The sequence below is a fragment of the Vipera ursinii genome (genome assembly GCF_947247035.1).
Source record: "Vipera ursinii genome assembly, chromosome: Z".
In the NCBI taxonomy this organism is placed as follows: Eukaryota; Metazoa; Chordata; class Lepidosauria; order Squamata; family Viperidae; genus Vipera; species Vipera ursinii.
In genome coordinates this window covers 41,812,999-42,061,782 of record NC_139517.1, presented here as the reverse complement: position 1 = coordinate 42,061,782, position 248,784 = coordinate 41,812,999, and the positions used below count along the sequence as shown (strand labels likewise).

Sequence of the window (248,784 nt, the reverse complement as noted above, 5' to 3'; positions counted from 1 at the left end):
GCAGTGAACTGTGTTGATTTTGAAATACAAAAGACCTCAGCACATCTCTGCAAGGACCTCTCCACCTACACATGTATACAATATAATATACACTTATATTGCCAAGGAGAGGGTATGTTATAATTGGGCCTACACACATTCTGTTACAGAAGAAGATAGATACAGTGCTGAATAATAAGCATCAAGCTATATTATAAAACAGCTTTCTAAAACTTAAGGATTGTTTTAATTTTAACTCTTAGAATTCCCAGCCAGCTTTGGAATCTATAAGATACCTGGAGTTCACCATGTTGGGGAACGCTAAGAGTTGCTGCAGTCCTGAGGTATAACTAAGTAATCTAAAAGGAGATATACTTGATTGAATCTGTTTCTAAGCTGAAATAGATGCACAAAGCCTGGTGTAACTGCTGAAACCTCCTGGAGTATATACATAGACTCACAAATGTTTGCTTACATTCCCCGTGTTCTTTAAAATTCCAAAATACATGTTTATAAGGTGGCATTTAGAAATTAGAGACTCGCCACCACCAATGAAGCCCATGCTGTTCATTTGCAATTTTGAATGGGAAAGTGGCCAGCAGAAAAAGAATTTAAACAGCATAATTAATTCTATGATTATGAAAATAACAATAATAATCCTTTTGCATAGTTTTAGTCTTAGGTTCTGTAGAATAGAAAAGGCCCATTTAACATTTGTATGACACTAATAGAGTAGGGCTTTGGTTTACGTACATTCACTGGCTGCAGTTCACCTAGTTTATGAGTGGGGACCAAAATATCCATATTCTTCATGTCGAAACAGTGCATATAAAAGCCTGCTTAAGAAGAGAAAAATATCACTTGAATCATCAGAAGATTGATTAGAACCGTTCTGATGTGTCTACATGTAGGGTGATTATATCCTTATCATGCTAATGAATAAATGAAGATCTTGCATCATGCCTTATGAAGATTCTCCTTTCTGAAGTTCTGGGCCTCATTCGAACTTGGGGAAGATGGTCTGCCCCAGTATATCCTACACGACACACACCCATGCTTTTCTGCTGCTCTCTGTGTATTGTGCATTGTTTTCTTGAATGTGACTTGGTTGCTTGCTTGCTTGACATTGTTCCCATTTCATGGTGTCATTCTTCCTTGAAAGCTTAAAAGAGCCAGAGTATTGGGGTTGGCAAAAAAGATTGTCAGCTACATTTAACTGATTTAAACATTAGCGACATATAATGAAAAGGTTTGTATTACTGGCATACTACCAAGTTAGTTTTCTGGAGGAGAAAACATCTAAAAAGCACTTCTTTCTCTATATTGGAATAATATGTCTTCTGTTTCCATTGTTAGTCATGGATTGTATTGTACAGTAGATGTGCCTTTCAGTATGAACTAAATCTTCCCAACATAATAAAAGTATTCATGTATTAAAGGTAGATATTTCTAGGGTTCTTTTTAGGAAACAAATAGATTTATTTTTAAAGAAGAAATAGTCATATGGCACATATTTGATTTCCCCCCAATATGTATTAAAAGGACACAGTCCTAATGAAATACAGGACTGAAGACATTCAAATATTTAAATAAACCTTTTTAACTTTTTGCTGGAAAAGATTAAACATTAATTATTCCTTTATTTTTTTATCAGTTAACACATTTTCTCTGTTAAAGATCCTTCAGCTTCTCCCAAAGTATATTTCAAATGTTAATTCTATAACTGATATTACCAGTAACTCAAAATTCATTCTTCTGCCAGAAAGTAGTAAGATTCAATTCTAAAGAGATATATGCTAGTTATATTGGGAGATATGGAATCAACAAATAAAAATCTGGAACAAAGACTTGGATAATTTTATATCAAGTATATTTAAATGTTAGTTTCAGAAAGTATTTTTTTGGGAAAAGCCAATTCATTCCTCAATTTATCACCAGTGGTACCCGGGTGGTGGAACATCAGCTTAGTGATGTCTGTGGAATAAAATAATAATGTTGAAAAGTGTGGTAACCATAAGCTGAGTTCTTTATATCCTAAAAACTATTTGAATTTTTGAAGCAAATTTGAGTTAAAAAAATAATTGAATATTTCTATATTATTTACAACACACAGTAGCTTTTATTAATAATTCTGCATAAACAGAGCAAGTAACTTGATGCAAATTTGACATGTTTGCACTTAATCAGTGAAGGTTTTGACGTAACAAGTCAGAAAGGCTCAGAAAAAAAAATCAGGGATAAAACCAGTCAGGCATACCATCTGGCAAGAAATTATTCTAATTAAAATCCCCCCCCCCTTTCAAATTGTGTGAGGCCAAATTCCAGCGAGCAAATGTTAAAATTTGATGGTGCAGTGGAGACAGAGCCTCTAAAATCTTGGCAAAAGCAAAATGCAGCCTGTGTGCACTCTTGCTCTCATTTAGAAATGGACATTCAACTCGAAAGATGTGAGAACACTTTACTACCTGGCCCTCATATATTTTTTTAAAGAAATCTTACGGTTCATGGGGTTTTCATTACATTTATTTATTTTTGAAATTTTACAGTTTCTAGAAACTTAAAAGTTACGAAATGGCTGCTACATGACTGACCTAATATCAGTAGTAGGAAGAGGAACCATATTCTTTCAAAATATAAAATATGCAGTGTCTATTTTGCTCCTACAGTGGGAAAACAGTATGTTGACTATCACTCACCACCTTGGTATTCATAATAAAAGACCACTTTTATTGGGTTAGGTTGTTATAAAGCAGTGGCATAGTTTTGAGGAAGATAACAACCAAGCATCTAATGATGCCACACAACTGCCAAGGGTCCAATGTTCCAAAACACAATTTTTCATTATCTATGGCTGTGCTTTTCTACCCTACCATTAAGATGCATGGACTTCAATTTCCAGATTTTTTCAAGCAAACTAGGCTGATGGAACTCTGGGAGTTGAAGTCCATACATGTTTAAAAAAAAAACCACCAATTTACATTACCAATTCCAGGTTTTGCTTCTGGATTTAGTGAGCTCACAAGATAACGAGGAAAGAAGTATTCATCTGGCTCTTTTAACCACACTAGAGAATCATCACAACAGCCTCATCCTCCCCCATCTCCCCCCCCCACGCACCATCTTGTATTCCTCTTAGTATTCTGACCTTAAACAACCCCCTTGCTTCTGTGTTACAGGTCTGGAGGGGCATAGCCCCAAATCATAACTTGATCTTTGTGCTTCTGGGTCAGTATTCTCACCATAGGGTGGAGAATACATTTCCTTTTCCTGGCCAGCAAATAACCAACACCCTAATCTACCAAGTCTTCCATTGCTTCCTGGATAGACAAGGGCAGGAATGAAGCCCTCCTTTGAAGGGGTACCACATTGCTCTGCTTCACTGTATGGGAAAAGATCTTCATGAAGGACCTCCGGCTCTTTTATATCTTCCCGGATGCATCTTTTCCTCTCCTTCCAACATTGTCTGGGAAAAAAAGAGACCCCCCCAAAACAGCATTTCTTCTACCTGTGCAGGTCTACATATGTGCCTCACTTTACTAATCCCACCAAGGACTGTACCATGTTGGAACCACCAAAATACTACATGCAGCTCAGGGGTATAACAACACTCTTCAGCGTCTGGAAGATGCCATTTGGAAGACACACAAGCCTGTTCCTTTCCATGAAAGTTGTTTGAGCAAAAGTGGATATTTGGGATATTTAGATTCTGCTAAAAAAATTCTTATGGTTCCAAATCAGGGAATTCTGCGTTCATAGTTAAGGCTTATAAAATCATTGGGAGTGAAGAAATGACATGTATTCATCAATTATATCCATGCCCATTATTTCTATATTTTTGTTTGTAAAAGTTTGTGAGCTAAGCCTATCATGCTGACTGCTCCAGCCTAAATACAAGAGCATGTGCCATTCTAGATTTAAGGGAAAGTAACAAAGACATGATGATAGTATGCTAAGGTAGCACTCTAAATAGACCAGACCTATTACCTTTCCCATCTCCTCCCACTTCCAAAGGTTATATTTTCTGTTTTGAATGTGATGGCTAATAGTGCCACAGTGGCAAACTAGTGTTGGAAATAGTGACAGCTCATAACAAAATGCAGCAAATGGCTTCTTAATCAGGGAGCGAGGGCAGATCTAATATCACAAGTTTCGTAAGTGTATCGGAGTCCTCCTGCCAAAAGTGAGAATGGACACTTTTTATTTATTTATGGTTGATCTCACCCCTATTTTATTTATTTCATTTTAAACATTTTTTTCATCAGCACAAATGGAGAGGAATTAGGCCAGCTTCTGAGTTCCAAAACTGGAATAATAATACACCATCCTTAGAAGTGGAGTCACCAGTCAACCAGAAGCAAATCATTCATAAAACTGTGATTTTAAAGATGATCCTCCTCCTCCCCTCCTCTTCCTCCTCCCATCCCTATTCTCTACCCCTGTAGCATACTAGGAAATTTCTGTAGTTGAGCAAGCACTTTTAAATTTATTTTCAGTCTTTCAGAACAATTAGATTTATATGGGAACTAATTCTATGCTGAACCAAACATGAAATAATTCAGAGAGTGTCATAAGAAGAAAAGTTAATAGCAGTGGCTAAATTTTAAAAAAGGAGTGGGAATTCCATCTCTTGGTCATTCTTTTTAAGTGTTGTGTGTGATGAGATAAAATTTCTTCAATAATGTTTCAGTACAATAAGGAAATTGGCTAGAAGGCCATACTACAACAGCACAGCAGTTTTTTGCTGGCAGGTATTTTGTTTTAAAGAATTTGAGAGCCAAGGAAATGGATTATAAGAGGAAATCCAGATGGATTATAGGAGGAAATCCAGATGGATTATAAGAATTTTGTTGTCCCTTTTCCCCACCATATTAAATGGATGGTCTGTTTCATGGACCAGCTATTCAACGTAAAACCAGCCCATCTCAGAAGGTGTTGCGTCTTTTTGAAGTAGAGATTTTAAACCAAAAATTTGAAGTCCACTTTGGATCATAGTAGATCTCCTATACTAGCAGAGGATTGAATAATATTTCATCTCTTAGGTCAAAAGCTTTTCTCCCTAAATGAAAGGTATCCCACCATCATCATGGTAAATTGCTAATGACCTGATCAAAGAGATTCTTTTCCCAGGATAGGTTGCAGGAAAATTCCCAGTAGCAGATTCTACAGAGAGAAGAGTTACATATCCACTTAGCTACACACAATAAACTTGGATTAAACTCAGATTATTTAACTTCAGCTTTAAACAATGATAAGAATTACAAATCAAGAGAGCTGTGCTCAAACTGTCACATCTATTTTGACCTTCAGCATTTCTAAAAACAACTTGCTTGGATTCTTCCAGATACAAACATACCCTCCCCCAGCACACTACTATATGGAATAGCTTCTAGAACTACACATTGGTCCTTTTTTGTGCCTTTTCAAAATGTTACATTTGAAGTGACTGTGTTCTCTGTTCCCAATGCCACTGCAGCAGAATTTCTAATTTCAATGAGTATTGTCAATTGTCTCCTTGGGTTTGCCTTCTTCCAGTGAAGCCGCATGTCCACATTGATAATTCAAACAAGAGGGAGGATTCTTTGAAAATTTCATCCTTTACGTTTCTCTAGAGTAGGGGAAAAGTTGCAATAAAGTGAGTCTCAGTTCTCAGAAAATTGGGAAATGTCTTTAAATTTTCTCAACATATAACATGAATAGATGTAGGTACAGAACTACTCACAGAGTAATTGATAATCTCTTGAAAATTTGATTGATTATGATCATCATGCTTGGTCCAAAATGTTTCCTGAGGAAAATTGCAAAGTTTTATGCAAATTACCATTTGCAAGCATTGAGCTTCCCTGAAAATGTGGATTGGAACCTTATTTAAGTCTCTGATAGTGCTCCAATCCAATTCTGCAGGGAAATTTTCTGCAAGCTTCTCATTTGGCAGGATTTCTAACATGGTAGTTATTTACTTATTTATTTAAAACATGCTGCCCATCTTGAGTATATGAGGACAGGCAAGTATTCTGTTCCCTACCATGGCAATATAAGAAGACTAACTTATGTCGCAGGCTATGCCAGATGAGAAGTTTGTAGTTTCTTTTCTTTTGGTGGGAACAGGGCAAGGGATTGTGTTTTGATGAATAAATGATAATTGACTAAAGCAGGGGTCTTCAAACTTGGCCCTTTTATGACTTGTGGACTTCAACTCCCAGAATTCCTCAGCCAGTGTGCCTGGATAAGGAATTCTGGGAGTTGTAGTCCACAAGTCATAAAAGGGCCAAGTTTGAAGACCACTGGACTAAAATATATTACTTTATCAGTTGGCCAAGAAGGAATAGTAATTGACTGACAATGGTCTTCTTTAAATACTGCAAAGAACTGAAAATGTCCAATATCATCATATCTTAGTATTCTAAAATGTCAGAATTTACTTAAGACCAGCTTTGTATTAATTTGTGAGATCATATTGTTTTGAATAGCTATATTGTTGATATTAAGTGTCTTTAATGTCTCCCAGATGTGTGAGATTATAATTCCTTATACCACAGGAATTTTGGGCAAGCAGGAAAATACAAGCACAGCTGTGCTATGTAACACTTTTTCCATGATTCCCCATTTATAAAACTAAAGAGGAAGTGGTAGGTTTAAATCTTCAGAGTGAAAATTACAGCCTTATTAAGTATAAATTAGCATCTTAGCATGGCTAATAATCAGTTGCAGAGGCTTCTCTGCAAACATCCTTCTCCAATATTTGCAGACAAAGTGCCAAACAGTTCTTCTACCACTCCCCCCCCCTACTTTAAATCTTCTGGCAGCATATGAAAGTGAGGGGTCTCAAATACATGAAACCATAAACCTTTTCTCTCCCAAGCTAAAGCCAGAAAACCCAGTTCTCCTGTTTTTAATAAGCAAAGAAAAAATGGAGAAATAATGGCATATTAACATGCAATGTATAATATTTTTACTTTCCACTTGATAATAAAAAATGAAATTCTAGGGTGGTCAAGGAGTAGGATTAGGGAATGGAATTCATTCACTTCAGATTTGCATCTCCCAACTCTGAATACAAAATGTTATGCAGTGATGCACGAAATCTGCATTTTTCAAAAAATCTGTTAATAGTTTATAAATTGAACAATTGTGTTCATGTGAAATGTACATGTAATAGGAGAAAGAGCATATTGGGTGAAACAGGAAAAACAATCTCTAGCTATTAGAAATAAGACAGAACAAACAATAGTGGAAAAAATAGGAAGCGAATCGAATCAAAATTTCTCATCCTGACTATAATGTTCATTATATTAACTGTACCATTTCGCATTACTGATGGTTATTCATATGAGTGAAAACTTTTCTAGAAATAATCTTTGGATATGAGGAACTCACAGATGCAAGATACAACTGTTCTACTCTTTGGTGTTGACACTGTTCTGCTGTAATTCTTTAGAGTCTCAATTCATATGAATCCCTCTTAATATGTAAATAGACATGTTTTAGGGGAATTTCAAAGCAGAGGAAAGGAACGGTGCAAATTCAAGAATTTGAGCAAGACAGTCTTTTTTGTTTTAAGTTGCTCTTTTTAAAAAAAATTCTGTATAAAGAAATTTACACGTCCCCACAAGTATTTCTATGGTTTTTGAGATGGGTCAACTATACATTTGGGAGTCTCTGTACATTAGAATGAAGAAATACGTGAAAAATAAATGATCTCTTTATTCAATGACACTTTACAATTAGAATAAGGATCCCATGAAAATGTAGAAGTTTCAATGATTTCTTATGTTCTCAACTTGCTTGATTCCAAGAGGAGTTCCCTTTTGTATAGAAAGCTATCTAATGTATTGCCTATCAAGCTCTACAATCCGAGGCAGATAAAGCCTTTATTGTTCAATCATGTGGTTTCATTACAGAACATCTTGCTTTCGTCATGATGAATTATAACCATCCCTTATTTTTTCGTTTCCTTTTTCCCTTCCCTTTCTTGTCCTTTCCTTGCATAGTGTACTGACAGTGCTAGTATTTTCCACATGAGTATCATTTTATTATGGGAAGAGAGTGGACATTAATTAATTAACTTCATTAATTAACGTCAGTGTTAAATATATGATACAAGGTTCAATTAATAAGAAATAAGGAATTATATTTAGTAATACAAAGTGCGTATAGTCAAGGCTATGGTCTTCCCAGTTGCAATGTATGGCAGTGAAAGTTGGACCATAAGAAAGGCTGAGCGCAAAAGAATTGAAGCCTTTGAACTATGGTGCTGGAGAAGACTCCTGCGAGTCCCTTGGACTGCAAGGCGATCAAACTGGTCAGTCCTAGAGGAGATCAACCCTGACTGCTCTTTAGAAGGCCAGATCCTGAAGCTAAAACTCAAATACTTTGGCCACCTAATGAGAAGGAAGGACTCACTGGAGAAGAGCCTAATGCTGGGAAAGATTGAGGGCAATAGAAGAAGGGGACGACAGAGAATGAGGTGGCTGGATGGAGTCATTGAAGCAGTAGGCATGAGCTTAAATGGACTCCAGAAGATGGTGGAGGACAGGAAAGCCTGGAGGAACATTGTCCATAGGGTCGCGATGGGTCGGACACGAATTCGCAACTAACAACAACAACAATTTAGTAATACATTTCTGTCGGCAAAATAGACACAATCATTTTCCTGTCTGAGAATAGCTGCCAGGGCTTCTCTGCAAATGGAAAGGGGATTGGAAACTCTCGCTCAATAGGCAGAAGTCCAGTTGCACAATGTTGGATTCACTCACTCATTCATAGCCAATAGCTGGTCATACTGAGCAGATTCTTTTAAAAGTTCTTTTCAGACAAAAAAAAAAGCCATGTATTTCATTTCATGCTTTCTCAACCATGTCTGAACTGTTCTTTCCATTCCCCCTTCTTTTTACACGAGCACCATAGTATACTATTAAGTCTCCTGGTCAGGTAAGAACCAAATGGATTACACTGCAAACTTTCTTGCCTCCTATTTTTGTTGCAAGTCTTTTCTTCCTCCCATATCCTTAAGGTTACAGCTAGAGAAATGATTTGGGGATTTGTAGTTTCCTTTGGCTGCAGTGAGGGCAGGCAGTTGGCAAACTGACATTTGAAACAGGTAAGGTGATTTTCTTATAGCACCAGAGATTGTTTATTTCAGAAAAAGTCAAGTTTTAACATTATCCAGAAAGTTTGGTTACTTTAGCCCCATTTGAATGATGTAGCTTAAGGGTGACAGTAGCTGCCTTTACAGTATGTGCACATACTGCTGTGAATGCAGCTGTATGCCTGTGTTTGCTGTCAGTGTGAGTGAATGTGTACAAACCTCTGCGCTCTTAGTGCAATGGGCAATCAGAATCTTTTCTTTTTCTTTTTAACATTCACACAGTAGCAAGGATCAAGGCTCCTAAGACTTCAAGGCAAATCAGAGGAAAAGAGCGAGACAACATTGCAACAAAGAGCACAACTACAGAAGAAGCTTACCTTATAACATGCTCACTTTGGACTCAGCCATCTCCTAGTACTCTGGCTTGTGGGCACCTAGAATGCAGAATGTTATTGCTCATGGATTGTGTATATATATAGGCTTTCTTCCCAGAGACTTGTCTATGTATTGTAATGTGTCCAAAGACTAATTCAAATGCCACTTCTGGGCATTCTTGTAGAAATATATTGTACTTTCACTCCACATGCTTCATGCTGAAGGCTGAGCAAGGGATGTGCCAATCAAGAAACAGTTCTTGGTCTTTTGTTTGGGCAAATGGCAACAGCTGAATGCTAGGCCTTCTTGTTTTGTGTTTCTTGCTAAGCCGAGCACCTACCTACCTATCAATATTTGCTAAAATGAAAAGACTAATTTACATTTTCTCCTGACCCTGGAATCCTGGTCATCAGTACAATAAGGACCAATATTTTCAAATCTGAATTCCTACAAAATTCTATAAATCCTAGTATATACTATTAAGAAAAAAAACCCAGTAAAACACATCCAACTGCCATGTCTTAAGAATAAACAATAAAGATTCTTCTCCTTTATTTGGGACTTATTGTCACTGTCTCAACTGTTGTCTTGCAAGGCACAAAATACTTTATCCTACTCCATTGCTGAGTTGAAAGACTTTCACTTGTCTACCAGTACATAGTGTTGCTGTAAATGTTATTGTGCTTATTTGCCAATTCCTATTTGGTTTCCATTGTTTCTGTTTTGGCTTACTGCCTAAGGATGATGTCCTGATTCTGCAATTGTAAGACATGTTAGAGAACCAGAGTGCACTGGAACAGAAGCTGGGAGACCATAGGCCCATCTTAGGAACAAGGCCAGCTTGGTGACCTAGGGCCAGTCAAATTTTACTACCCAAGCTACAAATATTTTCTATCATTCCAGTCAATCTCTCTCAGCCCTGGGAAAGAGACAAGGGCAAACCATTTCTGAAATCTTGTCAAGAAAAATGTAGAGACTTGTCCAGGCAATTGCCTGGAGTCAATACTGTTTCAAAGACATGTGCACGCGCGCGCGCACACACACACACACACACACACAAGCCCAAAAAACATTTTATCTTGTAGAATCTCAATTTAATCTATTTTTTAGAGCCAGTTTGGTGTAGAGGTTAAAGCAGAGAATTTTAGTTCCGCCTTAGATATGAAATCAGTTGAGCCAGGCTTTGGTCCAGTCATGCTTTCACAGTCCTATGGAGGAAGAAAGTCTTCAAAGACTTGCTTGCCAAGAAATCTGCAGGGCCTTGTCCAGGCATCTCCAGAAATCAACAATGACTCAAAGGTGCACATACAGACAAACACAGATAAAAACAGACACAGACTCACAAACAGGCCAAAGAAAGTGATTAGTGCAGTTTTACTCTAGCTTTGGTACATGCTCCTTTTCTAATCAAGTGGTCAATAATTAATAAAATATCCACCAGTCAGGACAATAATTGTTGTGATTCAGGGTCAGCCTGTGGGTTCGGCAGTTGGGTCGGACGACTCAGAGGAGGAGGAGGGGAGTGTTGAAGAGCTTGATGATGATGGCCTTGAGGCTCCGCAGAGCCCTCAGCCGGGCCCCTCCCACTTGGTCACGACGGAGACCCAGCTGTGTAAGCCTGACAGCATGGATGAAGTTGACCCACAGCTGGTCCTGTTCAAGGACGCCCGACGCAGGAGGCAGTCAATCAGGAGTAAACAGAGGAAGGCAATGGGGCACCTCGGAAGGAGGCAGAGAGAGGCCGCGCCCTGAACTGTATTTAAGGGGAATGTGTGGGAGGGCTGGTTTGCTGAAGGCATCCGCTTGGATATTTCCTGTTTCATAGCTCCTGTTTCATGGTTGGTGTCTTGTCTTGCTCTGTTTTGTGTTAATAAATTTGGCAGGCTTTATTCCAGCCTCTTGCTGTTTGTAAAGGGGTTGTCCCTGCTTTTGCTGCAGGGCCGGTAGCAGGCTGGTACAGAACAATAATACAGGAATGGGTTTGGAAGATGGTGTTTTGACAGACAGCCCAGTCACATCTCTGGCTTTAGCATGCATGTCAAAGCAACATAATACACCTGTCAAAGCTCACCAGTTCCATGTGTTCACTGAACAGTTGTTTAGCAGAAGTCAAAAGGGTAAGTTTGGACAGGTGCCCATTCCTGTTTTATTACACATAGGTCCACTTAGCAACTTTACAAATCTGCTGGACAGCTGGTCAGTGGCTAGTTTAGAATCTGCTTAGATTCTGAAATGAAATAACCTCATTCTCAAAACTCAGCAAAGAATGCCAGGTTTCTATCTTTCTGCATGTTGAACGAATTACAAGCAGCTATGCCCAGCTTGTTCTATCAGGAGAATAAAAATGGTGTTAGAGGTAACATCATGAGAACTTAGCAGAAAAAGGTTGCCATGCATGTTTGTTCTATGTTTAGATACAAGGTGGTTTCACTCATGGGCTGGGGATCAAGGCAATAGCATGCAAATATAACAGCAAGAAGAAGACATTGTCAGGGCATATTTGTACCCTGATTAGATACATCTGGAAAAAGGCCTTTAGTCTCAGTATTTTCTTGGTTTCTGTTCCCTAATCCATCCAAACCATAAGGTTGGCTGTGCAATCACTTTCATTTTGCCGGTGTCAGAATATAGAGAACAGGCATGGAATACCTAAAGTCATTCAGTGATTACACCCCAATTGAGAGGGGAATGCAAAAAACATGATTTAGACAGTAGTCTGATCCAAACCTAGTGGATTCACTATCTCCATGCACAATGGATTTTTTAAAAATACTGCTCTTCCTCCAATCCATGTTTCATTGGCTGTTTGCAAAAAGTCCAAATGATTGTTGTAAAGTGTAACTGTGACACTAACAACTCATGGTTCCTATGTGGCATTTAAAAGTCTATTGCTAATTATGAAATGAAAAAGCAACTTGCCAACATTTTTTGCAAGGTTTTCTCAGTAACTGAAGGCCTAGGTTGCATATTGCTGGAGAAGAAGAGGAAAGAAAATCAGTATAAGAATGCTTATATGCCACCATCATGAGGTCTAAATAGTGCAAAAGAGAGAGAGGTGCCCCTAGAGCTGAAACATACATGTCCACCTGTACACCTGTGCAAAAAGGAAATAAAAAATGGCTATACTTCTCTTTCTATCCACAAGGCAAATCTTGAAGTCATACTTTAAGCAATAACTTAATGTTTTGCAAAGAAGGAAGAAACAGAAGTTTTATCAACTTCATTTCTACTCTGTTTGCCCAAGCTACTTTACTAGAGAATAGTTTCAATACTGTACAAAAAGTCTGAACAGCCTACATAGATAGCTAGCAGATATCTGGAGGGGGAAAGAAGAAGAAGAAATGGAGGGAGAGTGGGGAGAGGAGAGGATACATTAACTGTTTAACATTCTTGGCATCGGCAACAAAAATTACAGGGAGAAATTGGAAAAAATGTGGAATGTGCAAGAAAATAAAGAACCAGTGCTGTGAATGCTGAAAAATCTGTGAAACAATCAAGCTACTAGACCTCCTTAAGGATTTTTTTGCAAACATATTTCTAAGAAGATTATATTGAGGTGAGTTATATATTGTGATGGGAAGATTGTATTGAGTTAACCTGAGATGAGACAAGACAATCAATGCTGGGTTTCAGTGTTAGAAATAAATAATCCCCCCTGCCTTTGTTTTCCAATTTTATATATATATAGCAAATGATTTGGCTCCTGAGTACAGATAATGTTGTAAAGGTTCATAGCTTTGGAATTAATTCTGGAATAGTAAAAGATGAGCGTGTGATTGGAGTTTTTTTGCTTAGAGAAAAGGGGAAACATGATAAAGATATGTCTGATAAAAATTATGCCTGGTATAGAAACTATGGATAGAGAAAAATGTTTTCTCTTTTCACAAAGTGTTATAATTTTGGGTCATCCACTGTTTGGGGATATTCAGAATCTATAGAATGTATTCTTTGCATAATGCATTGTGTTATGTATTGGGCTTGTGGTACCACACCACGTGCATTGTTGGAGAGCTAACGGTTCTCCAGCAACCCAGACAGGCTGTCTCTGGTCCTGCAATTGGTCAGCCCCAGGCGGCAAGCACAGGTTCAATCCTATTGGCTGCTACCATAGGGCTAGGCTATATATTGTGGCTGGGTGCGGCCCAAGCTCAAGTACAGTTCCAGCAAGAATAAAAGAATGAGTTTCTCTGTACTCAGCCTTGTGTCTTCATTCCTGCTCACCAGAGCCCATGACTTAACAGTGGCAATGAAGGTGGGATCCTGCTTCACCATTTAAAACGGCTGAAGTTAACGAGGGGTCGGCAATACACGCTGGAGGGAAGAGGCATTCCCCCCCCAGGCCAGCTAGTAAAGCCACACTAGTGGACGTGTGTGCTCAGTGGATGCATTCCCTGAGCCTAAGAAGCAGGATCCAAGAATGCAGGAATCGAGGACAATGCCGAAGGTCGGCAAACTCAGAGAGTTCGATGTAAAACATCCAGAAGAATGGCCGTCTTAACTCTCACAAGTGGAGAACTATCTATGAGCAAACCAAATTGCAGAGGAAGGCCTGAAAGCTGCCACGTTGCTGTGCATGTGTGGACCTTAATTTGTTTTAATAAAATAATTTAAATCAATTTTTCACTTGATTTCAAATTAAATGAATTATATTGGTGGACAATGTTTTTTTTTCTTTTTTAGTACAATTGCCAAATGCAATAAACTGGTTTTAGGTATATGTTACTGGAAAGAAAAAGCAATCCCTAATGCGTTACTGATCCCAGAGAAGCATTTGCATGTATGCAGGTATCCTTAGGGTGCCATAGTTATGGATGAGAAATATTGGTTGCAAAGTTGGCATTTCTGGATATTTTGGACTTATTTTTGTTTCTTTGCATGTTTGATATTTTTAAAAAGGCATATGGTACTGACTACACTTATGCATATATGTAACATCTTTTGCTAGGATACATGATCACTGCTTGTCCAAAATTTTACTATACAGATAATATCCCCAGAAATTATTTTAGCCTTTTTAATAAATGTTGTTATTGATGTTAAGCTCACCAGGGAAAACATCATATATTGTTATGTATATGCTAGGTTAATTATTTAAAGACTGAAGTGCAACATAACTAGATTCTAAATAATCTATTTTTCAAAACACACAATAGTCCAAACAGTAAAAGTAAAGTCCAAATTAAGAATATTTCATTCTTAAGAATTGTTTAGATTCAAAATAGTTTTCAAGAGTGTACAAAAGATACTATTTTTTTTCTAGAATCAGCTAAATTAGACATATTACATTGAGAAAAATGTTTCTCATTTCTTTCCTGTTACCTTTGATTTCATTGCAGAGATGTTAACATAAGAAATAGATTATTTTGTTATCTAATTTTACTTTCCAAAAGACAGAAGCAGATGAAAAATGTGAGGTTCTTTCCTGTTGGCTTTTTTGAATTAGCTGTTTTAGTTCCTAAAGAAGTAATCCTGTAAATACTTTTAATGTCCTCCTCTAGTGCAGGCTCTTTTATGACTCAAGGACTTCAACTCCCAGAATTCCTGAGCCAGCATGGCTCAGCTTGGAAATCTCTCCCTTTCCCCTCAACATGGCTGGCTCAGGATTTCTGGGAGTTGAAGTCCATGAGTCATAAAAAAGAGCCAAGTTTGCTAGCCCTGCAATAGGCTTAGGGAAGCCAATAAGGGAGCTGGTTTTTTTTTGCAAAAAAAAAAGGTGCTGGAATGCCGTTCTGAGTGTTCTATGAGAAAAAAAAGCCCTGAATAAAAGAATGAGTTTCTCTGTACTCAGCCTTGTGTCTTCATTCCTGCTCACCAGAGCCTATGACTTAACACATTGTTAATTAACATTCATTGTTATTAGATGTGGTGATGGCTATACATTTACAACAAGAAAAGTGAACAAATCCACAGAGAACAGAGATATAAATGGTTACTATACTTCATAATCACACATTTGTCTCTTGAATTAAAGGCAATAATATCTTAAATATCAATTGCTGAGCTCAAGAATGAAAGAGGACTATCAAAAGCATGCAAATATGAGTAGCTATAGCTACCACTTCAGTGGAAAGGTAACAGTGTTGATGTATAGTCATGCTGGCCACATAACTACAGAAGTGTCTTCAGACAATGCTGGCTCCCTCGACTAAGGAAAAGAGATGAGTACCACCCCCTAGAGTCAGACACAACAGGACAGGGGACAACTTTGCCTGTATCTTTATTATCTTCTTATGTACTTGCAAGTTTCCGGATGTTTCTAATTAGATATTACAGGCAACAATGCAGGGGCAGATTTCCCCCTCCCCCTTTCATTTGGTCTTAAGTCTTGTAGCAACTGTGATGGATATCATTGGGCTTGTGGTAATCTCAGTCTTTATTCCCCAGCTCCATCCTGGTCTTTTAATAAGATAGCAGATTTGCCTGTTGAAGGGGAAATCCCAAAAAATACTCATAGCATATTTCATACAGTATATTTTCCCTAGAAAAATGAATTTCTATCTCCTGCTACCAGATATTATGAAGTTATAAATGAGAATGGAATATAAAAATATGAAGACCCATTACTATCCCTGGTATTAAATCCCTGTGCATATCTATTGTCCATAGTTAATAATTATATTTCTCAGGAATATCACCTTAACATTTGTTCCTTTAACTTAAATTAGTAACAGTTCTATAATCTGCTCTCATACAAGAGAACTATTCTTTTTTTACTTTTCACTAGTGAATGATTAACTTTCTGTATTCCAGCACTATTTTTAAGATTATATGCCATCAGATTGATGTCAACTCCTAACAACCACATAGACAGAAATTGTCCAAGGTGATGGGCCCTCAACCTGGCCCATCAGGTCTTCCAACTATATGTTAATCATTGCCACAATGAAGTCCATTTATCATGTCACTAGATTTTTTTTCCTTCCATCTTTCCTTGGGAACTTTCAAGGGAACTAACTATTTGCACAGTATGTCCAAAACATAATAATTTGATGCTGGTGATTTTTGCCCCAAGTAAGAACTCTGGACTGATTTATTCCATGAATAATTTGTTCTATGATTCATTTCATTTTCATTTTTAAGATAACTCTTGAATTGTTTAACCATGATAAAAATAATAATTTGTACTATTGTAAAATAATATTTTGCAAAAATAAAAATGATATTTAATTGATTTTAAAACTGACAGCTTATTGAAATTAGTAAACCTATATTACCCTAATTTTCAAAAATACACAAACTAGTGTCCTATTGTTTTAATAATGGAACGAACAGAATTAAAAGGCATGCCTATACGATAAACCAGTTAAACTACTTTGGCTCCTGGTCTTTGTCCTCAACATTTCAGATATCCAACTTGATTAGGATACTATCATTTGATTCCCTTAGTTTTTTAAGTATGATTGTTACTAGATTAGACTACACAGTAACAAGTTTGGAAAGAAGAAAAATGCAATATTTGGTATAGTTGGGAGATGCCTGAGGATTGCAATGTGATCCCATATCTCTTTGTTGGCACTGTCATTGGATACAATAGCAGAAAGCTAAACAAGAGAACTGAAAAAGCTTCTTGGATGAGAGGCGAAACATTTTCAAAGGAAAAAAAAGCCCCCAAGAAAGTCAAATTGTGTTTTGGAAAAGCACTTTTGGGACAGCCATAACCTGGATGATAGAGAATCTTCATAGACAGAAAGCTGAACAAGACATTGTCCCTGAGAAACAACCAGCAGAAAATGAAAATGTCTTTGCCTTTGCCTTATTTCAAGAAATCTGAAGGAACCATAAGAGTTTTCTCTAATATGTTTATGTTTGAGAATGGCATGTTGACCAGAGGTTTAAGATCAAGGCTTTAGAAAGTTTGAAGCAATAAACAAACAGCACATGACTATCCATTATTCTTAGCTAAGGATGTTTTATACAATTAATCCAGTTTTCTGGCTTAATAAAGAACCATAAAGAAATTACATGTACTGGGTTCCAGCAATATAACAGGCTAAAGTGTGGTTGGCTTTTTTTTTTTGATTCAGTGTGTGGGTGAAGGTAGACAGTCTCTCCAAATACACCAGCTAGGAAAACAGCCATGCTACTCTTTGGTTAAGAGTACAGACGCTGTATTGAGGTATGGTTGCAATTATAATGTTGAGGTATGCAAATATTTATGATGTCACAATTTCATTTATTACATGGAATAAATAGGCATACCCTATTTTTCACTGAGTGGAATCAAATATTTTGGCAACTGGACTTTGAAGAATAAGAATAAGAAGTGTAGTGATGCTTGTGAGCTTTGGTATTGGAGAAGACTCCTGAGAATACTGTGGACAGCCAGAAAATACATTTCTGGATTATTGAACAAATCAAGCCAAAGTTCTTACTTGAGACACAAACTCAAATTATTCCATTTCAGAAACATTGCATAATGGTGAGATTCAAGATGCTGGTAATGACCTTTAAAGCCCTACATGGCATAGGTCCGGAGTACCTTAGGGAGCACCTGCGGCCAGCATCAACTTCCCTCCGCCCAGTGCGCTCCCACAGAGAGGGCCTCCTCAGGGTGCCACCGGTCAGAGAATGCCGAATGGTGACCCCCAGGGGGAGGGCGTTCTCTGTGGGTGCGCCGGATTTGTGGAACCGTTTACAGGTTGAGCTCCGGATGGCTCCCGACCTCCGCTCCTTCCGACGTGATCTAAAAACCTATTTGTTTGAACAAGCCAGCCTGGTCTGATGGGTTTGGGTTTTATTATTGTTTTTAATGTATTGTAATTTATTGTTGTATTGCATAGGGCATTATGTTTAATCTTTTCTTAATTTTTGTATCTTTGTATTTTAGTATTTATTGCCCTGTTCATTGCCCTGAGTCCTTCGGGAGAAGGGCGGTATACAAATTTAATAATAATAATAATAATAATAATAATAATAATAATAATAATAATAATAATAATAATAATAATAGTTATTGTTATTGTTATTGTTATTGTTATTGTTATTGTTATTGTTATTGTTATTATTATCTGAAGAAGATGCTAATGCTGGGGAAGAGTGGAAAGAAAGAGAAGAAGAGGATGATGACCTTCAGCAAGGTGAATAGACTCAGTTACAGTGGCAAAGAGTGCACAATTGGAAAAGTAGAAAGACCAGCTTAGGGTTAGATCATCATGGAGAAAATCTGTCTGTGTGGTTGCTAAGAGGCCACAGTGATTTGATAGCACACAATCAAACCCCTAATTATTCCATGCCCAAATCATTTCTAAATCTTCTTTAAAGCTAACCAAAATCTCCCTTGAAATTTGTTAGGGTTTTCTCATTTGTTGTGGATGTCATATTTCAAGCATTGTTTTACCTAGGCATTATAAAGTGGTACTAATCATATGATTATGATTCTATCCTTCTGTTAATGCAGGCTAGGATTCCATTGGCTTTTTTGGCAGCTGCTGCTGCTGCACACTGTTGGTTCATATTGTCTATCAGGACTCCTGTATCCCATTTGTAGTTGTTAGTACTGACACAGGTTCCACCAAATATATCTGTACATTTGGTTTTTCTTGCCTAAGAATAAAATCTTACTTTTCTCACAGTTGAATTTCATTTTGTTGGATAGTACCCAGTGTTCAAGTCTGTTGAGCTCCTTCTGGATCTTGAGCCTATGTTCTGGGTGTTGACTATTCCTGTCAGCTTGGTGTCATCTGCAAATTTGATGAGTTCTTCTTCTATTCCCTCATCTAAATTATTTACGAAGATATTGAAGACTACTGGGCCTAAGACAGAATCATGGGGTATCCCACTACTTACTTCCCTCCATGTTGATATAGTTCCATTAAGGACTACAAGCTGAGTGAGGTTTGTCAGCCAGTTATGAATTCATTTAGTGATGATGCTGATTATTCCATAGTTTTCCAACGTGCTACGAAGTAGGTTGTGGGCTACTTTGTCAAATGCTTTATTGAAATCCAAGTATACCATGTCCACTATACTATATTATCTATAGTATTATGTCCACTTTATTGTCTATACTATAGATAAGGTTCTATACACTTGTGCAGGAGTAAGAGATACAATGGGGAAGCACCTACAGAGATCAGAGCTGTAATGTATTGGCCTTATCTGTTTAATTCACTTGCTTTATGTCTGACTTTTTGCTTAATGGCTGACCTACTTTCTCTTCCAAACACAGACACTGTTTCCGCTGATCTGGACATACAAACTGAGCTGAGAGTCAGTCCTGCAGACTTCTCTGCATAATTGGACTTTGGTTTGGCCTGACTAGGACTGGCCTGCCAAAGGGACTCGAGTCACTGTGACTCCACTGAACCTCAGAGCCCTGATCTACTCAGCCTGGCAGGCAAGCAGGTAGACTGGGCGATCCCTGTAACCCATGAACAGTCACGAAGGCTGCCTAAGTATCTGCAATATTATGTTAAACAAGTGAGAGTTTGTGCTATCTAGGGGGAAGGGGTGTAATGTATGGGTCTTATCTGTTTAATTCACTTGCTTTATGTCTGACTGTTTGCTTAATGGCTGACCTACTTTCTATGTGTTATGTAACGGTTGCTGTACTAAGCTAGACTTGCTGTCTCCAGGCTGTTAAGTAGGTTTGGGGCAGGAAAACTGTTACTTTAAACCTATTAGTCGCCGCCTAGAGGCCAACTGTATAAATAGCTGCAAAGCAGCTATTTGCTTGCTTCTGCTCTGTTCTGAGTTGAAATAAACTTGTTGCTGTTTGAACACCTTGTCTCGCTTAATGCCTTCAAAAACCAAATATTTAACAAGAGCTACTAGAAATAAGAAGACTGTCTTCCTCAATTGCCTCATTAGTTTTAAAAGAGCAAGTGGGAGTGGAGAGGGTAGAAAGCACTTGGTTTTAAAGGGAAACAAAATCCACCATCCCCAAATATACTGCTCAAAAAAATAAAGGGAATACTTAAACAACACAGTGTGCTATATTTAATAGTAGGATGTCTTATTTTCTGTTCCCTTTATTTTTTTGAGCAGTATATATTTTCCTTTTTGATAGGGTAGAGAAACATATTCCTTTTGGGAGCCTTCGTGGAAGGCTGTACCATCTAGGCACATTACAAAGTAGAGCAGCCGAGTTACAGGACTATCTGATACTTGACTGGCTGCCCAGAGGAGTGAGTGCCAAAGCTGAGAGAGAGGAGGATGCTACCTGAAGAAGCTTGAGGGCCTCAGGTTTCACCATGACCATTTGAAGGCAACAGCAGCTGTTCTGCCAACAGGCACAGCTCGTCTCCAAGCTCCCTCTCCCGAAGTCAGTTAGAAGGGAAAGAAAATTGGACCCTAAAAGGGTCTTTGGTGGGATATTGCTCACACCGTCAAACAGTAAGTAGGCAACAAAATCCCAGTTGCTGGCTGGCAGCTTTCATGCCTCACGGATCATCTTCTGCTCTTTTCTGTCCCTGGTACAGGATGAGTTCCTTAACTTCCATGTCTTCTTGCATGGCTGATTATTCATGCCTGGCTTTGACTGCCCTGGGGCAAATTATGTGTTGCTACTGCTGTTGCTGCTGCTATCACATCTTTGGCAGGAGGAATGCTTGGCTATGTGTGCCCCCCCCCAAAAAAAACAAAGCAAAAAGCTATCTTCCTCCTTTAAATCCCTGGTGGTTAAACAGGTCAAAATGCTACAATGTGGAAAAGAAGGGCATGAGGATGTGTGTGTGGGGGGGGAAGCGGGGAGAGGGCAAAATAGAAGAGAGTTTGGGAGGGGGAAAGGGGTGTCTGTGGACCAACTGCGCGTGCAAGAAGAGGTAAAGGACATGGCTGAGATGTCAAAGAAGCTGCTTAGGGCTTATAAAGTGGTAAGACTCCATCCTCTTCATGCTTCACAGGATGACTTGAATCTTGGCTTTAAAAGCAGAAATACCCCAGCTCTGGGCGTCTTCATCTATCACTCTAAATATAAACACAGGCCACACAGTGGGCTACACGAAAGGACATATGTTATTTGCTAGGGCAGTAGTTAGAAAGTAGGATATGTTCTGAATCTGTATTTCATCTGTGGAAGCATCAAGTAAGAATTCAAGCCTTCTGGTATCCTCTTGACCTGGAAGTCTCAGAAGTCAACTAGGTCGTCCAGTAGCTGCTACTTCAAATAATGGCCAAAAGAGACATCTGTCCACGTTCAGAGACACTCTTCTCTGTATTGTTTACTATATGTTTGAAGGATGAATTTAGGATTGAGGCCAAGATCAATTTGAAATCCTGGGGAAAGAGGGAAAGTAAATGAACTGTTTTTATATTGGGTGAATGTTATTTCTTGTCTGAATATTACTGATATTCCGTTTATATGATTTGATATTATTGGATCAAAAGTGCAAGAACATTACCCAAATGTTGTGGTGCATTGAGGCTTCACTAAAAAGGAAGATCTTTGTTCCCAGTTATGGCACGATTTGATTAACTTAAGTGCTTAATGGAGAACAAGTTAACTTATTTTCTCTTTTTGAACTGTGGAGGGCATGACGTGTTTCAACCCACCCCTTTGGCTTGTTGATGGGAGAAGGATACAGTTTCTGTATGTTTCCCAAGGAGTTCACATCCATTCTGCATTGGAAGCTGAAATAGTCAGGCAAACTGCTCTTCAAGTACCTCCCTCCTCCAAACCCTGCCAAAGGGGGAGGGAAAGCAAGTCCCTTGATGGAGAATTTTGTGCTAGATGACTTACCATTTCCCCACGTAGAATAGCCAGAAAAGAAAATAATTATTTATATGAGAGCCTTCTTAAATAAAAATTGTAATTCTTATTTTCCTGAAATAACAAATGCTGGGGCTCAAGCCAGTGTGGAATTAGATGAGAAATATATTCAGCATAAAATCAATGGTACCTTTAAAATGTGCACATTGTTCAGCTGAACTTGGCTCTTGTTGGAGTCTGCTAGCAAATCATTGTTTTAGTTAGGACTCATTCAAGTACCCTGAACGGTAAAAGCAGAGGAGGGCGGGGAGATGATTTAGGAAGACTTTGGCTTATGACCACAATTGAGCCCAAAATTTATATTGCTAACAAGACAGTTAAGTGAATGTTGCCCCATTTTACAACCTTTCTTGCCACAGTTGTTAAATGAATCACTATCGTTGTTAAGTAACATGGTTGTTAAGTGATTCTAGCTTTCCCATTGACTTTGTTTGTCAGAAGATGGCAAAAAGTGACCACATGACCCCAGCACACTTCAACCGTCATAAATTTGAGTCAATTTCCAAGCATCTGAATTTTGATCATGTGACCATGGGGATGCCACAATGGTCATGTGAACAATGGTCATAAATCACTTTTTTCAGGGCTGTTGTAACTTCAAACAGTCACTAAATAAGCTGTTGTAACTCAAGAGCTACCTGTATATTAATCTGTTTGTTTAACTACTTCATGCTGGTATTTCATGTATCCTTTCAAAGAACTCTGACAATTATTATATAGGGAAACGTTAAGAATCTATATATTACTAAAACTCTACTGTTTGTAACCTTCAGTTATTACATCACAGGGCAACACTTTTTGAATCAATTTACCTCAAATGAGTTATCCTAAAGAATCCATCCAAAATCTGGGAATCATTACTTCCGTGGGATTGAAAATTGGCAAAGTTGTCAATGTGATCATTGTTTCCAATGCTCCCTGCCAGCTTCCCACAAGGAAAGTAAATTGGAAAGCTGGCAGGATGTTGCAAGTCACTCTTACACTGCTTTTTTGCTTGCCCATATTACTTCTTAGTTTAGTTAAGGAAATATCTTTCAAACAATGACCCAACAGATCACAGTTGTCTAGTTCTCTGTTAAAAATCACCAGAACTTCAGATCCTGCATTCAGATAATATGTTAAGTAGGCTAAAATGTGGTTTATATGCTAACTGTGAGAACCTAGCCATTTCTAAAAATGGGAACTAGTCAATCACATATTAAATGTATTCCCTAACTGTTTATTGCTAACCAATGTTTAAAGTTCAGCACATTGTATAAACTCAGCAGGAATGCTATAGTTCAGAAGGAGCTCTTATAGTTCTGGGGTGCTTCTCAAGGTTTCCTTAAACTTTGCACACTACAAGTGCTGAGAAACAGTTCACACAATTATTGGAACAGGGCTTTTCTAACTATTAAGTTATTATTATTATTTCCCTAAATTTAAATGTGATGAAGAGGTGTGAATGCATTGTTTTGATATCTCTATATTTTAAGCTTTAAGGAAGTGTTTATGATGCTTCATTTTTGAGGCTACCATAGAGAAGAGAAAGATTTATGAATTACTGTTGTAATGTCAAGATGTACATTAAATGAAAGCGTATTCTTGCAGTTCCTTGAGACTCCAGTCTAAGAAGCAGTCCCAAATCACACACAGTTAACGTTCTTATGAAAATTTCCAAAACTGAGAAAACAGTTTATATGAAGAAAAGCTTCCCTTTTCAGATGAACACTTATACATTACCAAAAATGAGGAAAGATTTAATGTGAATCTTCTTTTTGATGAAATTTGGAAATCAGTTTCAAAGTTTGATTAATTTGGAAGTAATTACTGTAATTTAGCTATAAATATAGCACATTTTTCACAGCATAAATCAGGGCTTTTCAACCAGTGGTACAAGTACCACCTGTGGTACATTGGCACCTGGCAGGTGGCGATCATCCTAGAAAAGTGGTAGTAGGGGAGGGGAATGAACTAAACCAGTGGCAGCACCACACAAACCTGAGTGAAAGATGGCTGGAGCTGCAGGGCTGTCAGGGCTCAGCGGAAGCGCCAGGATCAGCGCCAGGCTCCAGCTGGAGCTCAGCGCTGATCCTGGTGCTTCTGAGCCCAGAAGAAATGCCAATCAGCTGGAATGTTGCAGCATCTCCAGGCTCTTGTGATTTACATTCCGATGCTTGGCAACTGATTCATATTTATGATGGTCAGTGTCCCAGGGCCATGTGAAGTGACCAAAACCTGCTGCAACCACCCAGCAGAGGGGGGGGAACCAAACACCCCCTACCGCACCCCTGCTGCCAATCCTCAACAGAAATGCTCACAACAATGAAAACCTCGGACAGGAGGAAAAGCACTGCTGGGCGGGCAGGCAAGTGTCTTGCTTGGCAGTGGCTTGGGGGGGCACTTTTTTCAGTGCCATTGTAACTTAGAACAGTCACTAAGCAAACTGTTTTAAGTCGAGGACTACTGTACTTCATCACTTTTTTACTTTTTTTTTTTTGGTCATCAAGTTTTTGACACCTTGCTAGGCGACTGGTGGTACTCGGATGTTGCAGTATCCTAAAACTGGTACAATGGGTGAAAAGGTTGAAAAGCCCTGGCATAAATAAGTTCTTTGACAGCAGTCCTGGTCCTAACTGTTTATGGGCAACTTCAGAGTTCTTGCTCTTCCTGTTCAGACTTCAGCTGGATATCTGTATGACCTCTGTGGTGGACAGATGGCCTTTCAACTTTTATCCAGCCTATTTAGCACTTTATAAAAACAATTTCCAGATCAAATCTGGAAACCTTAAACAGAATATGAGCCATCAATTCTAAATTAGATCATATGGCACAAAGCTTTTTGTGTGCACAGGGCAAACAAACTGAGAAGCTACTAAGATTCAAAATGGGTTTATAAATACAGGGCCTTTTTGGAAACAACTAATTAGTTTTTGATTTGAGTGTAATATATTACTTCTGAGCATGGCTTCTTGCTTTGCTTACCTGCTTTCCAAAAGGAGGAGAAAGTGAAAGACTTATGCCGTATACAAAACCACATGCACCATCCCTAGTATTCCAGAATTTATAAGAATGAGGTAGATGCAAACTTAAAAATTGATTTTGTAATAATAAAATATATTCAGTGAATTATAATAACTTGCAAAAACAGCAAATAACAGGTGAACTTAAAAAAGTTTTTTTTAATGGCAGAACAATTGGTAGATATAAGGATGGGATATGTGGACCAATGATTTAACTTTTGTGAGAATCAGCTTCATTGTATTTTTCATTCAACCCTCATACCTACTAGGGGTTTAGTTTCTGTCCTAACAGGAAAGTGAGGCTTATACTCCTGATATGGTTGTTTAAAAACATTCTGTTCTTCCACTTGGTGAATGCAGTGTTCCATTTTGGAGAACTATGATTTGCAATGTGTTTATTTCAATTTTCCCTAAAAGTTCAAGGACAGCAAACTATAATTAAATATTACACCAAATAAAATCAGTTAGAAAGGTTATTAGGTAAGAAATCAGCAGATGAAATCCTAGCTTCTAAGAGAGGAAATATTAAGATTACCATAGGAGTCAAAATATTTGAGTACATTTTCAGAAACATGGATTCACCATCAAACCCATTCATTTTCACAGTCTACAAATATAGAGGTAGAGCTGGCAATTTTTTCTATTGCATGGTAAAATGGCAATCCTTTTAAGACAAGCTTCATGAACTTGGCATGCTGGTGATGTGTTGGGCTTTGTTTTCACCAATCTCAATAAACACTCTAAGTAAACACTTCTGAAACAAGCATATGTTAGAATGTTCCTTCTGAAAGACTCATAGCTCTTGATTGGCCTCATAGTTTTCAATTGTTATGATAACTACTATGTAGCACATGTTTTCAGAATCAGAAGCAAACATGATAGTTTATAGCATTCTAAACAAACCTTATTGTATTCTTGGACAAAGTGATAAAATTAGCAAATTAGAGGAATGCTGTGGATATAATGTACTTGGCCTTAACTAAGGCATTTGATAAAGTAGACCACAACCTACTACTTGATAAGATAGAAAAGTGTGTGATGTACAGCATCACAACCCAAAAGATTTGTAACTGGCTGATCAACCACACTCAATGTGTAGTCCTTAATGGAACTGGATTTACATGGAGGGAAGCATGCAGTGGGGTACCCCAAGACTCTGTTTTAGGCCCAGTATTCTTTAATATCTTCATAAGATTATTTAGACAATAGAAAGGGAATTCATCAAATTTACAGAAGACACCAAGCTGGCAGGAATAGCCAACACTTCAGAAGAAAGGTTCAAGATACAGAATATTGACACACTTGAACATTGGCGCTATCTAACAAAATGAAATTCAGTGGTGAAAAAAGTAAGGTTCTACATTTAAGCAAGAAAAGCCAAATGGACAAGTATAGAATAGGTGGTACCTGGTTCAATAGTAGTAACTGTGAGAAAAATCTAGGACTTCCAGAGGCCAATCATTTAAATATGAGCCAGCAGTGTGCTACAGCTGCCAAAAAAGCCAATGAAATCCTAGACTGCATTAATAGATACAGTATATAGAATCAAGATCAATTGAACTGTTAATACCACTTTATAATGCCTTGGTAAGACCATGTTTGGAATAGTGCATCCAGTTTTGGTCACCATGATATAAAAAAGATACTGAGACTCTAGAAAACAGCGCAGAGAAGAGCAACAAAGATGATTAGGGAATTGGAGGTTAAAACATATGAAGAGCGGTTACAAGAATTGGGTATGTCTCGTTGAATGAAGAGAAGGACTTGGGGTGACATGATAGCAGTGTTCCAATATCTAAGGGGCTGCCACAAAAAAGAGGGAATCAACCTATTCTCCAAAGCATCCAAAGGCAAGACAAGAAGCAATGTATGGAAACTAATCAAGGAGAGTGCCAACCTAGAACTAAGGAGAAATTTCCTGACAATTAGAACAATAAGTGGAATGAGTTACCTCCAGAAGTTATGGGTGCACCAAAACTGGAGATATTTAAAAACAGATTGGACAACCATTTGACTGAAATGGTAAATTTCCTGCTTGTGCAGGTGGTTGGACTAGAAAACCTCCAAGGTCCCTTTCAACTCTATTATTCTTTTAGATTCTGTTCTGTCATTTGCAGTCAAAAGACATTGCATAGATATGCTGTTTTTCTCTTGATAGATTTTTTTTCTGGTAAGGAAGAAAATCTGTTAAAGTGGGAAAACATGGGAGAGGGATACATACAGATCTATGGAATCCAACAATTGTACTTAGTCACAAGGCCAGTTGCATAGCAACAGCTTTGTCTGGTGTAATTTTCCAGCCGTAGAATGGAGATCATTCATAAGCGAGCTTATTTGATAGACACTAAGCCTTCTTCACTTCAGAATACAGCCTCTGCTGAGACTAGGACTCAACCAGGAATTTCACCTGTTACATTTGGTCTGTCAGCATCCTTGCACTACCATCTATGTGCCCCAAGAGAAATTAATTAATTAGTTATATCAGCAACTGGAAATTGTTTAGTGACCACAGTTGTAACTGGCAAGTTGGTTGTTTAGTGAAGCAGTTATTAAGTGAAACCACAATTATGCTTAAGATCTTATTTCCTTTGCTTTACAGATTTTCAAAAGTCATAAATGCAAGGACTGGTTGCAAAGTTATTTTTTCATCACTGTCATAACTGCAAACAATTGCCAATCTGGACATTCACTAAATAAGACTGACCCATAATATTATGAAGTGGATCCTACCAACCTGATTAACTGATAAGAGAGCTACTTATCTAGAAAAAAATGCCATTTTAACAATATGAAAATATTACAATCACCAAGGTTGTTTCAATTTATCAGCTGCTAATATTGTAGGAGATTAGAAAACCAGTTTGGTGTAGGCTAGAAACCAGGAGTCTGTGAGTTCTAGTCCCACCTTAGGCATGAACCCAGCTTGGTGATCTTGGATCAGTATCTCTTTCTCAGCTCTAGGAAGGAGGCAAAGGCAAACAACTTTTAAAGTATCTTGCCAAGAAAACTCCAGGGACTTGTCCAGGTAGTCTCTGAGAACTGGACACAGTTGAACAGAAGTTGAATAATGCATTGGAGAAAAATTATGTAAAGCTAAGGTAGTCAATAATCAGGACCAGTCCACTAGCCCTTTTTCAAACCAAAAAATTAGACTAAAGATTATATCACTTTAAACGGCCCATGCATTTGATTCAGTAATCACAACTCATGGCTAAGTTCTTTCTCCTTTCCTATTTAATGTCTACATGAGATCACTGGAAGAAATGATCTGTTGGGTGAGGTAGTGATATACTGATGATAACTAACTTTAAATCTCTACCCTGAGCTACCTAAGTGATGTTGTGGATGGCCTGTTCAATGCCTAGAAGCTGTAAGGATATGGATGGAGTACAATGGCTTTGACTCAGCTCAACCAAGGTAGGGTAGCTTTGGGTATTTGGGCCTTCCAGTGACAAGGTTTTTCCACTTTTAGCTCTGGATGGGGAGGCATTGTCCAAGATGGACTTGGTGTACAATCTGGGGATCCTCTTGGGCTCACAGCTCCTGCTAGAAGAGCAGGGGCAGCCATGATGAGGAGGCCTTTTGCACACCTTAGGTTTGTGCACCAATTGGACCCGTACCTGGGTCAGGAAACTTTGTTCATAGTTACTCATGCTATTTTGATCTCTTGTTTGGATTACTGCAACACATTCTATATGGGGCTGCTCTTGAAGAGCATTCAGAGACTTCAGTTCGCACAGAATGCAGCTGCACAAGTAATAAAGGGTGTGGGATATTTGATACATTTAACATCACTACTGTGTGAGCTGCATTGGCTGCCAATGTGACTGGGTGCAATTCAAGGTGGTGATTGTCACCTTTAAAACCCCTCATGGCATGGGATGGGTTACCTAAGGCAGTGGCCTCCAACCTTTTGGGCATCAAGGACTGGTTCCATGGAAAAAGGGTTTTCCGTGGACCAGAGGAGGCATGGTTTCGTGTGCTACCTGCATCCCATGGATGGGGCTTTGCTTGTTTGCACAGACAGTTTCCTGGTGTGCTGTGGATCGGTGCCAGTCCACAGACTGGGGGTTGGGGACACCTGACCTAAGGGACCATCTTCTCCAAATTGTTTCTTTCCATCCAATTCAGTCCTACAGGCTGAGCACCATGTTGGCTGGTGGGAATCAGGAGACATCCCTTCTCTGCCATAGCCTCTGCCCTCTAGAAGATCCTCCTTTCAGGGAACAGGATGGCCCTGACTCTATTGGCCTTTTGTAAGGCCATGAAGACCTGGTTGTATGACTGGACTCTGAAAAGTATGCGAAAAGTTTCTTTGTTGTAAGTCCTCCAATCTTAGAGAGTGATTACTGCTCAGAACTGACAATAGAAGACCTACTTCTTCTCTTCTTATAACCAGAATAACAGATTTAGAAGGGATCTTGCAGGTTTTCTAGTCCACCCCCTGCTCAGGAAGGAAACCCTATACCATTGCAGACAAATGGTTGTCCAATCTCTTCTTTAAAATTTACAGTATTGGAACAGCCCAACTTCTGGAGGCAAGTTCCACAGATTAATTGTTCTGTCAGGAAATTTCTCCTTAGTTCTAGGTTGCTTTTCTCCTTGATTAGTTTCTATCCATTGCTTCCTGTCTTGCCTTCTGGTGCTTTGGTAAATAATTTGATCCTTTTTTCTTTGTGGCAGCCCCTAAGATGTTGGAAAACTGCTATCATGTCACCCCTAGTCCTTCTACCATTCCTTATATGTTTTAGCCTCCAGTCCCCTAATCATCTTTGTTGCTCTTCTCTGCACTCTTTCTAGAGCCTCAACATCTTTTTTACATCATGGCAACCAAAACTGTGGTCTTACCAAGGCATTATAAAATGGTATTAACACTTTATGTGATCTTGATTCTATCCCTCCGTTAATGCAGCCTAGAACTGCCTCGGCTTTTTTGGCAGCTGCAGCACACTGTTGGCTCATATTTAAGTGATTGTTCACTAGGATTCCAAGATCCCTCTTGCAGTTACTATTCTTGAGCCAGGTATCACCTATTCTATATCTGTGCATTTGGTTTTTCTTGCCTAAATGTAGAATCTTACGTTTTTCAACAATTGAATTTCATTTTGTTAGATAGGGGCCAATGTTCAAGTCGGTCAAGATCCTTCTGTATCTTTAACCTATCTTCTGAAAAACAGTGGAGAAATAAGGGAGACTGAAAGTTTTCCCCTTTCACATTTGATCATCTACAAGAGTAAAAAATATTTATATATGGAAATTTGATTTTTACTGATGAAATTGAATTCTCAGAACTTACCAGAAAACACTGCACTGGCCTATGCTGGAGAAAAAAATGAAATAGGGCAAGATTTGCACACAACTTTTATAAAGTTGATATTCACTCACATGATCTGAGCACACTGTGTCTCTCTACGTCTTTAAATACTAAGGTTCTTCACTGTTACAAAGGTCCTTATCTTCTCATCACATTGCCCACCATAATGCTCAGTGTTACATTAATAGTTGTGAACAGACTGTCTTCTCTAGCAAGAGTGTTGACTGCTGTAATCAATTATCAGACTTTTTGTTTTCAAATTACTGTTAATTTCCAGGAAATTTTATTTCTCATCATTTGCACTAATCTTTTATATAACTGCAGTGGTTGTTTTGTAAAGATGCTAAGATATTAGGGAAAAGTTGAATAGATATAGAAATAAGATATAGAAATTCTGACTTTGTTAAATGCCTGCTCCTATCCAAACATTCATTAACAGTATTTGCTTCTTAATTAAGCATCCTTGGTACTCTGTATTTAACATTCTTTTCTCATGTATTTATCTCAGTATAATTTCTTCTGCAATGAGAAGCTTGTAAGATCAGTCAGGTTATGTCCTGGTGTTACTTTTTAAACTATTCTCCGGAAGGGTATTTTAATACTGGCTCTTGTTTCACCTCTAAGTATAAGATTCTCATCCGTTAGGAGTTAAGTTAGCTTCCTTCAAGGCATCATATAATCTCAGAACGTAAAGGAACATTCTTTGTGCAAGTTTCAGAGCAGGAAATTTAATGTCTGCCATCAGAACCATAGCAGGAAATAGACACAGCCAACTCACATTGCATTACAGGGACCATTTTAGGTTTGATGGAAGTCTGCTTTTTAAGAGTTGCCGTTCAACCCAATGCTTGAAGTTATTTGGAAGATTTGGAAACTTGCCTTCTTCCATACTAAATGATTTCCTTACTGACCATTCTGTGATTGTTCCCAGATGTGTTATCTGGTTATACTGTACTTTTACTATATTATACAAATTATACAAGAAACTCATATGCTGTTCACAGTGAAAGATTGCTTGATTAAAGCCAACAATGGTTGTTCCCCAATCTGCTCAGCACTACTTTTTCCCAATCAGCTAGAAACAGAATTCAATACAGGTAGCCCTCAACTTATGACCATAATTATTTATTTATTTATTTATTTATTTATTTAATTTATATACCGCCCTTCTCTCAAGAGACTCAGGGCGGTTAACAGGGCAATACGTAAAAGACAGATACAAAAGTTAAAATTATTAAAACATGATTAAACAATGCCCATAGTACAAATTTAGAATTAAAGTCATAATAACAAACCCACCCCATCCCATCAGGCCAGGCCCGCTTCCTTAAAGAGATGGGTTTTAAGGTCGCGCCGGAAGGAGCGGAGGTCGGGCGCCATCCGGAGCTCTACCGGAAGATGGTTCCATAAGTCCGGTGCAATTAAACTCAGAATTCCCACTGCCAATTCCCACTTGGTTTTATGACATTTTTTGCCATAGTTGTCAAACAAATTATTGCAGTTGTTAAGGGAGTCACACAGTTGTTAAGCAAATCTGATTTTGCTTGTCAGGTGGCTGGGAAAGTCACCCATTGTGATCACATGATCCCAGGCCACTGCAAACATTGTAAATACATGTTGGTTACCATGTTGGTTTTGATCAAGTATCTGTGTGGATGCTGTGGTGGTCATAAGTGTAAGTCACTTTTCAGTGCCATTATAACTTCATACAGTCACTAATCAAATGGCGGTAAGTTCAGGACTGCCTGTAAAGATTTCATGTAACAGTATAATGCCATGCTATTTTGCAATGTCCAACCCATGATCAAGATCTATCTAAAAGATTTTCAGAATTTCAGCTCAGAGAGCTGCAATACTAATTAGTAGCTATCTACTTATAGCTTTTTATTTCTTTCTATTAGGTGAATAATTCCTGATTAATTACCAAATAACAGTTTTAGAATGACAATTTAAACTTGGTTATCTCTTTACCCCTATTTTCAAAGCTGCCCAAAACATAGTATATATTATGCAAAATATAAACAGATATAGCTGAAGAACCTGACCTCCCTTATACTACCTGGAGGACCTTGAATAGGTTGCGAGTTGGAGTGCCTAAGTGTAAAACCAAGAAAAAAAACCTCTTTGTACTTGAAAAAGGTCTGATGAAAAGGTGTTTGAGCTAGTGATATATATTGTATTTATCACCTCATTTTGAGTATGCATTTGTATGTGTGTTGATATGAATTTGAGGGTGTAATCAGTGGCCTTGGAAAGAGAAAATAGGGAGGAATAAGATAATACAAATGTGAAAAGTCAAATGGTTAGCATGTATGAAAGGTTAAAAAGGTTAGAGTATTTACATCACTGGGATCTGGATATCATGTTTATTATTCTATATCAAATGACTATAAAATGAGATGGCAAATGTATGATTTAAAAGCAATTTTAAAAGCAATCATTAAAGGAAAATTCTTGCTTGTATAGGCAAATAGTTGCCTATTTTTGTTCCTGAGATGGCTTTAGGGCTGTTCTTTTCCAGATCTTAGTTACCTGTGACCAAAGTTAAACGTACAATTGTGTGGCAATAAGGGCTTAAATTCTGTTCCTGCTGAAGTCACTGCATTGACGTTCTTTTTCCTAGGGATCGTCTTGCTTTCAGTCTGAATCTCTGCAGCAAGGAAACTTTCACAGTGATACTTATTTTGGCTTCCAACTGCATATGGATCCCTGCTACTAAGACACTGCCCATAACTCGGTGGGTCCCCTTGAGCCTCCATTTGTATAATATTGCCCAATATTCATGGCATCTATTTGCTTAGCAATTATTTATCTTCCACTATTTTAAAAATGAAGCTGTTCTTTTTAGCTAAGGAAGATTTGAAAGGACACACTTAGCTAATAGATTATGGCATTCAATAGCTGTGGTTTGTGAACGGAGCCACGTTGCATATGATATGGAAAGACCACAAGCAGTTGGGTAAAGCAAGATATGAGTAAAAGGGAGAGCCTAGGAAATGAACCACAGGTGGGGCTGTCAAGTGGCAGGGTAGCGAGCCTAGCCTTGTTTTCCTTGTATATGGCTCCTCCTGCTTCTGTCCTTTCCTTCTCTTCCTTGGGAGGAATGGCCTGAGTCATCTTGTTGCTGAAACCCAACACTACCTATGATGGCTCACAACAGCTGGAGAAACAGCAAAGTGCAAAACTCTCTCCAAGGCTGACTGCCTAGAGTAGGCAAGATACATACCACCACCTCCCCTCCCCCATAGAGTTCACTTTGTCATGTCTAAAGGAGGGAGAATTCCCTCTGCTGCTACAGGCCCCATCTATCTTCCAAACTGCCCTACATAGACCAGGTTCATAAATTTAGCATCAATACAACATAATATTCACAAATATACAGTTGTTTACATCTTCAATGAGCTTTATGGCCTTTACTGACTCCACACACAATTTTCTTGTGTGATAGGTCACTGTTACTCTGATTTCTTAGGTGATGAAATGCTGTTATCTTTCTACATAATTAATGCCTTGTTACTTGTTTCCTGTCCGTTGTACCAAAATTCAACCTTTTCCTCTTGTTTCTCATTAGTCTTCTCTCCATTGTTTTCTGACTCTGCATAGAATTGATCCAAGAGCAGAATGCAAAGATGGCATCCAAGCCCCACATCCCAGGTCCAGACTGTCTCCGCCCTTTTACCCGGGAGTCCCTTAAGGCTATAGAGAAACGGATTGCAGAGCGGGAAGCTGAGAAATTGAAGAACAAACATGAGGAGGTTCTTGATGAAGAAAAGCAGCCAAAGCCCCGCAGTGACTTGGAACAAGGAAAAAACCTCCCACTCATTTACGGGGACGCTCCTCTAGAACTCATTGGAGTTCCTCTGGAAGACTTGGATACATTTTACAATGATCAGAAAGTAAGTAAGAAATGTTAAAGGGAAAGATAGAATTCAGTAATAAAAATGTGAAGTGGTATTAATTCTACTTTATTGTAAAGCTGCATTAACAGAATTTTGCAAGTGTGAAATACAAATTTACCACTTTTTACTGCTTGATAAATTAGGATGGATCTTTCTTTTCTCTGCCCATTAGTTGTGGGCTCTCCCTGCTTTTTATCTGATCATTCCTGAGGCGGCATTTCTTTTCTTCATTTTTTAGAGTCATTCATTATATCCCCAGACCCACACTCTTCATATATATATTGGTCTACAGCTGTCATCATCTCAAGACATGAAATCACACACATTTGGAAAGCAGCAGCTTGTGGAGGGCTGTAGTATGGTAGTACGGCCCTATCACAATAATGAAGAAAAATATAACAAAGTATATGCCTTAGTCTCTGCTTTGTGACTATATGTCCCTGAGGTCAGTTCTTCAGGATGGAACAGACTAAGAAACCATAGAGTCCAATGAAACTTTTATTATAAAGATATAGTAACAGAATTTTGCAAGGGTGAATGCCCTCCCTCCCTCCCTTTTATCTTCATTAGAATCTTGTCTCAGGTTATAGTTCTTCCCTGGTCTCAGGTTTTTTTCAACTGCCTGTTTTCTTGGTAGCTGTGGTAAAACATGGGCCACCCTAGGGCAGGGCTTTTCAACCTTTTCACCCATTGTACCACTTTTAGGATGTGGCAACATCTGAGGACCACCAGTCACCTAGCAAGGTGTCAAAAACTTGATGACCCCCCTCCCCCCAAAAAGGAAAAAAGTAATGAAGCACAGGCAGTCCTCGACTTACAACAGTTTGCTTAGTGACTGTTCGAAGTTACAATAGCACTGAAAAAAGTGCCCCCCCAAGCCACAACCGAGCAAGACACCTGCCTGCCAGCCCTGCGGTGCTCTTCCTCCTGTCTGAGGTTTTCATTGTCGTGAGCATTTCTGTTGAGGATTGGCAGTGGGGGATGGTGTGGTGTGGTGTTTGGTTTGTATTCCCCCCCATCTGCTGGGTGGTTGCAGCAGGTTTTGTTCACTTCACATGACCCTGGGACACTGTGAACGTCATAAATATGAATCAGTTGCCAAGCATCTGAATGTAAATCACAAGACCCTAGAAATGCTGCAATATTCCAGCTGATCGGTGCTTCTTCTGGGCTCAGCAGAAGCACTAGGATCAGCGCCGAGCTCCAGCTGGAGCCTGGTGCTAATCCTGGCGCTTCCGCTGAGCCCTGACAGCCCTGCAGCTCCAGCCATCTCTCACTCAGGCTTGTGCATTGCTGCCATTGGTTCAGCTCATTCCCCTCCCCCACTACCACTTTTCTAAGATGGTTGCGTACCACCTGCCAGGTGCCAATGTACTACAGGTGGTACCTGTACCACTGGTTGAAAAGCCCTGCCCTAGGGGACCCAAGAACTGCCCACACTGCCACACTCTGCACCAGCTAAAGCTTTTGAATGCTCATCAAGGATAGCCCCCGTGTAAAGTATATTGCGGTTGTCCAGACATGAATGACTAGGGCTTGAATGACTGAGTGTAGGAATTCCCATCCAGGAAAGACTGCAACTGGCACACAACACAAAGTAGTAGCCTGGGTGGGAAGGACAGACTGGGAAAATGGCAAAGGTTAATATATGTAGTTCAATAGCATTGCCATGTTTCAATTAAGGGATTCTGATGATTTTTACATAGATTTAAATTTGTATAAACATTTTAAATTTAAAATGTTTGAAGATCCAAAATTTCATGTTAACCATATCACATTTGTCAAGCTCAGTATTACCCCCACCAGTGCTTTTTTTTGTAAAAGAAAAAGGTGCCAGAACTCACACATGTCATACAACCCGCCTTGTCTACCCTACAAGGTTCCATCCAAAAAAGGTGCTGGAACTCCATTCTGAGTGTTCTATGACAAAAAAAGCCCTGACCCCCACAATGTTGAACAATTGCCTGGACCATAAAATTAAATAAAAAGGATCCAGTAGCCAGAACAAAAGTATTTGGCCAAGCAGCCACAGGCCCTAATAAGTTTATGTCCTCTTCACAGATGGTATTGATTTGCCATTTCTCAATCTAGTTTTTAGCACATCATTAAACCTCGACCACATAGCATAATTCTAACCAATCTTTCCATTACAGGTAATCCTGTAAACCATTGGTTTAGTCACAGTCTGAAGTTACAATGGCACTGAAAAAAGTGACCTATGACCATTTTTCACACTTGTAATATTGCAGCATCTCTATGATCACACGATCAAAATTTGGATGCTTGGCAACTGACTCACATTTATGAGAGTTGCAGAGACATGGGGTCACATGATCAGCTCTTGCAGCCTTCTGACAAACAAGGTCAATGGAGAAACCAGATTCACTTGACAAGCATGTTACAACTTAAAAACTGCAGTCATTCACTTAGCAACTGTGGCAAGAAAGATCGTAAAATGAGTCAAAACTCACTTAGCAATGGTCTTGCTTAGCAACAGAAATTTTGGATTCAGTTGTTGTAAGTCGAGGACTACCTGTATATTATTGGCAATCACTTTATAAAGCCAAAATGAACAGAAATCAGCAATCCAAGATTGTACATCTGGGGTTGCACTAACTTGCACATAATCAAAAGTACCCTCTTTTTGCTGTTCTCAAATTATAAACTGCATTGATATTTTAAAGCATTTAAAACTGATTGCTATTAAACCAAAATAAGCAAAAGTGGAACTAGTTCATATCATATGAGTAAATGTCTCCTCGCTATTTTGCACTCAAACAAAATTAAGTTGACAATTAAATTTTTTAAACATTCTTTGGTATATTTTTGTCAAATTAGTCTTTTAAGATCATAAGAAAATTGACAGGAGTTTAAAACTCTGGGAAAATGCCTAGATCAGATTACAAAATCGAGAAATATTTTAATTGAATGTACTGTTATATTATATATAACATATATATAAGATAATATATATATAATATATATATATAAGATAATATATATTATATTTGTTCTATTGTTCAGGATTCAAAATTAAAAACAAAGGATTTATCTTTATTTCAGATTGATATTATCCAGAATGAAAATTTATTATATGATTTTATAATTAAGTGATACTGCCATCCCAATGTCTCCCAGTTGTGCCTTGTAGTTTTTAATACAGCAACAGAGATATGGCTAAAAATGGAGCCAAGCTGATCCTATCACATAATATATTTCTACCTGGGCTCATATGGTAGAGCTTCTTTTTACATGTTCCACAAAGGTATTGAATTCAAAATATATGTCCTCTAATAAAGCGGAAAGCCAGGAAGGGCCCAAGTTCAGAAGAGGGTAATAGAGTTGCTATAGGGACTTGAGGATAGTAAGAAGGAAGTAAAGATATTTATTTTGGGGTAAAGGAAATTGAAGGAAGGCATGATATCATTGTTCAAGCACATCAAAGATTGCTACAGGGAAAAAAAGTCAGGAGCAACTTTCTATTGCTCCAGTAACTAGGACCAGAAATAACAGGTGCAGGTTGCAGATACTTAGTTTACACTTAAATATAAGAACACACTGCAAATAAAATAGGGGAACAGTCTAACTAAGATACTTGTGGATTTTCCCTCTTTGGAGAAACAGGACAGCCACTTCTTGAGAATAAGTTTGGTTTTCCTCCATAGTACAGAAAGTTAGACAAAACAGTTCCATAGTTCTGTAATTCTATTCCCCCCACCCCCAAATTCAATAAGATTTTAGCTATTTATAGCTACTTGAGCTTGTTGATCAGAAGGTCGGCAGTTTGGCGGGTCGAATCCCGAGTTCCACGTAACAAAGTGAGCGCCTGTTACTCGTCCCAGCTTCTGCCAACCTAGCAGTTTGAAAGCACGTAAAAATGTAAGTGGAAAATTAGGGACCACTATGGTGGGAAGGTAACAGCGTTCTGTGTGCCTTTGGCGTCTAGTTATGCTGGCCACACAACCATGGAGATGTCCTTTCAAAGCCGAAGAGTCCGCTGGCTCTTCGGCTTTGAAACGGAGATGAGCATCGGCCCCTAGAGTCGGAAACGACTAGCACGCATGTGCAGGGAACCTTTACCTTTTTTTACTTATCTGAGATTTTTTAAATAACATGTTTATACCTGCAAATAAAGTATTTCAAATTAATTATTTTCAGGTATTTAAAAGAATTCAAGCAAGAGTTGAAAAACAACTGACTGCAAATTTCCAAAGAAACATTACACATATGAACTTTTAGGATGTTTATAAGTTTATAAGTTAATTAAATAACCTGATAACTTTCCATGTTACTACTATTTTATATTGTCACCAATAATAGGTTTATTTGTTACCAATATTTTTACACCTCTACTTCAAATGGTTCTGTTTCAAAAGGTTTTGAACAGTCTGCACTTTTATCTCATTTGAGGGTATGAATATATTTCTTACTTACTACTCTAATATGCCACTGCCAATACATGTTTCAGACTACATACTTCCATTTACAATGGCTAAATACTGGTGGCATACTTTGATCATATCAGTAATATTTTTCTGTGTTTTACTATCCTATATCCTACTAATGTTACTGCTAATTATTCATGGCTGCTTATTAGATAAGATTATATATCTAATTATTATTTCTTAGATGTTCCACCATCTATAATCTAGTCTAGTGGTTGCATTTAGTAGTGTTAAACCTCGGACCAGGACATTACCAAAATGTTGCACAATATTAATAGATGTTCATACACAATATACATTATTATCAATAAGAGATGTCATTAGCAAATAAAGGCAATTTCAATAATGAGAATATTCCATTTGTAATATACATAATTTCAGAAATTTCCACTGCAGCATATTAAAGACATTTCATCACAAAACAATCATCATGATTTATTTATTTATTTATTCATTCATTCATTTATTTATTTATTTATTTATTTATTTGATTTATATACCGCCCTTCTCCCAAAGGACTCAGGGCGGTGTACAGGGCAATAAAAATAAGAATACAGGATACAAGATTTAAAGTTAAATGATTGTGCCCAATGTAGTAGGTTAGTTAAAATAATGTTAAAACCCAAACCCATCAGGCCAGGCCGGCTTGTTCGAATAGATAAGTTTTTAGATCACGCCGGAAGGAGCGAAGGTCGGGGGCCATCCGGAGTTCAGCCGGTAAGCGGTTCCAAAGGATTGGTGCACCCACCGAGAATGCTCTCCCCCTGGGGGTCACCAGCCGACATTCTCTGACCGGTATAATATCCAGTGTTGTCATCTGCTTGGTGATCTCTTATAAAATTTAATTGTGTAGGAAAGGTGATTGAAAATAATATTGTGCTGGAGTCAATGTCAATATTTTGTGTCAGCATTTAACAAGAAAATCAGCTGCATAACCAGCAAGAACCTTTTCAGCCCTCTAAATCAAACTTATTATTTTTTTTTGTTCAGTTACAGATGATTTGGTATTATATAATTAAGAGCAACAATTGTTTATTATTATTGTTCTTCTGAGCTGAATCACTTTAATAGTAGAGATAGTGTCACTTTGCCACTTGATTAATATTTTTCTTTTTTTCTTCAGACATACATCATCCTCAACAAAGGAAAAACTATATTCCGGTTCAGTGCCACTCCGGCTCTCTACATGTTGGATCCATTCCACATTATCCGGAATTGTGCTATCAAAGTGCTTATACATTCATATCCCTCAAAATTCTTGAGCTGGATATGGAGTGGTTCCACACCGGGTGGTGGTTTTGGGGACTTCTGGTCAGTAAAATATGGGATATCTGTGGCCAACCTTTACTACTGACGAAGCTGGCTAGATTTGTTGGAAGTTGTAGTTCATCAACATCTGTTTGGATCTGTTCTCTGCTGTGGCAGGTTCAAGTACCTAATTGAAGGAAAGCAGTTCCCAAGGTTATGGGTTTTTTTAGGGAAAGCAGATAACTCAACAGATAATCATAAGAATGTACACAAAAAGGGGGAAAATAAGGTACCCATAAAGTGGCATATATATGACCTGTATATAAGATATAAAAAGGGAAAGCAGAGGAAGGTATATGTGTGTGGGACGGTGGTGTTATAACAGATTTTGCAGAACATGCTGTTTAATAAGATGTCACATGGTAAACAAGTGAATATAGCTTGCAAGCCCAATGATTCAGTCCTGGATGAGGAGGAAAACCAGGAAGTACATATTGGAGCAGTTTGTGAACACATGAAGAGACCAAGAGACCAGAGTGTGTCCTATTTAAGGAATTTTAAATATCAGACAGTAAATCTTATGAGTTAAAGGCTTAAAGATTTTGTTTTGTAGTATAACATCCACGAGAACCCACAGATATTCCGTTATGAGCTATTGAGATAAAAAAGTAAAAAAAGAAGCCAAAATACAGCATAAGACAAAGTAAGAAGAATTGAGAAATTGAGAATTAAGAACACACATGCACATGCACACACCCCCTCCCCACACATTTAATATACCTACTACATTTCATAAATATATTTTCTCTTGTATATTTAGCTCAAGCTATTACATTTTTGTAGGTATCCTAGTGGTTAGAATAAATTTCCTCTATTTGTTTAAGACAGAGTTGGGGAACAATGGCTCTTTTATGACTTGTGGACTTCAATTCCAGCCAGCATGGCTGGTTCAGGAATTCTAGAAGTTGAAGTCCACAAGTTATAAAAGGGCCATAGTTCCCCACCCTGGTTTAAGTGTTGTCTGTGTGTATATCTATATGAGCTCCTATCCTGACCATCTGACCCTCTGACATCTCTCTGTATATAGGACAATCTGTCAATACATTTTATGTCTCTAAATGACAAGGATTTATTTTAATATTCACTTTATCATACCATTTCCTTATCCAACATTGAATACCAGCTTAATTCACCACCATTTTCATCTCATATTCCTACGCCATTTTCCCCAGTTTGTTGGCTTACATTTTACAAGGTAGTTATATTTTTAGGGTTACTAATAACTTAATAGTTGTCCCCACCATCCTCTATAATATTACAAAAGACAGTTGTATTTTGGGATTCTGCTATGTGCAGCTATCAGGGAAAGCAAGAGAGGAATTCAAATAGCATGCTAAAGTTTTTTTTTCCCATTGAACATAGCCTTAAACTACATTTCTAAACAACTTTTCTTTTACTTGAAAAGTTGATTGCTACCAGAAATGTACGATTTTTTAACAAGCACATGCCCAAAGCTTTGTTTATAGCTTTAGTTTAATTGGTTGAACTGTGACTTTTTGGACTCTGGCTGAAAGTGCTACTACTGTCCACAAAGAGTGTACTTCTTAAGAAATAAGTATTTTGTGGGGAAGGGGTATTTTCAGTAGAGCTTTGGCGCCTTTCCTTGACTTTGTATTCAAATTATTCAGTATGTTTATCATGATAACCATCTTAGCCAACTGTGTCTTCATGACTCTGAGTGACCCTCCAGTATGGGCCAAGGATGTGGAGTAAGTGTTCTCTTTTTTCCCTTCCATCTTTAATGATTTAATGCCTAGTACTTACTGCTTAGAATGGGTGAAGAAGAATACTAATGCAGAAGGGCAAGAATTCACAAGAGAAAGTGAAACCCGTGTGATCTGAATTCCAATCACCTTAACTTTTACCAATATTTACGCACATTTAGTATCTGAACTGTTTGCATATGAGGGAAAAGACAATAAGGCAGATTTTTTTTCACACCTAGAAAATCTTTGTATCTTTTTGAAAGATTAATCTTGACAGAGTGTTGGAAAAGGGCCACATTCCTGGAAAGGATGCACATACAATCTTTTGTAAAGGCTCACAATGTATTTTTAATGATAAACTAAATTTTCTTGATGAAATGTGTGTGATATAAAATTGAATGCAGATTTTGGCATCAGATTCACTACTTTTTCAATCCTTCAAGTGGCTCTCAAGTTTTCTATATTTTATCTATTAATTCAACATCTTATTAATATTTTAAAATATATTATCAATATAATTAAAATACTCAGTGTTGCAAAGGAGAATATATACATGTAGCATCAGTTTCTCAGTGTTTGTGCAACATGTTTCTGATGCACTTTGGGAAAGATATGATGATAGCAGGGGAGGTAGGATAAATATTTTTGGCCCTTTGTAGGCCTTTTTTGGGGTGGATATTTAAGTAAAGTAAGTGTATGAAAAGAGTATAGCAAAAAGTCATGAAGTCCTACTTTGTCCATTTTTTAATGGAAATTCTTTAGGTTTGATAGTTGAATAGCTACAAGTTAGAAGGCTTTCAAAACTGAAATTTTAACTGTGAAGTGGAATTATGTCTAGGAAATAAATATCGACCAACTTTCTTTTGCTCTAAATTATTTGTAATTTTATCCTATTTTTGCTGCTTTTATTAAAGCTGGATTTTGTTTTGTCACCTTAAAAAAATCAATGCTTGCTTGTTCACAGATATACCTTTACTGGCATTTATACTTTTGAGGCTACGATCAAGGTACTTGCTCGGGGATTCTGTATTGACAGCTTTACATTCCTGCGAGATCCTTGGAATTGGCTGGATTTCTGTGTCATCGTCATGGCGTATGTTGCATTCTGCAAGTGTATTATGAAAATCAGCTGTGGGAAATTGAATGGAAGAAATAATTCCTTGTTATAGCAATCCATGAAACCACAATTCTTAACTCCATCCCCAAAGTGTATTTTTTCAAGGAAGTATATCCTACTTCTCTGAGTTCAAGCAGAATTGACTAAGATAGCTTTATTTAGCTTACTTCATGCCATTTTTTATAGTTCCTGATTTTATAGTATTTTGCTTTTATAACTTTGAAACATGTTTGTTCCCTTAGAGTTTTTAATTACAAATGAAATTTTGGAGAGCTTATTAAGCTTTAGGAGAACTCAGTGAATAATAATAGTATACTAAAGTAAGAAAAAGGGACGCGGTGGCTCAGTGGGTTAGGACGCTGAGCTTGTCGATCAGAAGGTCGGCAGTTTGGCGGGTCGAATCCCAAGTGCCGCGTAACAGAGTAAGCACCTGTTACTTGTCCCAGCTTCTGCCAACCTAGCAGTTCGAAAGCATGTAAAAATGCAAGTAGAAAAATAGGGACCACTACGGTGGGAAGGTAACAGCGTTCCGTGCGCCTTTGGCGTCTAGTCATGCCGGCCACATGACCACGGAGACGTCCTCGGACAAGCGCTGGCTCTTCGACTTTGAAACGGAGATGAGCACCGGCCCCTAGAGTCGGAAACGACTAGCACGCATGTGCGGGGGAACCTTTACCTTTACCTTAAAGTAAGAAAATCAATTAAGAAAACTTAGTAACTTGTCACCTCCCCTTATGCTTATAGATTGCAATCCAATCTGATAATTAATGGTAAAGATTGGTCCCTGAGTGATCTGGCTGGTCTCTAGCTAAATTAGCTCAGAATATAATTTAATATAATTTAAACCATAGCCACTATTTAGGGTGTTGTCAGGTTGGCCTGGCAGAGCATGCATAAAAGAAGCTTTACAGCAGTTTATTTGATTTGGGATGGACTGAAGGAACTAAATAGATATAACAGAGGATGGCAACAGGTGACGTTATCTCCTTTTTGTTATCATGGCATTCAGCACTTTTTCAGCTTCCCTTTAATTTACTGTGTATGATTGTCAAGATGAGGGTGCTATTAGTGTAAAAAACAATTTTATTTTTAAACTGAATTATCCTTTCTTTCTAACATATAAAAAGCAACAATTATACATACAACCTGATATTAAGAAAAGAGAATATTTGTAGTCAGGGTTGAAATGAGAGTTCCTTAGTGCTATCAGATTTGTTTTTTTTTGCATATATATGTTTCATTATCATAAAACTGATATTTTCTCTATATATTTCCATATCTAGGTAGCTAGCTAACTAGCATTAAGTGAATGGGACCAGCGTGTCATAGTTTTCTGCACATACAAGGATGGATAGATGGCACGTTAACCCCAACAGTTAGATAACTATCCGATTTTCAAGGGCTGGCCCTAATCATACAAGGATCCCAACAGGATTTCAGCAGAGCCAAATAGTAGTATGAGATTGAATAAATTGTAATTTTCAACTTGAACCTAAAGAATAGGTGAATTCTGAAATTCTTTGTTCCAACCAGTGACCAAACCTAAAATAAATGACTCAAGAGTGTATGAAATTAAACCCACATTTTCCAACAGGCAATTATAAAATGAACACCGTAGATATAAAGTCCAAATGTAATTTAAATTTGAATATGTCAATCCAATATATATATATATATGTGTGTGTGTGCATATATATATATATATATATATATATATATATATATATATGTATATGTATATGCATATACTGTATGTATATGCAAAAATATATAAAATATTTCAAAAACTTTAATATAATAAAATTCCAGATGGGTTGGATTTTGATTAATTAAGAAAATTATGTAATGTAATATTACCAAAATATGCATTTATAAGTAAACAGTAAATAAATGTTTAAAGAGATATTCACATGTTTAGTTACACTTAGCCTGTAATTGTAGTAAGCAAGAATGAATCTTTGAATTGTTTTACATTTGTTGAATACTTAAACTTAATACAGGTCTATATGATTTCTTCAAAATAAAGATTAATGAAGAATATTGTCCTTTTAAAATTTTATACATTCTGACATACACCCAACTGAATCTAATAGAAGTAGGCTTATCTGCCTCATTAAAGTCTGCCTGTCTTATTTTAGTAACAGGAATTACAAATAATATTTTCTAAGTAAAAGTTGTCGTTTTGCCTTTTTATCTCCAGTTCTATCTCTCTAGCTTGTTGATATTCCCTCTGTAAATTGTCTTTATATTAACAGCTTTCTGCCCTTTTTTTCCTAGTTATGTCACAGAGTTCGTAGACTTGGGCAATGTCTCTGCTCTAAGGACATTCCGTGTTCTTCGAGCGCTTAAAACTATCACAGTCATTCCAGGTACATAACAGAGGTGACAAGGCTAAAGATGATTTAGGAATTTTGCTTTTTTCATACAAATCAATTAGACTAGTAGAAGAGTGAGGTAGAGATACCTCTTTACTGGACCAGGAAGTCTGTAGTTAATATTATAGTAAAAAGAAGAATTTTGGTTGCCTTTTTAAAATATATATATATATAATTATGGTAGTGAAGACAAAGTAAATTCATTCTGTATACTCATCATCTGGAATTATGTAAATTAAATTAATTTAAAGCACAGCAAAAATGACTTGACGTAGCTTATGTAACTATCCTTTCAATTCTTTTCAAAATGTGTCTTCTTGAAATATTTCTGCCAACAAATATAATTCATCAATTCTTTTCAAAATGTCGCTTCTTGAAATATTTCTGCCAACAAATATAATTCATAAAATAATACTTTTTTTAAAAAAAATGAAATTGGAAGAAAATCCATTTTATTGCTTAAACAAATGGAAATTTCTGTTCTCTCTCTTCTCTGACTCTTCCCTCCAAAAGGTCTAAAAACAATTGTGGGAGCTTTGATCCAGTCTGTGAAGAAGCTCTCTGATGTGATGATCCTCACTGTGTTCTGTTTGGCGGTCTTTGCCCTCATTGGCCTGCAACTGTTCATGGGGAACTTGCGACACAAATGTGTTCGATGGCCACCTTTTTCCAATGACACTCTGCAGGATGCTTTAGGGCCATCCTTCACTAATGACTCCCTGCAAGATGTCTTATGGAGGGATCCATTTGATAACAGCACTCTGAATGACAATTTTACTCTCACGGGGAATGATACCTTTGACTGGGATGAGTACATTAACAATGAAGGTAAGAATTGAAATAAATTCAGTTATCAAAGATAAAAATGGAAAACCAAAATAGTGAGGAAAAGAGAGCGGAGGAAAAAACAAAAGCAAACTATCTGTCTGTCTGTCTGTCTTGTCTCTGTGTGTGTGTGTGTGTGTTTGTATGTGTGTGTGTGTGAGAGAGAGAGAGAGAGAAAGCACATACAGAGATATATATTAATACATATTTTAAGAAGGTTTATTTAACTACTCTGAAAAGTAATCAGGAGAAACATAACTAAGTAATAAAGACCAAATCTGAATAATTTGCTAATAATTTAGCTAATGCTAAAAATACATTAATATAATTTGTTCACCAGTTTTTGGCAGCTGAAAACAAAAATTAAATTATTTCCCATGCTGAGCAAATTTGCAACTTTTGTGAAACACGTAAAATATTTCAAAATAAGTTATTAAGAATTATTAAGTTGTTAAAAGTTATTCATTTATTTATAAATCAAATTTATAGGTGAGCCTAACATAACAAGCCTTTCTGATGTTCTTCAATACAACATTTGGTCAAAATGACCATATGAACATTGTCATAAGGATGGTAATACCATCTGGAACAATCTTAAACAGTTATAGCTAATACAAGGTAATTATAGAGGTCTGTAGTACAATTTATGGGTTTTATAAGTCACTCCTTGATGACTGTAAGAAAGGTTTGTGAGTTTGTTCAGCTCTGTCATCTCAAAAAATTCCAATATGCATTTAATCTCTATGTGAATTAGATTCATTTTCTAAAGAACATGGACTTAACAAAATCCTGGAATATCCCTATTTATTAAACACAAATTTGTTTTGCTAGCAAATATAGACAGTAAAACATTCCTATGTTGTCAATGATCTGCTCTACCTCTAATGCCAATTTCAGAATGGGAGAAGAGATGTACAGTTCTTTTCTTTAATATTTCACTTTCACTCCCACCCCCATCCTTTCAGTGTTAGCATTTAAGGTGGCAAATCAAACTTTGCCCACTGTGTGAAAGATCAGGATCAGAATTTTCATGGAAATTCTTCTCACCAGTCCCTAAATCAAACAGAAATCAAGTGAAAGTTTTCTCTTAAGACTAATTGTTGTTTTCACTTCTCCTTTGCTATTTTATGTACCCACAAATTCTCATATACACTTCCAATTTTCTAATATATGAGCTTTTATTTGTGTTTGAAGAAAGAAGTCACTAAATTACTTTAGATTTTCATATTCAGTTTTAATTTTATTCAATTCTTTTGCACTCAGTTTCTGATCTGTCTCCAAGGAAGTTAGATTGCCATGACCAAATCACTTTCCATTTTAAAAGAATCCTATGAAACAGATAAAACAAAAACAAAAAAAGATAATTTACCCATAGTAGTGACTTTCATGATTATGGAAGGAAGGAAATATGAGCCATTCTTTATCACACAGATTCCCATTAAGTATCTTACTGTAGATGCAGCTATATGAGATCCAAGATAATTTTCATTCTAGTGAAATTTTATTTTACTTTTAGTCAAAGCATTTATAGGGAGGGGATTCATTTGTGATAATATAGTAGGTATATGTTTAATCTCAAGGCTAAAATAAATATGTACTCTCATTTTTCAATGTCATGGCCATGGTTCAACTTGATTAATTCCTATTCATAGCATCTGCATAGATGTTTTACTTTCTGCTTACAAGTCTGGCTCACCTAATTTATGATTTCTTTGGGTATTCTTCTGACAATTTTTAAATGAAGGCGAAATTGTTCCAAAGTCAATTTTCATTCCTGCTTTTTTAAATGTTATTTTATTTTTATTTTATTTTGTGTTTGCTCATGAAGACAATTTCTATTTCCTCGATGGAGCACTTGATGCCTTGCTCTGTGGGAACAGCTCTGACGCTGGGTGAGTAAGGTTTCTCACAATGATTGAATCTTTTATGGAGTGAGGAGGGGGCTTCATGTCTAAGAAAATAACATGAGATCCGGTTTGTTGCAGCGAAAAAGTGCTGGCCTAGCAACCAGAAGACTCTGGGTTCTAGCTCTCATTTAGGCATGAAAGCCAGATGAGTGGCTTTGCACCAGTCATCCTCTCTCAGCCCAAATTCCTCATAGGATTGTTGCTGTGAGAAAAAGAGAAGGCAGGAGCATTAGGAATGTTCAACAGGGCTTTTTTTCTCATAGAACGCTCAGAACGGCGTTCTGGCACCTTTTTTGCAAAAAACCAAAAACAAACCAGCTCCATTATTGGCTTTCCTAAGCCTATTGCAGGGCTAGCAATATTGGCTCTTTTTTATGACTCATGGACTTCAACTCCCAGAAATCCTGAGCCAGCCATGCTGGGGGGAAAGGGAGAGGTTTGCAAGCTGAGCCATGCTGGCTCAGGAATTCTGGGAGTTGAAGTCCTTGTGTCATAAAAGAGGAGGACATTAAAATTATTTACAGGATTACTTCTTTCGGAACTAAACTTAGAATCTAAAACAGCTAATTCAAAAAAGCCAACAGGAAAGAACCTCACATTTTTCATCTGCTTCTGTCTTTTGGAAAGTAAAATTAGATAACAAAATAATCTATTTATGTTAACATCTCTGCAATGAAATCAAAGGTAACAGCAAAGAAATGACAAACATTTTTCTCAATGTAATGTGTCTAATTTAGCTGATTCTAGAAAAAAATAGTATCTTTTGTACACTCTTGAAAACTATCTTGAATCTAAACAATTCTTAAGAATGAAATATTCTTAATTTGGACTTTACTTTTACTGTTTGGACTGTTGTGTGTTTTGAAAAATAGATTATTTAGAATCTAGTTATGTTGCACTTCAGTTTTAAATAATTAACTTAGTATATACATAACAATATATGATGTTTTCCCTGGTGAGCTTAACATCAATAACAACATTTATTAAAAAGGCTAATATAATTTCTGGTGGTATTATCTGTATAGTAAAACTTTGGACAAGCAGTGATCATGTTACATATGTGCATAAGTGTAGTCAGTACCATGTGCCTTTTTAAAAGTATCAAACATGCAAAGAAGCAAAAATAAGTCCAAAATATCTGTATTACATCCAGAAATGCCAACTTTGCAACCGATAGTTTTCATCCATAACTATGGCACCCTAAGGATACCTGCATACATGCAAATGTTTCTCTGGGATCAGTAACGCAACAGGGATTGCTTTTTCCTTCCAGTAACATATACCTAAAACCAGTTTATTGCATTTGGCAATTGTACTAAAAAAATATCTCATTGTCAACCAATATAATTCATTTAATTTGAAACCAAGTGAAAAATTGATTTAAATTATTTTATTAAAACAAATTAATGGCAATTCTTTTATAAGAAGTTGCCTCAAACAAAATGAGTTTGACATGCCTGCTCTAGATAGTTGAATGCTCCAAAATAAATTCTAGACCAGGCCTGTACATGTAGCCTACCAAGCACCCTTGGACAGAGCACAGACTTTTTTTAAAGTAATAAAATCACCACCACTGCCCTAAAAGTCATGTTGCCTAGTGCCTCCATGGCTTACCATGACCACGAACTCCAACACTGTAGATGCTGCTCTAGTCACCAAATCATTGATTAGCCCAGCAGCATTCCTTTGCAGACCAGAAAGATTTTTAATTTATCAGTGTGGGCTTTTCCCTTTTACAAGTTGCACAGATCTCTTCTAGATTTTCCTCTTGCCTTTCTGAGTTAACTCCTTGGTCTGTCATTGAGCAAGAATTGACTTTGTAGGGAAGCATATTATCATTTGATGTATATTTGACATAGGTTCTACCTTTATTTACCAATTATATAATATTTGTATGCAATCCACATGGCGAGGTTTGGGGAAACTTACAATAGAAAAAGATATATATTTAAAATCTTAAGATTAAAACATCGCCTGGCCCGCACCGCCTCCGCTGCCTGCACCGCGCAGCCCCGCCATATAGAGTGGGCTCTGCTGCTCCCACAGCACCAGCCGCGCCGGCTCCAGCCCCGGGGGGGAGCCCACTGCCAACACCCTTCGCACCTGTGACTGCATCAGCGCCCCACCCCTACCCCACCCCGCCTCCTGCGCCCGCCAAGATGAGAGTTCCGGCACCTTTTTTTTTTTTTTAGAAAAAAAGCACTGATGTTCACCACCCTAAGTTATATATTAAAAGGTAGAATAAAACTAGTACTGGCTCCTAGCAATTCACTAATTTCTGTTCCTTTTGAATATATATATTTCTGGTTTCCCAAATAATCCATAAAACTGACAAGAACATATTGTAAAAATAATTTCAAACAATTGGGTTTTGGAATTAATTGCTAGGAAAAGCTATATACAATATGATAATTGTCAGCTCATTGTACAATACTAGAAGGCAGAAATGTATAATAATGAGTCTAATCTATAACTAGGGACAAGAATGGTTATGGTAACTATCTAGATTATGCATTAGATTCAGGAAGAAAATGCTTCTCTTTTAATATGATAATATTATATTGGATTTTTTTGTATAATCCACCGTAGACAATGTCCGGAAGGGTTTTTGTGCATGAAAGCTGGCCGAAACCCAAATTATGGCTATACAAGTTATGACACATTCAGCTGGGCATTCCTTTCACTCTTTCGCCTCATGACTCAGGACTATTGGGAGAATCTCTTCCAGCTGGTAAGTTTATATAATATTACTGTTTCAGGAACTTCCTTTAATTTTTTTCCTTTTATTTGTTCCCCAGCATTTTTGCCAATGTTTATGAAAGCTTTTGATCATATGATGGGATTGCTTTTATTTCACCAGATGAAATAAACCCCAACTAGAGAAGACACTGAAGACATTGGTCCAGATATTCTGTCTTTTAAACTTTTCTAAACCTGTATGGAATACATGCAGGTGTAAGGGTGGAGAGACTTCTTCCCATGCTATTTTTCCAGTTAAAATTTCTCCCACATGGACTTGTATGTGGACCCCTCTTAATTTTCCTTAATAGGAGAAATAATGGGAACCAGTATAAAGGAAAACAGAGTGCAGGGACTCAGCACCAGTTCAGATTCCTCTCCTTTGATTGTTTTACAAAAAGATGGAGAAGTGGGAGCTCCACTGAGAAGATATGAACGTAAGGATCTAATTGGGTCAATTCAAAGTCTGTTTCTGTATCTGCTTCTTTTCCATAATGACCACCAACCATCAGTTTATTTAGTTTGGTCCTAAACCTCAGAAATCTATTTCAAAATGCCAAGCAATATGTGAAATATAGAACAGAGGCTTTGAATATGTTCAAAATACATTGCTTAGACCAGGGGTAGGCAACCTTGGCTCTTTTATGACTCGTGGACCTTACACCGGCCGGCTGGCTCAGGAATTCTGGGAGTTGAAATTCATGAGTCATAAAAGAGCCAAGGTTGCCTACCCCTGGCTTAGACTAATAAGGAACTTTTTTTTTTACTGTGGGCACACTGGTTTAACAACGTTGATACTGTATGGAACAAAACTGTGACTGAATCTGGATGTTCTCTTTTGGATATCATGAAGCCTCCTCCCAGAAGGTAACAAGGAAAATAGGCTGTGAAGAGGATGTATAATGTCCCAGACAATCCTGCGGACCCTGCTAAAGCATTGCTTATATGCCACATCCTGGATAGAAGGGAGTGAACAGCCAATAATCTTTCCTGCTGTCATCACCAGTCTCTGCACCGCCTTCCTGTCTGAAGCAGTAATGCTTCCAAACCAGGCAGTAATATGATATGATAGGATTTTCTCAATTGTCCCTTTGTAGAAAGTGGTAAGGACAGGGGAAGGAAGACGTACTTTTCTCATGTGACGCAGAAAATGCAGGTGCTGCTGTGCCCGCTTCATCAATGTCTTGCTGTTGAGCAACCAAACCTGCCTACTCATTAGCTGCACATCCAGAAATTAGATGCCTGCTAACCAGCTCCACAGGTGAATCATTAATACATAGAGGAGTGTGGCTGTGCCTGCCTTGTCTGAAATTGACAATGATCTCTAGTTTTTCCAACATTTAAAACTAGGCTGCTTTTCTTACACCAGTTCACAAACCCTCTATCTTCTTGTGGTAAGCACCCTCATTGTCATCTTGAATAAGGCCCACTACTGTTGTATCATCCACACACTTCACAATATGGTTGGTGGCAACCTTGCACAACAGTCATGGGTCAACAGGGTGAACACCAGCGGACTTAGGATGCAACAATGAGGAGAACCTGTGCTCAAGAAAATGGTGTTAGAAATATTAGTCCCAACTCGCACATACTGGGGCCTATCATGAAGAAAATCAAGAATCCAGTTTCACAAAGGAGCATTAAGGCCTAAAAGGCCCAGTTTGTCTATTAGATGCTGAGAAATGATTGTATTAAATGCCAAACTGAAGTCAACAAACAGCATTTGCACATGAGTATTTCTTTCCTCTAAGTGCTCCAAACTCAGGTGGAGAACAGAAGAAATAGCATCCTCTGTAGAGCGATTTGGATGGTAAGCAACTGAAGTGAGTCAAATGCTGGTGGGAGGCTAGATACAATAATGTCCTTTATCAGCCTCTCAAAGCATTTCATAATGATGGATGTAAGTACAACTGGATGGTAATCATTGAGACTAATCATTGAGACCCATCTCAATGACTGTCTAGAAAGGTTATATATGAGAATGCAATTCTGGATTACCAGATATCAAGAAGGATGAATTTTTTCTTCTTTTTCTCTAGACCCTGCGAGCAGCTGGGAAAACATACATGATTTTTTTTGTGGTGATCATATTCTTGGGCTCTTTCTATCTCATCAATTTAATCCTGGCTGTGGTGGCAATGGCCTATGCAGAGCAGAATGATGCCACCTTCCAGGAAGAAAAAGAAAAAGAAGAAGAGTTCCAGATGATGGTGGAACAGCTGAAAAAGCATCAGGAGGAGCAACAAAGACTGGTCAGAACCTTTTTTATTTATGTCTGTTTGATTTATCCAGTTTCAGAAGGTTTAAGTATACAATTCTCATTCCTCAAGGGATTCAAGGCAACTTTGATAGTTCAACTTCATTTTGGATGTCAGGGAGAGGACACCTCCACATAAAAGGTTTGCAGCAGCTCTGGAATCAGCTTAGGACTCACATAATATTACCTACTTTGGGGATTTGGCAATAGTTCAGTGATGCAGTGCCAATTTATAAGAAACCATAGTAAAGCTTTTTTTTTGAATCATTGAGCCTCTGCAGTTGTAGTGGTAGAAGAGGAGGTGATAAACTTCTTTTCTTTTCTCACAGTTTTCAGCAACTACTACATTTTGAAAATCTCCTTCAACACAAGCCACTTTAGATATGGCCATTGCAGAAATGCAGTTAACTTGCTTGGTTATGTACTGTAGCTAGCAGTTCCAGAGGAGGTGGACTTAACTCAGCCTACTCAGCTCCAAAATCTAACATGGTTACTTACTTTTTAAAGAAAACCTCAGAAGCAAATTGGAGCCCCTTTTAGCCCCTAGCTCTACCTGCAAATAATCCCATCCCTGAAAATAGCAACTTTAGGAATTTATTTATTATCAGAATCCTATCAGAGACTAGTTTGAAAAACTTCTTTTTAGCCTCATGTTGATCCCTGAGAAGGCTCATCCCACTAACACTGGCAGGCCAAACTACTGTATATAAATAGGCAGTGAATCCCACACTCACTATTGCTGATGATAGTTGGGTAATAAAATATCTGCAGGCAAAGAACCAAGCTCAGATAGTACCAAGAATTCCATAGGGTTTACTAGTATTTCTAACCAAATTCTAATCTGACCAATTATTAGTTGAATACTCCTTTTTCAAAAGTGATTTAATCACTTCTATTGACTTGAAAAAAACTGTGTGTGTGTGTGTTTGTGTGTGTGTGTGTGTGTGTGTGTGTGGTTTTATTTAACTATTATTTGGTATAAAATGGATAGAAGGGTCAGTGCTGCTGGAATTCTTAATTTTCTTTTTACGTTATTATTTGGCTTGCTGATTATTTCAAGTCATTATGGTTGGTTGCACAGTCAATCAGATATTTACACTGGATCTGGCATTTTTATCCACCTATCAAGTCCTTCCAAGGACCTGGAATAGGCAGATGTTGCTGTTTGATGGTGTTATAGGTATTGTCACAGGATGCAATTGTTCCAAGTAAAGCTGCCTTCAGCAATTGACTGATAGTGATTTTGTCATTGCCAGTAGTGTTCAAGGGCTGCTCCAGATGTTTTGGGATTGCATGCAAGGTGCCTATCACTATTGGTACTATTCTTGCTTTACTTTTTGCCATAGTCGTTCTACTTCTATTTGCAAGTCTTTGTATTTTGTTATTTTCTCCAGTTCTTTGAAGAGCCCTAATGGCAGAATGGTTAGAATGCTGTATTGCAGGCTAACTCCGCCATAGTCTGGTGTTTGATCATGACAGGCTTGAGGTTGACTCAGGCTTCCATTCTTCGTAAGTTGGTAAAATAAGGACCCAGATTGTTGGGGGCAACATGCTGATGTTGTAAACCCCTCCGATACTGCTGTAAAGCACTGTGGAGTGGTATATGTCTAAGTGCTATTTCAATTGCTTTCTATACTATTCTGCTGTCTCCAGGTATTGTCATGTCCATTTTCAGACTTTTTTGTCTTTCTTATTGAAATTTGTTAAGTCTTGGATGTTACGTGGTAGGTGCTTGTCTGTCTGAATTCTACAGTCTCAGAGCACTTTAGCTTCTTCATTTTCTATGACTTCAACTATTTTGTGGTCCCACCAGTTCTTGCTTGCAAGAAAATGGCATTTCTTGCAGATATCCCAATGCACCATTGTTGCTACTTTGTTGTACCATTTTGGGGGGTGGGTATTATTATTATTTTAGTACAAAATCTGTGAGAAATTGATATTTGTATCACACACACACTCTTAAGATTGCACACTCCCTCCTCCAGCCATTGCTGCCTTAGAGTTTTAAACATCAACTGTTAGCCAGCAATTTGCTTGCTATTTCATTCCTGAGCAGTGACATAGCCTCTCAGACTCCTTGCCAGATTTACTTACAGGATTGCCAACAGGACTGGCTTCTTGGAGCTACTTAAATAGAACACATGTAGGTAATATTTTTATCCCTTCAACAAACTTCTTGGATAAATATTCAACATAACATTCTAAAGAACATAGAATGGAGTGCTGGTAATCCTCATTTAGCAACTGCCTTGCACATCAACTGTTCACAATTACAATTACTGATGACCAGTCCTTGTGTTTACAACTTTCACAAAAACCATAAAGCAAAGGAAAACTGAAGATAAGCTCAGTCATGATTTTATTTGCAGCTGCTTTGCTTAACAAACCAAGTTGCTGGTCCTAATAATCATAGACTATCAGCCATTCTCTGACATCCATGACAACAAAGCACTGCAATCTCAGCTCAGTCTATCAACAATATAACTCATGCCAAACTATCAACAACATCAGACATTGCTGCTTATCTTCAGGCAATGTTCACTTTCTGTTGACAGGCCCCTCCAGCCTGCCCAAGGCATCTCCATGTTGCACAAGGCCTTTGTTCTTGAAACAGGTTTGGAGAATATTCTTCTATAGCTTTCAGTCTCTATAAACCTCATGAAAGTACACCCCATTTTTGCATGATTTTCAGAGACTTTGGAGTCTGTGCAAGAGCACAGCTTTCTCATTAATTTCCAGAGAGTCCACAGGACACAGAAAAGCACACCCCATTTTTGCATGGCCTCTGAAAAGAACAGAGTGTCCTTTCGAGAATAGTTGTCGGGTTTTGGTGACTGCTGGCATGTCAGCTTTGATAATTTGTGTCATAGGTTTACCATCATTACCTTAGAGTATAGAAAGCCTTTAAGCAACTCCATTTGGTTTGCCAGTTATACCCTTTCCTAGAGTGGGAGGCCCTTCAGACAATCACTCACACTGTAGTCACCTCACTCTACGTGGGCTGTCTTTGAAGACCACCCAGAAAGTTCAACTGGTCCAAATGAGGTGGTGTGAACATATTGGGTATGCTTTGGCATGTCTGTCTGATTTATTTATGTAATATGTTTTTGTCTCACTATTTTGAATATGCTTACATAACACTTCTGCTTCATAAGCTACACTAGCTGTCAATTTGGCAACTGGGTGCTTGTTGTTATCGATAAAGCCCCACATGGCACAGGGTCTCATTATTTGAGGGTCTGCTTATCTCCCATATCCTCTCCATGTCTGATTTGATCTGTTGGGTTGGCATGTGCAGGTTCTTTTGGACAATTTCATGTATAGGGACCCTGAAAGTGGGCATTCTCTATAATAGCTCTGACCCACTAGAACAAGATTCCCACATAAGATCTGGATCACCCCACTCTGCTGCTGTTGTTGACAAGTGATGAAGATATGAGTCTCTATCCTGGCTTTTGGTGAGGGAGAGTAAGACCACATACATCATTCTATCTTTTTTGTCATGCTTGCAATCTTTTATCTTTATCTTTTATGTTTAATTGATTTTATTGTAATTTCTTTGATTACTGTCAGCCGCTGAGATTTGGGCAACATTACAAGTTTAACAAATTATTATTACTTATTATTTTATGCTGTTTAATGCATCAACAGATTACACTTGAACAGTGGAAAAATTGCTTCTATTCTGCAGAAAAAAATAATATATAGAATAAATAACTATTAAAGGGCAAACAATCTAGACGTTGGAAATATGCATTGACAAGCAAATATACAAAATCATATTGAAAAATATCTTGTTTTATCATTAGAAATCAAATAATTTAAGCTAATAATAGTAATATATGTTACAATTTTTTATAAATATTACTGAGTTGATATTTACAAAATTCTTTGGATACTTTAGAATGCTTTACTGTATGAATTTCTAGCATCATATTTGTTACTCCAAGTCATCTTCTCCAACAATAATTTTCATAGAAATAGACATTTCTACCTCTCTGTCTGGGATCACTACTTCTATCAGTCTTACCCGTGTTTTCCCAAAAATAAGACCAGGTTTTATTTTTTGGGGGGGGGTTCTTTTATACTCACCTCTGGCACTGATAGTCCCACCCATCTGGTCTACTTCTTCTGAGGCCAAAGAAGCAGCTTCATTCTGCAGCTGAGAATGGAGCTCCGCCCTGCATTTTGCAGTCAGGCCTTTCAGGAAGGCCTCTGCAGCTGAGAACTGACCTATGGATTTAATCCATAGCTCAGTTCTCGGCTGCAGAGGCCTTCCGGAAAGGCCTCTGACTGCAAAATGCAGGCCTGGGGATGCTGCAGAAGAAGTAGGTAGACAAGGAGAGGCCTGACTGCAGTTCCACCCCCCCACCCCCACCCTAGCATGTAGGTGCGTGCCTCACCCCAAAACTAGGGCTTATTTTGGGGGTGGGGCTAATATTAGGCCAACCCCCAAAATCAAGCAAGGGCTTATTTTCAGGGCAGGCCTTATTTTGGGGAAACACGGTAGTAACTTGGCTGTCCTGTTGGCTGGGGACAAATGGAAATTGCTGACCAACATAACTGAAGGGCACCAAATACAAGAAGATTCTAAAAAAGTATTATAAGTAAAATAAAACTGTTGTCCCCAAAACTGGGCCTTAGCTTGGTGTCGAAGCCAATTGACCACCAAACACAAGGTGTGAAACAAAAATACTTTTATTTTGGTACCAAGATATAGGGCCCTGGCTTTGAAAGCTACCAAAGCCTTGACCACAGTTTTACAGTAGTTTTTATAGTCAAAGTGAATCACATACACCCCTTTGCCTTCCCCAATAATACATGCATAACATATAATATTGATTGGTTACCTGCATTGCAGTCCCCTAAAGCTTTCTTGCTTGCTATGAAAAATAGCTAAATGTCACGCCACCTGTTACCCACCTCAGATCATGAGTATCTTGCAAAGTTTCAAGTTTCCTCTTCCAGCTATGTGGTTTTGGGTTTTCTTGTAAGTGAGCTATTCATGTACCCAACATCCTGGCTAAGTGGTTTCTGATAGGTGATTCTGTCTTGCTTCATTGCCCCTGTAGCCCCCCCTGCCATCGCAGCCCCCCTTGCAATGCTATCAAGTATGTCAACCGTTAGCAAGCTTGTATTGCAAATTCCCAAGTACGTGGAAAGAAAGAGTTATTTAATTGTTTAAGAATAAATGTTTCTCTCAGAATTCATCTTCTTCACTCTCATGTTCATCACACCTGCACCTGGGTCCTATCTCCACATGTGATCCTTCTGATCCCCAGGGCCTCATCTTTATGTATATTCTTTCATCTGATCCTTAATTCCCCATCTGTACATACATTCTTTCATCTGATCCTTCAAATACATACCATATAAGTTCAAAATTCAAGAGAAAACAAATCACCATTTCAGTAATATCAACAGCCTTTTCCTGATTTTCTTATGCTAAATCTCTTATATTTTTGTAGCTTCAAGCACAAACAGCAAATAGCAGCTCTGGAGAAAGCATTATAGTGGAAAAAAAGAAAAAAGGAGAATCAGATGAAAAGGCTCAGAGTGATCAAGAGGGACCAAACGATTGCAATGGTCGGGTCATCCCACATTTGGTGTTGGAGAGATCAGCTACAGTAGATGAGGTATGTTCTCCATCAACTAGGAACCAAAGATAAAAACATAAACTACACTGCTTACTGCCCATTCAATAGTTATAGAAATTCTCATTAGAACTGTATTGATACAAGCTGATGTGTGGATGCTTCTAGAAAAGATTAGCTATGGATTGTAAGTGGCCAACTTCATGGTTTTCACAAGAGGCCGAGGCAGCAAATGTTTATGGCATGCTGGACTAAAAATGAAGGCTGCGTTCTGAATTACAGTTAGCCGCATTGCTGATCCCCCAAAATAGACAATCTCTTACAGTTACAGACTTCCACATGTGTTTGAAAGGACTAAAATCTTGGCCCATTGGACCTTCCCTCTCTCTTCCCTTCATATTTCTGCATGTCTAATGCTAGAGAACATTATATGAACAGATTAGTCCAACATATGAAGAGTGTTAGCCAATTGTCCAAATATGAGAGGAGTCCATCAAACAGGACTGTAAGATTAAAATTCCTGTTTCATTTTCTGTATTTCTATCCCAGTGTAATAAAATCAGCAAGAAACACTGATTAACGGACATAGTTGTGAAATCAGAACGGTGTTGGTAGGAGAGAAAAGTTTGTAGTAAAGATAGCTTTTCTGCTGAGTCTGAGTAAATATTACCCCATCCAAGTCTGGTTTCATATTTTCAGAAGTCAGCTGAATTGTTTTGGTGCTTGAGGCAGAAAGTGTCTTTGCATCTGGCACTGAAAATATAGCAATAATAAATTTAATAATCGATAATTAACTAACTGAATGTGTAGCCACCTGATATGGCTTAGTCCTAGCAAACCTTGACAGTGAAATTCTTACAGAATTCAAGGAGTATCAAGAATAATTTTTTACTGGTACAAAGTGACTTCCTTGGTTATAGTTATTTTTCAACTTTAAGCTCACCCTCACTCTTCCTTTAACTAGAGTCATATCATAGCAAACAGCTTGAATTCCTTCCTCGTTACATCTCTAGTTCAAGTGCCACTTCAGATTCTAATAGAGACTTTTTTTATTGGCACTGTTTTTTTAATCTTGGATCTCATTTTTTATTACAGTCAAATCCAAGGGAAGAACATGAGAAATCTGATCAAAACCATTTGTGTGTAGATGGTGTTGAGGGAAAGGGCTTGGAGAAGCGAGTAGGGAGTGCAGTCAGTGTGGTCTCCAGTACTCTTGAAGGTAAATGCCTTGACTTTAGAAGAAACTAGATTACTTTTGAATTTAAAAAACAGCTATTTTTATAATATTTCCATATTCAGTGTGTTGAAGATTGCTCTGAAAGAGTTGAAGAACATTATTTGATAAAAACTATAATGTTTAGCCAGAAATCATAGAAATCGAGGACCTGCTATTTTACTCTAGTAAGCAGTGAAAAGGTAGCTTCAGAAACATTTGACGTGCTGATGAAAGAGTGTTTTGAAAGAGAATAACTCTCTGCCATAAGTTTTATGCCTTTTAAAATAATCTTATATAATAGAAGAATTTTTCTCTCTTATTTATTATTCAATTTCCACACATGATAATACAGTATTAAAATATAAAATGGTTGTAGTTCTATTGGTTGTTTTGTGCAACAATCCAACAACCCCAGCCCAGCATAATGAGAAGATTAAAAAATTACATTCCAGCAGAGTTGATAAGCAAATTCCAATAATTGCCACACCAAGATGGGTGGAGATTACAGTAGAGAAGTTGTAATCTGATACTATTTTAAGAGCCAGTTTGAGGAACAATGCATCAATCAATCTTGCTGATTAGTTGGCTAAAGTTAGCACTCTTAGTAATTCATGATTTACCTCTAGCAGAAGTGATTTTGTTGTGGATATCCCTTTTGATTTTTGTTTTTAGAACTGGAAGAGGCACACCAGAAATGCCCACCATGGTGGTATAAGTTTGCTAAGGTTGTATTAATATGGAACTGTTGCCCACCTTGGGTGAAGCTGAAGCACATTGTTAAGCTCATTGTCATGGACCCTTTTGTTGATTTGGGGATCACCATCTGCATTGTCCTCAATACTGTCTTCATGGCCATGGAACACTACCCAATGACCGAAGAGTTCAACAGTGTATTGAATGTGGGCAATCTGGTAGGAGAACTGCTCTACATTCTTTGATTTGATAATGTGACAACTTTGAGGTGCATGCAAGAGAGAAATAACCACTAATCCCTCAATAATTTAACAATTGACAAGATGGAAAAAACAGATGATGCCTCTGTTATATCAGATATCTCTGATATATATCTTTGATGCCTAAAACAATTGGTACACCTGTATCCTCCATGATGCTTGTTTGTCAGCATTATTATTGATCATTTTCATACTGTTTGAGAATGAATAGCAAATTGCATAGATATCTTCTTAAAAAAATTTTCTTTTGTCTTTAATTTTGATCATAATTAATTGGTTGACTATTAGTTCTTTGAGAGGGAGTACAAAATTTCATTATATTAATTACATTTTATTAATTTACATGCAGCATTGTTTTCTCAGATCCCAACTCTATTTAAAGTTGCCATGTTTGAGAAACACTTGTGTACAACCTTCTTTAATGTTCAGAAAAAAACAAATGTACAGTATTTGGGGGAGATTTATCTAACAAAAATGATTCAGAATAACTTTTGGGAAATCTGCATTTTAAAACAATGTTCATATATATGTCACCTCTGTGTGTGTGTGTGTGTGTGTGTGTGTGTGTGTGTGTGTGTGTGTATGTATGTACGTACACACAGGTGACACAGAAGATGGATCTATATGCTGGGAGTTAAGGAAAGACAATGAAATCTCATGGGTAAAGGGCAGGAGAAGGTATAGCAGGAACAGTGGGCAGGCTACTCTTGAGGAATGAAGTCTTAGTGTTTAGTATCGATTTGGTGCTTCACCTACCTGGACAATTTGCCAGGGCATTGGGCCTTAGGTGTGTAGCTGCTGCTACTTAATTCCTGGTTGCCTACCTACCTCATTTGTGCATAAGAGATCTTAGTACAGTGATGGTGAACATTTTAGAGACTGAGTGCCCAAACTGCAACCCAAAACCCATTTATGTATTGCCGGGTGCTAGGTGGGCATGGCCCATTGGGTGGGTGTGGCTGTGGTGGTCACAACAGACTGTGTGAGCGTGGCCAGGGTGGGCATGGCCACTTCAATGTTCCTTGTGGGGAGGGATGCCTGTGGGGGCCAGGCAGGGTTGGGGGAGCAGGGTTGGGGGAGATCCAGGGGGTCTCTGGTGGCTTGGACAGAGCCTCGTCATGTGGGGTGAGGTGAGGCAAGGCAGGGGGCAGGGTGTCTGCTGCCCCCGCACACAGCGAGCACATGGGAGACAACTGTGTCTGTTAGCAGCCATAGCCTGCCATCCCCTCAGTTTCGGTGCAACATGGCTGTTTGCTGCTGGCCGCAGCCATTTGCCGCCTCGCGCATTGCACCCAATGCCACTACCATGAGGCTGCGGAACAAGCTGGGCGGAGGTAAGGAACTGGTATATCGGTTTCTTACCATTACCCGGCTTATTCTGGGGCCTCATTGGCAGTGGCATTGGGCAGGAGGTGGCAAATGGCTGGTTTCAGCACAACATAGCTGTTTGCTTCTGGCTGTGGCCATTTGCTGCCTCGCATGTCGCACCCAATGCCACTGCCATGAGGCTGCAGAACAAGCTGAGTGGAGGTAAGGAACTGTTATACTGCTTTCTTACCACCGCCTGGCTTGTTCCGCGGCCTCATGGCAGTGGCATTGGGCAAGAAGCGGCAAACAGCCAGTTTCAGTGCGATGTGGCTGTTTGCCACTGGCTGTGGCCATTTGTCGCCTTGTGCATCGCACCCAGTGTCGCTGCCATGAGGCCCCAGAACAAGCTGGGCAGAGGTAAGGAACCAGTACACTGGTTTCTTACCACCACCCGGCTTGTTCCACGGCCTCATGGCAGTGACATTGGGCAGGGGGCGGCAAACGGCTGGTTTCAGCATGACACAGCTGTTTGCCGCCTTGCATATTGCACCCAATGCCGCTGCAATGCAGCTTGGCCGAAAGTGGCCATGGAACAAGTGGGGCAGGTTCCCCCCTCACCTGCGCATTCAGCTACAGTTTGGTGGCTCTGTAGGCAGAGCTGCAAAGTTTTCTTCTCTGACAGAGAAGAGAACTTTGCACCTCTGCCTACACAGCCACCAAAGCAGCAGGTGGAGCACTGAAGGCTCAGGGAGGGAGGGTGCTGAAGTGGACTGTTGGGCCATTGGCAAGAGCAACGTGTCTGAGTGGAAAAACACCTTGGAACAAGTGTGGCAGGTAAGGAAAGAAATCCTCGCTCCACCCAGAAATTGCCTTTCTTTCCTTACCTGACTCCCAGCCCCGTGCCATTTCTCCTTTGCGATCTGCCACCACCGCTGTTTGCAAGGAAACAAAGGAAGGGGTTTTTTCGGGGAAAAAAGGTCAATCAATCAATTCCAACTTCGTCATCTTTCAAGAGAAGTTGGAATTGATTGATTGACCTTTTTGCCCAAAAAATCTTCCTTGTTTCCTTGCAAACAGTGGCGGCGGTGGATCGCGAAGGAGAAACGGCATGGGGCTGGGAGTCAGGAAAGGAAACAAAGACAATTTCTGGGGGGAGCGAGGATTTCTTTTCTTACCTGCCCCACATGTTCCAAGGCTGCTTTCCACTCAGTTGCATTGCTCTTGCCAATAGCCCGACTGCCCACTTCAGCGCCTTCCCTCCCCAAGCCTCCAGTGCTCCACCTGCTGCTTTGGTCAGCCTGCTGGTCCCCCACCTCAATGCCCTGCCCACCACCACCCAGCACAGGTGCCCTGTGGCTGCAGGGGCTGGCCTGGCATGGGAAGGGAATGCGCCCCACCCTCCCACCACCATGCAGGGTAAGGTTGCCTTGCCAGCTCCTGCCCAGATGCCCTCACCTCCCCCAAGCGCTTTTTTTACTAACCTGCCTTTCAGCTGCATTTTGTTTCTCTGTTTGCTTATCAGCCTTCACCGTGTGTTTGTGGGACTATCATTTTAAAAAAAAGTTTCATCAGACTTTCTAACTTCTTGAGATCTCACGAGAAGTTAAAAAGTCTGAGGGAACTTTTTTTAAACCAATCATCCCACAGACATGTGGCAAATGGAGAAATGGAATGCAGCTGAAAGACAGGTTAGTAAAAAAATGCTTGGTGGAGGCAGGGGCGGGCAAAATAACCTTACCTTGCACGGGTATTGATGCAGGTTGCTCATGGACAGGACTGAAGGCCTAGGACTGGGCTCTGTGGACTGCCTGTGGCACGCATGCCATAGGCTCGCTACCACGGTCTTAGTATATATGGTTGAGACCTGGCGGGACATAGAAGAAGTGCCTCTCTAGGAAATATGGCTACTCATATTCACAATCTGAGCCATGATCTAAGGATAGGGGTGTGGGAGTGGCTTTAATTATCCAAGTGACTCTCTGCAGATAACCAGATGCAAGTCCCTATATTCTGAATTTGGACTCTAAGGATCAGATGGAATTGTTGTAACTTTGTCAACCTCCCTGCAGTATAACTATCTTCTTACACTGAGGTGGACACCTTAGTTAGATTGTTGGTGGAGTTTGCCAGGCTTACAGACTTGAAAGACTTTAAGCTGTCTTCTTTGGGCATGGAAACAAAAATGTCTCAGGAGTTCATGACCACCATGGTGGCCATAGCCCAGATCAAGGTCACTGAGGTCCTGGCATACATAGAAAGAGGAGGAGTCCAAACCAGGTTTGGAATTGGTGGACATGAATATTTTCTGTTATCATAGACAGATCACTTTGTATTAGTCTTGGAATTTTACTTGCCTATCCTCTGCTGTAATGGTATGTGGGAATGATCCTGGGAAACAATGGAAAGAGATGCTGCCTAGAGAAAAATCAAATAAAAGTTGAGGAACACTCACAGCTGAATAACAGGCAGAGAAAGAAAGGAATCATCTAATTTATCAGATGGTAAAAAGAGATGGTGGGAGATCTGTATTTTCAGTTTACTAGATTTTATTAATGTAGCCCTACAGTAAAGCAGAATTAAACCTTGTTGAATTTCCTGTTTGATCTATCTGGGAGGCTGACATTTGCTTCAAGATGATAGGATATGTTTAATGGATCCAACCCAGGCACCTGATGGACCCAGAGGGAATTCAGAGGGAGCTTGTGGTTATTTATTTATTTACTTAATTAGTTTTCTATACCGCCCTATTCCCGAAGGACTCAGGGCGGTTTACAGGGCAATATTTAAAAGACAATATAAAATTAAGATAAAAATAGAATTAAAAAGAATTAAATTAATAATAGCCCAACAATAAAACAATGTAAAAAACTTAAAACTAAAAAACCCCCTCAGTCCAGGCCAGATAGATCGAAAAGCCAGGTTTTCAGGTCCCGGCGAAACAAGCGCAGGTAGGGGGCAGTCCGGAGTTCCACAGGTAAATCATTCCAAAGGGCAGGCGCGCCCACAGAGAATGCCCTCCCTCTGAGGATCACCCGCCGGCATTCCCTGACCGGCGGCACTGTAAGGAGGCCCTCCCTATGGGAGTGCACAGGACGATGGGAAGTTGATGCAGGCAGCAGGTGTTCCCTTAGATAGTCCAGACCCAGGCCATTTAGGGCTTTATAGGTCATCACCAGCACCTTGAATCTCACCCGGAGGGCAACTGGAAGCCAATGCAGCTCGCAGAGGTGTTACACGGGAGTATCGGGAGACTCCCATCACAACTCGCGCAGCCGCATTCTGCACCAGTTGAAGCCTCCGAGTGGTCCTCAAGGGCAGCCCCATGTAGAGAGCGTAGCAGTAGTCTAACTGGGAGGTCACGAGCGCATGAGTGACTGTGCGTAGGGCATCTCGGTCCAGATAGGGCCGCAACTGGTGCACCAGGCAAACCTGGGCAAAAGTCCCCCTGGTCACGGCTCCTATATAATCTTCCAAACTGAGCCGTGAATCCAGGAGAACGCCCAAGTTGCGAGCCCTATCAACGGGGGGTAATACCTCACCCCCCATAGTTAACGATGGACAAAACTGGTTCTCCCGAGATGCCGGTATGCACTCAGTCTTGGCGGGACTGAGTCGAAGCCTATACCTATAATTGATATCCTGGTCCATAATTTGGGCAGAGGGAAAACCTCTGCAGTGACCTCTGGTAGTTCCCTCCCTGGAAAACTGTCTTCCACCTAAAATAAGAACTGCCTGCTCTTATTAGTTGTAGTGTACAGAAAGTGATCTAGTACTACATTTTGAATTTAATATTTTTTACTGGAATGCTTTTCTCTCTTCCCATTTTTAGCAATCAAGTTTATATATTCCTTTTTCTCTGCAGGTATTCACAGGGATATTCACCGCTGAGATGGTGCTTAAACTGATTGCTCTAGATCCTTATGAATACTTCCAGCAAGGATGGAACATTTTTGACAGCATTATTGTTACTCTCAGCTTAGTTGAGCTTGGTCTTGCCAACGTTCAAGGTCTGTCTGTACTACGATCCTTTCGTCTGGTAAGTGACCTTATGGAAAGTTTTCTGCACTTTCAATATTTGATACCACACCACTGAGAGCAAAAGCCCTTCTTGGCATGGGACCAGATCATCTAAAAGACCAACTCTCCTGGTTACATCAGCCATCTTCACTATATCTGGCAAAGTACGCATGTTGTGGGTACCATAAGTCAAGGACCTTTATTTGATGGGTCCCAGGAGATGTGCCTTCTCTTCTCTGATACCCACTTTATGCGACATTCTTCACTTCACGCCTTTTGGTATTCAAAAAAGCTTTCAGGCTTTGGCCATGTTGTGGAGCCTGAGGCTCTCAGGTGACTAGATACCTGCTCACAGGGGCTCCATTATTAAGGCGTCCATTTTTATCCTCCCTCTCCTGTGGTTTGTATTTTCACTTTTTTGATTTTGATTAATAAGGTTTTATATATTGTACATTTTTGTTGTTTTTATTTATTGTTCCTATCAATTAGTGAGACGGGCAGCTATATAAATTTGATTGATGATAAAATAAAATAAATCTTTTTTTCCTCCTTATAGTAGATTAGACAAGGTTATGATGTTTGCTGCAAATCGGGAAGCAATATACGGTATTCAGACCTGCTTAGCAGTGCGGAAAACTAAATTGTTAGTGTGAAAATTGGGAAATGCTTGCCTGAGGACAATCCCTTGGCTTGCATTATACTAATTGCATGACTGTTGTTAGTGGCGCACTGCTGGAAATTGCAGACCATCTGCCATTACAGTAATAATGGCTTAACAACAGTTTACCAAGCGTGTTTTGGGAACCGTTGCCAAAGGATTATGATAAAGAGCCTTGGTGGAGCAGTGGGCTAATGCCTCCTTAAGTAACACCAGCTGCCTGCAATTAGTGCAGGTTCGAGTCCCACCAGGCTCAGGGTTGACTCAGCCTTCCATCCTTCCGAGGTAGGTAAAATGAGGACCCAGATTGTTGGGGGCAATTAAGCTGACTTTGTAATAATGCCGCTTGGGGTGTGTGTGAAAGCCCTAATAAGCAGGCATATACATAGAATGAAGGCTACTGCTAAGCTTGTAAGCCTTCCTGAGTCTTCGGAGAAGGGCGGGATATAAATGGAATTAAAATAAAAAATAAATAAATAAATATATTAAAATTTCTCAGTTCTAAATTCTAATACAGTAAATATTAGATCAATAGATCCAATCCACACAAATCAAAACTCTTTGGATTCTTGGTTCTTTTTAAATATGTAAAGTGTGTGTGGGGGGAGGGGAGGGCTAAGACCAAAGTATTTGAGAACTGCAGGCTTAACTACCATGCAGATTTAGCCTTCTAAATTTCTTGAATACATTTTGTTCATAAGAAAACAATTTCTAACACTTGTGGAGCTAGCAGAGCGTACACATGCATACATAAGGTAAAGGTTCTCCGCACATGCGTGCTAGTCGTTTCCGACTCTAGGGGCCGGTGCTCATCTCCGTTTCAAAGCCGAAGAGCCAGCGCTTGTCCGAGGACGTCTCCGTGGTCATGTGGCCGGCATGACTAGACGCCAAAGGCGCACGGAACGCTGTTACCTTCCCACCATACATACATACACATGCATATAAAAAAATGAGCAACACAAATAAATATGCATCCTGTTCTTTTAACTCTCCCTTCCTCATAGCAATGCAGTTTACATCACTGCAATTTTTGCTGCCATTTTATCAAAAACAGCTTACAGCTTTTTCTCAGCTTTTTCAAGACGTTGTGATTTCGGAAGGAATGCTTCCCTATGGAAAGCCACCTAGGAAGCCTATGAGGATTACATGCAACACATGTAGAAATGGCCTTTCTATGTTGTATATGGAAACAAGAAAAAAAAGTAGCAAAAAGTTGTTATGAGTGGAAACAACTCATAACAACTAAAATGGAAGCAGAAGCTTGTGATTTCAAAATATGTAACTTTAATGAACTAGAGATGTCTGTATTACTTTGGCTAAAAGCACTATTCCATAAATTAATCATGATCCATCTTTCTTTTTCAGATGAGAGTTTTCAAGCTTGCCAAATCTTGGCCAACCCTCAATATGCTAATCAAAATCATTGGCAACTCAGTAGGTGCCTTGGGAAACCTCACTCTAGTCCTTGCCATCATAGTTTTCATCTTTGCTGTGGTGGGCATGCAGCTATTTGGGAAGAGCTACAAAGAATGTGTCTGTAAAATTTCCAGCGACTGTGAGCTGCCACGCTGGCACATGCATGACTTCTTTCACTCCTTTCTTATTGTTTTCCGAATCCTCTGTGGAGAATGGATTGAGACTATGTGGGATTGCATGGAAGTGGCTGGACAGCCCATGTGCCTCATTGTTTTTCTGATGGTCATGGTCATCGGAAACTTAGTGGTGAGTAACAGGAATATAAGACTGAGGAAATACAATAGAGAATGGGTGATGAACTTTTTTTTACTTTTACTTTTGTGAAAGTCACAGAGATATGTGAAAAAGACTCACTAATGTTACTTAGAAGGGATTCAGTTGTGTGTGTGTTTGTTAAAAGACTTGGAATGTTACTTAAAGGCAGAAAGGTGTGCCTTATTTTGTCCTTATACTTCCTATTTTAGAAAGGACAAAATAATGCTGACGGAAATTAGTTATTTGATATTGGATTTCAGTGTTATGCTCTCCTTGATGACCTCAAGATTCTGTGAAAATAGGCCACAAGTTGCCAATTGCTGCACCTTTTTAAAACAAATTCAGATCTTTTTTCAGTTTTCTTTGTAAAATACAGTATTTCTTTAAACTCCCTTTTTAGATTTTATAATACAGTATATGTTGGACGCGGTGGCTCAGTGGGTTAGGATGCTGAGCTTGTCGATCAGAAGGTTGGCAGTTTGGCGGGTCGAATCCCGAGTGCCGTGTAACAGAGTGAGCGCCTGTTACTCATCCCAGCTTCTGCCAACCTAGCAGTTCAAAAGCACGTAAAAATGCAAGTAGAAAAATAGGGACTGCTATGGTGATAAGGTAATAGCATTCTGTGCGCCTTTGGTGTCTAGTCATGCCGGCCACATGACCACGGAGATGTCCTTGGACAAATGCTGGCTCTTCGGCTTTGAAACGGAGATGAGCACTGGCCCCTAGAGTTGGAAACGACTAGCACGCATGTGCGGGGGAACCTTTACCTTTACTATATATGTATGTATACAAACACACACACAAACACACACATACATACAGTATACACACACACAGTGTGTGTGTGTGTGTGTGTGTGTGTGTGTGTATCTTCTTTATTATTATGTTTTTGAAAATTTACTAAGTGAAAGTGGCTGGATAGCATAATGGCCTTTGAATTAGGAGACCAGGCTCAAATCCCAATTAATATCTATTTAGCAATAGGGGTCCTTGGGTGAAGACCCCCTAACACTTCACCCGGCTACCTTAAAATATGAGAGTGACATGAACTAGGAAAGTCATGCTAGCTTAGGATCTCAACCGCATTAACAAGGTCCATGATAGATGTTGAAGAAGAACATCTAATGGTAAGAAGGACAATCTAACGATAAGTTGGCTACTGGAACAAGCCATACATGGATGACACCAGAGAACCTGGAACTGATGGAATGCTACGACAACAGACGTACCTAGAAGAGCTATATGAAGCATACGAGGGAACTATGGATAGAAAGAAGACCTGTATCCACACTGAGAAATAGCTAGTTAACCAATCCTTCAACATAGTGAAGAAAAGTTGCTATCACAACTGGAGACAGACTAAGTACACATTACATCCCATACTCAAGAAGATCTGGAAAAACAGATGGATGTGCAGCCAACACCTGAAGCTGGAACATCATTATCATCCTCTCCATTACAGAGCAATAAACTGGTAACAGCAGAAGCACCAACAGCAAAAATTGAACAATAATAAAAGGAAATATGGATAGCACTGGCTACCAGACTAAAGAGATACACTCGAGAAGCAGAGGCCAAGATGATAAATGGGATGTTCTCCAAATAACCATCCAAGGTGTACTCCCAACTGCAGTACAGTGCAGCAGCAGAGTTACCAACAGCACAAGGTAAAAACATATGAGAGAAAGAGAAGACACATAAAACCAGTGGAAAATGGCTACAAGATCTGAGACCAGACCTCAGCAATATTCCAGAATGGGGCCAGTAATCAGCACAGTAGCAGACATCCAACAGCAGGTTAAGAGCTAGACAGCACCTGACCCAGATATGATCCATATGTACTAGCTAAAGAAACTAACAACAATACATGAACCTTTAGCAGCACACATGAATCAGCTATTAGTATCAGGCTCCCACCAGATTTGCTACCACAAGGAAGGACAGTATTGATCATGAAAGATCCCCACTAGGGAACAGCACCATTCAACTACCAGCTGATATTTGCCTTATTGCGACAGCATCAGAGCTGTCATGATACAGAACCGTGGTTGGCCAGTATATGACCACAGCATCAGGAACTACACAGAAGTTCAAAACATAAATTGCTCATAGATAAAGCAGTCACCCAAGACTTAAGGTCTAGACAGATTTGAGCATAGCCTGGATTGACTACAGTCTATGACTGAATGCCACACACATGGTCTGTGAATACCTGACACTATACAAAATTAACAGGACTGTAAGGACCTACCTCAGCTAAGCCACCCAAGAAAGCAGAACTCTTGAAACAGGCATTGTCTCAAAAGGAACTTTTATTAGGAGCTAGTGACAGCAGGGAATCAAGGCGAGATCTGAGAGAAAAACCCGTGAAGTAATACATTAAAAGCAACATTCAATACTCCTCCTCACAAGGTCCCAGTGTTCATTTGAATCCCAGCCAATCCACAGGTGGCTTCATGTTTGGGTAACCAGTCTTTTCGGCGAGCTCCTCAAGGTCTTTCTAACTTTCAATTTCTTCTGGCTCCAAGCGCAAACTGTCTCTTAGATAAGGGAGAGACATTCCATCCCCTGGGGGAAGGGCATCTCAGCAGACAGTACAAAGCATCCCCAAGGGGTCCCCCTTCCCAAAGGGGGGAATGGCAAGACACAAAGAAAATAGCAAATGGGTATACTTATAAAATATATTTCCTTGGGACCTGACATACAGACCCCCTAGAAAAATGGGTAATCCACCTGTAAAACAGAAAAAGGGAAAGGAAGGAAAACAAATAGAACAACCACATTAATCAGGCTTATCAAGATACTTTTTGTGAATATGTTTAAGTAGTTTAGGAGCTCTAACATGTTTTTATATACCCATTCATTTTGAGCAGAGGGAAGGTTTTTCCAAGCTACTAAATGTTGAGTGGAACCATAGTGTTTGCGAGAATCGAGGATGTAGCATATTTCAGTGTTGCTCCCCTTCCACCCATAGCTTGGTACAGGCACGGGAGGGGTCAGAGGCCTAAGATTAGACATAATCTCAGGTTTAAGTAAACTACAATAAAAGACAGGATGGATCTGTCTTAGGCTCTTAGGGAGTCTAGTTCTATGGTCACTGGGTTAATAATGCATTTAATGGGAAAAAGTCCTACAAATTTAGGCCCTAGCTTTTTTGAAGGCTGCAAGGTTTGCAAATATTTTGTAGAGAGATAAACTTTATCTCCAATCTTAAAAGGTTTCTGCTCTACCCTCTTTTTATCAGCTTGGGTCTTATAGGATTTTCTGGCTTCATTAAATGCTTTGTGCACTACTGGCCAGGTGTTTTGTAACTGTTTGATCCATTCCTGTAAAGAGGAGATGTCAGGTTGTTTTGAGGGCAATTCTGGAATGAGGACAAATGTCTCCCCATGGGCAACCTGGAAAGGGGTATAACCAGTGCTCGAATGCACCGTATTATTATATGTCACTTCAGCAAAAGGCAACTGATCAGTTCAATTATCTTGCTGATAGTTGATAAAGCATCTAAGGTATTGTTCTAGAACTGAATTCAGTCTCTCTGTCCCTTCTTTTCATTTGAGGATGATGACTAGATGATAGCCATTGACTAGAACCCAAGGGGCTCAGAAAAGCTTTACAGAACTTAGAAGTGAACTGACCCCTCTGTCTGAAATGATGTATTGTGGAGCCTCATGGAATCATTAGATATGTTGCACAAACAGTTTAGCCAGCATTTTGGCTGTAGGGATCTTTGGGCATGGGATGAAGTGGGCTTGTCTAGAGAACAAATCTGTAACCACCCAAATAATTGTACTCCCAGAACTTTCAGGGAGCTCCACAATAAAATCCATAGAGATCTCTCTCCAGGATGCTGAAGGGCTTGTCACTGGTTGTGATAGTCCCAGTGTCTTCCCTTGTCTCCGCTTAGCTGCAGCACATGTGGGGCTGCTCGCCACAAAACTTTCTATGTCCTTTTTCAAGGATGGCCACCAAAATTGCCTTTTTAGGAGGTGTAAGGTTGTTATGAATCCAAAATGTCCCACATTTGAATCATGCCCAGCTTGCATTATTCTCAATCTTAAGGTTTCTGGGATGTATAGTTTTTCCCAAACCCAGGCTAGGTCATGTTTGATTAAGCATAGGTTCTTGTGACTCTGAAACCACTCGTCAGTCTCTAGTGCTTTTTTGAAATCTTGGCATGTGGTTCTGTTTATTGGCATTGTCGCCTTGCTTTGTGTTGGGTTGTGACCAGCACTGCAAATTGTTTAGGAGGCATAAATGGTTCAACTACTTCCGATTTAACACTGTTTTATTGTAGCAATCTAGATAAGGCATCTGCTAGGAAGTTCCTCCCCCCAGGGAGGTAGTGGATTGTAAAGTTAAATCAGTGGAAATATCGGGACCACCATGCCTGTTTAGGGGACAACTTCCTAGGGGTTTTCATCGCCTCCAAGTTCTTTTGATCAGTCCACACTTGGAACGGTATTTTGCTCCCTTCTAGGAAATGTCCCAAGGTCAGAAGTGCCCTTTGCACACCATAGGCTTCTTTCTCCCAGGCTGCCCATTGCTGCTCAGTCTCAGAGAGTTTTTTAGATGCATAAGCACAGGGTTGCAGTTGGCTTTCCTCATTCTTCTGGAGCAGGAGTGCTGCTACGGCAACATCACTAGCATTGGCTTGAATGACAAAAGCTTTTGATTTCTTCTGGTTCCAAGTGCAAACCATTTCTTAGATAAGGGAGAGACATTCTATCCCCTGGGGGAAGGACATCTCAGCATACAGTGCAAACCATTCCCGAGGGCTCCCCCCTCCCAACAGAATGGCAGGACACAAAGAAAATAGAAAATGGGTATACTTATAAAATATATTTCTTTGGGACCTGACAAGGACACTAAGAACCTTCTTCAAGTACTTAATGGGACTGTGGAAAAACAACACTCACACAAGTGCCCATCAGTTGCAGCATATACCAAGGTGATTTGCTGTTCTGCATAGGCTTGAACCCCCTTAGTGAGATAATCACAAAAAATGGATATGAATACCAATTCAAGAGTGGAACTACCATCAGCCCTCTCTTAAGCATGGATGACAGTGAGTTGTATGCAAATAATGAACAAGACATCACTGATCCATCTCACACTGATCAATAGTAAAGACATTGGGATGGGATTTAGATGGGAGAAGTATAGTCAGATGGTAGTCAAGAGAGGGAAAATAGTTAAGAATGATAGGGTGGAACTACCAGACGATCACATAGTAGGCATATAGACCAGTTACCTTGGAATCCCAGAGTCATTGTGGGAACCACAATGAGGAAGCAAGGAAAACAGCTACATCCAAATACCACTGAAGGTACAGACAGGTCCTGAAGAGTCAGCTGAATGGAAATAACAAGATCCATGCCATTAATAGGTAGGCTTGTGAGTCATAAGATACCCTGCCAGTATAGTGAACTGGCCAAAGAAGAATAAGGGAGCTGCCAATGTGAGGACCCAGAAGCTCCTCACAAAGTATGAAGGTTTCCACTGCAAGTCCAACACCTAGAGCAGGGTTAGGGAAACCTGGCTCTTTTATGACTTGTGGACTTCAACTCCCAGAATTCCTGAGTCATCATGGCTGATTCAGGAATTCTGGGTATTGAAGTCCACAAGTCATAAAAGAGCCAAGCTTCCCTACCCCTGACCTAGAGACTATACGCCGCACAAAAAGAGGGTAGTCAGGATTTAGTATCAAAGCTGCTGTCATGGATGAAACCCAGAAGTACATCAGTAAGAGGGCATCCAAAGTTGAGCAGCTGAGAGAATGTCTGAGGCAGCAGCAGATGTGAGAGAAAGATCAAGTAGAGCAACACCAGATACACAGAAGCAGGGATCTACCATACTAGACAAGACCCAAAATGCAGACGATGTAGTGATGTGCAGGTGTTTGTGTGCATGCACATGTGTGCTGGTGCACATGTATGCACACTGCACATGTTTGAATCAATTTTTGACCCCTGGAAACTGACTAGATAGGTTTCTGCAGTTTTCTTGGCAATATTTCAAAAGTGATTGTCATTGCCTCCTTCCTAGGGCTGAGAGAGAGGGAGTCGCCTAAGATCTAACAGTTTTCAGGTGTATGACAGGACTACAACTCAAAGTCTCCCAGTTTCTGGCTTGATGTCTTAACCACTTTGCTAAATTGGCTCTAATAATGCTGCATGTTAAAGTATACTGTGTTGTATTGATTGAAAATTTTAAAATCAAGCAAATGTGCAGTAGTAGCTACAATAAACAGTATAGTATGAATTATAGTAAAGCCTTGTGTTAAGAGAAACCCAACAATTAGGTAATATCAGTGTTAATCAGAATGGGGTCTACTCTGTTTATATATGGTAGCTTGTATTGCCAGTGTTAGTGGTCTTGTGGTTTTCTCCTCGGTAGTTCTTGACTGGGGTTTTGTCTTTTGCTTGATTATTTGTCTGGAGCTCCCTGCTTATCTGGGTGTTGGCAACAATACCCCACTCCCAGATTCTTTAACATGAGCATGGCTTTTGATACACGAGTGGGTACCATTCTGAGCAAACTATTTTATTACAGGAGCCTCTGCTTTTAATTTCTAGCAATGCTTACAACAGGGCTCTTCAATCCCGGCCCTTTTATGACTTGTGGACTTCAACTCCCAGAATTCCTCAGCCAGGCATGCTGGCTGAGGAATTCTGGGAGTTGAAGTCCACAAGTCATAAAAGGGCCAAATTTGAAGACCCCTGTCTTATAGGAGTTAGGTGCAGCCTAGAGGCAGTACTGTGAGGGAAGCTAATCCAGGACCTAGAGGATGGTGCTTTGCTTTGTAGCATAATAACTTTCTATTTAGCTTCAATAAAAAGGATCTCAAAAATGAAAGAGACAGGTATATACCAATGGAGGCATCTACACACATAAGCAAATATAGAAACAAACATTTCAGAAGTAAATATAAAAAATCTTTCCCTAAAAGTAATTGCAGCAAAATCTTGAACTTGCTGTTCCAGGTATTGGCCAATAGTTGTTGTTGATAAACATTATTCTTATTAATGTGCATCAGTCCTATCCTTTGTGATGCATGAAACAGCCCCTGGGAAGACTGTGAAAAGGAGTGAAGATTACTCAAAACAAATCCCCAAAGATAGATTCAGCTGCAGTATATACCATGAACTCAGTGTGTGAATGATTTACCTAAACAAAATACAAAAAAATAAAGATCTGTAATCTGCATGTACTCACTGAAGAAGCAGAAAGGGCTATGGCTTCATTATAAATCCCCTTCCATTCTCTTTTCTTTCCTGGAAAAAAAGAAAATATACCCTACAATCCCCGTAATTTTAATTTTAGAAGTGTAAGCAATCAGGTATCAGTGTTGATACAGTGTAGGTAACAACCTACAATTGCTAGCTTATGATTCTTTTTCTGCCAAGAGTTTTTTCCCCCCACAAGTTATTACTAGATTCAAATATGGTTGATTTATTTTAAATTGAAACACATTTTCTCTATAGGAAAATAAACAAATGGAAATATAATTTAGGCAAAGAAGTTAACAAAGAGAAAGCCTCTCCACAATACTAAATAATTCCATTTGCATGCATGTGGCTTCCAGTCTCCGATTCTGTTATCTCTCATCTCAAGCCAAGAATTTTTCATGTTAAGAATGTTGTAGATTGACCTAAGAAACTTAGTATATTTTGGGGTCTCTTAAACTAGCTATCTTTTTCTATCAAGTTTCACTACCTACATAAAGTAGCTTTATAAGAGTGAAAGCTCCAATGTTACAGTTATTAATGATAACCAGCTATAAGTAGTATTTAAAAGAAGCCTCCTAGCTTAAAGGAAACCAAAAGAGTTTATATAAAGGTCCTAGTTAAGTCATGAGGCATAAGACATGTGTAAATAGCCATGACCTTGAATATCAGCAAAATCCCTTCTCAAATGTATTTTTGGCAAGATAGAAGCACAAACATCAACAGCTGTGAGTAGGCAGGAAGCAGGCTTTTCACAGCAAGCACATTTCACTTTTTTGCTGATGTTACTGTACCAGCATACCAGTCCTAAGGGTTTTTATGATAAGAAAATTGTGGGAATGTACAGAAGAGGGTTTTACTTTTGGCAAAATATGGCAGACCAAAAGCAAGATCTCAAATTCAAAAGAACTTTTTTTTTACTGGAGCAAACTGATTCAGCATCCTGTTTCCAACAGAAGTCAGATTGATGACTACAAGAAATCCCAAAGTAGATCATACAGACTCCCCTTAAGGGCTGCTTGCCCTTAAGAATTCATGTAACAGTGAATATTGGAGGAGCTGCTTAGTTGTCATGGCTAAAATTAGCTGAATCACCAGAAATTTGTCTAATCCAGACATGTCAAACTTGCGATGTCACATGATGTCGTGAGATCTATCGGGACTGTTTTGCCATTGCCTGCAATGTGATGGGTGTGGCTTCCAGATTATGCATCCGGCCCACGGGCCAGCAGTTTGACACCCCTGGTCTAATCCCACTCATATATGTTCATGACTATCACTCACCTTTTGGCAATAACTCTTGTAAATTAATGATGTATTGTATGATGAAAAGCTTCCATTTTTTCTGGTATGAACTGTTGCTATACCAGTCACTAAATCCTGAAGTCCAAAACTGCCTATTGCTCATCAGATTTATTTCATGAGAGAAGAACTTTCTATCCTTTCCCTACTTTTTTCTTTGACCTCTCCCAGATCATCAAGGTTGCCACCATTCTAAAAATTTTAGGAACTCATAAGCCATCTCAGGTTTCTCTCCAGATGACCAATTTCAACATGAAACATAGTGCAAATAATAACTCTTTCACATGTATAGGTCTTGTGTGTCATTGTGATTTAGCAATCACTACATTGCGTTATCTCATAATATTGTTTGCCAAACTGAGCAAGTATTTTTCCTTTTTTTTTTCAAAGATGAACAAATATTTTAATATGTTTTTTGCTTATCGAATGTAATAATCTTGAATCAAGCAAGAGTAAATCAAGTTAGATTTCATATTCTTACCATTACACAAAAGTAAACAAAATATTGATTTCTTTAGGGCAGGGGTGTCAAACTCAATTTCATTGAGGGCCATATCAGCATTATGGTTGCCCTGAAAGGGCCAGTTGCTGTCCCCTTTTTTCCCTCAGGCTTGTCCCACAGAAGCCTCTCTTATTTTATCCTCTTCTCGCCCTCAGGCTTGTCCCACTATTACTTTCTCTTCCCCCCATCCCCCATTCCTCCTCTTTCCTGCCAAAACCCTCCTTTTATATCCTCTCCTTTCTCCCCCAGGCATTCACTCACTGCCTGGCTAGCCTTTTCATGCAGTGCTCATCAGCTGCATGTGCTGATTCACGCGTCCCCAGCAACACCACAGCTCCAACTGACTCTCTGCCCAAAGACTGCTTATGGCTGTCGACCATCCCCAGGTCACCAGAAGCCCCAATCAGCTGGAGCCGCACGGGACCTCAGCAGAGCCCCAGCAACACTGCAGCTCCAGCTGACTTTCCCCTGAGCTTCTCTGGCACTGCTGCCACTTCAACTCCCCCCTTCCCCCCACCTCCACATACTCAATCACTTCCTCCTACTAGTCCACTTGGGGCCAGATCTAAAGATATCATGGGACGGATCTGGCCTGCGGGCCTTGATATGTCTGCTTTAAGGTTTTTAACTTGGGGAGACATTTGCTATAGTTTTCTTTCCATCTTCCTCTGGACACTGTCTAAGAAGCAGATCATTAGGAAGGAGTTATTTTATTTATTTTAACATCTGTTTCATTGGCTTTTACTATACTGCATGTTCTTCACAATTATCAGAAAGTAGGCCATATAGAACTGTTACACGGTTGATGTAACAGTGTAATACAAATAGGTTATGCCTCAAGACCTAGATGTGTTTTAATATAACCAACCTGCCACAAAGTTCCTGGCTGACAAATTGATAAATAAAATAAGGATCAGACTTTGGCCTTATATGCAAAGCATAATATCCTGTTAAAATTGCAGGAAATGCTTGGATACAACAGCATCTTTGGAAACAAAACAAACTGTGTTGTAATACAGCATATACTTTGCATGATTTATTTAATATTTGGATTTTCTTCAATGAGAACATAGATTACTTAGCAACATAAGGGGTTTTTTTTTACATTTCTTCCCATTATCTTTATTTTTCTTAAACATTGTGAATTGGCTGGCAGAACTTATCCTTGATTATTTCCTTGTCTTGTGGTCAAAACATCAGCACTGGGGACAAAGTCCCCATTCTGAATAAATTTTTAACTGATATTTGCTTTTGTCTCTTTAGGTACTCAACCTGTTTTTAGCTTTACTGCTTAGCTCCTTCAGTGCTGATAGCCTGGCAGGATCTGATGATGATAATGAGATGAACAATTTGCAAATTGCAATTGGCAGAATCACCCGAGGGATTGATTTTGTAAAGAAACATGTCCTCCTCCTCCTGCTTCACAGAGAACTGAAAGAGAAAACAGAGCTATCATCTGAGGAACCAGATGACAGTAAAAAGGAGAACTTTGTTCTCAACCACATGGACACTCTCAACCATGTGGACACAGGCCAGGATTTCAAGTCTGAATACATGGATGGAATAGTAAAAAAAGAGCAACTCATTGATGAGCTGGACCAAATGAACTTCATTAACAATCCCAACCTGACTATAAATGTGCCTATAGCATCTGAGGAGTCTGATCTTTATGATGAAACTGATACAGGTGAAGAAACTGCTGATGACATCAAGGTGAGTTCTTTTCCAAAAAGGTTAGTGCAGAGATGCAGCTGGTTGGAACTGTTTAAAACATATCCACATTCAGGATCTTTTGATGAGACTATTCTCAGAACTGTTTGTCCAAAAGGTAGGTTGTCTGTCATTACCAATTGCATTATGCACTGAAGACAATTCTAAAACAATTTCTGTTCACAAGGTATGTAGTTTTATGGAGGGAGTGAAATTGGGTAGAACAAAAATTGAATGAGTAGTACTTGAGAGAGAGAAAATAAAGGAGATTATGTCAAGCTACTTCTCTACAGTGGCAACATTTCCAAACATACAGTACATTTCAGTAATGCCATTTTTTTACATAACTCCTCTTACAGCCTTTTAAAAATATCTGCTGTTTTTTAAATGCATCATGTGATGATTATTAACTTCGTATATTAGTAGGCTGCTTACATGGAGAGAATCTATGAAGTCACTAAGACTCAAAAATGACTGGATGGCACATAATCACATTATTGGTACCTCCTAGTTGGTGGGTTATATGCAACAGTATATATGCAACTTACAAGAGAACCTCTAGTTGAGAAATTATTATTTGGTTGTAATTTATATATATAAATAATATTTTATTAGTTTTCTACATTTATAATTGATAAGCACTTAGTAAAGAACATGTTGTCTGGGTCCATTTGTTTTACTTAATAATACACATCAAATTCCTAATCTCTACCCTGTTTTTCCAGCCATTGATAAAATATATACCATATTTGAAAATATTCTTCTTTTTCTTTCATCTTCAGTGTTGCTCTATCCATTTCTGCACAATCCAATGTTTTCTTGATTAACTCTTTTTCAGATGGTGTTTCTTCATTTTTCCAATACTGAGCAAATACAATCCTTGCTGCTGTTAGTACATGCAACATTAAATATACAGTTTCTTTAGCATATTTTCCTGATAATATGCCTAATAAAAATAGTTCTGGTTTAAAATCTACATGTTTTCTTAACATCTTTTCCAGCCAGATATGTATTTTTGTCCAATTTTTTTTGCTTTCGGGCATGTCCACCAAAGATGATAGAAAGTGCCTGGTTTTTATTACACTTCCAACATTTACTAGACATGTTTTTTAACATGTTTGCTAATCTCGCATCTATAAAACATTTTATATAAATTTTCTTTATAAGCAGTTGCCATTGTCAATTTATAATTTCTTTCCCAAAGATTTTGTCATTTTGCTAATTCTATATTATGTCTAAAAGCTTTTGCCCATGTTATCATTGTTTCTTTCACTTGTTCATCTTCCATTTTTACATTTAATAGAAAATTATACAGTTTCTTAATCAGCTTTTCTTCTGAAGTCAACAGCATCTGATTAAACATTGTCTGGTCTTTATAAAAACCATGTATTTTAGCATCATTCTCATATCTCAATTGTATTTGCAATTGAGGCCACCATGATAAATCAATACCCTGATCTTCCAACGCTTGTTTAGATTTTAATTTCCCTTTAGTATTTAAAATATCTTTATAGGTTACAATTTTCTCAAAATTAGTTAAATTTGGGTGAACAAAAGCTTCCATTGTTGAAAGCCATCCTGGTATTTTCATATAAATTTTAGCTTTTATCTTTTCTCATACTAAAAGTAATGCATTCCTTACATAGTGATTTTGGAAGTATCTATGAATTTTATTCTTCCCATGCCATACAAAGGCATGCCATCCTAATTATAAATCATGTCCTTCTAAGTATAATAATCTTTTATGTCTAAGGTTTATCCATTCTTTTAGCATGTTAAAGCACATGTTTGATAGTATAAGACCCAATCCGTTAAACCAAATCCTTCATTTTCTTTAGATTCTTGTAGCATTTTAAATCTAATTCTGGCTTTCTTCCCTTACCAAATAAATTTCAAAATCAGTGTGTTTAGATTGTCAAAAAAAAAATTCTCTTTTTTATGAGTACTGTTTGAAATAGGAAAAGCAATTTTGGTAAGATATTCATTTTTAGAGTAGCAATTGAGATATATTGTTCAAAGTGGGCCAAAATCTCATTTGTATTGCACCCTTGAATGTAGCAGGAAATGCTGAATATAATGTGGGTGTTGTTAAAAGTAACCTAATATGCTTTTTTTTCTCCTAGCAAAATGTGTTATATGAATGTCATGATTAAATAATATCATAACGGGCAGCAAAAGTCAATATACAGGAGCCTATTTAATTATGATATAAAATAGATTGAGAACATAAGAGAGGAGTATAGGAAAAATCATGAATTAAGTCAGACATGTCAAACTTGCGATATCACGTGACGTCATGCAACGTATCAGGATGGTTTTTCCATTGCCGGCAATGGGGTTGGTGCGGCTTCCAGATGACGCATCCGGCCCATGGGCTGGCAGTTTGATACCCCTGAATTAAAAGAAATGGAAGAAAAATTGGTATACTTTGTGTTTGTGAAGTTAAGAGAAAGGTGAATAGTGTAATTAATCTTGAACAATGAGGTTAATGGATGCATGATGGAAATGAAGGTGAAGCTTTAATTATGAATGAAGGGATTAAAGGGTACTTTAAAAAAACCTACATATTGGTTATTATCTAGTTGTAGTGAGTACAAACAAATTCTTAGATTTACGATAGCTGCAGAGATGGACTGCAGAATTTTGAAGGAACACGACTAGGGAAAAAAGGTTATTCTATTAGAAAGATTGAAGAATGCATCTTTTTTTTCACCTAGTGTCAGAAGAGGATCTTACAGGGAAAGTGGACATGGGGAAAAAATGGAAAGAAGTGACAAAAATCTAAAATGAAAGTTGAGTGTCCTGACTAAAAGGTAGAATAAGTCACCTGTAGAATATATGGAAATATGATAAAAGAAAAAAAAAGATGTGGAACTGTCTAAAATTACCACTTATGATTGTGAAGTCACCAAATAGAATGTATGATAAGGGATCTTTGGTGCAATTAGGAAGACGTTTGGATGAGGAAAAACACTTTTAAAAAATACTGCTGAAATGTGGATAGAAGGAAGATACTGTACAGTATAATAAGTCTAGCAACAAAAGAACAGTTGTAATGTATAGTGTTAAAGAAAGCAAGACTAAAAGAGGCAGAAATAATGTAATGCTGATCTTGCTGATTCTCATTCTTAAAAGGTAAAAAGTCAGCTTAAATGAAATGACCAGTGCACCATTTATAAATAAAAATCATCTTTTATCATCCTGCTGCAACTTGGTCCTGAGCTCATGCCCATCTTCAATCAAGCACACTCCAGTCTTTCTCACCAGAATCTCACTAGGCATCTTTTCTGTCCCTCTGTATGGCAGAACTGCCACCAGGCTGCTGAGGAAAAAACCTGAAGTGACCATTTTATTAAGGCATTAATGTATTTTAGTAAAAGTCATAACCTGCCTTTTCATGACCTGCATCTCACTTCACCAATTGCATAGACTGGCTAGAATGAAGTAGGATTTAAATTGGGGTGAGGCCGCAGGGGAGAAGGGAGAGGAAGATAGGGCAGTTATTCATAGGCAGGTTAAACGGAAAATAGACTTTTTAAATTGTAAGCTTTTTAAAATCAAGCATGTGGGATGAGCAGCTATATAAACTGAATGAATGGATGAACAAATGAATAAATAATTGCAAGTACATTATCAATTAACAATTGTACTGTATTAAAAACCCATTGTGTTTGTTGAGACTTTGTGAAATTGCTGAAATCTCTTGATGTTTGTGAGTTTAAGAATTTCTCACCCAACGGTGTTGTAAATGATGTGTACTTTTCCAAAACTCTTTTTGCTGTTCCAAAATAGGTATATAAAGTCTTTTAAGAATCTGAAATCTGTTGCTACTATTTTGTTCTTGTTTTGAGCTGCAATTTCAAATTTGTATTCATCAATTATTTTATGTAAGATTTGTCTCATTTGTCCCATGTAGAATCCAGAGAGGTATTGCTGGCAGATTACAGCATATATCACATTAGAGGAAAAGTATGTGAAGATACCTCAAACCTCATTTGTGTCCTCCTAGTGCTTTTCTTATAGATGTTGGAGCAAGATAGATACCTGGATCTGTTACTAGACTGGTTTCTATAATTCCATCAGATTTTCTAAATTGGCCGTTCCTATTTATAGCCAGCAGAGCTGTCTCTATATTCAATTCTGATATCCTAGACCTCCTTCCTCCCCACATCTTTTTTAACCTGCACCTAACTTCCACCTTTAACCTGCACCTATCCAAACAAACCAGTTTTCTAACTAGAATAATAATAATAATAATAATAATAATAATAATAATAATAATAATAATAATAATAATAATAATAATAATAATAAGAAGAAGAAGAAGAAGAAGAAGAAGAAGAAGAAGTAGTAGTTGGAAGGGACCTTGGAGGTCATCTAGTCCAACCCCCTGCTCAGGCAGGAAACCCTATACCATTTCAGACAAATGGCTGTGCAGTCTCTTCTTAAAAACTTCCAGTGTTGGAGCATTCACCACTTCTGGAGGCAGGTTGTTCCACTGGTTAATTGTTCTAACTGTCAGGAAGTTTCTCCTTAGTTCTAGGTTGCTTGTCTCCTTGACTAGTTTCCATCCATTGCTTCTTGTCCTGCTTTCAGGTGCTTTGGAGAATAGCTTGACTCCCTCTTCTTTGTGGGAGTCCCCAAAATATTAGAACAGTGCTATCATGTCACCCCTCACCCTTCTCTTCGTTAAACTACACATACCCAATTCCAGCAACCATTCCCTATATGTTTTAGCCTCCAGTCCCCCAATCATCTTTGTTGCTCTTCTCTGTACTCTTTCTAGAGTCTCAACATCTTTTTTACATCGTGGTGACCAAAGCTGGATGCAGTATTCCAGGTGTGGCCTTACCAAGACATTGTAAAGTGGTATTAGTACTTCACGTGATCTTGATTCTATCCCTCTGTTAATGCAGCCTAGCACTGTGTTGGCTTTTTTGGCAGCTGCAGCACACTGCTGGCTCATATTGAAGTGATTGTCCACTAGGACTCCAAGTTCCCTCTCACAGTTACTACTATCGAGCAAGGTACCCCCTATACTATACCTGTGCATACATTCCCATTACATTTTTTCACTTTCATACCAATATCCCATTCCTTAACTTTTCCCCTGTTTTCTCAGTTCACTCTTACTTGGCTGATGAAAGCAGGAATCTTCTTCTCCTGCCCTCCAGGAGGTCCTCCTTCTTAAGTCTGAGTTTCAACCAGACTACCCTGATCCTGGGTATTGTTGCTTTCTCAGTGATGGTGCTCTCAGTGACAATCCGACCAATTACTTTTTAGCTACCACTGAGTCAATATATTTCTGTGCCACCCAGCTTAGATGTTAATGAATCACATTTTTCTTCCTTCCTGACAGTTTGTTACTTCCTTTTTCTTTCTCACAATTGAAATGTTTACTTTTTGTCTGCTTTTCTCTCTGGTCCAAACCTCTTTAATCCAGCTTTGCCTTCTCCTTATTTTTCTTGCCATGCCACAACTCCATAAACTCATCAGTAATTGCAAAATTCCTATCAAGAGCACCCCTCCAAACCACCTTCTTTCATCATCTCTTTCTTCTAACCATTATATTTTTCCTAGTTGTTTTTTAACAGTCAACTGACTGCTTCCAGCCTGCTTCACTGTCGCTTTTTGCCCACTGTATGGTATACTAATATAGACACTTGCCAGCTTTAGTGGAAAGTCATAATGTTTAGAACTCCCTTCTTTTCTAGTACCTGATTTTTCTCTTATCTCTCAAGAACTAGGGCATAATGCATTACTCAGTTACCATTAGTTCACACAAAGAGACTCACAAAATTGGTAGGGGTGGAGGGTTAGCTACTCTTCTTGATACTCCATTCACTCAAAGCAAGGCAGGAGCCAAAGGAAAATTGTAGTGGGCTCCTGAGCAGTGACATATTTTAGGCTTCCATAACAGTAGATGGGATATTAAGGATGCTTTCCAGGTTCCAGTGTAAGATTCTAATTGGACAGCAATGAAATGGGCACCAAAAGAGATGGAAGAGTCTCAGACTCTGCAAATAAGGAGACAATCATATAATTAAGGAGATAAGAAGAATGACTAAGAAAGCATTACATATCAAGGCAATAACACGAATCCTTGAGCCAAATGGGAGCAGTAAAGAAAAAGAATTATATTCTGATAGAAATGAAAAAAAATCATATTTCTTGGATGTCAGGCTATAACAGCAAGCTTTTATGTCTGCTGTTATCTACAGAATAGGTTATCATGAAGACCATAGAAATAACACTATTCAGAGAATTTGGATCCAAAGCATAAACAAACATTCAAAAATAAAAGAATTGAACTGTAGAATTGAAGAAGGGATACTTGTTGGATTATAGCTTAAAAATGAAGTAAAATCCTGGAAGGAATATAAAAAGCAATGAAGAAGTATAGCACGGAATACTTTGATAATGATGAGAATCTAGATGGTATAATCAATGTCCATCCAAGTAGAGGGGAAATCTGGGTAGCACCAGCAAAGAGAAAAATAAACTTTATAGATTCCAGCCAAAGTCACTTCACAATTTTTCCTAGGGTATCAATTCAGTCTTAAAATACCAGAAATATTTGCATGGAGAGCCCACCACCCAAGGCTTATAATCACATGGTCAGAATGATCTTCTGTGTAATCTTAATACTAGATCAGGGCTTTTCAAACAGTGGTACGAGTACCACCTGGGTACATTGGCACCTGGCAGGTGGTACGCAACCATCCTAGAAAAGTGGTAGCGGGGGAGGGGAATGAGCTGAACTGGTGGCAGCACCGCACAAGCCTGAGCGAGAGATGGCTGGAGCTGCAGGGCTGTCAGGACTCAGCAGAAGCGCCAGGATCAGCTCCAGGCTCCAGCTGGAGCTCGGTGCCGATCCTGGCGCTTCTGAGCCCAGAAGAAGCACCGATCAGCTGGAATGTAGCTGCATCTCCAGGGTCTTGTGATTAACATTCAGATGCTTGGCAATTGATTCTGTTTATGATGGTCACAGTGTCCCAGGGTCATGTGAAGTGACCAAAACCTGCTGCAACCACCCAGCAGACGAAATGAAAACCAAACACCCAACCAACCCCCCCACTGCCAATACTCAATAGAAATGCTCACAACAATGAAAATTTTGGACAGGAGGAAGAGTGCCGCCGGGCAGGCAAGCAGTTGTCTTGCTCGGCTGTGGCTTGGGGGCACTTTTTTCAGTGCCATTGTAACTTCGAACAGTTACTAAGCGGACTGTTGTAAGTCAAGGACTACTTGTACTTTTTTGGTCATCAAGTTTTTGACACCTTGCTAGGCAACTGGTGGTACTAGGATGTTGCCATATCCAAAAAGTGGTACAATGGGTGAAAAGATTGAAAAGCCCTGTACTAGATCACATTAAAGTAGATTCAGCAAGTTTCTTTAATTAATAGGTTTCTCTGTTTTTCCCTTTCACAGTCATTTATAATTTAAACTTGAAAAATTATGCATACTGATGAATTTACAGTATCATCATCCAGACAAGCTTTTATTTTATTATCCTGTTCTCCGGGATGTCTTTGAAGTATGGAAGTATGTAGACTTAGGCACTTCCATACACAGTGTCAGTGCAGATTTTAAAATGATGATTGTAAAAACACAATCATCAAACTATTTTGCAAATAGGGGTATAATATGGGACAAATCTCTTTCTCAGAATTGTTTTTCTCTAGTGCCTTTGAGGGAATGGGAAATCTGCATTTAACTCCTGAAAAAGAGAGACACTGAGAATTGGGATAGCTATAGTCAATTTGTGATAAGGAAAACAATCTTCTGCACATGCATGCATTTCTATTAATATTCCATAACCTGGCACCTTCTTCTATCATATGTGCCTCTTTCTTCCTCCTCTTTCTTTCTCTGACTTGTTTGATGACTGTTCTTGTAGTAGAAGAGCAAGTGAGATGAGCAGAATTTAGAATATTCAGATGCTTTGCATTGTTAATAGATCTCTTTCCCCAAATGGTATCAAGGTAGGAGAACTTATGCAGACTAATTTTGTTGGCCAAACATTAATATATAGACAATGGATGTTTGTAAGACCAGTAGGGCATAAATCATTTTAACCAGGATGATTCCAGAAGCTTTAAATACAGCAAATTCTGAACTAAATATAAAAACTATTTCACACCATAGACAGTCATGTGAGTCTCTTCCATAGCTTACAGTTTTTATTTTTATTTATTATTATTAATTTAATTTATATACCGCCCTTCTCCCAGGGGACTCAGGGCGGTGAACAGGGCAATACATAAAAACTAGATACAAAAATTAAAATTATTAAAACATGATTAAACAATGCCCATAGAATTAATACAAATTTAAAATTAAAGTTAATTTATAAAAATCCCACCCTGTCCCATCAGGCCAGGCCAGCTTGTTTAAAAAGATGGGTTTTAAGATCGCGCCGGAAGGAGCGGAGATCGGGCGCCATCCGGAGCTCAACCGGAAGATGGTTCCATAAATCCGGTGCACCCACAGAGAACGCCCTCCCCCTGGGGGCCACCAGTCGGCATTCTTTGACCGGTGGCACCCTGAGGAGGCCCTCTCTGTGGGAGTGTACTGGGCGGAGGGAAGTTGACGCCGGCTGCAGGTGTTCCCCAAGGTATTCCGGACCCATGCCATGAAGGGCTTTGTAGGTCATTACCAACACCTTGAACCTCACCCGGAAGACAACTGGTAGCCAATGCAGCTCGCGGAGCAAAGGTGTGACATGGGAGTATCGGGAAACTCCCAGTACAACTCTCGCTGCTGCATTCTGTACCAGCTGGAGCCTCCGAGTGGTCTTCAAGGGTAGCCCCATGTAGAGAGCGTTGCAGTAATCAAGACGAGAGGTCACGAGCGCATGAGTGACTGTACGTAAGGCATCCCGGTCTAGATAGGGCCGCAACTGGCGCACCAGGCGAACCTGGGCGAAGGCCCCCCTAGTCACAGCTACAATATGGTCTTCTAAGGAGAGTTGTGAATCTAGGAGGACTCCCAAGTTGCGAGCCCTATCTACAGGAGGTAATGACTCACCCCCCATAGTGAGGGGTGGGATATCCTGAATGTCCCGAGATGCCGGTACGCACAGCCACTCAGTCTTGTCAGGGTTGAGTCGAAGCCTGTTCCTCCCCATCCAGTTTTATTTGGCTGCTAATTGTCAGGCACAAAGAATCAGGACCATTCATAAGGTTGCAACATAGAAGACTTATCCAAGCCTATATACAAGAATTAGGTCAACTAAACTTTGACATTAAATTGGTGCTAATGAAATTCAGGAAGGGTTGGAGTCCATGTGGGAATGCAGTGGTTCTAAGCTGATGACCCATTTAACTCCGCCTGGCTCCAACTCTGCCTGCTCTTCTCTTACATCAGTATAAAACTGTATGGAAAAATGTGAGATCTTTATACAGAAAACAATCTCTTGCAACCAGAGGTGAAATCCAGTTCTGGTGCCAATGTGATTGAGAATGCTTTAGCTATAGATTCCTATAAAATATTATTAATTCCCTATTACATCTATGCTTGTGAAATTTCCAAGGATATATGGCTGATTTCTATGAGAAAGAGAGTACCAAAGTAGATAGGCAGTTAACCTAGTGAGATCAGTGTCTCTGTATATGACTAATGCATTCATCTTTTCGGTAAAGATTTTCCTCCTACTTTGGCATATATTCCCATATGTAGAAACCAATGGATACACAGATAAATTCACACATCACACATAGATGTTATTTCTTTTTGCTAATATTTTTATGGTAAATTATTTTTTATTAATATCCATATGCTCAATTTGATTTCACAAATAGACAAATATATTTGGAACTGAGATCCTTAAGTTATTTTTAAATTACAAAGGGAACTCTTAGCATTCTCATTGAGAAGCTGACTGACTTCAAATTCTCCCCCGCCATCTGCGATTGGATTCAAGACTTTCTTAGGGATCGGTTACAAACAGTGAGGGTCGGCTCTGCTTTGTCCACCCCCCTGAAGCTTTGCACCGGCATGCCACAGGGCTGTGTGCTTAGCCCCTACCTGTACTCTTTATACACTTATGATTGTGTATCATCTGACCCATCCACTGTGATAATCAAGTTCGCAGATGATACAACTGTGGTGGGTCTTATTACAGGTGGGGATGAGACAGCATATAAAGCGGAGGTACAAAAACTATCCATATGGTGTAGTAACAACAACTTGCACCTAAACATCGGCAAGACGAAAGAGATGGTGTTAGACTTCTAGAGAAAAAAGGAGGAACCTGCCCCACTTTACATCGGAGAGAACTGTGTAGACAGAGTTTCCTCCTTTAAATTTCTGGGAGTCTACCTCTGTGAAGATCTGACCTGGAAAGTTAACACAACTCAGGTGGCTAGAAAGGCCCAACAGAGGCTTCACTTTCTTAGGGTCTTGCGGAAGAACAGGGTAGAACAACAGCTAATGACCCTCTTTTACCAGTCTACTATAGAGAGCGTCCTCTCGTATGGTATTGTGCTTTTGTATGCTGGTCTGACAGCTGCGGATAGGAAAGTATTACAGAGGGTAGTGAGCACAGCACAAGACATTGTGGGCTGTTCCCTGACACCACTGGATGACATCGCCAGGGCTCGTTGCCTTGGAAGAGTGAGGAAGATTCTCAGGGATGACTCACACCCTGGACGGTATCTCTTTCCTACCATCCGGTAGGAGATATAGGAATATAGCCAGCCGTACCAACAGGCTGAAAAATAGCTTTTATCCGTGGGCTGTTAGGCTTTTAAATGGGGCATAATCTTATGCAGAATTGACTTGGGAGGCCGGTGTGTGGTGTAGTTGGTTCACATAGTGTGGTGGGATGGAGGGTTTGTTATCACTGTGTGTTGGGGGGAGAGAGCAAGGGGGGAGGCTCAGCTAATCTCAATGTACACATGTTGTACTTTGACAATAAAGGTATTTATTTATTTATTTATTTATTTATTTATTTATTTATGTTGGGAGTACTAAAAGTTGAAGTTGAACAAAATATGGAAAATTTTAAGTTCTCTGTCCATATTATTTTCTAAGCATAGTACAATTTATTCAAAGTTGGTTTTGGTTTTACAAATATATATGCTGGTTCACTTTCTTTGCATAAAAGCTGGAGGATTTGGGAGCACTGATTCTGATGTATAGAGATACTGTATTATTTTTAAAGTTCTTGACTGAATAATTCTTGGTTCTGAATGTTTACAAATGTGGTTGAGATGTATTGAAATACTCTTTATTATATCAGCTACATATTTCATAATGGTCCATCTAATTGTTTTGACCATTGACATACATTGGGTCAATATGTTGCTATTCTCAACTGGGCTGATGGGTGATGCTGAGTTAGGAAATGTAGTTAATGTTTTCAGAACTTTGGTAGTAGAAGGACCATGTGGTGCTTACAGAGCCTTGGTGGAGCAGTGGGCTAATGCCTCCTTAAGTAACACCAGCTGCCTGCAATTAGTGCAGGTTCGCGTCCCACCAGGCTCAAGGTTGACTCAGCCTTCCATCCTTCCGAGGTAGGTAAAATGAGGACCTAGATTGTTGGGGGCAGTTAAGCTGACTTTGTAATAATGCCGCTTGGGGTGTGTGTGTGAAAGCCCTAATAAGCAGGCATATACATAGAATGAAGGCTACTGCTAAGCTTGTAAGCCTTCCTGAGTCTTTGGAGAAGGGCGGGATATAAATGGAATTTAAATATATATATATATATATATATATATATATATATGTTTTCTGAGGTTTTCGCGGGTGCCTGTGTACCAAGGAGTATACGAAATCCCATGCACCACCTGCCCCACCACATACATCGGACAAACCAACAGAAGAATAAGTGCACGCATTGAAGAGCACAAAAACTCACTCAGAAAAGGAGAACAAACTTCATCCCTGGTCCAACACTTTGAAGCCACGGGACATGAAATTGATTTTAAAAAAACCAAAACTATCGCCAAAATTGAACATTTTAACAACAGAATAATCAGAGAAGCCATTGAGATAGAAAAACGCCCCCACAGCATGAATAAACGAGATGATACCTCTCGTCTACCAGCCATTTGGAAACCCGCCTTGATTGACAGACGAAGCCCAACCACCAAGAATGATACCAGACCCAAACTCATGATAACATCACATGACATCACCACCACACAACCATTCAAAAAGCAAATCCGAACCCACAACGATAAAGACACACAACCACAAAACAGAAACCTAACTACAGCTGCAACAGCTGCAACATCAGCCACTTTAAACCCCTCCAAACCACACAATAAACAAACTGACACCCACTATAAAAACATGGCACCACCACAAACACGAAGCCGAACAAAAGCAGCACAACTCACCAGCTCAGGTCTGGAGCTGGCAGCTGAGACCAGCCCATCCACTCAGAACACACCCCCACCCAATCAGAACACACCCACCATTCAAAACACACTCCCACCCAATCAGAACACACTTGGTCCCCTACCCAATCAGAGCACACCTCCACAGAACACACCCCCTCTGGCAGTTTAAAAAAGAGGAACAAACAGCCACATGCTTCTCCCAGAAGAAGGAAGCAGAAGCCTGATGATGACGGATGGGATTCCGTCGAAACGTTGCGCCTACACCTTTAATTCTACGCGGGGAAAAACCCGAAAAACCAAGGATCCATATATATATATATATATATATATATATATATATATATATATATATATATATATATATATATATATATATGATAGGATCTAAAATTAATTAAATAGGTGCTTAAAGATTTTATCTCTTAAAATGCTGTAAACCCCCAAATTCTGGAGCAGGTTTTAGGCCTGGACACTCAGGAGTACTCAGGGCAACCATAATATTAGTACTGCTGGATGTTGTGAGTTTTGGATGTCAGCAATTAAAAGTAGAATATATAGAGAGGAATCCTTTTAAGCACATGTAAATTATAAGCCAGCTTTCATATATAAATGCCCTCCCAAGAACTGGAGCATTTAAATAGAAATGATGGGAATTTTAGGAGATACCAAGTTGAAGACGCTGCTGTGTGGTTAATATCTGTTCCTGTTTTCAATGTTTTGTTTACAATAAATGGTGATAAATAAAACAAAGTCATGAACATTTATAGACTGTTTTTTCCTGAGCTACTAAGAGCCTACAATCAGTGTCCTGCACATGTAGATATCAGTGCTTGAAATTTAGGAGATAGGAATTCCAACTCAGACACTCCAGCATATCCTGAAGCCTCAGTATTCTCTGAATTTAGAAATAAAGCTGTTTGGGAGCTTCTTTCCTAATGTCAAGGCTTAGGAGCAGGAGAGCAAGCTTCCTAAATATAAAGAGAAGCTAAAAGCTTTTTAAGAAGCACATTATCAATGATGCAGCTGATAGCAGATTTCCCATAATGTTTATGAGAATAGGACTGTATTAAAGCGACACCTAGTGGCATATTCTAAATAAACAACAACAAATAAATGTATGCACAATTATTTATAGTTTATCCCACATATATCCTCCTCCCCTTAAAACATGTTTTCTTAAACATTAGCATCAATTATACAGTTGAAGCTCTGTAATTAAAATGACACCTTTCTTAACATTCTACCATGTTATTTGCTCCAAGAATTTCATTTACTGTAATCTAAAAATGCCAGGTTCAGCAAGTATATAATTTGATAGAGACTATGAATCAGTTAAAAAAGAGATATAAGTTTAGCAGAATTTCAGAGAAATCTGCAAAACATTAGTAAGCAGCTGAATTGTAATGAACTTGAGCTATCATATTGTTTTATTTGTGCCTGCCAAAATTTCCTTCCTTCCTTCCTTCCTTCCTTCCTTCCTTCCTTCCTTCCTTCCTTCCTTCCTTCCTTCCTTCCTTCCTTCCTTCCTTCCTTCCCTTCCCTTCCCTTCCCTTCCCTTCCCTTCCCTTCCCTTCTCTCCCCTCCCTGGATATTTATTTGTTTCATAGGTACAGATTTTTATCTTGCCACATTTTTTTCCACTTTATTGCATGCTGTTTACAGTTTCACAATAAACATGATAGAATTAAAACAATATGCAAGCAAAAAAACAAAGAAAGAAAAGAAAAGTAATAAGAACAACAAGACATTCAGATTGCAGGTATATGAAGGTTCTTTGAAAAAGTTTATTTTTTAATAGCTCACCAAAAATTCCAGGGAGGGGGCCATGCTGATTTCAGTGAGGAGACCATGCTACTACAGAGAAGCAACACCTATATTATCTAATACACTTGGTTGCAAGAGCCTTGGTGGAGCAGTGGGCTAATGCCTCCTTAAGTAACACCTGCTGCCTGCAATTAGTGCAGGTTCGAGTCCCACCAGGCTCAAGGTTGACTCAGCCTTCCATCCTTCCGAGGTAGGTAAAATGAGGACCCAGATTGTTGGGGGCAATTAAGCTGACTTTGTAATAATGCTGCTTGGGGTGTGTGTGAAAGCCCTAATAAGCAGGCATATACATAGAATGAAGGCTACTGCTAAGCTTGTAAGCCTTCCTGAGTCTTTGGAGAAGGGCGGGATATAAATGGAATTAAAATAAATAAATAAAATAAATATGATTGGAGGACATAGTCCTATGGCTATCCAGGTCCCAAGTCATTTAAGACTTTTACAGTATAGGTTAACATTTAAAATTGAACTTGGAACAGTACTGGTAATCTGTGGCGGCCTTACAATATAAGTGTAATATTCTCCCAATTCCAGGGACCAGTTAAGACAGGGGCCACCATACTCTGAACTAATAATAATTTCCAAGTAATTTTAGAAGCAGTCCAGGCAAAGCACACTGTAGTAATTTAAGTGGTGAAGCATGTTGCTAGGTCCTCTTATATCAGGTAAGGATGCAATTGGTACACCAAAGAGAACCCCACGTACAAAAAACAAGTCCATCTTGTTTGCATTCAGTTTGAGTCTATTCAAATGGGTTCCAGTCATTATCCATTCATCAGAGTATAATATCAACAGCATTTCCCCACAGCCCAGGCTAGCACTGTAGATTATACCCAATGTATCACAGTCACAAAAGCCACTGAGAGTCAAAAAGACAAAGTCAGATGTACTACCACTATCCTGGTTCAAACACAGATCACCCAGAAGAACAACCAATGCTGTCAGAATCCATTTATATCACATTCATAAATGTATGTTTAAAATATTATTTTCCCCCCCATGGATTCTGCCATCTCCCGAGGAAGGAGGAGCGCATGTGGATTCAGCCTGCCTTAGGTTATTTCAAAGACCAAGGGAAACCTTTTGAACTGGGGGAACAAAAGGGAGGGTTAGGGAAGAAGGCATCTGGCCTGTGTCTCCATTTGAATCTGTAAAGGAAGAAGGCAACAACCATAAAGATTTGAAGTTCCCTTTTTCCCACGAAAGGGATGACACGAAGTAAAATGATGGGGGGCTGACCAAATGGGGTTGAGGGAAGGGGGGTTGAACTGGGAACTCTTTATAAAGTTTCAATCTGTAAAACAATACCAAGTCCTGTCTTGTATTTCCATAACCAAGCATGTCCTAGTAAAATTCCTTTTGGACTAGAACTGACTCCAAGAGTTTGGTTTTCCTAAGATGTGGATTGGGGTGGGTCCTGACAAATACCATCTCAGATTCACATCGCAAAATTGAATTCAGACTGAAAAGTTTCAAGATATTTGGGAAATGTCACTGAAGGAAGGAGAAATCATCAACAGATAGCCATTTCTCATGGGTACAATTCAGAAAATATTGTTTTGCAATCTGCTTCAGAGTTAAATGGCTGGGAGTTAAGGGATACCATCAAGTTCACATTCATAATGCAGCGTTTTAAGAGCATAAAGTTCAACCAAGCCTTGTTTCTTAGGTTTATACATTAAATAACCAGTTTTGGGGATTTTTTTTAACTATATTGGAAATATTAAGACTTGTTAGAACCCTCATTTTATAATTCTTTCTGCTTTAGTTGTTGGTTCCGCCATTCTCCTGGAGGGGAGGGGGAAAAAGGGCTTGTAGTGTTTGTAGTGCATGCTTCCTCTATCTTCTTTGATGTACCCTCTTTGGAGTGTGAATGGAATGCCTTGGGGCCATCTGCCTTATTTCGGTATGGAGGGAGGAAACTGCGAAGACCTGAGAACCTTGAGAGAGGTACCTTATTGGCTTATTTCCCACAGCTCATTGTCACCCATGGTTTGTCCTGTTTGAACAGACCAGATGGACAGTTGGGGTGGGGTTTCTATTTCACGCTTTTACCTATTGATTTGGGCGGGAAGCCCTCAGATCCTGCTTAGATTTCCTGCTGTCTGTACCTGCCAATAAAAGTTCCTTTTGAAATGATGCAATTTTCAAGAGTTCTGCTTTCTTGGTAGGGAAACAGAGGCGGGTCCTTCCATTAGATAGGATCTGCAAAGTGGTCAACCTGGAGGACAATTCCTACCAGGGAGACTGTGCAAGATAATGTCAAACCACGGCAGTGAGAAGAGAGAAAATGAGCACTTGGAGGAGGCCCCCCTGGAAGCTTGCCTGACTAGCAGCAGCTCGGATTCCGCCAACTGAGGCAGACACCTGTGAGAAACCGAGATGGTCGATCAGAGTGGTAAAAAAGGATGACTGGGAGATGAAAGCCAGAAAAGTAACCCTCAAATGTGGCAGCCATCAACCCGGATGGAAGTGCAAGATGGAGAGATCACTCATTATCAGTGAAGAGGAGGGTGAAAGGCCAGCATGCTCCAACTGCTTTCTTAAGCAAGCTATCAGCATGCTGATGGAGGCATTCAAAAACCTCCAGGAGGAAGAAGCTGACCCCTCCTGCGGCTCAGTAACCATGAGACGGGACGAGGAAGAAAAGATCCAGGAGACTGGTTTTGTGAACCCCAGCCCCTCTACTAGTGCTTCAGAAACATTTGGAGTGGCAGCCGAGGCTGCCACCCTAGCCTGTGTCACCCCAGCTGGAGGAGACAGATGCTGGGCCAGAAGGAGGAGAGCTCATTAACCTGACTGAAAAGTCCCAGCCCTGGGGGTAAAGTACAATGAATCTCCCCAGCAGTTGGGCTTCTTCCTAGCCCATGTCCTGAGCTACATGCACAAACCCCTGGGGACTGCAGATGCATCAAGATTGTAACCATGGCCCTGGAAGGCACAGCAGCCAGGTGGATGGTGACCCTGCATAACGCTAACACACCCGAACTTCAGAACTTTAACCTGTTCATGGTGACCCTGAGATGGAGGTTCAAGGACCCCCTAGCAGATTGGAAAGGTAGGGAATGCATCAAGACAGGCAACTGGTGGGTGAGTACACTGAGGAATTTTGGGACCTGGACAGCCGTCTCAACTGGCCAGAAGAAATTCTGATTGGCCTCTTCAAAGATGGGCTGAACAACAACCTCTACAAGTCTTGCATCACCCAGGGGGCCCAGCACGCCTTCACGGTTGGTACATTGTGGCTAAAGAGGGAGAAATTGACCTGGCACCTAGCCAACAGTAACTTGGTCGAACCTGCAGGCATTCCCCCCCAGAAGGGAAGAGGGAGATGGCTAAGCCCCCAATTGCAAACTTATGCTCAACTGCCTATTTCAGAGGTGGTAAAGAAGGCTACTGAGCAGCTGAGTGCCATTCAAAGGCATCAGTCCTGAGGGCAGACTGAATCAGAGGGGGAAAACCCAGGAAAACCCCACTGCGTCCCCGGAACACTGCTATGAAAGGCGCTGAGATTGTAGAGGTCCAACCCTCCAAAACTCAGGGAGGGGGAACTCTGACCTCACTGGAGAAACCATCGGAAAGCACTGAGAGCAACTCACATGATGGTCTCCTGGTAAATGGACCCCTCGTGCTCCTCACCAGACCCATAGAACTGTTCAGTCCAGAGATGGAAGAGAAAGTAGTCCTTAGAGCTCTAATAGACTTGGGTTGCACCTATTGCCTAATCAGTCCAACCCCAGTGGGGAATTTGGGGATTCCGGTCAGGAGACTGAAGAAACCCATTTCCTTTGGCCAGTTAGATGGGTCCATTTCAGGGGGAGTTCCAGGCACCCTGGGCACTCAGCCAATTGAACTCACAATGGGGGATCATACAGAGACTCTGGTGTTTATTGTAGCCCCTGGCATGGAATGGCCTCTGATTTTGGGGATGATGTGCTTGAGAACTTGGAATCTGAGAGTAATTGGAGAATGGGAGAATTGAGGTTCCCGAAAAGGAAGGCTGTGGCACAGGGCAGGGAGCCAAAGCAAAAAGGGGGGAGAAGGTCCAAGGTGGTGGCAGCAGTGAGTATGGGGTGTTAGAAGGCATACCTAAGGAGTACTGAGATCTGGCCAAAGTTTTCAGTGAGGAGAGGTCCAATGAACTACCTCTTCATCAACCCACTGACTGTGCCATCAAAATTCTGCCAGGAGCTAAGCTGCCCAAGCCCAAGCTCTATTTGATGACTCCTAGAGAGCTCGAGCAGCTGCAGAAGTTCATTGAAAAGAATTTGGTGTGGGGATTTATTCAGCCAGCACAGTTGAAGACAGCTGCCCCTGTGTTATTCTGGGAGAAAAAAGATAGATCTCTTCACCTATGTGTGGACTCTGAACACTGTTTTTGAGCACAATGTCTACCCCTTGCCATTAATGAAGGACATGCTAGCTCATCTTTCCAAAGGGACAACATTCTCCAAATTGGATCTAAGAGACGCATATTATTGAGTTAGGATAAAAGAAGGAGACGAGTGGAAAACAGTGTTCAATTGCCCCTTGGGGTGCTTCCAGTTCCGAGTGTTGCCTTTCGGGCTGCAAGGGGCACCCACAGTATTCTTGCAGCTGACCAATGAGGTCCTCCAGGAGCACCTGTATAAGGGGTTTTTGGTGTACTTGGATGACTTCTTAATATTTACAGAAACAAAGGAGGAGTATGTTAAACTGGTCAGAGCAGTCCTAAACAAGCTCCCTGCAGCCCGCCTCTATGTCAAACTTTCAAAGAGCAAATTCCACAATGAAAAAATTAATTACTTGGGCTATAGGATTTCCCACTAAAGAATAGAGATGGACCTGGAGAAGGTACGGGCAGTGTTAGAGTGGGTGCCACCCCACACGAGGAAGCAGCTGCAGAGCTTCCTTGAGTTCGTGAACTTCTACAGGCAATTTATTCCCTCTTTCACTCAGATCACCCTCCCCATCACCAATCTACTAAAAACAAAGAGGGTGGACAAGCCAAAGCCCAGTCAACCATTGAAGTGGACTATGGAGTGCCAAGCAGCTTTTGAGAAACTAAAGAGGCTTTTTTCTGCCAAGCCGGTATTAAAACACCCAGACACAGAGAAGCCATTTGTCATCCAGGCTGACGCTAGTGATGTGGAGGTAGGGGCAGTACTGCTCCAAGAGAATCAGAAAGGGTAATTGCAACCTTGCACATACACCTCCAAACAGCTCACTGAAACTAAACAGAGGTGGGCAGTGTGGGAGAAGGAAGCGTATGCAGTATGCTGGATCGTTCTCACTTGGAGGCATTTCCTGGAAGGGAGAAAAATCCCCTTCCAGGTGTGGACTGATCACAAAAACCTCAAGGTGCTAAAAATCCCAAGGAAGTTATCCCCAAAGCAAGCTCAGTGGACCCAACATTTCCATTGATTTGATTTTTCTATTAAGTACATCTCACGGGGGGGGAGCTTTTTAGCTGATGCTATGTCAAGGATGCAGCAGTGCAATAAAGTAAAATCTGACATGATCAAACCCTTGATGACCCCAAAACAATTAGTGGCCCCATCACTACGAGAGCTCAGGCAAAGAACCTCAGGCAAAGAACCTGGACAGTAATATAGAGGCCCTGACCACCACAGAAGAAAAGCCCTCTTGACAGCAAAGCAGGAACTGAGTTTAGACAAGCATTAGAAAGGGACAAATGGTTCCTTTGCCATAAAAACCTTTGGTTAATAAGGGACGAGTTGCTCTGGGTAGGAGAAAAATTATACATGCCAAAAACCCAGAGAGTAAAATTCATGCAGCTTTGCCATGACTTGAAAGTGGCTGTGCACTTTGGGTTTGTGAAAACCCTCCATCTGACCAAGAGACAATTCTGGTGGCCTTCTATAAAAGAGGACATTGAAAGCTATGTGGCTAGCTACCCCGTCTGTGCAACAGCAAAGCAAAGACAGGGGAGAGCACCAGGATTATTACAAGCAGCTGCTAGTCCTTCAGCACCCTAGAGAAAGATTTCTATGGATTTTATAGAAGAGCTGCCAGAAAGTGCAGGAAACACTGTCATTTGGGTAGTAACGGACTTATTCTCCAAACAAGTCCATTTCATACTCTGCTACCAAAGCCTTGGCCAAATTGTTCATACAGCATATCTACCAACTGTGTGGGCCCCCACAATGCATTATTTCAGATAGGGGGGTTCAATTCACTTCAGAGTTCTGGAAAGACTTTTTGGATCTACTTGGTATCAATCAGGGCTTGTCATCTGGTCAAGGGCTTGTCATCTGCAAGTGAATGGTGGGACAGAACATTCAAACTCAGTACTAGAAAAGTACCTGAGGTGCTTCATAAATTACCAGCAAGACAATTGGACTGAGCTATTACCTTTCACGGAAGTGGCTTACAACAACGCAGTGCATTTGAGCACTGGTTACACCCCATTCTAGGTGGCAACAGGACAAAGCTTCAATCCTATGCTTGAGTTACCTGTCAATGAATCCACCATCCCTTCCCTAAAGGAGTGAATTAAACAACTACAAAACACTTGGCCTGTGGTTAGAAAAGCTTTGGATGAGGTGTGGGAGTCTTATAAGGCACAGGCAGATAAAAAACAAATGGAACCGAAAGTATTCAAAGTGGGGGGGAAAGTAGATCTCTCAACCAAGTTCCTAAATCTTTGCAGCCCTCAAAAAAGCTGGCCCCAAAATTCATAGGGCCATTCCCCACAAAACACATAACCCAATAACAGTGGAATTGAAACTCCCCAAAAGACAAGTTCACCCTGTATTTTATTGCAGCCTGCTTAAACGAGAGCTGACTTCTCCCTTAAGGCCAGCAAAAGCCCCTCCCCCCATTATGGTGGAAGGGGAACAACATTTTGAAATTAAAGAGATATTAGACTCCAGGAAAGATCATGGGTCAATCCAATACTTGGTAGCGTAGGAAGATCTCCCACCATCCCATAATGAGTGGGTACATAAAAAACATGTCAGAGCCCCTAGATTGCTAAATAGACTCCACACCTGTTATCCAGATAAGCCTGATTAACATTGTTGTTTCAATTCTCTCCCCTTTATTGTTATTACGTGACTTGCCTTCTTTGCTTTGGAAAATAGTTTTTGGATTAAACAGCAAAAGGATGCTTAGAATATGAATTTGGGAAAGCTAATAATGGATTAAGGGTCCAGATGGACCTGGGTTTTGAATTAATTAGAAGAATGTTTCCCAGGGAAAATGGCAATTGTGTTTTTTAAAGAAGAAATATAATAATGGGATCTTGAAGGTTTGACACTAGAGGGAACTAGAGGATGGAACCAATAAAGTTGCTGACATCTGGGTCTGACAAAAACTGGGAAGTATGGAAACTGTTGAAGAGACTACGCACAGATATAAGAAGATCCAAAGACACTCTGAACAAATGGGGCTATCCAGTGGCTCCTGTTATTTGTGATTGTGGTGACATGCAGAAAACAACCTATATGTATACCTGCCCTTTGTGTCCTGATCAGTGTGCACTCGAGGACTTCATGGCAGCCGGACAGAATGCAATTAATGTTGCTAATTTCTGGGCAAGATCTGTTTAACATGTACATAATTTAATCCTGTATTTTATATTTTAACTTTTATGTTGCGCAGTATGCCTTATTTTTATTGTGATGCTTCTGATACAAATAAACAAACCACTAAATCAAACTGGCTCTATTTTATAACATAAATAGTTTATGATATAAATTTGGATAACCTTTTTTCTGGATTTACTAAAGAGATCTGTTAAAGTCTTGGAGGACTTTATGAGAAGTGAAAAATGGGTTTAAATTAGTTTTTAATTTTTCTATTTATAATTCTTAATAACATAATTTGAGAAAAAATAGAAAGGTTTCAGATAATCTAGTTCCTCTGGGATGCTGTGTAGCTGATCCATCACCATCTCAATCATCTTCCCCCAAAAGAGATTGGGGGTTAGATGATAAATCCAGGACCACAGCAAGGAATACACTGTGGTTTGATGTAATGATTTAGATTTAAACACAGGGATGTGATCTGAATTTGTGAGCAAATTCCTATTACATGATTTTTCACCTAGGTTGTTCTGAATCATGGGGATATTTTCATGGGAAAATATTGCCAGGGTTTTCTACTTCAGAAATTATTAAATTAAAGAAAATGTAGAAATAAGAGTTCATTAAAATATCCTCAAGCCATCTTTGATTACCCAACTACATCATGGTAGAAAAATAGCCAGTTTTGTAATATTTATGTCAATTGTTGTCAAAATACAGAAATTATTGCTATTGCTAGACATATATGATAAAAGTGTGCTACATAATGTTTTGTTTTTTAGGAGCGGGAAACTATGCCCTGCCATCTTAGGCCTCTCTGACTTTGTCTTTTGTCTTACTCTTTGTGAACAATTTTTATTGTTGTGTATAATTACCATCCATTAAATAATCTCTTTTGTATTAAGTATCTGAAAAATTCCCTTGACACCTGAAGCAGTAAAAGAGGAAGCAAAGAAGATCTGAAAAATACATAAACATCTTTTGAAAATTTAATCTGTTAATTATACATCTTAATTTTAATTATGTATTCAATATATTTGGTTCACTTCTATTTTAATGCATATTCTTGCATTATGCTGTATAGACTCATATCTCCATCCTATGCTGGCAACAAAGGGTTAATTCTAGCATTATTATAAGCCATTCTTTGACAAACTACCACATAAAGAAGCCATTGCGGCTCTGCTGTTTTAAACACACCAGTACTTTCACAAGGTTTTGCTAGCGAGCCAGTGGTAGATAACATGTAAGCCACCCAGAACTGTGAGATAGGTAGCAATAAATTTAATAAGAAAACAAACTATAAACCTCATTAATATTGGTAATGCTTGTAAAATCAGATTTAAGACCCCTTCCCATGTTTCATGTGTAGATTGACTGTGGTTTTCTTTATGATTTTGTATACTGGTTTTCTATAAAATGAAATACAGTAGTCTTCCAGTAAGTGGATCTCCATCATCCAAAAATTTAAGAATTGCAGATTCAAGGTGCTGGTGATTACCTATAAAGCCCTAAATGGCATGGGTCCAGACTACTTACGGGATCACCTGCTGCCGGCGTCATCTTCCCTTCGTCCTGTGCGCTCCAACAGAGAGGGCCTCCTCAGGGTGCCGTCAGCCAGAGAGTGTCGGCTTGCGGCCCCCAGGGGGAGAGCATTCTCTGTGGGCGCGCCAGCACTTTGGAATCAATTACCGGTTGACCTCCGGATGGCTCCCGACCTTCGCTCTTTCCGCCGGGATCTGAAAACCTATTTATTTGAACAGGCCGGCCTGGTTTAAGGGTTTGGCGTATTTTAATTATTTATTGTTAGGGCTTAGTTAATTTAATTTCATTTTAACTTTTGTATGTAAAGCTTTTATTGCCCTGTACACCGCCCTGAGTCCTTTGGGAGATGGGCGGTATAGAAATTCAATTATAAATAAATATAAATAAATAAACCACTATCAATCCATATGACTGTCAAGAATCAACACAGGATTACTACTGTCTGTGTAATATATAAATGTCTTTTGCGCAGAGCATTGGTGTTTTCTAGGAAAAATCGAATTTGTGCTGTCTACTTATGAGAAACTATTTAAAAGTATGACATACTTAACCTGCAGATCTTTCCATGCAATTCTAAATCTAGGTCCTACTCAAAAATCAATAACTATTGCTGCCAATGCTTATCTTGTTAACTATTATTCTAGACCAATAGTGACGAACCTATGGCACGTGTGCCAGAGGTGATGCTCAGAGCCCTCTCTGTGGGCATGTGCACCATCGCCCCAGCCCTGCCTCTCCCCATGGCCCCCTCCTCCTCAGCAGCAGGCCCTCCCAGAGGAGAGTTGCCCCTGAGCACAGTCCGCACAGAGCAGCACAGCCAAGGGCATGGCAGCCAGGCAGCGGGGACAAAACTCTGCCCTCACACCCTGTTTCACGCAGATGATGCTATAGGGCATGGGTGGAGGGCGTGGCTGCCATGGCGCTGCTGGGCTGCCTGGGTGATCTGCTGTGGTGGGCCATGGAGGTGGGTGGCCATAGGGGGTGCAGAGCAGGGGTGGGCAGGGAGGCGGGGCAGTTTCAGTGCCATTGTAACTTTCAACAGTCACTAAGCGAATTGTTGTAAAACAGTGACTAAGCAAACTTTATCACTTTTTTCCTTTTTTTTTTTTGGTCATCAAGTTTTTGACACCTTGCTAGGTGACTGGTGGTACTCGGATGTTGCCATATCCTAAAAGTGATACAATGGGTGAAAAGGTTGAAAAGCCCTGTTGCAGTAGACTGATAATGGAACTAGGCTGCACTCATTTTGAATTATAATTACTGCAAGACCTGATTCTTGTGCCCCTGTTTTTTTTGCAGCTTTTGTGCAGGCTAATCTACCCATACTTCCTTTTTTTAATTTCCTTTCACAAACTTCAGGAAATAAAAAGCAACGATCTATTATTATGTGCTTGCTCAAGCACTTCTTAGCATCTTATCCCTTTTCCCATGATGTAAAGCTGTTTCTAAAATCCAAAGATATAAACTCTTGGATGTGTATAATTAGTTTGCAAATCCTTTATTTTATTAGAATTAAACAGGAACATTAATTATGTTGACAATCTCACAAGCTGTTATTGCTTCTTAGCTTTAGACCATCTGGGCCAAGTAGACACATTCCAAGCCACAATATTCCCTATCTTCATTCTTCAGTGGTTTCCCAAATTCAGGAATACTTCTGTGGTCTTATCCTGAATCACTTTAAAAGGAGCAACTCTTTAAGAGCTAAAGGTGTCTAAAATCCATTCTGGTTCACCAGTTATTCAAATTTAACACCAAGCAAACTTCCTGCCAGCCCATTAGCCCCATTTATGCATCCTTTCTCCCCACTAAATTTTCTGTGCAAGTACAATTTATCTCTTTAACTGAACATTTTTCCCAAGTCAAAATAACATGGGCCAATTTTGTGCCCTCAGAGTGATAAAAATGTAACGTAATTTCCAGTCTAATCTGAAAGATAATCTCTTGCCCTCAGAAGTACCTATGTAAGCCACTGGATCCTGGTCCTCCTCTCAGATAGGTCATTGTTAATTGATGTTCATTATGACAATCCATTTTACACACACACACACACACACACACAGTCCTAATTTTGTAAAAGAAAAAGGTGCCGGAACTCACACATGTCATACAACCCACCTTGCCTACCCTACAAGGTTCCATCCAAAAATGGTGCCGGAACTCTGTTCTGAGCGTTCTATGAGAAAAAAGCCCTGCACACACCCCATCTCAGATATTCAGGATATGCTGAATTATCTTTTCATTAGTCTCCCAACAGCGATTCAGCACAACCAGTCTTAAATTTGGGGTAAATGCTTTGGACAGATTTATTCTTGCTTCCTGAGATGAACCAAAGGTTTCATCTGCTATTCTCTTACTGTCCTCAGAAGCCACTGTCGGATGGAACAGATTCATCCATATGCAGCACTGTGGATTACAAGCCTCCAGATCCGTTGGAGGAGAAAGCAGAAGTTGAAGAAAATGTGGAGAATGATGGTCCAGAGGAATGCTTCACTGAAGGTATCATGGTCAGAAAACAAGCTCTACTCATCAAATTTGCAGATGACACCAAGTTTGTGGGGGGGAGGGAAGATAGCTAATACTTTTAAGAAATATATATTTTATTATTTTTTTATAATAATCTTTAGTGCTTAGTGAACAATATGTTGTCTGGATTCATATATTTAAAAACAATCAATAATTATTATTTTCTATAGCTGATCAATATGTTAGTTGATAATATATTCCTCTCTTCTTTCAGCAATATTCTCCCTTTGTCTACATTAAAGAAATATAATTCTTAATACTTTCAATACATATAAAGTTAGGTATAAACATTTTTCTAGTATTTATATATATAACAATAACATCAACATATAACATCTTTTCTAATCAGCTTATGTTTCAATTGTCTTTACAGAAGCCATCTTAAGTTATTATATGTCCTGTTTTCAAGATTCTTATTTAAGCTTTATTTCCCCTCAGTAATGAACCATTCTTATCAGTGAAAATTTTCTCAAAATTCATTACCTTTCAATATCCAAACTTTTCATTCAAATACAACATCTCAATATTTTTACATTTCATATATTATAACAATATTATACTGCTTATATATCTTATTCCTCTTACTATAGGGCCCCTTTTTGCCCAAGCTTTATCTATTCTTTTGACCATTTTCAAACAAGTATTTAATCATATAATACAGCATCTAGCAATCTTACTATAGGGTCTCTTTATATCAAACTTTATATTTTTAACCATATTTAAACAGGTGTTTAGTCATACAGTATTCCATCTGGTACATTGAATCACATCTCTTAAATATAATTCTAATCTTCTTCTTTTGCCAGGTTGCTTTCTAAATCAGTAGGTTTAGCTTGCCAGGTTGTATTTTTGTAGATATTGTTGGGGATAAAAAAGACAAATTGAGTATTCATTTTTTGTCTCCCAAGCTTTAATGATTCTCCTGAAAACTCTTTAGTCCATTTTATTAAATCTTCTTTTTTGTCCTCAAGTTTGTTTTGAAGTCCTGATAGATAAAACATCTTTTTTATTTTATTTATTGTAGCAAAATTTTGTGGATTTTCCTTTGTTTGTATTAAGTTATAGTTCTCTTCATTTATAGCTTTCATATGTTAGTCATTTTCCTCTGATTTGTGATCTATTGTCTGATTTATTTGTTCATTCTTTTTGTTCCCCATAAGAGTTTAGTTCACCGCTTCCGTCTATGGGAGGGTGGGGGTGTCGTTCCCTCACTTCTCACTTTGGGAGGACTTTTGCTTCTTGGGGATCTTTTCCAGGAAATCAGATACAAAATAGAAGAGAGAAGATTGAATTCCTCACCCAGTTTCAAGCATGCTGTTCACCATTGTTCTGATTGGTGTGACCAGCCTTTCTCCTGTCAAGTTAGAGGGCTTCTCCCAGATTGAACGGGATGACTGCTGTTGTTCCGTGATCATTGGGGTGCCCCTCTTTCTTTGTTGCCTCTCTGGGGTGACTTTAGACCCATTTAGGATCCCCTGGCAGGTGAAACTAGCCATGGGATGCGGAGCTCTGAAATCTCTCAGCTGTGCACTACGGCACAAAACTGGAAGTTCATTGGGAAATAGCTAATACTTTAGATAATAGATTCAAGACTTAAAAAGGACTAGGTTAGACTTGAACACTGGACCTTATTTAACAAAATACAATTGAGTAATGAAAAAAGTAAGGAGCTACACTTAGGCAAGAAAAAACAAATTCATAGATATAGATAGGTGGTACCTAGTAGCAGTTGTGAGAGATGACTAGGTGTCCTGGTAGACCACTGTTTTTATGAGCCAACAGTGTGCTGCAGCTGCCACAAAAACAAATGCAATTCTAGGGTGCAGCAGCAGAGGGATAGTTTCAAGATCACATGAAGTGGTAGTCTGCTTTATGCTACACTGGTGCGACCACATTGTCAATACTTTGTCATTCACCATGATACAAAAAAGATGTTGAGATCCTAGAAAGAGTGCAGAGAAGAGCAACAAAGATAATATGTGATCTGGAGGTTAAATCATATGATGAATGATTGAAGGAACTTTGTTGTTGTTGTTGTTAGTTGAAAAGTCATGTCCGACCCATCGCGACCCTATGGACAATGTTCCTCCAGGCCTTCCTGTCCTCTACCATCTTCTGAAGTCCATCTAGGCTCACACCTACTGCTTCAGTGACTCCATCCAGCCACCTCATTCTCAGTTGTCCCATTCTTCTATTGCCCTCAATCTTTCCCAGCATTAGGCTCTTCTCCAGTGAGTCCTTCCTTCTCATTAGGTGGCCAAAGTATTTGAGTTTTAGCTTCAGGATCTGGCCTTCTAAAGAGCAGTCAGGGTTGATCTCCTCTAGGTTTAATGAAGAGAGGTACTAGGGATGATATGATAGCAATCTTCCAGTAATTGAAAGGCTGTCACAGAGAAGAAAAAGAGTCAACTTATTCTCCAAAGCATAAGGGAAAGACAAGAAGCAATGGATGGGAGATTATCAGAGATCCAACCTAGAACTAAGGAGAAATTTCCTTCAAGGTCACATCCAACCCTATTATTCCAATTTATTTATTTGTTTGTTTAATTTACGTATATTAAATTTGTTGTCACCCATCTTGCAACAAGGGAACTCTATCTTCTATGCTTTTCAAATATTCTCTTCCAGTGCATGTGTGAATTATTATTGCATAATTTTATTACTTAATGTATAAATACATAATTAATGCATAACTAATTAATCATTTGTGTATTAAGGATAATTACTATGATCCTTCTCATCTTTTCTTTACTATCTTCTCCAATTGGTAAGTTAGGATAATATTACTCTGTTGTTTGTCTGTGCACTAAGTGTTTTTGCACTGGAGAGCAATTCCATGTGTGTCCAATTACACTTGGCCAATAAAGTATTCCATTCCATTCCTGTCAAGATTAGAGAGTCCCAAATTGTTTGGTCAGCATTAAGAGCATATGAGAAAATTACAAAATTCTGTGTCTGTGTAATTTGCAGTGAATGAACATTCCAAATACACGTCATAGATTTAAAACAAGGTAGTGCACCTTCACTGTTAATTGGCTCACTCTTTCTTCCCTTGCAGCCTGTGTTCAAAGGTGTCCTTGCCTGTATGTTGATATCAAAACAGAAAAGGGAGCAAAGTGGTGGAATCTTCGGAAAACATGTTTCAAAATTGTGGAACACAATTGGTTTGAGACCTTCATTATCTTTATGATTCTCCTCAGTAGTGGTGCCCTGGTGAGTATTTCTCTTTTGCAGTGAGTTTCCCCCCTACAATAATACAAGTTAGAATGAGAGTGATTTTAAATTGCTCTAATAATAAGGTGCTTTTTTTTAAAGAATATAGGCTCCTTGATAAGTGTAGCACCAGGTAACTGCAAATAATATCCAACAAAGTTTACCTTCTTGTTTATTTAGATTTCTTATAGGAATAAACTATTATGGTTCGCTAAGTGGCTAATAAAGCAGTTGGCTAGAATTTTATCAGCCCAACCAGTAGCATTCTAAGAAATCAAGAAGGGATAACATCAGGACTTCAAATGGTAATTTTTAAGTCCCTTGTGGCTATTTGCAACAAGCATCTGTTCACCTCTGGATCAGCTGTAGCACAATGTGGAGTCAAAATCTAATGGGCATGATAGATCTCTGGATGCAGAAAAAACTATTTACCTGAGGAGCAATGGTTCCTCAGTCCATAAACAAATTATTTTAAATTCACAGAAATGATCATTTAGTCTTATAATTTGCTAAATTATCTTTAAATAGTAGAATATGTCTTATGGGAAATATGGATATGGGAAATAGGAAGTAAACAAGATATTAAATGGCAATTAGAAAAAGTTACATATAGGTTCCTAAAATATTTTTATATAGTTCTTGTGCTCATTTAATATAGTGCTCATTTAAATTTTACAAGCCTATAAACGTTGTGTTAATTAAAAGAGTAATAAGAAGATATATCAAAGCAAGAATAAGCTCACATATCTAATATCATTATACAAGAGAAAAACAATGTTTTTTTAAATAGAATAATAGCACTCAGCACTTGTGCTAATCTTCTATTCTTTCAAAATAAAGATGTACATTAAAAAAAACTGAGGGTAATGATATGGTTAAGATATCATCTAGATCCAAAATTTGATGTTAGGCTTATAATACTGTTGTTTTCTGTTGAAACCCTGAAATCCCACTACTAGTAACCTAAATAATAGTGTAGGAAAGTGAACATAACATTGTGGAACAACACGTCTCTGAGCACAGGCTTAGCAGAGATGAACTGAATGTATCCCCATATTCTTCCTTCTGTCATCTAGAAACATTGCTTAGATCCATCTTGGTTTCTACTCATTCATTTTAGAAGCATTCATTGCAAAGTATTAGACACTGAAGATGGGATTCCCAGGAATTTTCTATGTATTTCCATACCTATCTTTACAATGTACAAATCGTTGTGTATAGTATAACTTCTGTTCGGTAATACAAAGATATTCCCAGGAGGGTAAAGGCCACTCATGCTGTGGCTGCTTTTGCTACTTGTATGTATTGTCGAAAGGTCTCATATACTGCTCTGCTTTAATTCCCCTTTCAGGCTTTTGAAGACATCTACATAGAACGCAGACATATAATTCGCACCATCTTGGAGTATGCTGATAAGATCTTCACATATGTTTTCATTCTTGAGATGCTGCTCAAGTGGGTAGCCTATGGGTTCAAGGTCTACTTCACCAATGCTTGGTGCTGGCTGGACTTCCTTATTGTTGATGTAAGTTGCAGTTTTCTTAAGTGAGCATTCTGGGAAAGATTGCCAAAGATTCCTTTGGTTTGCATTAAAACTGATTAATCACGTGATTCTGTTAGCTTCCATTTCAAATTCTAGCCCCCTTGATTCCTCTGATCAATACTTAAGGCCACTTAACATGTATTCAGGAATCAGATTCTTTCCCCATAGCTGAATCAAAATGCTATTGACCCTCCACTAAGTTGGCAGAAAACTATGCTACCATGTAATTTGATGTTCCTGTTGCTGATCCCTATATTCCCTCTGTTGAATCTGCTCTGAATGGTTGCTGACTTAAGTTGTCCTGTTTATGATTTCAGTGTATAATCAGCCAGTCACTTATTTAATTCTTTTGGCTTTGCCACCTTCTTTAGGATCTTACCAGCTGGCAGAAATCTTCCATTATTCTTTGGACTGCAGCAGAGATGGACTGGGTCTGATTGCAGGACACCATCTGTAGAACAGAATAACTAGTAGAATGCTAAAAAAAATATATAGCTTCTTTGCTCTTGCATAGAACTGAAAAATTTTGGTTCAGTACCGCTTTTCTCCCCAGCTGTTAAGGGAGGCAACAGAAAAACTGCAGACATAGCTAACCTGGAAGCGATGTGTAGGGATGAATCTAAGTTAGCCAGTAAACCTCCTTCTGAAAGAACCTACTCCTGATCATTGACTTTCCATCAATTAGTATAATGGATGGCACACTGTATATGTACGCGGTCTTGTGTCACTGGATGTGGTCTGCTTAAAGGGGTACAATATTTTAACACTGGATAACTGTCTCACTCGTGGGCTGGGCACAAGATGAAAGCAACATTATAGGGAAATGGTAGAAAATATATTGCCAATATATGTTTGAATCATACTTATATTCAAGCATAAAAATGCTCAGGCGATACAGGAAATCTGACCTAGTGCAAGATATGGAACTATTCCTTTTTCTGTAATTTCGGTCATTTGTTACTACTAACCATTTCATTTTTCTTTTTAATCAGGTCTCCCTAATTAGCCTAACAGCAAACTGGCTAGGCTATTCAGAGCTGGGACCTATCAAATCCCTGAGGACACTCCGAGCATTGAGACCGCTTCGGGCATTATCCAGATTTGAAGGCATGAGAGTAAGTGTGGTATGACAGTCCATGATTTTATATCTCCAATTTCCTTCCATGCAGTGGAAATTTCCAAGGGTCAGAATATCATTCCTATAGAAAATAGCAGTAAAGCTCAAGCCTGTTTTTAAAGAATTTACAGTATAGGTTACCATTTTTCTCTCCACTGTATTTACATTTTGCTTTCTTTGAATGAAGTTACTATAATAAACTTGGGATAGTTCCATTTTGTCCTGAGAGTTGATCACAAACACAAAACTATTCTAAAGGTTATAAATAGATGAGGAGAAAATTGGAGCCATTCCCTCCGGGAATGATGATGATGATGATGATGATGATGCCCAATTCTCAATGATTCTAAATGGCTCACAACATTAAACAAAGAAGTTATAAACCCCCCCCCAAAGAAAAAACTACGGCAAGTGACCTAGGTAAAGAGTCACGTTTGTCCCCTCCCTTGCCTTTACTTTCCAGAGAACAAGGAAGGATCCCTCCTGAAACACTTCCTCCACCCTTATTCCTTCTATGGCTAACATAATTCTTCTCTGCCTGTTGCCCTGGCTGCATCTCTTCCTCCTGTCTCCCATTCTCATAACCCATTATACCCCCAGGCAGTGGGACAGATCCTTGAGAGTTTCACTTCTTTTTTAAAAAAATGATTATAACATTATTTTTAAATTGTGTTATAAAAGATTATGTAATTATTTATTTATTATGATATGATGTTTTAGGAATCATTTCCCTTGATTATTGCTTTACATAAATGTATAGACTACTGGTATCTCTAAATTATCTATAGCAAGTGAATTCGCAGATTGTCAATAACTGTGAAATATCTATAGACAGGTTGTTGCCTTTTCTGTACTAATATAAATTTAACTTAAATTCTCTTCTCTAACATGTCTATAGATATAAGCCAAAAACAACATTTTAAAAGGGCCTTATTGTGAATTTGTAAAATATTGAAATTGATTTACTTTTATTAAATCCTGAGTAGATTCTTTCTCCTGATACTAGGTGGTTGTAAATGCTCTTTTGGGGGCCATCCCCTCCATCATGAATGTCCTCTTGGTATGCCTGATCTTCTGGCTCATCTTCAGCATTATGGGGGTGAACCTCTTTGCAGGGAAGTACTATCGCTGTGTCAATACCACCACAGGTGAACTCTTTGAACTCCAACATGTAAACAACAAAAGTGACTGCATCAATCTTATCAATGTTGAAAATGCCACTGATGTCCGTTGGGTCAATGTCAAGGTCAATTTTGACAATGTGGGCTTAGGCTATCTCTCCCTTTTGCAAGTGGTAAGTAAGCATGCTTTCCCTTAGGAAATGTTCTATTTTAGCTGGAACCTGTCTTTCTTATATAGAGGCGCATATGAGACCCTGCCAACTAAAGCACTAGCTAAAACTATCCTCCTCAGCTGGTCCTTTGACCTATTTAATCCTAGCCAATAAGTTGATTTCTTCCTGGAAGAAATAGCTTTGAACCAAATTATTGTCACTAGTTTTTAGTCTAGTCCAGTGTTTAAAATGTCTGGGCCTGAGAGAGATACTCTAGAAAATAAAAAGGAAGTTGACTTAGATGTGTAGAGAGAGGGAACCAAAACCTCTTATTATTGCAATGGCGGCATCCATTTTAGTAGATCCTTCTTAATACATGACATTTCTAATGTTTTCCCCCATACAAACATTAAAAGATTTCTTTAATTAGCCCTACTCAATTCTTGTTTTGCGGGGGTGGGGTGTTGAAAGAAAAATCACCTTTGGCTGAGATAGTTTTTGTAAGTTTTGATATGTTTTGTATGTTTTGATATGCTGCATTCTTAGTCAGCCCTGGCATTCAAAATTAATAGTGCCCCTACTAACATTCAGCTTGACTGATCTGATTGGAATGCCTTATTTTTGTCAGCAGACTGGTCTGCAGAACTATCTAGGACACTCACCAACTGTTTGCTATGATCAGTGTGAGGATGCTTTCAGATTAATTTTGGTGATGTCTGTGGCTGTCTCTCCCTAGGTTGTAATTTTTTCTATTTATTTCCTATGTTTTATCCTGATTTAAACTAATTTCCCCTGAACCAAACCAAACTTTCTTTGCTTGTGTGATCAGGAGAAAACACAGCTTTCAAAATATGCTTTTATTTCTATAATGTCTCGTGTTCCTTCAAAATGAATTCTATTTCCCCCTCTAAATTAGGAGTGATGGTGCTTACCCTTTACCCTCATCGAAACTACTATTATTCAAAACACTTTGGATCATATATCCCCCTCCAAGGGTTCACATTCAGAAATATGTTCCAGCCAGTTACACCATACAGGAAAATAATTTCAATCTATGGGAGATGGTTTTCTATTTTTATGTGTTTTTATGAAGACATTACCTGCTGATGTAAGCATATACTATTCTATTTCCTCTTCTCCGTTTGTTCTTTAAAAACTAAGCCAAATTATTCAGAACAAACATATTTGTTCCTCCTGTATCTGCTTATTCAATATACGTTAGCAGATGGTTCTAATTTTCATTAAAAAGAACATGCTAATAAGATAATATTTCCTTTCTCTCCCTGTTTTAACAAACCCAGTTGTGTGATTAAATAAACATGGCTATCCTCATCCTTTCTTATTCTCCCTTCATGAAAGAATTCTGTTTTTTATTCTTTTTTTCCTAAAAAGTTTAGAAAATGAGAAACGAAACATGTAACTTCCAACTTGAGTTGCCCCCTCTGGGCTATGAGTTTTACAAATGCAGTGTCCTCTATTTCCGGAGTCCCCAACCCCCAGTCTGTGAACCAGTACCAGGCCACGGCATGCCAGTAACCGGTCTGCACAAACAAGCAAAGCCCCATTCGCGGGATGCAGGCAGCACACAAAACCACGCACCCTCCGGTCTGTGGAAAAAACCTGTCTCCATGGAACTGGTCCCTGGTGCCCAAAAGGTTGGGGACCTCTGCTCTATTCTCAATCAAAATAAATATGTCCTGCATTATTCTACTTTGTAGGCCACTTTCAAGGGCTGGATGGACATCATGTATGCAGCTGTTGATTCCCGTGAGGTAACTTGAAAAGACAAATTTGCTTTCCCTCTTCTGAAGCTTTAATGGAAGAATTAACAAGGGATTCATTGCTTCCTTTACTTTTCCAGCAGGAGGAACAGCCTCAATATGAAGTGAATCTCTACATGTATATATATTTTGTCATCTTTATTATCTTTGGGGCTTTCTTTACTCTCAATCTCTTTATTGGCGTAATCATTGACAATTTCAACCAGCAAAAGAAAAAGATAAGTGTCTTTAATTTTTTTTAAAGCATATGCTCTTTCAAACAAGTAGTTCTAGAGATGTTTTTAACAGCAGTACAGAAAATAAAATTACCCAAATTGCAAGCTCCCTGCAACTATTGAATAGGGCCAGACTATTTTCCTTTTGGCTATTCTTATGTGAAAAATAGTACAGTGCAGGGGTTCAGGGTCTTTAACAAAGGCAGAATGTTTGGAACTTTATGACAAATGTTGGTCTGTTTTTCCATAAAGTTTGCTATCTACTTTCCAAGAATTTGAATTACATATACTGGAGCTGATCAAGGCAGAAGCATGGGATAATCTTATAAACATTACTTAGAACTGATTCACAGATTGCTATGAATAATCTGTGAACCTGTAACTTCAGATTGAATAACTGAATTATAGTTAAGTTTCACTGCATGTCCTATACTACAGCCTTGGAATCAGAGTTCCTAGAGCCCAAGAATCTATCCTAAACCAACGCTGTTGTATAGGACATGCAGCGAAATAATGAGCACGTAAAGAATGGAAAGTTAATCTGAGTGAGAGCTCATTCCTTCCTGAGAAGCACATTTAACTTACAACGAAGAGAAACTTTTCGTGCTAATACAGATTAAGAAAAATCCTTTTATTAAAGCAGGGGTGTCAAATTCAATTTCATTGAGGGCCGCATCAGCATTGCGGTTGCCTCAGGGGGCCGGGTGGGTATTGCCAGGGTGGGTGTGGCCTACTGGGTGGGCGTGGCTAGAGTGCATATGGCCTACTGGGTGGGCATGGCCAGCTCTACATCGTTCGCATCAAGGGTGCCTATGGGGGCCTGGGTAGGAGTGGGACAGATCTGAGGGTCTCTGGCAGAAGGAGGGTCTTTGAGCCAGGGCCAAGGCAGAGGGGGCCGTTCCCTCACTGTTTCCAGGATGGCTTCGCGGGCCGCATGAAACCACTTCGTGGGCCGCATCCAGCCCCCGGGCCTTGTGTTTGACATCTCTGTATTAAAGCATTCCAACAAATTTGGGGGGGGAGACGAATACATATTACCAATAATGGCATGCTTTGGGACTTTGATGCATGGTCTCTGCTAATAATAACCTTATTTATATTGTTGTTGTTGTTCATTGCACAATCAGCCAGATGTTCAGACTGGATTTGGCATTTTTGTCTATCTATTGAGTCCTTACCAAGGACCTGGGATAGGCAGATCTGGATTTTTGATGGTGTTACAGATATCATCACAGAATGGAAGCTGTTCCCAGTAAAGCTGCCTTTTGCAATTGACTAATAGTGAATTTGTCAGTGCCATTGTCGCTACTTTCTCATGCCACTGCTTGTAGTCAGTCTGTGCAATCTTCTTGCAGCAGCTTACTGGATGCTCCACTGTTTCTTCAGCTTCTTTGCATAGGCAGCACTTACTGTCTGTTGCTGTCTTCTCATTTCTGACTTTGTAGGCATTTGTCCTTAAGGCTTGCACTTGTGCAGCCAGAATTAGTCCCTCAGTTTCTTTCTTCAACTTTCCTGCTCTTAGCCATTACCAGGTCTTGTTATTATTTGCTTTTCCAGCTAAGTTTTTAATATACTGGCCATGTAATGCTTTGTCTTCCCATGCCCCCATTCTGTTCTTCATTTGGTCTTTCTTGTAGGCCAGTTTGTTATCTCCAGTAGTCAATAAGCCTTCCTGGTATACTAACTTCAGTGCATCATCATCATCATCATCATCATCATCATCATCAATTCAATTCACAATCTGGGACTGGTAAAAACTTAACAGTTCATGTCCTAACCAAGGACCTAACAGCTGTTAAGGCAATGTCTGAGTATATAAGCACTTCCGAGTAAGGTGGCTTTTTTGCAAAGTCAGAATATTCAGGTCTAGTAAGTTCAAAAATTCCATGTATCTAGGCAAGCCTTTGGGTATTGCTCCTAGGGTTCCTATTACTATTGGTACAACCATTGATTTCTTCCTCCACAATAGCTCAACTTCTATTTGCAGATCATGGCATTTATTACTTTTTCTAGCTATGTCTCTTCAATTCATGCATTGCCTGGTATTTCAATATCAATGAACCAGACTTTTTTCTTGTCCATAATAGTGATATCAGGTGTGTTGTGGCCAGACGTCTGTCTGTTTGGATTCAAAAGTCCCATAAGAATTTCATTTTCAGTAACTTTGTCAATTTAGTATTCCCAGTAATTTTTGCTGCATTCGAACCCAAACTTCTGACAAAGCTTCAATGCATGATTTTGGCAATTTATCATAATCTTGTAAATAATCACTCTGTGAGATTTTGTTGCAGCCACTGAGAAAGGGATCCACTGTTTCATCTTTCTTGTTGCAAAGCAACATTTGCTGTTGTTGCTGACATGCTGAATTTTTGCTTTCATGGAATTAGTCTGCAAGGCTTGTTCTTGAGCCTTCAGTTTCTTTCTTTAGCACTTCTGATCTCAACCAGCTCCATGTTAGCTTTGTATCTACCTTTCTTTCAATGTCCTTCAGGTATTGACTGTGCAAAGGCTTTTTTTCAGTTAGAAACTCAATACTCAATTGTTTCCTTTCGATATTCTACTTTCAATCTTGTTGTTTTCAAGAGGTTTCCCTTGTTCACCTCCTTTAGCAGAGGCTCTTTTACTTTTTTTAATGTAGTCATTTAAGCTATGTTTTTTCCTCTTCCACAGTTTGTTTTATCTGTAACAGTCCTCTGCCACCTTGAGATCTAGCCAAGTACAATTGATCATTATCACTTTTTGGGTGCAAAGCATGGTTCATTGTCATTAGTTTTCTTGTCTTTTAATCAGAATAGAGCTGGAAAGGACCTTGAAGATCTTTTAGTCCAACCCCCTGGTCAAGCAGGACAACCTATACCCTTTCAGACAAGTGACTGTCCAGTCTCTTCTTAAAAACCTCCATTGATAGAGCACCCATAAGTTCTGGTGACAAGCTGTTCCACTGGTTAATTGTCCTCACTGTTAAGAAGTTTCTCCTTAATTCCAGGTTGCTTCTCTCCTGGATTAGTTTCCATCCATAGTTTTTTGTCCTGCCCTATGGTGCTTTGGAAAATAGATTGACCCCCTCTTCTATGTGGCAGCCCCTCAAATACTGGAATATTGCTATTGTGTCTCCCCCGTCCTTCTTTTTTCCAGACTAGCCATACCCAATTCCTGCAACCACATTAGTCTCCAGGCCTTTAATTATCTTACTTGTTCTTCTCTGCATTTTTTCCAAAGCCTCAATGTAGTTGGAAGTCTGGATATGAGTCCAAATGTAGCTAACTGGGTTCATAGCTGTCACTAAGCCATGATGTGGTGGCATTAGGCTGGATTTAGTGTGACCCCAACCAATGGAGGCCAACAGCAAAGCCATGACTTAAGAGCAGGGGTCTTCAAACTTGGCCACTATAAGACCCGTCATCTCCCAGAACTCCCCAGCTAGCTGGATGGGGAATTCTGAGAGATGAAGTCCACAAGTCTCAAAAGTGGCCAAGTTTGGAGACTCTTGACTTTGAACACAATGCATGCCCAACATCCAGATTTTGATTCAAGTTATCAAATTCTAGTTGAGTCCAATCACTTATGCCAGTAGAGTATTGTATTACAAGCACTTCCCAGGTGTTAATTGCCTTTATGATATTTCCTCCACTCAGCTCTGATCTCAAGATTTTCCACATTCACTTTATGTATTTTGTTGAAGTAGCTCTCTTGGCTTGGTTGTGCAACAGGTCCAAAACTCCTAAGTATTTACTTCTTCTGGTGTTACTGCTTTTATCAGCTCTTTATTATCAAGTTTGAATCCATCATCTTCAACAATTTTTCAGCAATTGTTGCACATTTGTCAATGCCAAATTGCATTTCAATGTCTCTGCTAAACTCCTCAGTGCTTTTCAGCAATGATCCCAATTCAGCTTTTGTTTTTTCCAATAATTTTAAATCATCCATGTAGAACAAATGGAACATTTTCAAGCCTTTTTTAGCCAGTTTGTTTTGTTCAAAATGTTTGCTAGTGGCACCATCAAAAGTACAAATAACAGAGGTGACAATGATTCCTCATCTGATTTCAACTTCACCAAGTTCATCACCACAGGCCATCAACTTAGTTTGCCATGACTTCATGGAAGTCTTCAGGAATTTGTGAATGTTGTTCCTAATTCCAAAAATGTCTAAACGTTTCTCAGTCCAGCTGTGTATGCTTTCTTATAATCATTCCAGTGCCTAGAAATAACAGAAGTCAGTATAAATATAAGAGAGTTTGTGAAAAGATCAATGGCACAATGGAAGACATAGATACAGGTTAATGGTGAGAGATTGGGAGAGGTTAATATTTATTTATTTATTTTATTTTATTTGTATACCACCCTTCTCCCGAAGGACTCAGGGCGGTGAACAGGGCAATAAATACCAAAAATACAAAATACAAAAATTAAAAACAGATTAAACCATAGTGCCCAAATACAATAAATAAATTACTTTAAAACAATAATTAAAACCCCAAACCCATCAGACCAGGCCAGCTTGTTCAAACAAATAGGTTTTTAGATCACGTCGGAAGAAGCGAAGGTTGGGAGCCATCCGGAGCTCAACTGGTAAATGGTTCCAAAGGTCAGGCGCACCCACAGAGAACGCCCTCCCCCTGGGGGCCATCAGTCGGCATTCTCTGACCGGTGGCACCCTGAGGAGGCCCTCTCTGTGGGAGCGCACTGGGCGGAGGGAAGTTGACGCCGGCCGCAGGTGCTCCCTAAGGTACTCCGGACCCATGCCATGTAGGGCTTTATAGGTCATTACCAGCACCTTGAATCTCACCCGGAAGGCAACTGGAAGCCAATGCAGCTCGCGGAGCAGAGGTGTAACATGGGAGTATCGCGAGACCCCCAACACAACTCGCGCGGCTGCATTCTGCACCAGTTGGAGCCTCCGAGTGGTCCTCAAGGGCAGCCCCATGTAGAGAGCGTTGCAGTAGTCTAACCGAGAGGTCACGAGCGCATGAGTGACTGTACGCAAGGCATCCCAGTCTAGATAGGGCTAAATATCAAGAGAGGAATATTTCAAGGAGATTCACTATCATTGTAATTGCACTGTTTCATCTATCAGCAATATTGAATAACTCAGGTCATGGTTATCAAATATCAAAAACATCTGCCAGACTATCCCATCTTCTTTACATGGGCAATCTGAAGCTGTATAGGAAAATCACTATCTTAAATAGAATTGCTGCTCAACACTGTCCATATATATGGCCAAGATATTGAAATGGAGTTTGGATTGGACAAATGTGCCACACTTACTATCAATCCAGGAAAAAAGGGAAAACTGAAGGAATCAAGATGCCCCACGAAAATAACATTAAGAGTTTGAATGAAGATGATTACTACAAATACCTGGGTATCCTTCAAGCTAATAACATCAAGCACACTGAAGTCAAGAAAAAGATTAGAGGTGAATACATCAAGAGAGTGAAGATCTTAAATTTAATGGAGGAATTACCATCAAGGCAATCAACCCCTGGGCAATTCCAGTCATACACAGCAGGAATAGTGGATTGCACTCAAGCAGAACTAAAAGCAATGGATAGGAAGACCAGAAAAATAATGACAATGAATCATGCCCTTCATCCTCGCAGTGGCCTTAAGAGACTCTACCTACCAAGGCTAATAGATGGGGGTGGAATGTTGAAAGTACAGCAGATGGTTGAAGAAGAAAAAAGTGCTTTGGAAAAATATCTGAAGGACAATGCAGAAGATGCACAGTAGTTAGTTTACCAGGAAGGCTTATTGACTATTGGAGAGACCAAACTGGTCTACAAGACAAAATGAAGAATAGAATGGAGGTGTGGGAAGACAAAGCACTACATGGCCAATACATTAAAAAAATCAGGGAAAGCAGATAATAAGAAGACCTGGCAATGGCTAAGAGCAGGAAAGGTGAAGAAAAGATCAAGGGATTAATTCTGGTTGCACAAATAGAAGCCTTAAGGACAAATGCATACAAAGCCAGAATTGAGAAGACAGCAACAGACAGTAAGTGCTGCCTATGCAAAGAAGCTGAAGAAACACTGAACCTTCTGCTAAGCTGCTGCAAAAAGATCACACAGACTTACTACAAGTAGCAGCAGGACAAAATAGCCATAATAGTGCATTGGAAGATCTGCAACAAATATCATTTGCCTGCAGGCAAGAACTGGTGGGACCATAAAATAGAGAAAGACAAGAGAAAATGAAAAAGTTAAATTGCTGTGGGACTTTAGAATTCAAACAGACAAGTACCTGCCATATAACACTCTGGACTTAACAATTTCAATAAGAAAGACAAAAAAGTCTGGATAGTGGATATGGCAGTGCCTGGAGCCAGCAGAATAGAAGAGAAAAAACTGGAGAAGATAACAAAATACAAAGACCTACAAATAGAAATAGAATGACTGTGGCAAAGGCAAGCAAGGGTAGTACCAATAGTAATAGATGCCTTGGGTACAATTCAAAACAACTAGAGCACCACTTGAACATCATTGGCATTGACAAATTCACCATCAGTCAATTGCAAAATGCGGCCTTACTGGGAACGTTTTCCATCATGCGACAATATCTTTAACACCTTCAAACATCCAGATCTGCCTATCCCAGGTCCTTGATAAGGACTCGATAGGTAGACAAAAACGCCAAATCCAATCTGAACAACTTACTGACTGTGCAATGAATAACAACAACAACAACAATAACAACAATAACAACAATACATGATTTCACACCATGTCTAATAAGATCGTTTCTTTTTTTACTTTGGAGGGAAAGATATCTTTATGACAGAGGAACAAAAAAAATACTACAATGCTATGAAGAAACTAGGTTCAAAAAAACCAGTGAAGCCCATTCCAAGGCCCCAGGTATGCCATTCTCAAGATCCAAATCTATGATCAGTATTCATGTGGAAAAATTTCTCAGACCTCCACTCCACTTGAATTTAGATATAAAAGCTAACCTAACTATTCAGAATGTTAGTTTTGTCTCACTAAATTATAGTACTATATTACTTCCACAAATTAGTGATTTTTCTTGGCTATAAAGAAACAGAATAAAAGTTGCATGCAGAACTAAGTTAGTTTGCAAAGGTCAGTCATTTTTTTCATATACATACATGTAAACAAAATACTCTTCCCTTGAGCCAAAATTTCTACAAGAAATAAAAGAGCACAGTGAATCTTTGATTCAATGGACCTTGGCAGGGGAGATTTCAGACACAACTGGCAAAAACTCTTGTATAATGAGTTTCTGCACACGCATAAAATCCAATTTGGATTTAATGGAGATTTTGCTTTAGCAGGTACGTTCTCCTTCTCCCTTTAGTCTGGTAAATTGAGAATTTACTGTACAAGACTCGGGATCATAAAATAAAGAATTGCTATGTTATGACAATTGCTGTGAAGTCTATTTTACAGAAGGTAAACATGAACAAAAAAATTGAGGTTCCTAACAACTCTTCATATACCCTTAATTGATAACTATATTTTTCTACCAACTTTTTCTATGTCATTCTTTCCTTTGCATCCAAGTTTCTTTTTTCTGGATTCCAAGTCCTACATTTCCTACTGTTTTCTAATACCAACATCTTTACAGCAGTTGTGAAATTGAGTACTGTATACTAATGGTTCCTACAGAGGCAAACTGATATTATAAGCGATTCCTGGTAATTCCTTAGATCATTATCTCTCTTCAAGGCCTCATGGATCAGGTGTTAGAGGATAATGATGTCACCACAAATGGTGAGATTAAAATATTTCAGTTTACTTTGTAGAAGTTAGGAAATATTAAGAGTGACATTGGATGAATTAGACTTTACGGGAAGTACCACATCCCAACATTAGGCATTTCCTCACTAAAGTTCAACAGCACTATCTCAGTAAGTAAATGGACTGTGAATCACCAATCCTTCTCTTAGGAAATCTCACAAGTCACAGAGTCAGATGTCTTAGCAGAATACAGTGATCTTGTTTTTTCTTAAAATATAAGGAATTTTAAACTTTTTTTAAAAAAAATTCAAAGTCAAGAGACTCTTAAAAAGTGAGGTTTGCTACTTTTTGTGTCTTCAACCACTTCAAGGCAGTAAAAATTGGAAAAATTTATTTTTGGGTGACACAGTGGATGATTTAGGTTTAGTCTTTCACCACTTCAACTTTTTTCTTTGAGTTTTTTTCCATTTTTCTTCCCTTTCTTTCGTTTTCATGTTTGTCATTGTCCATGTGTCTTGCACCCTTCCTGTCTTTCTGTCGTACACGCATGGAAACCTTCCAAATTATCGAAGAACAAGTATCAAGGGATGATCTTTGACTTTGTGACTCAGCAAGCTTTTGATATAGTCATCATGATCCTCATTTGTCTTAACATGGTAACAATGATGGTGGAAACAGATGACCAAAGCCAAACCAAGATAAATATCCTTAGTCAGATCAACTTGGTCTTCATTATCATCTTCACATCTGAATGCTTTCTCAAGATGATTGCACTGAGGCATTACTTTTTCACTAATGGCTGGAACATCTTTGACTTTGTTGTGGTCATTCTCTCCATTGTAGGTAAGAAAAAATATAAGCACAATTGATTTGTTTCTAAAATATTTCTATCAATGGTATGTGCGATGGAAATAGTAGGGCAGGAACAAAGGTGGTATAGGATAATTACAATTAGCTAAAAGCTATTATGTAACCAATATACTTAAACCCAACTCCTGGAGCAGATTTTGCATAGATATAATCAGGGCTTTTTTTCTCATAGAACGCTCAGAACGGAGTTCCGGCACCTTTTTTGGATGGAACCTTGTAGGGTAGGCAAGGCAGGTTGTATGACATGTGTGAGTTCCAGCACCTTTTTCTTTTACAAAAAAAGTACTGGATATAATCATATAATCTTTGAGTTTAGCCTTGGTGGAGCAGTGGGCTAATGCCTCCTTAAGTAACACCAGATGCCTACAATTAGTGCAGGTTCGCGTCCCACCAGGCTCAAGGTTGACTCAGCCTTCCATCCTTCCGGGGTAGGTAAAATGAGGACCCAGATTGTTGGGGGCAATTAAGCTGACTTTGTAATAATGCCGCTTGGGTGTGTGTGTGAAAGCCCTAATAAGCAGGCATATACATAGAATGAAGGCTACTGCTAAGCTTGTAAGCCGCCCTGAGTCTTCGGAGAAGGGCGGGATATAAATGGAATTAAAATAAATAAATAAATAAATAATCAAAGCCTTTTTCAAAGCAATATTAAAAATGAAGTCATGCATGAATAAACAGTTTAAAATATTTTTAAAAGTGCCTGAAATGAAGAGAAAATCAAGATGGAAAATAATGGATAAACTGGACTAATAGTTAATGGCAATGGTGGGATTCAAATAATTTAACAGCCTTTTCTATTTCCTGTTTTAAGTATAAAAAAAAGCAATATACCAAAAGGTAGTTTATTATTTCATGCATTTAATACTTAAATAACAATAAAAGAGGTACACAAAAGTAGATTATGTTACAAGAAAGTTTTAAAATATTAATGAAAAAATATTCAATAATACCTGACAAAAACCAATAAAACTGTTATTTAAAATAATTTCATATTGCTTCTTGGTTGAAGTTCTCACTTACAATTTTCTTCGCTTGATGCTCGGAGCATCATCGAGCTGTGTAAGTAATCCTTAGCCATCTTTTTTTTTCACTGTAGGAGTAGGATCCCATTCCTTTAGAGGTAGGCCAATTAGACTAATAGTCATTGTGTTTGATATATTAGAAACAGGTGATTTCTCTTCTCTGAACATATTATGCTCATCTTTGAAAAAACCCTTTCCACTTCTGCTGAACTTACAGCAATTGTTCTGACAATATATTTAGCTCTTTGAACACTTTCAGGAACTGCATAGTTCTGGGCAGTGCTTTTTTTGTTAAAAAAAAGTGTCAGAACTCTCACCTGTCACACAACCCACTTTGCCTACCCTACAAGGTTTACCTTTGTAGTTGAAAAAAAAACCCTTTAATTTTTAATGTATCTAAAAGAGTAGGATTTTGTTTAAGGTAAGTTAATACTATTAATGTTACCATGCAATGTGTGGCTTTAAATTACAAGAAGGCATTTTATTAATCTTTTGGAACATTTATCACTGGCATACCCATTTAGTTTAATATGGAAATATCAGCTTTCTTTGTGGAATGAAATTGGCCCAATGAAACAAAATTTGGTTGCTTGCAAAAGACTGAATTATTTTTAAGAAGTTGTCAAACAAGGTGGAAAAATTTACATTTGGAGTTTAATATGGATATTGACTTGAAACAAATTAAAGTTGAAATTTTGTCAGTGAACAGATTTCTTTTAATTTACCTTTAAGTTAAAGCCAATTTAATAAATAGATCTGATTAAACCTTATACTGTAGGTCTTACCTTTACCTCTGACCAATACATAATTAATATAATTAATAATAATAATACCTCCAAATCACAAGACATTGGCTTTATTCTTATTCTTCCCCTCTGCAGTTTGAATATAAGGTATAAAAGACTAAAAAGAGATTTTTGTAGACATCCCAGCCTTTGAACTACCCAAGGAACCGAAACAGCAAAGTTTCGCTGTCGGGCAAGCTTCTACGCCAGTCGCCTTTGTTTCCTACCGCATTGCCTCTTTTTAACCTCACACCCCACCTTCTGTAAGGGAACGCAAAAGGCTCACTCACCCTCTCATGACAGATGGCCTCCATGTTTATGTGTCTCCCACAACCACCATCCACACCACATGGTCTGACCCAGTCAATCAAGCCATGCTCTGGCTGTGGTGCTCCGGCGCCTCATGGCTCCTCCAAGAGGAGGCAGACAGCGTCGGAGGGGACCCTGCTCACACTGTACAGCCAGGGGGGCATTTTCAAAAGCAAATGAGGATAGGAAGGGAAACAATAGAAAAGAACGCAACTCTGGAAAATCCATGGAAAAAAGGTCCCGGAACTCTGTTCCGGTGTGTTCTGTGACAAAAAAAGCCCTGGTTTTGGGAATTTTAAAAAACATTTTTCACAAAATCTCAATAATCATTAATATCAATTTGATAATTAAAAGTAACATTAAATACGAGCAATTGTTCTTCAGCTGCTTTCCATGGAACTAGTACTTTTTAAATATTCCAGTAGTTTGGCTCCAAAAAATGAGAAATTGTAATTTATTCTTATCTTGAAATTGGCTACAACTTGCTTTTAAATGTTCACTATCCATTAGTCTTTTTTAAAAAAATTGTTATGATGTTTTCTAAAAGTCTTTCCTGAGGAAGCCTGACAAATCGATGATTTTCTACAAATTTTATATTTTTGAAGGTTTCTGAAGTAATTAATTCACCAACTTTTTTTTTTGCATGGGCCCTTTTCCTTTCCAAGCATTTAAAATGCTTTAATATATCTTATCACAAGTTTTTCAGCCTTTATTATGTGTATATTTTTTGCTTGCAGTGCATTTGAAAGAAGAGAAATTTCATTTAAAATATCAATCATCAATGCCAAATCAGTTATAAAATATATATTTTCAAGTCGGGCAGCCATACCTAAAGTACTTTTCATTTGAATAAAAATAGTGATGTAGAACTGGATAAGTGCACCGCACAGCTAAGATTGACCTTAAACTATAGGCAGCCCATCTTGCTCCCAAAACTCTACCAATCTTTATAATTCCAAGTTGTTCGGATATTTTGTTAAGTTCAGTTTGGTTCTTATTGGGTTGATGAAAAATAGTATATATCTTATCAATAAATATTTGAAAATGATTTACTTGCTTTATTTCCTTTATCAAATCATCTAAAACAAGTTGGAGGAGATGGTTTAAACAGTGCCATATTATTATGTTTGGAAACACTTTTGCTATGCTAGTGCTTATTCTTGATTTTCTCCCAAGCATAATGCTAATACCATTGGAGCAAAATCCTATTATTATTTTTTCTAGGTAGTTCTTTGTAAGCCCAACACTATTTAAACTTTCCATAACTGAAGAACATAATGTCTCTGCATCTGTTTTTCCAATTTAACTAACTCAACAAAAATTGTTGGTGATGTAACTGAATCTTCAACTTTTAAGAAAAATATAACTGGTTTGTAAGATATCATTGAGGCTTTGTCAATAATCAAACATATTTTCAGATTATTTTCAATAATTATAGTAAATATTTCTTTTTTAATTTCCTTTGCAATGAAATCAGTTACTTTCACAGCAGTTTTACATGAATGTAATCTTATTTCAATATCTAATCCGTTTTTAATTTGTACTTCTATCTCATCTTCTGTGTCTGAAAATGGTTTACATCTTTTTGCCAGGCTGTAAACAGTATTAAATACTCTGCAAGTAGTACATAGATATTTTTCATTCATCGTATCTATTAGTTTTTTTATTGAATCCTGCTCACATTGTTTTAAATTCTCTTTACAAATGTTATGAGTTTTTGATGAAAAATGTTTTCATTTTTTTTCCCTTAGAGAAGCTTATTGTACGTCTTTATTTTTCCCTGATGCCTCAATCTGAAAATATTTCCATTCTTTTAACACATGAAGACTTCTCTTTTATGAAGTCATATTTTGCACAATACTGGTAACCTAATTTTTTTGTTAAAAATTACTAGCCCAATCATATTTTTCCTTAAAATTGTTATATTGTTGCACTGTCCAATATTCCAGAAGACTATTTTCAATTTTGGAATTGTTATCATTTTTTATTTCAGTAATTGACATGCTGCTTTCTTCAAATTGGAGTGGTTGTGCTTGTGACTATTTTGTACTATCTAAGGCCAATTCTGATACAACTGATTCTGATTTTGGTTTCCTATTGAAGAAATCTGTCAAATTCTGTTGCCTTTTCATCCTTTTAAGGGGTACTGCAAATAATTAAAAAATGCTTTATTTTAGTATATTATAATAATATTTAAAGGGATGCAGTGGCTCAGTGGGTTAGGACGCTGAGCTTGTCGATCAGAAGGTCGGCAGTTTGACGGGTCAAATCCTGAGTGCTGCATAACAGAGTGAGCGCCTGTTACTCGTCCCAGCTTCTGCCAACCTAGCAGTTCGAAAGGACGTAAAAATGCAAGTAGAAAAATGGGGACCACTGCGGTGGGAAGGTAACAGCGCACCGTGCGCCTTTGGCGTCTAGTCATGCCGGCCACATGACCACGGAGACGTCCTCGTACAAGCTCTTCGGCTTTGAAACAGAGATGAGCACCGACCCCTAGAATCAGAAATGACTAGCACGCATGTGCGAGGGAACCTTTACCTTTAATAATATTTATTTACAGACATTAATACCGTTTATTGAAGATTACAAGTTATTGTACAAAAACATTGAAAAGTGTATATGCATCAATAACCAAGTAAGGATATGTAATAAAGAATGCAAAGTTTTGTAACATATTACTACATTTGCCAGAGAAAGTTGTAGAATAAAGAGTAGGCAATAATTAGAATTGAAAGAAAAAGGAAAAATTGTAAAAGATAAGCCAATAGGTGGGACAAAACAAAAATATCATAAAAATAAGCTGATATTGCTCAAGTAGAAAAAATATTATTAGTCAAACAATATGTATAAACTACATTAGTATCAGTATTTAGAAATAAGGTATTTCAAGAATAAAGGATAAATATATAAGGGAACAAAAGAATTTATAATCACAGAGAATAGGGAAAAAGAAAAAAAATATAAAGTACCAACAATGGAAGTTACATGGCAACATGATCATAAGTTACTTTTTTCAATGCCGGTCACAAAATGAACTGTTGTAAGTTGAGGACTGCCTGTTTAGAAGCTATCTCTGACTAAATCAATGTTTAGTGTATGCAATTACATATCTCTGGGCTAAAACCAATGTTTCTGGAATAACAGTTCATGAAATCTCTGCTACTTATAACAGTTTACTCCATAAAATGACAACATTGCTTAACTAAATAAGCATTTGCTATATGAAATCACAGGTTGCTGCCACTGAACCACTGTTTGCTGTCTGAAATAGCACCTGTCACTTAAACAGTGCTTATTATATTAAAACAATAAACTAAGGTTTGATATATATGAAATTGAAATTCTGCTATTTAAATTTAAATCGTTGCTGTTGTTAGTTGCAAAGTCGTGACTGACCCATCGCAACCCCATGGACAACATTCTTCCAGGAATGTCCTCTACCAACTTCTGGAGTCCATTTAAGCTCATGCCTACTGCTTCAGTGACTCCATCCAGCCACCTCATTCTCTGTCGTCCCCTTCTTCTCTTGCCCTCAATCTTTCCCAGCATTAGGCTCTTCTCCAGTGAGTCCTTCCTTCTCATAAGGTGGCCAAAGTATTTGAGTTTCAACTTCAGGATCTGGCCTCTAACACTGACCGGTTTGATCGCCTTGCAGTCCAAGGGACTCGCAGGAGTCTTCTCCAGCATGATAGTTCAAAGGCCTCAATTCTTTGGTGCTCAGCCTTTCTTATGGTCCAACTTTCACAGCCATACAATGCAACTGGGAAGACCATAGCCTTGACTATATGCACTTTTGTTGGCAGGGTGACGTCTCTGCTTTTTAGTATGCTGTCTAGATTTGCCATAGCTTTCCTCCCCAGGAACAAGCATCTTTTAATTTCTTGGCTGCAGTCCCCATCTGCGGTGATCTTGGAGCCCAGGAAAATAAAATCTGTCACTACCTCCATTTCTTCCCCATCTATTTGCCAGGAATTGAGAGGGCCAGATGCCATGATCTTGGTTTTCTTAATGTTGAGTTTCAAGTGAACTTTTGCACTCGTCTTCTTCACCCGCATGAAGAGGTTTTTTAGTTCACTTTCTGCCATTAGAGTGGTATCATCTTCATATTTTAGGTTGTTGATATTTCTCCCGGCAATCTATCTAGCCATGCCTTTCTCATGATGTGCTCTGCATATAAGTTAAATAGGAAGGGCGAAACATACAGCCTTGCCAGACTCCTTTCCCAATTTTGAACCAATCAGTGGTTCCGTGTCCAGTTTTCATTGTTGCTTCTTGACCTGCATATAGGTTTCTCAAGAGACAAATAAGATGATCTGGTACTCCCATCTCTTTAAGAACTTGTCACTATTTGTTGTGATCCACACAATCAAAGGCTTTAGCATAGTCAATGAAGCAGAAGTAGATGTTTTTCTGGAGCTCCCTAGCTTTCTCCATGATCCAGTGTATGTTGGCAATTTGATCTCTAGTTCCTCTGCCTCTTCGAAATCCTGCCTGTACTTTTGGAAGTTCTCGATCCACATACTGCTGGAGTCTAGCTTGCAGGATTTTAAGCATAACTTTACTAGCTTGAGAAATGAGTGCAATGGTGCGATAGTTTGAACATTCTTTGGCACTGCCTTTCTTTGGAATTGGAATGTAAATAGATTTTTTCCAATCCTGTGGCCACTATTGAGTTTTCCAAATTTGCTGGCAAATTGAGTGTAGCACTTTTGCTGCATTGTCTTTTAAGATTTTGAATAGCTCAGCAGGAATACTGTTACCTCCACTAGCTTTGTTGTTGCTGAGATTTCCTAAGGCCAATTTCACTTCACATTCTAGGATGTCTGGCTCAAGGTCAGTGACCACCCCATCGTGGTTATCAGGGACGCTAAGCTCGTTCTTGTATAGTTCTTCTGTGTAATTTTGCCACCTCTTCTTAATCTCTTCTGCCTTTGTTAGGTCTCTGCCATTTTGGTCTTTTATCATCTTTGCATGAAATGTTCCCTTCATATCTCCAATTTTCTTGAAGAGATTTCTGGTCCTCTCTATTCTATTGTTTTCTTCTATTTCTTTGCACTATTCATTTAAGAGGGCATTCTTATCTCTTCTAGCTATTCTCTGGAATTCTGTATTCAATTGGGTTTATCTTTCTCTTTCTCCCTTGCCTTTCGCTACCCTTCTTTCTTCAGCTGTTTGCAAAGCTTCCTCAGACAGCCATTTTGCTTTCTTGCATTACTTTTTCTTTGGGATGGTTTTAGTTGCTGCCTCTTGTACAATGTTGTGAACCTCTGTCCATAGTTCTTCAAGCACTCTGTCTATAAGGTCTAATTCCTTAAATCTATATGTCACCTCTACTGTATATTCATCAGGGATATGATTTAGTTCATACCTGAGTGGCCTAGTGTTTTTCCCTACTTTCTTCAATTTAAGCCTAAATTTGGCAACGAGAAGCTCATGATCTGACCACAGTCAGCTCCTGGTCTTGTTTTTACTGACTGTATAGAGCTTCTCCATCTTTGGCTGCAGAGCACATAAAGGTAAAGATAAAGGTTCCCCCGCACATGCGTGCTAGTGGTTTCCGATTCGAGGGGCTGGTGCTCATCTCCGTTTCAAAGCCAAAGAGCCAGCGCTTGTCCGAGGACGTCTCTGTGGTCATGACTAGATGCCAAAGGCGCACGGAACACTGTTACCTTCCCACCGTAGTGGTCCCCATTTTTCTACTTGCATTTTTACATGCTTTCGAACTGCTAGGTTGGCAGAAGCTGGGACAAGTAATAGGTGCTCACTCTGTTACGTGGCACTCGGGATTCAACCCGCCAAACTGCCGACCTTCTGATCAAGAAACTCAGTGTCCTAACCCACTGAGCCACCGCATCCCTTGCAGAGCACATAGTCAATCTGATTTCTGTGTTGACCATTTGGTGAAGTCCATGTGTAAAGCCGTTGTTCTGTACCAGCCTGCTACCGCCCCTGCAGAAAAGGCAGGGACAACCTCTTTTACAAGAAGGCAAGAGGCTGGAATTACGCCTGCCAAATTTATTGCTACAAAAACAAATAGAACAAGACACAAACCAAGAAACAGGAGCTTTTCAAGCGGTTGCCTTCAGCAAACCAGCCCTCCCACGTATTCCCCCTTAAATACAGTTCAGGGCGTGGCTTCTCTCTGCCTCCTTCCGAGGAGCCCCACTGCCTTCCTCTGTTTACTCCTGATTGACTGCCTCCTACGTCGGGCATCCTTGAACAGGGCCAGCTGTGGGTCATCTTCATCCACGCTGTCAGGCTCACACAGCTGGGTCTGCGTCGTGACCAGGTGAGAGGGGCCTGGCTGAGGGCTCTCATCAAGCTGTCCAACCCCCTCAGCAAGCTCTTCAACACCCCCCTCCTCCTCCTCCTCTGAGTCGTCCGACCCAACTGCCAAACCCACAGGCTGACCCTGAATCACAACAGGGTCTTGGGTTGTTGGAAAAGAGTGTTTGCCAAACTTGCCTGTTATTCTGGTTATCTTTTGGCTTCCTACATTAGCATTCCAATCCCCCATGATAAGGACATCATTTTTGGTGTTGATTCTATAAGGTGCTGTAGGGCTTCATAGAATTGGTCAGTTTCACCCTCTTCAGCACTGGTGGTTGGGGCATAGACTTGGACTACTGTGATATTGTATGTTTTCCCTTGGATTCACACTGAGATCATTCTGTCATTTTGGGGGTTCTATCCCAGTATTGCTTTTCCTACTCTTTTATTGACTATGAAGGCTACTCCATTTCTACTGAAGGATTCTTGCCCGCAGATGGTCATCTGAATTAAATTCACCCATTCCTGTCCATTTTAGTTCACTGTTTCCTAAGATGTCGATGTTCAGTCTTGTCATCTCTTGTTTGACCATGTCCAGCTTTCCTTGATTCATGGATCTTACATTCCAGGTTCCTATGGAGAAAAAATATTTACAGCTTTGGACTTTTCTTTCACCACCAGACAGATCCACAGCTGAGTATCCTTTCAGGTTTGGCCCAGTCGCTTCATTCTTTCTGGCGCTACTAGTACTAGCCCTCTGCTCTTCCCCAGTAGCATATTGGACGCCTTCCGACCTGAGGGGCTCATCTTCCAGCATCATATCGTTTTGCCTTTTGGTACTGTCCATGGGGTTTTCATAGCAAAGATACTGGAGTGGGTTGCCATTTCCTTCTCCAGTGGATCACATTTTGTCAAACTCTCTGCTATGACCTGTCCGTCTTGGGTGGCCCTGCACAGCATAGCTCATAGCTTCATTGAATTATGCAAGCCCCTTTGCCATGACAAGGCAGTAATCACAAAGGGGAAATTAAATCATAGGTCATGGTATAAAGTAGGAAAGCCCATTCTGCTACAAAGAAGTACATTAGAGTTTAATGCATGAAATCACAGAACCCTTTAAGAGCTTTCCTGCTCATCATTAGTTATGCTCTGTATAGTTCTAGAGCCACAATCCTAGTTAATACTTGCTGGCCTCGCCCCCTTTCCCATATCCACCAATTGGGAAAGATGAAGCATCTATTCCTGAAATTATTCTGAGAAGCACCACATAGTTTTTACCTGAGTGACATGATCGAAGGTGCCACGTCTCCGTTTGGTTTCTGCTCTTGGACTTTGGGGGAGGTTTTTTTTTTTTTTTGCTGCCTGGAAGGAAGTTGAACAAAAAACAGACATGTTCCAGAAAACACAGATTTGCCATAACTGGTTTGCCGAATTTAACAAAAAATTAGGTATTGGTTCTGCCGAACCAGTGCAAACCAGCTGAATCACACCACTGCTTAATGGCATGTTGTGTCCATCTACAAAGCAAACTGCAATTGAAGCTGAGCTGACAATTTGTTCCAAATAACAATTGTGATCATTATTGCTAAAGTGGTATACCAACTTTCTCCTTAACAAATCCTGAACCCTGAAGTATCTATGGTAGAAGGTTGTGATAAAATATTCCTGTTCTACAAAACAAGCAAAATCATCTCTAAAAATTATTCCAGAGTTTATCTGTTGCCTTCATTACTTGACAGGGGAATTTCCCATGCCTTTGCAACATCATCCATCCTCTGAAAGAAAATCCATTTGATTTCTTACCTAGATCTAATGGCACTTCCAGGAATATTGCCAAATCTCCTCAATTATTAAAAGAATTGAATTTTCTTTGCTGTTTATGGGCAATCCATATTTCTGATTATGAAACTAGAAAATTTCATGACTATAAGTGAGATCTGCAATTCAAGCTACATTCTGCCTCCATCCTTTAAAAGGGGATGATTTGACCATTCTTTCTACCTCTTGCTATTTATCATGTCTGGATGACACTATCCCTTACCTGTTCCTAAACAAATGACAAAATTTACCAGGTAATGATTTCTTCTTGTCATATCTTCATAATGTTGCCTTCATCGCATCCCCAATACAGAACTGACCACTTAAAATTGTCTTTATCAGGTCTAGTTTTAAACCAGAATTACTGAGTGGGAAAGGATCTTGGAGGTCTTCTTGTCCAACCACCTGCTTAAGCAGGATACCCTATATTATACTGGACAAATGGCGATCCAAATTCTTAAAAACCTCCAGTGATACAGCACTCACTCTTCTGGAGGCAAGCCATTCCACTGATTCATTGTTCTCACTGACAGGAAATTTATCATCTTTATTGATTTCTGCACTCTTTCTAGAGTCTCAATTTCTTTTTGTTATCGTGGAGACCAAAACTGGATACAGTATTCCAACTGTGATCTCACCATTGCAGTACAAGAAATACTAACACTTCATGTGATCTTGATACTGTCCCTCTGTTAATGCAACCTAAGATTGCATTGGCCTTTTTTGACTGCTATCTGACAAGCAGTCAAGCTCATATTTAATTGGTTGTCTACCACTTCTCCTAGTATCAGGTTCCATCTATTCTATATCTGTGCATTTGTTTTTTCTTGCCTAAATATAAAAACTTATTTTTCTCATCACTGAATTGTATTTTGTTGGATAGGGCCCAGTGTTCAAATCTCTCAAGATTCTTCTAGGTCTTGAGCCTTCTAAAGTGTTGGCTATTCCCCCAAGCTTCATGTCATCTGCAAATTTGATGGGTTCCTTTTCTATCTCTTCATTTAATTATTTACAAAATGTGGAAGAGTATTGGACCTAAGACAGAACCTTGAGGTACCCCACTGCATACTTCTTTTTATATAGAAATAGTTCCATTAAAAACTACACAATGAGTGTGGTTAGTCAGCCAATTAGATATCCATCTGGTGGTAATGTTGTCTATTCCAGGGGTCCCCAACCCCCAGTCCATGGACCAGTACTGGGCTGCAGCATGCCAGCAACTGGGCCACACAAACAAGGAAAGCCCCATCCACTGGATGCAGGCAGCACACAAAACCATGCCTCCTCTGGTCCACAGAAAAAACCTCTCTCCACGTAACCAGTCCCTGGTGCCCAAAAGGTTGTTCTGTCTATTCCATATTTTTCTATCTTACCAAGAGGTAGGCTATGGTTTGTTCTATCAAATACCTTACTGAAGTCCAAATATACTATGCCCACCTCATTTCACAGGTCCACTAATTTAGTCACTTTGTCAAAGAATGCAATAAGGTTTATCTGACATGACCTGTTTTGGACAAACCCATGATGGCTTCTAGTAATATCTTTGCTTGTTTCTAGATGTTCATGAATCCACTGCTTATTTTTTCCAGGATCTTCCCTGGTATTAATGTCGGACTGATAGATCTGTAGTTTTCTGGGTTCATTTTATTTCTTTTTAGAACATTGGAACTACATTAGCTCTTTTTCAGTACTTCCCCAGTGCTCCAAAATTTTTGAAAGATACAGTTCAGTGGTTCAGAGATCACATCTGCCAGCTCCTTCAGAACCCTGGGATATAATCCAACTGGTCCTAGTGACTTGAACTCACACTCAAGTGGGTAGATGTTGTATTATTATTTTCTTTCCTATTGTGACTTGTATTCCTAATCTGTCTTTTATAGTACTGCTTTTGTTTGGTTGGTCTGTTTCTTCCTTTTGTAAAGACAGAAGCAAAGAATGAATTAAACAGTTCCACTTTCTCCCTGATGCCTGTAACTTCCTTGCCATCTTCTCTCAATAGTGGAACAATCATTTCATTGACTTTTTCTTGTTTTGTTTTTTACATGTTGAAATAATTTTATCACTACTACTACTACTACTACTACTACTACTACTACTACTACTACTAGCATTTGTTGCAAGTCTTAGTTCATTCTGGGCCTTAATATATAGATAGATGATAGAAGATAGATGATGGATGGATGGACAGAAGGATAGATGGACGGACACAGACAGATAGATAAATAAGTTCTGCCACCTTTATAGGATTTCGATTGCATCTGCTGACAAGGACTGTTATACTTTTTACTGCTTATTTCATGGAGGAAGAGCTGCACTTTTTTGCCTATTCCATCTGGATTTGGGAGCAATGGTACCAAAAAAATGGAACTGGACTCCTTGGACTTTTGCTATCAGCATTGCCATTTTCTTGCAGCTGACCTCATTAGCATTGCCTCCTGCTTTATTTCATGACCATCCTCAACAGGCTTAATCTTTAGCCAGGCTATTTTTAAACACAGATTTATGGGTATTCCAGAAGAAGACCACATCTGATGACCTCAACTGACAGGTCATAGGCATGGAGAAGGCAGAATGGGATGATCACAGCTGATAGGTCAACGTAGATGGGTGGGTGCAGCTTGATGGGTGCAGGAGAGTGCTGCTGACTTGGTGCAGATAGAGGGGCAGGGACAAGTGGGCATGGCCAAGTGGATGTGGCTGGCTGGGCGCAGATGAGTGGACATGGCTGGGTCGGCATAGAACCAGCTAACTGGACAACTTGGTGCCCCACCAGCTCTTTGCCTCCCCCAACTGCTGGCAGCCAAGCATGCTGGGAAAATCTGTGCTGGGAAGCTGCCAATTGTGTCCCGGCTTGGGGAGAAGGACCTCTCTTTTGATGTGCTGGGTGCTCCCCACACATGCACATGCACACCATTCTGAGTTTGAGGACTTTTATCTGGATCTGTGCTGGGAAGCTGCCAATCGTGCCCAGGCTTTGGGAGAAAGATCTCTTCTTTGGTGTTCTGTATGCTCAAGCGCGCACGCGCATACACACACACACAAACACACTTAGGGACTTGCCTCATTCTGGCATCATGTTGGCAGTAAGATGCAGATCATGGATCAGCAGGGATAGCGGAGAGCCATCACAAGACACTTAAAGTTTGATCTGGAGGAAGCTTGCAAAAGGAGGTACTGCAAACACAATACTAAAGGGAAAATGAAATTCCTAAATTCTGCATTTGCAAAATTGAAAATGTGTGCTTCAAAGGGAGCCTCGAGCTTGCTAATCAAAAAGGAAAACAGTTTATAAAAATCCCAAAATTTCAAATGGTGTGTGTTTGTGTGTTTGTGTGTGTGCAGGCACACACAAGCACCCAGCATGCTAAAGAAGAAGCCCTTCTCTCCAACCCCAGCACCATTGGCAGTTTCTTGGCACGGATGTGATAAAAAGTCTCCAAATGCAGGTGTGTGTGTGTGTGTGTGTGTGTGTGTGTGTGTGTGTGTGTGTGTTTGTGTATGCACGCTTGGCTGCCAACAGTTAGGGGAAGGAAGCAATTGGTGGGGTGCTGAGTCGTCCCCAAATCCAGTTACCTGTTGTGACTTGTCCTAAAAGAACTATGAACGAAACATCAACTGCACATATTTCTAATCTACCTATGTTTTTGCTTTGATAATTTGATTCCTGAGAATATTTTTGTTATCATGCTATTTGTCAGTTTTTATGATAACATGGGTAGTCCTCACTTAGCAACAATGATTGGAACCAGAATTTCTCTTACCAAGCAATGTGGACATAAAATACAGTGACACATGATTGCATCCCTTAGCAATGACAATTCCAGTAACCATTGTTAAGCAAATCCAGTGGCGGAATTCAAATATGTGAACAACTGGTTCTCTGTGTGGATGCCACTTCCGGAAGTCCATTCTGGACCTGGGCAACAAAAAAATTACCTACCGGTTCTACCAAAGTGATGCAAACTGGCTGAATCCCACCCCTGAGCAAATCCCATAAGGTCATTAAGTGCGACATTGTGTGGTCACCATTTGGGACTCCCTGCTGGTTTCCCCAGCACTTTGCTTGTAGGAAGCCAGCAATGAAGAATTACATGATCGTGTGACTGTAGGTGCTTCAATATCATGATTGCAAGCCAGATCATGAGCATGTGACTGCAGGACGCACCCATTGCCACAATGGGATACAACCAATGAAAATACAAGGACCAGTTGTAAATGCCACTTGTTTAATACAGTTAAACAGTCACTGAATGAATGGTTGTTAGGAAGCAAGAAGCACCTGTAATATATTTATTATCTTGATTGTTTCTTCTTTATAAATATGTAAGATTCATGTAAGAAAGTTCTTGCCACAATTCATCTTTTTTCATAGTCATGAACATAGATGGCCATTCCAAATTATCAAATGCTTTCTTTATATCTAAAAATATCGTGGTCATTTCCTTATTTTTCTGATTTAATTATCAATAGCATTCAAAATATATCTAATATTATCTCTCAAATACTGTATCTCTTCAAAACAAATTCAGCCTGATGTGGTTATATCACTTCAGTTAAAGGCCATTTTCTCTCTTTGCAATTATTGTTATAAAAAATCTATAATTGTGTAATTAAATATAACTCAAGACATAAACCTGTATATAAGTCAAGACAACTGAAGTCATTTCCCTCTTTAATAAATCAAAGAAATTAAAGCTTTCTTTCAAGAACAAGGAATTACTTGACATTATCATATTTCATTCATTTCCTGAGTTAATGATTTAAAATTTTCTGGAAGATCTTGTAGTACACTTAAGAATATCTGTTTGGTTCTGGAGATTTTTCAGTTTCCATTTTTGAATTATGTTTTTGTTTCCTCCTTAGTAATTGATTTATTAAAAGTTTCCTTTTCTTGTTGAATCAGTTTTGTAAGTTATATTGTGTCCAAATACTCTTCAATCTGTTTTAATATGTGTTTGCTATACAGAAATTTAATTTGATTTCATGTCATTTTCTTTTACATATTACGCACCTTTTTGTATCCTTTCTGCATCTAAAGTTTTTCACAAATATTTAGAAGCCATTCTTACTTTTAGGTGGTCTGTTTTATTTTCAGACTGACAGGCATTCAATAGTTGAATTTAATATTGGGCGAAATTTTGTATGTACAATGTTTATGTCATTAAAATGAATTATTAATAATGATTTTTGAAAATTGATGTGGTGTTTTGTGGCTTGCTGAGAAAAATCTTTTCCTGTTTTTCAGGACTTGTCCTCGCAGACATTATAGAAAAATACTTTGTATCACCCACTCTCTTCAGGGTCATCCGGTTGGCCAGAATTGGTCGTGTTCTTCGCCTGATCAGGGGAGCAAAAGGCATCCGAACACTGCTTTTTGCCTTGATGATGTCTTTGCCAGCACTATTCAACATTGGTCTCCTCCTATTTCTGGTTATGTTCATTTATTCCATTTTTGGAATGTCAAACTTTGCTTATGTAAAGAAGGAATCTGGCATTGATGACATTTTCAACTTTGAGACATTTGGCAACAGCATCATCTGTCTTTTTCAGATCACCACGTCAGCTGGTTGGGATGGCTTATTGAATCCTATCCTGAACAGTGGTCCCCCAGATTGTGATCCTCATCTAGATAACCCTGGTAGTCATGTGAAAGGTGATTGTGGCAACCCCTCCATGGGCATCTGCTTTTTTTGCAGTTATATCATTGTCTCTTTCTTGATTGTGGTTAACATGTACATTGCCATCATTTTGGAGAATTTTAATGTAGCCACAGAGGAAAGCAGTGAGCCTCTCTGTGAAGATGACTTTGAAATGTTCTATGAAACATGGGAGAAGTTTGACCCTGATGCCACACAATTTATAACTTACAGTGCACTTTCTGATTTTGTGGATACCCTGCAAGAGCCACTACGAATTGCTAAACCCAATAAAATCAAACTGATCACTATGGACTTGCCTATGGTTCCTGGAGATAAAATACATTGCTTGGACATTCTCTTTGCCCTGACAAAAGAAGTTTTGGGAGACTCTGGAGAAATGGATGCCCTGAAGGAATCAATGGAGGAGAAATTTATGGCTGCAAATCCCTCCAAAGTATCTTATGAGCCCATTACCACAACACTAAAAAGAAAACAGGAGGAAGTCTGTGCCACCAAAATCCAAAGAGCATTCCGTCGATATCTGTTAAAACGGTCAGTGAAACAAGCTTCATATCTATACAGGCAGAGTCAAGATATAGAAACACCGAAAGAAGGCGCCCCAGAGAAAGAAGGAATGATTGCAGAGAAAATGAATGCAATGTATGGCTTACAAGTAGAAGTGGAAAAGTCCCCAGAAACAGCTCCATCTCTCATACTTGAGCCAATAAGTAGCAAAGAGATTAAGAAGGATTCTGGTGAAAAGAAGGAGCAGGACAATAATGGCAAGAAGGAAGATGACTCTGGAAAAACTAAAAAAAGTGAGAAAGCCAAACGTGGTGTAAAAGAATCATCTGTATAATGAACACACATTTGTTGCTGTATGTTTCCAAATGACCTTTTTCACAAAATCCTTTTGGCATCTTCTAGATGGTGTTGTTGTTTTTTGCCAGATTTCAGGTACTTCACACCACAGTTCAACATTGAAAGCAGAACTCCGTCTGGTTTCTGGCTTGTTTGCTTGTTTTTAAAATTCACCACAATGTGCAAAGTACTTTTTTGTCTTCTTTTCTCATAATGCAAATGTCAATTATCTCCTCTTCTAGTGAAAAGAGGTTTCATGTTAATGCTCCAGAATTGGTTCTGATGAGACTAAATACCGAATCATATCAAATGAGTTGAGAATCAACTCTTTATTAGAAGAATGATTAAGCAGTGCTAGAAATAAAGGGGAAAAGAAGGAAGTCTTTAATTCCCTGCAATCACATTCAAGCTTTGAATGAAAACAGATCATTTCTGGACAATTTCACCAGAATTTCCTAAGCTCCATTTGCTAAAAAATGTGCCAAGAATAACCATTATTTAGTTATTGTTCTGATCAATTATGCAATTTTTCATAAGGCTGTATATTTTACTAATTTATTCTGCTAATGCTGGGGAGATGTAATTGGGCATGGAAGCCTTGAATTGAATCCCTGAACAATATATAGACATATACATGTCTGAGAATTCATTTACCTGTTAATATTCTTTAAGTTCTTATTCAGCCATAAGAACTAGAAATATGCTTGCTTTTTCAGTTAAACCTGAAGTTTCCAGTTGGCTCAAATTAATGCCCATTGCCAAATTCTGCCCATATGCAGAAACTGGGTATGATCGTGGAAAGTAAAAAGTAAAATAGACCCTAGTGACTAGTGCTTCTTAAATCCAGTTTGAAATGGTGGGGAAATACTCATCTTTTACAATTTCCTCCCTTCTTTGTATGTCTTGAAGATGCTGGGAGTGAAAGTTAGGATCTGTACTGGTCCTCAGACATTAGCAACTCTGATTTCTTTAAAATAATAGACATAAATTTGTGCTTAGGATTCTTTCTAGCAGGAGTGGGTGTAAAGTGAACGGCATGGAGTAACAGCTGAGATAACAGCACAGTTTAGGAACACAAAACTGCAATGTCTTAAATGGGGTTCAATTTATTTAAATAATTTGAGCAGGCTTAAAAAAAATTTGTTAGAAGTGGCTGAAAGTCCAATTAAGTCTTAATTATGTATATGCTTTATTTCTTTTAAACAACAAAAAAAAATCAAATGTGCTGTGCTAATCTATTCTAAACGTTTATTGCCAACTTAGTAATTTTTCTAAATTAATTCTCAACACTACAGATAATAATCTTGGAATGTAAGCTGCATTTTTTATTTGCCTATCCACTGTTCTCTTCTTTAAAGAGCTCTGCTTTAGAATGTGGCATGCATGACATTCCAATTGACAGTCCAAATTGCAGTTTGCCTCTTCCCCTTCTCTCCTCCATTAACTAGTTAGGAGGAGCAGAATTCCCATGCACCGAGAGGAAAGGGTGTCCCAGAGGAAAAGATACATTTCCCAGGAGATGATTTGTGCCCAAAAGTTGAACAGGGAGGAAATCTGATAGCAGGTATGCCATCAAAAATTTCCCAATAAATTTTGTTGAGATTAGAGTATATAGTATCTGTTAAGCATAGTAGTGCAGTTTTGTGAATGTTTTACTTATTTTTAAAGCATTTACACAAGAAGACTTTCCTCAGCAATTTGTATCTTTATCAGTGTGGAATCAGCACAAGAAAAATAAAACAGGAGAGAGATTATTTCTTAACTTTATTCTTCTGCCTGTCCCTTTATCAAACAGAATTCCTTTTTACTTGTCCCATTATTCAAAGTCTACCTTAATGGCAGCCATTGTGGCCTTCAATCAACAATTAAATTATGCCATGCCCTTTAAATAAATAACCTGTGGTACATCCAAATGGAAAAATGTAGTGGCTGCAAAATCTCTGCTACAGATATATGTACTATGAAAATAATAAAGATGTAAATAAAGAAAATAAAGCTCTATCTTTATATGTATTTTTGCTGTATCTATAGTCTGCAGTTGTTGACCCTGATGACCATGACTGTTGTGCAAGGTTTGCTTCAAACCACATTGTGAAGTATGCAGATGATACAATAGTATGGACCTTATTCAAGATGATAATGAAGGTGCTTACCAGGAGGAGGTAGAGGGTTTGGTGAAGGTTTGCTCTGGTATATGGTTTTAAATGTAGGAAAAACAAAAGAGATGGTTTTAAATGTAGGAAAAACAAAAGAGATCACTGTTGCTTTCAGAAAAGGCATGCTGAGCTATACACCTCTATACAAAAGATTCAACTATATGGAGATGGTTAGTTGTTGGGTGTGCAGTTGACAAGCAGGTTAGCTCAACAGTGGGACACTGGTGAAAAGCAACTGCATTTTTGCATCATATCTTCCCCTATCCTTACTACTTTCTATAGAGGGATGATTGAAAGCATCCCGTCATATTGCATTACTGTGTGGTTTAGAAGTATCACTGTTTCAGATAGAATGGTTATACAGAGAGTGGTAAGGAAACATGTTCTGTCATGTTTCCTATTTCCTTGAAATTAATGGAGGGAATGGAAAAAGATTACTGATCTTGGAAATTCCAGATTTTGGAAACTGAATGGATGTCACTGTTGGATGTCACAAGGCAAAAAATTCATATGTTAGGTTTCTTATCAATAAGAAGTACAATGAATAGAGGAGGGGGAGAAAATCCTAAAGTTGGGGGTGTGAAGCATTTTGTTCATTTCCTATATACTGGTAGTTCGCAAGGCCTCCATACCCCAATGCTTTAGACCAGAACATCACATTCCCCTTAGCTGAATAAATGTTAATATATAAAAAATGATATATGTTATAATATACATGTACTTAAAAATCACCAGTTAAAGAAATATCATGAGGAAAGTAGAAGAGTAGAATCAAACAGCAGAACACAGAAAATTTTCTCTTCCCAATTCCAATCATTGAGGCATCACATGTTCTTGACTCTGCTTGTTAGAAGCCAATTGTGAAGCACACAAATAGCAATCACATGGCTGCAGGACACTGCGATGTTCATAAATATGAGGATTGGTTGCGAAGCTGTTTTTCTGATACTGTCCTAACTTTGAACAGTTGCTAAATAAGGCAGTCACTAAGCAAAGACCACCTATACTTGCATTACGCTACCAATATAGATTCAGTGGAACTATTCCCTGACATTACAATTCTAATGCTTCCAATATTTTGTGAACTGTTTCTTTGTAAATGTTAGGATACTAATTTCAGGAAATCTCTCACATCATTCTTTTTATTTTTTTTATTTTATTTTAATTCCATTTATATTCCGCCCTTCTCCGAAGACTCAGGGCGGCTTACAAGCTTAGCAGTAGCCTTCATTCTATGTATATGCCTGCTTATTAGGGCTTTCACACACACCCCAAGCGGCATTATTACAAAGTCAGCTTAGTTGCCCCCAACAATCTGGGTCCTCATTTTACCTACCTCGGAAGGATGGAAGGCTGAGTCAACCTTGAGCCTGGTGGGACTCGAACCTGCACTAATTGCAGGCAGCTGGTGTTACTTAAGGAGGCAGTTATAATGGTCAAGGTGTGAAACGTGGGTGGGGCATGCTCATGACATGCTCACATATAACCATGGTGGCTCTGGCTTTGCTGCTGCAAGCTGGTCTCTGGTTGAGACCCCAAAATTGCACCCATCAGCTACCTGGCATGCAAGCTTCATCATGCCGCGCACAGTCATGCACTGGTTGGTAGGTTCCTCGTGCAAATTGGAGGCAGGAAGGCTGTCCCATTCTCCCATGTGTGGTCGCTGTGGGTCCGGCTCTGCTGTGGAAGAAAGCAGATGTCCTCGTGGGACATATAAGTGATTTGCCCTCCCTCGTACTTCTTTACCAGGTTGCCGTAAGATAAGCTCTGTTGTGGGACTTGGTTTACCGGATCTCAAAGTTCTTTTGGTGTGTGGTTGTTTGTTGTGCACGGTTGCTTGGTGTGTTTGAATGAAGGCAAGTGTCATGTGTGTCAGCTGTGAGTGATTCTGTGGGATGTGTAATCTGGACTGTCATTTCTTGATTCATCAAATATGGTGAGACAGATTTCAGTTTTGGTCATGGTCTCAATACTCTGTTGTTCGGGTGTTGTGTGTGCTTGTTTTGTTGCGTGTGGTTGTTTAGTGATGTTGTAGGACAGTGATGGCGAACCTTTTCGATTCCGAGTGCCCAAACTGCAACCCAAAGCCCACTTATGTATCATTGGGTGCCAGGTGAGCGTGGCCCATTGGGTGGGTGTGGCTGCAGTGGTAACAGCAGACTGGGTGTGACTAAAAAGTTCAATCAATCAATTCCAACTTTGCAAGATCTTTTTTTCCCCATGAGAAGTTGAAATTGATTGAACCTTTTTTTTTTGCACAGTGAGATGGAGTCCTAAAGCAGAAAGGTTTTATAAAACCCAGCTGAAGGTCTAGGATGGGGCAGTGGCATGCATGCCCACAGAGAGGGCTCTGTGTGCCACCTGTGTTACGAATGCCATAGGTTCACCACCATGGTTATAGGATTTGTATCTTGGGTGGTCAGAAGTGGTATTGTTTTTATGTGCAGGAGTGTCAGATGGTATGTTGGTTATGGAAACCATCACGGTTGTGTTAGAATTCTGTCTGTTATTTAGCTCAACTGAAGTGGATTGTGTTGGAATAAACTCATCTGTTATGTTGATATGGTGTTTGACAGGTGGGTGGGGTAGTGTGTTTGTGTCTTTGTTGATTGTATTGAAACGTTTAGATATTTTGTATTATTGTAAATGTCTCCTCAGAGTTTGATATGGTGGTAATAAGTTGATATGACTATTAATTGAGTGGTAGTCAGACAACAAAGCCTCTTTTAATAGATGGTCACCTTTAGTGGGGTCTTGAGAGATGACTTTTGCTCCTTTGAAATCAAAGGTGTGGCCATGTTCAGCCATGTGGGCCCACTGTATTTTGACTGCTAATATGTGTTCATGTATCCTGGTTTTGAGTCGTTTGGATATTTCCCCGACATATCCATATATAATTTTAAATTATTTCTTAGATATGAGAAAGGGCATTGTGGTGTATTATCTTTGATTTCATTAAAAAAAACCATGATAATACATCAGCAGTAAAAAAAAAAAGTACAAACCACTCTTGGTGAATAGAGCATATGCAGGCAAAAGTTTTAAGTTCCCCATCTCCAAAGGTAACTTAGATGGGAGCTGCATTATTTAAAACAAGCAGCGTCAGATCTCTTTCCATGACCATTCAATGATGTCCTTTGTTTTCTATTTTCAATTGTTTTGCTAATATATCCATTATGTAATGTTTTCCTTATCTGTGGGAACAGTGTGTCCCTGTTGAACATTAATTCTGAATGTCCGAGAAATGTCCGCTTAGAACAAAGAGTACAGGCAACAGAGTAAGATGTTGGGTCCATACAGTATATCATCTGATACAATACCTGTTTTTACTGGAACCAGGAAGTTAACATGAAACCTGATTTGATGATGAACAGGAATGGAGAATGAAGGGGCTGATGAATTTAAAGATACATTCTAGCTGTGTGGGCAGTTGTGCGTACATGTCAAGCTGACCCTTCAGCAGGCAGGCCTGATTAGCATCAGGTATGGATAAGAGTTGCCTTGCAGGGACCAGTTTACTTCTCCCTAGTAAAATGTAGAGGCACAGCTAGTACTATGGGATGGCTATAGGAACAGCCAGAAGAGAGGGAAATTCCCACTCTGTGAATTTTATGCAGGAAGAAACAAATCATGTCAAACAAATCATATTGCATTCTCTTCAATATCTTCATCTATGATTTACATGAGGGGATAGATGGGGAAATCATCAAATTTGCAGACAACACCAAACTGTCAGGAATTACCAACACTCCAGAAGACAGGCTTAAGATACAGAGGGATCTTGACAGACTTAAATTTTGGGCCCAATCTAACAAAATGAAATTCAATAGTGAAAAAATTAAGATTCTACATTTAGGCAAGAAAAATCAAATGCACAGGTATAGATTAGGTGGTACCAGACTCAAGAGTAGTAATTATGAGAGGAATCTTGGAGTCCTAGTGGACACTTAAATATGAGCCAGCAGTGTTCTGCAGCTGCCAAAAAAGCTAACAGGGTTCTAGACTGCATTAACAGAGGGATAGAATCAAGATCAGGTGAAGTGTTAATATCACTTTATAATGGCTTGGTAAGACCACACTTGGAATACTGCATCCAGTTTTGGCTTCCACAATGTAAAAAAGATGCTGAGACTCTAGAAAGAGTGCAGAGAAGAGCCACAAAGAGGATTGGGGGCTGGAGGCTAAACATATAAAGAAAAGTTGCTGGAATTGGTTATGTCTAGTGTAAGATCATGTGGTCACACAAAGAGGAACACTCAGGTTGGTGTGAAAGATTCTTTATTGAAGTCAGGACTCGCAAGCTTACAAGGGGTTTACCTGGCGTGCTTTTATACCTGCCCAGGTGAATGCCAACCAATAGCTTCAAACCTGGAAGCCAGTGCAGGTAGCCAATCGTTTTAAACCCTGGCTTGCTGCCAGGTCTGGCTATAACCCAGGGCTGTCATACCTGTTTAAACCAGGCTTTCCCGCCAAATGCGGTTATAGCCTGGAGCTGTCCAGCCCCGCACCTCCTGCTGTGCTGACAGTTTGTGTATGCTGGAACTGCATACACTACATCTAGTTTAATGAAGAAAAGGACTAGAAGTGACATGCTAGCAGTGTTCCAATATCTCAGGGGCTGCCACAAAGAAGAGGAGTCAAGTTATTCTCCAAAGCATCTGAAGGCAGGGCAAGAAGAAACAGATGGAAACTAATCAAACAGAGAAGCAACCTAGAATTAGGAAGACATTTCCTGACAGTTAGAACAATTAATCAGTGGAACAACCTGCCTCCAGAAATTGTGAATGCTCCAGCACTGGAAGTTTTTAAGATTGGGCAGCTATTTGTTTGAAATGGTATAGGGCTTCCTGCCCGAGCAGGGGGTTGGACTAGAAGACTTCCAAAGTACCTTCCAACTTTGTTATTCTGTTAAAGTTTTGGAACTTGTTCCTGAGCCGTGGATTCCTCCCACTTCACCCATGCCTATGGATGGCATAGCCTTATCGCGGCCATCCTCCAGATTTATTGGACTACAGTTCCCATCATGAACAAACACTGAAACAAATCCTCACAATAGAAGTTGAGGTAATGGGCTGAGGTAAAATCAAGTGCTTTTCTTAGGATGAAGCACATATTCTGTGAAAAATATGAATGCAAGGCCTAAGCAGGAAGGTAGGGTAAGAGGATCTTACAAAGAAGGCGAACAGAGTATTTTCTTGATTTTGCCCCTAATGAAATGAATCTCACAAACAATCTCAAATAGTTCAAAACCAGACACGACCATAAAGTGAGCAGAGAGACCAAGAAGCAATTTCTTTTTCAAATCATCACATTTCATTCAAAAGGATCTTCTCCAATTAGTTAGTCTTTCCTGTTGTCCATTGATAAAATTTTCTAAATATAGCACTTTTAATAAAACATTAAGAATACTGGATAAATAGGCTCTGCAAGAAATAAAAAAGAAAAGGATTAACCAATGAGCCTCAAGTGATTATCAGAAGAAATATCAAGCTAATAGAAGTTTGATTATATATCCCTAGGCTATACCACTTTAGGGTGACAGAAAAGATGCCTCTGGGGAGGAACATACTTATGAGGTAAGCAACAGAGTGAGAGATTCTTGGTCTTAACCACATAAAAATGTTTGCATTTTTCTTCATATTCTATGCTGGCCTATGGTCTTCAGGCCAGAGAATGTAGCCAGCCATGGAGAAGTCTCTTATTTATATGCAAAAATGTTCAGTTTTCGCCTCTTCTCCAAGTTGGGCTTAGGACAAAAACTATCTGGAATTCTAGGGAGCCACTGCCAGTTAAAATAAATAATTTTGTCATGAATGGATTATGGATCTAGCTCAGTTCTATACAAATCAGCTTCTTTCATTTTTGACTTCTGGTTGAACAGCCCACCAGTCAAGAACTAGACTAGATGGGCTTTTTATTTCACTGAAGAGAATTCCTTTTATGTCCCCATAGGACATCTCTTTTACTGGCATGCAGAAAGAACAAAATTAAGTTGTCAGCATGTTTCTACTCCCCTCCGCAAATAAACCACTTTGTTGCTTTGGCTAACACACTTTCCATTCATAGGCTGATTCCATTTTTGTTCTTCCAACAGGGTCTGATGGTTGAACTAGCTGATACGTATGAAGACATTGGTGCTTACCAAGACAGACCAGAGAAGTGGGATTTTGGGGAAACATCCGTTTGAAGAATGAAAAGGCTAGCAGCTTGGTCAGTCACAGCTGACTTAACCAAAGGGACACCAATTCCTGGGGCAACCAGAATCCAGTGTAAAAATTCTACTCTAGAGAAGATTTAAAAATGTGCTTATCTGTTATTTTCAATTGATCTGCTAGAAACTACTAAAAAGCAGATTTCCTGGGACTGTTGAGTCAAAGACATATGAATGGGGAGAAGGGAGGCAAACACAATTTGAGGCACACCATAAAAATGAAAGCAAAAAGATCTGAGAAGACAAATGGATTTGTGAGTAGATGGGTTTTCTGGCTTGAGTTTGCTCCACATTCCACAATGGCATATTCTTAACTGAATGGATTTCTGCTCTCACTCCTAACTGGCTAGGCAACAAAGGACTGGATATATAAAACTAGTATCTAACATCACATTACTTCAGCTTCTGTAACCCAGGATCCTCCAGATAGTCTGGGACTACTACTTCCAGGATTCTTCTCCAAGATATTTATGGTGAAAATATATGGAATATATTAGCTATAGGACACAATGATTACTATTGAGATTTACAGTTTTGCAGTTAGGATTTTCCTTCCTTAGGCTCATGTTAAAAAAATGTTTCTAGCATCTTTATGAAAAAATTTCAAACCTATATGCTGAACTTTTCAAAATAATAAAAAGTTTAATATTTATGTTTTTTTTAAATTTTGAATTAGCATAATCTTTATTTCAGGAGCATGAAAAAATGTATGCAAGCACTTGTGTGTTTTCAAAGTACTACATTACAGAAATCTAAAGATGTAACATTTTTAGCTTAATCTGCATAACCAGCTTCTTAGGAATAAACTTTTCCATCTGGGCAGTGAACAATAAAAGTTGTAAATAATTATGTCTTTGGTCTATGAAGCTCCAGGTGCCTTCCAGCTGGGCTGATTTTAAACCATCAGCATGGTCAATTGCCAAAGCTGGGTGAAGATCACAAGAGTTTAATTCAAACACATCTGGAAGGCACCAGGTTGGAAGATTGATATATGGTTTTTATTCCTCCTAGGTGAACACATCTGTCAATAGGAAGACCTTCAGAGATTCCATTTTGAAAACAAAGAAGGAACTAGCAACCCAGAAAATAGAAGGAAAATTAGAAGAACAGATCCAAAGATTGAGGACCTAAAGCAGACATGTCAAACACAAGGCCCGGGGGCTGGATCCGGCCCGCAAAGTGGTTTCATGTGGCCCGCAAAGCCATTCTGGAAACAGTGAGGGAACAGCCCCCACTGCCTTGGCCCTGGCCCAGAGACCCTCCTTCTGCCAGAGACCCTCAGATCTGTCCCACTCCTGCCCAGGCCCCCATAGGCACCCTTGATGTGAATGATGTAGAGCTGGCCATGCCCACCCAGTAGGCCATACACACTCTAGCCATGCCCACCCAGTAGGCCACGCCCACCCTGGCCATACCCACCCGGCCCCCTGAGGGCAACTGCAATGCTGATGCGGCCCTCAATGAAATTGAGTTTGACACCCCTGACCTAAAGGAAGGAATTAACTGACAGATTCAGACCACTGAAGAACTAGAAGATGGAGCGATAATATTGGAAATGGAAAAGACACCTTACCAAAGAAAAAGATGTAACAAAGATGTTGATATTCAATTGTAAAGTTATTACTAACAACAAGAATTGTATTTGCCTAGTGTGGGAAAACAGGTACTACTGGAAGAAGAGAGGAAACATTCGACGGTGTAATATTGGATCTACATTGAAGAAGCTAATATATACCACTGAATTACTAATAGACCCAGACAACAAGTTGTCTATTAAGTATTTGATTGTAAAACTAGAAAATTAATAAAATGTTTATATATATAAAAGAAAGAAAACAAAAATATTTTTTTAAAAAACCTTTTGAAGTAGAGACCTAGTCACTGTTGGCAAATACAGACAGAGGCTTTGCTACACATCAACCTGGTCAAAGGTATTTTGCTGCCCAAAATGTAACAATTGTGTTCACATAGACATCTATTTGCAATATAAAAATAGTGAAAGGCTTGTTGTGATGTCATACCACAAGCTCCACCTTTTGTACTAATGTTGCACAGATGACTATCCAAGGGTAAGAGCTTGTGTTGCAATGGTTTGCAAATTTAACCCTTCCTCCAAAACACCTACGTGTCTCTTGTTCCCTCACACAGATCAAGTGTTTCCAGTGAACGCTTGAGGCAGAAAATACTGCAAGTCATTTTTCCATTGCTTCACCAGAAAAAGTCCAAAAGAAAACTATAACTGAGCCTGTATTATCCTTTCATACTTGTTAAGGTTACCCTGCCACTAAACACTCTTCACATCAAGAAAGTGGCAATTCGAAGCCACATTTTACGTATAAAACACGTATACGGTTGTTATCGAGACACTGCCCCAAATGTCCTTTTAACTGTTACAGGGATGCTCAATTTCATACTCTTTGGGACATGTTTTTCTGCAAATTGCTGACTGGAACCATTTGCTTCCTGTTTTTTCACAAAGCATAGCTAAATACCTTTAAAAAAGGAAAATGGATGTGGGAAGCAGGTGGACTAAGGCAGGGCTTTTCAACTTTTTCACCCATTGTACTACTTTTAGGATGTGGCAACATCTGAGTACCACCAGTCACCTAGCAAGGTGTCAAAAACTTGATGACCAAAAAAAAAAGGAATAAAGTGATGAAGTACAGGTTGTCCTTGATTTACAGCAGTTCGCTTAGTGACTGTTCAAAGTTACAATGGCACTGAAAAAAGTGCCCCCAAGCCACAGCCGAACAAGACACCTGCCTGCCTGTCCAGTGGTGCTCTTCCTCCTGTCCAAAGTTTCCATTGTTCTGAGCATTTCTGTTGAGGATTGGAAGCGAGAGTGGGGTGGGGGGTGTTTGGTTTTTATTCCTCCCCCCCCCCGTCTGCTGGGTGGCTGCAGCAGGTTTTGGTCACTTCACATGACCCTGGTACATTGTGACCATCATAAATATGAATCAGTTGCCAAGCATCTGAATGTAAATCACAAGACCCCGGAGATGCTGCAACATTCCAGCTGATCGGTGCTTCTTCTGGGCTCAGAAGCACCAGGATCAGCGCCAAGCTCCAGCTGGAGCCTGGCGCTGATCCTGGTGCTTCCACTGAGCCCTGACAGCCCAGAAGAAGCACTGATCCTGGCACTTCTGCTGAGCCCTGACAGCCCTGCAGCTCCAGCCATCTCTCGTTCAGGCTTGTGCAGTGCTGCCACCAGTTCAGCTCATTCCCCTCCCCCGCTACCACTTTTCTAGGATGGTAGCGTACCACCAGCCAGGTGCCAATGTACCACAGGTGGTACCCATACCAATGGTTGAAAAGCCCTGAACTAGGAGTTCAAATTCAGCTGCATTTAAAAGTAGCACTTTTTCTTTCCAGTCTGTAAGAACTTAAGTTGTCCTGAGACAGCTAGGCCCAGAGCCTGTTTTATGCCAACTGAAAGACAGATAAGGAAGCACAAGGCTATCCATGACCATCAGTCACAAGAGTCACTGCAGAGACTGGATTTGACATTTTTGTCTACCTATTGAGTCCTTACCAAGGACCTAGGATAGTTATATCACTGCAGGATAAAAGCTGTTCCCAGTAAAGCTGCCTTTAGTAATTGACAGATGATGATTTTGTCAATTCAAGTGGTCCAGTTGTTTTGGGATTGCACCCAAGGCGCCTATTACTGTTGGTACTACCCTTGCTTGCCTTTGTCACAGTCATTCTATTTCTATTTGTAGGTCTTGTATTTTGTTATCTTCTCCAGTTCTTTCTCTTCTATTCTGCTGTCTCCAGGCATTGCCACATCCACTATCCAGACTTTTTTTTGTCTTTCTAATCAACAGTTGTTAAGTCTGGGGTGTTATGTCTGAATTCTGAAGTCCCAGAGCAGTTTAACTTTATCATTTTCTATGACTTTCTCTGTTTTATGATCCCACCAATTCTTGCTTACAGGCAAATGATATTTCTTGCAGATCTTCCAATGCACCATTGTTGCTACTTTGTCATGCCCTGCTTGTAGTCAGTCTGTGCGACCTTCTTGCAGCAGCTTACCTGGTGGTCCACTGTTTCTTCAGCTTCTTTGCATAGGTGGCATTTACTGTCTGTTGCTGTCTTCTCAGTTTTGACTTTTTATGCATTTGTCCTTAAGGCTTGGTCTTGTGCAGCCAGAATTAGTCCCTCTGTCCCTTTCTTCAACTTTCCTGCTCTTAGCCATTGCCAGGTCTTGTTATTATCTGCTTTCCTTTTTTAAAAAATGTATTGGCCATGTAATGCTTTGTCTTCCCATGCCTCCATTCTGTTCTTCATTTTGTCTTGTAAGCCAGTTTGGTCTCTCCAGTAATCAGTAAGCCTTCCTGGCAAATTAACTTCAGTGCATCTTCTTCATTGTCCTTTAGATATTCTTTCAATGTCGTTATTTTTTTCAACCATCTGATGTACTTGCAACATTCCAAGCCTACCTATTTTCCTTGGTAGGTAGAGTTTGTCAATGATGTTGTGGGGATGAAGGGCATGATTCATGGTCATTATTTTTCTGGTCTTCCTATCCGTTGCTTTTAGTTTTGAAGGATACCCTGCTATTTATAGTAATCATCTTCATCCAGATTCTTGATGTTATTTTTGTAGGGCATCTTGATTCCTTCAATTTTTGCTATTTTTCCCTGTTTGTTGGTGAGCATGGCACATTTGTTCAGTCCAAACTCCACTGAAATATCTTGACTGTATATATGAACAGTGGTAAACAGTGGTAATATTTCAGATGGTGTTTTTCCATACAGTTTCAAATCATCCATGTAAAGGAGGTAGCAGATAGTCTTGCAGATATTTCTGATGTTTGATAGCCATGGTCTCAGTTATTCAGTTTTGTTGACAGAGGAATCAGTGCAATGACAATCCTCCTCCTCCTCCTTCTCCTACTCCTCCTCCCCCTCTTCCTCCTCCTTCCTATTCTTCCTATTCTTATTAGGATTGTGTCCATGTGGCCTCTTGTCCCTTGATCCTTGATCCTTGTCCCTCCTGAATGGTGAAAGCCTCCAGGATAGTGACTAGCAGGTGGTCCAGGCAGTGATTAATACTTCACTGAAGGAGGGGACATTTCTGGATGCTTTTAAGGGAATCCTGTTTCATCCCCTCCTTAAATAACTATCACTGGATCCCACCTGCTTTGACTATTTTCATCCAATTTCCAACCTCCCATTTTAGGGAAGGTTGGTGTTATATATTAATGTTAATGTTATATGTATTATTGTTACTAGTTAAAGTTAACGACAGTTGTATGAGGTAAATAACGGCTGACAGGAACACACGTGGCAGTTTGACAGTTGTCAAAGCTGCCGCAGGCTAATGCGCAAGCACAGCAGCTGACAGCTCTCAGCTGTCAGCCCGACTGCCGACCACGCATGCGCAGCCGCCACGAGGATTCCTTAGCTGTCAAAACCTGACGAAGCCAATTGGTCCAACTTTCAGGCGGGAGGAAACTGAAAGACTGATTGGTCCAGCCAGCCCCCAGCTGGCTATAAAAAGAGCAGAAGCCGGCAAAGTCTGTGTCGGGTACCTCAATAAACATTCAACTAAAGCCTGCTGTCTCCGCGTGATCCTTACGCTCCGAGCCACTTCAGTTGTGGAAAAGGTGGTGCCCTGGCAACTGCAGAAAGTGCTGGATGAAACAGATTATTTGGATCCCTTTCAGTCAGGCTTGGTTATGGGATGGAAACAGCACTGGTCATACTTGTCAGTGATCTCTGGTGAGAGCAAGATGGGGGTAGTGCAACCATCCTCACTCTCCTTGATCTTTAAGTGGCTTTCGATACCATCGACATTGTATCCTTTTGGGTCGACTTCAGGGACTGGGATGCACAGTTCTGTGCTGGTTCAGTTCCTTTCTCTATGGCTGGTTCCAGTCAGAACTGGTAGGGAGTAAAAAGTCTAACCCTTCACACTATTTAGTGGTATGCACATAGCTCAGTACTGTCTCCAATCCTTTTCAACATGTATATGAAACTGCTGGGTGAGATCATCCATCACCATATGATGAGGTATCTACAGTATTCTGATGACAACCAACTCTATATTTCCACTATTGGTGATACAAGTGATGCCATGGCTGCGGAGACCTGGATGGGGGACAACAGGCTTTGACTGAACTCTGACCTTATAGCAGTGGCGTTTGGAAGTGACAGGGCAGGAACAAGCAAGCAGCATTGGCCCCCTGGGATGCCCCGGAGATGGCAAGGGACTGGCCCCTGCCACCCTGGCCCCTCCCAGCCTGGCAGCCCCCAAGGCACATGAACACACAGGGGCCAACAGCATCTGGCAGCAGGGGCTGTGTAGCCTGCTATGAATACCAGGCCGGCAGCACTGGCAGTGCATGGAGTCAGGGAAGCATGTCCATCCCATCTCTTTTTTGTTAGAGAGCTGGTCACCACTGGTTATTTCCTCAGCCCCCTCGAGGGTCTTGCCCTTGGCCTGCAGGTAAAGTGCATTCCCCTCATGCCCCTTGGTACTTAATGTGGCCGCCAGCCACTCATGCAGGTCCATTAGGCCACTGCCCAGAGCTGCAGACCTGCCCAGCACGAAGGAGGCAAAGCAGTTGGCTAGGAAGCATAGAGGTGATAGGCAAAAGGCCACCCTTAGCAGGGAAAGCCAGATCCCCATGGGCATCATGACTGCCCAGACCCAGCAGAGATGGGGGGGAAAGCACACAATACCACCTCTACTTGAGCTTGCTAGCCAGCTGTTTTGCCTCCTTTGTGCTGGGTGGGTCAGGCACTCCGGGCAGCAGCAGAAGCCTAATGGACCTGCGCAGGTTGCTGGCGGTGGCAGCCTGAGGCAGGGCCAAGGTGTGTCAGGTGCATGAGGGGAACAGGCTCCATGCATGGGCCAAGGGCAAGATCTGCAAGAGGGCCGAGGAGATGACCAGCAACAACCTGCTCTCCAACTGCAAGCAAAAACAGATGGGACAGAGTAGGCATGTCCGGCGGTCTGCATCATGTGCTTTCCCACTCCCCTACTTCACTTGCTGCTGGAGGGCTGGCCCAGTATTGCCAGCAGGATGCAGAGCCCCATAATGTGCCGGTTGAGGGGCCAGCAGTCTATGGCTACTGATGGACGCCTTCAGCCCCCATGCGCTCGCTGGCCTCTGTGTGCGGGGGCTGATGATGTCAGGCAGCAGCTACCCCAGTCCCTGCCTCACCTTGCCTTGCCCCATAGCAATGGCACCCCTGCCCTGCCCCGTGCCTCACCTCCCCCCACAAGATGAGCCACCTGCCCACCACCCCATCCACCAGAGACTCCCTGGATCTCCCCCAACCCTGCTCAGCTCCCACAGGGGTCCCCAAGAGCACCTTTGAGGTGGCCAAGCCCACTCTGGCCACATCCACCCAGTCTGCCATGAACACTGAAGCCATGCCCACCCAGTGGGCCATGCCCCCCACCCTCCCTGAGGGCACTGCAATGCTGATGAGGCCCTGGTAGTTTGCAATAAATAAGTGGGTTTTGAGCTGCAGTTTGGGCAGTCAGTCTCTAAAAGGTTCACTGTCACTGCCCTATAGCCACAGGTATGAAGGGATGTGGTAGGAATCAATCCATATAATATTTCTATGAAGCTGCTGGAAGAGGTTATTCAAAGGTTCAAAATGGCGACTTCCGGTGGCGGCGCGGCGCTGAAGATAGCCGTTTTGGGCTATCCGCTTCACAGCTGAGTTTTTTCCACCTAAAACAGCGCCGATCAGCTGTTTAGGTGGATTTGAAGCCCCCTCCTCGGGAGAAGAGGAGGGGGTGAGGCCCCAGGTAGGGGTTGAGTTCTCCGGGGCCGCCTGAGCTGAAAGCTTGGGCAGCTGAAGGATTGAACACCCCCGTAGCCTGGGTTGCTCCCAGCTGCTTAGCGTCTCTGCTCCGGGATTTTTGGAGCAGAGCCAGGTGTTTGCGACCACCCCTGCCAGAAGGAAAGACTTTGGAGTAAAAGGAGCAGGCAGAGCGGTACAGGAGGTCAAGGTGAAGAGGATTTTTATTCTTACTCCCTAGCTTAATGGACTTTATAAACTTAAAGTGAAAGTGCGCAACAAGTGAAAGTGAGGAAAGATGGCGGCTAAATCTTCCTCTAAAGTTCTTCGGAGTGCGGGAACTTCCCCGGTGCAACAGACATCGTTGCAAGCTTTGCTTCCTCCTGCACCTCCTGTGGCATTGACGCTTAAGGACTTACAAGATGCCTTTGCAAAGCAATCCCAGGTAATGTCAGAAATGCTGGATGATAAGATGGCAAAGTTGGAGGAGAAATTGGAGAAATTGGAGGAGAGGATGGAAGAGAAGTTTAACGAGAGGTTTAGTGCAATGAGGGTAGACATCTTGTCTACAGTGGAAAGCGTGGCTGAATGTGTGCAATGTTTGGAAGAAAAAATGGAGGATCTTAGTCAAAAGAACACTATATTGGAAGTAAAGGTACTGGAGAATGAAAATTTAAGGGATAAAATGGACGGAGAATTGAGCCTTGTTCAGTATCATCAGATGCAGTATGCTATTAGAATTAGGGGTTTAAAAGAGAATCCTAAAGAAGACCTAAAGCAGCTGATTTCTGAGGCTTTGGAAGCAGTATTGGGCCAGCCAGCATCTGAAATAGAGGGATGCATGGATAAAGTTTTTCGTGTAAATTCATGGATTGCAAGGCAGAGGAAGTTACCTAGAGATGTGGTGGTCTATTTTACAAAGAGAGCAACTAGAGATGAAGTTATTCAAGCTGCTTATGATACTAAAGTTGTGGTTGCTGACCAAGAAGTTCTGGTTCTAAAAGAAATTCCTCCAAAGATTTTAAGGAGAAGGAAGGATTTTGCATTTCTCGTACAGGAACTTAAGCAACGTGATATTAAGTTTAGATGGGAGATTCCAGTTGGATTGGTGGTGATGCACGAAGGTAAAAGATACCATCTGGTTACTGTGACTCAGGTGCGTGATTTCTACAATGATGTTTTAAAAGCAACTCCTCTATCACTCCTGGAAGCTGCAAAGGGATCTGGAGAGGGAAAACCTCAAGAGGCTGAAGATGGACAGACAGAGGAGAATGGTGCTGGAGGGGATCTAACAGCTTCATCGGCTGCTGCTGGAGAGCAGAGGTTGACGCGTGCCGCTGTAAAACGAGCAAGACAAGTACAAGAGCAAGACCAGAGGAGGTTTATGGAGCTCTCAAAGCGTACTTACAGCGAAGCTGTGGGAGGAGCGCGGCCCAAAGAAAATATAGGGGCTATTAAAGATGTGCTCCAAAAGCTTCGGGATGCCACGCATGGTGACTAAGTTTCTAACCTGGAATGTTAATGGATTAAACTCACCACAGAAGAGAAAGAAAGTTTTTCAATATTTAAAACAATTTAAGATTGATGTTATATGTTTGCAAGAAACGCATATTAGGGTTATGGACCAAAAGTATTTATCGAACTCAAGGTTGGGCACGCAATTTGTTGCTTCTGCGATGAATAAGAAAAATGGAGTGGTTGTCTACGTTAAAAGTACTCTAACAGCGGAATTAATTGAAGCAGATAAGCAAGGAAGATATGTTATGATAGATTTGTTGTTAGAAGGTAAAAAACGCTCTTAGTTGGACTGTATGCTCCTAATCAACAACAAGCTGATTTTTTTGATTCACTTCATACAAAGCTTACTCAATTGGATTACAAATCGTTTATTTTTATGGGGGATTGGAATGGAGTTTTGGATGTACAGATGGACAAGGCTGGTTCTTTTAAGCATGCTCCAAGCCATGCCAGATTGCCTAAATCTTTTTTTGAAATGAAGGATGACTTGGAATTGCGAGATATTTGGCGTGACATACACCTACATGAAAAGGATTATACTTTTTTCTGACAGACATCAATCTTTTTCTAGGATTGATTTTATTTTGCTGACTAATGATTTTTTTCTAGGATTAAGAAGGTAAAGATCTGTGCAAGAACTATTTCGGACCATAGTCCAGTTTGGTTAAAGATCAATAAGGACAATAGGGATAGGCGCTCGCGGCGCGTAAATGAGAATGTGTTTAGAAATCAGAGAAATGTGGAAGAATGTAAACAGCGGATGAAGGATTTTTTTGAAATTAATATGAATAAGGATACTTCTATGGACATGGTTTGGGATGCTAGCAAGGCCTACATGAGAGGGGTGTTGATATATATGAATAATAAATACAGACGTACTTTGGAAGCCAGAAGGAAAGAATTGGAGAATGAAATTAGGGAAAAAGAAAAGGTCTTAATTTTGAACCCATCAGATGTGAAGACTAAGGAGGTTATTAAGCTATTAAGAGGACAATTTGATAAATTGATGGCTGATCAAGTGGCAACCAACTTGCGGTTTGCTAGGCATAATACTCTTTGCAATGCTAATAAGCCAGGCAGATGGCTAGCTTATAGACTAAGGAAAAAGCAAAGGGCTTCCAATATAGATAAAATTGAACATAAGGGAAAGGTTGTGTTTCAACAGGATCTTATTAAGGAAGCCTTTGTGGATTTTTATTCTAAATTATATGCTAAGGAGAAGATTAATGAAAAAGACATTGATGTATACTTGGAGAATGCTAGCATCCTGGTTCTTACGCAAGCACAAAAAGAGGAGATTAACCAGTTGATAACAGAAGAAGAAATTCTCATAGCAATTAAGGAATTGAAGTTGGATAAAGCGCCAGGTACGGATGGTTTGACTGCGGTTTATTACAAAAACTTACAAATGGAGCTGATAAAGCCGTTAAAGGAATTGTTCCAGACAATTCAGAGAGGGGGAAAGGTGCCTCCGTCTTGGAGAACTGCTTTTATCTCTTTGATTCCGAAGGAAGATCAAGATGTTACTCAAGTTAAAAACTATAGACCGATATCACTTTTAAATACAGATTATAAGATATTTGCTAAGGTGTTGGCTAACAGATTGATGAGGGTTCTGCAACAGGTGATTCATGGGGATCAAAGTGGGTTTATTAGTGGTAGGCAAATGAAAAATAATGTGAGGCATATTGTTACATATTCACACACACACAACAACCCCCTCACATTTTATAAGGGATCCCCGGCAGCCGTTGACAGCCGTCAAAAGGCTGCCGCGGCATTCCCCCCCCCACACACGCGGCTAGCGGCCGATTCTGACAGCTGTCAAACTGCCGCGCATGCGCAGTACACTGACAGCTGTCAAACTTCAGAGAACCACGCATGCGCAGCTCGGCCGGAGCTGTCAAAGCTGCCAGCTGGCCCCGGCAACAAGCCACCTCAGCCACGCCTACCTTTTAGCCGGTCTCCTTCTCATTGGGCGTCCTAGTCTGGCGGGGGATTCTTGCATGTTTATTGGTTCTTGATTGTTGTTGTTGTCATCCCTGTTTACTATAAATACAAGAGATTCCCGGCACTGTTTCGCCCGGGACCTCTGCCCAAATAAATCGTTATTTGAACCGTGCCTGCTGTCTCGCTGTCGTCCCTCAAGATAACTCACCTGGCGACGAGGATGGGATTCGGGTCTGCTTGTTAGCTGAAGTCACTAGCTGAAGCCACAAGTGAAGGAGGGAAGCCGTCCCACCAGCTGACACCGCTGAAATCACTTGCTGGTCGGGAGAGCCCTCCACGCACTCCGCCCCAAGCACACCCGTGGACTTTTGACAGTATGGCAAATCTTGGGCACGTCCGAGAATTTGATGTCTCCCAGCCCGAGGGCTGGGAATCGCATCTCGGGCAAGTGGAGGGGTACCTCCTCGTCAACAACATTGTCGAGGATCGCCCCAAAGCCGCAGCGCTCCTGTGCCTCAGCGGCCCGGCGGTCTACGATGTCGCCATAGGGCTCTGTGACCCTGCTCCGGTGGCCTCTGTGCCTTATGCCGAGCTGGTCGATCGCCTCAATCGTCACTTTGCCCCGAGGCGGTCCGAGCTATACTGGTGGTTGAACTTCGCCCGCCAGTACCAACGACCAGGCGAGTCGGCCAAGGCATTCATAGCCACGGTCCGACAAGCGGCCTGTCGCTGCCGTTTCCCGGACCTCGAGGACCGCATAAGGGACCAGGTCATCGTTGGCCTGCGAAACCTGAAGCTCCAGAAGAAGCTTATTACTAAGCCGACGATGGACCTGGCCGAATTAACTATAGAGATTATGGCATATGAAGATAGCCATTGGGAAGATGCGCCGCCACCTGGAAATCCCTTCACGGGGTCAGTCCACCACAACTGCCCTAGAAGTACTGACCCAGGAACAACCGAACTGAAGACTGACGTGGACGCCATCCGTCCAAGACCCACCAACCCCCAGACTCGCCGGGAGGGAAACAAAGGGCCAGATCGTCCGGCCGGAGGCCAAAGGGAGACCACCAACCGCTCCAAGTGCGCCAGCTGCGGTGGCAACCATGCCAGGGCATCTTGTAAATTTCGAAACTCCAAGTGCCATGGCTGCGGCAAAACTGGCCACATTCGCTCCGCCTGCCGCAGCACCGGCCACAAGACCCTTCATGACCTGGAGGCGGCCCAGGAAGGTAATATTCCCTCCCCCAAATTGCCAGGGAAGGCCCTATGGTCATCTGTCATGACCACTAATACAGACCAGGGGGCCCTAACTACCAGCTTTATCCGCCCCAAAATTAAAATTCAGGTCCGGATTCAGGGAATCCCCTGCGAAATGGAGGTGGACTCCAGGTCCTCAGTCTCCATCCTGTCCTGGGACACTCTCCAAGGGATCGCGTGCCAATGCAGGCGCCGTTTTCCTATTAACAGCCCAAATTGCAACAGGTAAACGAGCCAGTCTCATTGGCCTCGACTGGTTCGAACCCCTAGGGATAAAAATCTTGGGCGTAAACCACTTCCAGCCCCACCATTTACAGGCCGTCTGCCAACAATTTGCAGACGTGTTTGATGGCTCGCTGGGGAAATTCAATGGCCCCCCCATTGACCTAAAATTAAATCCTGAAGTCCTGCCCATTAGGATTAAGGCAAGAAGAGTTCCTTTCGCCCTCAAATCCAAGATTGACGCAGAGCTGGACAGACTAATAGGGCTGGGAGTCATAGAACCAACGGATGGGGGCACTTGGGAAACCCCCAAAGTCACCCCGGTCAAGCCTAACGGGGAAGTCCGCCTCTGCGCGGACTATAAAGCCACCCTGAATCGAGCTTTAAACCCCCACGCCTACCCAGTCCCAGCTGTCAGGGACGTGCTTTCTTCTATTTAGGCAGGCACTATATTTGCCAAATTAGACCTGGCCCATGCATTCTTGCAGCTGCCAGTCTCAGATCGAACCGCCAATGCCCAAATCATAGTCACCCACCGCGGAGCGTTCAAAGTGAACCGCCTGCAGTTCGGAATAGCCGTAGCACCTGGAATATTCCAGGAAACCATGGAGCGGACTCTTAAGGGAATCCCTGGGGTCTGCCCCTATTTCGATGACGTGCTCATCGCAGGGGAATCGGAAGACATACTAGCTGACAGGCTGCGGGAGGTGCTTCAAAGATTTCGCACCGCCGGCCTCAAATTAAAAAAAGAAAAGTGCTCCATTGGAGTTCCTTCTACGGAATTTCTGGGGTACAAAATCGACGCTAAAGGAATCCACCCCACAGATTCTAAAGTCAAGGCCATCAGGGCAGCACCACCCCCCAAAAATAAGGCTGAATTACAAGCCTTTTTGGGGTTAATAAACTTCTACCATGCTTTCCTCCCCCACAAAGCCTCCATAGCAGAGCCGCTCCACAGGCTATTAGACAAAGGAGCCCAGTGGCTCTGGACCCAAGCCCACGAAGATAGCTTCAACAAATTAAAACAACTCCTGTCCAGCAAGTCCACCGTTACACACTACAAAGAGAAAATGCCCCTCTGTGTCACTTGCGACGCTTCCCCCTATGGCATAGGCGCTGTCCTCAGCCACCTCCACAGCGATGGAACTCAATTGCCCATCGCATATTATTCCAGGACCTTGTCCAAAGCTGAGCGCAATTACGCGCAAATTGACAAGGAAGCCCTAGCACTGGTGGCGAGCGTGAAGAAATTTCACGATTACTTATACGGCCGCCACTTTACCATCTTCACTGACCACAAACCCCTGCTAGGGCTCTTCACCTGGGACAAATTGACCCCGCAAATCCTATCCCCCAGAATGCTCCGCTGGACAACATTCCTAGCAGCATACTCTTTTAAAATAGAACATAAACCAGGCAAGGAAATGGGCCATGCAGATGGCCTTAGCAGACTGCCCCTGCCCAACCTCGACCCAGACCCCGCACCCGCCGGCCAAATCCTGGCTATCCAGGAATTGCCTGACCAACCCGTATCAGCCAAAGAAATAGCTGCAGCAACTACCAAGGACAAAATCCTGGGCAGGGTCCTGACCTGGGTCCAAACCGGCTGGCAATCCACATCCCCGGGGCCAGAATTTCAGCCTTTTTTCCTAAGGCGCCTGGAATTGTCAGCTCACCTCGGCTGCATCATTTGGGGCAGCAGGGTCATCGTACCCGCCCCACACAGGCAACAAGTTTTAACCTCCCTTCACGAAGGCCACCCAGGGGTGGTCAAGATGAAATCCCTCGCCCGCAGCTACTTGTGGTGGCCAGGGCTCGATGCAGACATCGAACACTTTGTCGCAACCTGCAACATGTGCCAACAGACCAGGCCACCGCTTCCTCACGCTCCTGTCCATAAATGGGAAGTGACAAAAAACCCCTGGTCCCGTATCCATGTTGATTACGCTGGCCCCTTCCAGGGACAAAATTTTCTAATAATAGTAGATAGTTTTTCCAAGTGGCTCGAGGTCATTCCGGTTGCCAGCACAACATCAGCAGCCACAATCAGGGGTTTAAGGAGGGTATTTGCCACCCATGGGTTGCCTGATGTCATTGTATCTGACAACGGGCCCCAATTCACCTCTAATGACTTCCAGGTTTTCATCAAGGCCAACTTGATTAGACACGCCACCTCCGTGCCCTTTCACCCCTCCACGAACGGTCTCGCAGAGGCCATGGTGAAGGCGACCAAAGATGCCCTAAGAAAAATCATCTCCGGCGACTGGCACTGCAGACTGGCAAAATACCTCCTGGCCCAGCACTCCACACCATGCACCACCACCGGCAAGTCTCCAGCCGAACTCCGTTGGGGGCGCCGCTTAGTCACAAAACTGGACCGCTTGCACCCCGACAGGGCAGCCGCCGAACAACCCAACACACCGACTGCCAAGGTCTTCCCCCCCGGCCAGCCCATTTGGGCTAAGAACTTCGGGGTCGGCGACAAGTGGCTGCAAGGCGTGATCTCCGACCAAACTGGCCCAGTCTCCTACCTCATCGACTTAGGGGACGGAAGGCTTGTCCGGAGACACGCTGACCAACTGAGGAAACGCACACCGCAGGACCGCAGTTCCCGAGCCCAACCGGGCACACTATTTTCCCCAGCATCACCATCAACGCCATCTAGCCCATTACCGCTCATTCCTGACGTCGCCGACGACCCCCAACCTACCAACCCCGGAGATCTCCCCACCATGGAAAGGAAAGACCAGCCCAGCACAAGTCAGCCCAGCCCAAGCCTCCACCACTCATCCAGACCGCGGAAGGCCCCCTCCTACTTGGCGGACTATGAATGGGCTGGCAGCAGGACTAGTGGAACTGACCCCAGCTAAACTTCCAGGGGCAAGGGGGGAAGGGGTGTTACATATTCACACACACACAACAACCCCCTCACATTTTATAAGGGATCCCCGGCAGCCGTTGACAGCCGTCAAAAGGCTGCTGCGGCATTCCCCCCCACACACACGCGGCTAGCACTGACAGCTGTCAAACCGGCCGACTCTGACAGCTGTCAAACTGCCGCGCATGCGCAGTACACTGACAGCTGTCAAACTTCAGAGAACCGCACATGCGCAGCTTGGCCAGAGCTGTCAAAGCTGCCAGCTGGCCCCGGCAACAAGCCGCCTCAGCCGCGCCTACCTTTTAGCCGGTCTCCTTCTCATTGGGCGTCCTAGTCTGGCGGGAGATTCTTGCATGTTTATTGGTTCTTGATTGTTGTTGTTGTCATCCCTGTTTACTATAAATACAAGAGATTCCCGGCACTGTTTTGCCCGGGACCTCTGCCCAAATAAATCGTTATTTGAACCGTGCCTGCTGTCTCGCTGTCATCCCTCAAGATAACTCACATATAGTTGATGTGTTAGAGTTTTTGGAAAGGAACAACCAGATCCCTGCGGCGCTAATTTTCTTAGATGCTGAAAAAGCTTTTGATCAATTGAATTGGCAATTTTTGATGAAAGTTTTAGATAAAATGAATTTTGGGGATAAATTTTTGCAACCAATTAGGGCATTATATCAAAAACAAACTGCCCGAATAATAGTTAACAATAGTTTGACTGAAGCATGTAATATTGAGAAGGGCACAGGGCAAGGGTGTCCGTTATCGCCTTGACTATTTGTGTTAACATTGGAGATATTACTAGTAAAAATACGGAGTTCGGAAAGAATTAAGGGTATACAAATTAGAGATCAGGATTATAGACTGAGGGCGTTTGCAGACGATCTGGTTGTTACAGTGACCCAGCCAGAAAACTCTGTTGTGGACCTGATGGAGATAAGAATGCAATATGGGAGGGTTTCTGGATTTAAAGTTAATGTACAAAAAACTAAAATTCTGGCCAAAAATATGACAGTATCGCAAAAGGCTCTTTTAAAAGGATTAACTGGATTTGAGATTGCTAAAAGGGTCAAATATTTGGGGGTGTTTTTGTCACCCTCTAATACAAAGTTATATAAAAATAATTATGAAAAACTATGGGGAAAAATTCAAAAAGAAATGGAGAGTTGGGAAAAATTGCAATTGTCTTTGTTGGGAAGAATCGCAGCAGTGAAAATGAATGTCCTGCCTAAATTTTTATTCTTATTTCAAATGATACCGGTTCTTAAGAAAGATTCTAATTTGGAAGAATGGCAATGGGGTATCAATAAATTTGTTTGGGCAGGGAAAAGGCCACGAGTTAAACTTAAGATTATGCAGGATACTCGTGAAAGAGGTGGTCTTAAAATGCCCAATCTTAAATTATACTATGAAGCTGCTGCGTTAGCAGGGATAAGTGATTGGATTAATTTGACACAAGAGAGATTATTAAATCTTGAGGGCCATGACTTGTTATTTGGCTGGCATGCATATTTGTTGTATGATAAGAAGGTAGACAATGTGTTTAAAGTGCATATTTTAAGACAGGCATTGTTGAGAGTTTGGAAGAAGTATAGACACAAGTTAGACTGTAAGATGCCATTGTGGGCAATTCCAAAACACTCAATAGAAAACATAAATGTTGGTTTCAAACATGACGTGACCACGTATAAGGAGATTTTAAGCTTGGAAAGAAGTGTATGGTGTTTAAAATCGTATAATCTCTTGCGAGATGAGAAGATTGTTCAAACCTGGTTTCAATATACTCAGTTACGGGCCAGGTGGAAAGAAGATCAGAAAACTGGTTTTGCAATGACTGATGAAAATTTGATAAAGCAAATTAGAAGTCAGGGTCCAGCACATATCAAACGTATATATCTTGCATTGATAGAACTTGATTCAGAAACAGAACTTGTTAAAGATTGTATGATAAAATGGGCCCAGAACATCCAAGAAGTTATTACAATGGACACGTGGGAAAAGATCTGGGTGAGGAACGTAAAATTTACACAAGCTCAAAACTTAAGAGAGAACTTTTATAAAATGTTTTATAGATGGCATTTAGATCCTAAAAAGCTTGCAAGTATGTATCCGAACTATCAGCCAAAATGCTGGAGGTGTGGTGGTGAAGATGCAACATATTTTCACATATGGTGGACTTGTAAAAAGGTCAAGGCTTTTTGGATAAAAATTTGGTGGAATATGCAGAAGATCTTCAAGCAAAAGATAAAGTTTTGTCCGCAATTCTTTCTGTTGGGTATAATTACAGATGCTACTGTTGTGGACACTAAGTTGATGTTGAATTTAATTACAGCAGTAAGACTTTTAATAGGTCAGTATTGGAAGAAGGAGGAACTGCCGACTATAGAAGAATGGACTTTAAAGGTTTCTGACCTGGCAGAAATGGCAAAGATCTCGGCTTATTTGAAAGATCATTCGCAAGAATGCTATATTATGGAGTGGAAAAAATGGATTGAATATATCCAGAAGAAATATGGGACTAAAAAGTTTCATTTAGTATTTGAATAAGTCTTCCTTTCTATTTTCTTTTTTTTATATGAAATATTAGTATTGTTTGTAGTTATCTTACATGAGCTAGAGAGTGATAGATTTAAGAATTTATTGTTGGTAGCATATGGATGTTTATGATTGTTCTTTGTTTTTATACCCTGTACTTAGCTCTGGGAAGTCGGGGGGGAGGGGGGAAAGGGGGGGAGGGGTAGGGAGGGATAGGTAGGGGAGGGGGAGAGGGGATTGTTAAAGATAAAATGTATTTTAAAACTTTTCAATAAAAAAACAAAGGTTCAAAATGAACAGATATCATACAGAATGTTCAATTATACATCATCCACCTAGATAACAACAACAACAGAATTCGAAGGGACCTTGGAGGTCCAACCCCCTGCTAAGGCAGGAAGCCCTATACCATTTCAGACAAATGGCTGTCCAGTCTCTTCTTAAAAACTTCCAGTGTTGGAGCATTCACAACTTCTGGAGGCAGGTTGTTCCACTGATTAATTGTTCTGTCAGGAAATTTCTCCTTAGTTCTAGGTTGCTTCTCTCTTTGATTGGTTCCCATCCATTGCTTCTTGTCCTGCCTTCAGGTGCTTTGGAGAATAGCTTGACTCCCTCTTCTTTGTGGCAGCCCCTGACATATTGGAACACTGCTATCATGTCACCCCTAGTCCTTCTCTTCATTAAACTACACATACCCAATTTCAGCAAACGTTCCTTATATGTTTTAGCCTCCAGTCCCCTATTCATCTTTGTTGCTCTTCTCTGTACTCTTTCTAGAGTCTTAACATCTTTTTTACATCATGATGTCCAAAACTGGATGCAGTATTCCAAGTATGGCCTTACCAAGGCATTATAAAGTGGTATTAACACTTCACCTGATCTTGATTCTATCCTTCTGTTAATGCAGCCTAGCACTGTGTTGGCGTTTTTGGCAGCTGCAGCACACTGCTGGCTCATATTTAAGGGATTGTCCACTAGGACTCCAAGATCCCTCTGACACTTGCTACTATTGAGCAAGGTACCACCTATACTATACCTGTGCATTTGGTTTTTCTTGCCTAAATGTAGAACCTTGCTTTTTTCACCATTGAATTTCATTTTGTTAGATAGTGCCCAACGTTCAAGTCTGACAAGATCCTTCTTTATCTTAAGCCTATCTTCTGGAGTGTTGGCTATTCCTGCCAGCTTGGTGTCATCTGCAAATTTAATGAGTTCCCCATCTATCCCCTCATCCATATCATTGATGAAGATATTGAAAAGCACAGGGGCCAGAACAGAGCACAGGGGCACCCCACACTTGCCTCCATGTAGATGCTGCTCCATTGAGGACCACATGCTGAGTACGACTGGTCAGCCAGCTACGAATCCATCTGGTGGTGATGCTTTGTAACCCACATTTTTCTAACTTACCAAGTAGGCTGTGGTCTACTTTATCAAATGCCTTACTGAAGTCCAAGTAAATTATATCCACAACATTCTTCTGGTCTACTAGTTTTGTCACCTTATCAAAGAATGCAATAAGATTTGTCTGGCATGATCTGTTTTTGACAAACCCATGTTGGCTTTGTTTGCTTCTAGGTTTTCACTGATTTGTTGCTTGATTATCTTTTTCCAGAATCTTCCCAGATATTGAGGTAAGGCTGATAGGTCTGTAGTTTCCTGGATCCATTTTTTTTTCTTTTTTTGAAGATGGGAACTACACCTGCTCTTTTCCAGTCCTCTGGTAGTTCCCCAATGCTCCAGGATCTTTGAAAGATTAAATATTTTTACTTGGTGCTTGGAGGCTGTCCAGAGCAGAAATCAGGAAACCCAGGCAGTTCAAATGTTTATTGCAAGCCTCAGCTCCCTACAAGAGTGGTCAAAGCAAATTGGTGGTAGATAAGAGTCAATGGAATGCAAGGAGGGCTGGAGATAGATCTCTTGTGGGTGCAAAGGGACTTGAAGCTCATAACATGTTTGACTCCTCCCTCAGGCTCAGCCTGGTCATTTCCTACAGAGACTATGAATATCAAGGCTATTTTAAATGATCTAAGAATTTCATTTCTGTAGTGTGTCATTGTGCCCACAGTAAAAAATAACAATAAAGATTATCTTATTTTATCTTATCAAAACATCATAACAAAAATGGCAAATAACTATTCCAATTATATGTTTGTAGATAAAAAACAAGGCAATTTATTCTGCTGCCAAGAATATTGTAAATTAGGGCAAGTCCAAAACCGGGCATGGGAAACCACTGAAAAGGTCTTCCTTAATAATCTTGGAGCAGGGCCTCAGCAGAACATCCTAATATAAGGGCAAGCTGGCATTGGGAGAGTTACTCTTTATTTTATTCCCATTTATTCCTTTAACACTAAGGGAAACATCACTTTGAATTATCCCAAAAGCAGATCAGAAATACAATTGAAGGGTATTTGAACTGATAGTGTTTGATGAGGAAGAATTCTATCACTTGAAAAGGAGTACAGATTCCCATTCAACTTAGATGTGCAGATGCAAATTCAGTAATTGTTTCCACAGGACTTCTGAGTTAAACTTTTCCAGCAAAATCTGGAAGTCACCTGATGAATTGGATTGATTCACAAAAGCTTAAGTAAGATTAAACCAATTAGTTTCTATTTTAGTTATTCATTTATTTCAGTGCCTTTTGATTCCGGGAGACTGCCTGCATGAATCCCACAGTTTTCTTGGCAAGATTTCTGAAATGGTTTGCCAGTTTGGTGTAGTTATTAAGACACAGCTTAGAAAAGAGGAATCTGTGAGTTCTAGTCATGCCTTAGATACAAAGTGTCTAAATTTGACATTGTCTCTTTCTTAAGGCTGAAAAAGAGTGACTGGCCCAGACTCACCTAGTAGACTTTGTCAGGACTAGAACTCACAGACTACTCACTTCTAGACTGTGTCTTAGCAACTACACCAAACTGGCTCTATTAGTCATTAAAATGATCACAAAATTATAGAAACAATAACTATATTGAAATATGCCACATTCTACCCAGCAGTGCTTAAAATTCATTGGTTAATGACCTGTGCTATAAACTAGACTTAAAGAGCCACTAGTTTACATGTTAGAGAGCTTTGTAATTTCATACAGTCTTCCACATACTTTTATCCTATCCTATACCTACCTAATTTTAAATCATATATCTTTTATATCTTCTGGCTTTTCAATTTTTTATGATTTAAATTTTTGTCCTTCGTGCTTTTTTAATAACTGTACTCCACCTTCTTTGTGATGGTCTTGATTGTAATAAAGATTTGATTTAATTTGGTACTTAATGCATCTTACCACACTATAATGTCTGTGCAATTTGCTGACCAAGGCTGAGTGCTAATGAAGATCTCTGAAGCAATTTTCCTCCCCATTTGATGCTGTTAGTTGCCTAATAGATGCCTTTTCTGTTACTGATAATTTCCTAAGTCACACTGTCTTCCACACCCCAGTCCTCTCTTTGTTAACTACAACTCCCAGCATATCAGTGAGCAAGCTTCATAGTTTAATGTATTGGAGCTGGCAAGCTAGGAAACATGTCTTCAAAGAAAATGTGCTCCATTTTGTCTTTTGTGTAGTCTCCAGCAATGATGTAACCTCATGAGGTGCAAGTGCCCAGAATTTTATAAAGTATTCAAAGTATGGTCATTATCTAAAGCCAGCTCTGAGGGAAGGGATTTTAAAAAACACTCCCAGGTGTTTCTGCCTTCTCAGTTACTAGACATCAAAGATGTAACTTTCCCTCCCACAATGGCTTTCCTAGGAGATGACCTTTATATGATGTTATCATCATACTCATATGAGGGGTTTCTGAGAAGAGGCCCACAACTCATCTCCTAAATCTGTGTTTATTAATGGAGTGACATCAAGCCTTTTCTCAAAATGCCAGAAACTGGGAAATCCCTGGTTGGCTTGCATAAGCCCCTGTGGGCGTATTACCAACTTCGTAATTGATGAGCAGGCAATGCACTTGATATGTAAAGATTAACACTCTCAGCATCCTGACCTAGATAACAGAAATTTACTCTCAATTACTAAATCCTCCTTGGTTCGGCATTTGAAAGAAAAAAGCCTAAAAGTTTCATTTAAGCATACAGAGAGATAAATCAATGCCATAATTGTATCGAATGAGCCATTATACAAATTGCAGCAATTGTTATTTTTGTTTAGAATCCAAAAGGGATTTTTAAGGAATGGATAAGAACTCAGTTTTCTCTTCCACAATGACAATTATTAGCAACTTTTAAATGATGCAAAAAGTGTTTTAAATTTGGTACGTATTTGAACAATTTATATAGCTACATAATCAGGAAGTGATTTAGGGCAGCACACATAAACGGAAATCACATATAATGACTGCAGGAGACGGCACGGCCAGAGCTGGGTGGGTGGAGCTAAACATCAGCCTAGAGTCATTATGGTCCCATAAACGGTCTAAAACAAACCCCTTTTGAATTCCGCTGACCCTTATTTGGTGCCAGTTTAGTGCTGAACTTTTAGTTGACTAGATTCTTGAGTATAGGCTTGAAAAATAAATCTTCTGAGCTTCAGCTTAATGTATCCTCCAGATACTTTACATCTGAGAATGACAAAATGTATATTAAAGGTAATAAAGCATATCATGGACAATTTCATCCAGTCAAGAACAATGCAGCCAGACACAAAGTCTCCAGACTTATTGCTTAGGGAAAAAAGCCTCCAGAAAGAAAGCCTAAACAGGGCCATCCACATTTCAAACTGTTCCATAAGGCAGACACGGCAATAGAGAAGCATGTCTCTTGGATCCCACTAGATGAAATTGTTTAAGTGATGAGTTCTGGAGAGAGATACAGCATAATAGGCAGCATAAAAATATCGCAAAAAAAGAACTTCAGCAGTGTGAACTCCTGACTTTTAAAGTGTCTTCTCGATGAAGGCCACGCTTTTCTGCCCCAAAGGAGAAAAAAGCATGTAGGCAGCTGGGATGAGCTAGAAAACCTATAGAAGGCAGCATAAAAGAATAAAATTATACAATATCCAACTACAATTTACCTTAAAATGTTGGGGGAACAAAATTAAAGTTCCCCATCCTGAATCTTTACGAAGATTGTCTTGGTGTTGCTGTTTATTTCCTCCCCATAATCCTGGTTAATTAGCTAGATCAGAGTCAGGCAGTTTGTCCCCCTCCCAATTCCAAGAACTATTTTTCCAATCCAAATCCCCTCCCAAGGTGGAAAGTCAAAAATGGTGGACCTTTTAAAGATTTGTGAGAGGGAGATAGAAAGCCAAAGGTGTGCCACCTATTCCACTTTTTAATAACTATTTCATCACCACCACCACAAAAATCACAAAAAGTTTATTTTTCGTGGTTTGGAAGAAGGGCTATATATCATGCTTTAAGTCCCCTCAAAGAAGTCTGACCTGCTAGCTACACCCAGTCCAATGGTGCCATGATTCCTGGGGTTCCAGACAGAATATAAAGGCAAAGCATAGCAGCCCACGACAGAAACAGCTACCCATTCTTAAAGTAGGATTTGGGAAGTGGGTGAGGCTCTCCAGGCTCAGCAAGCAACACAAAGCACTGGGCCACATGTTCTCAGAGATCTAAGCATTTCCTATGATTGAAGGAAGGGAAACTTGATCCTTTTAAATGGAGATGCCAAGGTTTGGCCATGGAAACTGTTGCTGATATGTCACTCTCAACCTAGACCAGTAGCCTAAGGTTCCATAGCACTGCTTGTATGTCCAAGAGCATCTTCATAAATTCAGGCAGGGAGACTGCTGGGTAAGAAAATGGTTTGCATATGGGAAAAATAGGAGAGGGAGCTATGTCCTTCACCTAGACCTCCAGAATGAATGGTGGGCTACTAATACAATCAATCAACCTATACTTCCCCACACAGTATTAAACAAAAACGTTTGGCTGAGAAAACCTTGTTCAGCAGAAAAGCAGACACATTAATAGTGCAAAGCATAGAACATAGAATAGCAGAGTTGGAAGGGACCTTGAAGGTCTTCTAGTCCAACCCCATGCTCAAGCAGGAGACAAATAGACAAATAGCTCTCCAGTCTCTTCTTAAAAGCCTCCTTCTTAAAAGCAACCTGCTTGAGGCAGAATCCATGACAAGGAGACTGTTAGGGAGAAACTGGTGTAATCTGTTGTGTATGCCACCCCACACCTGGTGGCATGGGTCTGGTGACCGATTGGTTCACCTGTCCGGCGGGAAAAAGTAGGACACCGGGTTGGGTGTCACCTGTCTGGTGGGAAAATAGAGCCAGTGGATTGGCTGACTGCGGGGATGTGGAAAAGCTATAAGAGGGCCCCTGGGGGAGAAAGAGTTCAGTTCCATCTTGTATTCAATAAAGATATAGACCCTGACTGTTGTCTCCTGGTCATTACACGTGGCACCCACTACAGAACATAATCTATTCTTTTTTTGCACAATTGAAGTCTGCTTTAGTTATGAAATGTCTTGGACCTGTGCTGAAAAGAACCAAGAAGTCTTCAACCAAGAGCAGTAAATGTATTCTAATATCAGAGGAGAGTCAGATAGGACCATTAGACCCAAGTTCTAATGGAAGTCTTTGCTGGGATGGTTCTACAAAAATGATCATGTCAATTCTTGCTGCAGTTACTTTTGGTTTGGTCAGTTTCTGAATACAATTCAAAGTATCCATCAACCCTCCTCCCCCCCCCTGAAACGGTTTTGTGAAGGAGCTCATGAGGATTAGCTCCTTCACAGCATCTGAAACCACATGGTTGAAACAGGAGCCATGATCTTTGCTGCAATGGTACCTCTCTCTAAAATTCTTTTTTCCATGGAATATGATAGGAACGCTTTTGGGCTTAATTTCAGCATCAGAAGATTTTCTTCTAATTAGCACCTTTTAAGGGGATGATTTAGGTTGCCAGATTATTTTATTGCTCAACTATGGAATATTATATATTGTGATAATTGTAATTTATTATTAATATGCCATTCCATGATTACAATCCTGTGGTGGTGCTGCCACCAAAAACCCAGGGGGCCACAGCTGAGACCATTTCCCCATCAGCCCCTCCAAGTGATACAATCCAGGTTTCAGCATGCCTCCTTCATCCATTCACATGGTTCACCCCTTCGTATATGCCTCAGTGCATGTTGATGAGCTTCCAGAGATCAATAAACATATGATTGTGTATATATGTATTATATTCGTGTATAAAAACGGCTGAGAACAGAGCATCAACAGCATCAGCAAGAAAAGTGTGAAACACCTCTGTGATTTCCTAATAGGACATGGCTTCAGGTAAGCTTCTGAGCATCAATAGGGAAGTTACTACTTCTTAATGGATGGTGAGCTGGAATCTTTAATAGCTATAAGGCATCCATTCAGTGGGTGCAGCTTTTACATTGGAAAAAAATGCTTGTTTACTAATTTTCCATGTGATATATATCTATCAAGCAAAATATAGGCAGCAATCCTGGTTGTTATTAAATTTGGGAGCTAGAAGGGGTATTTATTTTTATTTCATTTATTGACATTTTAAGATTTTATGCTGGTGAGTTTCATAGAGACTGAAGCAACAGTTAGACCCAATTCTCCCAAAGGAGAAATAAAAAACAATCAGAGAATGCCACTAATTGTGCCCAAAGATGCTTTTTAACGAGACAACTAGACTTTCTTATTTTTCTTTGAAGATGTTTCACATCTCATCCAAGAAGCTTCTCCAGCTTTGACTGGATGGTGGGGAATGGAAAGATTTACACTTCTGAAGACAGCTGTTCATTTGCATTCTTTTAGTGAGTCGTTAAAGCTACCTGGAGGCTTATCTGTGAACAGCCCTCTCTCACAAAGGGGGAGGGATCCGACATCACCTATCTCCAGTCTACAACACAGTCCTTTCAACAATTCCAAGAAGTCTTGCACAACTCAGGTGACCCTGAAGACACAGATAAGCCTCCAGGTAGCTTTAATGACTTGCTAAAAGAATAAAAAAGAACAGCTGTCTGCAGGTGTATAAATCTTTCCATTCCCCACCATCCAGTCAGAACTGAAGAAGTTTCTTGGATGAGAAGCAAAATGTCTTCAAAGAAAAACAAGAAAGTCCAGTTGCCTCATGAAAAAGCATCTTTGGGATAACTATGACCTGGATGGCTGAGAATCTCTACAGCCACTAATTGTGGTTTACTAGTCACATCCAGGTATCTGAAAAAATGTTCACCTAACAAATGGAGAAAACAGGAATTGCATGTGTGAAAAGTGTTTGACACTGCTGCAATGGCAACTTGTAAAGCAACTCATCTAGAAGCATTAGGATGGTCAGTTTGAAGAGAAAGAGGGGGTGGATTTACAAATCATGTATACTGTGCGGTTGTGTATAGCAGTGTTTCTGTTTTACATGGGTTCCTATTTGCTTCTGCCACCCAGAAACTCAACTGGTGCTCTGCTCAACTGAAGCATCAGCAAGGTGGAATCTTTGTGCATGTGCCTCTTTCGCACATGTATACGTTTCCAGTCATGAAAAGAATTTGGGGTTAGTGCTTGATTATGCTTTACAGCAGAGAACTTACCAATATTTTATTTAAGAAGCCAACCTCCTTCACCTTCCTCTGCAGGAACCAGTAGACCTTCCTCTTTGCTTACCATTGGCTTGTTTATCTTGGCTCTGCAATGGGCAGACGGAGGAGCCTTCCCCACAATACCACTCTCCAGTCTTTTTACCAACGCTGTGCTAAGAGCACAGCATCTCCATCAGCTTGCAACAAATACCTACAAGGAATTTGTGAGTAGCGGTCCACGGTTTAGGTCAGCTAAACATTTAGGTCGCATCATCATTCCTGGTAAAAGCAAGCTAGTGTTTAGCAGTTTGGAAACAGAACAGGTTCATCTAAAAGTAACATGGGGAATTCCCTAGGCTCGCAGGATATATTAAAGCTAAAAAAAAAGAGGTATCCAAAGCATGACAAGTAGCACTTTAATTGTTAAAATGATACGGAAAAGTGCTTTTTTTCCCCCTCACATTTTTTATATCTTCTCAAATCTTACATTACCATATCAACTAAGAGTTGCCACAAACCATAACAGTTTTTAGATAAGGCTGTCTTTTGAAACATTTACTATCTGCTGACTCTCCCAAGTAGTATTAGAACTTCATTGCTTCTGATTTTAATGTTTTTCTCAGTTAGTGAATTTTCAGATAATGTTATTCAAAGCTCTGCACACTCTCATCTTTCCTACTTCTTTGTAAATGGTGGCATTTTATGGGTCTTATATAGGAGCGTTCCTATATCCCAGAAGAGCAGCGATACTCCAACAAGAATTCTCAGACTGTATATTGTTACTCTGAAGCTATTCCTTCTCCCACGAGGAAAGAGGAAACTCAACAAAAAACAGTAAGCAGACTCCTGTCATGTTTTTTTCCATTGAAGAATTATTTTGGTGCCCCAGATATATAGTCTTGTGTTGCCTATGTGAAAACTTCCCACTTTCACAAAGTTCTCAAGAAATGTTCAACGAAGAGCAGTAGGTGGATAACTTAATAGAAATGGACAGTAGATAAGGATAGAAGGAATTCAAAGTGGGCTGGACTTAGATCTTGTGGGCATGAAGGAACTCATGACTGATGACACATTTGACCCCTCCTTCCCTCAGTTCAGACTGGTCATCTCCTACACAAATCAGTATTTATTGACCACAGAGACATCCCAACTATTCCTAACAGTTAGAATAATTGATCAGTGGAATGGCCTGCCTCCTGAGGTTGTAGATGCTCCAGCAATGGAGGTTTTTGAGGGGAGATTGGATAGCCGTTTGTCTGGGGTGGTGTTGGGTTTCCTGTCAGAGTAGGGGGTTGGACTAGAGGACCTCCAGGGTCCCTTCCAACTCTATTATTAGTGTTATTGTTATTATCTACTGCCCTTTCTGTGGAGCGGTTAGTAGTTCAGATTCTTGTAGAGAGCTGAAACTTGTAATAAATCTTAATACTCATTTGAAAAATAAATCAAAACAAAGAGCAGTAAGCGTATTCTAAATATTGGAGGAGAGCCAGAGAGCTAATCAGATACCCAGGTAAAAATGAAAGGGACTAGATAATATAGTCAACTGTCTGTAGGGCTGCCAATTCCTCATTTCTATGTTGCAGAATCTGATTTCTTAGAAGACAGAGCATTAGAAACTCTACACTTTATCACATTTGCAAATTTCAAATATCTTTGGCCAAGATTCAGGCAAGGATCTGGACATAGGCTGTGCCTCTCTTGCATTTCCTCTGATGTTTCCTTATGATGTTACTTTTATCTTGACCACAACCCATGAGTAAGATATACTTAAGCTGTCTTTTATCTAGGCATACTTCCCAAGCTGTACAGGTCAGTTTTCCATATCTCAATAGCCATAAAATTTTTAAAATCTGTTATGCTTCATCACCCATTCATCAGAGGTAAAGTCAGGGGACCAACAGTGGTTGGGAGTAGAAAGATGCTTAGGGACTGGTCCAGGATGATGCAGGCATGCCCCTCTCTTTAGTCCGCTCCAACTCCTCTGCTGATATTCTGCTTTTGTCCCTGCTTAAAGAATTTGATTCAGCAGCACTTGGCAGTGGTCTATCACAATTGCATGATGGTGCCAAACTGCTTACCCAGCAGTATTGTATGTAGCATTACAATGCAGTCATGGGACCAACTCTTTCCATACTTCCAGCACTGAAGTATCTGGAAGTTTCTAATATAAAAAGAATGTGGTAAGGGAGAAGAATGCTAAACAAAAGTTTTGTTTCGCATTTAGTTCCCTTCATGACTCCAATCTTCTTTATTCAGTTTGGAAAGTCAGCACAAAAAGGACCCTAGTGATACAACAGTTGTGAAATTATATCCTTCCTCTTCTAACTGGAGTGCTATGAGTACATCAGTGCTTCAGAGAAGAGGGTAAGAGGGTGACATCACAGCCCCACACCTTCTCTACATTCCTTGCGACGTTGCACACATAGGACGACCTTGTGAGGCAATAGAGTGAATCTGCTCTCAAATAATGGGTATTTTTCCCATCAGCTAGTGATGTGAAGAAGGAAGGCACCAAAGCCACAAGACTAAATGGCTATCATTTTGTTTTCATGAGCTATATTCATAATCAGAGTAACACTATTAAATAGTGAGTCAGAATGAGGATCAGCAATAGAGGCAACACATTTTTTGCAAACAAACTGTACTTTTCTATCAATGCAGGGATCTTCTGGATAGCATTTGAACTCAACACTGAGAAAGACCAAAAGCTAAAGTCACCTACTTTACTAAGCCAAAATCATGCTTTACAAGTCACAAGTCTGGATTCATATAGCACATGGTTAAAGGCAAACATAGATTATGGTTTTGTTTAATGAACTCAGTCATATTATGCCAATCCATCACAGAATATGCTACTCTGCCAATGGTATCTCTGCAAATTTTCTCCTTATTGCTTCTTTCATTTAATCAATATCATACCTAAGGTAGGCAAGAATGCTGTTTTTTTGGCTTAATTAAATGTATAAAAACCCATCCAGTGTGGCTTATAAGCAATTATTTCCTATATAGAGAAACTTCCACATTAAGCCAAAAAGAAATCAGGTCAAGCAAGGAGACATATTCTATCTATAAATATCTAAAACCCACTCAGGAAGCATTTTTATCTATTACTGTCCATACATGTTCTCTCCAATAATGGAAAATGTATCACTGCTGTTTAGCAAGAAACTAAGTTTAAAGCAGGTTCAACGAACTGATCAGAAAATAGGTGGTTTGCCCTGGCTGGAATTTTTCTTGCCTGTTGAACTTCTATTGCCATTTGTCTTAAGACAGGCAACAGATTACTGTCTTTGCTCTCTTCCTTTGAGCTCTAAGAGGTCAGGATAGAAAACATACATTTTTAAACTGCTTTTCTAAAGTGTATCCATTTTTCTAGGATACAGAACTGCTGCGGGTTTCACTGATTCTCATTCAGTCCTGGCTAAATCCTATACGGTTTCTAAGCAGGATGTTTACAAACAGTCTTGTATTTGGGACCTCAGACAGAGTCTACGAAAAACTCCAGGACTTGGAACAAGGCATCCAAGTTCTTATGAGGGTAAGCAATACCTCCTAAGGAGCACTTTTTAAGTACTGTCACAGATTATGCTGTCCCACCTGGTTAATGTTATGAAATTAGAGAAGACAGACCTCTCTATGCATAAAATCAGAACAATCCCAGCCCTCAAGAATATTACCTTCCATTGAGAAAGCCTTGCTATTATGATTTATCAACACTAGAAAAATATAGAAATATAGAAAAATATAAGTAGTCCTTGACTTATGGCCAGTCACTTAGTGACCATTTGAGGGTACAATGTATTGCCAAAAGGATTCTCGTGACCCAGATTCAAAATTCCAATGGCTGCTCCCTCCTTGGTCACATAACTGCATTTTGGGCTCTTGGCAAATGGTCCCCATTTACAGCCTTCCAGCACTCTGCAATTTATGATGTTTCTTGTGGGAAATTAGCATTTACTTCCAGGTTCCAGCAAGGGGAAAAAAACAACACTGCTTTTTTGGAGGGAGAGGGGGATTGCTTAGGAAATGGTCTTGCTTTTTGTGTTTGCTTAACCCACCTAATAACAAGCATGACTTACAATCATAATTCTGGACTCAATTACAATTATAAGTTGAAGACTACCTGTATAAAACTGTGACACAAATGGGGCTATTGATAAAGGATGAAGAAAATTACCTGATTTTGAGATTGTAACTGATAGTATATGGATTTATGGTATTCTTTAAGAGCAAAAGAAAAATAAACCCCAAAATGAATAAACTCCAAAATGTGCTCAGTGATCATGGAATCTGCAGAATGAGATTAGACCTTCATAGGTATTGTTATAGTTCAGTGATGGCGAACCTTTTAGAGGCGAGTGCCCAAACTGGAACCCAAAATCCACTTATGTATCGTAGGGTGCTGGTGGGTGTGGCCCATTGGGTGGGCATGGCTGCAGTCATAAAGGCAGACTGGGTGGGACTAAAAAGTTCAATCAGTCAATTCAACTTTGCGAGATCTTTTTTTCCCCCATGAGAAGTTGAAATTGATTGATTGACTGATCTTTTTTTTATTTTGCACATGGTGGCAGAAGCCTAAAGTAAAAAGGTTTTATAAAACCCAGCTGAAGGCCTAGGACTGGGGCAACAGTGCGCGTGCCCACAGAGAGGGCTCACGCATGCCATAGGTTCGCCACCACGGTTATAGTTATTCAACTCAGTGTCTTCCAGACATATTTAACTCTCCCATTAATTTGAAACCAGCACAGCCCTTGGCCTCCTACTCTAGAACTCAAAACTTGCTAAACAATATGTTGTTCAGACTATATTCAGATAGTGATTTTTTTTTGAAGCAGAATGAGATGCTTAATGCTTTTGTACACTTACAACATCTACTTCCAGGAGGTGGAGGATGGTACTTCCCAGGGCCTTCAGCTGCTTAGACCCACCTATGAAAAGTTTGAAATCAATCTCCGGAGTGAAGCTGCTTTGCTGAAAAACTACGATCTCTTGTCCTGCTTCAGGAAAGACCTGCACAAAGTGGAGACCTTCCTGCGAGTGATGAAATGCCGTCGTTTCAGAGAAATCAGCTGCATCCCTTAAAGGCAGAAAAGACCCGCCACTCCATTCCACTTTTCCTGCACAGTTTCCTAGAACCTGGAAAAGTGAATGGGCTGTTGCTGCGCCAACTACCTACATGCCTGAGTCAAGTCGAAAGCAACTGACTGCATTTCAAGGCCCTGCTGTTTGTGAAGTCCCTCAATGCTCCCTGATATCTCTGCAAAAATAAAGGCAATTTTGCCGCTGAAGAATGATTGGTATAAGCTGACTGGCTCAATTAGATCTGTCTCTTAAAAGATAAAGAACACAACCCTAAAGGCATTGACCTCATTGTACACAAAATCACTATATTGCTGTCAGACAGCTATTCTGCTCAAAACAAGGTATCTGGAAACCAGTTTATAAATGTAATTTTCCTTCACTTTAATTCCTAGAAAATTAAGACAAACAAATCCAAATAAAAGGCTACACGAAGAAACCCTAAAAGATCACCACTCCGATAATCTTATTAACTTGCAGTTTAATTTTTTTTCATACTAGCAATAGCACATGGCAAATAAAATCTGAGCCAAAAGACATGGAGGCCTCGGGAACAGGAAAACAGCTCTTTATTCAGCTGAGTGAAGAAGCTGGGTGGAGAACCTCCTGGTACACAGGCAGCAGCATTCCAGGGAAGAGCCACACCTAGAAGCGGGGAGGGCTTCATCTTTATACAGTGTCTTGCCCAGTCGCAATTGCACATAGCAGCAAAGAAACAATTGATTGGTGCTTCCTGCAGAAGCATAGTGTACAAAAGCTTCTTCATATCCCCCCCTTTTTAAAATCGGCAGTATGCTTACTATTATCTGGTAGAAACTAGGGACTGCGGTAAGAATAGCTTTCCTTGGTCATCTATTTGTAAAAAAAACAGTTGGTCAAGTTAAATTTTCCACAGACACTGTCTTCCTTTGTGAGTAAATAGTCCAGGACGAGTCTGTTTTGATAGATTGCCATGTGGCGCTTGGTGTTATGTTAGACAAGAAGATTCAAAGCTAGAGCATTTTTGTTAGCTATTATCTCTAGCACAGCTTGTAAATGGATTATTCTATTAAGCAGGTAAATGGATCCCCAAAACCCATCCTCAGCCCTGGTTGCAGGACCATATACTTGAATGTTTTGCTCAGGGGGCCATTCATCATCTTTCCAGGTTCCTATTTTCAAAGATCACTTTGCCCGGTGGCCTACCTCCTCAGAGACAGGGGCTCCCAAGCGTTCTCCCTGGGTGATGAGTAGTAGGAAGAAGCTGGGTTTTATGGTCCCCAGGCGACAAGTGCCTGTCCAGTTCTGAGGAAGGGTTGCATAGGCATATCTCCCACAAATCCAATAAAATCCATCTGGAGCCTGCCACATATAAGAGGGCTTATATGGCTGCTCTCATATGGATTTGAGTTGGGTATAATTTTTGAAAGAATTGGGTGGTTGGGTTCTATTGATCCCATTCCACTAGGTGGAGCTTGTATTATTAGCCACAACCATACTTTTACATGTAGGCACTCTGACTTTTAAGGAAAAGGTCTCAGACTCTTCTCTTGAGAAGTAGAGCTGACCAATGATGGACATTTGAATTACACATCGTGGAAGGTGGTCAAGACCAGTCCACATTAAGTTCAAACAATCTACACTGGATATGTTAAGCTCCCTAGCTTCCTGTGCCCACTGTTCTCCCATGTTGGTCCCCCAGCAAACATAACAGTTGGTGACATTTAAAGAACCAGTGATTTGTTCTGCTAAATTGATAAAAAGGTTCTTGGTAACAGAAGGAATTTCAATTTTCTTTTCCAATTCCTCGTAAAAGGAATGGAACAGTCTCTTTTCTATTGAGGTCAGATAAATTTTAGTTATATTGATGATGATAAGGTTAGTTGGGTCCCTCCCTGTACTCTCAATTCCCATTCCGTATTCTTGGGATCCTTCTTCGGGGTCCACAAAATGCAAGCATACAGGGGTACAATGGTCTTCTGAGCAATCAGATTTTCCAATACCATTGGTTAGATTAAACCAATTGTTCTGCCCTGGCCACACCCTGGAGGTGGGTGGGCTACCATTTGTATACCAATGGGTCTGGGTGTTACCATTGTTGCTGTAAGCTGAATATATATATATTCTTTCTATGAGATAGCTTTGTTGCCAACTTAGGTCCCAACAGGTGGCCCAAGGACTGAACTTTAAGGCATAGCAGGCATCAAAGAAGATCTGGCTTTTGGGACTAGTGGAGGTGCTGGTATTTTGTCCTAATAGAAGACCCTGACTTTTCCTGTTTTGGAATGCTAGAAACTGGATGGTTTTCTGGTAGTTTACATTATAGGGATCAAATCATGTTGCTTTTCCTGTATCATTCCAAAGGGAAAATGGGGTACTATTATAGACACATGGCCCTTCATGGATTACTGCCTTGTCATGGCGAAGGGGCTTGCGTAATTCAATGAAGCTATGAGCTTTGCCATACAGGGTCACCCAACACAGAAAGGTCATAGCACAGAGTTCTGATAAAATGTGATCCACTGGAGAAGGAAATGGCAACCCACTCCAGTATCTTTGCCATGAAAACCCTATGGACAGTACCAAAAGGCAAAACGATATGACGCTGGAAGATGAGCCCCTCAGGTCAGAAGGTGTCCAATATGCTACTGGGGAAGAGCAGAGGGCTAGTACTAGTCATGCCAGAAAGAATGAAGCGACTGGGCCAAAGCCAAAAGGACGCTCAGCTGTGGATGTGTCTGGTGGTGAAAGGAAAGTCCGATGCTGTAAAGATTTTTTCTCCATAGGAACCTGGAATGTAAGATCCATGAATCAAGAAAAGCTGGACGTGGTCAAACAAGAGATGACAAGACTGAACATTGACATCTTAGGTATCAGCGAACTAAAATGGACAGGAATGGGTGAATTTAATTCAGATGACCATCAGTTATCCTACTGTGGTCAAGAATCCCTTAGAAGAAATGGAGTAGCCTTCATAGTCAATAAAAGAGTAGAAAAAGCAATACTGGGATACAATCCTCAAAATGACAGAATGATCTCAGTTCGAATCCAAGGCAAACCATTCAATATCAAAGTAGTCCAAGTCTATGCCCAACCACCAGTGCTGAAGAGGATGAAATTGACTGGTTCTATAAAGCCAAAGAGGCAGAGAAACTAGAGATCAAATGGCCAACATACGCTGGATCATGGAGAAACCTAGAGAGTTCCAGAAAAACATCTACTTCTGCTTCATTGACTATACTAAAGCCTTTGCTTGTGTGGATCATAACAAACTGTGGCAAGTCCTTAAAGAGATGGGTGTACCAGACCATCTTATTTGTCTCTTGAGAAACCTATATGCAGGCCAAGAAGCAACAGTGAGAACTGGACACGGAACCACTGATTGGTTCAAAATTGGGAAAGGAGTCCGGCAAGGCTGTATACTGTCGCCCTGCCTATTTAACTTATATGCAGAGCACATCATGAGAAAGGCAGGGCCAGATGAATCAAAAGTTGGAATTAAGATTGCCAGGAGAAATATCAAACACCTAAGATACTGTATGCAGATGATACCACTCTAATGGCAGAAATAAAAGAGGAACTAAAGAGCCTCTTGTTGCGAGTGAAGAAGGAGAGTGCAAAACTTGGGTTGAAACTAAACATTAAGAAAACCAAGATCATGGCATCCGGCCCTCTCAATTCCTGGCAAACAGATGGGGAAGAAATGGAGGTAGTGACAGATTTTATTTTCCTGGGCTCCAAGATCACTACAGATGGGGACTGTAGCCACAAAATTAAAAGACGCTTGCTCCAATGACGCGTGCTGTGCATAAACGTAAAGAAAAGGAGCAATTGAAACAGAAGAAACATTCTGGGTCTGGTATGCCCATCTCTTTAAGGACTTGCCAGAGTTTGTTATGATCCACACAATCAAAGGCTTTAGCATAGTCAATGAAGCAGAAGTAGATATTTTTCTGGAACTCTCTAGCTTTCTCCATGATCCAGCGTATGTTAGCAATTTGATCTCTAGTTCCTCTGCCTCTTCGAAATCCTGCCTGTACTTCTGGTAGTTCTCGATCCACATACTGCTGAAGTCTAGCTTGTAGAATTTTAAGCATAACTTTACTAGCATGAGAAATGAGTGCAATGGTGCGATAGTTTGAACATTCTTTGGCACTGAATGTAAACTGATCTTTTCCAATCCTGTGGCCACTGTTGAGTTTTCCAAATTTGCTGGCAAATTGAGTGTAGCACTTTTACTGCATCGTCTTTTAAGATTTTGAATAGCTCAGCTGGAATACTGTCACCTACACTAGCTTTGTTGTTGCTCAGCTTTTCTAAGGCCCACTTCAAATCTAGACAACACACTAAAAAGCAGAGACATCACCCTGTCAACAAAAGTGCATATAGTCAAGGCTATGGTCTTCCCAGTTGCAATGTATGGCAGTGAAAGTTGGACCATAAAAAAGGCTGAGTGCCAAAGAATTGAGGCCTTTGAATTATGGTGCTGGGGAAGACTCCTGTGAGTCCCTTGGACTGCAAGGCGATCAAACCGTTCAGTCCTAGAGGAGATCAACCCTGACTGCTCTTTAGAAGGCCAGATCCTGAAGCTAAACCTCAAAATACTTTGGCCACCTAATGAGAAGGAAGGACTCACTGGAGAAGAGCCTAATGCTGGGAAAGATTGAGGGCAATAGAAGAAGGGGACGACAGAGAATGAGGTGGCTGGATGGAGTCATTGAAGCAGTAGGCACGAACCTAAATGGACTCCAGAAGATGGTACAGGACAGGAAGGCCTGGAGGAATGTTGTCCATAGGGTCGCGATGGGTCAGACACGACTTCACAACTAACAACAACATAAAGCCCTACAGCACCTTATAGAACTAACACCAAAAAATGATGTCCTTATCATCATGGGGGATTGGAATGCTAAAGTAGGAAGCCAAAAGATAACTGGAATAACAGGCAAGTTTGGTCTTGGAGTACAAAATGAAGCAGGGCACAGGCTGATAGAATTTTGTCAAGAGAATACGATAGTCATAGCAAACACTCTTTTCCAACAACCCAAGAGATGGCTCTACACATGGACATCACCAGATGGTCAACACAGAAATCAGATTGACTATATGCTCCACAGCCAAAAATGGAGAAGCTCTATACAGTCAGTAAAAACAAGACCAGGAGCTGACTGTGGCTCAGACCAGGAGCTTTTCATTGCAAAGTTTAGGCTTAAACGGAAGAAAGTAGGGGAAAGCACAAGGCCACTCAGGTATGAATTAAATCATATCCCTGTTGAATATACAGTAGAGGTGACAAATAGATTTAAGGAATTAGATCTGATCGATAGAGTTCCTTGAGAACTATGGACAGAGGTTCCCAACATTGTAGAACAGGTAGCAACCAAAACCATACCAAAGAAAAAGAAATGCAAGAAAGCAAAATGGCTGTCTGAGGAAGCTTTGCAAATAGATGAGGAAAGGAGGGAAGGGAAAGGCAAGGGAGGAAAAGAAAGATACGCCCAATTGAATGCAGAATTCCAGAGAATAGCTAGAAGAGATAAGAATGCCTTCTAAAATGAACAGTGCAAAGAAATAGAAGAAAACAATAGAATGGGGAGGACCAGAGATCTTTTCAAGAAAGTTGGAGAGATGAAGGGAACATTTAATGCAAAAATGGGCATGATAAAGGACCAAAATGGCAGGGACCTAACAAAGGCAGAAGAGATTAAGAAGAGGTGTCAAAATTACACAGAAGAACTATACAAGAATGAGCTTAACGTTCCTGATAATCACAACGAGGTGGTCACTGACCTCAAGCCAGACGTCCTAGAATGTGAAGTGAAGTGGGCCTTAGAAAAGCTAAGCAACAACAAAGCTAGTGTAGGTGACAGTATTCCAGCTGAGCTATTCAAAATCTTAAAAGACGATGCAGTAAAAGTGCTACACTCAATTTGCCAGCAAATTTGGAAAACTCAACAGTGGCCACAGGATTGGAAAAGATCAGTTTACATTCCAATTCCAAAGAAAGGCAGTGCCAAAGAATGTTCAAACTATCGCACCATTGCACTCATTTCTCATGCTAGTACCTGTAAAGTTATGCTTAAAATCCTGCAAGCTAGACTCCAGCAGTATTTGTATCAAGAACTACCAGAAGTACAGGCAGGATTTCAAAGAGGAAGAGGAACTAGAGATCAAATACGCTGGATCATGGAGAAAGCTAGGGAGTTCCAGAAAAACATCTATTTCTGCTTCATTGACTATGCTAAATCTTTTGATTGTGTGGATCACAACAAACTGTGGCAAGTTCTTTTTTTTTTTGAAAAGTTTTAAAAATACAGTTTTCCTTTAAAAACCCCCCTTCCCCCGCCCTTCTCCCCCCCTACCTCCCCCCCTCCCCCCCCCTCTCCCTCCCCCCCCTGTCTCCCCCCCTCCCCCCTCCCCCCCGACTTCCCAGAGCTAAATACAAGGTATATATATATAAAAAAGCAATCATAAACAACCATATACTAACAACTATAAATTCTAAAATCCATCACTCTCTAGCTTATATAGGATAAAACAAGCCTTAGAAATATAATATATATATAAAAAACTAAAATAGAAAAAGAAAGGAAAAAAACACGAAAGAAGACTTATTCAAATGCTAGATAAAACTTCTTAACCCTATACTTGTTCTGGATAAACTCTAAAATCCATCACTCTCTAGCTTATATAAAATAAACCAATCCTTAATAATATTAAATATGTATAGAAAACTAAGATAAAAGAAAACTAGCGTCATTCATGTTAACCTAATCAATCTCTAACCAAAATAGTCTATCATAGATAGTTCTTACACAAATTAACCCACATTAACCCATAAACCTTTCTTCCATTTCCTCCATAGTAAATTTAGTCCATTAGTTCCACTGCTTGACTACAAGTACGTTGTAGAAGTTCCATAGATTTCTGCTGGTCTTATTTCTTAATCTTTTTTGAACGTTTTAAGGCAGCACGCGTCACCCTCTGTTCTCTAGGATCATCCAAAAGAGTTGTGGCTTGGTCTCCTCCTGCACCGCTCTCATCTGTTTGACCATCTTCATCCTCTTGATGTTCTCCTTCGCCAGATCCCTCTGCAACTTCCAAAAGTACTGATGGGGATGCTTTTAACACATTGTTGTAAAAATCATGCGCTTGCTTCACAGTAACCAAACAATACCTTTTGCCTTCATACATCAAGCTCAAGCCCACTGGAATCTCCCATCTGAACCTTATATCTCGTTGCTTGAGCTCTTGCACAAGAAATGTAAAATCTTTTCTTCTCTTTAAAATCTTTGGAGGAATTTCTTTTAAAACCAAAACTTCTTGATCAGCAATCACAACTTTAGTATCATAGGCAGCTTGTATAACTTCATCTCTAATTTCCCTTTTTAGAAAATAAACCACCACATCTCTAGGCAGCTTTCTCTGTTTAGCAATCCACGAGTTCACACGAAACACTTTGTCCATGCCTTGTTTTATTTCAGATGCTGGCTGGTTCAATACCACCTCAAAAGCCTCTGAGACCAGCTGCTTTAGATCTTCCTTAATATTCTCTTTTAAACCTCTAATTCTAACGGCAAACTGCATCTGGTAAAATTGAGCCAGACTCAGTTCGCTATCCATTCTATCTTTTAAATCTTCAATTTCCAATACTTTTGCTTCTAATATAACATTCTTTTGAGTCAAATCTTCCACTTTTTCATCCAAATCCTCCACACATTGTGCTACTTTATGCACTGAAGACAAAATGTCTACCTTCATCTCTCTAAACTTCTGTTCCATCCTCTCTTCCATTCTCTCCTCCAATTTCTGCAATTTCTCCTCCATCTGTAAAAATTTAACACCCATTGATTCCAAAATTAACTGGGTATGTTTTTCAAGATCCTTCAATGTCAATACATCAGAAGAATGCAGCGCCTGCAGTAATGAATGTTGTTGCACCGGAGAGTTTCCAGCACTCCGAAAAGTTCTAGGAGGAGGTTTAGCCGCCATCTTTTACTTACAGTTGTGACGCACTTTCACTTTAAGTTTAAAAAAAAGTCCATCAAGCTCGAGAGTAGAATAAAATAATCCTCTTCATCTTTCCCTCTTGTACCGCTCTGCCTGCTCTTTTCCCCTCATAGTCCTTCCTTCAGGCAGGGATGGTCGCAGACGCCTGGCTCTGCTCCATAAAAACCGGAGCAGAGACACAGGCCAGCTGGGAGCAGCCCAGGCTACGGGGGAGTTCAATCCTTCAGCCGCCCAAGCTCAAAGCTCAGGCGGCCCCGGAGAACTCTACCCCTACCTGGGGGCTCACCCCCTCCTCTTCTCCCGAGGAGGGGGCTTCAAATTCACCCGAACAGCTGATCGGCGCTGTTTCGGGCAAAAATCACTCAGCTGGGCCGCGGGCAGCCCGGGAAGGCTGTCTCCGGCGCCGCGGAGCCACCGGAAGTCAAACTGTGGCAAGTTCTTAAAGAGATGGGCGTACCAGACCATCTTATTTGTCTCTTGAGAAACCTATATGCGGCTCAAGAAGCAACAGTGAGAACTGGACACGGAACCACTGATTGGTTCAAAACTGGGAAAGGAGTCCGGCAAGGCTGTATACTGTTTCCCTGCCTATTTAACTTATATGCAGAGCACATCATGAGAAAGGCAGGGCCAGATGAATCAAAAGTTGGAATTAAGATTTCCGGGAGAAATATCAACAACCTAAGATATGCAGGTGACACCACACTAATGGTAGAAAGTGAAAAAGAACTAAAGAGCCTCTTGTTGCGGTTGAAGAAGGAGAGTGCAAAACCTGGGTTGAAACTAAACATTAAGAAAACCAAGATCATGGCATCTGGCCCTCTCAATTCCTGGCAAATAGATGGGGAAGAAATGGAGGTAGTGACAGATTTTATTTTCCTGGGCTCCAAGATCACTACAGATGGGGACTGTAGCCACAAAATTAAAAGACGCTTGCTCCAATGACGCGTGCTGTGCATAAACGTAAAGAAAAGGAGCAATTGAAACAGAAGATAGATTCTGGGCCTATGATACAAGGCCCTGTTACTACGGAGCCGGTGGGAGGGGCATGACCAAAGAGACCAATGGCGGATCTTCAGGCAGTGTTCCATAGGCTTCAGGTTACTAAGAATGGCGATAAAGCTCCTGACATGGAATGTTAACGGCCTGAACTCACCACAAAAAAGAAAGAAAGTATTTCACTATTTGAAGCAAAATAAAATGATATTGTTTGTCTACAAGAAACTCATATTTGTGCAAAAGATCAAAAGTGTTTGATTAATTCCCAGTTGGGATTACATTTTATAGCATCTGCCCCAGATAAAAAGAGTGGGGTGGTTATCTATCTAAGAAGAGACTTATCGGCTAGATTAATTGAGTCTGATCTACAGGGAAGATATGTTATTATTGAATTAGTGTTACAAGGCAAGAAAATTCATATTATTGGATTATATGCTCCTAATCAACAGCAAGGAAAGTTTTATAAGTTTTTACATGACAAATTAACTCAATTGGATTACAAATCTGTTATTTTGATGGGTGATTGGAATGGTGTTTTGGACTCATGCAAGGACAAGAAGGGATCTTTTAAAAATTCTCCTAATCATTCTAGATTGCCTAAAGCTTTTTTTGATTTGAAAGATGACTTGGAATTAAGAGACACTTGGTGGGAGCAAAATTTGGAGGACAGAGATTTTTCTTTTTTCTCGGACAGGCATCAATCATTTTTTAGAATTGATTTTTTCTTAATTACTGGTGATCTTATTTCCAGGGTCAAGAATGTCAAGATTTTTCCTAGGACTTTGTCGGATCATAGTCCTGTATGGATGGAGTTGTTTAGAGAAGATGGGATCAGAAGATCTTGGAGATTGAATGAAAACTTATTCAGATATGATGTGCTCTCAGAGAAATGTAGAGATTATTTGGAAAAAAAATTGTCTTGAATATGCATAAAGGTACATCGATTGAAATGGTTTGGGATGCTAGTAAAGCTTATATGAGAAGGGTTTTGATTCATATGAATAATAGTCATAGGTATAAGCAGATGCAAAAACGTAAAGAATTGGAAGAAGAGATTAAATTGAAGGAGAAAGCTTTTATTTTGAATCCATCAGACAAGAGACTAAGGATCTCAATAAATTTGTTGAAAGAGCAATTTAATATGTTAATGGCGGATCAGGTTGCAACTAACTTGCGATATGCGAAACATAATACTTTTTATAATGCAAATAAGTCTGGTAGGTGGCTAGCTTATCAACTAAGGAAAAAACAGAAGTTATGTACCATAGAGAAAATAGAATACAAGGGTAAAGAAATATATCAACAAAATCTGATTTAAAAGGGTTTTTTAGATTTTTATGCAAAGTTATATGCTATTGAGAATATACAAGTTTTAGATATAGATAGGTATTTACAGGAAGCGCATATTCCTATGCTTTCACATGAACAACAGGAAGGGATGAATCGTTTAATTACTTTTGAGGATATTATCTCAGCAATTAAACAGTTAAAAGTGGGTAAGGCTCCTGGTACAGATGGCTTATCAGCAAATTATTATAAAATTTTACTTGCAGAGATGGTAGAACCTTTAAAGGAATTATTTAATAATATCCAGACTGGAGAGGAAGTGCCTCCATCCTGGAGAAGGGCTTTTATATCGCTGATCCCCAAGGAGGATCAAGACCTTACCCAGCCTAAGAATTACAGACCTATATCGCTTTTAAATACAGATCATAAGATTTTTGCAAAAATATTGGCAAATAGATTAATGCAAGTTTTGAAACAAATGGTTCATAGTGATCAGTCTGGATTTATAACTGGAAGATACAGGTATATGAAATATAATGTAAGACAAATTGTAAATTTAATAGAATATTTGGATAAGAACAACCAAGTCTCGGCGGCATTGATATTTTTAGATGCTGAAAAAGCATTTGATCAATTGAATTGGCAATTTTTATTGAAAGTTGTGGATAAGATGAATTTTGTGGATAGATTTCTGCAATCTATTAAGGCTATATATCAACAACAATCGGCGCAAATTATAATTAATGGGGGACTAACAGATGCATTTAAAATTAAAAAAGGTACAAGACAGGGATGTCCCCTGTCACCATTGTTGTTTGTTTTACCATTGGAGATTTTATTGATTAAAATTCAGGAATCAACTAAAATAAAGGGAATAAAGATAAAGCAGAATGATTATAGGCTAAGGGCATTTGCGGATGACTTGGTTGTTACACTATCTCAAATGATTCAATCGGTTATAGACTTGATGGAAATTATAACTCAATATGGGAAAGTTTCTGGTTTTAACGTAAATAATAATGACCAAATATTATCTAAAAATATGACCATGAATGAAAAGGAAATGTTAGTAAAATTGACAGGTTATGAAATAGTGAAAAAGGTTAAATATTTGGGAGTATACAGTATATTACAGCTTCTAATGCGAAATTATATAAAAATATTCCTCCAAGCACATCCCAGCACTATAATTTGGAATATTGGATGGGCTTGGAAGTTATCTTAGAAGATATATCTATACTGTACCCTCAGTCCATAGTGGTATTATTAGGAGATCTGAATGCTAGACTGGGATCCTCTCTGTATGAGCTTGCCCAGAAGAAGGGAATCCCAGGGGAGTTCTTCGATAACCATCCTCAGTGGCTCGAGAGAGACTGTAAAAGTAATGCCGCTGGACTGCTCCTAGTCTCCTTAATTTTTAAGGGTAATCTCCATATTTTGGGAGGTAAGGACAAGAATTATACATACATACCACTCAGCCAATTCAAGTAGTGTACTGGATCTCTTTTGTGTGTCTAGAGATAAGGCTGACCTCTTCTCAGAGGTCACAGTACACCTTAGCGACAATAGTGACCATCAGCCTGTAAGTGTGGCATTGCAAGGCCGCTCAGATTTAAGACCATATAACATGGCTGACAGATGGCTCACCAAAAAGGTAGAGGTGACCCAAAATAAAAGGTTAATTTGGGCCAAAGTTGACACTAAGGCAATATTAGAATGCTTTAAAACAGAGAATGCTACTAAGTGGGCTAGAACAATACAGTCATCTACTACTGACTGGATGTCAGCCTTCAATGCATTCTCCAATCTTTGTAACATAATGAAGAAACACCTAACAGCTAAACCTACTACAAAAAGAGCCCAAGTGGGTAGACCTTGCTGGTTTGATCCTGATTGCCAGCGACAGAAAAAGAAATTGAAGGCAGCCATGAGGCTTGCCCAGAGGAATCCTACTGCCCATATACAAGCTAAGATGCTGCACACAAGAAGGGAATATAAAAAAAACTATAACATTAAAGAAAAAACATTTTGCCATTTCAATCTGGTCAGAACTCGAGTTGGCTGCCAGAAGTCATAATTCAGTATTATTTTGGCACTCTGTAACAGGTATCCTGAAGAAACAGAGATTTGCATTTGACATACCAATCTCTGCTGCGGACTGGGAGAATTATTATCAGTGCTTGTTTGCCCGCACCGAACTGGTAAAGAAATTATTTTTAATCAGTGATTTGGTAAATCCTAGAACTCTCCCCCCTTGGCCACCAGACTCAGAAAAGGAGATACAGTCCATCATTAAAAGCTTAAAGAGCAATAAAGCCCCAGGCGAGGATTTTTTACCAGCAGAATTATTTAAGAAATTTCCCAACTGGTGGGGCCCTGTATTAACAGGTCTTTTTACACACATAAATAACACCTGCCATATACCAGATGGGTGGAAGATGGCAATAGTTGTCCCCATATATAAAAAAGAGAATAAAAAGGATCCTAGTAATTATAGGCCTATCAGCCTGATTGACATTGTAGCAAAAATATATGCAAGGTACCTTTTGAACAGAATTGAAATCTGGGTAGAGGAAAACAACATCCTCACAGAAGAACAAGCAGGTTTTAGACAAAACAGATCTACTATTGATAACTGCTTTGTCTTGAACCATCTCATTGCCAAATATGCCTATAAGAGGAGACCCCTGTTTGCTGCTTTTATAGACCTTACAGCAGCATTTGATATGGTAAATAGAGATGTACTATGGAGTAAATTGACATCTCTTAAAATAGAACCCAGACTCCTGGCCTTGATTAAAGCCCTTTACACAAGTACCTGTTTGAGGGTGCGGTATGGGGTTAATGGGGCCCTGACTAACAGGATTCACACAAATAAAGGGATAAGGCAAGGGTGTATCCTGGCCCCATTATTATTTAATTTATACATCAATGACTTGGCAGGGTTAATGAAGGATGCCATGGTACACATGCGGATGATCCTAAACACTTATTGTAACAGCTTGCTTTATGCTGATGATATGATTTTATTATCATACTCACAAGTAGGATTATGTAGGCTATTAAGAAGATTCAGCTCTTATTGCCAGGATAACTCTCTAATCATTAGCAAATCCAAATAGAAAATAATGGCGTTTGGAAGAAACCATCAGAGACATAAGTGGCAATTAGATGGTGAACCAATTGAGCAGGTTAATACCTTTGTATATTTGGGAGTAACTTTCTCCAAGACTGGATCTTGGGCCTGCCATCATCAACAGAGTACATTTAGAGCAAAAGCCCGTTTGAACTTACTGCTCATACTAAAGAACCATAGTTACCCAGGGTCCCTAGCTCCATTACTCAAGGTTTATAAAGCTAATGTTACGACAATGCTCTTGTATGGAGCAGAAATTTGGGGTCTTTATTCAACCACAGTTTTAGAACAAACACAGTCCCAGCATCTGAGATGTATTTTGGGTGTAGATCCAAGAACATCTGCTGCAGCAGTTAGAGCTGAATTGGGAATTCATACAATTCAGGCATTATCTAAAATTAGAGCTTATAACTACTGGTGCAAAGTTAATGAAATGGAGACTGATAGACTCCCGAAATTATGCCTACTAGAACAAATAAAACTACAATCACAAATCTCCTGGATCACCAAACTAACAAATTTTGTAAGAAGCTGTGGCCTTCCTGTTTCTTGCGTAACAGGAGAACAATCTAAAAAAAGAGTTGCCCAAATAATTAAGGATATAGAAGCACAAACTGATATAGCTATCCTTAGTAAGGTGGGTAACTTGAAATGGCTGAGTAAATACAAATGTACTTTTCAAGTGGACAGTTATTTGAAGTTACAACTCCCAAAACATCTTAGGGAGATATTTATGAGAGCGAGATTCGAACAGCTTGATACAATGGTCAGATATGGGAGATTTCATGCTATACCATACAATGAGCGTCTCTGCATTTGCGGAGCAGCAGAGGTAGAGGACCTGGCTCACATCCTATTTGACTGTTGTCTGTATAAGAGGGTGAGAGACAGGTATCTTGGTCTATATACCAAACGAATGACCCATTGGGATCCCCATATCAAAATAACTTATCTTATGTCCGGTCAGAACTAGAAAATAACATTTAACGTAGCACCAGTGCTTTTTTTGTAAAAGAAAAAGGTGCCGGAACTCACACATGTCATACAACCCGCCTTGCATACCCTACAAGGTTCCATCCAAAAAAGGTGCTGGAACTCCGTTCTGAGTGTTCTATGAGAAAAAAAGCCCTGCGTAGCACAGTATTTAAACAAAATGATCCGGTTAAGATCTGCATATGTGGGACTGATTGGGGTAGATTGCAAGGGCGACTCCGAAATATAATGTTATCATATTTTATCTATATCTTAAATTTGTATTTTATTACTATTTCATCTTAAATTGTATTTTATTTTAATTCCATTTTAAATTGTATTTTATCAAATTCCATTTTGGATTGCTTTTATCAAGTTTTGGTGATGGTTTGTTGCTGGAACTTTGCACTTTGATATGGCCCAAGGGCTAATCAATATTGTTGTTGTTATAAAAATAATTATGAGATGTTATGCTTAAAAGTACAAAAGGATTTAAATAATTGGAAAAAATTACAATTATCTTTGTGGGTAAAATTGCAGCTGTTAAAATGAATGTTTTACCAAAGTTTCTCTTTTTGTTTCAAATGATACCTATTTTGAAAAAAGATGCTAATTTGGATGAATGGCAGAAGGGTATTAATAAATTTATCTGGGCGGGGGAAAAGCCAAAAGTTAAACTTAAGATTTTACAAGACACACAGGAAAGAGGAGGACTTAAGGTGCCTAATTTGAAATTATACTATGATGCGGTGGTTTTAACACTGGTTAGTGATTGGCTTAATTTAACAAATAAAAGAATACTTTATCTTGAGGGCTGGCATTTATTATATGGGTGGCATGCATATTTAATATGTAACAAAAAAGTTGACAAGGCATTTAAATCTCATATTTTAAGAAGTGCTTTATTGCGTGTCTGGAAAAAGTATTATTATAAGTTGAATTATAAAATACCAATTTGGGGGATCCTGGACACGCAATAGAGGGTGTTATCTATGGGTGTGAATTTGGATACGATTTCTTGTAAGGAATTACTTAGATTGGTAGGGAATGACTGGCAATTAAGATCATTAGCTGAGTTAAAACAAGAAAATAGGGTACAGTCTTGGTTCCAGTATACTCAATTGCAAGTTAGGTGGAAGTTAGATCAGAAGATTGGTATTACATTAATGGATGAAAATTTGGTAAAACAGATTAAAGATCAAACTCGAGCGCATATAAAGAGAATTTATAATGCTTTAATAGAATTGGATTCGGAAATGGAATTAGTTAAGGATTGCATGGTAAAGCGTGCTCAAAATATTCAAGAACCAATCCCATTGGATATATGGGAGGTAATTTGGGTTAGAAATGTAAAATTTACCCAGGCCCAAAATTTAAGAGAAACTTTTTATAAAATGCTTTATAGATGGCATCTGGATCCTAAAAAGTTGTCTTGTATGTATCCTAATTTACAGCCCAAATGTTGGAGATGTAGTAGTTTGGATGCTACTTATTTTCATATTTGGTGGACTTGTAGAAATATAAAAGCTTTTTGGATTAAAATTTGGTGGAACATTCAAAAGATTTTTAAGAGAAAGATAAAGTTTACTCCACAACTATTTTTATCTAACTTGATGTTGAATTTGATAACAGCTGCGAGGTTATTGGTAGGGCAATATTGGAAGAAGGACTGCTTGCCTACTATAGAGGAATGGACGCTTAAAGTGTCAAATTTAGCAGAAATGGCTAAGATTTCTACTTATTTGAAGGATCATTCACAAGAAAGATACATTTCGGTCTGGAAAAGATGGATAGATTATATTCAGAAAAAATATGGGACTAAAAAGTTCCATTTAGCTTATGAGTAAATTATAGATTGTTATAGTTTATTATAGTGGATTTTTTTCTTTTTTTATTATTATCTCTAATTATATGGTATTATTATTATTTTTAGTATTAGTATTGTTTAATAACTTGAATACTTTTATCTTACTTGTATTTATGCTATAGGGGAGTTAAAGCACATTATGAACTTGGTTATTTATATAGTTGGTTAATGTTACTTAGATTATGATTATTATATTTGTAACCCTGTACTCAGGTCTGGGAAGTGGGGGAGGGGGAGGGGGATTTAAGGGTTGGTTGGGGAGGGGATAATATTGTAATCTTTATAAAACTTTTCAATAAAAAAAAAGACGCTTGCTCCTCGGGAGGAAAGCCATGGCAAATCTAGACAGCACACTAAAAAGCAGAGACATCACCTTGTCAACAAAAGTGCGTACAGTCAAGGCTATGGTCTTCCCAGTTGCAATGTATGGCAGTGAAAGTTGGACCATAAAAAAGGCTGAGCGCCAAAGAATTGAGGCCTTTGAACTATGGTGTTGGAGAAGACTCCTGCAAGTCCCTTGGACTGCAAGGTGATCAAACCAGTCAGTCCTAGAGGAGATCAACCCTGACTGCTCTTTAGAAGGCCAGATCCTGAAGCTAAAACTCAAAAACTTTGGCCACCTAACGAGAAGGAAGGACTCACTGGAGAAGAGCCTAATGCTGGGAAAGATTGAGGGCAATAGAAGAAGGGGACGACAGAGAATGAGGTGGCTAGATGGAGTCACTGAAGTGGTAGGCATGAGCTTAAATGGACTCCAGAAGATGGTAGAGGACAGAAAGGCCTGGAGGAACGTTGTCCATAGGGTCGCGATGGGTCAGACACGACTTCGCAGCTAACAACAACAATGCCTTGTTAAGTGGAGCGGGATGCTCTCCTCCCGAGCAATTGAGCCTGCCTCCGTTGTTCTCTCCTTCTCTCTGCTCTCCTTGGTCTAGGATCGGGGGGGGGCTTGCTCCTCACCTGCACTATGCCTTTCCTGTTCCGAACCTGAAGGGCCCTGGCCTGCCTCAGCCTGTTCTTCCGTACAGTCCTCCAAAACCACAGAAACCCCCTCCTGGGCCTCAACGAAGCACTCCATATCTTCCTCAGAGTCAGGCTCAGACGGAGGCATGACAGCCAAATTCCAATCCTTCCTAAACACCAACATCATATGGCCGCAACTTCTGCTTCCTCCCATCCCGCTCCCAACCATCAGGCCAAGCGAATGGTGAGGTCCACCAAGGAATCACTCAAGTGGATGACAATGGGAGATTGGAATCACCACCTTGCAAATTTTCTCCTGTGCCAGCACACGACTCCTAGCACTGCAATGGGTCGCATCCCTACAGAACTAAGGTGGGGCCGCAGGCTCACAATGAAGCTTGAACAATTCTACCCAAACAGGACAGCAGCAGAAACAGCTCAACCAAAGCTTCCCAGGAACCTAAGACCTAGAGTGACTAAAGTAACGGGGCCATTGTCTTACGAGGTAGCTCTGGAAAATGGCACAATAGGAATGGAGCCACTGATTTTGATGTAACAATATGCATCCTGACCTATATAACCAATTCAAGATGAACCACAGAGAATATAGTGTGTTTTACTCCTAAGTACATTTACACTGGGATGCCATAGTAAGAATCCTTCCAAACAGTGGTTTACTAGGGATAAACGGTACTTTGGTTTTTAACTGCATCCATTTTATTCCAAATTTTATTGAAATAACTTTCATTGAGCACAGACGTTGGTTTATAGGGACAGAGAAATTTTCATTTATTTATTAAACAAATGCTTATAAGTCCCCAACTCCCATAAGGTAATTCCAGGCAGCTTAACACATTTATTAATGTTGTAAAAACTAATTTAATTCAAACATGTCAAAAAAGGGAAGCCAGAGCACAGTAGTACTCTCCTCAGTCTTCTTGGAAGGCTTCTGGAAGCTTGTTTTACTGCTCACCTTAGGGCTTCACTTCTCTCTTTCCCTGTCCCCATCCTAGATAGAAAATGATGCTGCCAGACCCAAAGTAGCTGTTGTGAGAAGATTCTACAGATGGTTACCGAGCTGTCTTCCCTTATGGTGCCTGGCTACCAGAGCGTTGTTGAAATTGCTTCTCATCCTGCGTTCTGCATTAGAATCCTCTTAGAGCAGCTCCTACAATGGTTAATAATCTCAGGACCTGAGCTGTCTTCTTAGCAACCGTATTTAGGCTGGTTTCACTTGAGATACTAAATATGGTTGCTTAGTTTATATCTCCAGGTGTTGTGCTAACCCAGGACACTGGGCTAATTCAATCAATGAGTTCATTTCTCATGAGGCAGTGTGTTGTGCATCAATAAAGCTCTTAGCAAGATAGGCACCAGTAGAGAAAGCTGATAGGAAAGCAAACAGTGACAACATTGCTGATTCTCTGCTTCTTAGCAGAGGGCTAACAATGTGTCCATTCTACTTTTTGTTGGAAATATGGATGAAAACACCACTTGCGCTCTGAACACCTGCCATCCTGCCTAGTTATTCATAATCTCTCACTATTCTTTTCAAGCCCTTTCTGGCAGTGTCATTGGCTCTGACATGAAACTGAAAAATGGGTATTGAATTTCTATTATCTTCCTACCTTTAATGGCTTGAACAGTTGGAAAAGGCAAGCAGGATCAATCAAGAGGCAGAACTTTGACAAGCCAGTCTTTGGACTCCCTTGATCTTTGCTACGTATAGTTGCTCTCTTCTGCTCTTTTCTGCATGGTAACTACTCAGCATGGCAGAAATTCAACAGGTCTGAAATACTGAAAACCTTGCTCTTCTCAGAAAAGAATAAGGATTCTGGATTAATAATAATAATAATAATAATAATAATAATAATAATAATAATAATAATAATAATAGCAGCTTGACAAAAGTTGAAGAGACCTATTAGAAGTTTTTTTTTATTAAAAAAGTTTTAACATACAATTTTTTCCTTTAAAAATCCCCCCTCCCCCTCCCTTCTCCCTCCCCCCCACCTCTCCCCCCTCCCCCCCTCCCCCCCGACTTCCCAGAGCTAAATACAAGGTATATATATAAAAAAACAATCATAAGCAACCATATACTAACAACCATAAATTCTAGTATCCATCACTCCCTAGCTTATATAGGATAAATATATATATATATATTAAATATATATAGAAAAACAAAAATCCATACACTAACAACCATAAACTCTAAAATCCATCACTCTCTAACTTATATAGGATAAAACAAACCTTAGTAATATTAAATATATATAGAAAAACTAAGATAGGAAAAAAAAAGAAGACTTATTCAAATGCTACATAAAACTTCTTAACCCTATATTTGGTCTTATTGAAGCACAACCCTTCCTCATAGGCCTTACTAACATCCCAAACCATGTCCATAGAGGTGCCCTTATTCATATTAATTTCGAAAAAATCCTTCATCCGCTGTTTGGATTCTTTCACAATTCTCTAATTTCTAAACAAATTCTCATTTACGCGCCACGAGCACCTATCTCGATTCCCCTTATCAATCTCTAACCAAAGTAGGCTATGATCAGAGATAGTTCTTACACAAATCTTCACCTTCTTAGTCCTTAAAAAAAAGTCATTAGTCAACAAAACTTTCTTCCTCTTCTGTGGTGAATTTAGTCCATTAACGTTCCAGGTTAAAAATTTTGTTGCCATGCATATCATCCCCAAGCTCTTGAAAACACTACTTTGATAGGACTATCTTTTTTTAGGCCGTACTCCTCCCACTGCTTGGCTGTAAGTACGTTGTGGAAGTTCCATAGACTTCTGCTGATCTTGTTCTTTTATCTTTTTTGAACGTTTTAAAGCAGCATGCGTCACCCTCTGTTCTCTAGGATCATCCAAAGAAGTTGTAACTTGATCTCCTCCAGCACCGTTCTCCTCTGTCTGTCCATCTTCAGCCTCTCCTTCTCCAGGTCCCTTTACAGCTTCCAGAAGTGTTGATGGGGTTGCTTTTAAAACATTGTTGTAAAAATCACGCGCTTGCGCCACAGTAACCAAATGGTACCTTTTACCTTCATGCATCACCCTCAACCCAACTGGGATCTCCCACCTGTACCTTATATCTCGTTGCTTGAGCTCTTGCACAAGAAATGTAAAGTCCTTCCTTCTCCTTAAAATCTTTGGAGGAATTTCTTTTAGAACCAGAACTTCTTGATCAGCAATCACAACTTTAGTATCATAAGCAGCTTGTATAACTTCATCTCTAATTTCCCTTTTTGCAAAATAAACCACCACATCTCTAGGCAACTTTCTCTGTCTGGCAATCCATGAATTCACACGAAACACTTTGTCCATGCCTTGTTTTATTTCAGATGCTGTCTGATTCAATACCGCTTCGAAAGCCTCAGAAACCAGCTGCTTTAGATTTTCCTTAATATTCTCTTTTAAACCTCTGATTCTAACAGCAAACTGCATCTGGTAATATTGAGCCAGACTCAATTCTCTATCCATTTTGTCTCTTAAATCTTCATTCTCCAATACTTTTGCTTCTAATATAGCATTCTTTTGAGTCAAATCTTCCACTTTTTCATCCAAATCTTCCACACATTTAGCCACTTTATGCACTAAAGACAAAATGTCTACCTTCATCACTCTGAACTTCTGTTCCATCCTCTCTTCCATTCTCTCCTCCAACTTCTCCAATTTCTCCTCCATCTGTACAAATTTAACACCCATTGATTCCAAAATTGCCTGGGTATGTTTTTCAAGATCCTTCAGTGTCAATACATCAGGAGGATGCAACGCCTGCAATAATGATTGTTGCACCGGAGAATTTCCAGCACTCCGAAAAGTTCTAGGGGGAGGTTTAGCCGCCATCTTTTACTTACAATTGTGACGCACTTTCACTTTAAGTTTAAAAAAGTCCATCAAGCTCGAGAGTAAAATAAAATAATCCTCTTCATCTTTCCCTCTTGTACCGCTCTGCCTGCTCTTTTTATTCCATAGTCCTTCCTTCAGGCAGGGGTGGTCACAGACGCCTGGCTCTGCTCCAAGAAATCCGGAGCAGAGACGCTGGCCAGCTGGGAGCGACCCAGGCTACGGGGGAGTTCGATCCTTCAGCCGCCCAAGCTACAAGCTCAGGCGGCCTCGGAGAACTCGACCCCTACCTGGGGCCTCACCCCCTCCTCTTCTCCCGAGGAGGGGGCTTCAAATTCACCCGAACAGCTGATCGGCGCTGTTTCGGGTGAAAATTACTCAGCTGAGCCGCGGGCAGCCCGGGAAGGCTGTCTCCGGTGCCGCGGAGCCACCGGAAGTCAAGACCTATTAGAAGTTTTATAAGCACATTGTAATATCATCTTTTATTCCTTTTCTATCTACAGAAGTTCAGAAGAGGGAGAGGGGGAGGAAGATGAAGACTAAGAAGCACTGTTTATTGTTAAATATTTTATAATTAAATACATTATTTGTCATTCATCTTTGTTATTGTTACCCTTATCCTGAGGCTTAAAAATATTTCATAATAGCCATTCTCCCATCTGGAACCACTACAACTGTGTTGGGCTAAAGGTCTTATTACTCATGGCCCTAGTGGCTAGCAATGATAAAATCTATAGGTTTCGTGGTGCCAGAAGGATGTTTTACAAATGTGTAGAACGTCCACATGATGTTTGTATAGCGGCAGGATTACCCCATATGTATGTATTATTTATTTATTGCATCTCTATAAAATCTTCAATAATATTTTCGGGTTCCCAAATGCAGAATACGGTATCAGATCTTTGTATATCTGTAACTAAAACTATGACTATAAACTGTGACATTAAAAAATTAGCAGGGAATGAAAGAAGACTCACAGTATGACTAAAAATCCACACTTACAGTACACAATGAAAACATTAATAGGTATTAAAAAGACGGGGGGAAACAAAATTCACTTGATGGTAAAATAAAAAATAAAAAGCTGTATAAGACTATTCTCCTTTTTCAGTCAAAGCATTCCATTTTCTTCACTTCACTTGTCAGGAGCAAAAATAAATAAATAAAACAACCTTTGGAAAAGTGCTATTGCTATTTTTCAAGACTCAGACGTCAGCAAAGACATTAAGAGTATTTTCTAAGTTTTACCCAGGTAAGGTTGGACTTATATTGAATCCTTTGGTCAGGTCAGGTCATCTAATGTCATCTGATCTCTTTTGTCCAAATCATTTCATAAAGTGGTTCTTAATAAACTGCCAATCATCTGTAGGTGCCCAGAAACACCTTTCATGAAGATAGTTTTTTATTAAATACCTTTCTCAGACAAGACACATGTCGAGATAGATCTTTTCTTACTTCCAGTGAAGACTTGACCAGCAGCTGAAACACCCAAGGAATCTTCTCTCTCAGACTGTTGTTTTTCATGGATATAAATAAGGCTGAGAATTTCTTGAAGAAAAGAGACTTGAAAGACACTCTGAGAAGAAAGAGGTTTCATTCCATGAAGACAAACTAGAGGGAGTGACTAAAATTTAATGATTTAAGTAGTTAGCATGGATTTTTATAAGTTTGATATATCTATTGAAAGAAAGCTTTAGGGTAGCTTTGTATGTATAATATGAGTTTGTAAATGAATGTCTACTGTAATGCTGAATAATTCCCAAAGTTTGTAAAATACTATTGATTAAATTTCCCCTTCATGGATTACTGCCTTGCTGTGGCGAAGGGCCTTGCGTATTCAATGAAGCTATGAGATATGTTGTGCAGGTCTACCCAAGATGGAGACGATGTAAAAAAGATGTCGACACTCTAGAAAGAGTACAGAGAAGAGCAACAAAGATGATTGGGGGACTGGAGGCTAAAACATATAGGGAACAGTTGCTGGAATTGGGTATGTGTAGTTTAATGAAGAGAAGGGTGAGGGGTGACATGATAGCAGTGTTCCAATATCTCAGGGGCCGCCACAAAGAAGAGGGAGTCAAGCTATTCTCCAAAGCACCTGAAAGCAGGACAAGAAGCAACGGATGGAAACTAGTCAAGGAGAGAAGCAACCTAGAACTAAGGAGAAACTTTCTGACAGAACAATTAACCAGTGGAACAACCTGCCTCCAGAAGTGGTGAATGCTCCAACAGTGGAGGTTTTTAAGAAGAGAGTGGCCAGCTTACTCTAGGTTAACAGGTTTTGAGGGATTTGCATAAAGATATTTGGTGGATTTATTTATTTAGCTATCATTGTTTAAGTGTGTTGCTTCATATCTATGTTGACTCCTGGCAACCACCTAGATTAGTCCCTGCAGTTTTCTTGGAAAGATTTAAGATGCATAAGGTGTGACTAGAACTCGCTACCTTCTGATTTCTAGCCTGATATCTAAACCACTGCACCTAACTAGGTCTAGTCTGATGTCTAAACCCACTGCCCCAAACTGGCAGTGGTGTATGCCCATGTTCAAAGAAGACAGCCTCAGCCAGAAAACCTAATTGGTATCCCCTGCAATCTATAGATGCAGTATATGAATAGATCGTCCAGATTTTGCAGTCAGCAAGAGCATCATCTGCAATTTCACACAATATTCCTTCTTGCAGAAATGTTGTGGGGTTTTTTCAATGGAATAAGAAAGTAAGCATTGTAGAATGCCACATGTTTACCTCTATAAAAAAGATTTGGATGGCTGCGGATGACTCCCGATACTCCCATGTAACACCTCTACTCCGCGAGCTGCATTGGCTCCCGGTTGCCCTCCGGGGGAGATTCAAGGTGCTGGTGATGACCTATAAAGCCCTAAATGGCTTGGGTCCGGGATATCTGAGGGAACACCTGCTGCCGGCATCAAGCTCCCTTCGTCCAGTGCACTCCCACAGGGAGGGTCTTCTCAGGGTGCCACCGGTAAGAGATTGCCGGCGGACGACACCCAAGGATAGGGCCTTCTCAGTGGGTGTGCCTGCCCTTTGGAACCAGCTGCCAGTGGAGCTTAGGACTGCCCCCGACCTCCGTTCATTCCGCCGGGACCTGAAGACCTGGCTCTTCGAGCTCTCTGGCCCAGGCTGAGAATTTTAACTTTAATTTTAATTTTAACTGGGGTTTTATTTATTCAGGGACGGATATAATTTTTTTAAAATTTGTTTTTAACTTTTGTATTTTTGTTTTTAATCACCCTGTAAACCACCCTGAGTCCTTCAGGAAAGGGCGGTATATAAATGTAATAAAATAAATAAATAAAATAAATAAATAAATAAAACCCATAACTATAAAACCATAAAATGAGAACAAACACCAGGCTTCTCAGTCATCCCCTTGGGATGTACCGCCATTGGCTTTAGACATTCTTTTCTCCATCCCTGCATCCAGGTAAAAGCCCAGGTATTGACAGCCTTCAAAAGGCTAAAAGAGTGAGTGCTTGCTGAATCATTTGGGGGTGAGTATTCCAGTGGTGGGATTCAAATATGTGAACAACCAGTTCTCTGTGTGGATGCCGCTTCCATTCTGGGCCTGGGCAACAAAAAATTAGCTACCAGTTCTGCCGAATGGGTACAAATCAGATGAATCCCACCACTAGAGTATTCCATAAGGTAGGCACAGCCACAGGCGAAGGCTCACTTCTGAGATCCCTCTAGAAAGAGTGAAAGACTCCAGGGAGGCAGATACTGTCAGGGAGAAGCGATCCCACAAATATCCTGGTCCCTGCCATGTAGGGATTTAAGGGTAATGACCAGCACCTTGAATTACACCCAGAAGGAAGCTGGCAGCCAGCACAGTTCATACAACAGAGGTGTAACATGGGCAAACCTAGAACACCCAATACTGTATGTGCCAGTGCTTTTTGGACCAGTTGAAGATTCTGAGGTGCCTTCACAGGCACTTGAAGTGATCTCCAAGAATTTAGTAATGAAAAATATAAAGATGTTTTCTAAGTTGCAGAATGGGACTATTCCCCCTCTAGTCTTACTTTGATCATGTCAGGTGGGGAATTCACTGGAGAATGTAATTACATTTGGAAGAGTTAGCAGTAACTCTTGGTGGCGCAGTGGGCTAATGCCTCCTTAAGTAACACCAGCTGCCTGCAATTAGCGCAGGTTCGCGTCCCACCAGGCTCAAGGTTGACTCAGCCTTCCATCCTTCCGAGGTAGGTAAAATGAGGACCCAGATTGTTGGGGGCAATCAGCTGACTTTGTAATAATGCCGCTTGGGGGGGGCGGAAGCCCTAATAAGCAGGCATATACATAGAATGAAGGCTACTGCTAAGCTTGTAAGCCGCCCTGAGTCTTCGGAGAAGGGCGGGATATAAATGGAATTAAAATAAAAATAAATAAAAAAATAAAAGGAAGCCAGGCTGTCAAACAACATGGTGGCCGTAATCCATCAAAGCTGACATCAAACAGGGCAGACAGACACTCAAGTACTGCAAGATAGGAAGATGTGGCGAGACTTAGTCCATAGAATCGTCAAGAGTTGGACATGAGTGAATGCATCATCATCACCATCATCAAGCTTTGTCAGTTTCTTTCTTGTAATATGTTCCAAAGAGGAAAAAATGAAGAAAAATACCTGATTCTAGCACAATTAAATATCTCTTCCTCTTCTGAGGATTCTTCATTGTATAATTCTAATCCAATGTTGGATCCTGACTTCAAGAAGAAAAGTGACTTAAACTTTAATCTAGACTATTTGAGGCCTGAAATTGCAGTTGTTACTGTTGCAATATATGCATGTTCCTCTTTTATGTCTTTCAGGTCTTCAAGACAACAAGCAAATCACAAACATTTATTTGTATTTGCATAACTACCGTTATAGCATACAGTATATAGTGATATTTACAATACCAGACTGGGAGTGTGCTGTTACATCAGCTATAGAGTATTTGAACAGTCAGAATATGGAGAGGGGGTGGGCCATTCTGAAGCCTTTATCTTTTTGCACACACCATGAGCAACCTGGCCAAGGAGAGCAAGCCAAGCAGCAGAAGCCTTGAGGAGGTAAGCACAGCCAGGCACCCCCTTGGGGAAGGCTGGGCACTTGCCTTCCACTGCCCAGAGCTCCCTGTACTGCTAGGGATCCTCTGTGGGGCCTGAGAGGGATGACAAGGCTCCTCTGGTGGACAAGGATATGGTGCTCGCCATGGTCTCACCTTTCTCTGTTGGAGACAATGGATCCCCTTCAGCCCCACCTGCTCTTTGATACCCCTGCTCGTATTCCTTCTAATTAACATTTACTATATATGAAGCTCCTGTGTGAGGTTATCCGTTGTATGGGTCAGGTGTAATTGGCATGCTGATTATATAGCTCAGTATCATGTGCATCTTGAGTGTGGACAACCAACTCATACCATAAAGTACTTGAATCAGTGCTCGAAGATTGTAGGGCAATGCATTTAAGCTCAACCCTAGCAAGACAAAGTAAATACTGATGTGGGTATGAACTTCCAGTTCTGGGAAGTTTGTATCTCTAATTCTAAATAAGGTTACACTCCCCACATGGAACTGATGTACAATTTGAAGTTCTTCTTGCACTCCTGCTCAAAATTCCTAGTCAAAGAACATGTGATAGCTGTAGCCAGGAAGGCCTTCTCACAAATTTGTCTTGTACACCAATTGCATCTCTTCCTGGATTGGGAAGCTCTTCTCATAGTCCCTTATGCTTTGATTAGCCCAGTTGCAAGCCTGCTTTTCTTTAAATACGGCTTAACTATTTCACCAAGTTTGGGGTTAGGGAAGCTTATGATCTCCCTTTGTGAGATGTTCTTATGTCTGCTGCATTTGAATAAACCTTCCCATTGCCTGATAATTGTTCTTTCTGCGGTTTTCAGCTTGTATATTGTCTATCTCTGAGAAACTGGACAGCTTTAGAATTATAAATGATAAGAACAAGCATTATAAATACATTTTCAATAGAGATGCAAAATATGGGTGTATGTAAGGCTGTGTCTTTAAAGGAAAGTTTATTCTCAAAGTAGTTTAACACTTTTAAGTATAGTTTATAAAATAAAAAGGTCCCTTATTTTAAAAAAGAAAACATTTGTAATAATTGCAGGATATTTGCTAAAATGTTTGCTGTTGGCATTTAGAATATGTAACTTCTTAATTCCTTTGAATTTTGAAAGGTGTTTTTAAAAGATGATTTGGGATTTCTAAGTAGCCCCGTAGCTACTTAGGTATTGTGATTTGTTCCTTCAAGAAAAAACACTTTTCATTGTCCAGTATAGAAAGAGGTAATCATCAATATTCATAAGCTCTATCAGAACATGTTAAAAATTAACATTTAATGCTTCTTTTCCTGGGATTTGTCTTTTAGTAACATATCAAAAATAAGAGATGGCAGTAATGGAAATAGCTTGCCAGGACCAAACAGAGCCAACTACCGGATCTCCAAAGGATCTCCTAATGGGCAAAGGGCCAGAAGAAGTAGTGACTGAAAAGAAAAGCAATGTTTGCAAAATAGAGGAGCCAGATAAAAAGATGTTTCATGGATCATGGAAGATCCTTAATGATGTGATTGCTAAACGAACTGCCAAGGAAGACAGCGGAGAAAGGAGCTTAGCCTCAATCTCCATCATTGCCCAGGCAGAATGTAAGTGGAAAATAATATATTAATGAAAGGAGGAGGAGGAGGAGCTGAAGGTGTGAGTGTGTCATCCTTTACTAGTGTCAGATGACAAAGAGAGGATGTGCAGCATGAGATGTATTGCCACATCTACTACCCAACTTTTTTTGTTTGGATCCTTTTGGTGTATTTTAAAAGGCTGGATGGATTCAAACTTCTATGCCCAGCCTCAAACATTAATTGTAGAAGGCATACCGATTCTCCCACTTATGACAATCTGCCTATTCAGGAGGCCCTTGGTAATTCCATTGAAATTGACAGTCCATCTATTTTAAAATCAGTGAGTAAATTAAATAAAGTATTTGGATGAAAAAGGATCTCATAAAAATCTGCTGAAAAGACTGTACAAATGAACTCAATGCCCTACAAGTGGGACCCAGAGCAAAAACAACTGAAAATGCAGAGGGTACTCAAGAGCTGGATATCCAAAATACATTACATACAGCAGTTACCGAAGCTTCTGGTGACATCAGCCTGGGGACTAGAAGCCCTCTGGAAGGACTAAAGAACCACCAGAATGTGGTACAGAGAGATCACAGACTTCAAAAAAATCCAAGAAAAGAAGACTTAGCTCTTAAGTCCTCAAAAAACAGGCAAGGATTATCAGAAACCATTGCAAAACTTGCAGAAGAGAAAAACAAAGCTACTTTAGATACAATAGTTCCAAAATGGTGGAAGCCTGTAGGGGGAAAAAGGCCTATGAAGGCGGAGGGGAAGCCACAGGTGTCTCCCAAAGGGAAAATGACAGAAAATGTACATAAAAACTATGACTTGGATAACCAAAAGAAAGTGGCTAAAGAAATTTTTATTGCTTCTGATGCCTTCAGCCTGAGGATTAGAAGCCCTCTGGAAAGAATAAGGAGAATGAGAGCCCAACGCCCCCTCAAGGAGAAGTTAAAACACCAAATTAGACTTCATGGGGTCCCATGCTCCATGGAGCTAGACACTGGTCAGCTCTATCAATCATCTCATACAAGACTTTTCATTACATTTGCAGACAATATACATATACATACATAAACACATCTTTCATTAAATAATAAGAGATTGCATACTCCTCCAATATAGAAATGTATGCCATATTTGGTTTGAACAGTGTCAAAAATTTTCTAGGCTAAGAACTCACTATTTTACTCTTTGTTTTTTAAGGACATTTCTGGGTAGAAAGAAGAAATCTACACCTGAAAACCAGTTATGTAAATGCAGAAGCAACCTTCAGTATCTTCTTTGGAGAAGCCTCTTTGGCTTCAGGAAACTTATCAAGCATTTGATAAAATATTGAAAAAATGCAGCAGCGATAAATTATACAATGAAGAATCCTCAGAAGAGGAAGAGATATTTAATCGTGGTAGAATCAGATATTTTTCTGATCACCTATTGGGTGATCAGGCCCTGAATGGTAGTCTCAAATGTTGTGAGAATTAACTCCTTTCACCTTTGAGGAAGGCTCAGGGGCTTTTGAGGATCCTGAAGGGAAAGGCAGAGCCCAGGCTTTGGGGCCATTGGAGATATTCGGCAAAGAGGGACTGGAGCAAATCTATTCCTGCCGCCGCCGTCTTATTTTCCGGTGGTGAATCCGCCCCAGGCCAACCCCAGCTTCTAAGCCTAAGCGTGCTACCCCTAAAGTAAAACGAGGGTTGGAGCAAAGGAAGGACATCATCAAGGCTAAAGGAGGGCGTCTGTGACATTTGAGAAAAGGGAACTATATACTCAAAATACTGGAAATAGTTCAGTCTTTGATTAACCAATCTGACCCCATTTTAGGCCAAAGGTGCTGGTTGTGTTTGTCTGCATCCCCATGTGCCTACCATGCAGTCCCAGTTTCACCAGACCTCTGGGTGATGACCAATGCCACCCTAGCTTTTGAAAGGGGTGCCAGGTGTGGAATCAACACAGTAGAGGCAAAATTACATGATGATCTCTAGCACCTTAGAAAAAATGGGAGTTAGCCATCTGCCCATTGTTGGCACTGTGGCTGTAGGTGTGGACCTCCTAGGGCCACCCTCCTTATGTGTCAAAAGGAGTCAGGAACCGGGGGAAGGCACTCCGGTGGGATCAGAGACAGGGAAACACTGGCAAGAGTGTCAAAAAGTGCAATGTCGCGTGGTCGCACTGAGAGACAGACACTGAGCTGGGTAGTGACTTCTTTATTTGGGTCAGGAACGAGGCTGGAGCAAAAGGGGTTACCTGGTGTCTCTTTATACCTGCCCAGGTGAATCATAACCAATAGATTCAAACCTGGGCTTCCCGCCAGTGCAGGTGACCAATAGATTTAAACCCTGGCTTCCCGCCAGAGCTGACCATGCCCCGGAGCTGTCAGGCTTGCTCCATTCAGGCTTTCCCGCCAAAAGCGGTTATAGCCTGGAGCTGTCCAGCCCCCTGCTGTGCTGACATCCTGTGTATGCTTAAGACGCATACACTACAAAAAGAAATAACCATGAGCCCTCGACATAAACTTATGGATGTTAAACTGACTCACAGTATTTCTTCTTCTGCACACCACCTCTTCCAAAAGAAGGTCACTTTCTCGACTCTGCCACAAATATTCTTTACAAAATGGGCAGGAAACATTACTTTCATAAAGTGCCCAAGCCACCCCGATTTCCACTTTGGCTCTACAGCAGGTCCATGCAGGGTTTCTGTATTCCATTCCCCCATGGAAATGAAAGCTCCCGTTATCTTCTTGAAGTTCCCTTCCTCAGGGATGAACAAAGGGATCGTCAAAAACCTCCACTACAGCCATTGACTGGCATGTTTATGGCAGGGACTTTGGGGGTTTGGAGTAATGAGCACAACCATAGATTTCATGCCTTTTCCATGAGCATGGCATGAACTGGGAGAAATTAAAGAAACTCTGCCAAGCGCCTAAAGAGGAGCTTTCTCCCAAACACACTCTTTTATTAAAGTTTTTCCTCAAATGGAAAGACTACGGGCACTATCTCAAAAGGGTCCAGCAGCAGCTAAAGGATCCAACACTCGAGAAGGAAATGCAACACCTCAAGCTGATAAACAAGGAACATGAGTGTTTCTTAGAAAGTAAAAAATGTCTCCCTGAGGGAAAGCTACACCTGGAAGACATACTGCGCGAGAAGGCCAAGTATGAAACCTCCCGCCACTCCAAAACATCTCGTCATAGCCATTCATCCCGATGCCCAGGGCAGTGCAAGCACAAGTCGATACTGCGGTAGCCGCAGCAGTTTTACCTGTGGCAAAAGAAGAGCAGCTGATAAAGGCAGAAATGGCTGAAGCAGCTCTGCACTGGGCGAAAGCCAAGCAGCTGCTAAAGGAAGAAATGGCCAAACCAGAGGCCCCAATGTGCCCCATTCTCTTGCTCTTGAGAGCAATGCTTATGAGGATCAACAAAAAGCTACTGATCATGCCCCTGATGACCTCAACACTGTACCAGCCCAGCCTGATGGCAAATCCTGCACAGCACCAATGAGTCCTCCAGTATCCTGGAGAAGGTTGGATTCAGAAGACTATGCTGTGAGTGTATGGATCACGTGGCCAAAGCTTGCACAGCTAACGGGAAGTGCCACCCAAGTGAGGGTGACAAACGCCCAGGAGAGCTGCATCCAGACTCTGAGCAGCTACAACAAGCAACTTCTACTCCTTCTTTAAACATGGAGCCCCAGCATGGCTCCAAAGAGCACCCAGAGACACTCACCAAGGTCAACTGCACGTCAGTAGGTAGCAACTCACCATTACCAAGTGCACCCCAGAGCACAGAAACACCTTTCACAACATGCACTGTGTGAAAGAACATGGCGGGGAGGAAAGATGCTGAATGGGAGCTCACAGATCCTACCGTCACCATTGCCAGTCACTGAACTCCGCATCCAGTCGTTAGATGGGAGCTCACAGATCCTACCAATGCCATTGCCAAAATGGGACACCTCACAAGATGATCGCAGTCAAATTTAACCAGAGGTAACATGCACCATACCTCACCTGAAGCACATGGATGATCACCTTCCTGATCACCTAAATCCTGAGGCTGAAATCTTGCCTCTGTTGAGAATAGACGCCTCTGACACCTTTGCCTACCACGGAATGGTCAGAGGCCCAACAAGTTCCCCAATTCCCTTTGGGATGGAACCTGGATGGTTCCTCCCAAGAACGGTCCATGTTGACCAGCTGCAAACTCCAACCCAGGTGATGTTCTCAACAAGCTCCATTCTCAGTAATGGGAGAGCAATCCACCTGAAACCATACCAAGAACGCTTCACACTTGTGATTCTTTTTTTTATTGAAAAGTTTTACAATACATTTTATCTTTAACAATCCCCCCTCCCTCCACCCACCCCTACCTAACCCTCCCTATCCCTCCCCCCCTTCCCCCCTCCCCCCCGACTTCCCAGAGCTAAGTACAAGGTATAAAAACAAAGAACAATCATAAACAACCATATGCTAACAACAATAAACTATTATGTCTATCGCACTCTAGCTCATATGAAATGACTACAAGCAATACTAATATTACATAAAAAAAAGAAAAAAAGAAAAGAAAACTTATTCAAATGCTAAGTGAAACTATTTAGTCCCATATTTGTTCTGGATATAATCAATCCACTTTTTCCACTCCATAATATAACGTTGTTGCGAGTGATCTTTCAAATAAGCCGAAATCTTTGCCATTTTGGCCAGGTTAGAAACTTTTAAAGTCCACTCTTCTATAGTCGGAAGTTCCTCCTTCTTCCAATATTGACCTATTAAGAGTCTTGCTGCTGTGATTAAATTCAACATCAACTTAATGTCCACAACAGTAGCATCTGTAATTATGCCCAGTAAAAACAATTGTGGACAAAACTTTATCCTTTGCTTAAAGATCTTCTGCATATTCCACCAAATTTTTATCCAAAAAGCCTTAATCTTTTTACAGGTCCACCATATATGAAAATACGTTGCATCTTCGCCACCACATCTCCAACATTTAGGTTGATAGTTCGGATACATACTTGCAAGCTTTTTAGGATCTAAATGCCATCTATAAAACATTTTATAAAAGTTCTCTCTTAGGTTTTGGGCTTGCGTAAATTTTACGTTCCTCACCCAGATCTTTTCCCACGTGTCCATTGTAATAACTTCTTGAATATTCTGAGCCCATTTTATCATACAGTCTTTAACAAGTTCTGTTTCTGAGTCAATATCTATCAATGCAAGATAAATCCGTTTGATATGTGCTGGACCCTGGTTTCTAATTTGCTTTACCAAATTTTCATCAGTCATTGAGAAACCAATTTTCTGGTCTTCTTTCCACCTGGCACGTAATTGACCATATTGAAACCAAGTTTGAACGATCTTCTCATCTCGCAAAAGATTGTACGGCTTCAAACGCCAGACGTTCCTCTCCAAGCTTAAGATCTCCTTGTACGTAGTCACATCATGTTTGAAGCCAACATTTATGTTTTCTATTGCATGTTTCGGGATTGCCCACAACGGCATCTTGTAGTCTAACTTGTGTCTATACTTCTTCCAAACTCTCAACAATGCCTGTCTTAAAATATGCACTTTAAACACATTATCTACCTTCTTATCATATAGTAAATATGCATGCCAGCCAAATAACAAGTCGTGGCCCTCCAGATTTAATAATCTCCCTTGTGTCAAATTAATCCAATCACTTATACCTGACAACGCAGCAGCTTCATAATATAATTTAAGATTGGGCATTTTAAGACCACCTCTTTCATGCGTATCCTGCATAATCTTAAGTTTAACTCGTGGCCTTTTCCCTGCCCAGACAAATTTATTGATACCCCTTTGCCATTCTTCCAGATTAGAGTCTTTTTTAAGAATCGGTATCATTTGGAATAAAAATAAAAATTTAGGCAAAACATTCATTTTCACTGCTGCGATTCTTCCTAGTAAAGACAATTGTAATTTTTCCCAACTCTCCAATTCTTTTTGAATTTTCCCCATAACTTTTCATAATTATTTTTATACAACTTTGCATTTGAGGGTGACAAATACACCCCCAAGTATTTGACCCTTTTAACAATCTCAAATCCAGTTAATCCTTCTAAAAGGGCCTTTTGCGATACTGTCATATTTTTGGCTAGTATTTTAGTTTTTTGTACATTAACCTTAAATCCAGAAACCTTCCCATATTGCATTATTATCTCCATCAGGTCCACAACACAATTTTCTGGCTGGGTCACCATAACAACCAGATCGTCTGCAAACGCCCTCAATCTATAATCCTGATCTCTAATTTGAATACCCTTAATTTTTTCCGAATTCCGTATTTTTATCAATAATATCTCCAATGTTAACACAAATAATAGAGGTGATAATGGACACCCTTGTCTTGTGCCCTTTTCAATATTGCATACTTCAGTCAGGCTATTATTTACTATTATTTGGGCAGTTTGCTTTTGATATAATGCCCTGATTGGTTGTAAAAATTTATCCCCAAAATTCATTTTATCTAGAACTTTCATCAAAAATTGCCAATCCAGTTTATCAAAAGCTTTTTCAGCATCTAGAAAGATTAACGGCGCAGGGATCTGGTTGTTCCTTTCCAAAAACTCCACCACGTCAACTATATGCCTCACATTATTTTTCATTTGTCTACCACTAATAAACCCAGTTTGATCCCCATGAATCATCTGTTGCAAAACCCTCATCAATCTATTAGCTAAAACCTTGGCAAATATCTTGTAGTCCATATTTAAAAGTGATATTGGTCTGTAGTTTCTTACTTGAGTAACATCCTGATCCTCCTTCGGAATCAAGGAAATAAAAGCAGTTCTCCAAGACGGAGGCACCCTTCCTCCCCTTTGAATTGTCTGAAACAATTCCCTTAATGGCTTTATCAGCTCCAATTGTAGATTTTTGTAATAGACCGCAGTCAGTCCATCCGTACCTGGCGCTTTGTCCACCTTCAGTTGCTTAATTGCTAAGAGAATTTCTTCTTCTGTTATCAATTGATTAATCTCTTCCTTTTGTTCTTGTGTAAGAACCGGGATGTTGGCATTCTTCAAATATACGTCAATGTCTGTTTCATTAATCTTATCTTTAACATATAATTTGGAATAAAAGTCCACAAAGGCTTCCTTAATAAGATCCTGTTGAAACACAACCTTGCCTTTATGTTCTATTTTATCTATGTTAGAAGCCCTTTGTTTTTTCCTTAACCTGTAAGCTAACCACCTACCTGGTTTATTGGCATTGCAAAAAGTGTTGTGCCTAGCAAACCGTAAGTTAGTTGCCACTTGGTCAGCCATCAACTTATCAAATTGTCCTCTTAGCAAATTAATAACCTCTTTAATCTTCACATCCGATGGATTCAAAATTAGGGCCTTTTCTTTTTCCCTAATTTCATTCTCCAATTCTTTCCTCCTGACTTCCAAATTACGTCTGTATTTATTATTCATATATATTAACACCCGTCTCATATAGGCTTTACTAGCATCCCATACCATGTCCATAGAAGTATCCTTGTTCATATTAATTTCAAAAAAGTCCTTCATCTGCTTTTTACATTCTTCCACATTACTCTGATTTCTAAACAAATTCTCATTTACGCGCCAAGAGCGCCTATCTCTATTATCCTTGTTAATCTCTAACCAGACTGGACTATGGTCAGATATAGTTCTTGCACAAATCTTTGTCTTCTTAATCCTAGAAAAAAAAATCATTAGTCAGTAGTATAAAATCAATCCTAGAAAAAGATTGGTGTCTGTCAGAAAAAAAGTATAATCCTTATCATGTAAATGTGTTTCTCGCCAAATGTCACGCAGTTCCAAATCATCCTTCATTTCAAAAAAAGATTTAGGCAATCTAGCATGACTCGGGGCATGTTTAAAAAAACCAGATTTGTCCAGTTGTACATCCAAGACACCATTCCAATCTCCCATAAAAATAAAAGATTTATAATCCAACTGGGTAATCTTTGTATGTAGTAAACTGTAAAAGTCAGCTTGTTGTTGATTAGGAGCATACAATCCAACTAAAAGCGTTTTTTTGCCTTCTAACAGCAGATCTATCATAACATATCTTCCTTGTTTATCTGCTTCGATTAGTTCCGCTGTCAAAGTATTCCTGAGATAAATAACCACTCCATTCTTCTTGTTCATCGCAGAAGCAATAAATTGCGTACCCAACCTTGAGTTCATCAAGTACTTTTGGTCCATAACCCTAATATGCGTTTCTTGCAAACAAATAACATCAGTCCTAAATTGTTTTAAATATTGAAAAACTTTCTTTCTCTTCTGTGGTGAGTTTAATCCATTGACATTCCAGGTTAGGAACTTAGTCGCCATTCCTGACATCCCGAAGCTTCTGGAGCACGCCTGCCAGGACCCCTTTAACTTCCTTAGGCCGTGCCCCTCCCACAGCTTCGCTATAGGTATGCTTTGGAGGTTCCATAACTTTCTGCTGATCTTGCTCTTGCTCTTGTCTCACTCGTCTTAAGGCGGCCCGCATCATCCTCTGCTCTCTAACATCTGCCGATGAAGCTGTAATTTGATCCCCTCCAGTACTATTCTCCTCTGTCTGTATTCCTTCAGCATCTTGAGGCTTTCCCTCGCCAGTTTTCTTTGCAGATTCCAGAAGTGGTGGAGGGGTTGCTTTTAGAACTTTACTGTAGAAGTCACGTGCCTGAATCACTGTAACCAAATGGTGTCTCTTGCCTTCATGCATCACCACCATGCCCACTGGAATCTCCCATCTAAACTTGATGTCACGTTTCTTAAGTTCCTGTGCCAAAAAAGCAAAATCTTTCCTTCTCCTTAAAATTCTTGGAGGAATTTCTTTTAAAACCAAAACTTCTTGCTCAGCAACCACAAGCTTAGTATCATAAGCAACTTGAATAACTTCATTCCTAATTGCTCTCTTTGTAAAGTAGACCACCACATCTCTAGGTAACTTCCTCTGCCTTGCAATCCATGAATTCACACGAAAGATTTTGTCTATACTTCCCTCAATTTCAGCTGCTGGCTGTCCCAGTACCGCTTCCAAAGCCTCAGAGACCATCTGCTTTAAATCTTCTTTAGGGTTCTCTTTTAAGCCTCTGATTCTGATAGCAAACTCCATCTGATGGTACTGGACGAGAGTCAAATCTCCATCCATTTTATCCATTATATTTTCATTCTCTAATACTTTTGCTTCTAGTCTGAAATTCTTTTGACTAAGATCCTCCATTTTTTCATCCAAACATTGAATACAAACAGCCACACCTTCAATTGCAGGCAAGATGTCTGCCCTCATTGCTCTAAACTTCTCTTCCAGCTTCTCCTCCAGCTTCTCCTCCAGCTTTTCCATCTTATAATCCATCATGTCTGATATTTGTTGTGAATGCTTTTCCAAGGCATCCTGTAAATCCTTAAGCGTCAGTGCCGGAGCAGGTGCAGGAGGAAGTAAGGTTTGCAACGAGGTCTGTTGCACCGGGGAAGCCCCCGCACTCCGGAGAGTTTTAGAAGTTTTAGTCGCCATCTTCCCCCACTTTCACTTACTGTGCACTTTCACTTTTAAAAGGCATAAAGTCCACTGAACTAGAGAATAAAAGTCCACTTCACCTTGTCCTCCTGTACCGCTCTGCCTGCTTCTTCACACTCAAAAGTCTTTCCTTCTGGCAGGGGTGGTTGCTAACGCTTGGTTCTGCTCCAAAAAACATGGAGCAGAAGCGCTGCGCAGCCCAGAGCAAACCCAGGCTTCGGGGGGGCTCAATCCTTCAGCCGCCCAAACTAAAAGCTCAGGTGGCCCCAGAGAGCTCAACCCCTACCTGGGGCCTCACCCCCTCCTGTTCTCCCAGGGAGGGGGCTTCCGAATCACCAAAACAGCTGATCGGCGCTGTTTTCAGCAATTCAACAAAGCCGCGGAGCGGACAGCCCGGAGATGGCTGTCTTCAGTGTCGCGTCGCCACCGGAAGTCCCCCCACACTTGTGATTCTTAGTAATGGGAGAGCATCCCACGTTTTCACCTTTAGAACCCCTGTGAAAGACAATGCTTTCACAAGAAGAGGAGTCCTGTCTACAGTAAACAGCCTATTCAACCCTCTATGTTTTGCTGCAACAGCCCAAGGAAAGCTTCTTCTGTGCTCACTCTCCCAACACATCTCGGATTGGGACAAGCTGCTCCCACAAGAACAGAAGCAAGACTGGGAGATGTGGCGTGGATCCCTAAGTTGTCTCAAAAGCGCCCGTGTACAGAGCACACATGTTCCCATCTCACTTGCCACCACAACAAACAAGGAGCTGCACATGTTCTCAGGCGCTGCAAAGAAGGCAATAGCAGCTGTAGGATACTTAAAAGTCTGCAGCGGGGAGAGCTGCAGCATCGGTTCTGTCATTCAAAAGGTGAAATTAACACCACTACAAGGTCACACCATGCCCAGATTAGAACTCCACAGCGCTGTTTTAGCCATAGAAACTGCAGACCTGATAACTAAAGCAATGAACCTTGAGTTTCAATCCATCACCTTCTACACAAACAGCAAGGTGGTGCTGTACTGCTTCTACAACCAAACCAGACACTTCTACATCTATGCAAACAACAGAGTAAAAAAGATTAAAGATCTCCAAGCCCTGAGCAATGGCAATATGTGCCAACAGATCACAACCCTGCAGATCAAGCTAAGTGGTCCATTTTTGCATCACAGTTGGCAGACACAGTATGGCTAAAGAGTCCTGAGTTATTGGCTCATTCAGACAGCCTGATGTCACTGAGACCAGAATGCTATGCACCTCTAGATCCAGGTGAAGACACCAACGTTCAACCTCAGGCACAGGACAAGGAAACAGAGAAACTGCCAGCTAGCCGTTTCCTAGAACCAGCCTGCCTTAAATGCTCCTACAAACGGAGACCCCACATATTTGGTGTAGCAGTAATCTTCTTTGGAGAAGCCTCTTTGGCTTCAGGAAACTTATCAAGCATTTGATAAAATATTGAAAAAATGCAGCAGTGATACATTATACAATGAAGAATCCTCAGAAGAGGAAGAGATATTTAATTGTGCTAGAATCAGGTATTTTTCTTTCATTTTTTCCTCTTTGGCACATATTACAAGAAAGAAACTGACAAAGCTTGATGATGATGATGATGATGATGATGATGATGATGATGATGATGATGATGATAAGTCTTGCCACATCTTCCTATCTTCACTACTTGAGTTTCTGTCTGCCCTGTTTGATGTCAGCTTTGATGGAGTATGGCCACCATGTTCTTTGACAGCCTGGCTTCCTTTTACTGCTAACTCTTCCAAATGTAATTGCATTCTCCAGTGAATTCCCCTCCTGACATGATCAAAGTAAGACTAGAGGGGAAATAGTCCCATTCTAAAACTTAGAAAACGTCTTTATATTTTTCATTACTAAATTCTTGGAGATCACTTCAAGTGTTGTATAGGTAGATTAGCAGGGGAGTGGTTTCCCACCGGCAGGGAATATACGAGCCTGGGTTGGGTGTTGTTTCTTTGGCGAGAGATTCCCGGCCGGGGGTTGGCTAGCGTCCAGCGGCTGCTGGACATATATTGAGCCACCCGAACGGGGATCCCCAGTTGGTTCCACGTGTACTAATAAATATCACTGTTGCAAATACCTCGCTGTACATGTCATCGATCCGGACATAACAAGTGGCGACGAAGGTGGGATCATACGGCGGAACAGCGAAGGAAGAGGCGGAAGCAAGCAACGCGCGAAGCGGGAATTTCAAATCGCCGTCAACCGAGAGCAACCGATCGCCGCAAACTAAACAGCGAGCATGGCACAAGTCGGATCCCTGAAGGAATTCGACCCAAACTTCCCCGAAGACTGGGAGGAGTACGTCGGCCAGGTCAAAGGATTTATGCTCGTGAATGGCATAACGGACGACCGGAAAAAGGCGGCAGCACTCCTCACCATCAGCGGCACACCGGTTTAGCGGGTCGCCATGGGACTGTGTCAACCGTTGCCGGTGGCCAGCGTATCGTACGCCGACCTACTGGCCAAGCTGAAAGTTCACTTCACCCCCAAACGATCGGAACTGTACTGGAGACGGATATTCAAAAAAAGGAACCAGAAGCTGGGCGAATCGATCACCCAATTTGTGGCCGCCATGAGAGAAGCTGCCCTGCGCTGCAAGTATGATAACCTAGACATCCGAATCCGCAATAGGGTGGTCCTGGGGCTGCGAGACGAACAGCTACAAAATAGAATAATCGCAAAGCCCACAGGAAACTTGCAGGAGGTTCTGGACGAGCTTCTCACGTATAAAAATACTGGGAGACGCGACCCCCCCACAACAGCAATGGCGCCGCCACAGAGATCAATCAGGAGTGCCATGTGGACGGTGGGGAGGAGGACTACACGTGGGAAGCCGACATCGACGAGATCACCCGGAGGGTCGGAAGAATGCCAGCAAGGACCAACCGCCCAGAGGGCACGGACCGATTCAGAAGGCAACAACCACCGCCGCAACAAAGACCTCAGAGGGAGAACTCAAACCGACTGAGAGACCCCGACGCTAGATGCGGCAGCTGCGGCCACCCCCGATCAACCTGCAGGTTCCGGAACGCTAAATGTATGAACTGCGGAAAAACGGGTCATATTCAATCTATCTGCCGTGCCGCAGCAGACCCCGAGACAACCAACTGCACGATATCGACGCGTGGGGCCCAGGTAAGGTAACCCCCCGACATAGTGGCAGAGAGACCCCCAGGCCAAAAGCACGACCCTCCAACCACGGGAAGGGGGTGGGGGTCAACCACCTACTGAGCCCTAAGTTAAAAATTGAAGTCCGCTTGCAGGGCATCCCCTGCAAGATGGAAGTGGACTCGGGGGCATCGGTATCGATTATTTCAGACAGTACCTTGGCAGACATTGAAGCTAGGAGCGGGCAGAAAATCCCTCTAAAACAAACACAAATCTGCTTGGCTGACTTCCAAAGATCGCCCATAAAGATCAGAGGGAAGGTCACCGTTCCCATCAGTTACAAGGGTTTTAAGGGCCCCTTAGACCTACTGGTTACCAAGGGCCAGAGAACCAGCCTAGTAGGCCTCAATTGGTCCAGGGCGCTCGGCATTTGGGTGGGGGGAATTAACACTGTACACCAGCAAACCCTCAAATCCGTCTGTGATAATTTCGCAGACGTATTTGAGGACTCACTAGGGAAATATAAAGGCCCCCCATTAACTTTAATTTGGATCCAGAGGTTAAACCCATCAGGTTTAAGGCCCGGCGGGTACCCTTCGCACTAAAACAAAAAATTGAGGCCGAGCTAGAAAAGTTAGTAGGCCAGGGGGTGCTAGAACCTGTAGAAGGGGGCCCCTGGGAGACACCAATCGTCACTCCCCTTAAACCGAACGGGGATGTGAGGATTTGCGCCGATTATAAGGCTACTCTAAACTTAGCAATGAAAAAACATGCTTACCCGGTCCCAACAGTGAAGCAGGTCCTCGCGACGGTCCAGGACGGCGCCATCTTTGCCAAGCTCGACTTGGTGCAGGCGTATTTGCAACTCACTGTTTCTAAGGAAGCCGCCGAAGCTCAAACGATAGTTACCCACAAGGGGGCGTTTCGAGTCCACAGACTGCAATTTGGAATTGCTGCAGCTCCAGGCATCTTCCAAGAAGTGATGGAGAGGACATTAAAGGGCATACCTGGAGTATGCCCTTACTTCGATGATGTCCTGATTGCTGGAAAAACTGAAGAAATCCTAGCTGACAGGCTTGAAAAGGTACTGGAGAAATTTAGAGAGGCAGGACTTAAGTTAAAAAGGGAAAAGTGTTTTATTGGAGTAAAATCCACTGAATTTTTAGGATACAGGATAGATGCTCAGGGCATACATCCTACTGAGGGGAAAATAAAAGCAATTAAATTAGCACCAGAACCTAAAAACAAGGCAGAACTCCAAGCATTCTTAGGTCTCATAAATTTCTACCACTCATTCTTGCCACATAAAGCAGCTTTAGCTGAACCCCTACACAGGCTTTTGGATAAAAAGACCCCGTGGCAGTGGCAGGAAAAACACAAACAGAGCTTCCAAACGCTGAAGGACATATTGTCCAGCAGATCCACAGTCACACATTTCATCGAGGGCAAACCAATCTACCTTGCCTGTGATGCATCACCTTATGGGGTGGGAGCAGTGATAAGCCACATGGACGACCAGGGGGTACAGAGGCCAATCGCATATTATTCCAGAACCCTAACCAAAGCAGAGCGGAATTATGCACAAATTGACCGGGAAGCACTAGCCATAGTGGCTGGTGTAAAAAAGTTCCACGACTATCTCTATGGCAGGAACTTCACAATACTGACAGACCATAAACCCCTTTTAGGCCTGTTCACTACAGACAGACAGACACCCCAAATCATGTCTCCAAGGATGCTCAGATGGTCCATCCTTTTAGCAGCTTACACTTTCACCATCAAGCACAGACCGGGGAAAGAGATGGGTCACGCGGATGCTCTTAGTAGACTGCCCCTATTAGATACAGGGCCAAACCCAGCGCCAGCGGGGCAAATCCTATCACTGCAAGAACTGCCTGAATGCCCACTAACAGCTTGGCACATTGCCAAAGCCACTAGCAAGGACCACATACTCAGCAGGATAGCAGCTTGGGTCCAAGGGTCATGGCCCAATGAGAACCCAGACCCTAAATTCACACCATACTACAGAAGGAAGGATGAAATGTCATCACATCACGGGTGCCTACTGTGGGGAAACAGGGTAGTAGTACCAGAGGAACAAAGGGACACAGTCATCACAGAACTGCATGAGGGACACCCAGGGATCGTGCGCATGAAAGCCCTAGCCAGAAGTCATTTATGGTGGCCGGGGTTGGACAAGGCAATTGAGGACAGAGTAGCAGGGTGTTACCAGTGCCAGAAGTCTAGGCCAGAACAGGCACACAATCCAGTACACAAGTGGGAGGTGGCTCGCAACCCTTGGCCCGCATACACATAGATTTTGTGGGGCCATTCCAAGGCCAGATCTTCTTGGTTGTGGTAGATAGTTACTCCCGGTGGTTGGAGGTTGCGCCTGTTAAGACCATGACATCCGCCAAGACAATACAAGTCTTGAGGGGACTCTTTGCCACCCACGGGTTACCTGACGTACTGGTCTCTGACAATGGCCCACAATTCACATCTAATGAATTTCAGGATTTCCTCAAGGCCAACTGGATTAGACACGCGACGTCGGCCCCCTTCCACCCCTCCTCCAACGGGTTGGCCGAGAGGAACGTCAGGACTACCAAGGAAGCGTTAAAAAGAATCATCCAGGGCAATTGGCAACAGAGGCTGGCCCAGTTCTTGTTGGCTCAACACACAACACCTTGCACTGCAACGGGGAAAAGTCCAGCTGAAATGAGGTGGGGCAGAAGATTGATGACGAAATTAGACAGACTCCACCCTGACCGGCTGCCGTTGAAACAGAACAGGACAGTGCAACCAGGTCTTTGAACATCGGGGACCTAGTGTGGGCCAGGAACTATGGACTGAGGGAAAAGTGGACACAAGGGGTAGTCATTGACAAACCGGGGCCACTATCCTACATCATAGAGGGGGAAGGGGGAAGGCAGATCAGGAGGCACATCGATCAGTTGAGGAAAAGGTCTAAGTTCACGCAGGCAGCGACCGGCGGGGACTTCCTAACACAAGACAACAACAATAGTCTTGACGGGCGGGTCATCACACCATCTGTCGGGGGACCAGAAACACAACCAAGAGGGTCGGGACCATTTCCTCAGGGGAACTCGGTTCCACAGTCAAAGGCCATCATTGTAACGCAATAACCCATAGGACCTCCACCAGCAGCGACACCCCAACAGACAGCTAGGCCTGACGGGGAACTCAACAACAGAGCAGACAGTCCCACGGGGAGATACCCGGCCAGGGTCCATAAGCCACCTAATTACTTAAAAGATTATATTAGATAAGAACTCTCATCTGGGGGGGAAGGGGTGTTGTATAGGTAGATTAGCAGGGGAGTGGTTTCCCACCAGCGGGAAATACACGAGCCTGGGTTGGGTGTTGTTTCTTTGGCGGGAGATTCCCGGCCAGGGGTTGGCTAGCGTCCAGCGGCTGCTGGACATATATTGAGCCAGCCGGACGGAGATCCCCAGTTGGCTCCACGTGTACTAATAAATATCACTGTTGCAAATACCTCGCTGTACGTGTCGTCGATCCGGACATAACATCAAGTGCCTGTGAAGGCAACTCAATATCTTCAACTGGTCCAAAAAGCACTGGCACATGCAGTATTGGGTGTTTCTAGGTTTGCCCATGTTACACCTCTGTTGTATGAACTGTGCTGACTGCCAGCTTCCTTCTGGGTGTAATTCAAGGTGCTGGTCATTACCCTTAAATCTCTACATGGCAGGGACCAGGATATTTGTGGGATCGCTTCTCCCTGACAGTATCTGCCTATCCTACTAGATGAGATAGGGCAGTTATGCTCCAGGTCTCTTCCCTGGAGTCTTTCAGTCTTTCTAGAGGGATCTCAGAAGTGAGCCTTCGTCTGTGGCTGTGCCTACCTTATGAAATACTCTAGTGGTGGGATTCAGCTGATTTGTACCCATTCGGCAGAACCGGTAGCTACTTTTTTGTTGCCCAGGCCCAGAATGGACTTCTAGAAGCAGCATCCACACAGAGAAACGGTTGTTCACATATTTGAATCTCACCACTGGAATACTCACCCCCAAATGATTCAGCAAGCACTCACTCTTTTAACCTTTTGAAGGCTGTCAATACCTGGGCTTTTACCTACCGTATTTTCTGGCATATAAGATGACTTTTTAACCCATGAAAATCTTCTCAAAAGTCAGGGGTCATCTTATACGCTGGGTGCTGAAACTTTAGGGACAGGGCTGGCTGGAAAACCTGGAGCAGATCTCCCATTTGCTCTACACAGGGAAAGCGGGACCAATTGGAGAAGAAGCTGCAGTCTGTGATTTTTTACAGGCTGGGGTCTGGGCGTCTTTCCTTCTAAAGTTGAAGAGCAGCTGCAGTCTATCCCAACTTGAAAGGCAGGTGGGGAATGCAGCAGCCAGAGCAGCTGCTTAGCTCTAAGGACACATTTGACTCAGGAACTGGGCGGGCTGGCTGGAAAACCTGGAGCGGATCTCCCATTTGGTCTGCGCAGGGAAAGCTTTAGAGTGAATTAGGAAAAGTTTAATCCACTTGCACTGTTTTATGTTTACATGTTTGATGACAAACAGCCTTATGTTTATAAGTGACAGTTTTCCTACTAAGTACCTGCATGTCATAAGCATTTGAATTAAAATTACCATATTAAAATCAAATCTGATGTTTTTTAATTTTTATTTGGTGTGTGTTGGAAGAGGGTTAGTCTTATATGGCAAGTATAGCCCAAACCCTATAATTTAACAGGAAATGTAGGGGGTCGTCTTATATGCCCAGTCATCTTATACCCTAGAAAATATGGTAAACTCTGAAATAATACAATGGGGGGAAAGATAAGTTTGTGTACAACAAAAGGCAAATTTCCATGGGCTTATTTTAACTGAACATTTAAAACAATTTAAAAAATGTAAATCAGGACACTTACTTGTTGAAAGCAGTAATCTTGAAGTTAACTCATGGAAAACTTTTTGTTCCACTAAGCTCCCTTCCCAATTATATTTATCAGTGCTTTTTTCTCAAAAAAGGTGCTAGAACTCTCATCTTGGCGGGCGCAGGAGGCAGGGGTGGGTGGGGTGGGGTGACGCTGCTGCGGTCACGGGTGTGAGGGGTGTTCGTGGCAGGCTCCCCCCTGGGGACAGAGCCAGCACAGTTGTTGCTGTGGGAGCAACAGGGCCCGCTCTATATCGCGGGGCTGTGCAGGGTGGGCAGTGGAGGCGGTGCGGGCCAGGCGATGCAAAGCGGCCACTTATGCACGCAGGGTGAGGCAACGGTGTCACAGGTCTAGCACCAGATAGGCCACCAGCCTGGCTGACATGGGTGAGCACAAGGATGGAGTGCACATGGACTTCGCAGAACCCACCTCCCACTCCTTGTCCTCTCTTACTTACCTAGTTGAGATGGTGTAGTTGGGCAGCAGGAAGGGATGCAAAGTTCCTGCCTACTTGCTTTCGCTGCAGACAACTAGCCGGTGCAACGTTTGCTAGCCAGGTTTGAAAGCCAATAGAGGGATAGCATAGCTTGTGCAAAAGCTTTTGTTGTGTTGTTGTTGAAAAAAGGTGCTGGAACGCCATTCTGAGCATTCTATGAGAAAAAAAGCCCTGCTTTTATGTTTTAATCTTATGATTTTAAATATATATTTTTTCTATTGTAAATTGCCCCAATATGTACAGTAGTTCCCATATTCAAAAAAGGGGGGAAATAGATCCAGGAAACTACAGACCTATCAGCCTGACCTCAATACCTGGGAAGATTCTGGAAAAGATAATCAAACAACAAATCAGCGAACACCTTGATGCAAACAAAGTTATCACTAAAAGCCAACGTAGGTTTGTCAAAAACAGATCATGCCAGACAAATCTTATTGCATTCTTTGACCAAGTGACAAAACTAGTGGACCAGAGGAATGCTGTAGATATAATTTACTTGGACTTCAGTAAGGCATTTGATAAAGTAGATCATAACCTACTACTTGATAAGATAGAAAAATGTGGGTTAGATAGCATCACCACCAGATGGATTCGTAGCTGGCTGATAGGCCATACTCAGTGTCTGGTCCTCAATGTAACTGCATCTACATGGAAGGAAGTGTGTAGTGGGGTGCCCCAGGGCTCTGTTCTGGGCCCAGTGCTCTTCAACATCTTCATCAACGATTTGGATGAGGGGATAGATGGGGAACTCATCAAATTTGCAGATGACACCAAGCTGGCAGGAATAGCCAATACTCCAGAAGATAGACTTAAGATACAGGAGGATCTGGACAGACTTGAACACTGGGCGCTATTTAACAAAATGAAATTCAGTTATGAAAAAAGTAAGGTTCTACATTTAGGCAGGAAAAATCAAATGAACAGCTATAGTATGGGTGGTACCTTGCTCAATAATACAGGTGAAACTCAAAAAATTAGAATATCATGCAAAAGTTCATTTATTTCAGTAATGCAACTTAAAAGGGGAAACTAATATATGAGATAGACTCACTACATGCAAAGCAAGATAGTTCAAGCTGTGATTTGTCATAATTGTGATGATTATGGCATACAGCTCATGAAAACTCCAAATACACAATCTCAGAAAATTAGAATATTACATGCACTCAATAAAACAAGGAGTGTACATAGAACAATATCGGACCTCTGAAAAGTATAAGTATGCATATGTATTCAGTACTTGGTTTAGGCCTCTTTTGCAGCAGGAGGATCTGGACAGACTTGAACACTGGGCGCTATCTAACAAAATGAAATTCAATTGTGAAAAAAGTAAGGTTCTACATTTAGGCAGGAAAAAATCAAATGCACAGCTATAGTATAGGTGGTACCTTGCTCAATAGTACGTAGTAACTGTGAGAGAGATCTCGGAGTCCTAGTGGACAATCACTTAAATATGAGCCAGCAGTTTGCTGCAGCTGCCAAAAAAGCCAACATAGTGCTAGGCTGCATTAACAGAGGGATAGAATCAAGATCACGTGAAGTATTAATACCACTTTACAATGCCTTGGTAAGGCCACACTTGGAATACTGCATCCAGTTTTGGTCACCACGATGTAAAAAAGATGTCGAGACTCTAGAAAGAGTACAGAGAAGAGCAACAAAGATGATTGGGGGACTGGAGGCTAAAATATATAGGCAAAGGTTGCTGGAATTGGGTATGTGTAGTTTAATGAAGAGAAGGGTGAGGGGTGACATGATAGCAGTGTTCCAATATCTCAGGGGCTGCCACAAAGAAGAGGGAGTCAAGCTATTCTCCAAAGCACCTGAAAGCAGGACAAGAAGCAACAGATGGAAACTAATCAAGGAGAGAAGCAATCTAGAACTATGGAGAAACTTACTGACAGAACAATTAACCAGTGGAACAACCTGCCTCCAGAAGTGGTGAATGTTCCAACACTGGAAGTTTTTAAGAAGAGACTGGACAGGACTTCCGGTGGCTACGCCACGCCGAATGGCAGCTTTTCTTTGGCCACTCGCCCTGAGGCTTCATTTGACCCGCGGAGACAGTGACAATGAGCTGTTCCATGGCTCATAAACTTCCCCTTCGGGAGAAGAGGGGGAGGTGAGCTTTCTCGGATAGTGGTAGAGTTCCCCAAAACCTCCCAGAATTATCTGGGGTTTGGAGGGTGAGAGCTCCCACAGAGTCCGAGGCTTTCTCCGAGTCCAGGACGTCTTTGCTCAGCACAGGGGCGAAGCTAGATGCTGCATCCACATCTGCAGATTATAGTGATTTATGATTGCTTTTAAAGCAGACAGAGCTTACCAGGAGGAGTAAAGTTGCAAATATTCAGAACTTTAACTCAAGGTGCTTTAATCTTCTCCATATATAAATTAGACTTTGAAGAAAGAGAAAAAATGGCACCAAAATGTTTTTTTTCTTTTTAAAATAATAAATTACGAAGACTTTGTTAAAATTTAAACAATATATTGGAATTTTTTCTCTTTTTCTTATTATTATTGCTATTAAGAGTTCCTCTCCTTTTTTTGGATTTTATTTTTTTTTCTCTGGAGTGCAGAGGGAAAGTGAAAGTGATAAGAGAAAGTGATTTGTAGCAAGTGAAAATGGCTTCAAGATGGCAGGCAGTTCCTGTTGTTTCTAAAACCTCAATCTCTTCTCCTGTCATTCAACCCACTGCAAAACCCAGATCCCCTCCACCCTCTCCTCCACCACCAGCACTTACACTTAAAGACCTGCAGGATGCTTTGAAGTTGCAGGCACAAGAAATGACTTTACAAATAAAGGAAGAGGTAGCTGATCTTCTTGAGCTTAAAAATAGAGAGATGGGAGAAGACATCTTGTTTGCATTTCAAGGGCTGGCTGCACATATTGAACGTTTAGATGACCACGTGGATGAGGTTGTGGAAAATAGTGAAAGACTTGAAAATAGAATTGCTAAAGGAGAAAATAAAAGTGATAAAACTGAGGATGAGGTGATGATTTCACAATTTAAAGAAATGGAATTTGCTCTGAGAATAAGGGGGTTGAGAGAAAACCCCCATGAGGATTTACTGGAAGAGGTGATTAAGGTCATTGCTCCCATCTTGGGATGGGATCCTAAGGAGTTATCAAGGGAGGTGGAAAAAATTTTCAGGGTCAATTCCTGGATTGCGAGGCAGAAGAATCTACCTAGAGATGTGGTGATTTATTTTTCTAAGAGGTCACTTCAAAATGAGATCATCCAGGCCTTCTATCAACAGAGATTTCAAATTGCAGGTCAAGATATTATAATTTTGAAAGAAATACCTCCTAAGATGTTGAGAAAAAGGAAGGATTTTGGTTTTTTGTCTGATGAACTTAAAAATTGACAAATTCAGTTCAGATGGGAGATCCCTATTGGAATAGTGGTGAATCATGCAGGGACACAATATAGACTTAACACGATTGCTAAGGCAAAAGAATTTTATACTTATGTCCTGAAAGCAGGTTCACCACCATCTCCATTGCTTAAAAGAGTGGAAGAAGATAAACAACAAGTTGAAGGCGCATCAGCACAGTCTGTTGGAGAGGCACAATTGGCTGAACCCACTGAACAGAATTTGATGTTAAAGGGTGATCCAAAAAACCAGAGAATGACACGTGCGGCGCATAAATAGAGAGAAAAGGAACAACTGAAACAGAAGATGGATTCTGGGCCTATGATACAAGGCCCTGTTATCACGGAGTCGATGGGAGAGGCGCGACCGAAGAAACCAACAGCGAATCTCCAGGTGGCGTTCCAGAGGTTCCAGGTCGCTGAGGATGGTGATAAAGCTTTTGACATGGAATGTTAATGGCTTAAATTCACCACAAAAAAGAAAGAAAGTGTTCCATGATTTGAAGCAACATAAAAGTGATATTGTTTGCCTACAAGAAACTAGAATTGATTTTTTTAAAATTACTGGTGACTTACTTCCTGAGTCAAAAATGTTAAGATTTTTCCTAGAACGTTGTCGGATCATAGTCCGGTATGGATGGAATTATTTAGAGAAGATGGGATAAGAAGATCTTGAAGGTTGAATGAAAATTTATTTAGATATGACGTACTTTCAGAAAAATGTAAAGATTATTTGAAAGAATTTTTTGTTTTGAATATGCATAAAGGAACACCAATTGAAATGGTTTGGGATGCCAGTAAAGCTTATATGAGGGGGATTTTGATTCATATGAACAATGGTCATAGGTGTAAGCAGATGCAAAAATGTAAAGAACTGGAAGAAGAGATTAAATTGAAGGAGAAAGCTTTTATTTTGAATCCATCAGATAAGAGATTAAGGACTTCAATAAATTTGTTGAAAGAACAATTTAATATGTTAATGGTGGATCAGGTTGCAACTAATTTGAGATATGCAAAACATAATACTTTCTGTAATGCAAAGAAGCCTGGTAGGTGGTTAGCTTATCAATTAAGGAAAAAACAGAAGTTACGTACAATAGAGAAAATAGAATATAAGGGTAAAGAAACATATCAACAAAATTTGATTAAAAAGGGTTTTTTGGATTTTTATGAAAAGTTATACAGTATGCTAGTGAGAATATACAAACTTTAGAGATAGATAAATATTTACAGGAAGCACATATTCCTATGCTTTCATATGAACAACGGGAAGGGATGAATTGTTTAATCACTTCTGAAGAAATTGTATTAGCAATTAAACAGTTAAAAGTGAGTAAGGCTACTGGTACAGATGGCTTAACAGCAATTTATTATAAAACTTTACTTGTAGACATGGTAGAACCTTTAAAGGAATTATTTAATAATATCCAGGCCGGAGGGAAGGTGCCTCCATCTTGGAGAAGGGCTTTTATATCGTTGATCCCAAAAGAGGATCAAGATCTTACTCAGCCTAAGAATTATAGACCTATATCGCTTTTAAATACAGATTATAAGATTTTTTGCAAAAATATTGGCAAATAGATTAATGTTAGTTTTGAAACAGATGGTTCATACAGATCAGTCTGGATTTATAACTGGAAGATATATGAAATATAATGTAAGACAAATAGTTAACTTAATTGAGTATTTGGATAAGAATAACCAAGTCCCTGCGGCATTGATATTTTTGGATGCTGAAAAAGCCTTTGATCAGTTGAATTGGCAATTTTTATTGAAAGTTGTGGAAAAGATGAATTTTGGGGATGAATTTTTGCAATCTATTAAGGCCATATATCAACAACAATCGGCGCAAATTATAATTAATAGGGGATTAACAGATGCATTTAAAATTGAAAAAGGTACAAGACAGGGGTGTCCCCTGTCACCATTATTGTTTGTTTTAACATTGGAGATCTTATTGATTAAAATTTGGGAATCAATTAAAATAAAGGGAACAAAAATAAAGCAGAATGATTATAGGTTAAGAGCATTTGCAGATGACTTGGTTGTTACATTATCTCAACCGATTCAATCGGTTTTAGATTTGATGGAAATCACAACAGTGGCGTAGTGTGGGTTGTCAGCACCCGGGGCAAGCACCTGGCCGCTGCACTGTCCCTCCCCCAGATAGTCCCTCGCTCTCTCTCCGCACTGCACCGCACGCCTGGCACCCCCCCTCCACAGTGGGCGGCGACCCAGCGGCTCGGATCGGATTCGCACAGCCAGCACTGCAGTGAGAGAGAGTGAGTGAGCCAGGCAGGGGCAGAGAGCTGCGAGTGCGAGCGCCCCCCCAGATGTTGCACCCGGTGCGGCCGGACCCCCCTGCACCCCCCACGCTACGCCACTGAATCATAAGACGATATGGGAAAGTTTCGGGTTTTAAGGTAAACAATAATAAGACTAAAATATTATCAAAAAATATGACTGAATGAAAATTATATGTTAGTAAAATTGACAGGTTATTAAATTGTGAAAAAGGTTAAATATTTGGGGGCATATATTACAGCCTCTAATGTGAAATTATATAAGAATAATTATGAGACGTTATGGTTAAAAGTACAAAAGGATTTAAATAATTGGAAAAAACTACAATTATCCTTGTTAGGTAAAATTGCAGCTGTTAAAATGAATGTTTTGCCAAAGTTTCTCTTTTTGCTTCAAATGATACCTATTTTGAAAAAAGATGCTAATTTGGATAAATGGCAGAAGGGTATTAATAAATTTATTTGGGTGGGGAAAAAACCGAGAGTGAAACTTAAGATTTTACAAGACACTCGGGAAAGAGGAGGACTTAAGGTGCCTAATTTGAAACTATATTATGATGCAGTAGCTTTAACATTGGTTAGTGATTGGCTTAATTTAACTAATAAAAGTTTATCTTGAGGGATGGGATTTATTATATGGGTGGCATGCATATTTGATTTATGATAAGAAAGTTGATAAGGCTTTTAAATCTCATATTTTAAGAAGTGCTCTATTGCGTGTTTGGAAAAAGCATTATTATAAGTTGAATTATAAAATACCAATTTGGGGGATTCCTGGACAGGCAATAGAGGGGGTATCTATGGGTGTGAATTTGGATATGATCTCTTATAAGCAATTACTTAGATTGGTAGGGAATGATTGGCAATTAAGGTCATTAGCTGAGTTAAAACAAGAAAATATCATACAGTCCTGGTTTCAGTATACTCAACTGCAAGCTAGGTGGAAGTTAGATCAGAAGGTTGGTTTGACACTGATGGATGAAAATTTGGTAAAACAGATTAAAGATCAAACTCGAGCGCTTATAAAGAGAATTTATAATGCCTTAATAGAATTGGATTCGGAAATGGAATTGGTGAAAGATTGTATGGTAAAATGGGCTCAAAATATTCAAGAACCGATTCCATTGGATGTGTGGGAGGTAATTTGGGTTAGAAATGTAAAATTTACTCAAGCCCAAAATTTAAGATAAAATTTTTATAAAATGTTTTATAGATGGCATTTGGATCCTAAAAAGCTGTCTTGTATGTATTCTAATTTACAGCCCAAGTGTTGGAGATGTGGTAGTTTGGATGCTACTTATTTCCATATTTGGTGGACTTGTAAAAATGTAAAAGCTTTTTAGATTAAAATCTGGTGGAACATTGAAAAGATTTTTAAGAGAAAGATAAAATTTACTCCACAATTATTTTTATTGGGTGTTATCACAGACTGTGATACTAAAGAAATTAGTTTGATGTTGAATTTGATAACAGCTGCGAGGTTATTAGTAGGGCAATATTGGAAGAAGGACTGTCTGCCTACTATAGTGGAGTGGACGCTTGAAGTGTCAAATCTAGCAGAAATGGATAAGATTTCGGCTTACTTGAAAGATCATTCACAAGAAAGATACATTTCGGTTTGGAGAAGATGGATAGATTATATTCAGAAAAAATATGGGACTAAAAACTTCCATTTAGCTTATGAGTAAATTATAGATTGTTATTGTTATAATTTATATTTTAGAGTGTTTGTAATTATGTTAAAGGCAGGTTAAAGTATATTATGTATTTGGTTTTTATATAGTTGATTAATGTTAGTTAGATTATGATTACTATATATTTGTAACCCTGTTATATATTTGTAACCCTGCCTTGGTGGAGCAGTGGGCTAATGCCTCCTTAAGTAACACCAGCTGCCTGCAATTAGTGCAGGTTCGCGTCCCACCAGGCACAAGGTTGACTCAGCCTTCCATCCTTCCGAGGTAGGTAAAATGAGGACCCAGATTGTTGGGGGCAATTAAGCTGACTTTGTAATAATGCCGCTTGGGGTGTGTGTGAAAGCCCTAATAAGCAGGCATATACATAGAATGAAGGCTACTGCTAAGCTTGTAAGCCGCCCTGAGTCTTCGGAGAAGGGCGGGATATAAATGGAATTAAAATAAAATAAAAAAAATAAAATAAAATCAGCTTTGGTAAGTGGGGGAGGGGGGCCTAAGAGGGGGTTGGGGATGGGATAATATTGTAACCTTTTATAAAACTTTTCAATAAAAAAAAAGAAGAGACTGGACAGCCATTTGTCTGAAATGGTATAGGGTTTCCTGCCTGAGCAGGGGGTTGGACTAGATGACCTCCAAGGTCCCTTCCAACTTATTATTATTATTATTAAACCTCACGATGTGGATTGCATACAAATATTATATAATTGGTAAATAAAGGTAGAACATATGTTAAATATACATCAAATGATAATATGCTTCCCTGCAAAGTCAATTCTTGCTCAGTGACAGACCAAGGAGTTAACTCGGAAAGGCAAGAGGAAAATCTAGAACAGATCTGTGCAACTTGTAGAAGGGAAAGGCCCAGACTGATAAATTAAAAAATCTTTGTGGTCTGCAAAGGAATGCTGCTGGGCTAATCAATGATTTGGTGACTAGAGGAGCATCTACAGTGTTGGAGCTTGTGGTCATGGTAAGCCATGGAGGCACTAGGCAACATGACTTTCAGGGCAGTGGTGGTGATTTTATTATTATTTTTTTAAAGTCTGTGCTCTGTCCATGGGTGCTTGGTGGGCTGCATGTACAGGCCTGGTCTAGAATTTATTTTGGAGCATTCAACTATTAAGAGCAGGCACGTCAAACTCATTTTGTTTGAGGCAACTTCTTATAAAAGAATTGCCGTTAATTTGTTTTAATAAAATAATTTAAATTAATTTTTCACTTGATTTCAAATTAAATGAATTATATTGGTTGACAATGAGATTTTTTTTAGTACAATTGCCAAATGCAATAAACTGGTTTTAGGTATATGTTACTGGAAGGAAAAAGCAATCCCTGCTGCATTACTGATCCCAGAGAAGCATTTGCATGTATGCAGGTATCCTTAGGGTGCCATAGTTATGGATGAGAAATATTGGTTGCAAAGTTGGCATTTCTGGATGTAATACAGATATTTTGGACTTATTTTTGTTTCTTTGCATGTTTGACATTTTTAAAAAGGCATATGCTACTGACTACACTTATGCACATATGTAACATCTTTTGCTAAGATACTTGATCACTGCTTGTCCAAAATTTTAATATACAGATATTATCACCAGAAATTATTTTAGCCTTTTTAATAAATGTTGTTATTGATGTTTAGCTCACCAGGGAAAACATCATATATTGTTATGTATATACTAGGTTAATTATTTAAAGACTGAAGTGCAACATAACTAGATTCTAAATAATCTATTTTTCAAAACACACAACAGTCCAAACAGTAAAAGTAAAGTCCAAATTAAGAATATTTCATTCTTAAGACTTTTTTTAAGATTCAAAATAGTTTTCAAGAGTGTACAAAAGATACTATTTTTTTTAGAATCAGCTAAATTAAACATATTACACTGAGAAAAATGTTTCTCATTTATTTCATGTTACCTTTGATTTCATTGCAGAGATGTTAACATAAGAAATAGATTATTTTGTTATCTAATTTTACCTTCCAAAAGACAGAAGCAGATGAAAAATGTGGGGTTCTTTCCTGTTGGCTTTTTTGTGTTAGCTGTTTTAGATTCTAAAAGTTTAGTTCCTAAAGAAGTAATCCTGTAAATAATTTTAATGTCCTCATCTAGTGCAGGCTCTTTTATGACTCAAGGACTTCAACACCCAGAATTCCTAAGCCAGCATGGCTCAGCTTGGAAACCTCTCCCTTTCTCCTCAGCATGGCTGGCTCAGGATTTCTGAGAGTTGAAGTCCATGAGTCATAAAAAAGAGCCAAGATTGCTAGCCCTGCAATAGGCTTAGGAAAGCCAATAATAGAACTGCGGGGGGGGGTTCCTGCAAAAAAAGGGGGCAGAACGCTGTTCTATGTGAATAAAAGCCCTATCCATAACTATGGCACCCTAAAGATACCTGCATACATGCAAATGCTTCTCTGGGATCAGTAACGCAGCAGGGATTCATTTTTCCTTCCAATAACAGATTGCTGGGAAATGCCAAACATGGCCTTAAGAATTCCAATGTTTGTTACAAATTTTTCTCGATGTGGTTGGAAAGAGGCCTAGAAATGCTAGCACAAATACATCACACTTGTTGAACGTGTACACACAACTAATTACAATCTTCAATTATATGTGATATATCTAAAATGAGATGTCTCAACTGCAACTTGCAAACTGTTCCGTTTTGTGGCAAAACAATCCAGGACAAGCTGATCAGCAGAGCTAAGAGAGGACTCATTAACACAATTTCTGGGAAGGAAAGAAACAGAAGGACAGTTTAATATCTTCCAGTTGATGTTATCTTATGTAACATCTTCTGGGAGTTGAAGTCCACGAGTCATAAAAGAGCCAAGGTTGCCTATGCCTGGCCTACTGGCTTGCTGCTGAGTGTGCCAAAAGACCTGGCCGACAAACGTTGCACAGGCAAGTTGTCTGCAGCGAAGGTAGAAACATTGCATGCCTCCCTGCTGCCCAACTACACCATCTTAACTAGGTAAGTAAGAGAGGACAAGGAGTGGGAAGTGGGTTCTGCGGAGTCCATTTGCACTCCTTCCTTGTGCTCACCCGTGTCAGCCAGGCTAGTGGCCTACCCTGTGCTGGACCTGTACCACCGTCGTCTCACCCTGCACACCTAATTGGCTGCGCTGCATCACCTGGCCCACCCTGCCTATGCCGCCCGCCCCATGCAGTCCCACTATATAAAGCAGACCCCACGGCTCCCACAGCACCAGCTGCGCTGGCTCCTGCCCCGGGGGGCACCCTGCCATCAACACCTCTCGCACTTGTGGCTACAGCAGCACCGCCCCCCTGCCTCCTGTGCCTGCCAAGATGAGAGTTCCGGCACCTTTTTTTTTTTTTTAGAAAAAAAGCCATGGTGAGTATGATGATAAAATCATATCATCAGCATAAAGCAAGCTGTTAAAATAAGTATTTAGGCTCATTGGCATGTGTACCATGGTATCCTTCATTAACCCTGGCAAGTCATTGATGTATAAATTAAATAATAATGGGGCCAGGATACACCCTTGCCTTATCCCTTTATTTGTGTGAATCCTGTTAGGGCCCCATTAACCCCATACCGCACCCTCAAACAGGTACTTTGTAAAGGGCTTTAATCAAAGCCAGGAGTCTGGGTTCTATTTTAAGAGATATTAATTTACTCCATAGTACTTCTCTATTTACCATATCAAATGCTGCTGTAAGGTCTATGAAAGCAGCAAACAGGGGTCTCCTCTTATAGGCATATTTGGCAATTAGACAAAGCAGTTATCAATAGTAGATCTGTTTTGTCTAAAACCTGCTTGTTCTTCTGTGAGGATGTTGTTTTCCTCTACCCAGATTCAAATTCTGTTCAAAAGGTACCTAGCATATATTTTTGCTACAATGTCAATCAGGCTGATGGGCCTGTAATTACTAGGATCCTTTTTATTCCCTTTTTTACATATGGGGACAACTATTGCCATCTTCCACCCATCTGGTATATGGCAGGTGTTATTTATGTGTGTAAAAAGACCTGCTAATACAGGGCCCCACCAATTGGGAAATTTCTTAAATAATTCTGCTGGTAAAAAAATCCTCACCTGGGGCTTTATTGCTCTTTAAGCTTTTAATGATGGACTGTATCTTCTTTTCTGAGACTGGTGGCCGGGGGGGGGAGTTCTAGGGTTTGCTAAATCACTATTTAAAAATAGTTTCTTTACCGGTTTGGTGGGAGCAAACAAGCACTGATAATAATTCTCCCAGTCCGCAGCAGAGATTGGTATGTTGAATGCAAATCTCCGTTCCTTCAGGGTACCTGCTACAGAGTGCCAAAATAATACTGAGTTATGACTTCTGGCAGTCAACTCGAGTTCTGACCAGATTGAAATGGCAAAACTTTTTTTCTTTAATGTTATAGGTTTTTTTTATTTTCCCTTGTGTGCAGCATTTTAGCTTGTATATGGGCAGTAGGATTCCTCTGGGCAAGGCTCATGGCTGCCCTCAATTTCTTTTTCAGTTGCTGGCAATCAGGATCAAACCAGCGAGGTCTACCCACTCAGGCTCTTTTTGTAGCAGGTTTAGCTGTTAGGTGTTTCTTCAGTATGCTACAAAGATTGGAGAATGCATTGAAGGCTGACATCCAGACAGTAGTAGATGACTGGATTGCTCTAGCCCACTTAGTAGCATTCTCTGTTTTAAGGCATTCTAATATTGCCTTAGTATCAACTTTGGCCCAAATTAACCTTTTATTTTGGGTCACCTCTACCTTTTTGGTGAGCCATCTGTCAGCCATGTTATATGGTCTTAAATGAGTGGCCTCGCAATGTCACGCTTACAGGCTGATGGTCGCTATTGTCATTAAGGTGTACTGTGACCTCCGAAAAGAGGACAGCCTTATCTCTAGACACATAAAAGAGATCCAGTACACTACTTGAATTGGCTGAGTGGTATGTATAAGGGTACCGGTAAGCTGACTTTGTAATAATGCCACTGGGGTGTGTGTGAAAGCCCTAATAAGCAGGCATATACATAGAATGAAGGCTACTGCTAAGCTTGTAAGCCGCCCTGAGTCTTCGGAGAAGGGCGGGATATAAATGGAAATAAAAATAAAAAAATAAAATAAAATAAAAAAGAGATCAGATGACATTAGATGACCTGACCTGACCAAAGGATTCAATATAAGTCCAACCTTACCTGGGTAAAACTTAGAAAATACTCTTAATGTCTTTGCTGACGTCTGAGTCTTGAAAAATAGCAATAGCACTTAAGATTTATTCCTGAACCAGAGTTGCCCCTAAAAACCTGAGCAGTCTCCATGATGAGAAATAAGCATTCTTCATCAGCTTTGGCTGATAAGCTAGTTGTCGTTTTTCCTGCAAGTGACAACCTGCCCACCTTCACCCTGTTGCTATCATCTTCCCGAGTGTGTTGTTTTCAAAGAGTCTTAAAATTTCAGTAGGCCAAATAATGCTGCAAGATTTTTGGAGACGGAGCAATTTGCTATGCCACTCCAGTGGTTTATTAGCTGCCCAGGATGTTTGTGGACTCAACATCTAATGCTATTTTGACTTGGGACTAAATTTTTAGAAGGAGCATGTCCTCTCACATCTTTCAGTTTGTACCATGAAAACTTTTCCAAAGGTTGTTTTATTTATTTATTTATTTTTGCTCCTGACAAGTGAAGTGAAGAAAATGGAATGCTTTGACTGAAAAAGGAGAATAGTCTTATACAGCTTTTTATTTTTTATTTTACCATCAAGTGAATTTTATTTTCCCCCGTCTTTTTAATACCTATTAATGTTTTCATTGTGTACTGTAAATGTGGATTTTTAGTCATACTGTGAGTCTTCTTTCATTCCCTGCTAATTTTTTATGTCACAGTTTATAGTCATAGTTTTAGTTACAGATATACAAAGATCTGATACCGTATTCTGCATTTGGGAACCCGAAAATATTATTGAAGATTTTATAGAGATGCAATAAATAAATAATACATACATATGGGGTAATCCTGCCGCTATACAAACATCATGTGGACGTTCTACACATTTGTAAAACATCCTTCTGGCACCACGAAACCTATAGATTTTATCATTGCTAGTCACTAGGGCCATGAGTAATAAGACCTTTAGCCCAACACAGTTGTAGTGGTTCCAGATGGGAGAATGGCTATTATGAAATATTTTTAAGCCTCAGGATAAGGGTAACAATAACAAAGATAAATGAAACATAATGTATTTAATTATAAAATATTTAACAATAAACAGTGCTTCTTAGTCTTCTTCATCTTCCTCCTCCTCCCCCTCCCCCTCTTCTGAACTTCTGTAGATAGAAAAGGAATAAAAGATATTACAATGTGCTTATAAAACTTCTAATAGGTCTCTTCAACTTTTGTCAAGCTATTATTATTATTATTATTATTATTATTATTATTATTATTATTATTATTATTATTATTATTATTATTATCGATCCAGAATCCTTATTCTTTTCTGAGAAGAGCAAGGTTTTCAGTATTTCAGACCTGTTGAATTTCTGCCATGCTGAGTAGTTACCATGCAGAAAAGAGCAGAAGAGAGCAACTATACGTAGCAAAGATCAAGGGAGTCCAAAGACTGGCTTGTCAAAGTTCTGCCTCTTGATTACTCTTGCTTGCCTTTTCCAACTGTTCAAGCCATTAAAGGTAGGAAGATAATAGAAATTCAATACCCATTTTTCAGTTTCATGTCAGAGCCAATGACACTGCCAGAAAGGGCTTGAAAAGAATAGTGAGAGATTATGAATAACTAGGCAGGATGACAGGAGTTCAGAGTGCAAGCGGTGTTTTCATCCATATTTCCAACAAAAAGTAGAATGGACACATTGTTAGCCCTCTGCTAAGAAGCAGAGAATCAGCAATGTTGTCACTGTTTGCTTTCCTATCAGCTTTCTCTACTGGTGCCTATCTTGCTAAGAGCTTTATTGATGCACAACACACTGCCTCATGAGAAATGAACTCATTGATTGAATTAGCCCAGTGTCCTGGGTTGGCACAACACCTGGAGATATAAACTAAGCAACCGTATTTAGTATCTCAAGTGAACCCAGCCTAAATACGGTTGCTAAGAAGACAGCTCAGGTCCTGAGATTATTAACCATTGTAGGAGCTGCTCTAAGAGGATTCTAATGCAGAACGCAGGATGAGAAGCAATTTCAACAACGCTCTGGTAGCCAGGCGCCTTAAGGGAAGAGGGCTCGGTAACCATCTGTAGAATCTTCTCACAACAGCTACTTTGGGTCTGGCAGCATCACTTTCTATCTAGGATGGGGACAGGGAAAGAGAGAAGTGAAGCCCTAAGGTGAGCAGTAAAACAAGCTTCCAGAAGCCTTCCAAGAAGACTGAGGAGAGAACTACTGTGCTCTGGCTTCCCTTTTTTGACATGTTTGAATTAAATTAGTTTTTACAACATTAATAAATGTGTTAAGCTGCCTGGAATTACCTTATGGGAGTTGGGGACTTATACGCATTTGTTTAATAAATAAATGAAAATTTCTCTGTCCCTATAAACCAACGTCTGTGCTCAATGAAAGTTATTTCAATAAAATTTGGAATAAAATGGATGCAGTTAAAAACCAAAGTACCGTTTATCCCTAGTAAACCACTCTTTGGAAGGATTCTTACTATGGCATCCCAGTGTAAATGTACTTAGGAGTAAAACATACTATATTCTCTGTGGTTCATCTTGAATTGGTTATATAGGTCAGGATGCATATTCTTACATCAAAATCAGAATTTTAACAGGCAGAACACAATGCTATCTTGCCTATTGAGATAATTTAATGAATCCTTTGAGTTTCCGTTTGTTTGTTTTGCCCACTTCCTACCCTTTCTCAACAATCCTCAACTCTTTTTCTCTAGTTTGCCAACTGCAGTTCACCCCCTACCTTGCATTACTTTCTGTCCTGAGCAGTACAGCTAATTACTAGTATGCAGTATTGCAGGTAACTCTGCCCACAGCCAGGAGTTACATCCTGATCAGCGCAAGGTTGACTCATCCGTTTCTCTTCCTGAGGTTGGTATTGCTCCCAACAATACTTTCCCCATACTGTTGGGGGCGTTATTCTGACACTATAAATAACTCAGAGGGGGCTGTAAAGGAGGGTTTTTCAACCTTTTCAGAGATCGTACCACTTTTAGGGCACGAAAATAATTGAGTACCACCAGTGCTTAGCAAGGGGTCAAAAACTTGATGACTTAAAAAAAAGTGGGGGATTTTGGGTTTTATTCTTAGATTCATTTGTTGTTATAGAAATGGCTAGTTTATAATATGGAAAAGTACAAAGTTGAGGTTCAATATTAATGCTTCCTTCTACTGCAGCAGAGAAAGTGGAAGTCTATGCCTTTTCTTTTTCCTTTCTCCCCCTCACATTTTTCCTTTTTTCCTTCACCCTCGCTGTCTCTCTCTCACACACACTTCTCCCAGAAAGCATTTCCCACTCTATCTTTCTCCTCATCGCTTCTCTAACAAAAGCCTTTTCTCGTCTGTCTCTTTCTCTGGAGTCTTTTTTTTCTCTACCTCTCCAGCCCAAACTGCCTCCTTTTATAGCCTCTCCTGTCTCCGCCCCCCACCCTCCTTTCCCTCCCGGGTGTGCCGGAAGTGCCCATCCTGGGGCATTTGTCTTGGCCCAGCAGCCCTGCAGCTCCCCCACTACTCTTGTGTAGGCTAGGCAGGGTCGCGTACCACCTGCCAGCTGCCAATGGCACCACAGGTGATACACGTACCACTGGTTCAAAAGTCCTGCTGTAAAGCACTCTGGGGTGGCGTACAAGTTTAAGTGCTATTGCTTTTGTTAAATCTGCAATTCCAGATTCTATTAAAGCAATCATTGTATATTTTAACAGACATTGGAAAATATCATCCCCCCAAAATGAATCTATTAATAAACTCTAGAACCACCTAAAAATAACGGATGCTCGAAGCTAGTTTTTCATACCCACTAAGCGTATCTTTGCTTTGTATGTCCTGTATTCTAACAAAGAAGCCACACAAAAGAAAATCTTCTAAGGAAAAAATCTCCATCCCTTTTTTATATTTTTATCCATTTGGAGTTAGAGTTAGAAAGGAATAATAGTTTTATTGTTTTATCTTTCATTTTAGATTTCATGCTGTTTTAATTATATAGTGCTCCAGCTGAGAACTTTATTAATTTACCATTTCCATTTCTAAAAAGAGCCATTTGTTAATACCTTATTGCAACTTTTCTGACTATTCTTCAAAGAGTAAATATAGGATCCAATTTAAATTAAATTGAAAAGCAAAACTGAAAAAGCCTCCAAACTGTTAGAATCAGATAGATAGAAAAATGATGGGAAACTGCATCCACATGTATACAACACAAACATACAATGAACGGACAATAAAGGAGTATCTGCTCCGTTTTGTAATAGGTGTTTGATATTCCGGAACTGGAAAAGGTAAAAAAGGTTTTTCTCTTTTCTAGTTTTTCTCCTTCCTTTTCCTATTTCCTACTATAACTTCTTCTTTCTACTGATGAACAATGAAATAAGCAAGTTATTAGATGTTTTATGCATTAAGTATCCTATAAATGTGGATCTGCAAATGCATTCTGAACCACTTCAAAAATTCTTAAAGAGAAATAATCCCGACTTGCACACTGAAGCTACTTACGCCTTTTTTGAAGTGCCTTCAGTTCCTACTTCTTCTTCTGTTCCTGAAGTCCTGATTAAAAAAATAATAATTTAAAGCAGAATTTAAGTATTGCTCTGGCAGCAGTTGAATATTTTATCATCACCTAGTCAGCTTGGCCTAGTGATTTATTTGTTTATTTATTCAATTTAATTCCACCCATCTTGTTCCAAAGCAACCCTGGGAGGCTTACAGCATTGAAAGCATTAAAACCATGAAAGATAAATATTTCTAAGATGATAAAAATGAAATTATAATAAAGACAAAGTTAATAAATAAAAGATAACTAAAAGATATAAGATGGGCAGGGAGCAGGATGCTCAGGTGGGGGGAGGTGGGATTGTCTCCTAATTCATCCACCACCTCCTGGGTGATGCTCCCCTCTTGGGGCCCCCAGCCATCTGGCAGAGCCAGGTCTTCTTTCCCTTGTGGAAGGCCACAAGAGTGGGAGCTGATCTCAGGAGCTAAGATCTTCCAAGGGGGAGGAGCCACAACAGAGAAGAGTCCTTCTCCTGGACCCTACCAGCCCAAATTCCTTGACTGACAGGGCCTGCAGCTTGCCTCCTCTGCTGGCGTGGTGGAGTGGGCCAGCCTCAGTGGGTGCGACTGCTCCTCAAGTAACCTTGACTTATGCCATGCAGGCCTATAAGGATAATGGCCAACTCTTGGAACTGCACCCAGAAGCAAACCAGCAACCAGTGGAGCTCTCAGAACAGTGGTGTAACATGGGCCATTCTAGGGACCACAAGATCTTCCTGCACCAGTTATTGCTTGTATGTAAGCTTGCTTTTTTACGGGTCCCTCATTTATTTGAGCTATCATTTTAGTCCTTTTCTTCCAAATACTGTTGCCTTGAAGTTGCTTTTCTTGTCTTTCCAAATTCAGTTACGAGAATTTTATGAACAGGACATCAGTAAGAAGGTGCTCTTTCATCTCACATTGCGGTCTCTTCTGTCGGGCTAGAGGACAATCAACCTCATATTTAATCCTTCTTATTCAAGCCCCAGTCAAGTTGGAACATAGTTTGCAGGTAAATTAACTGTCATGGTTTTGACAAATGAAACTCTTCAAAGAACTTCAAGGCATTCTTTACCTAAAGAACCTTTAATAGAATAGCATAGCTTTGGCACATACATGGTTGAAGCTGAAATCTGAATTCCCCTCCCCTAAACAAATAGTATCAAAGCACAATTCCCACCTTTAATTTGCAGTCATAAATCACATTCTCCAATTAGTTTAAAATGCAAGCTTTCCCTCCTGTTTCCAACCCGCCATTCTTTATCATCTCTTATTTCAAAAGCCCCAGAATTGACATAAGAGAATTGTTATGTCTAATTAATTCCCATCGCATTCCTACTGGCACTTCTCCATTCCTATTGTGCCAGCAAGAAAATCAATTTTGTAGCATCATTAACTCAGTTCACTTGCAAGTAGAGAGAGTGAGAGGACTTCATAAAATCTTCCTTAATAGGGGCACCAAAAATAAATTATGCCTCCATGGGAGGGAGGCACTCTGCTGCTCAAATTTGAGCAGCAAATAATTTTGGGCAGTTTCTAGCACCCAGCTAGAAACTCTCATTTGGGTTTGGGGAGTGGAGCAGTCTGGAAAGAATGGTGCTTTTTGCCTTGTATTTTTCAACCAGGTTAGCGAGTGCTAGAACTAGGAGGCATCCTGTGATTGCTAGTTCTGCTTCCCCTGATCTGAATTTTTAATTCAGAATGATCTTAGAATCTGAAATGTCTTCAGCTACTAAAAATGGATCTTCTATTTTTCTAGACCATTTCATTTTATTACAGTGCAGGAGGAATTAGGGTATTACAATTCTGCATGCAGTCTATTTTATATTTAATTTATATATGTAAAGTTTTTTGGGTGTATAGAATTGTTAATTTTAATAATAATGAAAGTGGAATAGTAACAGTATAAACTAGATGTTTTAAATAAATGCATCATGTAGATGACATATCTTGGAGGGGGGGAAGAGGTCTGAGTTAAAGAACAGTTCTTGACAAAATGTTCTTTATATATATATATATATATATATATATATATATATATATATATATATATATGTGTGTGTGTGTGTGTGTGTGTGTATGTGTATGTGTATGTGTATGTGTATGTGTATGTGTATGTGTATGTGTATGTGTATATGTATATGTATATATATATACATATACATATACACATACACATACACATCTTGCCCTACATAAAAGGAACAACCGACAAAATCAGTAAAGTACTACGCAAACATAACATCAAAACCGCATTTAACACTGACAGAAAGATATCAACCATCCTGAGAAATCCCAAAGACAAAATAGAACTTGAAAACCAGGGCATATACCAAATCCCATGCGCCTCCTGTCCAGCAACATACCTCGGACAGACTAACAGAAGAATAGAGGTACGTGTAGAAGAACATAAGAACTCAGTACAGAAGAAAGATCACACATCTTCACTAGTACAACACATAAACACTACGGGACACAACATCAATTTTGAAGGTACAAAAACAATCGCCAAAATAGAACATCTCAATAGCAGAATAATCAGAGAAGCCATTGAAATAGAAAAACACCCAGACAGTATGAACAAGCGAGACGACACCTCCCGCCTACATGCCATTTGGAAACCAGCATTGATAGACAAACGAATTTCAGCAAAAAAGGATTTAAAAAACCAACAAACAACCCCAAATGCCACCAGCCCCAGCAAGACTCATCCACACCCAGAACAAAAACTCTCCCACACAGAAGACAGAACAAGTCAAGCAAAAGTGCTATCACCCAAGCAGAAGAACGCACACACGAACCTGACTGATCCATACCAGAGATGCATGGCGGGTCCTCGAACTCGGAGCCAAGCCAAAGCTCTGAAGGCCACCACACAGCCCACTCCTCAGGACACCAAATCACAACACTCAGGATATTACGACACAACAAAAAACCCCACCCATTCAGAACACACCCCACCCAATCAGAAGACAGCCACGCCTCCAACCAATCGGAAGACAACCACACATCCACCCAATCAGAAGACAGCCACGCCTCCACTCAATCAGAAGACAACCATGCCTCCACCCAGTCGGAGGACACCTCCACCCAATCAGAAAGCAGCCACGCCTCCACCCAGTCGGAACACAGCCCCACCGGCAGTTGGAAGGAAAGGAACAGACAGACCACGCATTGCTCCTGAAAGCAGCAGGAGGAACACTCCGGCCTGATGATGACGGATGGGATTTCGTCGAAACGTCGCCACAACTTTCTGAAGATGAAAGGAACGCGGGAAGAAACCCGAGACTCTAGACCTACATATATATATATATATATATATATATATATATATATATATATATATATTCATTTTTATTTTTCCATTTCTTCCACAAACAAGTCAACAAATATATCGCAATACATAGATACATACACGTAAGTTTTGGTGCTGCTCGTCCATTTCCCCTTTCACTGTATCCACCCTCCTTCTCTCTCTTCCCTCTTCTCTACTTTCTTTCTCTCTTTCTCCTTTCTTTCCTACTTCCCTCTTCTTCCTCTCCTCTCCTCTTTCCCTCTCCACTCCCCTCCCGTTTCTCCCCACTTCTCCCCCTCTTTTCCTCTAACCTTCCTACTTCCTTCCCCCTCCTCTACTCTCTCCATTCTCTCATCTCCTTTCTTGCCTCCCATTCCTCTTCCGATACAATTCAGGGGTAATGTCTGAGCAGCTCCTCTCCTTAGATTTTCAATGTCTATTTTAGGTATGATAACATTAATTTTCTATTACATCAATATTTCTATAAATATGACCTTCTCGGTATATACTTCCTATAAATTTTCATACTACCTCCAGTTATGCAATACTGTGTCACCTGGGTCTCTCTCCTAATCTCCTCATTTTTCTTCCATCTAAATTGGTGTTAGCCGTCTTTTAAGCATATTCTCTTTTTCACCCACTTGTAAAATTTTCCCCAAATTTCATAATACTCTGACTCTGTACTATCTTTAATTATCATTGTTAATCTATTCATTTCCGCACATTCCATTATTTTCCTGATCACCTCTTCTTCTGGAGGAGCTTTCAGTGCCTTCCAGTTTTGTGCAATCACAATCCTAGCTGCAGTGGTTATATGAATAATCAAATATGTGTTCTCTTTGCTATATTTCTCTGGTAAAATACCCAACTGGAATATTTCTGGTCTTAATTCTATACGTTGTTGTATCATCTTTTCTATCCATGATTTGATTATGTTCCAATAGGTTTTAGCTTCTGCACACGTCCACCACATATGATAGAAAGAGCCTGGTATTTGATGGCATTTCCAACATTTCATAGATCTGTCCTTAAACATTTTAGCTAGTCTTTCTGGAGACATATGCCATTTGTAGAACATCTTGTACATATTTTCTTTGTACGCTGTCGCCATTGTCAGTTTACAGTTTCTTTCCCACAATTGCTGCCAATTCAATCGTATATCCAATTTTTTTACCATTTTATCATTGACTCCCTAACTTGCTCCTCCTCTAATTCCCTATATAATAAGTAGCTATACATTTTTAAATCCATTTTTCTTCAGTTCCCATAAGTATTTCATCTAACTCTCTTCTCCCCAAATTAAAACCATCTATTTTAGCATCTTTTTCATATCTAGATTGTATTTGCATTCTCATGTACCAATCCATCTTTATTCCTTGTTCCTCTAATTGTTGTTTGGTTTTCAGCTTCCACGTGTCTGTTAGTAGATCTTTATATCTTATAATGTTTCCCATGTTAAACATATTGGGGTGTATTAATGCTTCCATAGTTGAGAGCCAATCTGGGATCCTCTTTATTTTCTCCCAAATCATCAATAAAGAATTCCTGATATGATGTCTCTGGAAATAGCTGTGTATTCTATTTTTGCCATACCACATGAACGCATGCCATCCCAACTGTAAATCATGTCCCTCTAATGTCAATAATCTAGTATTCCTCAGTAAAATCCATTCTCTCATCCATGACATCGCTGCAGCCTGGTAATATAATTCCCAATTAGGTAAGCTAAACCCACCTCTGAGTCTTGCATCCTGTAACATTTTTAAATTAATCCTTGCCTTTTCCCCCTGCCAAATATATTTCAAAATTATTTTATTTAGCCCCTCAAAATATTTCTTTTCCAATCTTATTGCTATTGTTGAAAACAAAAACAACAATCGTAATATATTCATTTTGATTATTGCAATCCTACCCATTAATGATAGTTGTACCTTTTTCCATTTATCCAGATCTACTTCGATTTGTCTTTTCAATTTATAATAGTTATCTTCTTTAATTGTTGTACACCTTGCTGTCAGGTGAATCCCCAGATATTTTACCTTCTTTACAATCTGTATCTCTAACTCTCCCATCAATTCTGTTTTTCCCCAGTAATATTTTTCACTAACATTTTTGTTTTAGCTTTATTAATCTTCAAACCTGCTACCTCACCATATTTTTCTATTTCTTCTATTAATACAGGTCCTGTCTCTAGTGGCTCCTCCAAGATAAATACTAAATCATCTGCGAAAGCTTGTAGCTTATATTCTTCTCTCTTAACTTTCATACCTTTTATATCCTTATTCTGTCTTATAGTTCTTTTTAGTATCTCTAGTGTCAATACAAACAATAATGGGGATAAAGGGCATCCCTGCCTTGTTCCCTTCATATTGTTAATCTTTTCAGTCATATCTCCATTAATCATTATTTTGGCTATTTGCTTATTGTAAATTGCTTTAATTACATTTATAAATTTCTCCCCAAAATCCATAATCTGTAGTTGTCTTATCATGAATTGCCAATTCACATTGTCGAATGTTTTCTGCGCATCCAAAAACATCAATGCCATCAGTTTTTTGGGATGTGTTTCATAATATTCTAATGTGTTTAATATAATTTGCATATTGTCTCTAATCTGTCTTTTGGGCAGGAACCCATTTTGATCCAAATGTATAAATTCGTTTAAGAACTTTTTAAGTCTTTCGGCCATGACTGATGCAAATATTTTATAGTCCACGTTCAGCAAGGAAATCAGTCTATAGTTCTTTATTTCCTGTATTTCTGTTTCTTCCTTTGGTATCAGGGTAATAAGTGCTTCCGACCACGAATCTGGTATCTTAGCTTCAGAGAGGAGTTCATTATAGAGTTCCAGCATTACATTGCCTAACAGTTCCTGCAATGTTCTATATAGTTCTGCTGGTAACCCATCTGGTCCTGGTGTTTTGCCATTCTTTTGTTTTTTCATTGCTTCTGTTAATTCCATCATTGTTATTTTTTCTTCTACTAGCTTTTTAAACTTCTCTGGTACTTTAGGTATTTCTGTTTTTTCCAAGAATTGTTTTATCCCTTCATCTGAAACTACTTGTTGCTTATATAAATTCTCATAATATTCCCAAGCTATTTTTTTTTTCTTTTCTTCATTCCGGTGTTGTAAAGTCCCCTCAGC

The 248,784-nt window shown here is 40.1% G+C and overlaps 2 protein-coding genes and 1 long non-coding RNA gene across 3 annotated transcripts; 2 read left to right on the top strand and 1 right to left on the bottom strand.

Annotated features, from left to right (window-relative positions):
* The first annotated feature begins 20,709 nt into the window (after nucleotides 1-20,709).
* SCN4A (sodium voltage-gated channel alpha subunit 4) lies at nucleotides 20,710-141,447 on the top strand. Its single transcript, XM_083378987.1, has 27 exons — nucleotides 20,710-20,773; nucleotides 33,088-33,201; nucleotides 34,068-34,360; nucleotides 39,932-40,119; nucleotides 41,688-41,825; nucleotides 42,787-42,915; nucleotides 45,217-45,308; nucleotides 45,828-46,142; nucleotides 47,968-48,031; nucleotides 50,636-50,777; nucleotides 52,825-53,037; nucleotides 58,511-58,678; nucleotides 59,732-59,855; nucleotides 60,525-60,763; nucleotides 65,976-66,149; nucleotides 68,154-68,510; nucleotides 78,816-79,265; nucleotides 104,877-105,009; nucleotides 108,095-108,249; nucleotides 109,601-109,774; nucleotides 110,785-110,907; nucleotides 111,916-112,203; nucleotides 113,901-113,954; nucleotides 114,044-114,181; nucleotides 120,936-121,040; nucleotides 122,456-122,726; nucleotides 138,203-141,447. The coding sequence occupies exons 3-27, from the start codon at nucleotides 34,094-34,096 to the stop codon at nucleotides 139,453-139,455; spliced, it is 5,754 nt and encodes a 1,917-aa protein (XP_083235113.1). The 5' UTR covers nucleotides 20,710-20,773; nucleotides 33,088-33,201; nucleotides 34,068-34,093; the 3' UTR covers nucleotides 139,456-141,447.
* On the bottom strand, nucleotides 70,859-75,829 carry LOC310649766. Its single transcript, XR_014494304.1, has 3 exons — nucleotides 75,738-75,829; nucleotides 73,774-73,873; nucleotides 70,859-71,252 (listed from the first exon to the last, which is right to left on the bottom strand). It is a non-coding gene; the product is annotated as an uncharacterized lncRNA (long non-coding RNA).
* An 18,434-nt stretch (nucleotides 141,448-159,881) lies between the features above and the next one.
* Nucleotides 159,882-179,543, top strand: LOC310650150 (somatotropin-like; the record flags this gene model as incomplete). The annotated part of the gene is made up of 5 exons (XM_083378986.1): nucleotides 159,882-160,287; nucleotides 174,519-174,685; nucleotides 175,179-175,295; nucleotides 177,838-177,999; nucleotides 179,343-179,543. The coding sequence occupies 5 exons, from the start codon at nucleotides 159,882-159,884 to the stop codon at nucleotides 179,541-179,543; spliced, it is 1,053 nt and encodes a 350-aa protein (XP_083235112.1).
* Between the last annotated feature and the right edge of the window lie 69,241 nt (nucleotides 179,544-248,784).

What these genes read in the sequence shown, in the direction of transcription:
- SCN4A (XM_083378987.1), top strand. Translation starts at nt 34,094, where the DNA reads ATGGCATCCAAGCCCCACATCCCAGGTCCAGACTGTCTCCGCCCTTTT. An exon ending in TACTACGATCCTTTCGTCTG is followed by an intron (nt 66,150 to 68,153) that starts GTAAGTGACCTT and finishes TTTCTTTTTCAG; the next exon opens with ATGAGAGTTTTCAAGCTTGC. An exon ending in TGGACTTCCTTATTGTTGAT is followed by an intron (nt 109,775 to 110,784) that starts GTAAGTTGCAGT and finishes CTTTTTAATCAG; the next exon opens with GTCTCCCTAATTAGCCTAAC.